The sequence below is a fragment of the Corvus hawaiiensis genome, chromosome 4, assembly GCF_020740725.1.
Source record: "Corvus hawaiiensis isolate bCorHaw1 chromosome 4, bCorHaw1.pri.cur, whole genome shotgun sequence".
NCBI lineage: Eukaryota > Metazoa > Chordata > Aves > Passeriformes > Corvidae > Corvus > Corvus hawaiiensis.
Window position 1 is genome coordinate 16,793,617 of NC_063216.1, and position 288,358 is coordinate 17,081,974.

Below are 288,358 nucleotides of genomic sequence, written 5' to 3' on the forward strand. Positions count from 1 at the left end.
GATTTGATCTTTGTTTCCAAGAAAGCAACACCCTGTCACTCGCACCCAAGCTCTTCCCAACAATTAATTTAATTTGGAAAATGGAAAATCATTACAGGGGGGAAAAACATACCAATACATTAGATATGAATAGCTACTGCTGCTGCTTTTTTGTAGTGAGAATTAGCAATGAGAGCTGGGTTTAAATCCTTGGCTTTGACAGCACACAAACAAAAAAAGCTTGATCTAGGTAACATTTGAGAATAGTCTCCCCTTAGCCAGCTACACAGATTTAATTTAAGGCATTTTTGTGAAATACATGGGTTTTGTTTCTTTTGACTGCCTTAAGGTTGCTGCTTAACAATGCCATTTTTTCATGTAGGACTATTGAAAGCAGTTGAAAGCTTTGAAATATCTGAAAAGCTGTGTTCCATTTGACCTCAAGGTTTTTGCTCCCCAGCACAGGACCTACCTCCTCTGCTCTCCAGTATTTGCTGCCCTGGGAATTCAGAATATTGCATCATTAATACTAGTACTGTGCAACATCAAACTGTTCCCTGCACAGCCACCTTCCTCAAGCATGCCTGGCTTTTGTTGGAGGAATTTATGTTGCAAAACGCTGCTGGGGTGGGTGGGAGCACAGTAGGAAGTGCCACCTCCAGTGAGTTAGTGATAGCTGGGGTGTGCTGTATAAACTCCATTATCATTTTAACCACACAGTCCACCTCCTATTTCCGTGGATGAATGTACTTCCAGCAGCCACCAGAAAAAGCCGGTTGGGAGTTCATCTAGCAAGGAGACACAGCCATCCCTGTGCTGTATCTGCTATTATTATGCAGATAGAGGAGCTCAAAGACATTTCACAACCTCTCTCTCTTTTCTTTGCTAGCTTCGTGAATGTTTGTTAAAGAAATCATCTCCAGCTGATAAAAAACCTTAAAAGCCCCAAACCCTAAGGAAAGAAATCATGCAGTACTGTGAGTCTCACAGATTTCATGTTTTGTTATACTACCCACGGAAATGCCACATAAATAAAAGGCACTGCTTAAGCTACAGTCGCATTTTTGTGGAGTTTCTAGGCGGTAGCTCAGTGGCACACGAGGTGTCTTCTGTTTGTACCGTGCAGTCATCGTTCCTCCTTTTCACATCTTCTCCCGCCCTGCCCATAAACAACGAGCACTCTGAGCATGGCAGGCAATGTTTTTACACTACTGGAGGTGCTCCCACCCTCCCTGAGATCCAGCCATGCCTCATGGCCCTCAGCAAGCAAAGGCTTATCTGCAAGGAGCAAAGGCTTCACCTTCTAAGGCATTGCCCCTCCCAGTCTGTGCATGGAGGCTTCTCTGCTCAGGCAAGGCATCACTGACTGCTGCCTTTGGCTGGGGACCTGCTCCTTTGCCTCAAGTCCTTCAGCCTTACACTGACAAAAGGGGAACCACAAACATTCAGAAAAAGCGCCCAGAGGTGGAACTGATTCAGGACAGAAATAAAGCGAGAAGACTTGGACTACTTGAACATTCTTTCAACTCCTTCTCCCGTTTTCCTCTTTCAACTCCTCCCAATTTCCAGTGTTCAGACAAGAGGAAAGCAGGCCATGGGAGAACCACTGGAATTAAGAAATCTCCTTTCTTCTCGACCATGACATGGATACGTAGGCACTAAAGCTTCCAGCAACCTTTTGCAGAGACACACGTTCCTTGCTGGCAGGAATGGACAATTTGGGCAAATCCAGTTTTCCATTTCACTTCTCCTTCACAACACTTAAAGAAGGAATATTTTGGCTGGACTGTGGTCTTTCCTCACCAGCTGCAAAATGCCATTCCCTGCTGCAAGTAGTAACCTGTGTAATCACTAGAGGCTCCCAAACACAATTCTAACACCAGCCCACACTGGAGGTCCAGCGTGCCCTGTTCCAAGCCTTGTTCCTGAAAGAGACTCTGTCGGAGCTGTGTAAAACTTGCAACCTGATGCTATGGGCAGATTTTTACATGGCTGCTTCCCAAGGTTTGACCCAGGGTCCCTCGTGCTGTCCTTTCCTCCAGGCACAATCCCTGGAACACTGCCCTTGCCTTTGCCAGATCTCCGTATGTTGCAGGTGTGGTTTCCAGCCCCACCACTGCCCATCTGCCTCACTGCATCATCAGGCAATGAGGCATTTCCCTCTCTTTTCTGGGGAGCCAGGAACATCTGCATGCCCTAAGGGTCAGAAGCAGTTTTTTATAACACTTTTAAGTGTGAGCTTTGCATCTGTGATTCAAACCCACACTCTGCTGTCCCAGTGCTACCCAGTTTGCACCACAGGGTTGGGCTTTGGCTTTGCTGCTGACATGAATTGAGGAGACAAACCTCGGCAAACTGGCAAGTGGAAAATAAATTTGTAGCAGAGTAGGGTAAAACCAGCAGGGTCTGAAGGAAGGCCAAGGCTGTGCCTGGTGACCGTGAGCAGGGACCCCCCTAAGCTAGAGGGAACCCCAACCCCCCTTACCAGCCCAGCTGTTTGCACATACCGAAGCAGCAGCCTCCGACCTCAGCCAGGCTCCTTTCCCAAGCAAAGTCAAACATCCAGAGATCACCTCGGATCAAAAGGAGCCGCCACTGGCCCAGTGCATGCGAGCACATACCAAGGATGTGTCTCCAAGCATGAAGAATGGCCTGGCCCAGGCCCAGAAAGTTTCAGCCTGCTTGGCTGAGGGACTCTGGCTCTCCTTCACTGTGCCATGTCCCAGCTCGAGCCACTGGCTTGGCCATCCCCTTCAAGCCTGTGTAACTTACATCATTAGTTCTCCCAGAGCTGCTATAGGAAAACGAGTGTTACAAATGGCACTGAAAGACACACAGAAAACATCAGAACTAACAGGAAAATATAAAACTGGGTGGCCAGTGGCAAGGGGCTTCTGCAAAAACATGAAGCCTTTGCCAAAGCAATTGCAGGATTTTTTTTTTTTTTTGCCATTTCATCCAGAAGTTTCTCATCCAAATAAACCCACCCTGGCATACCCAAAGCCATTGGCTTTAGTTGAACTGCTCATGGGTTTCCATGGGCTTTGTAGCTCCAAGGTGCAGGTCACAGAGGTTGGGTGGAATACTTTGGTGGCAGCCAGGCCTTAGCAGGTCAGCATCACACCTGGAGCTTGTAGGGCATTCAGAGAAGGGAGTATGAAGCAAAAGGTTGGGCTATTTCTTGCCATATACTGCATCAGAGAGAAGACACCAATAAAATTGCCCAGCCTGCAGAATATTGCACAGTCTTTTCTTCTGGCCCTCCTTGTAGGGACTTCTTGGGTGTAAATATGAGGGGTTTCTTCTAATGCCTTCATCTGATCTCTAGGTCAACAGAACAGCAAAGCTTTATGAAAACTGCTGTGGCTGATGCATTCCCAGCATCTGCTGCTTTAATCCTCCCTTGTTGGAAAAGAAAGGAACTCAGTAACAGTCTGCTAATTAATTCTGCAACAATACTCAATAAGGAAAAGTTTGGTTTTAATAAACAGAACAGAACTCCTGATTTAATGCAAACATATTTGGTCAGAAGGACATCTCAAAAATATTTATGTTAGAAGCAAGAACAAAGCAATAATAACCGCACTCCACAGGAAGTATTGCTTGCTGTCTGGTGATTAATAAACCCCAGGAAAGAATAAAATGGATGGTCTAAATTTTTATTCCCTGTTTCCCATAAACTAAAACACACAAAAGAAATAAATGCCTATGGTGAAACCAAAGCCAAAATTTTGTTGTGAACTTATGTTATTACAGGAATGTCTTGAGATGCCCCTCCCCAAGGAGCTTAAGTGATTTCTTATAATGGTGATAAAGAAACAATGGGAAGACTTCTGAAATAGCGAAGACTTACCCAGTTTTTATAAACTGTCTGTCAAGCAGAGGAACATTTCCTCCCCTGCTGGCCTCTGTGGTCACAGCTCCAGCAGAAAGCAGTGGGAGCTCAGGCATATGCATCCTCAGCCAGCAGCAGCAGTTAGTCCCTATCACAACATGCTGAAGAATGTGCTAAAATTCAATTGCAATATTTCTCATCAAAACATTTTGCTCAACAGGATATACAATGTCATATGGGCAGTAAAAGTTTCATTTTTTTTTTTTCATTTTCCTTTGTTTTTCAATAAACTGTTGGAAAACAAACCACAGAACACCCCTGGATGTTCATCTCAGAATCTTTCTTTTATCTAAAATATCCTCTCTCCAAATCTGCCTGACAATATGCTCTGAGAAATCAATCTGTCATCGAGAATGTGCCAGACGCATTTTACGACCCCAACGCCAGACCACAACTAGAGGCTGTGTGGGTTTTTGGCTGTCAGAAGCTTTCTCTGAGCCCTTGGGCTGCACAGTTCAGCTCTCACCATCTCAGGCCTGTTGTGGTCTAACCCCAGCCAGCAACCAAACACCACAGTCACTCCCCGACCAGTGGGATCGGAGAGAGAATTGGAAGGATAAAACCCAGGATACTCGTGGGTGAAAATAAAGACAGTTAATAGGGAAAGCAAAGGCTGCCCACACAAGCAAAGCAAAACAAGGAATTGATGCCCTGCTTCCCATGGGCAGGCAGGTGTTCAGCACCTCCAGGAGAGCAGTGCCCCATCCCCTGGAAGGGTGACTTGGGAAGACAAACACCATCGCTCCAAATGTCCCCGCCCTTCCTCCTTCTTCCTCCCCCCTAATGTACTGAGCATGATGTCACAGGGTCTGGAACATCCCTTGGGTCAGCTGGGGTCACCTGTCCCAGCTGTGTCTCCTCCCAACCACCCAGACACCCCCAGCCCCTCCCCAGTGTGGCCCTTGAGGGGCAGGAAAGGCCATGGCTCTGTGCAGTCCCCGCTCAGTACTAACAACATCTCTGTGTTATCAGCCCTGTGTGCAGCACAGATCCAAAACACAGCCCCATTCCAGCCCCTGGGAAGCAAACCAGCTCCAGCACAGGACCCTCAAAAGAGGCATGTGTCCAAGTCTGGCATTGCAAGGCAACAACCTGGAAACCTCTATGAAGTTTTCACTTGCTATGACAAAGATGACAGAGAGAGTCCATATGAATTTGCAGTCAGACACTGGTTTAAAAACAAACAAAAATATTTCAGTAATTTAAATATGTTTGTCCAGAGCTCTCTTCCACACACTATGGATACAAATCTGACCCTTGCACCACATCAGGAAGTTTTGAAAGGAGTCATTGAGTCATCTCTGTTGCTGATGTGCTCTTTTTGAGTGTCAGCTTCCTTTCCACAGGCAAAATCCCCCAAGCCCAGCTGTGACATTTGGGTGCTGCACCCATCAGTCACTGCAGACACTGCTCCTTTCTTGCACCACAGCAGCTGGAACATGGAATCCTCAGCTGGCATGTGAAAACTGCGTTTTCTACACAACTGGAATTGCTGTAACAGCCTCCTCTGCAGCGATCTTTTCTGGAGGCTGGCTGAAGTGTAGAAGTCACAAATATATAAAAGAGGAGGTGGAAACATGCAGGATCAAAGCAATGGGCAGAGGGGGGTGTTTGCTTTTTAGTTCCTTGGGGTTTTGCTTTGTTTTGCTTTGGTTTTTGAACAGCACAGGGACAGTGGAGTCTGTCTGGCATGACTCAAAGGCAAAAGAGTTGGCAAAGCACTGAGAGGTCCCAAGTGCCAGGAGAGGGAGGGGGAGGTTGGAGCACGTGGCAGTTGCAGCAGAGCTGCAAACTCCCTCGTGCCCATTGATTTCACTCAAGCAAGTTGTTCACCTGTCCCACACAGGGCTCTGCTTATTATTAGCACTGGCCATGCTGCAAGTTTCTGTGCCAGAGTCCGTGGTGTGAAATGCCCAAAGGAAGCTCCACTCTGTGGCAGAGGAACTACTGGCACACCAGTGGATGCCTGCACAACATCATGACAGCAAAAGACTTTGCTCCAAGTCCAAGATGAAAAGGTTTTTTAACTCACTTTACTCTTCCTTTTTTCAGTTTGTGCCTCTAAAATGAAACGCTGACTCTTCATTTCTCATTCTTTAGGTGCTGGATGCTCAGTAGTTACCCCTCATACCCCCGTGAGGGCTTTGGCTGCCCTCCAGGACCATACAGCAATAGATGGAAACTACAGGACACAACAGGAACATTGTGTGGCACAAACACCAAACTATACACGTCCCGCGCTCCCTGATTTTCGTCTTAGCTCTAACGAATTCCCAGAAAATTTGCCATAAACAGATAAAATCCCTAAGAAATCAGAGTTACCAATGGTAGTCCAGGAGAGGGGTAGGAAGGTTTTGGGCAATATATTTCATCAACTCAACAGAAAGAGAGGTACACAGTAAGTTACTCTTGTGACACTTAAAAAGGCAAATCTGAAAAAAAGCAGGAGGAGATCATTTTGTCATTCTCAGTGTGAATCCCCAAAACAAAGAGTTTTATTCTTTGAAATAGAAAACAATCATTTATTCCAGCTGTGTTCACATCCTTTTTGCCTTGCAGGGTTAATCTGCTGAAAAGCTTTTAGCTTAGATTAATGTATATCCAGCTGCCTCTGGACTTTTCTGTTTTATCCAAAAATTAACACACAACAAACAAACAAACAAATATTGGCAATAACATATTAGCAAGAAAAGGAGTATTTCAATTCAAACACAATTTCCACAACGTTGCCTTTTATTCTGGAAGAATAAAGTGAATTGAATTTGTTTGCTAAAGGGAAAAAAAAATTGAGATGGGGTGAAAAAAGGTACTCTGCTAATTTATAGCATTGCTCAGAAGACAAGGAGATTAAAGGGATTAAGAGCTGAGAGCTTAAGGTTGCTGGCTGCCTGCATGGTGCAGCTAGAGATAACGTCAGGGGGAAGCTGAGGCTACTAATGCCAGCAATGGTTTCACCTCATACCAGCAAACCCCTTAAAACCTTCTCCAGAAGAATACAACCTTCACTTCAGTGTGTTCAATCACTTCACAATGTGTTCAATTGCCCCAGCCAATTCCTGTTCTCCTGCACAGGAGGTTAATGGAGCAGTTGTTTGCCCCCAGATAGCTGTTAAGGTCCAATCACTAAAATTTTTAGAGGTGCCTCTGCCCAAATTCAGGTGCAAATGAGACCATATGCCAAAGTCAATAGTATGGATTTTATTTAACAGTAAATCAGAAAGAGAGAGAGAAAAATAGAAAAGAGGTTGGGGAAGAGAGAGATAGAGACAGATTAAGTAGAAAATATCACTACTCTGTGGATCCCAACAGTGTCCCCTTGATCCTCCCTATCTGGTCTATATGGTGGTGAGGGTGCCCCAAAATAACATAGGGTTCAGTGGATTAATATACATTTGGAGCAGGTGGGAACACCCAGGTACCTTGCCTGTGGGGTCAAGTTTGACACAGTCTCTTGCAACAGACCCTGGATCTGTTGCATCACTTTGCATCATGTGCAGTGCTTTGCTGCAAGGCCTCAGGAATTGTCCTGAGGGTGCTTCAGGGGTCTTTGATGCATCATGACCACCTTAGCAGCTAGTTTTGCTAAAGAAATTCTTTGCCAAAACACCACAAAACAAAAAATAAACCATCATGGAAATGCACTTATCAAAACTGAGAAGTTAAGCATGAACGTCCTTAACTAGAACAGAGAGAAAAAGCCTACCAAGACAGCACCAACAAGCATAATTTGATCTGGCCTCAACATGCCAGTTTTTAAGGTATCTTTCAAGTCCTGCTGGATTCCTTGATACACTGTCAAATACAACCTGTGTGTATTTGGCTTACTATTTTTTACCTGTAGCTCTACATTTACTTGGTCACCATATGGAAATTTTTTCAGGGCGAAGTTGCTGTCATTTCACAGCTGACACTCTTAAGTATCACCCTTCCTTACAAAAAAGGAAATTTTATACTTTTTAAAGCACAGTTATTGTTCCTCTACGTTTAATAAACCACCAGCAACAGACCCTGTGATGGTTTTCTTTCTGAGATTATGAGGGACCCATTTCCAACTCTATAGAAAAAATGCAAACAGAGGCAAGGGCAACTTTCCAGAGGAGCACAACAGAATAGTGGAGAAAGTCTGTGTTGTGGTGGGAGGTTAAATAAAGGCTATGCAGAAATGCTGGCCAGTCTGAGTAGTGGGGATAAGGTCAAGCCCATAGGGACTAAAGAGAATTCAACTTTTTTAACTGAGAGTTTTTTCAGAGAAAAATGCTGCTTCAATTCTACCAAAATTTGAAGAAAAAAATCTCATGAAAATGCAGTTGGACCTTATTCTATCACAAATGCTTCAGAAAGACACATTGCAAAATGGATTTGAAAAAAAAAACCCTCCAATCTTTCAGGCTGTATGTACCACATTAAATTTTCCTCTAAAGCTTAAAATGGAAATAAAATTAATTCTTGCACACAGACTCTGCAAATACTGAACTTGGTGTGAGGAAGGGGAGCTTCCCCAAAATCCCAGCTTTTTTTCAGAGTGAACCAAGCTGTTCTCTGATCAGCACTGCAAGCGGATATATAACTTTAGATACTACTCAAGTCCTTGTCTGTGGTGATCCACAGAAAATGTGCATCTGTTACAGCAAAAGGGAAGTTTGATTGGGACTGAAGAAGCTCAAGTTTTCAGGCTGGGTGTTCCTTCTGTCAGCAGCTACTGCAAGAACCAGGGTGAACAGATATTTTCCATCACCTTCCTTTTGTGGGGCCATAAAAAGATCAGTCTTAAGTGTTATAACATACAAAACTTTTGCTAGTGTTTTTTCTAAACAAAGATAGGAAAGATTTTTTCAACATCAACTTACTAGGAAAATCTTTCAGGATGATTGATTCTAAAAAGGTGTAAATGCTGATAAGGAACAGGAAATTCAAACTTCATAGAAGCTGTGGAATTATTCCCCTAATGTGCAAGAACAGTTATCAGAGGAACTCTAAAACATGAATCTGTTTACTTTTTGGGGGGCCCTGACTGTGTTTCCCTGTGAGAGCACAAACCTTCCCACATCCAAACCAACCACCCTAAGGAGCTATTGAAAAATTGTACAGAAAGAGGGAAACACATTCCAAACTGTGCCAGGGCACTGCAATAGCTAAGCAGTTCCAAATGGCCTGATAAAGGTACTAGGGCTGAGTTATAACAGACATGTTTCAGACTGTACCAAAATATCCAATTAAAAAAATAAAATAAAATAAAGACAACGACAGAGTGAAGGACCTTAAAATGTGAATGTCACGGACAAAATAATATGTAAACAAAGCTAAAACTAGTAACAACATGACATTGTTTGAATTTGAATGCAGGTATAGTGCGTGTGGAAAGCAGCACATCACCTTTAAATAGCATTTCACTTCTAAAGGGAAATAAATACAAGAACAAAAGAGAGACCACAAAAACCCCTTTCTCACAGACATCCAGGTTGAAAAGAGGCTCAGATATTGGTGCTATTCCTGGATCACTGCTACAATGCCACTTCTACCTCCTCCTTTTTTGTTCATTAATAGTTGCTGTTGGTTTTGCTTGAGAGTGCAGCAGTTCAGCAACATATCAGACACATGTATCCAAAACCCTGAGGGTTTAAGATGGATTAAATCAATGAATGTCTCGTTAATAACGCCGAAGTCTGGCAAGTATCAGCAGACCAATGAGAATAAGAGTATTTGTAATCTTCTAGCCTTCCTCCCAAATCTGTCGAGGCTCTTCTGTACCCTCTGAAGTGCTGTAAAATTTATCCTCAGGAAGAATCCCAGGCTGATGGTTCATCTTTTCTTACTTCCAGAAAGCTGAGCCTACCCTGAAGCTGTGGGGTTTCCATTACAGCACCCTCCCCTGCAACTGGCCTACTCCTCACAACATCTTCTAGCAATTTTTTCTTGGCAAGTTTTCTGCAAGGAAGCAGACTGCAAGAAGCAGACTTGCTCTCCTAAAACACATCTATATAAAAAAATAGTTGGGGTCCTGTGAGTTCAAACAAATACTCCTCGACTGTTTGTCTTTGCATGGAAAGCTCAATAACTGGCTCCTCTGAAAAGCCAGAGTGCAGATGTTGAGGTGTTGCTTGAAAAATTCAGCTTCTGCTGTTTCTCAGCGTTGGGTGCACACCCTTCCCAGCACATGCGGCCTCACGGCAGCACACACCCAGCCGAGGCTTCAGCAGCTTCACAGGTCAAAATAAACACAATAAACCACAGAAAATTCAATATCTGCTGCATGAAATACTTGCCTTTTCTTCAAGGGAAGCTCTGTTTAACAGACTTTCTGCTTTATTTTTTATGACAGCATCTGTCTCGTTTTATCAGGCTTTTTTTTCCAGCAACATACAGAGCCTTCTGCGGCTCACTTTCGAGTCGGATTTGGTGCTCACTTGCGCAGTTAAAACAACAAATCATGAAAATAAGATGCTGGCAAGCAAGCAAGGGATGGAAACTGTCCATGTCTGCAGAGCTGACAGGGTATGGTTCCATCATCTCTATCCACCAAGGGCTTACTGGTCGCATGGCAACACACTGGAATCACTTGGATGGGAAGCAATACCCCAGATCAATGGAATTCCCAAAACCTGGAAGAGATGCAGAGATGCCCTGCAGTCTGCTGCTTCCTCCATGGGGCCCAAGGATTTCCATTGGTAGCATCGTCATTATCATTGCCACCTTCTCTGCTGCTTCATCTTCTCATCCCAGATTGCTGACAGTATTAGGAAATGGTAATCTCTATTTGCTGCCCACTTTATTTCTCACTTACTTTGTTTTATTTTTACTTTGTCTTTTCCTTCTTCCTCCCTTTATTGCCTTTTCTCTCAACTGTGTAACTGCATCAATATTTAAAGCTCTTTAAAGGTTAAATTACATGTATAAAGAAAAGCAAGGCAGCAGGCTAAAGATATATCAATTATTATTGCCTCACGATAACAGTAATGACAAAATACAGATCAGCTGCAACTTCTAAAACATTTCCCCAAAAAGGATGGGTTTTTCCTCTATCAGCATTAAAGGAGAATTTCATGCCCCCATTGTGGCCTGTTTGCTTTCTTCTGTTTCCACTGTAACACAGAGCCCAACAAGCTTGTGTGCCCAAAGAGCCACAGACAAAAGCCCCTGCTCTGTCCCTCTGTCCATCTACTGTACATGCCCAGATTACCTGGAGCATTAATGAGCTCTCAGCTCAGGACTTGCTATAATAGCATAACTTTGTGAGGGCTATGGGTGATTAATTAAATACAGCTCAAAGCCAAACACACTTCTGCCTATACTTTCCAAAATTTTAATGCAGGTACATGACATGTGGAAAGCAGCACGTCACCTTTAAATAGCATTTCACTTCCAAAGGGAAATAAATACAAGAGCAAAAAAGCAAACAAACAAACAACAACAAAAAATGCCCTTTCTTACAGACAGTTTTCCACCAGCATAGAGAAAGCAAAATGGAAGAAAGAAAGCCAATGCCCTGGACTGAAATCCATCCCATGCAGCAGACAAGTTGAAATGTAAATACAGCAGTTCCAGACCCACAGTGCTGGCAGGAGCCCTGGGGGGTCACCTCATCTATGCCCAGGGCACAAGACAGGACCAAGTCCACCCCAACAGACTGGCCTGACCCACACAGACCAAACCCCAGCCAGGGAGAAGCCTCCATCCCCCAAGGCCAGATGCTCCTGCGCTCCCCCAGCCCTGCACTCACTGCCCAGGGATGTTTTTCTGAGCCTGTGAGATTCTTCAGAAAGTCATTTACCACTCCCCAGGTCTGTACCTGGGGTACGAAAGGACAGCTAACTTATTCCTTTTTCATACAACACCGCTAAGCTGATCCCCCTGCCAGCCTGGGGATGATACCATCCCACTGCCTGACACTTTACCATTGAGGAACTGGTCACACTTTCACTTAAGATGCTAACAGGCCTTGTGCAGAAAAAAGAGAGCAATCGTCTACATTTATTAGCATTGGCTCTTTACATATTCTCACTAAACAGTTTTTAAACATCACTGAGCAGCTGCCACCCAGGACTCACCTTTCAAAAAGTGAAATCCTGCCACACCCTGTCTTTCCAAGCCACTTAATCCCTCTGCCCAGGTTCAGAGAATCCACCCAGCCATCCATGTTTATCAGCCAGTCACCAAACAGGAGGGAAAGGTTCGGTGTAGGTGATGGAAGTTTTCCCCAGCAGACACCGAACAACATCTGTGCCAAGACAAATAATCAATGGAATGGTGTGGAAATGTAATTCCAGACTGGTTTAGTTTGGAAGTATAAATTCACATTAAAGCGGAGCCTCAATTCAAATGCCCTGCTATTTTCAGAAACGCAGTTTGTGTTTGCGGGTGGCTGGTCCCGTCCATGCCTGTCCAACCTGCTCTACTCCTCCCAACAGCTCTTCACTCCTCACATCTCCACTGTGCTGCCCAGGGATGAGAGATGCCTTTTGAAAGTCACTATCACAGGGAGAAGAGACAGCCACGAAGATAAAACATGCATGAGAATGGGCAAGCTATGCAGAATTTTTCCCAAAGGTGCAGAAATAGGAAGCTGGGAATAATTTACTTGGAGGCTAAGCCTAGCGTGAAGTTTGAAGACAAAAAAGGGCCAAATGCCAGTGAGAAAATTTATTGAAGGCTTCTCTTGGACCACTGTGGTTGCAGTCTGGTGCCTCCTCGTGGTCACCTGCAGCTGCAATGACGGCCAGTGTTTTCCCAATATTGTGTTACAAAATGTTGTCAGACGAGATTCACACCAGCCATGGGGCACCACACAGCTGTAGAGGCAAAGGGACACGGGCAGGACACAGAAGCTCACAACAGACACAGGATAATTGCTGCATTTCAGTGAGCTGGGCAAAACAAAGGCTCTTTGGTAGAGTGAAATTACTGATGTCACTAGCAGAGGTAAAATGCAAGTGGGTAGGAAAGAAAGAAATCCTCTCCAGACAGGATTTTCAGTGGTTTTGAGGTTAAAAGAAAGGTAGGGGGAAAAAAAGAGGTCTAAAATTGTAAGAATCAATGTATTCAGTATACTTACATATTCAGCTGGGAAGGCTTTGTAGCTCTGTGTCCTGGAATTATATTGGAAAAATTTAAGAAGAAGGAGCTTTTTACAGCTAAAAGATGGGATGTGAATCAGCAATGCAGCCAGCCACAGACATAAAAAGTAGGAAGACAACATAACATCCGTGTATTTTGGTTTACCTGCCACAGCAGTGTGGAGGAAGAGGAGTCTCTGTAGCTTCTTGGCCTCCAGGGTTTCACAAGGTTTAAGCTTTTTGCCCTAACCTCTGAGTTAAAAGAAAATCTACACTGCAGCCTCCAGCCTTCCAGAGCTCCTGAGGGAAAAAAGGCCACCGAGTTCTCCAGTCTTCCCCAAGATTTGCTTCTGAGAGCTTAGAAACTGCAGGTTTGTGTGCCTGGTTTGCACTAGAGCACAAGGAGCCAAGTGCAGGGGTAATGCTCTGCAGATGGTGCCAGATGGATGCCAGACAAACTCTTCATTTACTGCCCAGGACAACCGCTAAGCTTTTGCTTCCTGGTCAAACTTCCAAGGCATCCAGCAAGAGCAATTTACTAGCTAGAGGAATGTGGTTTTTAAGTGCCAATTCAGGTCTTAAGTTTGCTTATTCTCCTCACGTAGCACAACTGGCAGAAGTAACAGAGCGAGATCAAAAGGAAAAGAAGCTACATGAGAAAAGACGAAGTATGAAATAATGCTGGTAACAGACAAGCTGCAATTCATGATCAAAGGAATGAATCTGGCCAATAAAGAAGTATCTTCCCCCATTTCTGAAAGGAAGAATTTGTTGTTTGCCCTCATATCACGCAATCCTTTCAAGTGCAGCTATACTTGGGTAGCTGAAAGGAAAAGAAAAATAACAGAGCACATCAAATTTTGTCTATTTTGCTTTAATCACTATGAAAGAGGGTTCTCCTGGGATCTCACTGCTTTCCCATTCGTGTTATGTATAATCCACAAAACAAATAATCAAACCCCAGAGAGAGCATTTTCCATTCCAGCTGAACAAGGAGAGTGTCAAAACAATGTCTCCTGACCATTACCAGCTCAAAGCAAAGGGTCCTCAGCAGCCTGATCATCCCTGTGTGCCCCACACATTTCCCCTCCACAGTCACAGAGTGGATCTGTGAGACAGAAAACTTCCCATCACCCTCTCCCAGGGAAGGCAGCACCCACCCCATGGGGCTTCCTGGTCCCTTGAATTCAGCTGGAGCAAGAGGCTCAGAGAGGGTTTGATGAGCAGGTGGTGGAAGCACATGGAAAGAAGTGGTTTTTCACCCATACAAACTGACCTCAAAGCCTGAGAAAGGAAAAGTGCCTCAAGCCTCTCGGCCTCTGACACATGAGCAGCTCTGCAATGAGAAGGTTGCCTCCAGGTCTGCAGCTGATGCTCAGGTGAGCAAAAGAGATCGCCCCACTGGACTCCTGCAGCACCTCCACCTAGGAATGGACTTTTGGGCCCCAGGGAAAAGAAGAAATCTTCACTGCTTGAAAAAAAACCAAACCAAACCAAGCAAACAAAAAAGAAAACAAACAACAACAAAACAAAAATTTGATATTTTACTGTTCAGACAAAGGCAAATCAAACCAGATATCTAGAAATCTTCACCTTGAGTTTTAAAGTCTCAAACACCATTCACCTCCCACCTTATTTCTTAAGAGTGATAGAGTGCACCCCTCTGGCCACAGGGCACTGTGGAGACTGGCAGCATCAGGGGGAAATCTAGACTGCCATGGCAAAGACCAGGCAGCAGCAGAGTTTCTGTGACACATGCCAGGCCGCAATGAGTTGTTGATTTCCCCCTTTCCCTCTACCCCGTGGCAGAAACGGGTCCAGGCCCATCTCCCAACTTCAGGCGAGGTTAATGCCAGAAGCAGCACCAGCACCACCTTCCTTGGTGTGTGCAGCTCTCTTGTGCTCTGACCTTTTGTGTCAGAGTCAGAAAAATGTTACAGCATTTCCTGCTGAAATGGATGGTCTCCCAGCACACCTGAGCACGGAGATTTTGCACAGAGAAGTGCATCAGCCTGACATCAGCAATGACTAATGGGCACTCTGCAAACCTGAGCTTTCAAAGGCTTCATGTTCCCATGGGAAGGACCAATTTTTGCAAAACCTGGGCTCATACTTCTGTTTTACCACAACCCAATGTGCAGAAAACTTTCAAAATCCGAAAGAAAAGGCTGAGAATTTTAGATTCTGTTTTGTTTTTCAGTGTCAGCTTTGAAATACACAGGATGTCCTTGTGGAACAGAAATTTCCAAGTAATTTGATGTTTGCATGCCAAGAATTTTCAGTGTGATTGTTCCTGAACAGAAGGTGAATGTTAGTAAGCACATTAAAGGGAAATATGCCAGAACCATTGGAATTAGTTCCTCTGTTCCTGCTGACAGTGGCCAAGACACCCCCACAGAAACCCGAACTTCTTGAAGCTGCACCTCCAGAGAGAAAACAGCTCCTCTGACAATCTCTGCTGTGCTCCCAGATCAAACAGCTCATTTTAGCTCTTCTTCCCTCATATATGAGCTCTTACCTATTTAAATAAACCACTCTGAGGCATCTACTATTCTTTGGGGTTGCACTTGACTTCAGGGGAGCTCCCACCTCTGTACAAGCCCCTTGTACAGCTATTGTAGCACCAATCATTCCAGTGTAAATTTGGACTGAATATGTTTTTATAAATGCTTCCTTTATGTACATTGGCCACCTGATAAATAATCAGCAAACAACAAGTGACTCCTGGTACCCAGGCTGGTGGTTCCTGTCAGGTTTGGGGTTTGTTTCCTAGGGCAGACTGCAGTTACTGCTGTAGGATAATATTTTAAAAAATCATTTCATACTTGACAGGATTGAAGAGAAAATACTGTTCAAGTTCAGGCAGGGAGCCTGCCATTGTGAGACAGGGCAGGGTTTACACTGGAGAAAGGACAGCATGGAGGCAGAAGGTGGGAAATGGAATAAAGAAAAAACAGAACCCCCATGTTTTCCCTTTCTGTGTGCCGAAATACAAGGCACTCCTTTTTCCTTTAATAATAAAGGTTTGTACTTCACAGCATGTACTTCTACTAATGAATATTTTTAAACTAAACATCCTCATTTGTTGAAAAGGTTTTTGTTCCTATCTAGGGTTTTTTGTTGTCAATCAGTTTTTCTTTAAAAGTACCACCAAAGAGAAGTACCACCAAAAATAGGTCTTTAGGGGAAGAAGGCCCTCAGTGCTTGATTATTGAGGCCCTTTGGTTAGAACAGCATTTGCACACTTCAGTAATACCCTCCCAAGTCGTGTAAAACATTGATAAGACACATTACTCTAAAAAATTATCCTAGAGACAACTTTCTTTTTTCGTTCAATACAAGTTTAATGTGCTTTCTTTAAGAAGCAGCAGAAGAATAATTTTTATTCATGCTCTTGTCTCTTTACCAATTCCTATTAAAAGTCTGTGAGTGTCAATGTCAGAGCCACTGGTTTTAAGGAAAAAAAACAGAAAAGAAATCTTGACAGAAACCCATCACAGCCAAGCCTGACAAAATCTGAGCCACTTTCTGTTGCTGACAAAAATCTGAGCAGAGCTGCAGCCCCCACCCAGCAGCACCTTTGACCCGTGGAACAAACTCTGAGAGACCCGAGACACGTGTCCTTCTGAAATGCCACACTTCCCCTTAACACGGAATTTGACAGCATTATAGCATTTATAATTCCTCAGGTTTATATCTGCCTGCCTGCACTAAGAGCTTGGAGATACAAGAGTATAATACAAGAATATACTCCTTGTTGCAAAACTGAGCTCTTCAGAACTTCCTGCACCAAAAAAGTCCAACCTTGACTAATAATTCATCTGCCCAAGAAAGGAACAATATTTGCTTTACAGTACAAGTTTGGGGGCTAATTTTTATGGCCTGGAATGTCTAAAGAAGTATTCGTAAAATAGCGAAATGTGAGGCATATCCTGGCAGGCTAATTTTAGAAAACTAAATTATCAAGTTTTAACATTAAAGCTAAAGCTGGAGCAGTACAGGATTAAGCAGAGACACAATAACGTCACCATTTTAAAATTCGTTAAATATTTGCTCTATAAAGTAAAATTTTACTTTTGTAATCTCTGCATTCAGAGAAGAGTTTGGGGAAATATTCATGCACACAGTCTGACAGCTGAATCACCTCCTTTTGCTGTACATCCCATTTGCTTTTCCTGTATTATTCACTGCCACAGAGACACAGTGATTTAACATTAATTTAATTTACATATATTAAATGTGCTCAGAGTATTTGCACAGCTTGACTAGAGCTATGGGACCAGCTTTCCAAATTCAGATAAAATTTCCAAATTCATGGCAAAGCCCACAGGATGCAGCTATTTTGCTAAGCTGGCTGTGGAACAGAGTCACTTCTTAACTCCTCAAATTTAACTATTCATGGAGAGTTAATTACTTCTGTTCTGCATATCAGCAACAGCTGACAAGCCTTATGCATTAACATCTCTTTCCTTTGTAAGAGCCTTGCTCTGCATCTGTGTCTGCCTCAAAGCTTTACAGAAGGTGTTGATCAAGAGCATTTTCCTTTGAAAATCATACAATTGGATGATTATAAAAAAAGATTGTCACGTTTTGAGAGCAGAGGGAATCTGGACTTTCACAGTCACCTTTTTGCTCCTTGTATCAGTGTAGATCTAGGTCTGAAATGCTAAGTATTCCAGGTCCCATTCCCTGTCTCCCTGCACCACAGGGGGAGGAGGTAGAGCTGGGAAGGAGGGAAGAGTGGAGAGAAGGTGTTTCTAAGGTTTTATTTTACTTCTCATTATCCTGCTCTGATTTTGTTAGCAATAAATTCAAATAATATCTCTAATTCAAGCCTGTTTTGCCCATGAAGGTATTTGATGAGGGATCTCTCTCCCAGTCCTTATCTTGACTCATGAACCCTCAGTTATATTTCCTTTCCCCTGTCCAGCTGTGGACGGCAGTGAGCGAGGGGCTTTGGTGGCTGCCTGGAATCCAGCCAGGACCAACCCACCACACCACAACAGGACCCAGTGCCTGGCAACCAACAGCCAGCTTTAGTAGAAGGCTAAAGCCACCAATCTATAAGGAATGGATGTGAAGGAAATCAGGGGATCTCAAGAACGTTGCCAGGGTCCTAAGTGTCTGTAACAGTAGGAACATGTATGATTTAATGCATGGAACAACCTAGACCAGCCACAATCCATTTCAGCACAGAAAGCCAGAAGGGAATTTGTGTAGTCTTTGCCAGTCTCACCTGAGGAAACTGGTTTTGGTCTCCAAATGTGGTGATGTCTTTCACTCTGAGTCACACTGAGTAAGACACACAAGCACCACTATCATCTCCCCTTTTAGTTTCAGCAAGCAACCAGCTGAGACCTAAGGCTTTTATTAGTACAATATCAATATGATGCAAACAGCAAACCAGTCTGCTTCTGCAGCCCCTCAAAAATACCTATACATGAGCCACAAGTTCTGTTTCCTATTTACATGGATTTCTCTGTTGTGTTATAAAATCCCTTGTATAAATTTATGAAGTTCTATCATAGATTTCAAGTCCTTTTCCTCAGCAATTTGCAGGGTTGTGTGCTGCGTCCCCAAATTCCCTTGGACTTCATCTTTGGGATGGCTGGAAACCTTCCACTCTGCAAATTGGTGGCATATGAATTGAAGCAGTTCATTCTGTGCCACTAGTACTCCTTCAATTGTGACTTTTTAAATTCAGCAGCCTGTAGTAATCTTAAAATTTCAGAGGGGCAGTGGCCAGACCTCTGCCATAGATGTAAAGAAAACTGGAATAAGCAGCAGAATCCCAAGTACAGCCACTCCCTAAACTAAAGCACATCAAAAACCACTTGGCCAGGGGCATCAAAACAAAGTGGTACAAGTACAGTAAGAGGCAAATGCAGCTCTAAACTTGTGCATGACTCACTCTGAAAACAGCAGAAATTTAATCAATAACCTACTAAGGAGTCAAAAGCCTTAAAAGTCAGCTGCAAATGTTAAAAAAAAAAAGGTGGAATTAATATAATAACAGCAAAAACTAAAATATTATTGTATTGTCAACACAGTTTCCAGCATAAATCAAAAATGAAGCCCCATAGTAGCTACTACGAAGAACGTTCACTCTATCCCAGAAAAAAAACAGCACAGTCCTGAAGGAGAATACCAACATTTCCCTGCTCCCTGTATCTTTTTCAGTAGAATCAGCTACATCAGCCTCTGGTCAACCAGTACATTCAGATCCACTGTCCTATCATCTTTTTAAATTCACATTCATAAAGCAAGCAAGAAACCATCCCCTGTTGTGCTGTATAGGCATCAGAGTGGTCCAATATGTTAAAAACATCCTCTCATGGCTGACTTAGGAAGCAAACCTTTGGGGCTGTGACTTTCCCCAGAGGAAGGGCTGCAAAGGCAGGGACACACAGCTGGTTGTGCACTGCTGCTGCCGTGGTAGAGGAACGTTGCAAAGGGAGACAAGCTTCTAACTCATTTTAGGAAGAGGGTATGCATGTGGAAAGTGAAGAATGGCGTATATTAAAAGAAAACTGTGAGAGTGAGTAGGAAAGCAACAAGAACTGGCAGAAGAAGCAATAACAGGATTTGCTAATGAGCCATCAGCTGCTGCCAAGGTGGGGAAGCACGGTGCCCCTGAGCTGTCACCATCACCTCAGCAGAGCTTGCTTCTCCCAAACTTTTCTTCCTCTCTTCTCCATCAAGAGTCCTGAGGGACTGCAAAGCACAAAGCTCAGCAGCCAGGCAAGCCTGCCACAAAGCACTGACAGCTCAGAGACAACATCTCCAAGCAAGCTTGGGAGACTTTTGCATTCCAGCATGGAGCTGAGCTCGATTTTGGTTACCTACATGGGCACCATCCTTCAGTCAAGCCAGCCTGAAACCTGGCACAGCTTCTCCTTCACTAAGGCTTTCTCTCTATTCAGGCTTTTTTTCTCTCATCTCAAGCTGGATATGCAAGAGTAAACCACAAATGAGAAATTTGTTTATTAAACTGTGTTAATAAAAATTACTGTGTCACGTGTCATCTGTCTTTGTGTATTGGAAGCAAATGAAGAATTAAATTGATGTTCTATAATGCCAGTTTGTGCTAAATAATACTCCATGGTAAAGGTGTTACTTAAAAAGCGATTGGAAAATCTAGTGCTAAGGCAGTTGACAAAGTTTTGCTTAAGCACCAGTTAAAAATTAGGAAATGAATGTATGATTTAAAATATATTTATAAAATTCTGTCGTCTGTATTTTCCATTGGGCCAACACTTGGGATGAAGAGCACTCTTGTAAGTTGAAATTACTGTCTACTAAAAGCATTGGTCTCAGAGAATTTTATCTAAGCATTTTTTGGGGTCTGAGTTATCACTCTTATTTTAAAAGCAAAATAGATCTAATTTCCCATTTACAAAGCCCAATCTCTGCTTGATCTGCAGTCCAGATTTTGCAGCATTGTGCTAATTCATGAGAAGAAGAGAGATAAAACTGCTAGAAACAAAAGGAAACCCAGTTTTGTTTCACTGTGTTAGGAGCAGGAAATACAAGGAATTAACAGGAGAAATAGGAAAGGCAGGGCAGAGGGAGAGAACAAAAATTTCCCCTGGCTCCCTGCTTTTCAATGACAGCCCCTCCTGTCTATCCAAAAACACTGCAGAGAGACTCCAGAGTCCCACAGGACATCAGCTGTGCAAAGATGGGACATGAACACATGGTGAGTGGCTGTCTTTGTCTGCATGGATTCAAGCAGCCTCTGTGCCCACTCCACGTCCCAGGCTGCAGGGCTGCATCCTAAACCCCTAGAGCAGAGTTCTAGCCTTTGTGGCAACCCTCTTCTTCCCCTGTGCCCTCCCCTAAATTTAGGCAGGAACTTACAGCAGAGCCCACTGGATTGCCTCTCAATTCCTTTCAGGAAGAGAGCCTCTAAAAAACCATTGATCACCACCACCTGCAAGCAGGAGAGGATTGCAGGTGGGGGTTTTTTTTAAACACAATAAAGGCTCTGTTTCCCACTGAGTGATATTATTCTTCTGTCTCCAGGAAATGTGTGCACAAAACAAAAAGGGCCTCGATTTTACTCTTTACAACTTCCATCTCATTTGTGATGCCAGCCTCCCTCTTACCTCTGTGATGAGACTCCTTCCTTCCTCCATGATTCCAGAATTCCTACTACTTTTATGATGCCAGGCTCTTTTCCTCCTCTATGATGCCACACTCCCTTGAACATCCAGGATGCCAGAAACCCTCTTACCTCTGTGGGGACAGAATCCTTTCTCCCTTCCTCAACCATGCCAGACTCTCTCCATCCTCTTTGATTACCTCCACCCTCTATGCAGCCAGACCCCATCTTTCCTCTGTGATGTGGGATTACCTCCAAGCTCTGTGATTCCAGACTCCTTCCTTGTGCTATGGTGCCACACTCCCTCCACCCTTTCTGATGGCAGACTCCCTCCTTTTTGATACCAGATTACCTCCACCCTCTATGATATCAGACTCTTATCTTTTTCTAAAACTTTTAGAAATCTAAATGTTGTTTGTCCTCATTCAGAAGGATTGGATAAAGTTAAGGATTAATTTTAGCTAAGTAATATCCCATGGCCAAGTGCTTATGGATGTGCAAAGAACCAGGCAAGAGTAATATAGGAGCACTGTGTTGCCAGGGAAGGGACAAAATGACTTCGATAGTTTCTCTCCATTTGTAATTCCTGTAATTATCTCATAAGGAAAATAACCTCCAGGATGTCTGAGTCAATGACAGCTAAGTTCAACCACAGCTTTCTCAGATCAGTTTTGTCTCGTAACATATTTATCTGACATATTTTGTCCTATTCTTCCCCATCCTAACCTTTTGTCCTCTTCTTCCCCATCTGGTGACAAAAAAGGTCACCAACATGCAAGTTCAGTGCAACTCTAACGACAACAATTAGATGGGGACTTTATTTGGAAACAAGTAGGACATTGGTGAGTACAAAAATTAATCTGTTGGATGTTTGAGCACTGACTCTCAGGAAATTATTACACAGCTAAGCACCACTTCATAAGCTCTTCTGTTCCCCATAAACCCACTCAACTGTACCAGCACCAGGACTGGAGGCTGTCTGAGTATCTAAGCAGCACTAAAAGGTGTCCCTGCAGAGCCCTTGGCACAGGGACTGTCGGGAGCAAAGCGTGACAACCCATTTCCCAGGACAGGGAAGAAGGTGGAGACAGCACCTTCACAGCTTCAAAATGAGAGCAGCCTGCAGCTATTGTCTGGTGGGCAACACCAAATGGTTGTTGGGGGTCCAAGAATTAACTTCCTCAGCTTTGTTTCTTAAGCCTTCAGGGACAACCATGCCTTGTGAACAGCAGCAAAAGACTTTTGCCTTCCTTTCAACACTAGAACGTCCCTGTGGTAGTGTCTGGATTTTATCACAGCACTACACCTTGCCACCTCGGATCCTACAGAAGGGGTCAGCTCTTCAGGCCTCACCCTTGGGCCAAGTGTTTCGCTCAGGGAGGCTCTCTCAGAGCATTTCTGTGCTGAGCAGCAGCAGGGTTTTTTAGCATCTGTCTAGTGGAACAGGAGAAAACCTTTTTTCTTTCAGGATTACACAGCAATTCTGTGTGAGGCAGCATTAGTCTGTCACCCAATGTCAAAAGAACAAATGGCAGTGTCTCTCCTGAGGGCCACAGACAAGCTTAATCTATTTCGTCACTCCCCTAAGCCTTCCCAAGCACTGTTGGTTTGTAATTTATCCTTTTATCCTTCCTTTAAGTGTCCCAATAGAAAGTTGCTTTTCTTTCCTCTTAGGACTGTCTCTCCTCAGCAACATCAGCTTTTGTGTAAGTTCTGTTTACTGTAGGAAGCAGCTACTCCATTCCCTTCCCTTTCTCCTGTTTCGGCTCTCCAGGTGGCAACATTTCCTGCACCTTATTTTGGCCACCAGACAAATGGGCAAACTTTCCTGCAGAAATATTTCTTTTCTAGTGAAAGCAAGTATTCTTTTACTTGAATGTGCTGGATGCACTTAGTTTCTTTTTAAAGATACACTTTAGTGTAACCTTTGTAGAAGAAAGGGAAAGAGACCAATAAATAAAATGAATAAACCATAAAGGCATCTTTTCCAGAGTCACGGTGATGAAGGGGAAAGGGTACTAAGGAGGTCCAAGGTTATTCATGCAATTCTAAAATGTTCCTGAAAGAGGCACCAAAATTAGGGAACACTATATTGTAGGATGCAGAGGTCAGGCACATAGATCATAGACTCAGCCCCTGGCATCATAGGAGTATATTGAAATTTTAATATCTTAGAAAAAAGAGAGCTCAAACAAGCAAACCCCCACGCTCTCCAGTTGCTGGGAAAACAGCATACATTAAAATATGCTCCAAGAAGACACAGAACATAACTGTTCAGGAGGTAAAAACCCCAGAGTTTTGCTCCTCAAATAAGGTTTTTTAGCCAAGTGGAGCACATCAGCATCATACAACTAATTATTGTTGTGAGAATAGCAGTGTAATGCAATTACAATTAATTAGGAAATGACTCAGCATGACCATGCATAAAGGATGAATTAATCACTCCTACAGTCTCTGGCTATGAGTAGTCCAGTCTCAAGTGTGAGAAGCAGCACCCTTCTGTTACGGCTAACACTGAGATACAAATTTAAGACATATTTGAAATTAGCTGACAAAGTCAGTGTCAGTCTGAAGAGGCAAAGTCATTTAGGAATGGCCCATCAAGTCGACTCAATGTGACAGAAGATGACTTGGATGAAATTACTTTGTACACAGGGGCTGGAATTAGAAAGCAGGGAGCAAGGCTATGCAGGCAGAGGTGCTGTCAAGGACTGGGATTCAGTCAGGCACAGGCAGAAAATAGCAGCTCTCACAATGAAGAGGCTGTGATCTGGAAAACAAATGGGTCCACCAGTTACCTAAGCAAGAGGACTAATGTGAGGGAAAATATGTCTCCCAGAGTCATGTTTTACTGTTTTTCTAAAATCCCTTTGAATCTGATGGACAAATCTTCAGAGCAAGGACCAGACCTTTCCAACATCTACCAAAGGAAGAGAAGTGAATTTTGAAGTTGAATAACAGACCCTTTCCCCACGTAACTTGTGCAAAGCTTACAGCAAAGACACCAGCAAACCTGATTTCCTTCTATGACAGATCATCACCTGGCTGGTCTAGAAAAGCCAGGAGATGGAATCTTTTTGGTCCTCAGCAAAGCTTTCACTCCTGCCTCTCCCAGGATCTTTCTGGACAAACTCTCCAGCCACAGCTGGATAAACATGCTGTGCTGGGTGAGCAGCTGGCTCAGGGGTCAGGCACAAAGGGTGACGGTGACTGCGGTGACACCAGCCTGGCACTGGTCACTGGTGGGGTCCTGCAGGGCTCCATCCTTGGCCCTGTGCTGTTCAACATCCTCATTAATGACCCAGATGCAGGACTCAAAGGAACACTCAGTAATTTTGCCATTGACACTAAACTGAGAGTTGTTGAATCCCTCAAGGACAGAGAGGCCCTGCAGAGCCCTGGACAAATGCCAGGGCTGGGCAGTCCCCAACCTGTGAGGTTCCACAGAGGAAAGTGCTGGATTCTGCCTGGGAATGGGAGGCTGGAGAGAAGCTGCAGGAAGGGACCTGGGGGTCCCAGTCAGTGGCCAGTTGGGCATTAGTCAGCAGTGGAGCTGCATGGCCCTGGAGCCAGGAGGGACATCCCTGTCCTGGGGGCACCAGGCCCAGCATGACTGGCCAGGCCAGGGAGGGAATGTCCTGCTCTGCTCTGGGCTGGGGTGGCCTCACCTCCAGTGCTGGGGGCAGTTTTGGGTGCCCCAACATGAAAAACACATTAAGCTATTGGAGAGTGTCCAGAGGAGGCCAAGAGGATGGGGAAGGGTCTGGAAGGGAAGCCGTATGAGGAATGGCTGAGGGCACTTGGTCTGTTCAGCTGGAGAAGAAGAGACTGAGGTCAGACCTCACTGTGCCCTTCAACATCTTCATGAGGGGAAACATTGACCTCTTCACTCTCCTGACCAGGGACAGGACCTGAGGGAACGGCTGGAGCTGTGGCAGGGGAGGGTTAGGCTGGATATCAGGGAAAGGTTCTTCCCCCAGAGGGTGCTGGGGCACTGAACAGGCTCCCCGGGGAATGGGCACAGCCCCAAGGCTGCCAGAGCTCCAGGGGCGTTTAGACAACGCTGTCAGGGATGCACAGGGTGGGATTGTTGGAATATCCTGTGCAGGGCCAGGAGTTAGACTCAATGATCCTGGCAGGTGCCTTCCAACTCAGCATATTCTATGATTCTATGAAATTAGACCCATGATATTGGATGATGAACATTTTTCTCTTTTACACACATGTAAGTGACCTTGGAAATCCGTTTATGCTCACCCATATTTTTTTCTCTTATATGTTCTGTATTTGAACAAATCACTCCCCTCAGTGACTATCTCACACAGTATGTTTTCCAGCAACACAGGGCATCAAATGCTTTCACCCTGTCCGATCACAGAAGCCAGGCAGGGGTGGAACAGAACTCCTTGGATTGCACAGCTGCAGCACATCCCAGGACACCATAAAAATAGAGATGGTTACAAAAAAGGAACTGGCCTCCTTCCCCCAAGCAGGATTCAATTACAGAGTGGTTAAATTTAACTGTGGTTAACTCACCTCATTCCAGCCCCCTGCCATGGGCAGGGACGCCTTCCACTAGGCCAGGTTGCTCAGGGCCCCATCCAACCTGGCCTTGAACACTTCCATATAAAATGAACATTGTCCCATAAACCAAAGTTACCAGAAAAATAGGACTGTAATCTTAATTGGTCCAGATTCTGGGACTCACTGTATTTGGTTCAGTTCAAGGCCAAAATTAACGTATTTATCTTAAAAACAAGGCCACTTTAAATTCACTTTAAATTCCTAATATCTGAAAAAACCTCAGATCTATTAAAAAGCAAAGTTAAATTTAATCACACTGCAAAAGAAACAGCCAATTGTATTCCAGTTCTGACATCCTAGAATATATTAAACCTTAAAATTTTATTCTGGTTTTATTAGGCCTTTCTAAACACTCTGTTATGACACTTTTAGGATTTAGGATTTCCTAAGTGTGGAAAATTAAGGCTTTTTTCCTTTGAAAAATACAAGAAAAGCCAGTCCTCAGAAAAAAAGCACACAGGGTTAATCTTTAACTGCAGGAATCCATGAGAAACCAGATGCTGAAATCAGGTGAGTGCAAGTATAAATGACGTCAAACTGCTCACATTCAACAGACCCATAAGAGAGGCTTTTGGAAAGCATTTTTAAATCCTGGCCAGAGACCACTAAAAAAAAGCCCCTCGTGCAGGCAGCGGTGATAGGGAATTGTTGTTTTGATTGAGACAGAAAAATCAAGATCCTGTCCTCATGTAGTAGTTCAGATCCCCTGGCAACCTCCTTAAAACAGGACTCCTCAGCTTTCTGCTTTGTCTCTAATTTGACTATTTCCTCCCTCCACTGCCCCTTGGGAATCACTTTATATGATTTCAGTTTGGAAAGACACCTTTGCTCCCTGTCTTTAATTTCCTGTAGCATTGCAGCATACTGGGATACATCACATCTCTTCAATTCCAGGTATTCAGGTACCACACAGGTGGGCAAAATGCACTCCCAAAACATCATGACATAAGCAAGCATAACCAGACCCAGGCTCATTTTGGCAACAACAAAAAAAGGATCCGTTTGTCACCTTGTTTTGACATTGAAAAACACATTTTTCAAAGGGCATCTCTATTTATGCCTCTTAATTATAAGCACCATTGTAGGGCACAAATGAGACAGTTCAACAGCCAGCTAAATGGTCTGCACACAGAGTTGCTTATAGATGCAGAGCTCACATTGGGAAAATGTATTCACCATACTCATGATGCTTCTCTAAGAATGTCAACGTACTGCTCTAAAGCTCTAGAGACAAAGCTCAGCCAGTGCACAGCGTCAGCAAGGAAAATGAGCCTGGGAGGACTTTTTATTTCAACAACTCTGTATCCACATCAGCTAGTTCCAACTTAAAACTCCAGGTCACAAAATAAACACAAGGGTTTTACAACGCAGTGGTTTCAGTTCAGAGCATCCTAATACGTGAGTGAGGAGATTCTTCTTCTCAAACATGCCTTTTTTTGTAAAATTCAGTATAAAATGCTTGAAAAGCTTGAAAAATTGTAGTATCTTTACAGAGCATAATTTTCCCTATAATTGTTTATCATTCTCCTCCTGAATTGTAAGGGAAAGTTTCTTCATGAGAATTTATAGTATTCCACTGTCTTCCCCAAAGTTCTGGCAATTTATAACAGCAGAAAACTTAGCTATTCATACAGGAAGAATCAGAAAAAGAGCTATTGAAAATCCCTCCAAGTTCAAAGCCTAGGAAACCATACTTGCATGACAAAATATTAGAAGAGGGCGGTTCTCTTTCCTTGCCATCTCCTAAATTTCCCCATCGTCCTGCGAAATATTTCTACAACAGAATTACTGCGGTGAGTGAGCCAACAACTGTAATGATGGAAACAAGATGGAGTCTATTCCATCACAGAACCCTGACAGCATTTAGGTGCATGAAAAATACAGAACAGTGCAGTCAGACGCACTTACCCAGGCTTCCCTGGAAGGAACTCAATGCTGTGAGGTGAGGAAAACATCTTGAGTGCTAGGAAGGAGTCAGAAGGCGTGAATTCCGTGCCTCCCTCGTGCGGCTGGGAGCTATACTTGGTGATCAGCAGTGACAGCAGGACAAGTGCACTGCCCATGCTGCAGCATGGGCTGACACAACCCAAGCAGCCCCGGGTTTCTCACACAGGAGAAGTGCCAGCAGCAGTGGGCAAAGGTGTAGAGGAAGGGTTGAAGTGTTTGAGTAAGTCTGGGAGCTATGAAATGTATTTACACAAAAGCAACATATCTATGGATTTTGGTAGTTGTGCAAAGGGCGTTTGCCAACTGAAAAGCTGAAAGATTTACTGGGGGCAATAGCACTGGCAAGAGATACCTCCTGCTAAGGAGAAAAAGTAATAAAATGAGTGCTAGGAATGTAAATGCCATTTAATTAAAACCAAGAGCTCTGGGCACTATTTAGAATTAGCTGTAGAGGTGCCTTCAGACCAAATACCCAGCTTAACACAAGTAGCTGGTGTGTGTATTCAGTCTCTGACTAACAATTTCATAACGTTTTATAACAGAAGCCTTTTTGTACTTCTTTCTTTTTGAAGAATAAGCCAGATAATGAGAATATTGAAAACCATTTCAAAGTTGAATAACATGAAACTCTAAGTGATCCCTCTAATGATCCATTGCCCCTCCGTGAGAAGCATCATTGCTCAGCAGCCTCATGCTGATCCACCTTTTGGATACCACTGCCTGCCCAAAGCTCACTAAAAGGTCATGCTTGGTCTCCAAGGATGCAATTTAAAACTTAGCTCTGGAAATAACCTTTCGTCTTTAATGATGTGTTATAATCCCCCTGCAAAATACCAATAATTTGTAAGCCTTGTGGAGGTAATTGTGTTTACCCAAACCCGTAAGTCTGCAGTATTGAAGTGCTGGGGTTTAGATATCGGTGGCCAGGTCCCTGTGCAAGCACATTCACTTTCCTTTAGCATATTGACTTCTTTCCTCTCCACACATCTTCCCTTGTCATTTAGAGCCAAGGAAAGTAAAGCTATTTCTGCTGGCCTTCCTCCCCCTTCCAGCTTTATTTCTGTCTTCTTTCAGAAAAGGTCTTCTGTAAAGGACCACTTCAAATTAATGTGGCAGAAAACAGCACCTGCTGGCAAATTCAAAGTGTAGAAAGACTGTGAATTTACCATATCAGTTACATATATCCTTGCACACTGAAAATTAAGACATTCAGGATATGCAGTTGCCAGGAAAACAGATGTAACTCTTGGCTGATATGATGGTGGTCAGCACTTCAGAAGAAACAAAAGTTCAATAGAGCTGTGAGCAAAGGCATTGGATCCCGGACATCTCTCATGTGATGGAGCAAACCTGCACCCTCATGTAGCTCTCTCAGTATATCTGATGTCTTTCCTAAATGCCGTGTCTCAGACTTGTGCTCTTTCAAGTGGGAAAAAAAAAGGCATCTAATATTTCCCAAAAAGAAAAATTAGAATAATGCACATGCTCTAAAGCTCAGAGGAAGAATCGAGAGTTCCTGATATTTATTTCTTAAACATCCAGCATTTTCTAAGTGTTCAGGATTGAAAATCACATTTATTTCTCTCCTTTCTGCCTCATGTTCAGACAAGCAGCAGTTATCCAAAAACACACTGAACAGACCAGTTGGTTGGGGGGTTTTTTATGTAAAGCAGTAAATTACAGAAGGTTACATGCAGCAAGAAAAGAGTTTATTGCAGTCACATCACCAGGAACCAAAATAACATGGCATGAACAAATTGAAATTAGTTACAGGGACTTGCTACTATTTCTACAGTGTTGTGCCATCACAGATGAGATTAAATCATGACATGGTGGGGAGGGGGAGGGGGAAGAGCTCCCTCTAATCTCTCCTGTCAAATTACATCCAGGTTAAGAAAGGAATTAAAGGATCTCCTTTTTTCATTTTCCAGGAAGATAAAGGCAGCCAGATGACCCCACAGTGGGGGCAGGGAGGCAAGATGGGATTCTGGTCTAACACCCACATCCTTTGACAGTTAATGCAGAGAAATCAGGGGTTACAGTCTGAGGTGTCCTGGCAGAATTTTGGATGCCCACAGGAGCAGGCAGAGATGCATTTCCTGCAGTAGGGTCCTTTCTGTCCTGGCTGTGTATACTTGGGGTACCTAACCTAGCTGAGATCCCACCTGTGGAACTTTCCAGGCTGTGGACACTTGTTGTCAGCACCTGGCAGATATTTCCATGAGCTTTGTGTTTTTAGAAAGGGAAGCCAAATCTATCTGAAAAACTAGAATCCCCAACATATGTTCTAATCCATCAAAACTTCATCCCCTTCACAGAAAACGAAGATTATGCAACCCAAATTTTTCCTGATGTTTTGGGGTTTTTTCCTCCAAGCATCCCAGGACAGTTATTCCTATGCAGGAGAATCACCATTAGGACTTCCTTTGTCCACAATTTATTTTTTGGAACAGGCTCTTGTAAACTGCACTGTAAAAAGAAATCTAGGTCTTTAGATTTTGAGGACATGATTTCCAATCCTGGGCTGAATTGTCATAGATCACTTCACTTCTGGCAAGAGTATGATCATCCATATCTTTGCTCTTTTCTGCAAAACTTATCTGAAAATTTTGCAAACATCAGTTCAGAACTGGGGGCAGAAAAAAAAAGGCCACCACTCAACTGCACCTCAAGGCACATGGTCTGTGCAGGATTTTCCACCTCTCTTCTTACCTTACTACATGAAATCTAATCACATTGAGCAGTTGCTTCAATATGCACAACATTCAGCACTAATTTCATTAGTTAAAATTCATTCTCATCAATAAAAACACAGATGGCTCCTAAAAGTAGCTTCTTCTGTACCAAACTGTTCTACCCATCTTCACCACTCACTTTGCAGGCACTGAACAGAATACTTATAAAATCTGGGCTCCTTTGAGGCGCAGTGCTGAAGTAAATGCTGTCATTTGATTCTCAGTAGCATTACAATGAGTTTGATTCCAGGGGTGGTGTCAATGGAGCTTTCTGAGGTCTTCGACGTGAGAGCAGCATCTCTAAAAGCTCTTAGTGACACCTGTAAATGAATCCACCAGCATCTACTCTGTCATTGTTTAATGAAGAGTCACTTGCTCCCTTAGGCTTCCAAACAGGAAATTTTACTACATTTCATGAAATGTCTTTAAAAATTGTAGTTGTGATGAAACAGGCTTGCCAGTTTGCAAAAAACCTCTACCACTGTCACTCTCTCTGCAACCAACATTGGAGAAGGTGATAGTGGCAGGTTTCCTTCCCTACCTGCTGAGGTGGACAGGGGCTGGTGCAGAAGGTGTCAAGTGAGGCACAAATGCTCAGTGATTTCCTTTTTCATGGCCTTTTCTGCACATGCTCTGCTTTTCTGCAGATGTCCAGTAACGAGGCAAGCCCTCACAATACTCTGGTAACAGAGTGACACAGCACTAATGAAACACTTGGAATGGCCATTATTCTTACAGAGCTAATGAGAATTAGGGTGGAAAACCGAGACTGAGTCATTCACATGCTGATATATTCATCCAAATGAGATCTACCTATCTGGTCTGCTTCCACCAGCTGCTTTTGGTAAAGTTGGATCAGAAAGAAGATTGTCTTAGAGTGAGAAATGGTATGCAGAATAATTAATCCTTTTTTTCCTTTACTTGTTTACAAAGTATGTTCACACGAAAAAAAGCACTCTCTCCCTTTTTCCTGCATTCATACATACTCTTATTCTTCTTTCCCCATGTAAAATATTAATTTACTCAACAGCTTGTAGCTATAAAACATTAGACTAACATCCATCAGATGTTATCAAAAAAGCTACTGATCAGCCAAAATTATCTCCGCTAGTATTCAAATTAGCATCAGAGTGATAAATGGGTGTTAGTCTGAAGCGGCTGGTCCTGCAAAGCATGAATGGCTAAAAGGTCTTAACAGGCCACCACCCAAATTGCCTGTGTGCCTTGCAGCACCTCAGCAACAGTCAGGATGTCATCCACTCCCCAGGAGACAAAGTTTAATAGAATTTGAAGAGCAAGGGACTGGACTTCAGAAGAGGGTTTCCTGTTCCATCAAAACCCAAGTATTATTCATCTTTACAATAAAGAACATTGTAATGAAAAAGCCATGCACATTCTAATATTTAATTAGGGGCAAAAGTATTTCAGCAAAATTTCCTCATCACAAAGACAGGGATAGAGGAGAATTTAATTACAATACTTATTGAAAATGTGTTAGCTTTACAATTCTCTCTCCTTCTGTCACAGTTCCCCATTAGGCATAACAAAACAGCTCACAGACCAGGTACTCTGATTAGAACAGCAGCTTATGAATATAATAAAAGCTGTTGAGCATACTGCAAGCAGCAAACCTTTCCAAAAAATCTCTCTTTGTCTGCATGGCAAATTACCTCACCCCATAATTGCACTGATACACTGAGTCCTGGGCTGCTGAATATAAGAGGTGGCACATAGGGCTTTGCTACTTTTCTTTGTGTCCGATGTTTCCAAACACAGACCCCTCACTCTCACCAGCCACTGCTGTGGTGCAGCACATTCTGTCAGCTATTCACAGTTCACCCTATGTGACTGACCCTTTAAGTCACTGATTAATATTTCTCCTCCCAGAGACCTTTCAAAATGGCTGATTAGCATTTTTAGAAGAATTTTGGGAAACACTTCATTACCTGGTTATTTGATGGAAACTTTTTTTCCCCCACAAACACAAGTCCTTTCTACAAACTCTAGAAATGGAAAGAACGAAAAAGGTGAGAAAACAGTTTCCAATCTAGCAGGTCAGAATGTCATATTCATTTGTTTTCAAGTAGTATTGATAATCTAGTAGCAATAACAGCAGATGTGAGTCACAGAAATTAATGTGGTAGTTGTGGGATGATTTGAGCCAAATTTGGAGAGAGTGCATTGCAATAAAAATCATTGTTTTAAGAAGAATTTGTTTCATGTATTGTCTTACACCTCTAGTGAATAAAAAATACCACAAAACCCTGCTTTCCCTTACCACTTTGAATTAAAAAACCATAGCTTCTTATCTTGAATATTAATTTCATCCAATGGGTTGCTGTGTTTTAACCAAAGATAATAAAAAGTATTAAGCCACGTTGGGTTTTATGAAGTCAGAGACAAAAGCTCATTAAAGATTAAATTCTGCAGGCAATCCATCATGCTGCCTTGAAGGTAATTTTGAATTGAGCTATTCCCAAAGCCTAATACATCTTTCTACCCAATTCACACACTCTTGTTTTTCAGCTCCCATTAGGAGAGGTTACCAGCACATTCCCCTGATTACACGAGGAACCAGCTGCCTTGACACTTCTTGAAACACCTCTCAGTCATACTGGGAATAAAATTGCTTTAGAATCCATGACTTGGGGAGCATCGGTGCTTCAGCTCTTTCACTGCAAATCATGATTGACTGCACACTGTTTAAGACAGCACCTAAATAGATAAAAGAGAAAGCTGAGGAAAGATAAGATCAGAAACTCAACCAAAAAAAACAGGCTAAAAAGAAAAAAAAAAAAAAAAAAAAAAAAAGGAAGCAGAATGTGTAACTTGCCTGAGTTCAGAAGGAATGAAAAGCAGAACTGGGAATTGAAACCAGAAAGCAGATCTTCTGGTCTTAATTTGAAAATATCTGTATCCAGAACTACCTTTCCCAAATGCGAATTGATAGAGAAGCAGCTGTTTGACTTAGTCTTCCTTCTAAGGAATATCTCACTGTAAACAAGATGATAAAGCAAGGCAGGGTCTAATCAGGACTGAGACAAGGTCTGGCAGGACTATCAGTCTTGATGTTCCAAGAGATTTTTGAGGACTCAGTGGGGGGCATGTGGTACCCAGTCCAAGAGTCTGTCTCAAAATTAGCTTTACCCACCAGTTGTGGTAACTGGATAAAATAAATCCCTAAGGGAGCTGTAAGAAGCTCCTGTTCAAGCAGGTGGCAGGGAAAAATTTAGCTTTAGATGTAGCTGGGCTTCAAAATCCATGCTAATCTTCACCCCATCCTCCCCCCAAAAAATTAAGAACAAAAAAAGGTTGATGATAAATCAAGTTTAGGTGAAAAAACAACCACCCAAAACCACGGAGAGGATGTCCACAGTCAGTTTAAGGCAATCTGGCTTTTTTATGAGATTAGAGCCATTCAACATAACAGCAAAGAGCCTTATGACAACAGAAGTCCTTAACTCCATTTATGCTCCAGCAGAATTGCAAAATCAGTCCTGACCTTACTACAAGAGAACCACATCTGCCAGTTTTTACCCAGCTGTGTCTGGAATAACCCAAGGTGCGGTTGTCTCCGTGAAACCGCTGAGTAACTCAGAGCCCTTCCCATCTGTAACCACGCCCTGCAGCTCCTGCAGTCAGCCCGTGCACTCACACTGCTCCGGTGTCCAGACACGATTTCAACTCCTCCTGTCCTTCCACCAGAGCTTGTTTTCCCCAGGAGGACCATACAGTCAGAACCTATTTTGGTGGCATCCTGTTCTTTTTTATTTTAATCACATAGAACACATTGCTGTGGTTTTTTCCTACATATTTAGAATAATTTTCAAGTGTGACTGTAGCTGTTTCTCTTCCCCACATCAGTATCTTTTGTAATATTTGCCAGACTAAACATCCCTCCTAATCTGCAAGCTAAGGAGCTTCAGGAAGATAAGGGCTACTGGTTCTCTGCAGATTTAGATCCAAAAGATCTGATTTCTGTTACTGAGCTTCAAATTAACCACAGCAGGACAGAAAGACTTTGCCGTGGAAAGGCAGACAACAAAGAGCACAGAGATTCATTCACTGACAAGAAGATATTTCGTGGTAATAGATTAATAGGCTCAGGTATTTACAGAAAGACAGGGTGCCCAACTTCAAGAGACAGTTTCTTCCTTTGAAAAACATCTCAGATCTACTTCTAAATACAACCAGCTGACAACAGCACTAGGCTGCTGCCTTTACAGCACCATGTTTGACATTGACTTTTCCACTGCTGAATGGGGATGAATGGGTGTAGATCAACAGTGGTGGGTGGCTCTAGACCATGGTCAGTTTGGAAGAATAGCAAAAGCAAAGGGTAACCAAGAGTAAAGGAAAAAAAAATAATATTTAAAAGTGCCTTTGAGATGAGGCAGATGGAAGCTTCCCCAGAAAAGCAGAGGGAAAAGCAGCACAGTTAAAACTGAAGCAGAGACTGAAGATTGCACTGCAACCAGTGTTTCATTTCCTGATCACACGAGGAAACGACGAACTGCTGCCAAGGAAACTGAACTGGATTTTTTGTGAAGAGATAGTAGGAACTAGGACAAACCAGGCAGGTAACTGAAACACTGGGCCCCTACAGACTTCAGCTCAGTGGAAGAGAGTCTGTGTGAGACTTGACTAGGTACCCTGGGCTGGAGGTCAGAAATAGGTCTTGATCCCAGTTCAAATGTCCCTTGAGGGATGACACACATCAAACCTCAGCTCTTTGTTTTATTTTAGTTATTTTTAGGCATACTCTTTGGGGGCCAGTGGTATTTGTCACTCCACAGGCAGCACACCTCCAGTACAGAGCCAGAACATAGCGACATTATTGTCACATAAAAGCGATGACGTCCAAAGACAATAGGGCATAAAATAAAGCAGCAGATGGCTTGGGGACTAGAAGAAAATCCTAGAAACACTTTTTATTGAAGAGCAAGAAGAAGTGCTGCAGAAGAGCCAAAGGAGAAAGCAACAAAAGCTGTAGGTGTTACCACAGAACGTCCTGTCTCCACAGTGAGCTGTAGTACATGAACGGGACAGGGCAGAAGACAGACGGGAGTGGGAGGACTGTCAACACCAGCAGATACAATCTGCATAACATGCAGCCTGATGTACTTGAATATTCACCTCTCCCTGTCAGGGGAAATGCCAGACATGCTCTCAGAAGGAATTCTCATAAGCCTTCTTGACCTGGATAAGCATTTCGTGCAAACTTCCCACGCTGTTGTACAGTGGGTGCAAAATTCTTATACTATTTCCTCTTTTCCAGACACATGGGCATAGTCCTTAGTCAGGTTTCCTTTGTTGACAGGTGTTGCCCAACTTTTTATTATTTAAAAAAAAAAGTAAATTTCAATGGTTTTCCATCTACTAATCTTCTTACAAAAGCAAATGAACATGGCATGAGCAAACAAAGCAGAACAAATGCACTGTAAAACCTAAGTATTAGTAATCTTCAGTTAGGTAGGGGAAAAGAAGACAGGTAGATGACATATTCTATATATTTATGCTGTAAGCTGCAGCACTGTACAGAGCAATCCAAGCACACTTCAAAGGAGTTGGGTCTTGCAAACCTCCACCAGCCTGGTGCAAAGGATAGGGTAATTCCCCTGCCAGCAGCAGAAGTGGAACCAGTTTGCTCTGAAATGCCCCTCACTTCATTCAGGCCATGAGGAGATAAACTGCCTTAGCTGCCAGTGGTCTGAGTGGACAGCAGGTTAAACTCAGTGGTGGCAGGATTTTTTCCTTTTGCTTCTGGTGTGAACAGATAAGCAGTTGTGTGAGGGGTGAGATAATCCACTGAGTTGGCAAGGGCGAGAGGTCGAGAAACCCCATGAGTGTTGAGGAGGAGTTTCCTTGCTGCTCACAAGCAGAAGGGAAAGTTTTCTCCCAGCTCAGCATCAGCAGTAGCCTCCTAACCTTGCTCTTCCTGAAAATTTGTCATCTGTAGGTTCCAGTGCATGGGACAAACAAGCACTGTGTATTTTCAAAAACAAGAGGTCGCTCACAGTGCTTCCGGAGCATTAATGTTAAATAAAATAGAGTCTTTAAGCCAAGGACTAGTTTTTTTTTCCTCTCAGGATGATGCAAAGGCCCTGTAGGAGCAGAGGCTTCGTGCTCCCTCTGAGTGGTTGCCAGGATTTGTCCTTTCATGGTCACAGTGACAGCAGCCTAGAGGAGGCACTGAGCCCACATGGGGGCACGTGCAGGTCAGACCATGCTTCACCCACACACTCGCACAAAACCTCTGTTTCGGGCTGAATTACTGAGGTTTCTTACAGAAAATTTGTGAAATTGCTTCCCCAGTAGATTTCAAATCTCTGTGTTCCTTAGGAAGGCTCAAGGCATATTCAGACATCCTTGTCATACTTTAACCAGTACATCCACGTTAGAATAATGTCCTATTTAAACTAAAAAATGGCTCTAACATGCAGACACAGCTCAGAAAAAAGATAAAAGTTGTGCTGAAATCATCATTAAGAACATCCTATTGGCTAAAGTTGTAAAATGGTGGCATCACATTTAGGCTGTCCTATTAAGGATGAAAAAATACAGAAGTCAGATAATGTAATGAAAGTCACAGATTTAGAAAGCTTTGCTGTGCAGAAAGTCCTAATAGCTCTAGTCCCTATATCATCTCCTTGTGAAGGAGGAAAAATTGACCTCACAGTGACACTCTGCTTGCAGAAAAAGAGAAAAAAAGCCCTAACAGACAAGAATTCATGTCACAGATCAGAGAAAATATACAGAAAGGGTCAGGCTGTCAAGGAAGCTCAGTAAAACATCCTTTTGTGGAAACCAGATGGTCTCCTGTGCTAGTGAATTTGGAAAGGCTGATTGGTGCATCACTACCAAGTTGAAAACCAGAGGTCTTGACAAATATTTGAATATTTTCTACCTTTTCTAGTTATTATTGTTTTAGAGTTCATGTCTCTAGCTCAGAGAAGCCAAAGGTTGTCTTTTTTTTTTCTTTTCTTCCCCTCTCCCCCCACCTTTTAAATATTTTCTTTCTAACTAGATGCAAATAGTTTTAATACCATGATCACATGTTAACTCCTTCAGGGGGAGGTTCCTGTCTTAAATAAATTATTCAAATGCTGAAATGAACTAACACAGAGAACCAGTCTGTGGGGCCCTCCCATACATGAGAGATTTGGTGGATTGCACTTTTGGTTATTAAATCTTCCTGACCGTTGAACAAGAGGGTTTTGTTTTAAAAATGAGCATACAGCCTTTAGCATCTTGCATGTTTCAATGTCTTTTTTTTTTTTTTTCCCCTCCAAAATCAGTTTCCTTTTCGTGCTGACCATGTGGGAATTCCCCCTCATCACTCCCATAATTCTCTGGAATTATTACAGTATTGGAATACAATGGCATGTAGAAATCACAGCTTCAATCAGGGCCCCATTGCAGCAATCATAGCAATCCACACAGTTAAAAATATTCCTTGTTATAGTCTAAATATTGGAAAGCATAACTAAATCATGTAATTTCGTAGCCAGGGAAGCACAGCTCCAGGACATTCAGAATCAGCCCCCTGGAGCTAGTTAGCATTTTCAACATTCTTCAAACAAGACTCAGTGCTACGTGACAAAATATCCAAAAAGAGCAGCTCAGTTTTTAGACATTTCTGTCCCACCTGAACCGAAGTCATTCAAAGAGTCTCTGAGCTGAGCACCACATTATGCACCTTTTCTCTTCCTCAGACCTGTCCAGTACAGCAGCTTCAGAGTGGCTCTCCCAATATTTGGCATATAGCTGCTATCACTGCAACGAGGAATAGATCCCATCTTCTGCAATGGCCCCCAGTGGCCCATAACAAATTAGAAGAAGTAATAAAATAGAACTAATCTTACCTTAAATCTTCTTCCTTCTGCTTTTCCCTTCCCATTTTCAGCAAGTCAACTCATCCTGGTTTGTTTATGGGTGCTTTGATCTTCAAACCAGCAAAATCTATGTTTATTTCTGTTTCCATCCCTATTCAACCAAGCAGAGAGACAGATATTTGACATTAATGTTTTGCTTAAGTCCTGTAGGTCTCAGTACCTTTGGAAGGTGCTAAATGAACAATAGGGGTTTTGTTAGTCACATGGAGTTGATACAAGATGATGACTGGTAAATAAATACATGGCAAAAATCCTTCTCCTTTTATCAATAGTAGTGATGATGCCAGACTCTCCTTATTAAAAGGCTTTCCCTGATGAACAAATTCATTTAATGCAGAGCACTGAAGAGTGAACTTCTGGATTGCTTTAGAAATGTGACAAGAACAATAATGCTCTTTAGCACAGTCAGTGTGGGGAGACAGACACGACATTGCTTTGCTATTTAAAACTTTAAAAAACTGTTTTACTGAGAAATCAGTGAGATTCCATGATATCACATGTTCTTTGAAGGATGGTTTTAGGAATTTTCAGAGGTTATTTCAGTATTTGGCCATGCATTTGCCCCTCTGGCAAAACATGATACTAACTTGGCTAATAACACATCCCAGAATACAATAATTCAGACATGTTTGAGTGAGAGAGAGCTCAACAGCTACATTCCCTAAGTATATTATTTACTCTTGGCTTACTCTGTCACAGGCTTGCAAAGGAAAATCCAGATTTCCTACCTGCACTTCTGCTCCAAAGTGCAGTGTTCACACGTGGAGCTGAGACATCATGAAAATGCTGGAAGTGTTTCCAGAATCATCAAGAGTGTTGCTACCAGGCAACAGTGTAAATAATTTTGTAGCCCTACAACCTCTCTCAAGAACAGTTTTTCCTCCACTACCCTTACACAAAGCTTACTTCAAAAACTTATTTTTCTGGCAGCTGGATACCTTGAAATTTTCAGCCAGGCCACAAACACCTGTTACTTTTTGCATTACTGCTCTATCAGTGCAAACAGCTCTTTTCCTTCCTCATGCCTGCTACTCTTCCATCCCCACACAGAGAAATGCTCCCAGCGTTGTGCCAGAGGCAATTCCATTAATGCACTCTTGCTTCTTCTACCTACACCATTAAAGGAAATGCTAAATAATAACAGAATCAACAAATGAAGCCCAACTAGCATATTTTCTTACAGAACCCCTTCTTGCCTCCCCACTCCTGCTCTCTCCAGGACAACACCCCAGGAACATACTCACATTGCCTTCCCCCTTGCACCTGAGCACCAATATTTAAGGTCTCTGCATCCTGGGGGGTTCCTCCCCAGCAGTGAAGTTACTCAACATTGCTCAGTGTTATACAAGGATTTTGAGCAACTACTGGCTCCACTGAACAGTTTTGCTGATGAACTGCAATGGCTTTGGAAAAGAATGTACATCTTTTCTCAAGTCCAAACCATTCCTTAGAGATAAATAGTTTTGTGAGCCATAAAAATCACAGGATCAGGTAATTTGTGCTGATCAGACACATGATCAGTTGATTAGCTCCAATTTTAATTTGGAGTTTGAGTTCTTAATTTTTGAGCCACCTGCTCTCAGAGACCTTTCAACACTTCCCATAAGAAAGTTCTTCAAAAGAAATACTTGAGGTGCTATCACTGAATTTTGTGTAAATACCTTCCTTTCAGGAATTAAGATCTGTTTCACTTGTTACAAATACTGGAGAAAGAGGAAAATGAGAAAATCCATGTGCAAGAACCCTTGGAGACAGGAAACCTTGGAGGAACTGCAGTACAGTGAACCCTGCAGCAGCACATGATGTTCCTGTGCACACTGAGTAGAAAATTTCCAACAAAATACTCTTTTAACCAGTAATTTTTCATCCCCTGCACTTGACTGGTTATTAAAAAAACAAAGCAGTGTGTTTAAAAATTTGCCCAGATGCTTTTTTGCCAGGATTTGCATTCAGAAATATGCACTGGTTTAGTTTTGCTTGGACTTTGTTTATCATTGCCTGTCTCTCCAGTGAAAACAATACCTGATTTCTGTGGGCAAATTTTCAGAGCTGCAGCAGAGAAGTAAAAACGTGTAAAGGCAGAGAAGCAGTAGAAGGTTGACATTCTTTACTCTTTTCTTCCAATACTTGAAATTAAGTGTCATTAATTCAAAGTCTGCATGGATCTGCCTTCCAGTTTGTCACCCAGTATGTCAGAACTGGATCTTTCAACTTATCATTTGCTCCCAGAAAAGTTAAAAGGTGGCTTAAAAACACTACAAGAAGAAACACAAAAAGAGGAATGGGAAAAAGTAGACATGCTACTGTCAACATCACCCCCATCCTGAGATCCCAAAGCTCTGGCTGTTTGCAACCAACAAAAGTAGGTTTTTCTAACTTATATGGGGAAGTGGATGGACATTTATTTCATTTTCAGTGGCAGAAGAGCAGGTGCATGGTGCTGTGTAATAGTCATGGGTATTAAGGGAATCTAGAGGCACAAACACTGTACTCACGCTGAATACAAATGTTTAGGTGTCGATATAAAAATCACTCATTTGTATGATTTTGCTTCAGGTCCTGGAAAATTCAGTTTGGCAGAGGCTGGCATCTGCACCTCACAGCTGTGAGATGCCACCAGTTTCCTGCCTGGATACAACTTGCTTCACACCTCTCACCACATTCCCCAAAATAGCCCTCAGTCTTTTCCTTTTTCACCTGGAGCAATTAGGACTGTTCTGATGCTCACAGCAAGCCCCCATGGAGCACCCTATTTTCAGTTATGCTTACATACAGATGAGGATGAAAATAATTCAGGAGGGCAGGGTAATGAAGTGTTTCCTGTTGGGGAAGATGAAACAGGAAAGCCTTATAAATATGATTGCCTGACAAAAGATTTTGGGAATATGAAAACTACAGGCGACATCGAAATGAAAGCCACTTTTGAAATACCAAGTCTTAGTTACTGAACAACTGGAAAACAATGGTATGGCCGACTGAAGGTAATCCCCTCTTGATGGAACAATACCCTCTGCTTGCAGGCAGGTCCAAGGGTCAGAGCAGACCCTACTAGCTCAGCAGAAGGGGTCCAAAGAGTAGTTTTTAGAAGTTAAGATGTAACACTCTATGGTAATATAAGAACTCTTATAGGCTGTATGTAAATGCTATAGGATTTGTATCTTGTATTAGATTGGTTAGTGACAATTAGAATATTCAGTGCAGAAGATGATTTATTGTATTGTAACCAGGACTTCAGTATTCCACTCTTACACACTCTCCACTCTCACTCACTCTCACTCTCTCTCTTACTCTTACACACTCTTACTCTCTCTTCATACACACTTCTTCACTCTCATTCCTCTCGCTCTCTCTCTCTCTTACTCGCTTACTCTCTTGCTCTCCTGGGCCTGCTCCGAGCTGAGTCTGGCAGCTCTAAGCAGTGCCCCTATACCCACACCCTTTGCAATAAACCGCATGTTCCAAGATCTGACTTCAGAGATCTCTCGTCTCCGTCCGTCCCGACCGTCCAACTCACACCAAAGCTCCCTACAGTTTCCTTAAAGAGATTCCAATAATTCATTTTGTTTTCACTGCAGTGACCCCATGGACAAGTTTACCGCACAGCTGAAGTGCCTTAGTCATAAAAACATGCTTGCACCAGAGCACCTCCTACTCGTGAGGACCACCAGCTGTTAAGAGACCCTTGATATCATGCATATCTGAAAGCAGGGCAGCTCAGGGACAAAAAAAGCCTTTCAGCATCAGTGAGAGTCCTGTCTCTGCTCACTGCTCAGGCAAGAACCTGCCACAGAGCTGTCATGGAGCTGGCATCGTGTTACTCCCATCACAGTGATTCCTCTGTGCTTGGAGATGTGGCACTGCTGCTGCCATATAACATGTTCTGTTGTGCCAGGTCTAATAAGGGTTATGCACTAACTGTCCCCTGCAACAAGCATTGTCCTAAATCATGCATAAAACCTGCAATAATTTTAAATATTGTAATAGGTTAAAGCATTATCCAAAACACATCCTCTCAAAATACTGACTCCTCCCAGTAAATAATGGGCACACCCAGAATAATCCACGTTTATGACACCTTCAGGACTTTGAAAAAGCTGTGATATTTGCACAGAAAAGAAACAAAAGCATACACAGTTTTAAAAGGGTCTGTGATCTCTAAGAACTGCCAATTTTTCTGTATGAAAAAGTAATGAGGCCCAATTCTTTCTTTCAGTGCCTCATCAGGCTGCACAGCAGTGCAGTGGCAGGAGCTGTTTATTCCCACGGTCCCAAGAGTGGGTGTATGCAGTGGTTTGTGCCAGTGGAAGGCAGAGAAACACCTCACACCTAACACTGCCACTCACGCTCCTAACTGGGAGGAAAAAGCATCCATCTCCCCTCCAGCACCACATATACCCTCCAGACACAAACCAAAGCCTGGAAAGGGGGCAGACACCCTCTTTGGGTCCCCCTCACCTTCAGCTCTCCAAGTTCTGGAGCAAAGCCTTGAAAGAAGCAGACGGTTCCTAAGGATACAACAGCATAAAATTGAATATTCCAATTCATTAAGTGCTTTTAGGTGTCTGAGGCCATCATCCGGCCAATGCTGAGGTACCACCACCAACCCAGACATCCTCCTGCTTCTTTGACCTTCCACTAGAAAGGAAGGTGGGAAAGGGATGTAGAAATACAACTGTTTTCTGACTTCCTGCCAGCGAAATGCACGAGGGTGTTTCAAATGAATTTTTTGGAAAAGACTTCCCTAGAAATGTTGTGGGAGGACTTGAAGGGAGATGAGTGATACCCTTGATTTCATTTCAGGAAAACCATATGCTGAATTGTAGGAATTAATTTTCCCAGCTAATATTTTGACATTTCTACAATATGGTCAAAATTAAAACAATAATAACTGTATTTGGCTTGCTTATCCTGCATGATGTCTGAATGTATAGCATTGGGGGGAGTGCAGATATATTCATTAGTGCAGATTTGCACGAGATTAAAGCACCAGTTGTGTAGAAGCCATGAGATACAGGTCAGAGTCTTCTTACACTTCTGAGGAGGAACCACAGACACAACCCCTGGGAGCACCCAGAGCTCCACAGAAGGGAGCAAATCCTTAACAGGAGGCTCTGCTCCAAACCCGTGGCCATTTCACCCTCTTGTGCAGAATATCCCCGTTACTTCACCCAAGGAAGAACATTCTGGTCAAAATCAAGCCCTCCCCTGTGGCAAATTAGAGGGTTTTTTTCACATGTTTGTGCATCCATAAACCTCCAGCTCTGACCCAGGCAGGATGGTGCAAAGGCTCCAGGCCAGGTTTCAGGCTGGTGCTCTCACTGGTCTTTCATATAGGATTGTTTCCAATTATTGCTCTGTTTTTCCCTCCTTGATTTATTAATTCAGCAGGTATCAAGTCTGCTAAGAGTATACTCTGTCATGCTTACGTATACAAATAGCATGGGATTCCAGTGGTCTAAGTAGAAATAAAATCACAGATTAGAAGTAAACAAAACATAACTTGACAAAGCAACTGCCAAAAATACTTCCATAAGCACTGATCCTGTTCCTTCTGAAGCTGACAGGAACACTGACATACATACCAAAGCTAATTCAAACATTACAGAAAAACATTATCTCACTAATTTACCCTAATTTGAGGGAAGCTGCTTGGCTTCTCCAGAGGGCTGCTGAAGTGACAAGTTTCGGCCTTTACATCCTGCTAACCCGACTGGCACCAGGTGCTATCTATTGTTTCCCCTCTCAGGAATCTGTATACTAAAAAATCATCACTTTCTCTTAGGAAGCCCTCAGGTCTGGCTGCCCAGGTTCACTCTGGATTTTTCTTTACTGGACACATTTTAAAAGTGATTTTAGAAACACCAGCATACTGGACTGGGTCCATCCCAACATCTTCCAAAATAGCAACCCTGTCTCTGACCAGCACAATCTGTTTTCTTTCTAGCCTGCCCAATAGTTTGGGTTTTGTGTATCGGCCCTGCTGGATAAAGGTTGTGATCTGATGCCCACTCAATTTCCTTTTAGAGATTGTACTACTCATAAAACTAAATCTACCCTATATCCACTCATAATTAGGTTGCAACTAAAACTCATAAATATATCATGCAACTCAGTTTCTTTAATTGGTTTGGTCCCACAGGGCCCAAAGCAAGCAGCAGCAATAACAAAAATGAGTTTCCATTACTGACACGAGAAGACACAACTCTGACAACACGACATCCACTGATGAAGGGAATGTCATATATCACCATGCAGCCTGTAGGAATTTCAAACACTGTGCAGATGCCAGACTGAACTTAAAGAAGCAACAGAAATTAAATTCTACAAGTACTGAATTTTATCTCCTGACTGGCAGCCAGCTGCTGCTTACCTCGGATTAATAGGCAGTATGACAATGCTCACATCCAGCCTCAGGTGAAATCCAGAGGGAAAAACATTTGTCCAGCAGGTGACTAAAGGAAATGTGCATGTTGTGAGTTTTAATTCTTTGGGTTTTTGCAAGCAGCTTCAAGATGTTTTTACTAAAGATATTATGTTCTTTACTCTTGAATTCAGAGGTTACACACATTTTCAGCCATCACCCGCACACTTCCTTACCATACAAACAGCTGCAGCAAACCATTCTTTAAGTAAAACATACACTGAGAAACAAAAGGTAGTTCAGATCATCACAGCACGTTGTAAATGAAATTCTAAATTGGCAGCTATAACCAAACTACCCCCATGAGGGCATAAATATTGGTGGATGCATATTTCTAAAACTTCTGGCAGCAGTATATCTTGAATGGAAAATATTTCCTTCTTTAGCAGATCATTTAGCAAAATTCTAGTACAGAACTTACTATAGCAAGGGCAATAAAATACAATTTTTGTGTTCCATAAAGTTAAAATCCAGGTCATTTTTTTTAACAAAAAGTATTAACTTCACTATCACTTCTGATTCAGTGTTTCAGGTAGATTCTCCTCAATTGCTCACAGCCTAAAACCATTTTCATTAAAAAATTGCCTGAAATACATTCCATATTTCCCCGAGCTAATACTATCCTGCCTTAATGATAGTCTTATGTCTAATGCATAAAAGAAGTACCAGGAGATATTATTCTTCTTTGTTGCCCCTAAGAAGTGTGGCTTTTAGATAAGTCAGAGCCATTTAAAAGCTGCACTACCCACAGACAGCTGGGTTGAAGGAGGCCTTTAAATTTGGTCAGAGCCTTTTAAAAGTCATTACCTCGAATTACAGATGAGCTGGCACATTTTAACTCAGCATCTTAATGCTTTGAGTCCTGCCAGAATTCCCAAGCTCTGATGTGTACACACTCTGATCTGTGCTGCAACTCTGACATTTTAAACCCCACCAAGCCAGTGCAGTATCCCAGTCCAAGGGAGGGCTGGGGGACAGAGCACACACGTTGTTCCACGTCCCTGTGCTCCCTGGGGTGTTATTTATTCTGGGGAGGGGCAGCCCCATCCCTGAGCCCAGCAGCTCCTGACACCAAAGGAGGGCAGGCAGGGACAAGGAGTGAAGGCACAAACCCAGCCGGGGGCCGAGCAGCTGCACACTGTTTTTGTGTGAAAGATGCTGGATCAGAGGGAGCAGAGGCAAAGGATCTAAAGATCCATCATGGAATCCTGTCAGCTCCAGAGGTGAGGAGAGATGTTGTGCAGCAGGTGTGCAGCATCCAAAGCAAGCTGGTGCTAAGAGGAGCTCACCCACTGCCAGCGTCCAGGCAATTCTGGCCGCAGGGTAGAAAAACACTCAGGAGAAAGTATCAGAGCTCAGGAAAACACACAAACATCTGAAGCATTCTTTTCTCTTGTGAGATCAGGATATGCATCAGCTAACTCTTTTTATTTGTTTCCAAACTAACAGCATGAGGAAGCAGGTGCTGCTAACCTCAACTGGGTTGAGTTGTCCTTATGCCTATGTAGTCCCAGTGAAATTAATTATTATTTTCAAAGAGCAAGATACTTCTTTACAAAGAAAAGTTAGAATCAAAACCGAAGGAATTTGCAAACATTGTATAGGTGGACCCACATTATCAGCCACGATACTAAAAGAAAAAAAAATTGTTTAACAGTGAGATTCATGAGAAAATATGTTTGCTACAGACAATACAACCAGAGAGTGAAGGAGGTAACTGCTGGCACTTCTTAGTTGCATTACAGGTGAAAAGTGCCTGGCAGAAGAATACTGAACTGTCACAGTCAAAGCAGTAAATGTCCTCAACAATCCCCCAGGAAAAAAATCCCTTTGCCATAAGGAATGCAGCAAACAGAAAAAGATAATTTGATGATGATAAGGTGAGAATTACCAAGAAGGCAGAGCAACCTGCAGACTGAGCTAATACTTTGTCTCGAATTGAAAAGCTAAAGAATACTAGATAGTCCCAAAGCTCTGCAATTTAAAGCAAACTGCATGTTGTGAATGGTTTCTCATAGCAATAGTTGACAAAGGGGCAGCAGAGGTTCACAGAAGCAAAAACTTTCTCTGTATTCAATGCCTTTCAGCATGGAAAATTAGATGAGTTGATATATAATTTGGTATTTAATATACCATTTGAACATCAGAAATGTAAGGCAATGTTGGCATTGGGGGATGATAGTGGCTAATGAAACCAAAAATTACTTGTAGTAGAATGAAGGTAATTTGCACATCATTAATCTTCCTGCCCCATAATTCAAATGCATAATAACAGCAGTCTCTCCCCATGTCTCAGCAGCAGCTGAATAACAGTGCTGTTCTGTAATCTCATGTTATGTATTCAACTCTTTTGGAGGCAGGGCTGATAATACCAACAATTATTGAAATTCCTCAGTATTACCTGCACAGAGCCCTGCTTGTGGTTGCTTTCAGAACCATGCCTTGCTTTAGCCATCTAGATGGATTCTAGATGTCTTCCTTACAGGAGATTATGTTTTTTCAGATTAAAACCTTCAGACAGGATAATTTACTTGCTTCAGAAAACGTGGGCTTGTGAATGGGAAATGTGTTTTTCTCCGCTAATCTTTTGGAAAAGCTGCTACTTTCTGTGTGAGTGTGGCAGCTTGAAGAGGGCAGTAGGTGCTTCTTCATGATCCCATGTTGTTTTTGCCATCAGCAGAAGAGTTACGACATGAGAACTGAAAAATCACCAAAGCCTCTGCCTCGTTTTGTCTCGCGGAGTTGCCGGGGCTGAACTGCCAACAAACTCACCATCTGCTTGGTGCCACCAAGTGTGTTCCCACCTCGGGAAGGCTTCACGCCTGTTGGCGGAGGACAGCCAGGCTGTGTACATCCCGAATCTGAAGTTTGGGATCTGGAGACTGGGTTGGGTTAGATAAGAATGAGACAGTCTGTGGGAAGGTGATTGTCCCGCTCTGCTCCATGCTGGGGCGGCCTCGCCTCGAGTTCTGGGAGCAGCTTTGGGCACCACAACATAAAAAGACACTGAAGTGTTAGAGAGCATCCAAAGGAGGCCACGGAAGGGGAAGGGCCTGGAGGGGAGGCCATGTGAGGAGCAGCTGAGGGCACTTGGTTTGCTCAGTTGGAGAAGAGGAGACTGAGGCCAGAGCTCACTGTGCTCTTCAACATCCTCATGAAGGAAGCTGAGGGGCAGCTTTGAGCTCTGATCTCTGTGTGACCAGGGACAGGACCCAAGGGAACAGCTGGTGCTGTGTCAGGGAGGGTGAGGCTGAGTATCAGGAAAAGCTTTTTCCCCCAGAGGGTGCTGGGGCACTGAACAGGCTCCCCAGGGAATGGGAACAGCCCCAAGGCTGCCAGAGCTCCAGGGGCGTTTGGACAACACTCTCAGGGATGAACAGGATGGGATTGTTGGGGTGTCCTGTGCAGGGCCAGGAGCTGGACTCAATGATCCCTGTGGGTCCCTCCCATCTCAGCTGATTCTGTGATTCTATGAAGATAGAGAAGAACCAAAACAAGGATGTGTGGGAGGCAGAGAGGAGTCCAACAGCTGGGGAAGACTGAGGCACACTGGGCCAGGATTCCCCCCAGCACAAGGGCTGGGAGTGTCAGTCCCAGGCTCACTCTCACTGGGTTTGCTTCCCAGAGAGCACAACTACCCTTCATCACCATGATGTCATCAGCCCCAGAGCTCTCTATGGCAGCCCGAGGCTGGTCCCAGTCAGCATCACATGAAGGTTGCACCAAGGAAAGAGTTTGATTTTCTTTCCCACAACTTCAGATAACACACACAAACATACTAGAAGTCAGAGCATATCAAAGTCAGAGCAGCAGGCAGCCAGCAGCAGGAATGTGTAAAATTGAAGGCATAGAGGGGGATCTGAATTAATTTCCATTACACACATACATGAAGACACATTTTTGAACATCTGATCACAGGCAGGTTTTCCACAGGGTACCTCTGAAGGCCTCTGTACACAGGACACCCCTCATGGACAGCTCTTCTCCTTCTGCTGCCTCTGCCCCATCTCTGTTTCCTGCCTGCTGCTCACATTTCTTCTGAAACCAGAGCAGTTAGCTTTTCACATAGGGCCTCTGTGACATTATTGCCAATGGTACTGTACTATTTTAAAATAAATAGCCTCTGGCCAGTGAACAAATCCAGAAATTAATATACACGCAGACAAGCTTGATTCCAGTTGTGCTCAGTGTATCTGCAAATCCAGATACCTGAGCCTCAGGTGAGGATGTAATTAGTGATCACCACTGAAAAGCTGGTTTTACATGAGCAGGGATCAGATAGGAACACACATGGGCAAGGAAAGCTGTTTGTGTATTGTTATTATAACTATTATTGCAACTTAGTGGCCAGATCTAGGTTTTCTATACGCAGGGTTGCTTGGTTTCACCAAAAAAGCTGTATAAAATATTTCAACAATAAAAAAAAGAATTTCCAGTCAACCTGCACCATTTCTTTCTGCTAGAAAAACACCTGTTTAATTTTATAACAGGATAACTAATTTAGAGACCTTTTAAATGCCAGTAAGAATCGTTCCATTTTTAAATAAAAATATAATTTCACACTAAGAAGTCAGCAAGTTTAATTTCAAAACTCATGAAAACCAATCTCTTCCAGAGTTTTGCCATGGAAAAGGCCAGAGTCCATTCTACAGAAAAATGCTGATGTGATGGTGACAGTTTTCTGTAGTTTGTATGCAAAAGCCAGTGTGTTAACTGAGCAAGCCTTCTAAAAATAGCACTCCCTGACCTTGAAGATTTAGGAGTTTTTGGTTTTAAACCTGCTTTGGTGAGTACATTGTTCTCTCCAATAACTTGCAGCTTTCTGATGAACTCTGTTATTTCTAATAAAGAGTCTTGGCTAGTTTGATTTTGAAGCAATTGGTGATTTTTATGGGGAAAATTTAAATGTGAAACTCTCAGGATGTAAAAAAAAAAAAAATCAGTTTTCAACAGAATCACAAAAGAAGAAGGCATTATATCTTGATGTCTCCATCAAAGGATCCTCCTCATCCTGCAGCACAGGTTTCTGATACTCAGACTTTCTTCTATGCCTCAGGCAACCACAGACTCAGTGTGAAGGCAGGCAGGGAAAAGAACAGCTAGGTACAACTCTAAAACTGAAGTTAAAAAACTCTTGCTTTCCTACCAAGTTGAAAATCATTGCCTCTCTTTGAACCTCTATAGCACAACACATTCCACCTGTTCCAAAATTTCACTGCTTTCACAATTATTATTCAGGAATAAAAAAAATTGACCTTGATTTTAGATATAAAATATCAGTCTGAAGTATTCATATACACATATGTATGCATATGGTAAAACACAAGCATAAATAAATAAATAAATTTTAAAAATCCACGTTTGGTCACACAGAAACTGCATAAAGGGCATGCCATGGATTCAGTGTCCTGTTCACCCCATTTTCTAGATTAGGAATGGGGTCATCTGGATGGCTGTCAGGATTCACAGAAGGACTGCCACGCTGACCACAAGTGCCTGAGATCCCTACCAGTCATTACAGCAGTGAGGAGATCCTGAGAATTTAGGGGGAGAAAAGCCTGGGGCTCCCAGGTTGGAGTTTCTTAGACTGTGGTGGTATTTGTCAGCACGCAAACATTTCATTCCCCCTTCCCAGCCATTTCTTAGCAGAAGTGAGTCAGAGAAGGGAGCCAAACTGAGATACTATTTCCATGGCACGTTTATAAATACTCAGTTCCATAAGACAGCAGATTCAGAGAGCACTCCAAAGGATTGTCCTCGTTCAGGCATAAGACATCATCGTGGAAATATGCCTTTGGCTGTGGCAGTGATTTCCCTGGATTACATCTGAGTGTACGCCAACAAGCTGGAAGGGTTCCATAGCATGGGAGTGAAGTGTTTGAGGCATCCAGAGCTGTGCTTTAGCATGTGTCCCTGCCTAAATCCACTCAAAAGGGAGTCCTTTTGGAGATGGAGAGGTAGTCCTGCAGTGAGAGGAAGCAAACATCATTTGTTGACTGCCAGCAGTGCCTCTCGCTGTTATTCAAGTTATGTGGAAATTAGAAACCTACAAACCAATAAGAGGTGAGCTGAATGTAAACAGTTTCTGATGTTAGCTGAGAAAATCTCAAAAAATTCAGAAGTAGCAACTCCAACTTACACCTTTTGGAAGGCCTTTAAGTTCATCTGTTTACAAGCTAAGGAAACAGATGTACTTGGATGGTTTTTTTCACTATTTTACTGAAAATTAGGAAAGGAACTGCACAGCACTCAGTGCCTAAGCCCTTGAGAGTGAATAGGTTTTGAGAAAGGCCTTTTATTATACCTTTTTCACTTCAGAGGCTGAGCACCAGAGAAAACAAGATCAAACAGGTAGAGTTGGCTTTGGCTATGTCTGCAGCCCTTTCACCTTTGCCTCTGCTAATGCTGTAAATCAGCACAGAAGCATGCTTTGTGCCTCCAAACAGATATTGGAGAAAATATCTATTTGTATGAGAAATTTGATAAAGTACCAGGGTTAGCTCAGCTATAATAGGGGATTGTGATTCCAGGCACATTTCAACCTCACTGCCAGGGTGATTTCTCTCTACAGAAGAGATTTATTTTTCTGTTGCACTAACAAAACTAAAGAAATCCGGAATAGAAATGAATAAAATATTAATCCATTGTAAAGCGTTAAGTGGTCTTATAGCAATTCACTTCAAAATCCCATTTCCAGCTAAATTAGTTTTAATTTCTTAATTAAATATTCAATCAGAGAATTAAAAAAACACATGCCCCTGAAATACCTTCTTTCCTTTCTTTTTAAGTCCCAGTCACTCCTTCTCCATTGGCTAGCAGGAGAGAGTAACACATTAAGGATTTGAACTTCTTGGCCATATCTGTGCAGATCCCACTCTCCCCACCAGCTCACGTCCCAAGTTGTGGACAAACAACCACACAAGTACCCCTCCCATGGGTACACAAATATTCAGTGTGGTGTTCCTTCCCTGGGGTCTGTGTTGAAACATCATTAATGACAGTTCTGTCACATGTTCAGAGTGATTCTTGCCCCGTGATGTAATTTAATATTTCCACTTCATCTTCACTATCCTGAGAGCACATAGCTGCTCACCTCTTATGTCTCAGCTGAAGGGTGAAGCTGATTGTGAACTATCAATGACATCACAGCAACAACATATTGGAGAAAGGGGCTGGTTGATTAAGAAGAGTTAGGCTAGCTAAATGTGTTGGGCTTGGCCCAAGGAAAAACAAAAGGCTTGTAAAAGTAGCATTAAAGATAAACTGGACAACTGCAAAACAGGAATACCACGGGAGCAAATGGAATGGAACCAAGCAGAAGAAAATTTTGATAAAATATCCAATAAAAACAGAGCAATGGTGCAGTTTGTCCCATGGAATAGCTCTGTCAGCCCCTGCTGCAAAGCTCTAGCACAGAGCAACTCAACAGGCTGTGTCAGGAAACAATTCTGTCATGGTAGGGTATAAAAAAAGTATATACATGTATGGGGAATGTGTGTTGTATAATTTTATTCTGTGGTGAAATCCTCTAAGGAAGTTCAGAGGTGGAAAGCCCAAGAATAACTCAGTGAGTAGAAGGCAGGTGTTCACACTGGGGTAGCTTAGAAATTCAGTGTACTTGGATGAAAGGTAAAGGGAGAAGGAGGTACAACAACCCTTCTTCTTCAATGGGTTGCCAAAACCTAACATGGACATAACATGCATGAGCTACTGTGAAGAAAACTACCTCAGCCCAGAACCTTACAGAATATCCGTGCAGATCAGCTAACTGGCATTTCTGAAGCACTTCAGGGGCCTCAGGGAAAAAAAAAAAGGGATTTATTATGTAAAGTGCTTGTTCTTGGGAATTACCAGACAAATAGAAATGACAATGGGGAGCTTGGCAGTGGCTAAACACTCCCAGGGACTCCTCCATCCTTTGCCATTTGGATCCTGAAAACAAAGCTTGTAAATAGGAGAGCAAATGAGCACACTTGTAATGGAAGAGGGGAGCAATGATGTGATGCTCGGTGGCTGCCACAGCACGGCTGGAAATTTGGCCTCATCCCATGCCAGCAGCTGCTGCGTGCCCCAGAAAAAGGAGAATCTTGCTTAGTAATTAAGGGGTGGCTCTCATTCCACATGTAGGATTTGGACTGGCGGGGGAAGCTCTTTGAATCCCTCTGGCAGTAAAGTGTCCCAAAAGAAGAGATTCTGCAATCTTCTCTTGGAGGCAACTGTTCTCTGGGATTTTTCCCTCTGTCCAATAAGTTGTTGAGCCCCATTCTACATCTTTTGTCATCCAACAACTCTGTGTTTACTGAGATCAACTCAGCTGTGTGTTTGCTGCCTGTCTGCATCACTCTTTCCATGAGCAGCAGCCTCCCAGCCCCTTCCTCAGACATGACTGATGTTTCTGCTCCCCCTCAATAGCTGTCATCTGCCAAATCCATCGAGATGCTGAGAAATCAAATGTGCCCCCTCCAAACTGCCCTTTCACTGCTGAAACTGGTCCAGAAGTTTCTATTTTCCACACAAAAATACCCTTTAGGAAGACTTTTGACCAGGCATTTAACTGCCTTTAAAACGTAAGTATTTTATTCTCCTCAGTCCTCCTCCTTTCACGGAGGAGAGGGGTTGAAAATGAAAAACTTTAGTTCCCTTTATTAAATGCCTGAATCATGAAGGGAACAGACAATAAGGAAGGGTTTTTTTCTCTGCAGGGAAAGGAAGTGGAGGAGCAGAGGAAAAAAAAGCAGAGGAAGTGGACAAGAGAGAAGAGATAAAAATAAGCTATTTTGCCTGATTTTACATTAATTTTCCTTTAATAGGCAAACACAGCATTTCAAAGTAAGTTTTCCTTCAGAAGCCTTTCACTAAGAACTGTCCCATTTCTAATAGACTAAAAGTAAATAGGGTTTTTTTCTTTTGCAATGGTTTATAGCTAGTTTATTTATTTGTGATACAGCAGTTTAACTTGCTATGCTCGATTAAACTGGCTTATGGTTTCATTCTTTCGTGCTTTATAGCTCTGGCATTAACTGATCTAAAAAGCAAATTGCAACATGAGAGCAAAAGAAGCAAGTTATCCTAAGAATAACTGAATAAACCATTTGATATGCATGCAAAAATATGAGAATATCCTTCCACCCCTGCTATAAAATGGCAATATTGCCTACTACCAGCTATAAAAGGTGCACTTTGGTTTCAGGCTTCCTGCTTTTCTGAAGGATGAGCATGACAGCATCCTCTTGCTTCCCCACATCCACTTGTGTACCAGGCCTCTGGGAGAACGCTCATTTTTCTGCTTCAGAAGGAGTTTCCCAGCAGAATTACAGGCTGTTCTGCATTAGAAAGATGTATTTTGTGTGACCAGTTCCAGATATATTGGTCTGTCTCTTTATGCAGAACCAGGCACAGCTATGCAGACTGCAGTGATGGATCTCCTCCCTCACCGCTGCTTTCTAAGAGCCACAGGCAGGGGTTTCCAGCTATGACCAGCTCAAAAATAAATGAAGGCACATGGAGAGAGGGCTGCTAGGTCAATGTGTGCTGGGCTGCTTCTGTTGTGGCTGAATTTTGGATACCTTTGACTGGCACTTTCCTGGAGGGAATCATTAATCCCATGCTGAACTCTCTCTTTCGGGGTTTTTATTACTCACCGTTACCATCTGGCTGCCTCCCAGAAAAATAGCAGCAGCAACAAGGTCTGTCTCTGGGGCCATCCATGAAGTGTTGGGCACTGTCCTCTTCTCTGGGCATGGTCAGGATGGGGCAAAGAAAGTAACCTTAATCTACATTTCCCTCTCAAAAAGACGGCTTTATTGTAAGATGGTTTTGCCTATTTTAATTGACAACAGTTTGGCAGAAGAAAGGAATATCAGCCCTGACATCATTTTGATCTCATGGCAAAGAGATCAGGAAACACAGTCAGACATCCCTATATTAAGTGCAGTGGAAATATTCCTATAGGATATGAACTTCAACAGAAAAAATCTGTCCTGTTTTGGCAACACCTGGCTAACATGGTTAAATAATTTTTTAATTACATAGTTGGTTCCTGGAAAAAAAACTGCTGAAAACATGGTCAGTACCTTTAGGAGTCTTTAAATAGGCAGTAACTCAATTAAATTACAAATGTCCTTCCTGGGTAATAAAGTGCAAAACTCCTGCATCTGACTCTTCTCTCTCCTTCAGCTCTAGGGAGGCAAAGTGACAGAGCATCTTCCAGCAGTCTAACGAAGGAAGATATTTGTGGAAAAGCAATAATAACACACACTTCTGCCCTATGACCAGAGACAGGTCTAAGGAAAGCCAGTTCTTGTCAAGCCACCTTTTGCTGACCCAAAGCACAAACTGATGGCAAAATCTTAGGGCAGGTAAGAGGATCTTAGGTGTTTTACGGATTTGAAATGAGCACACAACCAGCCAGGGTGGGACAGCCCTGTCCTACACTTGTGGTGACACAGTCAGCTGAAGCCATGGGCTGTCCTCTCCCTCATGCCATGGCAGCAGTGCCACAGGCCAGCGTTCACCGACCTGGAGGATGAACACCAGACAGGAACAACTTGAGTTTCTGTGGTCTCACAAAGACCCTTCCATGCACAGCTCCAGGGCTCAACTCCAGCCCCTGAGGTTCACCTTATGCCCAGTGAGGAGAGCAACACAACTGAGTCCTTCCATCAAATTATTTTATGTAACATTACACAAGGATTGTCACTTAAAAGTAAAGACAGAAATTTTCAGGGAGTGCTTTCATGTCTTCTCATCATATTCTAGCACCTATACTGGCATGTTATTATCAGCCAGGATGAGAGCAGAGGGGCAGAACCCCTTGTTCCAGTGACACCACAGCACCTGGGGTTAAAGCACTTGCAGGCAGGGATGATTCCTCCTTTAAAAATACTGACAGAGGCATGAAGAAGGCAACTGCCTCTCTTCAGCCCCACAAAAGCTCTGGGAGAAGTTCACAACAGCAGCAATGTCAGAGATGCCTCTTTTCACATCCACACTTTTATTTCTTCCCCTGCCCCTGCCTCCTCAGAACTCCAGAGAGGGAAGGACAAGGCAAGGCCAGGCAAAAGGTAAAGATCTGCAGCCAGATTCTGCATCTTGGTGTATTTATTGATATGGTGTAGGATTAGATGCAAAGCTTAAAGGGTGGGAAAAAAAACAAAGCCCAGAAGAAAGGAGAAAAATTGCATAAAAATAACTGATAATGGCATTAGAATCCAAGTGGGATAGAAAGGTTAGCAGCTCCACACCTCTGTTTTGTTTGTTTGGTTGGTTTTTTGGTTTTGTTTGTTTGTTTGGGTTTTGTTTGCTTGTTCATTTGTTTAAATAGCAAGGCAGTAGAGTATCCTTTGAAAGCAGATAAGCCTGGATATTTCTATTAGGAATTATAGAGAGAACACCCTTAATGGTGTTATTTTTCTAGACCGGTTATCAGACATTTACTCTCACCTACTTGAGGCAATCATTGAAGAATTAAAAAATACAACTCAGTTGCTGCTTCAAAGGCTTTTTTTTGGCTTTTGTTTTTTTTTTCCCAAGGGAATACAAAGGAACCACTATCACCATGGCTCTTTCTATGGTAATTATCAGGAATATACTTCAGACACTGGAATCTGGAAAACAGGCAAAAAAGGCTGGAAGTGTGACCACTGTGCCTTAAAGAAAAATAATCTCCATAAGGTGGCTGTCTCAGTTGTCTTGCTTAGATTCACAGGATTTCCAGCCTTAAGATTTTCCCAGGTTTGAAAACATTTAAAGCAGGATGCAAAGATTTCTGCTTCTGCCTGTATTGCATATAGTTGGACTGCCTTCATTTTTCAGGGGGTTGTTTTCACAGCTGACCTCTATCGGATTTGACAGATCCATGGTCTCATGTCCCAGTGCACAGCCACCCCATCACTGCCAGGCAGGAGATTCTACCCAAGCAGAGCCATCCTCCAAGTGTCTAGCACAGAGCAGCTCTGTTAGGTGTGCTGGTTTACACCAGTGCTTTTTTCTTTCCCTATGCAAATTAAGGGATATCTCTGCCTTGATTTGTAATCACAGAGAAATGCAGATTTGCAACTAACTATAGTCTTTCTGGCAAACCCCCACCCTCATGGAAAGTTCTTCAATTTAGCATGTGTTTGTTCAGATTTTCACTTCTCGTATCATAAAATGATTCCTGAAATGTCTCATTTAGTGGATTATTCACCATTTAGTCATTATGTTCATTTGGGCACTTTGAAAAGGGATTTTATACAGATTTTCTCATGCAGGAAGGCAGATGAGTGCACACACACACCCCCTCCACACACACTGTCAGAAACTACAGAGAGCTAAGAAGCAGCATTGCAAAATGAAAAGTAACAGGGCCTAAAAAAGCTTGAAAAACAGGTTGTGCTGCAGCATCTTCCCAGAGTCCCCTTCCCTCTGCAGGAGCAGTGCCTGCCCCTGCCATGGGGCTGTGGTGGGATGTTTTCCTGTGGAGACCACCCTTGGCCACCCCTGCTTGCAGCACGTGGCACAAGGAGCACCTCACCTTGGCTTTCCTTGCTATGAAATCAATCTAGTTTACAAAGCACCTTCATTTTTTTTAAAATAAAAAATCTTCATTAGAAGGCAGCAAGCTAAAACAAGCATTAAAACACATCCTCACAGAAAGATAATCATGAAATTAAACTCACAGCAACTGGATTACTAGAGCTGTCAAATCACAGAAAGAATAATTTCAGAGAGGAGCATACCTCCAGCTATTAGTTAATTTTCCAGTACACTAATTCAGGCTATTTGCTGATGGATTTTGCCATGTCTGATTACCAATCAGTTAAAAACCAAACCCCTTGCTTGGAAACTACTGGTTGTCCACAGCCATTTCTCTAAAGATAATGCAAGCAGGATTTCCATAATCTGCTTGCTTCTGCTACCCGATAGACAATTAATTTTTAAACCACATGTGCTGGATTTGCTTCTGCGCTTGGATGAGAGCAAATCAGAGATACTGGAATGTAATAAGGAAATATTCTCATTTGTGGTCCAATACTCTTTGCTATGTGCAAATATGGCTAAGTGTGTAAAGAGGCTGCCACTGAACAGTCACCACAGTTATCTGCAGCTGATCAAAAATAGCTTATGAGCAAAACCGGAGTGAGCATTTCATGCTGCTACTAGGATTGCAAAGGAGCGTTTCTTGATTGGACTGGCTCCAAGCCAGCAACAAAATGGATTTTCTGGAGCCACCAAGTTTATGATGGATTTTGTTCCAGAGGGAAGTTGTGAGGAGGAGGAGGTGGGATCGCCTCCCAGACGCGTGTCCAAGGCTCTCCCCTTAACGGGTCAGCACCCAGGTGCCCACACTCCTCCCACCTTTCCTTCCATTTGTGTCCCATGGGTGGAGTCTGTCACTCTCACGAGCACTCAGTGACGATCCTGCTTGGTCTAGGAGCTGCTCTGGAAGGCATCCATGCAGCGTCCCCACAACGGCAGACTCTGTATTTTGAAAAGGATTTTCCAACATGCTCTAATTTGGTCTAACTCCCACTGAATTCACAGCTAAGTCAGTGGTGGGAGTCTAGGCAAAAGAACACCCACGGGCCACAGAAAGCACCAGTTTTGGACAGTGTCAGTGCCTCCTCTGGGTAGAGGAGGTAGGAGGGAAGGCATTGCCTGCCTGGCACACACTCCACCTCTCCTGGCACAGTCACCTCTGAGAGACCTTTATTCTTCTGCCCTCAGTGCTGTGTGGTCACTTCCTCCTGTGCATTACCACCAGTGCTGTCAGCATTTCATACCCTCTTTAGTAGGAACAAGGCAGTGAGAAGTCAGAGAACAGGATTTTCCAGCATGCTCAGTGAGGTTGTTTGCTGCTGGATTTTGATACACTTGGTTGCCAAGACATTAAAAAATGTCTTTGGAAGTGCTGTCTGCCCGCCAGCATTTCCCCAGTGGGTATTGTCCGGATCATTTATGTGACAGCTTATTTGCAGTTGGACTCCAGCAAAGACCCAGGCCACCTTTCTCAGGCTCTGCACCAGCAGAAGCAGCACAAGCTGGGACCTCAGAGCTGGCATTAAAGCACACCACGCTCAGCCTGCTGGTCACTGAGCCCTTTCCTCCAATGGACACAGACCTGTAGGTTCCCAACCATCCATCAGGGTCACGTTTCCTCGCCTGTGTTACTGTGTCCTTCTGCTGTCAGCATCTGCTTGGAAGGTAAGTCAAGAAGAACTGTGAGGCTGTTGAGAAAATACAAACCTTCCCTGCACACCCTCCAGCTGTCCCCCCAGTACCAGCCAAGTTTCTTCTTCCTCCAGGCTACCTGTGCCTGCTCACTCTCCTCCTCCAGGTAAAACTCAAATCCACTTCCCTCCTTGTCCTGCCACGACTCACAACTGTCCTGGGGTTTTTGCTGCTCCTCCTCACAGGTCACTTCCTCAGAGATGCTGCCACGTCCTCTCACCCGTGGAGCTAGAGGCTCTGGGCAGGTTTTACTCTCCCCAGGAGATGGCGAATGACTGTGGAAAAAGAGGTACAGAAAATGCTAGCCCCCTCATCCCACCGGGGGCTCTGGCAGCTCCACTGCTGAGAACAAGACAGGCTGAGCAATAAAATCTGACAAGCCCTGATTAGTAATAAAGTCATAATAAAACCATGCCAGCTGGCAACAGCATCGTCTGTCAGCAGGGCTGGATTTGTGTGGAGGGAGCCTGCTGTCGTCTGGGTCTGGAAAAACACGGAGTCCCGCAGGAACTGTGGTGTGAGGATGTCCCCCCACCCTCATCCTTGTCAATAAAAGTCCCTACCTACAGACACCTACAGACCAGCCACAGCACCTGACACACTGCTGGCCAATGGTCTGCAGAAGGAAAGGCTGTGATTTTAGGGCTCGCACTGAAGAGCTCAGTGATCTTACTGACTCCCACCCTCTGAGTTGGGCACAGATGGGTTCACAGAAGACACACCTTGGCAAATGGATTTCACATGCAAGATGTGCAACAAGGGCCTGACGTGTGAAACATGGACAGTGATTCACAACTACAGATATGACATTTATTAGAGAAAAAAGGCCATTTTAGAGAAGCAGCCACGCCTTGGAATCACGTACAAGCACAGTCTGCAGGACTTTGTGCTCCTCAGGTATCACCTGTAAACACTGCCTCAGGCCAGGCCTTTTGGATGCTCAATGCCTCAGCTCAGCTAAATAGCAAGGAGGTAACTGGGCAGTAGTTTCACATTGCCACATATCTGATAAAGCTGAAAGAGCATTGCAAGAGCAAGTCACTTGGGTGCAAAGCCTTGCCCTGCCTGCTGAGCATGCCAGACCAGTCCAGGTGAGACAGCGCAGTGGGCTACTTTTGTCTGGATGACACCACAATGTTTTCAATAAACTGCTTCAAAGAAGAGAAAAATATGCAATGACTGATCTAAAGAGACCTGAAGAATCCAGTTCTTCCAAGGATCCCTCCACAAAGATGACCATCCTTAATATGATCAAGCTGGTAACTTTATCAGTACTTTAACATTCATGTTTGTGTATGCTCACTTCTTATTAAACACTACTTGGGTTTACTGAACCTGGTGACAGCTGGTACCACATCTAATAGCCTAATCTGCATAGATGTTAACAGTCTGCAGAACCTACTTTTGGGTTTTTTTGCAATGAAGCCCAAGATTTTTATGTTTTCCTAATTCTAATGATGCCTAGGGTGGCCACCTAAAAACAGAGACTAGACAAGAATAAGGGAATAAAGGCTGGTATTTATTTGAAGGGCCTTCAAGGTACACCCCAGGGAGTCAAAAGGCTACACCAAAAATGGACCCTGGGTCACAAGTTCTTCACACTTTTATAAGTTTGGTCCATTTGCATATCAGGATCAATTCTCCAATTACAGCCCCAGTTAACAATGTAACTATCCCAAGTTTGCCCTCCTCTTCAGAGGCCTTAGTGTACATATACTGGGGCCTGGGACAATCTAGGTATTCCGGGAGAGCAAAATGGCTGGAGTGGCTTGTTATGTCTAACTAGCATGAGAACAGTAGTTAACAGGCTACAAAAATTAGCCTGCTAGAGTTACACACTAGGCAGTACAGGATTTGAAAAAGATAAAAGTTAAAACTTAAGGCATCACCAAAATAAAGGGAGGAATTATTTCAAAGGGCACATTAAAAGAGAATGGAAAAAATGTTGTACTGATGCCATGAAGATTTTTGCCTTTTCTTTTATACCCCTGTTATACCTTTTACAACTTCTGTATTCCTAGTGCTTTTTGCCTACATTCTTGGACTTGTTTGTCAAGCTAAGAGACTAAACATTTTAGAAGCTTCGTAGCTAGGGATCAGTGTGCCCCAGACCCCAAGGTCCTCTCCAGAACACATTCTGTAAACCAAGATAGAACCATCCAGGGGAAGGTTCCTTGGGGAGGGGGGGCTCACTTGAACCTCTCATTGGGGAATCTTTGATAGATATGCTAATTAGTAAGACCTGTAATGTTATACCTAATGTTGGGGGGGGGAAAAAGACATGGACACAGAGATAGATTCGGCGGGGTGCATCTCGATGCATACGACCTAGACGTGTACACCTAAGGATCCTTAAAATAAATACCAAGGTAAAATCCCTTTTCCCCTTCTAACCGTGTATGCCTCTTGATTTTAAGACCAGGAAAAGGCATCAGTACCAGCTGGAAGGAGATTGTGGCTTTGGAGTAGGAATCAATTTTCTGGATTTCATATTGCTTTTTCTACTCACACACTGGAGCTGCCTTTTCCCACCTCCGCTCAAGAGAACAAGTAGGGACACAACTTCTACTTTATTTTTTTTTTATTATTTAAAAAACTTTTGGTATAGCAGATGACACAAAATGTGTTAGCTGCCCACTTCTGCAGAGATGCACAGTGAACTTCGGTAACATGCTATGAGCTGAATTAAATTGTCTGCCAAAAGCAAGGAAAGTTTTCTAGACAATCTGTTATTTGACACACTGCAACCAGTAAAGCCTGTTGGACCATCTGCTCTGCATAAAGTGTAGGGTACATGTTTTACGTGGTTCTAAACTTAGCAGTGAGCCAGAGTCAACATTTCCACAGTGGGGATCCCCTACAAGAAGTTCTATCAACAGCTCTTGCCCTCTTGGCTTTGTGTCCGAGATCCAGGAAAATCCCTTTCCCCAGCCTATTTCCACCTGCCCACTGCCAACCTGGCACACCCAGGAGAAGCTACACTGCTGCACACACAATTCCTACCAGTGGGCATCCAGAAATCCCCTGTACAACCACAAAAAAATCCCAGGATATGACAACTGCACCGGGGGAAGATGACCTCTCTGAATATTCCAAACCCTCCCTATTCAACAGTTTCCTGCCAAAAAGGGAACACAACCAGGAAAACTACATACACACAGACACACATATCCCAGCTGCCTTGCATCAAAAGGTAAAAGGGGGAAGGAAAATTAGCTCATTACTGGTTTGGGCTGTGCTTCTGCATCCCTAACACACTGGCTCAGTCAAAATGTTATCTGCTATCTTTGATATTTTTTTAATGTTGGAGGAAGGATAAAGAAATTCTTCTTGCACCGCTGAGAAACATTTTAAATTCTTATACACAGTAGCCAGCTGGTGTTCCCAGAGTTTTTACACAGCTTTTTTGCATTTCAAGTAGGGCTTCTCTACCAGACACCTTCCCAGTGACACTCTGATGACTTTGAGCATGGAGAGGGGAAGGAGCTGTTGGATCACCTGAGGCAGCAGCACAAGGAGGGGCACAAAAGGGAGGAAACTTGGGGTGGACAAGGAGTCAGAATGCCAAAATACTGAAATATGTAGGAGGAAGCACACATAGAAAAATGGGATGCTAGAATGAAGCTGTAAATTGAGGTTTATTCATTTCCTTCATAATTTTACTCTGTGTGTCTGCAGCATACCTGACAAAATACAAGTATCTGACTGCAGTAGGAGTCCTTATCTTACTATGACGCTATCATAACAATGTGATCCGAACTATCCAGACTTTTTCCTATTTTGTAACAGAATTGTGTTCTTTAGATATGTTTAGAGTCAGATCACATGCCTGCAATGGTATTTCTAGTAAAAACATCCACAACAAGAACTACTCTGGTACTTGTGGCTTTTTTACACTGTGCATTTCATTTTTCCTGGCTTTTGATCCTTGAAAGCCTGACTAGTGCTACGTTTACAGACTTTCAAATATTTACTATGTTCTCTTGAGGCCAGCAAATGGATTATGTGACAGGTGGTCTTGAAAGACACCTAACCCCAGTGAAAAACCGGACCTCATCACCCCCCTGGACTTTCCACCAGGAAAAAGATTTTTAAGGAAAAGGGGGGGGGGGAAAAAAAAAAGAAAAAGAACATATTTTCATTACACCACTGGCATTTCAGATCATGTGTTTCAACTTCCCATTGACCAGCATGGGCACAACTCTGTAGCTGGGCTCCAGTCCCCAAGGAAATTGAAGCACCCCATTTCCAGGGGGTTGTGGGATCCCTGCAGCCCAAGGATGAGCTTGGTGCAGACTGCAGCTCTCTGGAGCAGGTAAATCCCAATGGCACCTGGAATACAGTGCAGGGAACAGCAAGCACCCTGACTGCAATTCCCCAGCATTTCATGGCTGCAGATTTAAGGAGCTGCCATCTAAGCCTCCAGTTACAGTTCTACACATTAATCAGTTTCTGACCGAGCTCCTCCATTCTCCCCTAATATTTAGCTGCCATTCTATATTATTTTATTGGCTCCTTGCTGAGGTGTGTGAAATGCATTACATGCAGCCTGAGAAAGGGCATCAATGGAAAAAATCCTTAGTACATTTAATTTTAGCCAGTGGCTGGAGCAGAATGACTTATGGGGCTCTGGTTGTAAAGGAATGGCATGGGAGAAAAGGCTTAGAAAACTAAGGGGAGAAGTGAATGGCGAAGGAGCCCTGCTGCACTTTGTTCAAATCAAAATGCAGAAAACCCAGAGGTGGTTTGTTGTGTTTGGGGTTTTTTCCCTCATTTTTAAGTTCTGCGAAGTACATTTGGTTGATGGAGGAGATGGGACAGCAGAGATGTGCCAGTCCTCAGTACTGCTGTCTTGATTTCATTATCACTTGTCTCAAAACTCATCTCTCCATACCTCAGTCTTTACATCCTGTTCACAGTCTCACCATCCTAGAAAATTTTGAATGGCAGAGGAAACCCATCCATCTCCACAGTGAGCAGAAAGGCTCATACACACTAAATTGTGTCCTCCCAAGTAACACTTTCATCGAGTCTTTATTAAAACATTAATTGACTAGGAAAAAAAAATCACTTGTGGAAAAACTGATGATGGCTTTTCTTTGGGGAAACTTTAGCAGCCTGTAAGAGAAAGAACAGCAAGGTCCCTTCATACAGACACAAACACAGCTCATGGAGAGCTCATGGAGAGGAAGAATTTGAATGAGCTGCTCTCATGGTTTGAAAGCTTAATTGCCAAAGAGACTTACAGAAGCCACTGCAGGGATGGCTCCCTGCAAGAAGCAACACAATAGAAAGAATAAGGAAAAGAATAAGGGAAGGGGGAAAATGAGAAGGGAGGAAAGGATAAACACTAAGAATAGGCACTCCCACCCATCAAGCAAGGTGGAGGCTGCCAGCATTTTCCATCTGGAGTTCCCCTGCTCCATTGCACAGCAGCAAGGGCCTGGCTCCAGGGCTGCAGCCACATGAGGGGGTTGACAAAAATGTCAGTGTAATCCTGACAGGACTAGCTTCCAAGGAGGAGAGGGGGGTTTGACAACAGGGACAGCTCTCCAATTCCCTTTCTCAGCCTTTTCAGGCAGTACCAATCTCAGTCAGTGGCTTGATGCTGTTAATGAAAGCTTCTGTGCATCTGCATTCCCCTAAAGTCACCCTGGTAACTCTGCCCCTTCCACCTGCACAATCCCGGCCACTCCACCTCCAGAAATATGTCTTTTTATGGATGAGTCTGGGTATTTTGGAAAGACTGGATGACAGAAGGATGACAGCAAGCAGGAGCTGGGAACCCTTCAGATCTGTTCCCCTTCCCGACTACTCCTGTGACCCAAAGCCACGGTGCCACTTACCTGTGGGACACAGGTGCAGAAGCTCCTGCAGGGCTTTGGAAGGGACCTCAAAGATCATCCAGTTCCCACAGCCCTGCTGTGGGCAGGGACACCTTCCACTAAACCAGGTGTGTTCTTTTTTAGCTCTTTCACTTTATATTTATTATTAAAACTGTGCCAAGGCTGTGGCTATGTCTCAAATGTAAATAGTGAGCTTGTATACTACATCAATTTATGGAGTGGGTGTCTGTGTGATGGATTAGTAAAAATCTACAGCATGTTCTAGGAATCAAACACAGCCTCTTTATCAAAGTGTTCAGACACGTCCAGTGTTGTTATAAATTGGCTCTCAGCATAAAAAGGAGATTAAAACATTAATTTTTTGACTCACCATGTTTTGATTCAAGCAAATTAACCATCCTTTTTCCCTGTATGCTGTCAAAATAATGACTTGTTTATAACAGGTTTAGGCAAGCTGGTGTTGGAAAGGGAATATGACCCTTTCTTTTATTAAATATAAAGATCTAGACTTCCCCTGACGGAAGTACAAGCACTGGATTTATTTATGCCAGAGGAGTAAAACAAAAAACTCAGAGCACACAGAGAAAAATCCATCAATTTCCTCGAGCAGTAATAACCATCTAACCAGGGCAGCACCAGCTAATCCTCCCAACACTGGAGGTTTTTTCCTAACCCAGGTCATATGCCTGGAGTCACACACTGGAACTGACTTCTGACCACCAGCACAGGGCGAGAGGTTCAGGATGGCTTCCCAGGGGAAAAGGCCACTCTGCTACCAAATCACTGCCCAGCCCCTCCTGCCCCCTCACCCCTGCTCTCCACAAGCCACATCCTGGGTTTATGTGCTCAAGAACAATTCATTCTACAGCAAATGCGTGTTCTACATGCAGTGTTACAGCAACTTAAAATTCTGTGAAGCAAGAACAAACTTCTCAGATTCTCCCAGCCGATTCTTGGAAGCCCATTAAGGAATCAAGCCAGGTGTCTCTGGGGACTTGCAAGTGAAAGAACCAAGTATTCTTTACTTAAATTGTCCAGAACAGCACACACAACTAACATTTGCTGGGGAATCAAGCGATCTTGGTAGCTATTGGCACCACACATTGTATTTTTCTCTGTTAAAAAGTCCCAAGCTAATTCTTGGTGCAGAAGGGATTGGTCTCAGGGCAGTTTACACAGCTCTGTCCCCCAGCAGCTGTGCACTATTACCATTTTCAAAAGACTTATCAGCATTGCTATCTAAGGATCTTCCCTGGGCTGTGGGATCCAGAGGTAGACACAACAAATTCTCCTCTGTAAATGTCAGCACTCGCACTCGGTGAGCTCTGGTTTCCCATTAACACACAGATGGAGGATCAGACCAGAGATCAAATGTCAGAGCTACCCACGGCAGGAAATTAAATCAGTATACATGGAAGCAAAAAAAAAATACTGAAACTTTTTTTTCCTAATTATATCTCTAGTTTTATGCCACATGACATAAGTTTAAGGTCAAGGGAGTAGATGGAGGTTTTGAAAGGAGTTCTGATTTAAATCCCCCAAGAAAGACCGAGGGTGGCCATTAATAAATCATGGCTACCTTGATGCATCCAGAGGAAACTGCTGGCAGGCTGGGGATGGAGGCTGGACAAATTCAGCTGGGAGAGCCTGAGGAGTTTGAGATGACTCAGCTGTCAGAGGTGGTGGGAAGCTGAATTTACTGCTCTCACCCATGGTGGCCTCTACCTCCACCTGCTGCAGAGCCCAGCCAGCATTTGCCCACCTCTTACTGCAGACAAAGTGCAGATATGTGACTTCCTCTCACAACATATTTAACATGGGGATTGGCATCCCTGCTAGCCAAAGTTTGTGTCAGGGCTGCAACTGGAGCTGGACTTAGCAAGGAAGTTTGGAACTGGCTTAGCAAGGAAATAAGGGCATCTTTCCACAGCTGGGCAGGAGGACCCCCTGTTCCTGCATAGTCTCACACCAGCATGTTATGCTGAGTGCCTTCTCCATATTCAAGCAAATGAGCATTGAAACATTTATCAAACACTTGGTAAGTTCAGATTTCATTTTTGCTACCTATTAATTTGGTGTCCAATTCATGTCCTCTTGTCTGACAGCCACTGGCCACCTCTCTAAAGAGGATTTGGAGCTTCAAGTGTGTCTCAACCTTCCCACTTGGGTGGGTCTTTCTCCTCTCTAGTTTCCCAAATGACTTCCCAAAGCAGGAAAATGGGGAGGATGCAACAACTTTCAAATTCACCTTCAGGAGCAAAGAACGCAGAGTCCAGAATAAACACACATTTAATTTCTTTGCAGCATTAGGGGGTGCTCAGAGAAAACAGAAGGCAAGGTCTGGAACTAGAGCCACAGCCCCAGAATTACACAGTACACTGGCCATGGACACACATTTGCAGTTGCTCAGGCTGCATATGTGAAACCTTGCATGAACAACATATTTGCTGTACAGTGTTAACACAGCAAGTGTCAAACACCAGTGCATGCCCAGAAACAGTGGCAAACAGAGCTGGGAATCCAGAAATCACACCAAGGCCTGCTAGGGAAAAAACAAACAAACAAACAAACAAGCAGCTCAAGCTCTTGGCCTTGTTCTTCATGCTTCTTTGGTCCCGTATTTGGAATACAGGCAGTACAGAACTCGCATTATAGCCTTCGTATCTCCGTTCACAATATCTGTGGGTACACAAAGCAGAGACAGCAGAAGGAGATGGGAAGTGTTAGCAATCCCTGGAGCAGGATGAGACTGCACCTGCCAAAGACAATCTCCCACCTTCCCCCAATTATAACGTGAACTTGAAAAATTGAATTGCGACAGGAAGCAAAATAGGAACTACAGAGGTAGAAACTAATAATTTATTAAATTAACTTGAGGAAAAGGGACTTTTGCTGCACTCTCTTGCTCGAAGACGAAGGCAGATAATGCAGAGTAAGAAATAATTATTCACTAGAAAGAAACAGAGTAGATAATTTAATAGGGTTTTATCTTGAGATTTTTTTATGATTATTCTATGTCAGGAATCATGTTGGAATTACCTGACACTTTTTTTTTTTTTCCCCTGTAATATTTGCATGATGTTTTGCTGCCATTGACTGCATTGGTTTTCGGTTTGGGGTTTTTTTGTTTGTTTGTTTAATTTAGTTTTCAGCTTCTTTCTTCTTGGCTATAAACTGCTCTTGTATTTAAAAATTGTAGTGGAAGAGGGTAATGGATGCAGAGGGTTTACTGTTCTTCTTACCATGCTGTAAATCACTGGGAGAAAGACTAACAAAGACACACCAGTAAAATGAGATCCTTGAGGAATCTCAATAGTGTAGCTGTAGCAAGGACCCCTAAATCATGTTAAATTCACTCACTAGCTGAGGATTTCCCCAGTGAAGCTAAAAGACTCATGGATGTTGGCACCAGTAGTTCTTATACTGATCAACTCTGTGTTTGAGGCGGTGCAGAATAGCCAGAGGGGAGGAAGGAAAGCACAGATTTATCTCTTTTCACACAAAAGGTGGATCTCAGCATGGAGACCTGAGCCCACACAGATTACTCTGCTAATGTTCATATAAATAAAAGGTCTTTAGCTTTCCAGGCTCCTAGCTCTGTGCAGCACAGCAAAAAGCCCACAATTCATGAATGCCCAGCATGCAAACTGCCAACATCACCAAAGCATTAGTGGGAAAAGAGAACAAAAGGAAAAACAAAGGAAGCCCTAAATCCTCTCTTCCCCTCTCCATGATGCCATGTTATGTACCCAACACATGCACCCACTCACAAATAACTAACAGGGAGCTAGAACTGGAATAATGCTTTTTATTTTTAATAAAGATTTGACTTCCTTATTCAGCAACAAGCTTGTGGAGGAATGATGGGATTATGTGCCCTGCAAGAGGTCAGCACCACCCATTAATTAACTACATCCCTCATCCCACCAGGAGCTGGCACCAAATTTTTCTGTGGAGTATTTTAATTGGAAAATTGGACGGGTCCAAATGGAGCTTTTTTGTCTGTTTGTTTTTGTGGTGGAGAAAGAAAGAGAAGCATGCATGCACATTGATTCAGTGATGGAAACATTCACGTGGATGAAGAAGACCAAGATTCAGCTCCCAGGTCGGAACCAGGCATAAAAGCAATTAAAAACCTATGACTTTCATTTTCAGGAGACTGCCCCATCACTCTTCTGGGTTTGAATAGAGTGACCAGTGTTTCTGATTTTGCAGACATATTCTTCAAGGTATTGTCCCACAGAAACAAGCTTGTTTTTAATGCACTGAAAGTTTTTATGAGACAGGAAAATAGCTTTGCCTCCAGCTCAGCTGCTGTAATTGGAGCTGTCACTGGTTTAAATCTTTAACAAATACTGAATTACTAAACAGTTTAAGTTTAGTGTAAAGTTACTAAACTTATAATAATCTAACTTTTTTAGTATAGAAATAATGATTTTTAAAAACAAAAATGTTATTACCTCTACTATTCATTCTGCATGAGGAGCTGTAGGACAGCCATATAATGAAATGTGTCAGTGTCATTTTCAGAACCTGCTTCCTGCAATTACCCAAACTTTTGCTAAGCTGGGATATTAGCAATTCTATTCCAGGTAAGTTTGCATGTCATGACTCACCTTCAGAGTTCACAGGAAAATTCAGAAGACCTCCCTCTGCTAGCAAGTCCAATGCCAGGTTAACGTTGTGAAGCTGTTGGAGAGAGAGAGAGAGAGAGAGAGAGATTAATATAGCTGACAATATTTTCTAACCAACAGAAGGTTTTAGAAAGTATTTCTCTTGTAGCTGAAGACACTGATTCATAAATATGTACTCATATTCCTCTCCTTAGTTTCAGTGGAGTGCTCTTCAGAATTTCTACCAATTATCATACAAAATTAGATGTAAAATCCATCTCCAGAAAAACATGTCCCATGAGGTGGGCAGAAGAATCCATTTATTTAAAATAGACCTTGCATGTGAAAGACTTGTGTTAATGAATGTTTCCATGGGGAAAACAGGCTGGATTCCTAACTGGATCTAATGGACTCAGGGAGTTTATTTCTGGGTATTTTTTAACAATGCCCACATGCTTACCACACTTGGAACAAACCAAAAGGAAAAAGTTCTCTATATTTCATTCAGAATTGCAAAGATCCAGCATGCTTGTGAGCTAGAAGTTTCTGCTGTACTTCTAAGGGTGTCCATTCACATTAACAGTAGCAATGATATCCTTAATAACACTCATCAGAAGTTAAGCACATGTCTATGAATGAAGGCTGAGGGTTTTTTCTCATTTTTCCTCACTGCTTTTTCTCTCCCTTCCCCACATAAAAGCAGCACCACACACAGAAGCAGTGGTTGTAGTTGATATTTTAGAAGTAATATCCCCTTCTAACAGCTTAAGGGCAGTTTACTTGGCTGGTAATTAGCAAGTTCCCTTCCTCTAAACGAGTAACAAGAACTGAATGAACTTCAGATTGTCTCTTCTTGCCTTCCCTGAGCTACTGGGCAATTTATCCTTTGGGACACTGCTGTTCCCTGTTGTGTTGTGACAACAAGCACAGGAGTCCCCCATGCATAAGCCCAGCAAAATCTCTGTGCTCTGAAGTGAAGCAGCAGATTTATGTTTCACCTGGTTCTCTGGCTTACAGTAACTAAGACTGCCTGTTTGGATCCAGGTTTGTTTTGTTCCTCTGATAGTCAGCAGCCGGGAGAGCTCAAGACCATAGAGTTCTGCACAGTTTGTCGGTCAGAATGAGTAAATCAAATGTTTCCTTAGTGAACCAGCACAGGCCAAAAGGGCACATTTCCCTCTCTGGAATGCATTGGAGATTTTCGAGGAATGACAACATGCACATTTCAAAAAGCATCCTCAGACAGAAATACCAATTATTACCCAAGAAAGGAAAGCCTTGTAAAATAAGGTGCTTTGTCCAGCTGTGCTTCCAGACTCAAAGGAGCTGGACAGTTTTCTAGGATTTACTGCTGGACAGCAGTCAGGACATTTGGGGTGTTTCAGCTCTGGGCCCGTTTTGGCAAAAGTACCAAGTTCACACAGTTTTGATAAGCACACGAGCCCTCCTTCATCATCATCTTAGTCTCCTGACTGCAGAGATTTCACCCCTAATTTCAGCCTGAACTATTTTGTGATCGTATTCTTTGTCACAGAATATACACACCTTTCTACACTCACAAGCACCCAGAGCTGCACTTCTTTACAGCTATTTATAAATGCCTTTTTTTTGGCAATAAACACCCCAAAAAAACCTGCAGCAAACCCACCCACATGCAGTGTTGTCTTCTTGCACCTCAAAATTGATCATCTCCTGAATTTCAGTCATGGAATGGTTTTGGTCAGAAGGGACTGTAAGGTGGATGCACCGCACTGATCCCAACAGTGCATGTGGTTGTCATCATTCTCACAACAAATGAGATCTTTTAAATCCCAGCAAAGGGTACATCTTTATCCTTTACTGCACCAATTAATGTCTAAAATGACATGGAGTTAGAAAGCACTGAACTGAAAGACATGTTTTGTGTACGAATGACAGCTGAACTATGGTCCATCGATATTTTCAGTTGTAGTGTCATCCCACTTTTCGTCTTGTAATGAGCATCAGAGGAGAAACAAATGGTAAATACCACTGTGGCAAACTGTTCAACAGTAAGTCCAGTCCTTGGGAGTAACTTTGCTACAACGAAATTGCTACAGTGTAAAGAATTGTACTGAAGCAGTACCCAACTTCATTGTACTCTTCTCTGATGCCAGTAAGAACTAGGAAGTCTGAGCTTTGATTTGTACTAGAATTTTAGGGCTATCTTATTTCCAGAAAGAAATCTGTGAGGCTAGAGCAGGGCTGAACCGAAAAGAAAATGGTTATTTATGAAATTTTAACTGAGAAAATATTCAGTGACCTCCTCTGAATAAAGCTAATGGAAACAGTAAAAATTTCTGTCCAACTCAATGGGAACAGACCAAATGATTTTGAAAATCATTTCAAAATCTGAGTGGAAGAGAAAAGGAAGAAAAACAACTCTAGGGAAATGGTATGATTATGTCTGATTCAACCCTTCAAAATGTATTTTCCCTGTTCTTAGATTTAAAAAAAAAAAATAAAAAAAATCTGTTTTTCCTAATTCATTAAACAGTTACCAACTGACAGCAACGAAATTTTGACAACATTTGAACCTAGGTCTCAAACAATTGTGCTTTTAAACTTTCTGATGGAAAGCTCCATGGGAATATTTATTTGTTAATATAGGACCTCTGAGAATTTTCATTACAAATAAATATTGCCCAGGGGTATTAACTGTGCTAAGGTTGGGAATAAGATGAAAGCTTCATCTGTGTGGGGAAGCTGTAATGCAAACCATGCCAGAGGAGAGATTTTCTTCTCTGGCAGCTCTCAAGCAAAAAAGATCTGACACATTTCACTTCCAGAGATTTGAGCACAAACCAGGAAAAATAGTTAGACTTTCAAGATTTTCAGAACTATTCAGTGACCCAAATGAAAAAGCCTACCCTCACCAGAGACAATCTGAAAATACCTCAAATATCTCAAAATATATCAACATTCCAGACCTGTGGAGGAGGCAGCCCAGCACACACTTCCCTCTGGCTGGTGACAGCTTTTACTTTTAAAGCACAGATGAAATCTGCCTGGTAGAGGTGGAAAAAGGTGCCAAGCAGGTCTGGCTGAGTATGTTACAGCCCCCAGCCTCGGGGGAGGAAAGGATGTAAACACTCAAGAGCTTCCCAAACACAGAAGGGGCCTTCAAAATGTCTTGGTTAAGGTATATTTTTAGGGCAGCATAAAGAGACCCACAGGTATCAGTTCTGCTACGCAAGAGGTGTCACCCTCTTCAAATCCTTGCTTGCAGGACAGACTGGTAGAAGAGAACACACCCATTCCCCACCACACAGAGCCCTGGATTTCACCAGAAGGCTGCAGAAGCATGGCCATGCCAAACAAATGCAAGTAACAGGTGTTTGCCTCCTATGAGATGCTAATTTTGAAGAGGACCTGTTCTGAGGTATTTTGACAGCACCAAGTGCCTGTGTTGGCACTGTCCCAAACCCCCCCCCTCCTGCAGACACTGTGGGCACAGGACCTCACACTCAGCAGCAGCAGTGGAAGCAAGAGGCAGAACACACAGTTAGATGGCTCAAGCTCTAAATAATTACAGAACAACCTACCATCTCTGTGGTGCTGGCCGGGGTCAGGAAGAAATTCCTTAAATTCAGAAAGTAACCCTCTAGTTGTCCAGTTAAGAGAAGTAAGATAACTCCATCTGAAAACTAGATAAGAATTGCCTGAAAATTATTTGGCTTTAGTAAACTATTCCAGTAAATGCCATTCTAGCAATAAAGGAATTTAAATGTTACTCGGGCAAGCAGACCAGACAGCCCAATGACTCAGCTCCCTCAACCTCTTCCACAGTGAACTTCATATTTCCTTAGATAAGGCTCCCAAATTCATACCTGTGAAAATACAGCCTTGTACAAGGACAGCTATTAAAACAAGCTATTCCAAATATGAAAATACTTCAGATGAGCACAAATGCATACGTATAAATAAAAGAAAATTGTGCTTAGTGATGTATGACAAAACACCTGAAAACCTTCTTTTCTTACAGTTGCCCACTGGGAAATCCCAGTAGAGCACCCTGTTCACCAGAGCCCAGGGAGGTGATCCTGAGACGCCTGTGGAGCACTTCTCTTGCAATTTCATGCTCTAAAGAAGCTCTACGTTCAGAGGATGGGACTTTGAAATGTGATAAAAATAAGGCCTTCATACCACGAAGAAAATGCAGCATCAACAATCACTAAGTACAGCAATCAACTTTGCTTTCATTTTAATGCTCAGAACACCTTCATTTCCATCCTGACAAAGAGAGAACCCTTAGGAGTTGGGCAGACTCTGAAAATTACTCCCTGTAGCATTACAAGGGCAGCACTCAATACAAAGGTTGTATTTTTGCATTAATTTTTAGCTTCAGAAACTTCAGAGACTGAAGCTTGATATCTTAACCTAAACCCAGAAATCATTATGTTGCCAGATTTCCAATTACTGTAATAAAAAGGAGAATTCCTAATGGTGAGAGGAAACACCCAAATGGCTGACAAAACATGGGTAACATGTAGCTTGGAGCACAGTACCTGAGATTCGATGTCTCTCACATTTAATCCTAATTTTCCAACATGCTTGTCAACAAATTGCAAAAGTGCCTGAAGAAAAAAGACAGGGAAGAAAGGGGGAAGGAAAAAAATAACTTTTTCGGTATCTAAGTTTGGCCTAACAGATTTTGATGTCTACTAAAAAAGTAAATTACCTTTTTTACAGCATCCAGTTTATCTGGAGCACAGCTAAATAATTCATCAAAGGCATCATCTTCTGTATCAAAACAACATTAATTGATTTTATTTTGAATAACTGACAGATTAGAGCTTTAATGTGGCTCCAGAAGGAGAAAGGTATTTACAACTTGCAAGCCAAGGAGGAAAAGAGTAGCAGGGAGGCAGAGAAAGATGCTGCTTTTAAATTTATCAGAGGACAGGATGACAGGCTTCCCTTCAGCCTGACCACATCAGAGAAAGCAATTTACTTCATTCAGCTCTGTAATTTTCACCTGCAGAGGTTCTCCGTTTGTGCTGCCACCAGTCTGAGCACTGGCCAAGTTTCACATCACTACGGTTTATCTCTTTTCACTTATATTTTTTTTAACCCTGAACCTCTGGGATAAAATACAGGGAGCAGGGAAGAGCTGTATGTTGTACTGCTCTCCCCAAACAGAAACATCTGTGACACTGAATTTGCAGTAAAAAACCCTCCTCCTTCCTTCAAAAAACCACAAGCAAGATATGGAGACACTGCCCTTCCTCTGAATATTCAGAGACCTCAAAAATGGCCAGTTCTGCCACCCAGTTTAAAGTGGGCAACGAGCTGGTGCCAGCAGAGCTGTGCCAGAGAACTAGCAGGAGTCTAAAGGCTTCCAAGGAAATGAGATCCATCCAAGTGCCACCCTCGCCTCCCCTTTCTGCCCAGATGCAGCAAAAGTAGGATCCATCTCCTCACCCAGCCACAACACGGCTCTGGTTCAAGCATGAGCAAAGTGTTTGAAACACCCCGAGCAACGAAAAGCACACTGGCAGCACAATTAAATGGAGAACCAGTTTCTACAGCACAGAAAAGCAAAGGCAGCTTGGCTGGAGGGAAATTCCTCCCAAAAGACAGTGACAGAGAAACCTCCTGTGTGAAAGGGTTTCCTCAGGTTTCTCTGTTCTGCCTGTTTGGGGGTTGCTGCAGGAGAAGTGTCAGGGAATAGGTGAATCCATCACACAAATCACAGAGAGCCCTCTTCTGGAGCCACGCTTTGGGATTTCTCTCTTTGCTAAGAAAGCTGTGTCAAAAATAGAGAGAGAGCATCTTGAAGAATGAATTGCAGATTTCTCTTCCCAGCAGAATCAGCCCACTGAAAGAAACACCTAATTATGGGTTGGGGTTTTTTCTTTTTCTTTTCTTTTTTTTTTTAATTTTCTTCTTTTTTTTTTTTGTTTGGGGCAGGGGTGAGTGATGGAGTTTTTTTCACAATTTCAGCCCACACTAGAGAACACTCAGTGGAATAACTGATAACTACATACTAAATTATATAGTTTTCACCTCTGCAAAGGATGAAGATGCCAAAATAAAGGGCACAGCAGAGAATTCAAGCAGTTGCCTTGGTTCTCTGGGGATGCAATGTGCTCCTTTGCAGCAGGCAAGAGCAGCTCACGCTGAAGCCTGAGCAGTGCCCAGACCTTCTGCAGGCTTTGCACACATGGACATTTTTCACCTCAAGTGTTTCCCAGCCCTCAAAAGCCCTAAGGGTAAAAGCTCTGGGGACGCTGGCTTGACTGAGCTGCCATCCACAACCGAGTACCAGTGCATTTCAAAATCTCATTTGCAAACAGTGGGAAGGAAAGTACATTAAACCAGTAGCAACAGGAACCACAATTCTGAAGCCTTTATAAATAGTTCCAACAGTGAACATGGTCCATGCACAAATCCAAGCTGCATTTTGTCCCCAGACAGGTTTCTTTTTTGGGTCATCAACCCACCTTCATGTCCTGTCTCCCCCCCATCTGTTGCCTGTAGTCCACAGGCAATGTGACCACCCAATTTCCAAGCTGTATTGTGTTGCTATGAACAGGCATCAACAGAAGACATTTGGAGAAAAACACTGGGAAAAAAAAAATCCATGAATCTCCATTAACTTTAGTGGGAGCATACTGATTTTATCATGAGGTAAAAATGGATCAGGACACAGTGTATAAAAGCACATAATGAAACACTGAACTTGGCAATGCCAGCACTTACTTGACTGCGCTTCTACATTCTCTCTAGAAGTGCAATAAAAAGCAAGAATTAGAAAAATGATTCAGCTGACTTGATCTTATTCATAAGCTTTGCTTATCTGCTATCTTGTAAAGCAGGAGATAGAGTTCAAAGTGGCATTAACTTTATGTCAGAGTGACTTTCCAACAGACATTTTTAAGTACACTCCATATTTGTGTAGGGTCTTGGAAGCATATGAGATTTCAACTGGCCCACACACCAATGAACATTTATTTTACAAGCACAATCCTCAATATCCTCTTCCAATAAGCTGCTCATGATATTAGAGCTTGAAGATGTTCTGGCTTATAAAAAATGGTAGCAGGAAAATCTCTTTCTAGTCCTTAGAATGATGCCCATATTTTTTCAGTATATAAATTATATCCTACTACTTAACTCCTTTAATAATGACAGTACCTCACACACTCAGCAAGCTAAAACATTTCTTCCACAGTAAAATAAGAAAAGAACTGCCTCCTTTCTCTTTATTTAAAGACACAACAACAGCAAATTAAAACTGGATTTAAACCTTTGTGGCTTTAGAAAATCTCCAATTTAGTCTGGCACAGGTAAGTTTATAGTACTGGAATTTTATTACTATATTTGCTATGAAATTTCATGGCAATTACAAATGCTAAGCTTCAGAAATAATCATAAATATTGCTTTAGAGAAGTTTTTATATAGAATAAATAAAGGTATTGCACCATAATGCCAAATGTGAAGAGGGGGGAAAAAAAGGAAAGAAACCAGAGAAATAACTCACATGCATATGCATGTCTGGGCTTACACCTTTTTCATCATCATGATCCCAGCTACTTTTTGTAAGGGGGAACACACCCACAGTGTTTCATTTCTGATTGACAGTGTAAAAACCAGATATATCCCCTCTTACTTGTTTTCTGTGATATATTCCACCGCATTTGATGTCTTTAATCCTGTGGAGGTGATCTGTTGAAAGGACAATAAACAATGTCGGGTTTGTCACACAAAAAAAATTTTATAAACAAGAATGAGGCTTTCACGACCTGTTTGCTGCCTTAAGTGATTATCAGAGGGCATTTACTCAATAACTCCAGTACAATTAGTACAGGTACTTTGAGAGGTTTCTGCTTCCTTCTGCTCTCTTCAGTCTCCAACAGGAAATCTCTTACTTCGGCATCAGAGGAAGTCCTTGGGGTTTGCTGCTCCTCCCTTTCAGGCAGTTGAAAACATTCTGTGTTTACATGCTGGTGGTGCTAATTTTTGAAATTATATCCCAAATTGGGGGATATTTGATATTCTCCTACAGTCTCAGAATTGACTTAAAGAAACCAAACAGAGGAAGAAAGTGTGCAGATACCTGCTTGTAGAGAAAAATACCAAAGTGTGACCCCAATGGAAGGGGAGTAAAAACTTTCATCACCTAAAGAAAGAAATCTTCAGCATTAAAAAAAATTTATGATTTATGAATACAAGCTTCTATTTTAAAACATTTAGAGATAGTAACAGCAGAATTTCTTCATTTTCTTCTTTACAGAGATCAACAACTACTTTCAGTTTGGACCATTCCTTTGTTTGACTGAGGAAGAAAAACAGCATCATGCTTCTCCCCTTTTAAAGGCAGACTATCCTAAGTGAGAACTAAATCTAGTTCAACAAACTCAGAAATTGAAAGGCATGGTTCACAGAACACACAAGTATCTCTTTCACAGCTGCACACACATTTCTCCTAATTCTAAGCAGATCAGCCTTCTGAAAGGACTCTAGGGTCTACTGTAACAAACACTAAGACTACAAATACCTCGATGGTGATTGTTTCCACTTGAACGTTTGGAGGCAGAGCCAGGTTGGGTTTGAAGTGCTTTGCTATTGCAACCAGGAGATGCAGTGTGCTCAGTAAGTCCTTTGCCAAGATAGCTGTTGAGTGTAAAGGAAGAAAACAATGCTCAGTGTGTAAAACAAGTGAACTTCCCTCCAACATCATGAATTCTCTCTACGCAGAGGACCCCAAAGTCATGGAGGGCCATAACACAGGTGGGACATGAGATTGGGGTTTATACAACATCAAAATTTAGCTACAGTACAGCTTAAAAGTGAGACATACAGGGATGCTGAGGGCTCTTAAGTGGTCCACAAGCCACACACTTAAAGGAGGCAGACCCAGGCAGGGTCAGAAATTTCTGTCTCACTTTTGATTCAACTAGTAATTGAAAACAGGTTGTTTAATTACTGTTCTGGCAGTACACTCCCTCACAGCAGCCTTATAGCACAGGAAGCCTGTGATGGATAATTTTCTTCAATTTCACTTCTGCACCTACATTCCACACTCCATTTCAGCTGACTTTCTTCCAGTTGCAAACACTTGGCCACGGCTTCCATAATCACAGAGAGTTTCTGTCGCTGTTTTTTTTCTGTTAATGCAATCTTGTCAACATCCAGCTTGAGAGATCCTAAGTTTTCTTTTACAGAGGGTCCATAGGAAGTAGAAGAATGCATTTCAACATCATTGTAGGGAAAAAGAAAGTGATTAGAAACATAAAATTACAGCAAAGCACACAAAGTCTTGTTTTAAATGTTCAGTACCATTCATAGCTCTGCAAGAAGGAGAGGACTCAAGTCAGTCCCTGTAGCATCATCCCTCAGCCCTATCACTTTACATTCCTTCTACAGAAATCCAACGAGTGAGTCCTTCCTGTAGATAGTGTACAAAGTCAGTATCAACTCATATATAGAAGAAATCCCAGCTCATCACTCAGGCAATTAAATTATGAAAATCAGCCAATCCTGCTCAGATTGCTGCTCTCAGCCTCGGTGGAAAGGAGATAGATTTGAAAGATGTCCCCAAAGAGAGCAAAAAGGGACAAAAAAAGTAGTAGGGACAGGAGAGATGGAGAAATAGATAACAGGCTGCTCCAGGAGGTTACATCTTTATACAAGCAGCACATAGTGCCAAAAGCCTCTTATATTTTTTACCAGTTCCAGTACCAGAACAGTTCTTTAGACCCAGAGCTTTTCAATTTTTTTTTTTTTTTTAAGGCAGGAAAAGGTGTATTACAGTGCTGATTCCATCCAATGTTTCTGGTAGCACCACAAGCCACCTTTGTGATCCTGGCTTACAAAATTTTCCTTCCTTTCAGAAGCACTGAATTTCACACATCATAGTTAACCTTTTGATTATCTCAATGAGCAGGTAATAAGAATTTCTTAGAAGTAAAATAACCATGTAAAACAATAGTGGGAATTTGTTCAGAATTGTGATTATCACAGTTGACCCCCAGTGCTGTGAGAAGTGATGGCAGGTCCCCGCTACTGCGACTCCTGAGGTTTATCCTCTGATTGGAAAGTTCCTCCATGAGATGTCTGCAAGAACTAAACTCAAAGGAGCAGCTCACCCAGGAGATGATGAAGTACCAGCCCATCATACAGGTCTTCTTCCAGACTTTTAACTACTATGTGTTCCTCTTTCAGGGTTCTGTTAATCCACTCAATCAAGAACTGCAGGGGAAAGCAAAGCAATCTTATTCCTGTTGTTTAGACAGTACAGCACTCGGTGCTATATTCTGTTTCACCTCTCTCTTATGTCACATCTTGGTTTGCTTTCAATCTCCACTTCCTTTGTGCTTTTTGGTTGTTTTTTTAAAGGGTTAGTTCTTCCTAATTTTCAAGTGAGATAGACACCTCACTAGTTATATTCTGATGAACTCTGTTATACAGCTGGGGAGAGAGACCCTCTTCCCGCTTCCACCAGGGAAAAGGCTGCACAGTACACTTCCCATCCCCTGCCTTCATCACACATCACAGAATTCACACAGATTTAACTGCCAGGCAGAAGTTTGTAAGAAAAGAGGCTTCACTCATTCTGTGGGTAGTTTCTTGTACTCATCCATGCTACTAGCACTCCTCCCTCTCATCTCCTGTTTTTGTTTTCTTTTTCTTTCTACAATATTGTACCACCCGATCTCCAAATACCTGCTTGGAACTTTCCTATATGGCAGTCCTCCCACTGGCCTTCCAATATCCTTCCTGCCTTTGCAAGGGGAAGCTGCTCAGGAAGCCAAGGTCTGGCTACAAAGGGAGAGGAACCACATGTGGTCCTAGACAGGAGAACAAAGCAGCTCCTCAGCACTTCTCCAAGCATGTGTTTTATTCACATGTGTTGAGAGAAAGGGAAGATGACCTGGCGAAGCAGAACAAAAAAGCAGTAACCCCAGCTGGCTGCCAACATGAACATCCCTCTTGTAAGAGGGAAGGGTATTGCTTGTATTGCTGGGATTGCTATGAGTGAGTGTCTGGAGTGGATAATATCCTTCTCACTTGCTGTAAACAGAGGAGAAAATTCATAGCAGATTCTTGTAAGCTCGCCAACATTAACAAAAGCGTAAGAAGGGTTTGAAAAGAAAAGTTTCTGAGATGCTTGAAACTGCACAAGAAATAAAGAGGCCTGAATTGAGAAGCTGTCAAACTGTAATACATGTCCTCTGATAAGAAATATCAAGAGCAGAAAGCTGTGCTCTTCAGCTGATGCTTGGTGACACTTTGGATGTGCGAGGAGTAGAGCAGTACCCCAAGCACAAGAGTACAGCCAGAGGGAAGTCAGAAAAGCAGCAAGTACTGCTGGGTACAGACCTATGACACCCCTTCTTTTCTCTCCCAGGTCAACACAGCCACATCCACAGCTTGCAGCTCACACAGTTCTGCTTTCTGTCCAGCTGTGGGGGCCCCACTCAGGTGCAGAGCAGAGCCTTGTGTCTAAAAATGAGTAAACAGGGAAAGCAGAAAGGGAATACTTCCAGAAGTTTTCTGCTGGCTTCCAAACGTAACCATCTTCTATGCAGCTGGATATTTATAGCAACTACAGGGAGCCATTTTGTATTTCTCAGTTCTCCAGAGCCACCTCAAAATGAAAATGCAGTGAAACAGTCTCTCTCCCACGAGAGTTTCTTCACTTCCCCTCTTCTTCCCTTGAAGATTCCTCCCTGTCCCTGTCTCCATCCCAACTGCTTCTCTAGAGAAGCCATCAGATCTTTAGATTAAGAAAGCAATCAAGGGGCACTGATGGGTACCCAGAGGACTTTGTCTCCCTCAGGACACAATTTCCATCTCCTCATCACCCAACAAAAAGAAATTAAGACAGTGATGACCATCATTTCAGGAATCTCTGACAGGAAATGGATTAAGCACTGAAGCTCACAGAAATCTTCATAACTGAGGAAAACTCTTCATTTTTGGCTGTCTTGAAATAACAAATCCAGTCTTTCTGTAGACAACAAAATTGCATTTTGCAGCACCACCTTTCAGACTTTCCCTTTTGAATAACAATATTTTGAAAGCCTGACACAAAATCAAATCTTTTTGATCAAATGTGCACAAATACCTAATACAGAAACACACCTACCTACATGTTTATAAATGCTACAAAATACAAACAGCACATACCTTAAGCTGCTTTTCATAATATTTGTAACAATTTCAGCACCTCCATAATGCAAGGAGTGCTGGTCTCATAAGACACATGCCCTTTTTCTTCCAGGAAATTTCAGTACTTGGACTGTGCTGGTAGAGAAACACAGTGATTGAACACACCAGGGGGACCTCCAAATTAGATGGAAATAAAGTACTTGCCTGTGGAATAGGATTCATCCTTCACAGTTACCTCAAGCAGACAATACAATGGCCTGAAAGCTTTTATCCTGAATTCCTGGTGACTTGCATACTCTTCCTCCTACCCCCCACTGCTCTCTGCTAACCTTGCCAGCTGAGCCAGCTGCTGGTGAAGGCTGTCACAAGTCAGTAGAGCAATCCTAAATGTTACCATGGGATCAGTGCAGCAAACCTGCACCTGCCTGCACATTTCTCTTCAGTCACAGCAAATGCTGACATGGGTCTGCTTGTGGTCCCAGCCCAGTGTTTCTGCTGGATTCTCATTGCTGTTACGTTCTCATCACAATGAAAGAGCAACTGGGCACTTCTGGTGTGGCTCACCCAGCAGAGGTGTCACATCAGAAGCCACTCAGGTTTATACCTGCACTCCACACCCAGCAGTGGTCACTGCATTGGAAGCTTGATCCTGTATGGCCCCAGCCACCTTGACACCGTGCTGAAACAAAAGCCCTGCTTCACTTGTGTGGAGCCCCAATGCCAAAAGCAGAGCTCATTCCCATCTGTAGAGAGTGGGGAACTGGGGTCAGGGAGCTGGGCAACTTAGTGGGCTGAAAGAGGTTAAAGAACCAGGTCCTTTGTTTCCTTTAACACAACAGGTTAAAACAGCTGGTGAGGTGAGAGTTAAAATATGCAGTAAATGAAGTGGTACCAGTTTCAATTCTTCCAGTTTGGGGCTGTTCCTTGAGGTTGGTTTTATGAGTTTCCTCTTCTCACCTATGGAAGGAAGCAAACAAGATCCATCATAATTATCAGATATGACTAAAGTAAGTTTGTAGCTAAATCTCCTACCAGTTTCATATTCCAAATATGGCTAATTGCCATATGTAGAAATATTCATTTTTTAACTAATTCCCCGTGAGCAAGAAACTAGTATAGCAGACTATTAAGTCTATGGTTGGAAATTATGCTTCAGTGTACTCCAAATCAGTAAGATCTAGATGGACAATTCTGGAAAGAGGAAAACACAAACTTGGTCAGATTCTTATGTGTGAAACTTAAATTTCAGTTAAAGAACCAGCTGGACTTTGTGTTGCTTCTTCATGATCTGCCCCCAAAGAGTCAGCAGCCAAATACACACACAGAGCTTACTCATTTCTGGTACAACCATGGGATCACTGCTGAAAAATACACAATTCATTTGTACAGCACATTTTCTGTTTGGCCTTTCAGGTGGTTCTTTGGACTTTTTTCTGTCCTGGTTCATAAAGCACAAACCTTTAGCAATGACATCCTCAGTTAGGAATCGATCAAGTGTAGAAGGCTGTGTAAATGCATTTAAGAAGTCTGGATCCATTGTTTTTAATCACTCCTGGTAAACTGGTAAAAAACATAGGGGGGAAGGGAACATGAGTAAAGTAATGTAAAGATCAAAATTAGTGCTAAGAAGAAAACAAACAAACTGAAGGGGTTTTTTATTGGTTACTATTTCATCATTAGTTGCTTTAAAATAAAATCTAAAAATATATTTAAATGTGTACAAAGAAAAAGAAGTTATAAACAGTTTTAATTTTTTTCTGTTAATCATCAAAATATAAGAAAAAAGACCTGAAGTACTAAAACTTGCTTTAAGTACATCTAATTCCATTTTCCCTTGATTGGATATTATTAGTATTAGATAAGTAAAATCCTCTTTCAACTGAAGTGAAAAAGAAGCTTTCAGTCCCTACGTATTAATGGATATGTGCTATAAAGTACAAAAACTACCAATACTTAAGGAGTATTAAATCAAGAACCCAGTAGTTAAATTACTGACACAAGTTTATAAATACAAGCAGCTTTCTTTATTAAACCAGCTGGTACAGCTGTGGGGAAACAAGAACAGATGTTGGAATCTGAATAGCCTCTTACAAACTCCAGTACAGAGTCATAGAATCACTTAGATTGGAAAAGACCTCTAAGATCATTGAGTCCCAGCTGTTCACCCACCACTAAACTAAACCACATCCCAAGTGCCACATCTGCATTGCTTTTGAATCTCTCCAGGGATGGAGACTCCAACACTTCCTCCCTGGGCAGCCCCTTCCAATGCTTGACGACCCTTTCAGTGCAAAAATTTTCCCTCCTGATGTCCAATCTGAACCTCCCCTGGCACAGCTTAAGGCTGTTTCCTCTTGTCCTGTCCCTTGTTCCCTGGGAGCAGAGCCCGATCCCCCCTGGTTGTCCCCTCCTGTCAGGGAGTTGTGCAGAGCCAGAAGGTCCCCCCTGAGCCTCCTTTGCTCCAGGCTGAGCCCCTTTCCCAGCTCCCTCAGCCCCTCCTGCTGCTCCAGCCCCTTCCCCAGCTCCGTTCCCTTCTCTGGACATGCTCCAGCCCCTCAATGCCTTTCTTGTCCTGAGGGGCCCAGAGCTGCCCCAGGATCTGAGGTGTGGCCCCAGCAGTGCCCAGCACAGGGGACAGTCACTGCCCCGGCCCTGCTGCCACCCCATGGCTGGCACAGCCCAGGTGCCATTGGCCTCTTGGCCCCCTGGGCACACCTGGGCTCATGTCCAGACGCTGTCCTCAGCAGCCCCAGGGCCTTTCCCAGCTTTCCAGCCCCTCTGCCCCAGCCTGGAGCTGCAGGGGGTTGGTGCGACCCAAGGCAGGACTGGGCCCTTGGCCTTGTGGACCCTCAGACCATTGGCCTGGGCCCATGGATCCAGGCTGTCCAGATCCCTCTGCAGAGCCTTCCTGCCCTCCAGCAGATCCACACTCCCACCCAGCTGGGTGTTGTCCATGAACTGACTGGGTGTGCACTCCATGCCCTTGTCCAGGTTATCAGTAAAGATATTAAGCAGGACTGGCCCCACTACTGAGCCCTGGGGACACCACTTGTGACTGGTCACCATCTGGATTTGACTCCATTCCCCACCATTCTCTGGGCTCAGCCTTCCAGGCACACAAGAAGCAAGATGGTTCTTCATAACCTAAATGAGCATGGATTTAATTGCCAGAAATCAGAATTACTTACTGCAGCTGTACTGTGGCCTGCAAAGGTGAAGGAAATTACAGGAGGATGCGGGCTCTTGACACTCACAGCAGAGCATGGTTTACTCCATATCTGTTCTAGCAGGAGTAAGAGAACTCATCCTTCCCAACAACCCAAAAATCTCTGGAAGTCAGAGCAGAGCAGATGTGATGACCAGGAAGACTTTTACACTCCTCTGAGTCATCAAATCCCAGCTGCTGCTGGGCACAGGGTACCTGGGGCTCAGCTCTCTGACTGGGAGTGCTGCTGTTTGTGAATGGGAAATGCTCTCTCTGAAGTTCAGAGCTATTGGGCCACTGTAGGAGAGGGGATGTTGGCCGGTTTTGTGCTTTTTTTAACAGAAAATGAGATGCTCCATATTAGAGGCTCCCTCAGGAGAGGACTCCCACTCTCTGCCCAGGGTACCCACATTGGGAGCCCAGTCTCCTAAGGCTTCCTGTGAAATTAGTGGGAATGTTACCTTTAAAGAGCAATCCAGAGCATTTAAATGAGTGGCTAATCCTAGCTTTAGGAATGGAGTTCCCTCCATTCTGTTACCAGAGACAGACCTGGCTGCTGCTGCAGGTGCCTGAAGTGAGATGCTCCCATGACCCAGAGCAAGGCACCTGCTGAAAATGCTGTGGCACAGAACATCTCCAAAGTGGCATTCCTCTGCTTGATATCTTTATACACCACAGTGGTAGCTTCACAGCAGCACAGTGCTGCTCTGAAGGCGTCCACATATTTCTTACAGATCCAGTCAAAGTGCATTCTGAACATGTGTTTTAATACAGATTTTGCTAAAGCTGAGAATATTGGTAGAAAATAGCAACTGGGTGCTTTTGCACGTCAATCTGGTAGAACAAATTGCTACAAAACTGCCAGCAAGGCACTAGGAGAAAGGGTCACAAGAGAATTAATTTCATTATGGTGGTGGCAAAACTGAATGCTATCTTTAAAAAGGTGCTTGATATAAAAAGATAGGAGAAATAGAGTGATGTAGTGCCTGAGGAACAACTGAACTATCTGAGATAAGACTCCCCAGATGAAATTAACTGAGAAAAGTTAATTAATAGAGAGCAACCCGAGGACAACTTACTTTACTTACTTTAAATTAGGTTTCTGACAGCTGTGATGCCTTGGGGAAGTCCTGCTCATAACAGAAATGGTCTGTGTAAACCACAGCTTACTCTCACTCAGCTTTGCAATATACTTGTGGGTCTCTTACTTCCTTCGACTATCAAAGTGGTGTGTGCTGTCTGCCACACCCTTGGGCTCTTTTTGGCCAAGGAACCTGAACATCAGAAGCCACTCTAAAAGCTGGAAACCTGTAAGGAAGGGCCTGAAATTCAGAATTTGCAATAATGTGGCATAATATCCTCTAGGGCCTCAGTCCTGTGTGCCAGGCTACCCTGGGTAAGACTAACTTGCCTGGTATCCAGTCCCTTCCAGTACCTTAGGGAAAAAACCAGAACCCCAAAAACTATAAGCAGTGCAAGGATACAGAGGTACTTCCCCAGAACTCTTTAACAGTGTGCAGCTCAGCCTTCCTAAAGCAAACCTGGGGGCCTGGTCACTAGAAGCTGTCAATACATTTACTCCCCATGAACTTCCCACTCACCCCTTGAACATAGGCCTGTGTCTGTCTCACCACTCAGCAGTGAGAAGGTGAAGAGCGTGGCCCTACATCACGTGAAGCTCCATCTCCTGTTTCTTGCTCGGACCCACCAGCTTCCCCCGAAGGCACCACACAAAGACCAGCTGATCCCCATTCTTCACACCCCTGTGTTAATGCTCCATGTTACTACTGCCCTACTACCCCAAACCCTCCATGTCCATCTCTTTCCAAAACCAAGAAAAGACAGCCTAGAGTTATCCTTCCCTGGAAAACCAGGCACCTTTGGTAGGTAGCACCTTTGGTCATCCTCAGTGCTCTTTTCTGAGCTTTCTCCAGCACAATCAAAGCCTTTTGGAAGTGTTAGGAACCAGACTTGCCCAGATTTAGAAAGGCGCACTGCAGCATTCACAGTGCTCTCTGTTCCTCTCTTCCTAAGTCCTGTTTGCTTTTTTCATCACTGCTGACACTTCATTTGGAATTATCTATTAGCTCTCCAAGATTTTATTCCTAAGTAGCAACACACCATTCAGAGCCCATCATTTATTGTGTTTCAGATCACATTTATCAATATTGGTTTCCCACAGACATTTCAGAGCCAGAGAACTGCAGTTCTTCAGCATTTAATTAGACTCATTGCTTATTACTCGTAATTAGCATTCACAAGCAGTCCTTCATGTGGCATTGCAGCATATTGGTGAGGCTTGGTCCCAGACACAGCCTTTCAAAGAATAACATACTGCAGGAACAACATAAAATGGAACCTGCCAGGGTTGGGACACCTCCTTGGGTGAGCTGTTTAATGAGAAACAGGAAAGGTCGGAAGAGCTGGTTCTCACAAATATTTCCATATTTGCTGCAACCAGCCCCTGCCGCCCATCAGTAAAAATTTGCTGCTCAGAGCTGTGACTGACATCCTATTTTTTCCAGCCCCCATCCTCCTGCACAAGTTCTTTATCAGTACTTGGAGAGGAGAACGTTGTAAGAGACAACTGCTTGAATACTGACTGTACAGGCATTTCATTATGGCATCTTTGAATAAAATAGATGTTTAATTACGGGCTATTCAAAGGAAATGACATTCTCTGAATGAAATGCTCTTTCTCTGAGGATGCCATGGATGTACGGGCTTTGCTTTAAAGCCAAGGGGTGTTTGACTTTTTGTGGGCCACCTGCAGTGGCTGCCAAGAAGTGCATTGTTCTTAGGTCAGGAGCCGGGCTATTGCACAAACTTGCAATGTCACAACTACTGATAAACAGCTAATTCTCAAGTTGGGTCAGGGCAGCTCACTTTTCCTCCATGAGTCCTCACAGAGTCCAGCTCCCAGATATCCCCAAGGTACCACAAAAAGCACTAATGAGCAGTGGTTTCTGGCTTACAGCTGTAGAACATACACAAGGCATTTACTAATGCTACCAAACTGTTTTATTTCCCGCTTGAAAAGGCAAAAGCCCTACTCTGCCTTAGCTCAAACGCATTTCCTAGGAATGGTTGCCCAAGTAGATCACACAAAGGAGGGGGAAAAAACCCCAAGTGGGAATGGTAATAGTAATATTTCTGCCTTCGGAAAACCAGAATTAAAACATAAGTAAGAAAAAAAGAGCATGTGCATTGTGCACCCAGTTTAAAACTTATTTTCACTTCCCTGTATAGCGCCAGACTTTTCAGGAGCCATCTTTGCTAATTAGCACCAGAAGAGATGTTATCTTAGTAAGAACAATCCACACAGACACAGAAAATCTTCCAGTTAAGAACAATAATTATGAAAAAAAGCACCCAAAGGAGTCCCATTTTCCAAACTTACTATTCTCTCCTTCAAGTAACTCTCCAGAAGCTCTTCCAAGACCTCGTCCCAGGACTCAGGATGCAGTTTCTGGGGGAGAGGGCTGAGCCCAGATTCGGAGGTGTCCCATGTAGGGCAGCACAAAGCACGCAAGGGGAAGTTGTGTGGCGGTGCTCTGCTCTTAAAAATGAAACCACGCTCCCATCCGGAACTTAATCGTCTGTGTGCTAGTCCCGGCTGCAGAGACTGAAATAAACAGGAATACAGGTGCAGGAAACATGCAGCCCTGCAAATCCTGAAACACCAGAAACAATCAGAAAGCTATGATCGTTCTTGGATGGCACTGCCCAGCATGACTGGGCTACGCTGCCCCTGGGGTGACTCACAGAGCACTTTTACTTTGTATATAATAATAAACTAGCCAAGAGCAGACAAGATCATGTTCCACTACACCTTTTCCTCATGCTCCTTCAAGAGCATTTTATAAAGCAGATCAGGACTACTCTACCTATCTGGCAGGAGGAGAAACCTAGGCAGAAAATTAATTCATTTGTCCTTAGAGAGGTAGTTGGCCACACCAGGGCCCAAAACCCTCATGTGAGACAAGAGTTATCTCCAGCAGGCAGTGCTGCTGCTCCTCCTCCCCTTTTACAGCATTGATTAAAGAGGAAGGGCTCCTACAGAAACCACCTTCCCTGGACATTTCCCTCAGATACGAGTCACATTTATTAACTCTCCCAGCCAGTAGAAGCAACTCTGCAGCCCCCCATGAACCCCATTAATAGTAGCAGCCAGTCACGCTAATTAAGTTGGTCTGGTTTAACAAGAGAGTGACTCCTGTGTTTAGCTGCATGCCAAAGATAAGAATGGACAGTTGGATGAGCTAAATGGGATAAAAGAAAGTGGGTTGAAAACAGATTTCTAAAAGGGCAAACCTACTTTGTCAGCAGATAACAAGCAAAACAACAAAACAACACAGCAATTTAGAAAAGAGACTGAGTACCTTCTTACCTACTCAGAAGTTCATGCTGCAGTCTACACATGTAGTAAGTCAAAACCAAAACCAAGGTGTTATTGGAGACGTTATTGGGAACTTTGGACATTTCTAGTTTCATATCAGCAGGCAGAGGGAGCAGGAAGAACTAAATGTTGAGAAATCTTTCTGTAATTACTAGGTTTCTCCATGCTTCAACTGGCAGCACAAAGGACTTGGAAGTCTCATTCACAACTACAGCATGTCAGTACTGAAGTCTGAAACACACACGATGGACAAGCACCTATTTTCCTCCAAAACCTGATGTTGTGACCAGTGCATGGAGCATTCAGACTTGTGTAGAATAGCAGCAGTCAATCTTGTGTGAGTTGTATTTGATTTCATGCCTATGATGCCTAAAGATTTTTGCTTTTTATACATTTTTCATGTATTTGTAGCTTTGCAGACTGTTAATAACTAACGCGCTTATATAGCTCCTGGTATTTTTCCTACCCTTTCTCTTAGATTTTAGAATCATAAGCTAACCCTTTTAACATTCCTGACATTCTCTTGAGTCTTATTCCCAAGAAGAGAACCTCTAACAAGGACATTTTGTTTTGCAACCAGAATCTGAGGAGACATCACAAGAAAATAGGGCAAAAAAGCCCCTGGACCAGCTCCAAGGGGCTGACCCAGGGGTGGGTGTTTCTGTATGTTCTCAAAGCACATCTCATGCACACACCCCCACCACACACACCTGGCCCCCACATGAAAACAGCCACTGAAGAACAATTCAAGGATTCAACAGCAATAACAAGTTCTGATAATGCATTTTCCTGCTTCTCCACACAGCGCTGCTGTATCGGAGAGGCACTCTACACTCCCTCCACACCAGAGCAAAGGGAAGCTCACCATTCAAAAGTTCTCCCCACAGATTTTTCCATTGAGGGAAAAAAAAAAAAAAAAAGAAAGAAGTAGAAAACATAGTGGTCATTATTTGTTTATTTGAATAAATAGTACAACTGTCAAAACCCATGCATAAACACTCCTGCTGTGAATTTTAGCAAACATAGCATTGCATTGTAACTTGCTTACAGTACACAACTCTTATCACTAAGATGGATGTCTCCAACATATGACAAGTCCAGAATTTTATCTGCAAGGCTGGTTTTTAGTAGTTAGAAATCCAGAGTAAACACTGTTAAAAACAGTAGAAAAGACTTAAAAAATACATTGATACTGAAAGCACTGGGGGCATGGGGAAGAGGGGTAAGAAATCCTAAACGTTTTAAAATTATTTTAAAAAATCTGCCACTGTCGGTTTTTCATCTTGAAAAAGAGAATGCAGCTGAGGACTATCTGAGTTTCTTCTGATGCATCTAAAAGTCAAGTTGTATGGACTGGAAAAGACAGACATTCATTAAGCACTTACAAATGCAGGAGCTTTAAAGCTGCACAGCCTTCAGCATTCCAGATGAACTTCAACAGGATTCAGACTGGTACCCATACATAAAACCCCAGTAACACAAAGACATCGTGAATAACATTTTTAACACTGACTCAGCTTTCTGAGAGGCAAAGAATTACGGTGCATGTGTCACCGAAAGGCATGACAAAAGCAGGCATTCAGAGAAGCTTTACCTACATGGCTCCTCCTGGAAACTGGGCTGATTGGGATGAAGCTACACTTCAGTTCAATCTGCCCTGCTCACAACTCTGATTAACAATAAAGACAGTGTCTACAGAACAGTGAGCTGGCTAGACAGCCAGGAGCCAAGGAATGAAAAAAGTATTTTCCCTGTGCAACATCTACCACCAAACAAGACCACAACAGAACAGGCTGTGACACCCACCCCCAGTCTGACCCAGGCAGCAGCCCCCCCTGACAGGGATATTAACAGAAGGAATGCTAAAGGAGACCCATGGTTGTAGCAAGGGGACCAGAAACACATAATTCAACAATAGAGACACTCTTTTATAACCTGCTCATGTGCCCTGAAGATGCCAGCTGTTGGATCCCAGCTCAGAAACAGCCATTCCCCCTTCCAAGGCCAAATCACCCTCACCAATCTCTTCGTTTTATCTTCTGATTGATTTTGATATTAATACTGCTTGCAATTTCAAAAACTAGACTCTCAGGAGGTCTTTCCCAGCCACTCAGGGAATATAAAGAGAGCTGGCACTTCCTCGTCACCTGAAGGGAGGGGGGTGAATGACAACTCTTTAACAGACTTGCTTCCTGCAAATAACCCTGCATTAAACTAAAAGTTTGAGAGACCTTTCAGTTCAATGACCTTCCAGTTTCATGATACCTTTATTTCTCAGCACAAAAGTTAGACCAGTTTCATTCACCTGCCAGGAGAGCTGTCCCACCAGGCTTTAGCATCTGTGCAAGTCTCTTCTATTGGTGCTGTGGTGGAGTTCAGTGGCCTCATCTGAACTTCACATCCACTTGTTCCAGGTTCAGTATAAACACTGAGAGGCTAGCTCCTTCCTAAAGTACAGGCAAGCAAAGATTCCCCAGAGAGCCTTGCAGAGCAGAGGAGATCTGAATTTTTCATGCAAAGAAAAGGCAACTTCCTTCCATCTATTTTTTAGAGGTGTGAGGGGAGGTGACCCAAGTAATCCAAATACTGGAACTCAGAATCCAAAAATACAAACCAAATAAGCAGAAGCTCATTTCTCTCCCTTTGAGATGAAACAAATGTTTGAGAAGGGAAGGAGAAACATCCCATTTGTAAAATTATACCATTCAAATAGCATGTTTCCTCTTGAACCTGCACTCAAAGGCAAATAATGTTTGGTGTAAGAAATCTATTTTTAGGGAAAGAAGATGCTGACTTACAACAGGACTCAAGGGAGCCCATGGAGCAGAGCAATTCTACCTGCTCTCCTTCAGGGCACTCTGCTTAGTGTTTCACCCAAAGGAATGGCTGCCCATAAAACAGAAGTTGCTGCTGTGAACATAAAAGCAGCAATCAAATCTCTCCTCTCTGTGCTCGAAGGAAAAGTGTGATATTGAACGCATATTCCACAAATCATTTACTCCGGAAATGCCAATCCCATTTCCTCCACAAAGCTCTCCTCAAAAATCCACTCAGATGGCTCCTGTTCCAGCACAGCCCCCAGCACACAGCGCTGCACCACCCACATCAGCAGAGGAGCAGTTCCACACATGAGACCAAACTCATCATTCCCCCATTAGTTTCAGAAGGACTGGGGGAAATGCACTAATCCAACCTGTGCCTATGTGATCAGCTCCTGACCAACCTGACTGAAGCTGCCTGCTTAACGGGTGACAGTGGCCCTAGCAACCAAATTTCTTCTAGATAAGAAATTAAATAAAAACTAGACATCAAAAGATTAGTTGGTCATCCCATTGCAAGACTTACTCTGTGTAAACACTGAATGGAAGTAACACTGAGCAGAATGAGGTGAACACAAAAACTGAAGCTTTTGCCATTAGCTTCAGACAGAGCCTGTAATTCCCCTCAGCCCAACCCACCCAACAGACCACACAAAATCTTATTTAATAGAAAAGGCTCAGCTTCTAAACAAATTCCAATGCTGATTTTCTATTGTTAACACTTAAGGCTGGAAAACCATTAAATGCCAGTTGCAACCAAGGAGTATGCAAAAGAAAGTCTTCTGCAGAAGCAAAGAGGCTCGAGACACAAAGGGAAGGTCTCATGTTTTCCCTGCTTATAAAGTAGTTAGTGGTGTATTTCCTTCCTCAAAAGAACATTTGTGGATTATAGCAAACAACTGATCCATCTGGTAAAAGTGTGAAATACCTACACGTTTTCAAGTGACCTAGAGAATACACATGCATCATTTTTAGTGGGATTGTCTTACAAACAGCTACAGAGAGAACACATCAACTGTAGGAAGAATGCATGAAGTACATAGCATAAGGCACAATGGGAGCATGCAGAGGGCGTGTTTATTGTAACTTCTGTCTGAGGAGGTTGAAGGATGAAGAGACCTCAGCAGCTTCCAGCATCACTCAACGTTCTTGTACTTCGTGAAAAGGTTGTACAGAACCCTGAGGGTAGACTTCAGGTCCAAGTTGACAACATCTGTGGAAGAAAAGGAGAAATCCTTATTTTGCATTTTGTTTTCCCCTTGTTTGTCCTGACAGGAACAGAAGTCCCCACATCTCTGAGCTACTGGAATCAGGAATAAAAAAAAAAAAAATCCACAGAGTTCTGATCTCCCAAAGACAAGCCTTTTAAATGTCCTGCATGATGCACTTCGAAACAGCTTTACTATCAATCACAGCTAACTTCTCTCTGGGGAAAGTAATTCCCCCTCAGCTAAAATTGGCTACAGAGAAATCAGTAGAGATCAGCAGAGAAATCAATCTCTGCTTCTGCCAGAGACCTGGGATAAAGGCTTTGGGAAATACTCCTGATGACTTTCCTGGCCATGGAAGGAGTGAACAAGCAGTCACACACCTCATGAGGTACTGAACCACAGCAGTGCAATGATACAGTCCATGAACTAACAAAGCCTGAATCCTTAGCAGACTCCAAGCTTTTTATTATTTAATATCCCTCCTTATCATGCCAGGCCAGGGAACAGGTCTGGAACAGCTCTCAAGAAAAAGCTTTCCTGTTAGCACCTCTCCACCTATACTACAATAAAATGCCAAGAATGCAGGGATTCTTGGGGGAGGCACAGCACAGAGAAAGCTGAAGAGGTAGAAAGAAAGCTTGGATATATCATGTAAGAAATGAGGAGGAAGAAGTAAAAAATATACAGTGAACAATAATATATGGAAACAGAAGTAAGGAAGAACAGACAAAAAATCATCAAAATTCCTAGGAAGACAGCAAACTGTTAACAGATCAAGAGCAATTAAGGTGAGGTGCAAGGGAAACCCCTACTGCCTGCTTTGAAGAATCATTGCCAGGACCTCTCCACCCCTCCCTTTCCACCCCACAGTGGATACCACTCTAACCCCCACACTTCATCTGGTACATCCAGTGATCTTTCAAACATTCTTTCTACCCCTTTTTTCCTGTATTATTTTACATATTTCATTTATGATTTTCAATTTGCATTTGCAGAAGAATCTTCTCCTGCCCCAAAGAAAGATCCTAATTGCTGTGAAGTCATACACCCTGGAAAAAGAAATGTCCTATATGGATAACTAAATACAAAGCAGGCTTCTGATTTTTCCAGGTATCATGGAAAGTTGCTTACTACCACAGAATTTTCAGTAAGTCAACAGTCAGAATCAGCACTGGTTCCTGTGTAACAAGAGAGTTTCCTCAGAGACGGATTTAAAATGTAAAGTTAGCCACGGGAAACCACACTTTGCAAGGGCCATGCATTTCTAAAGCTGGGAAACCAAGGCAAATACCTGGGGATGAGACCACCATCAAGAGATTTGTCCCACCGATGCTGGCAATCACTTCTGTTTGCTAAACAAATAAACTCACAGCGCTGGCACTATGAAAAGGCCAAGAAAGCTGGCCCAGTCAGCTCTCTAGGGGTCAGAGATCCACAGCATGTATTTGCCCCACTCCTCCCAACTGACTCTCTCTGTCTCATGCCATCCATTTCCAGTTTCTCACTGAAGGCAGGATGGGTCCCTTCCCTGGGCCACTGTAAACTCCCTCTCAGCTGACACGGCCCAAAGTGGTCAAGTCTTGCAAGGTTCAGACCCTGCCCCATCACAAAAATAAATAATGGACCCAGCTCCTTTATTCAGTGGTGCGATGACAAGTAAATTTTGGGCCAGAAGAAACTACTGTGGCCACAAGGTCTGATCTGATGTACAACAGACTTTACCTTGAAAAGCCTGCATTGAGCTTACAATTAAAACACAATCTTAACACTGCATGTTTTCTTAATTTTCTTTTTGTTTTCACATCTTCCAGTGGTGGAAATTTCACCTCCATTCCTTGACAATGCAGACCAATGGTTAATAACCACTGCTGCAAAATTTATACTGTAATTCCCATTTGCCATTTTCCTAAGTTCCAGACCTTGTTATGTCTTTGACTGCTGCATTAAAGAGTACAGAGTGTGAAATGCATCCTCCCTGTGTGGGCAATTGCAGTGTTCCTTATTGATCAGTGTCTAACAGGCATTTCCAAGAATAAGCATATTCTCGGCCTCCTGTTTCTTATCATAAGATAAAACATGCACAGCCATAACATTATCAACAACAGCTAATAAAATGCTAACTGAAAGTGGCCATACACTCTAAAAGTAGTTTAAAAGAATCCATTAATTTCAAACTTTCACACTCCAAAACAACCTCATTAGAAGATACACCAAATTAATACACCACAACGTAGTTCTGCTGCAATGACTCAGCACCAAGTTCTGCTGCTGGCCCAATCTACTGAATTTGGCTGGAAGAACAAGAGAGGAGGAGATGACCTGTATGGTCCTATTTTTGTTTACACCTGTACACAGACACACTACAAGACTTAACAAGAGGTCCTTCTTGCAAGCACTGCAGAAAGCACAGGCTATAGGGATAAAAATTATGTTTTGCTCTAGACAACATTTTTCCTTAAATCCTGCAACTAATTAAACTGGTTGGACAGCCAGGCCCACCACCTTAAATCCTGGGGGCAGTTTTGGGAACCTCATGTCAAAAAAGACATTGAGGGGCTGGAGCACGTCCAGAGAAGGGAACTGAGCTGGGGAAGGGGCTGGAGCATCAGGAGCAGTTGAGGGAGCTGGGAAAGGGGCTCAGCCTGGAGCAAAGGAGGCTCAGGGGGGACCTTCTGGCTCTGCACAACTCCCCAACAGGAGTGGGCAGCCAGGTGAGGATCAGGCTCTGCTCCCAGGGAACAAGGGACAGGAGGAGAAGAAATGGCCTCAAGCTGTACCAGGGGAGGTTTAGATTGGGTATTGGGAAAATTTCTTCAACAAAAGGGTTGTCAAGCATCAAAACAGGCTGCCATGGGAAGTGGTGCAGTCCCCATCCCTGGAGGAATTTAAAAGCTGCGTAGATGTGGCACTTGGGGATGTGGCTTAGTGGTGAACATGATGGTGCTGGGTTAATGGTTGAAGTCAATGATCTTAGAGGTCTTTTCCAACCTTAACAATTCTATGATTCTAATTCAAGAGGCATTTACTACCCAGTTCATGCTATGGATTCACATGACAGGTTTCCCAGCCTATTGATGAACAAACAATGGATCAGAGTACGGCATTAACAGAGCACAACTATACACAGAATTTTTTTGCAGAGCTTCAGATTCTCTGTCACAATGAATTATTGTTCTGTGAAACATGTATTACATGACTGCCAAGATCTTACAAATGACACTACAGTGACAAGCCATTCCCAAGATGTGGCTGTCCTCTCCAAGGGAGCAGTTTTTTAAGAGCCACAGCCAGTTTTGCAGGTAGTTCCAGCCACACAGACACCACATGAGCACACTCACTCCAACAGCTGGGAACTGCTGCCGGGAATGGCCACACATAGGGACGAGGAAGGAAAACACACAAGAAATTGTATATCCTGCAGCACCAAAAAGCAAAAAAGGAAAGCCATACAAGGTAATTTGCTCTCCAGCCAAATTAATTAATTATTACATTTTCAATCAGTAAAACACTTAAAAGCATGTTTTGCTGTTTATTGAATCTACACAAGCAAACGAAAGATCTGCTGTAGTGTTTTACCATTCATGATAGCATAAGGATGTAAGAAAGCCTTCTGGAAAGGTAACCTCTTCTTGTTTTCATCATTCTTTTCAGTATTTTCAGCATTCTTCAGGAACACTTGTCATCCCCCAGTTTACAACAACAGTACTGGCAGGATATATAAGCCATTTAATACTATCTTTAGCCTTTTCCCCCTCTCTATAACCAGCTCCACTGTTTGTTAATCTATTAACTATCACCACTTTGTCTCATTTTAGGTCAGGCCAAACATTACTTGGAGGCTCCTCATTTTCCTTTGCTGTGCAGAAGCTTTTAACACATACATAGTCTGTAACACCAGGAATAAAAATTGCTCATTTAGCAGTCATAAAGTTTTAATTGCTCTTTTTATCCTTAGTGTAAGGAACAATGCAGACCTCATCAATAATTAAAGTTCAGAGACTTTAAAGGGAAATTTCAAGTTTTTACACTTTTTAGTTCTGACTCCTGCATCCACATAAATCAAGATCATTTGCTACTGGTTCTCCTAAAAAAAAAATCCCTGAAGCCTTCCAGTTATCTGTCACTGAAATCTGATCACAGGAGTCCAGACTAGCACCAGCTAGTAAGAATTACAAGAATTAGACCACGAAAAGCTTCCTGCTTGGATTGGTATAGAAAGCACCAGCTGAATTTATAATGTAGCACTGAACAGCTCCTGAATGACTCACTAAAGCTCCACCTGGACACCTCAGTGAATCTGCTCCAGACAAGAAGCACGGGTAGGATATACCCCAGGCACAGACAGTGAATCCTTTGGAAAACTGTCAAGGGGCCCATTCACAGCTCCACTTTGTGGCACTATTGCTACTTCAAATGGAATTGCACTTTGATGACTTTATACACAGTTCAAAGCCACGTGGCACATCCATACCTTCAGGGCGAGCTTTTGGCTTCTTCAGGCCTCCATCTTGCATCAGCTCAAAAGCAAAAGAAACATTATGCACCTGAAAGAGGTAAAGTGTTTAGAATATCTGAGTTGTATAGGCAACAAAAACCTTCAATCAAATTTTTTAGATGCTTTATTCTCTGCGTACTTGATAATTCTATTTAAATCAATATTAAACATTTACATGTTTAAGCACGGCAGAAAGTAAATACGAGCCACTAAGAAATGAAAGCCTGTATCATAATAGGGCAAATACTCACTTTTTGATACAAAGTAATAAAAGACTTCCAGATATTCAAGTGTAAAAATGGGATTGGGTCCCACAGAGACCAAGAAACCCCATTAAACTCCAGTCTCAGCCTCTACGGCAGAGGCCAGAGAGCTCCCAGTAACAATTAAAACAGAGCTGCATTTTTTATCTCTTGCCTGTCCCCAAGTTCAACAACAAGACATCACTGCCATCCAGGCAACAAGGAACGTAACAGAAACAAGCAGAGATGACAAATACACCTGGGCAAGTAAGAAAGAGGAAATGAGGACACCACACAGAATTATTTTCAAACAACATTAGTCTTTTCTGTGTCATTATCAGCTGTGCAGCAAGCAACATCAACATCCTATCATGAAGGATCCAGGCTGCTTGCTTTGTGTTAATCTTTTATTCTCATGGTGCTCTGGCTTCCTCTACTTGAAAATAGAGACAAAAATCAAATTGAGTTTGTCTAATGAAGTAAATGCTTTATAAAGTGCTTGGTGGGGGCAGTTCCTGGGCAGGCTGTGCAAAGAACCTGCAAAACAAGCTACACACAACTGTACATAAAGAGCTTCTGAATAAGCTCCCACAGACCACACAGGAGCATAAATTCAGAGGAAAGAAAATGGACAAAAAGAAAAAGTGAAAGTAGGTGTCTTCATTTAATCTCTCCTCTGAGGAACAAAAATTATGATTTAAAGAGATCTGCATAGCCGATTTCTTGTCCACACTCACTGAAATTTAGGCAAGGTTATTAGCATTATGAATTCTGTGCAGTTTTGTTACTGCACATGACAGTTCTGGAGATACCTAGCTTATTACTCAGGAGTTTATTAATCTCTTTTACCTGCTGCAGTTCCTCCTCATTCATTGTGACAAAACCAATCACTTTCAACGTGGTATTTTTTTCCCCCCAAAACACAGAGCTTTCCTCTTCTTCTTCAATTTACAAATTCTCATTCCTCAAGGCAAAGTCTCCACACAAAACCACAAAATGACTTCAGGAATACTGGGTAATCTTTATGAATTCCAACCATTAATAATCAAATTGTAACCAAACAGATGCTAGCTGCAGCTCAGCACCCTGCATTTCTACAAGGGCAAAAATTCAAGATAATGGGATAAAGCAGCAAGAGAAAGCTATAAAGGATGTCAGGTGTAGTAGATAACCATCCCTCCCAGAGATGTACCTTTGCTGTACCACACAATCTGTGTGAAAGCCATTATGAAAACCGCATTTTAAACAGCGCTCACCATACAAAACATTCTGTCTTTTAACTTTAGCCAGTGTTTCCACTCCTGACCTAGCCCCTCTCCTGCTGCAGCTCAGCCACCACAAAACTTGTCCTCTGCACGGCAGAATAAAAAGGAGGGGGTACATGCAGGAGTGCAGCAGGTTGAGGCTCAGGGCATTCTGATAAAGACCAAATACACACAGATGCACGTGCAGGTCTGGGAACAAGTGCAGACAGAGGCAAACTTTTGGTGATGACATAAAAACACAGCCTAAACACTTTTCTCATCATTAACACAAGGAGGGACATAGGACAATGGAGCAAGTGTGGGGTTGAGAGCAAGAGACCTACACACACAAACACTTCAGGCAGTACTACGATCTAAAAATTACTTTGATTATGCAAAGTACTGTACAGTACAGAGCACTCATTATTCTGTTTATTCATCCTGGATATTCATAAATTTCATGTGTTGTTTGATGCCAGTAACAGAATACCTTTCTTCCTCAACTATGGGGAATTTACCCATTTATTTCACAAACAATTTTTAGTGGTTTTAACCATCGAGTGCCACAGCCAGTGCCTCTTTGCTACAGCTCCTGAAGAGACTACACCAGGTGCTGTTTCACCTGGCACAAGGAGAAAGGATGCAACAATTGGAAAAAATATCATGTGATAATAATGCAGAAAGAACATAACCTGGAGTTTCTACCCACCTTTTGATCAAAACTTTCAGGTGTTAAGTAGAAGTTGTGAAGTGGAACAAAATAGTCTTCAAGGAGACCCATGAGCAAAACCAAGTAAACACCATCTGCAAACTGAAGAGAAATACGAGGAGAAAGCATCTGTTTGTACATCAGCATTCATAAACAAGGAGAACAAAGAATGCCTGGCCCAAATTACATATTTTGATTTATTTTTTTGCTAGCATGAAAAGTGTGAGATGGTTCAGGAGTCTGTTCTTGCTTCCCTCATGTTCATTTAATTGCTTGAGGAACCTTGCCAACTTCACTACAGTAGTTAAAAAACCCCAAACTTCCTGGGAATCATGTTTGCACATTATATACACCCCCAGCCCGACAATTACAGTAACCTGGTCATTTCAATCACAATCTCTCTTAAATCATGCATGTTAGACATTCGAATCTGCCCTTAATCAAAATCTAATCAAAATCTGAAAATAGGTCTCCCCTGTCACACATAGGGAGTTGAATTTCATAAAAGATTTTTCTTCCCCCATGTCAAAATAAATTGTTTATGGTTTCAGCAAATATTAAATAAAATCCTACACATTTTCAGCCATCCTATTCAGTGTTCCTATCAGGCCAGATGGCTACTGACTGGCTAAGGGGGATAATGTTATGCAGTTCTAAGACTTCTCACTTGAGATCCTGATATGGCACATGTGATATCCTCTAGAAAATAAATTCTTGGGTATCTCTAAGGCATGAAGCAACAATTTCTTGTGACAAATCAGATCCAGTCACCCATTTATTTCAGCAAAGCAGTAAAATAGCAGTGAATGAATGACTGGTATTATACTAATCCAGGCTCAAATGCATTACCCATACTCCTGGTATAATTCTCTGGATGCTGTAGTTATTTTTTTGCTGAGACAATAAGATAACCATCTCTCACAGCTCAGTAAACTCTGGAAAGAAGATCTGCTTCTGCTTAGCCAAGCCCACATCTGAAAATTTGCAATTTACACAGATTACATACAAGATGACAAAGCCTCCTACCTGGGTTTCCAACTCTGTTACTTCCAAATTCAGTTTATTCAAGTGTTTGTTCACAAAGGTGATCAGAGACTATTGAAAAAAACCAGCAGAAACAGCGATGTGAGACACTACACTCAGTGTCAATGTGAAAGTGTTAACCTAACCCTTAAAGACATTTTTAAAAACATAATATGATGTGTGGTGCCTGCTTTTGCACAGCTAAGTAGACAGAACTGATGTTTTTGTTGCACCAGATGCCAGAACTCAGCAGATGGTGCTGTTACATGCAGCTTTCCTAGCACATTAAGCAAACTTTAGTGTCCTGGGAAAAGGCTGTGATGACATTGGTGCCCGAAGATGAAGGGAGCAGTAGGTGCATCCACTGTCCCCATTAATTTTTTCAGATGCTTGAAGAAGGTGTCAACAGCACGGTGTTGTCCACACAACTCTTCCTGGAGGGATGTGTGCAGCCAGCACACAGATTACAGTCAGGATGTAGCCCAGGTCTGGGATTTCTATTCCAGATGCAAGATCCTGCCACTACAAACCAGATCTGTGCTAATGGATTGAAGCACAGAGATCTGTCAGCCCACTTACACCACTGCCAGAAGGGACACAGAGCTGCGTGTTACCACTTTCATTGTGTGGAAAGAGTTAAGTTAGTTCTTTATCCACTTAAAAACACTTTCCTAAAAGACATTTCAGACTGGAAAGATAAAAATCTTCCCAAGACTTCAAAGCATTATTTTAAATGCACACATTGTCTATTTCATAGAAGGGGAAGGGACAATTTACAGCAGTGATCTTCACATACTACTCTCCTAAGAAGCAGCTTAACAGCCAGGCTGGAACTATCTGATGGAACTACATGGAGTCTCTCACATATTCCCCCAAAGCAGCAAGAGCTGGCAGAGAGAGATAAACAGCTACATTACCCCTCTGCTCTAACACAAAGAGCCATGTCAAAAATATGTCTGGATGGACACGTTGTGCAATGATGCTCAGCCTTAAGGACAAACCAGGGGAACACAAGAATAAGTGCTGAGCAGAAGAGCCCTGGATAAAAGCAGCTCTTCTGTAAAAGCTCTATATTCAGCAAACTTCTTTATGGGTGAATCACATTTTAGGGTACTGTGGAAAACATCACCTGGCTTTGGAACAGTGATCCTTGGGGATAAAACACCCTTTTCACTACTTCAGATTCCTCTTCTGTTATTTGCTGGGTGTTTCTGAGTATCTTTCCAAAAGCACAGGAAAAAAATGCAATGTGGAAAATAAAGCTAGAATTTTGCTTTTTACCTTTTTGACTACGCTGAGTTTGTCTGGCGCGTGATCAAAAAGCGTGTCAAAGGCATCGCGCTCTGGTTTGGGGGAAAAAAAATTAAAATCAAAACACCTCCAACAGCCAAGTGCAGGAAGCAGGTTATCTGCCCAAAGCTTAATGGTTTTTTTCCTCAGAAAGTCACATAACAGAGACCCAAGCTAAAAGCCAGCACCTTATTTTGGTGTCTGGCTACATGCCAGAGCAAACTGCCACGGGAATTTTAGAGGTACCTGAAAATAAACATATTCACTGATTTCCCTTTTCTGCCATTCAAAATTGATACACAAAATAAGTGGGTGAAAGAAAAATTAAAATGAAACACAAATTCTGCTTATACCCCATTGTAACTTAAATAGCTATGGTTGCATCCACACTCAGCATCAAATTCAGATATTAACTTGGTTAATTTAAAATTATTGGTAGCACCCCTGGCATCAGTAAATCTTGGAACTAACTCAAGATAATTCTGATTCAGCAGTGTATGGAGAGCAAAGCCTACAGACAGTAAAAAGATTTAAATTATGTTTCTGCCTTCAAAGCACTGTCTATCAATATCTAATCCAATCTGTTTTCAACATAGTTTTTTCCATGATAAAATACTTTTTATTTACAGAACACATTTTAATAGTTTCCTACTGTTAAATAAACAAACATTTATTATCTAAATTCCGTTGGTATCTGAAGATTTATTATTTAGCCCCTATAGCTCCCTGACATTACTTATTTTCCAAGTGCCTTATAATTATTTAATGTAGGTATGCTGCAAGAGAAGAAATCATAGTGTTCACATATTATAATGGGCAAATAAAGGAAGTAAATTACTTTTTTTCCCCATTCTTTACAGGGGCACACATCTTTAAAATGAGAAATGACTTAATGCCACTAAAAAAAAAATAAATGCAGAAAGGAAAATCTCTTGGCAGCAACACCAAAAGCTATCAGTTTTGTTTAGAAGACCAGACATACATTTGATAAGGCCTAAACTCTAAAGTCTAGCAAATACAGAGGAGATAAGATTCTCCATGCAAAGGAATTAGATAGGGCTGACTGTTTGCTGAAGGTGGGCAGATAAACAGAGCTTTGGACCTTGTGCCACAGCCCTTTGCTTCAGCAGTTCTCATGTATGAACTAAACAGTCATAATATAAGGGAGGTTTAACTCTCATTTCTGGGGATCACAAAGATTTTTACTTGAAAGCCACCAAGAAACAGTCCTAGGAAACATTGCCCTGTGCAGCATTTCAGCTCTGGAATCATAGAACTGTTCAGGCTGGAAAAGATCTCTGAGATCACCAAGTCCAACCATTCCCCCAGCACTCCCAAGGCCAGCACTAACCCTGGTCTTCTAAATAAAACTGATCGCTTTTGGTGCTGCTGCCACATCCACATGGCTTTAAAACCCTCCAGGGATGGGGACTCCGCCACTGCCCTGATAACCCTTTCCCTAGTTTTCCCTAATATCCAGCCTCATCTCCCCAACACAGCTTGAGTCTGTTTGCTCTTGTTCTGTAGGAGCAGAGCCCGATCCCCCCTGGCTGCCCCCTCCTGTCAGGGAGTTGTGCAGAGCCAGAAGGTCCCCCCTGAGCCTCCTTTGCTCCAGGCTGAGCCCCCACAGCTCTCTCAGCCCCTCCTGCTGCTCCAGAGCCTTCCCCAGCTCAGTTCCCTTCTCTGGACATGCTCCAGCCCCTCCATGTCCATCCTGTGGAGGGTTACTATTCATTACTTAAAAATTAACCAAAACAACACAGACCAATCTAAAGAGCTCAAGAATGGTCCTACCCATTGCACTCCACGTCTGCATGGAGTAACAAAACCTGCTCCCCTGCAATACATTCCAACCTCATGGAATTGCTCAACCCCATTGTCTTGATCTGCTGAAAGAAAAAGTGACCAGATTTCTGTGCCTGACACATATAAATCAAAAAATAAATAAAAAATTAAGAGTCAAGTTTGTTACTTACCAAATCTTCCCATCATCATCCTGCAAGTCAGAGCATTCAAAGACATGAAGTTAGTCCATGAATAATCAGTTTTGGAAGACAAGAGTACGGCCCTAACAAGAGCCTCTCCTGAAATATCCAGAGGGCCAACCACTTGTGCAAACTCAGGGGGCTGAGCACATCACAGACCAGACCCAATGTGCTGCAGGAATGTCTCCAGCAAAGCACCAGTCATGTCAGGGAAATCCACTTGCAATTAATGAAAATGCTTAATTACATTTTATGCATAATTATGACTTGTTTTCCATACTTTTTATGATGAAGGGTGAATGACTAAATGTGCTTGTGTGTGCATTTTCCACAAATATAATCTAAACCGAACATCTTACAAGAAGCAAAGCCATCTATTTCACTTTAGCCTGTCTTCTCTGAAGAAAACATACATTATATGTGAATATTATGTAAATAAAACTGCCACATAATACATACATAGCCAGTGACATCATCAGACATATGCACGTTTTTATCAGCTGAGATTCAGGCCCTGATTTGCACAGAGGAATTTGAAAGTATTCAGTGAATGTGGGATTCTGCTTATCACTGCATTTTCCATAGGTGTACGTGTACCTGGATATGCAACATGTTAAACAGCATAACCTCTTAATATTGTGTAATATTAAACAGCTCCATAAAATATGTGTATAAACACACATGCCAATCTGCAAACATCTTCCCTGCTAGAAAATGTCCAAGCCCCAGCCTGCAGATTACATCTTGCAAACCACATCTGGACGAGAGCACAAGCTTACTGCATTGTTCAAGGGCATAGGAGAGAGGGGAGGAATTTTGGCCTACAAACCTGAGCCAGAGCTCTGATCCTACAAAAACCACTACAAGACCTTTAATGTCCACACAGAGACGTTATGATCTCATTTCTGAGTGCTTCCATCTGAAAGATGTTCCCCACTAAGCACCACATGGTGCTTCATTTATCTTCAAAGCCACGGGAAGCTGAGCCAACTCTACAGGGAGCCAATACACTGATAAACTGAGGGACGGCTCATGTAAGCCCCTCTTAGAAGAGCTGCCTTCAGGCCATGTGAAGGAAAATCTCAGCTTTCAGCTGAAACCCAAATGCATTGTCTAGCCTTCCCCTTATAAAAAGGGCTGTAAAAATATAAAGCAAAGTAATCTGGTGCAAAAACTGGAGAGGGAAGAGGTTTATTTATTTATTTTTGCTGAGCTTTTCTCCCCTTACAGTTTTAACTGTATCACTTCAGTTTTGAGAGGTATGTTGAAGAATTGCCTTTTGTCAAACTAATTCTTCCCCAAAATATCTACATATTAGCGCTTCACTTGATAGAGAAAACAGTACTAAGCAGAAAGCAGATATATATAGCTATGTCCTGTAGGCAGGGGGAAAAAAAGGCTCACAAAAGTCACTTTCAGTTAAAAACTTCTAAGACACAAGACACAAGACTTCTAAGTGTCCAGAGGACACTTCTCCCTTGTAGCATACTTCCAGAGACCAAGTCATTTCCATATAGTTAAAAAAGCATCACATGAAGGGATTTCATTAATTTAGCAAGGAAAGAGGAAGATTAAACTTCTCTCTCATCTTTAGAAATGGTCTCACATCCTGCACCGAAGCGTTTTGTGCTTACTCTGTCGTGGTCGTCAGCTCCTCCGAAATGTGAGTGGTCTGAAGGAGGCCTTCACGTTTCTGGAAAGGAAGATGGAATTAGCAAAGGAGAAGCTCATCAGGGGCTCATTCAGCATCTTTCAGAACACCAGAGGGCAGAACTAGATGAGTTCCCTAAGTTTCACAGAGGCAGAGGTAAAACCACCGACACAGGAGGATTCACCCCCAGAACAGGGGCACTGATCAGGCCAACGGCCAAGGGGATGTTTGGGAAATGTATTTATACACCCATATTTGCAGCCAACTACCTCACTAACAATTCTCCTCAGACCAGTGTCAACACCATGCCTAGAACACAATTTAGAGTTTGTCAGCCCCGTCTGAGATCCCCGCAGGGCAGCTGCTCACGTCACGGTGCCAACCAGCAGTTTGCCACATCTGGCAGCCTGACTCTTCTGGGACTGAAATGACACAGGTGGCTGTTCCCAGGCCAGGGCTCCAGAGTGCTGGCACAGCTCTCCTAGAGCAGGCATGGCACTGGGGCCACTGCCACACACCTGACAGGGACACATCCTCCAAGGAAACATAGGGAGCACAAAAAGCTCAGCTAATGACTTCACAGTGAATAGTATCTCCCTGATACTGGATTGTCTCTCCTTGGCATAATTTTCTGCATGAATAAGGAGTCTCTACCCAAGAGAAATAGCACACGTTGAGACTCCATTTCAAAACACCTCCGAGGCTGGCAGTGCTTTCATCTGAGTGAAAAACTTGCTTAACATCTCCATGGGCTCCTTTCAAAACTATGCCTGAATGGAGGAATTTCTTTCCTCCCTTCCCTGTGCTCAAAAAGCTGACAAAAAGAGCTCAAATCTCAGCAGCCATCTAGGAACCAGGTCTGTCAGAATGACTTAGGGGAGGGTTAATAAAGCTTCCTAGCTCAGGTAAGCAGGGAAACCACTCCCCAGGCACAAGTTCTGCACACTTTTACCATCTCAATTGTTTTCACCAGCTGAAACCCAAGCAAGAACTTATTAGGGAAAACAGCTTTGAGGAGAAACACATCCTTCCCCAGAAGCAGTTTAAGAAATGAGAAATGAGACCTAAAAATCAGCAAGAGGGACTCCTGCCCCTCCACTTCCTACTGAAGAAATGAAGGCAGGCAGACCTGCTGGAAGGGAGGGAGCCTGGCTGGAGGCATGGGGGGAGCTGTTACAGCTCCGTGCCCAATGGGGCCCTGGGCTGGGTGCTGCCAGCTGGCCACGTCTTCACATCCCTCACTTCCCTATCACACCTCTATCTCATCCTGCTCCCCTGAGGGAGCCATGGGAATGGAGCCAGGAGGCTTGGGGGAAAAGCCAGGATGACAGCATGGATGGAAAAATGAGGAAGCATCTGACAGGGCAGTATTTTCCTGCATACAAAACAATGCTGTCTTTATTCCATCCCACCACATCTCTGCTTTATTAACACAGAGCTCGGGACCTTCCAGGCATCCTGTACCCCAGGGAGAAGATGCTGTAACCTGTGAACAAAACCTCAGTAAGTGATGACTAGTGAGTAATGCCTCCAAGTGCCTGATAAGAAAGAGGAATGGATTCCAACACTGGCTCCCCAGCTGGTGGAAAAGGAAGCACTGCCCCCACTCCCAGGCAGCTGAGCATGCTGCTCTCACAGCAAGCCTAGGTCCCCTGACCTTGCAATCAAAAAGCAAATGTCACTCCTTGATAACACTTTGATTCCTTCCACCACTGGCACCAGACACATTTATTCTTCATCCTGCCTTGACTCTGACCTTTCAGTCTGCAACTCAGACTAGAAGGGAATTACTGTAAAAACACCCCAGATCTCCCAGCAGCACCAAGGTGGGGCATGCTGCAATTTTAAGAATAAGGCTGAGGCAAGCTAAGCATAAAAGATGACAGTTCCTGAGCCTTGTAAAAATAACCAACACAGTGAGCCTCAAGGACAATTTTTACACTTCATTCTGAGAACTTTTTTGTTTTCCTGAATTAGGGTGTTTCTTCACCATGCAAGCTTACATTTTGAATAGCAGGCAGTAGAGTCAGCTGGAAAATCTCAGTATTTTTCAGTTCTCACTGGAAGCACCACTGAAACCAACAGAGTTTCTCTCCTCCCTGCCCTCACTGAGGAGGGCTGGAATGACAGGCATGTGTTGAGTGACACCAGCATTAAAGCAGGTATCACCCTAGATTCGTAACTCAGCACTTAGAGTAGCTACTCACAGGATTTTAATTAGAAGGCCCACCTAAAGCCATGCTCTGCTGGGACCCTTCTTGAATAACTTGGGCATATATTGCCATGGTCACCCAATTTCCTATTTCACACAAAGAAACCACAAAGAAAACTAATTCTGGAGGTTGATTTTGAAAAGACTTTCAAGTTACTTCCAAGTAACTACATTTCAGGAACTCTGCTCTTGAGAGGGGCTACGTCATGGAGGCCATTATGAAATAATAAAAGTGTTTTTCCACTGGGTTGGTCTTTTAGTTGTTCCACATAACACAAAAAGACAGATAGATAGGTAAAGGTTCTTCCTGCCAAGGAAGGCAAAACAGGAAGTCATATCCAAAATGCTTGTGGGTTTCTGAGCAAACTGAACCGTGCGGGACCAAAAAAGAATAGTTCATTGTTTGACAGATCCAGATTGAACTACAGATCTTTCTCAGACTCTAAATCAACTATTTTAAATCTAAGAAAATATATATACAGAACCTTAAGAAGCTCTCCATCTGACACCTCAAGATGCTAAATGAAGAGAAGAATTTAATGGAAGGGTAGAATCACCACTGAACTGTGGAGATCTGGGTAAATATTTTCCATGTAGCACAGTGCTGTCATATTATCTCACTTGAAGGATCAGGACAGTGAAAGTAAGAGAAGAAAGAGCCCACAGCACTTACACGAGCTCATAAGGGGTCCTGCATTGCTCTGGGATGGGCTGTGGAGATGCACACAACTTGGCTGAGCAGTAACTTGCTAAACCAGTTTATTTTCATGGTGTAAGCACAGTCCTTTTGGGGAAGAAGCACCTCGGGGATCTGCACAGTGTGAGGACAGTTTAACAAGTGGATAAAGATAATCAAAGTCAACCACAAAAATGAGACTTAGCAAGTTTTGAAAATTTCAGTGTGGGTGTGTTCTTGCACCATACTCCCACAGCATCTTGCATGGTTTTCTTGCTGCAGGGTCAGTTCTGAAAGACTTGCACAGAAGTCTCTTAAACTGTTTATTAACCCCCTCAAACGTATTTCCAAGCAAAAAGAGGCATTTAAAAGAAAACCTCTCCGTTAACACCTTATGTTAACTGTGATCTAGTTTGACAGAACCCTATTCATTACTGGGATATGTAATCAGAGATCATTTAACAACAAATTGGTAATAATAGCAATAATCTTCTGAATAGTAGTTTCCTTACGTGGATTAGGAACAATATTAACCTCATCACCATTCTGTTTGCCATTAGTATAACAAAGCTAAACAAAATGCATTTAAAGAGATCTGTGCTACAGAACCAGCATGTATTTTTAAACTAGATTTTGGGCACTGAACTACAAAAATTCAGCTTACCAAACTATAAGGCAAAAGTTCTCGTTCCAGAACAAACATGCTCTGCTTCATACCACCCCTTGCTTTCCGTTTAAGTAAACAAAGCTGGAGAGTTGCAAGCTTTTCCTAGCAGTGGATTAGGGGCTGAGACAAGCCTCCTCTTGCTCAGGGCCAGCTGCAGCCATGACCATCTCCAGGACTCCAGGCTCTAGATCCAAGAGCAAGAGCCTGTAGGATTTGACTTAACTCCCACTGTACCTGACACCTTCAGGCACTCCCTTGGGGACACAGGCGTTGCTCTCTCTCTCATCCCTAGATTCTTGTCAGCCTTTATGTCACCCTGTCATCCTAGTCTCAAGATCCAGGTACTCTGGTGAACCAGATGGTGTCTCCTCTATATCTCTCCAATAGGAAAAGAAGTGTAAACCTTCTCCATAGCATTCCCTCTGCTGGGGAGGTAGAGGGTTCTGAAGCTTGAACTAAGGACAAGGAAAAGGAGGCTTTATCTCTCTACCTAATGTTTTTTCCTGACTTTGCAGTTACAGAAGACACTTCACTGTACTGGGTAAAAGGAGGTTTCTAGCATCAGGGTGTAAGAGAACTGCTGACCAGCTTATATTTACATATTCCTCCTCCTCTTTCCAAGACAGTCAAAAGAAAGTTAAAAAGAAATCAGTCTCCTATTTACATTCATGTTACCTTATAACTAACTCACTGTTGTTAAGTTCTGACTTCAGTTCTGAAAGAACTAAAGCAGTTCAAAATCACCTCCTATAGATTATACACACATTTATTGTGAATCAGGGAGTATCCACCAATTTCTCATTTAACATCACACCCTGCACCTCTAGGGCATCCAGGCAGGCAGCCTGGAAAACACCATTACTTAAATACAAAGCAAAATGGGGCTCATCTAATCAACCACCCTGCATCTTGTAAGGGGATCCAGGTCTTCAAAACAGGGTGTGGGATCACTTTATCTTCTTTATTCTTGACAGGAAACTCACTGCAGCCTGACAGCTGGAACAGTAAATGGCACTTGCAGAGCGAGTGCCACAGCAAACAGGAGCAGAGTGCCAGCTGGAATGCATCTGCCTGGGGTTCAGCAGAAAAACTGGCTTCCCATGTTACAGATATGAGAAGCTTTCACTGGCATAGAAGGCAAGGAAAAAGCAGAAGTACAGATGCTTGAAAGTAGAGTCTTTGTAGAGGGAAAGGAAATGGTCGATACCAAGCAGAGAAAGGAATAACTAGAGCAGTATCTAGGGCAGGGGGGAAGCAGTCAGGGATCCTTAGGTCAGATCTCTTCTCTATATCTAAGGAAAGCTAACAAAAACACAACACTGTGAAAGAAATGATGAAAGTCTGTCAGGCCCGCCAAGGAAAACAACATGTCTAAGTCTGCACATGAAGTCATTGGGGAAAAACAACACTGCTAACAAGCATTCCAGACTAGGGAGATGCTATGTGCTGAAACTCCTTCCTGTGCTGTTGAGGTTTCAATGGCTTCTCTACAAAAAATGCATAGCAAGAAAAAATGTACTGGAGTGACAAATGGCAGGCCCAAAGCTCCCTTGTACAAAATCCCATTGCATACTTTCAGCTTGCTATTGCAGGAGCAAAGGCTGGCCCCAAACCTACTAAAGACGTGCTGTTCTTGGGGTCACACATAAGCACATGCAATCCAAAAACGCATTCCCATGGGTGTGGTGGCCTGTTAACCCCCTGACTCTGTATGTTCCCCCTGTTCCTTCCCCAGCCTTGGCCACTCCCTCCGTTTTTCTCCCTATTGCCTCCTGTACCCCAACCCTGCCCAGGGACAAAACCACCCCGCACCCAGACCCTGTTGTCTCTCTACCTCTGAACATCGCGGGGACGAGGTGTGATTAAAGCCATCCCAAACCCTCATGAGAGACCCTTCTCTGCCTTCTTTACCACCCCTGCGCTGTAACGCTGCTGGCTGCCAGAGCCAGACCGCGGGGCTGTCCCAAATGGACTCTGGGATGCGCCTGATCACACAGCCCTGGGAAACCTCGCTGAGCTCTCAGGGAGCAGCAGCCTGCTGGGCAGAGTCCAGCAGTTACTACACATGGGCATGGGACTCACTAAACAACTGGGACACATTTTCTAAATGACAAGAGATGGGAGGCCCAGGACTGCACAATCTGCTCTGTTCCTCCCAGGAGCTGGTACTCACCCGTACAACCACCACTTGCACTGACACATGCTCAGGCAGCCGGATGGGAGCTCGGAAATGCATTGCCAAAGCCACCAGAAGGTGAAGAATGGAAATCAGATTCTTGCCATGGATGGCTGCAGGGAACAAGGGAAATGAAGCAAGTAAAATCATACTGAGGCGTTATTTTAAACAAACAGCTCTGGGGGAAAAGGCAGTGACAAATGCTTTTGGTCAACACAGTCTTTTAATCTTTCTTCCTCTTTTTCCTGAATTAGTAAGGCCTACAATGTAACTTCACAGGTAGCAAAGCCTAGATTCAGCCCTTCCTTTAAGCTTAACTTACAACTCCAAACCCTCTCTGCTCAACACAGACAGGCAGACCCAACCACTTGCTTTTCACTGTGCTGGAGGATACTGGAGAAAAGCCCTCTTATGAGACTTCCTAAGTGATAACAAACTTTCTAAGACAGAAAATATAACAGAGTCCTTACAGTCAACATTCCACTTGATTGTCCAGCCATGGGGTCGAAGTAGATCATGGACAGCTTCCAAGACCGTCTGCAACTTCTGCTTCTGACCAATTTCAGATTGTGTCACCTCTGCCACATTCAGTTTACGATCAGCCAATTTTTCTGCATTTGGAAAACAAACGAAATAAATAAATAAAAAGGACAGGCAAGACCGGATTAAACTGTGTGGGAATAACAAGCACAAACCACTGGAGTCCACTGGAACTTTTCTAAGAGAATTCTTTTCCTTGGAAGGAAAAATAGCTGGAAGTAAAACTTTCACCAGAGCGTGTCAGTTCCAATAAAAATGTGACAAAACTGGTAAAGTCTAGCTGAACATGCTCATCAATCAGGTGTCAAAATATGTAACAACTTTCAGCTAGACATCAAGCTAGCAGCAATATAAATTATACCTCCCAATTTCTTTCACTGCAGAAAAGCATTTGGCACAACACAGCCTTCACTATGCAAGGAATCTGCAGAGGTGTACAGAACTTTTTTTAAAAGTTAGTTTAGGACAAAAAACTGGAAATATTTTGTGTGAACATTTACTTCAGCTTGATAAGCTTTATTTCAGGTTAGCTGAAGGTATGAATTTAAGCTAAAGCACATTTTGCATCCTCAAACCCTCAAGACTCATATGACCCAGGCAGTGGAACTAATTTAAAAAGTAAGTTGGTACAATCTTGTCATGTTGTTGACATTGTCACATCATAGTTGATTACTTCCAAAATGAAATCATGCGGGAAAATGTGTAAAATTCCACTACTAACATTTCAATTCTGTTAACATAATATAATTATTTGTGGCCAAAGTTGTAGACAAGTCATTCTTCTCTTCCTCTGCATTGTGGCCCTTGCAAAAGAGACAGGAGCTAAAATTCTCTAAAAAAAGAAAGAGCAGGGAGCTGAGGAAGGTGGGGTAGAGCCCTCCAGCCATCAGAGCAATGGGAACAGCTGATCTCTGTTCTCTCTCCACACCCATGAAAAATGTGGCCAAACTCACTGTGCTGATCCGTCCAGGAGGTCAGGACAGGTTGGCCATATTCCAATTATACACTATTCCACTCTTTAAAACAAAAAAACATGCTTCACCAAAACTGCTTTCACAAAATAAGGCACTAAAGAATCTAAAGATTCTTCCAGAAATGTTTCAGAGTTGTCAAAACCTATCATTCCAATAATGGATATATTTCTGCTCTCAAGTTCAAGACATGCTTCTTCTGGATGTTTTATCCAGCTGAAGATATCTATTTATTTTTTCAAAGTGGCAGCAATATGAAAGTAGTCCAGTAAGCCAAAGAGAAAAGACTTGCAGGTTATCAACTAATAAATACTTTGACCATCCTTACTGTTTCTAGCAATCTAAAGTAGGGAAATTTTAATCAGTATTATTTTATCAAGATTACCAAAACAAGCAAATTAATTTTTCAGTTCCATGTTAGGGCTTCTACCTATTCTCAGCCCAGGTTAGCTGACAGTCAGCAAACAAATTTATTTCCTTTCACACTGGAATCTTGTGTACCAAGCCATTTCAGCTTCTCTGAGTGGCACTACTTGTCCCTTGCTAAATTAACTAAACAAGGAGCTCCACCTCGATCAGTCATTTGCTAGTATCTTGTTTCAAACTGCTTCAGCATAAGCCCAGCGACAAGCTGTTGTCCTTAGCCACGCCCAAAAACAAGGGGTTATCAAGACAAAACACCTTTCACTCAAAAGGAATGGTTAACTACCACTTGAAGTTTAATTTCTCCAGGCTGAGCCCCTTTCCCAGCTCCCTCAGCCCCTCCTGGTGCTCCAGCCCCTTCCCCAGCTCTGTTCCCTTCTCTGGACACGCTCCAGCCCCTCAGTGTCTTACATACACACACACGTAGGTACAACTAAGCACCTTCTAAATGTCTGCAGGCTTGAGGCTGGAGCCATGGCTCCACAGGGAGCGTGAGGAAGCAGTGATACCTGAGACAGCTGCAGTGAAACCCACTGCCAGCTGAAGAAGCAGAGTTATGAAGCATGCTATGAACTACTGGATTCCAACAAATATTCCCCAGCTAAAATTACCTGTACAATGCTGATCTGCACCACGTTTGGAGGCTCCTGGCTGCAGTCTAACCCACAAGTGTTAAAAGTACTCTTGTTTCATTCCTCAAGTTGTTATTTTGAGGGGTTTCAACTGCATGCGAAGCTAACTGCCATTAACCAATTTTAAGGCTTGTGGATGTTCATCCAGACACCTGTCATTTAAGGGGCACATGCAGAAAATCCAGCAAGCAGCACCCATCAGCACCAGGTCCTCCTGCCCCACTGTGACACACACCCCCCACAGCCCAGCCCACTCTTGAAAACACAGCAGAAGTGAGCTGAGGGCAGTCTGGCTAGGAAACTGTGGATTTACAAGAGACTGGAAGCCTCAAGCCTCCTTGTTGGCTGAAAGCATCCCCATAAATCACTTCATTATCACAAGTCTTCTCCACTATGCTTCCTGCATCAACACACACATTGCAAAGATGGAAGGGGGCTGAAAAATCCCAAATTCTCAACTGAGTGTATCCCCTCATGTGTCATTCACACAGAAGTGCACATTTTGAGCACATACCTGCTGCCATGCATTCCCTTTTTCTCTTTTTCCCCCCAAAATAATACTATCAGGACCTCAAAGCAGCTCTCAGCCCAACAGCTTTCAAAACCAAACCATACTGACAAAATTTTGCACTGCACGGCTTCTGCTTGGCACCATAAACACAAACCTCTTCACTCCTTTTCTACCCTTATTTCAGCTGTCTGGACTACACTTAGTCCATAGAACAGATACCTAGGAATCATCTGGATTTCCTCCCCTCTCAGAAGGCAGCCTGAGGAGAACAGATGGAGAAGCTGAGGCTGCAGCTTTCAGTGAAATCAAGCATCTCCCTGAGATGTTGAGTTACTGCACAGACCTGCTGCTGTGTGCAGGAAGAGGTTAATTTTGGGCCCTTCCAGTTCTCTTGTGTGAACTCACCCAGCAACTTTTGCAGCACCTGCCCATCATAAAGGTCCTCTTCAAGTTGTTTGACAATGATTCTCTCCTCCACCAGCACATCATTAATCCAGTCAATTAGAACCTGCAAGCACAGAAATAGGAGGCAAATATCTAAAACCAACTGAAGTATGTTCTTTTCATTCAAGGCAGTAATCAGGAATATAAAATACGTGAAGTGCAAGCATATTTATGTATTTCCAAGTTGCAGAGATAAGACCTGAATGTAAAAAAAAAATATAATAAAAGCATCTCATTGTCCCCTATTGTTTTTAATTCAGGTCTTGACAACAGGACAAGGCATTTTATCCCCAGCTATTGCAGAATACAAAAGTCCAGAATTAAGATCTTGGTCAAATGGGTCTGATAATCATTTTACAATTTTAACAGTTCCCATATGCTGACTACCATAAAATCATTCAGTCACATGTGAAACAGGAATGAACATAAAGAACCTTTAAAAAGAAAAGGAACTGAACTAAGTTTTCCAGGTGCCAAAGATAATAATTTCCAAAGAGTTACAGGAAAACAAGCCTTGACTGAGGCTGGTAGTAGTGCTGTCCTCCAATTTATTACTTGGAAAATTAAATTGTTTTCACAAAAATAACACAGTTCTGTGGGAAGAGACACAATGTTAATTCCTCCTACATCCTTGGTTCTATAAGAGGAGAAGAGTACTGCCAATCAGATGTGAAAAATCCATTAACCAGAGCCACCTAAAAACAATAAGCTTCATTTAAAGATTCTGCAGTCTTTAATTTGCATCATATAAAGTTGTGGATTCTTTAAATTCACTTTCTGCTTAGACCCCATATTTCTGCCTCTTCTTGGCAGCTGTGATGGCTGAGAAAGTTGTGGGGTTTGCATAAACAAGAGATGGTAAAACAAAAGCAAATGAAAAAAATATATGCAGGCTTGCAGTGGAAAACACCCACCTTGGGAATCCTAGGGAACACAAGCATTTGAGTATGTTGGTCACGAGGACATTTAAGTTATTCAGCCTGGCTGCTGATGTTCACTCAACCTAAAAACCTCAAATAAATTTGGCTAGGCTTAGTGACCATGAAAAAGTTTACAATCCTAACATGAAATACTAATGCTTCATGTACAGACTCTAGTCCATATCTTTAGTACTTCCAAAGCATGCTGAAAATATGCAGGGCTCAAAGTCAGCTCTAAAAATAGGGACAGCATGTAAGTGGCAAATTTTAAGCCAAGTGATTTGGCAATTGCTCAATCCATGGAAAGCAAGGATCAGCATCAATGCTCACCTGTGTAAATCACCTTTGCCCTCTAAGCTGCCCAGAGGGACTAAAACCACAATAAGAAAAATGACTCCTCCAAAGACCTGTCTTTGAAAATAAAGGATTTCTGATAAGTTATTCACTATTCAGTATCAGCAACTTGTGTCAGAAGTGTTCTTCCCTCACACATGAACAGAAAGAGGGGAGGTGATTGAAGAGACGTGGATACACAAGGATGAACTCGGCAGCAGCGGCATCACCCCACTGCTCCCCTGTGACAAGTCAGCAAAGAATTACCACAGCTGGAAGCCAATGAGAAGCACAATATTATCTTTCACCTCAAAAACTTCACCAGTGACGCAGAAAAAGTAGTCCTAGATAACAAGACATCATCCAGAAAGAGATTTTCACTTAGACATCCGTAGAAAATCAACTGAAGAAACCAAAATCCTAAAAAGTTTAGATCTTCCATGAGATTTATAGAACAAACTTCCAAAATTATCTGAAGCTCAGCTGAAAATATCATTAAATAATCAGATCCCATTACAGTCCCTCTAAGAAGAGGTTGGACTTCAAGAAGACCTCAAAAGCTTTGTTAAAGGAAGACTCAGGATGCTAAACTATTTGAAACCATTAATAAACATTTTATTTTGTGTCCTGTGCTGAATGGTATTGAAGTCAGAATCTAGAAAATGCCAAGGATTTAAAATTAAAGAATAAAAGGTAGGATCCAACAACCCACTTCCAAGAGTACAGATACACAGGAAACACAGGTATAGGGTCTTAAAAAAGGAAAATACTTACACTATGTGCTAATTAAATGTTTCACAAAAATTTAGCACTGAAGAACTACAGGAAAAAAAGCTACAAAAAAGAGACACAAATTAAACAGGTCTAGCCATACTTATTTTATGATTTTAATAGTTTAGTACCTCAATCAAAGACAAACATCTCAAAGAATGTTCTAACTTCTCTACTATTCAGACTACAACTCCAGCTCCACTAGAAAAAATGAATTTGCAAAGTTAAAGAAACCAATCCAGGTGGGTTTTTTTAACAGCTGTTGAAGACTGGAAAGTACTGTAATTAAAATAATCCCAAGCCTTTCTTGATTTCTTGATTGTGTCTTAATTAGAAGCCTGGAAAAAAAATTCAGCACAGATTTTTTTTTTTTTTTTAACTTTTAGAGAGGAAACACCACATTGCTTATTGAAACAAGCAACGTGCAGGAATCCTTTCTGACCCTGCTCATGGAAAGTCAGCTCTCTGCAGCTCTTTGTAATTTCTCCTTCATGAAAAGGCAGAAGCAGGAAAGATTCAATAACCTGAATGCCTGAAAATTCTAACAGCCTGACACAGGCACACTGGTGCTTGGAGGGAGGCAGACAAGAGCTTTTCCTATGCATGGAAAGATGCTTAACCTCGATCTGTCTGGTCTCACACTCCTCTATCCATTCCTTCATTCCTGTGCCTGCACTTCTTACAGCTGCAGCTCAATATTGCAATTTGGGCTCATAAAAAGCTGCTTTTCTATAGCCTTCTATAATATTTGGGGCTAGTAGTGTGGTTTTAAAAATTGAATATGATATTCTTATGTCCTCACAACCATGCCTGGCATTTCATGCATATCTGCACTCCTCTAAAGCACTTTTGAACTGGGCCAAATGCTCAGACACAGACTTGTAGCTGTGAAAATTCAGAGGTCAAGGGCATAAGGACCCCAGAGTCACTGCTGTACAGCAGTGAAAAAAATGCAAAACAACACAAAATACATGAACACATCTGGCACAATGGGAAAACAGGAAGCCCAGCCACCAAAAACAGCACAGAAAGAAAATCCTGGCTTCAATGACCCACTTCCCCTCAGCTTCTGGGAGAATTAGGAAGCAGAGATCAAAGGTATAAAACTGGCTTCAGGGCTGAGCATGAAAATTATTAGCAAAAATTCATATTTGGGCCTCTTGACTAAGCACTGGCATCCTGTAAGCAAGGGGAAGGCTTCTTGCTGCCAAAAGCAGATCTCAGAGCATTTAGGGAGCTCGGTTTCATCTGGTCACATGTGAGAAACCACATTCAAAGGACAGTGGCTTCATTTTGGTTTTCTCTTCTCCTCAGTAAATCTTAAAAAGCCATAAAACCAGATATGGGAAAAGTTGGTATCTTCCAGGACAGTGAATGTTTTACTTTTCAGGCAGTGTCTAGAGCAGCAATGTTTGGATCTGCATAAAGTTTAGATGAATCTTTTAAAGGCTAGAAGTTGTTGCAGTTATAAGCCAATCTTACAGAAGTGCTTGAAGGAAGGAAAAGCACCTTACAACTGTGGCTTGCTGCCTTTTGTCAAGGCACTTTCAGATGGGACCCAATTCTTGCACACAGATGTTCTAAAATTTTGCATTCAATTAGCGGAAGCTCTTTTTCATATTCTTCCTACTGAAATACTGAAAATGAGCAAATATTGGACAATGAGTAAAATAAGCTCACATATTTCAGACACTAGAAATGGAGCATTTTGTGAATACAATATTTATACATACATATAAATAGAACCAGTAACTCATCTCTCTTTCCCTGAGCTGAATTTTCAGCTTTAGGTCTGTTCAGCCACATACCAAATTTTGATTACACACAGGGCAAATGAAGTGAGTTTTAAAAAGCTGCTGGCCACAGAGGGAATTTTGTTGAACACTTCATCCTGATAGATTGTAACTGTTTTTAGAAAACTGTCTATGGTGATAACAAACAACACTTCCAGGCATATTGTTTTTCATTTGGGCAAGAAGACTTAAAGTAGGTATTTTCACATCCCCAACTAAGCAGCCTTCAACAAGGAGTTTCTCTGTATATTTGCTTTACTAAGAGTGAGGAATGAGGCTTTTTGTTGTGTTTTTCATCTGCTGGTCTCTGTATTACCACAGTGCTGTGGTGGAGTCTGTCCCTCCAGAGTTACAAAGGCTCTGTCAAAATCACTTCCAAATGCCCAATCCACAATGCATACAATTCCTATGGCATGAGGTCAGCAGAAATTAAGCCAACATTTGGTGGAGACAAAGAGGTACTAAAGCAGCGTCAGCAGCAGATATCTCTGCTGCTTCTTTGCACTGAGATCCATTTAGCCCACTGCATGTGACTGGCAGGACAGAAACACTCAGCATCAGTGATGGCAAACCATTGGCATGTCTAACTCTGGTGCTGAAAGAGATCTGGGCTGGCCCCAACGAAACTGAGTCTCCGCCAGCTTTGAAAAGGCATGAGGCTCTGCTGATGCTATTGGCACATTCTTCTCTGAAGGGAAAAAGAGAGAAAGAACCACTTGGAACTACAAAAACCTCCGTCTATTCAAGTTCCCACTCCTCACTAGTCCGTGGAGAGCTCTCTTTTCAGGCTCTGGGGGACAGACACTTTTCTGCTGGCTGGGTTTCTAAAGCACAGCAATTCTCATCCAGCACTGGGTCTTTGGAAAATGCCAATAACCACCAAAGAACAGAAAATGAGGAATAAATTACTCTTTTTTTTTTTTTTTGCATTATCCAAGCTCTGTAGTATAAAGTAAGTTTTGCCAACATAATTCAAACCTCTCCCTGGCTTACAGATTCGCACCAAGAGAGTGTGAGCTCACACCAGCGCTGCTGAATCTCTGTAAAAACTCTAACTGCTGAGAGGTATGCAAGTTGTTAGCAATTAGCTAAATTACACAGGCACTCCACAGAACACATCTCTCCTTTGAGGATGATCCCAAGGAAACAATTTCCAGTTCCATGCTGCTCCCTGCACCAGGTGATCCCATTCCATTGGGACCTCTCTCCTTGTGCAAGTGTAAACTGGCCTAGTGACCCTGAACCTGATTCTGCAATGCACTTAAACATATCCTTGAGTGCTGTTCTGGCCCTGATTTTCATTCCTCCTGGAGGTTTTCAGGTTTTTAATCTGAAAGAATATAACCTTGCTGGACTATGACATCCAGGGAAGACTCAGAAACTTGTATTAAACTCAGCAGGACAATTCACAATTTAAAAGCAATTGCGGTTTCAGTATCAAGTCTCCTGAATCACAGAGTACATCTGGTTCTTCCACTGCAGAGACTCTTGTTCAGCTGATAATATCACTGCTCCAGTAGCAGAGAAACCACATTACATTCTGAGAGGGTGATGCAAGACCATTGCACCTTGGAGAGAATTAATGGATTTAGGTACCAACAAAGAAAGAATGTGCAGCCACTTAATTTAAAACCACAACATACTCCCGGCGAATTAGAACAACAGAAATTTGAGCACAGCTCCTTGCTAAACTCAGCCTGATGTGGTTTTGTGATGCTAGGCACGTTATTGTAGTGGTAATAACAGATCACTGGGCTTGTTTTAAAGATGTAGCAGGTGAGCAGTTTGCTGAGGCACTCACTGAAACAGTTCACTTTGGGGAAGCAGCCAGGGTGCATTAGGTTTCCAGCAGGGAATACGCCCCAGCTCAGCCCCCTCTCTGTATACGGTATGTGCTATCCAAAGTTTTCATATCCACACAGACAGAGCTGTACTGTCGTTTCCAAGAAACATTATTTTTACAATTCTTTTAAAGAAATACAGGGAAAGTGTAGTGGGAAGTATAACAGCAGCACAAATACCTTTTTGAAAGAGAGCACACTTTTTCAGGCTTGCCATCCCTTCTCCTCCTGCTTCAGCTTGCACCATGTTAATCCCAACAACTTTCTGCATAGAAAAGGTTCTCCTAAACACAAGTCCTTCAAGATCAAGTCCTCTGTCATGCCAGGCAGGAACTACTGGCGCTGCTGAGTCAGGAAGTCTCATTTAACATCAGCACATCTGGGCACACCTTATCAACCCCTTGGGCAGCTGTGTCCAGTGACGAGACAGACTCAGAACTACCTGTCCCTGACCCAGCACACAGGTAAAAACTGAGAGCAGAATGCAGGGCAAGAAGAACCTCAGTTCCAACTTTCCCATGACACAAGACATCCCCTCCTTGTCCCCTAACATTTCAGTGCTACTCTTTCTTCTCCTGAAACCTCACTAATGTTTTCCAAAGCTCCTTCCCAGCTTTCACAAACAGAAGGAACCTACATTTTGTGTGCAGGGACTGCAGACAGACTCAAGCCAAGCACTGATCCTTGCTATGATCATCACAAGGATAGAAATGGACAATGGAGCTTTACTCCACTACTCCACAAGCACCTGACATTCAGCCTTTCCTTGTCCCTCTCACTGTTGCTTTTAGCCTTACCTTGTTGTTGACCTTCATCTCAGTTTTCACAGCTGTTTTCCAGTAACAAGTTGCTATTCCTCAACTGTGTTCTTGGGTGACCAGCTTATAAATTACTCCAGCTCACTAGTTAAAAGATTTGAAGAAGGACAAAAATTTATTTCCTACCTTGATCAGTTCCTTGAACTTGGGGTCTTCTTTTGAGTTAGGATCGATCATAGTGCGTTCCTCATTCTCCTCTGTTCAAGTAAAAGGGGAAACCTTAGCGAGATCCACTTCAAATGTGCACTGCTGAAACTGCAACAACTCCTGACCCTGAAGGGGCTTGTCAGCTGATCGAGAAATGGCAGTGCCTACTCATCCTCTTAGCCAGGGGATGTCCCATGACCCAAGTGTCAGGCAATTTTAGAGACACACAGAAAGATAACACAGCCCCACTTCCCTAAACCAGGATTGTTTTCACTGACCTTCCCCTGCTCGGGCCCTGCCATATGTAGAGTGCTTCAGGAAAATCCCTGTCCTCATATGAGGCATGTTCATATTAACACACCAAAAACCCCAGTGGACTACTTTTCTCCTCCTCCTCAGTTTGTGTTTAACTTCTGTTTGAAAACACCTGTCCCAAATTACAGAACCTGGAAGAATATAATGAGCTTAATGCACTACACTCAGTGCAGCTCTGAGATTTGGGCTGAGAGTTTGTGCCTCAACCCTCTGGTTTCCTCAAAACTTGGTCACACATGTGCTCCTGAGTGCAGGAACTCCTTAACCTTCCGTTAAGCTTAAGAGAGAAATTATCCTGCTTTGTATCAGCTGTACTGGTGCATGGGGGAAGAACATAAAAGAGACTTCCCAGGTGTAAAGCCTTCTATTTCTTCTGCTGATGAGATGAAGATGTGTGAGAAGTGCTCTCTAAGGGCCAGAAGGCAGGCCATATGCAATCCTATTTTACTACTGATTGCTCAATTCTTTCTATCAGGACAACAAAGGAAGGGTTTTGGTATGACCACTGGTCAGGCCATTGTCACACTGCTCAGTGTGACCTGGTAGTGACCAGCCAACAGTGACTTTCCACTGCAGTGCCAGACTTCACTGCAGTCAGACGGGAAACATGGCACATCCTGGACACAAGACTGACTACACACTATTTAATAACCAGTATCTAACTGCTTACCTTAGTCTTCACCCACACATTTGGGGTCAGTATTTTCCAGGGCTCTTCATTATTATTAAAAAACAAAAATAAGACCATGCTGTCTGAACACACTCAAAAAATTTCCATAAACCAATGAAAAAAACATGAATTCTTTTGCTGCTTTCCCCCTCTGTTCCTTTAGTTCCTCATTACTGCCTAGGGTGAGTCAGGCAGTCCATCATAAGGAAGTGACACCCACTACACACCCAAAACACTAACCCTGAGCGGGACTTGACCCATAACGGTACATGATTCACCACAGAACTTGGTTAACATTCACTGGTGATCATGTCTTTGCAGGACAGGCCTTCAGCAGTAGTCCTGCATCTCCTAAAGGCATCCACAGCTTTACTGGTATCCAGAAGAAATCACTGGAGACACTCCTGATCCAGACACATCGACACAGAGCAACCAACACTTTGCCTACATCTTAGAAAAAAAGCACTCTGCATTTCCTCCTACTCTCCTAATCAGAAAATCCAAATGGCTAACACTTTTCTGGTTTTAATTTACTGCTTTATTATTTGTCTTGATGTTTGATTTACAGTTTCATAATTAGCTTGCTTCAGCTAATTCTGTAGATTAAGAGACATAAGGCCAGGACAGACAAAAGCAGTTTATTTCAACAAGTTTTAAACCCTTTTTGCTATTAAATTATGCTGTTGCTCTTGTAGGGACTCAGAGGGAGGAAATGGGGATGGACATGGGAGAGAGTCCATAAACCACCTTGCTTGGCACTGCTTTTCAAACTCCATTTAGCCTTTCTAATTTCTAGTCTACAAGTACCATGCAACCTTTTTCAATCATCACTTCCAATCCTCTCACTTCCAGCTGGGCAACCTGCATTCAGCAGTGAAGCCCTGATGTGGGGGCCAGAGTGGCCCCCTTCACAAACCATCTCTGCAGCATGAAAACTTTACCTAATAGTGTGTCTTCTGGATGGATGTCCACGGTGCTTGGGTTCATCGGCGCATTGATGGCATTTTTACCTTCTTCTTGGAGGTCACTCACTGGATAGAAGAGAAAAACCAAAAAGAATGTAATAAATGCACAGTTGGTGTCTATGTAGGGCTTGGGGACGGTGTTCATAATAAGAGACAACATCTGGTAGATCCATTTCAGAACAGGACCACAGTTTATGGCATGAAGAAGTGCAGCCACAGTGGAAAATAAAATTGAAGTAGCATCCTTTTATAGCTTCCTATTAAACAGAGCTACCACACAAGTGGCTGGAAAATTTTAGCAAGAAACCCAATTCTGTGGTAAGAACAAGCTGAGAGTGCTTGTTTCTCCAGAAGGAAGGGGTGGGAGCTTTGCCTGCAGAATGGCCCCAACCTAGAGCAGACATCACAGTGTGAAAACAAACCCCTTTTCTGACAGCATGACCACCACTCATCACCTCCCTTTGTAGCAGCAGAACAGGAGGAACTGCAACTTGCTACTGGCCTTATTAAATCCTCAGAGAATCCCAGGGAGACTTACCAAATAAAGATGAAAAGGTATTTAATTCCAGCGTTGCCACTTGATAGAATAGATGTGCCATGATCTGGTGAACGCAAATATGATTTTTTTTTTTTTTTTTTTTTTTTTTAATTTCAAGCTCATCTTAAACTTACAACTCTCCTTTGGGAAAGTCAGTAAAGCATGCTTCATAAATAAAATGGATGTTAAAATACTTCCCTGCATCCTGCCATATGGAAGGAACTAAACTTGAGGACAAATACTGAAGAGTCCTTCAGTGTTTTCACAGAGCTTGACAGTAAGAAAAGCACCAGCACTGCTGTAACACTTCCACACTCTCCAAGGCACATCTCCCCTTAAACTCAGATAACATTTGTTTTAAGGTGTGATATTGAACTAGATGGATATGAATTAGGAAATCCAAAGAAACCACAACAGCCCCATCTTTTCAGTGACAGTTCTGTGTAAGCATGAACTAAAATGACTTGTGGCAGCATTTGTGGTAGTGCAATCTCCTTTGAGAAGGGTCCAAGTCCCACACTCCTTTCAGAGAAAATCAAGAATTTCCAAATACATAAGGTTTGTTAAGCAAACTTTTCTCAGGAAAGAAAAGAAGGAACAGTTAAATAATGGTCACAGTATCCCTTCAAGCTCTCCCCTTCCAGAGCAGTCACTATTCCCCTTTCCCGCTGGAAAAACAAACCACAGGCTTGTCATTTGCATGCAGTCTGAGAAGGTTACAAAATCCTGCATCAGAACTCGCTGTTTTCCTGCCTAATAGAAGTGGAAAAGACAGAGATTTTACTGCCACAGAGGAGGGCAGGGAAGAAGAATACACTGCAATCCCCACTCCTTCCCTCAGAGAAAACTGGAACAGGTGCTTAAGACAAGTTCACACATTTCTTAATTGCAGTCCCAAGAGGTTACTGAATTCTGGTTCACAGCATGATATTGAACACCACTAAAATCCTCATTATGAAATGCAAGCAGCAAACCCCAGTCTCGTATTACGATACCTGATGGTTTATGCCCCATGGTTCTTGACTGCAAACAGAAAACAATGTCCTCAGGCTGAAATTTAACCTCCTGAATGAAGATGCTGGTAAATAACTTAAAGTACCCCTTTTCTGCATTCCTTCTCATTTTCTTGAAAACGTCCACAAACAAAAAAGTCAGGGAGCAAGAAGGCCTCATGGAGCAGATCAAATCAGCTCTAACAACCCTTACCCAGCCCTGTTTGCATTGCTCCAAACTAGAGCTTTCTCACCCCAACAACTCCTACACTGTGATGCCACCAGGAGGCACAAGACAATTAATGTGGAAACTGAAGTTCGATTTTTAAAACTGTTCTAGGACTGTAAGTGCCCAAACTTCAGTTAAGTCAGACTTATTTAGGAACTACCAGCCTTATTTCTAGATGTAGCACTCTTCATTATCACAGCTGTGCTGTCATTCTGGGAATGCCAAGTATTCAGAAAGTTCAGGGCATCGCTGTTCCCAATGCTCTGCAAATGCAGAGGAGAGCTGCTAAGTTCCTCTGGGCAGTGAATGCATGGCACAGTGTATGCATATGAACAAAATGATGCCAGAATACTTTTAAATGCAACTAAACCAGATTTATTCCCAGAAGCTCAAATAAGGTGATGCACGTACTCTTTTATTTTAATATAAAAATTATCATCTCTACTCTTCCTAACAAAAATACCTTGTTTCTGAGCAATTTACCAAAATGAAAGAAAACATTAATGCAAATTTGTGTATTAAGCCCCCATCCCTCATGCCATGAAGAACCACATAAAACCTTTGTGCTTGTCTTCAGACCTTGTGTAGCTGTGCCAGATCCCATGGGACCAAAACATTCTCTCCTACCTCTGCCAGCAAAGCAAGGCTCTGCCAGCAGAAAGCTTCCCAAAGCTGCCTCCCAGGGAGAGCCCAGCACACCAGGTCCTCATGAAGAGATTCCTGCTACAAAGGAAGTGTTTCCTACCTCCTTTTTTGCGCCTCTTACACAGCAGTCCGGCCATCCCGGCCCCAGCAGCGCAGACAGGCAAAGCCCATGGGGTGTCTGAGCGCTGACGGAGTGGCAGAAACTGGATAAGGGACTGCCACCTCCAGACTGCCAGACCCCCCCTAATTTGGGCACGGTGACACAGGAGTAGGCACTAAGATCAGCTCCCAGCTGCTGGGGACAGGGGGCCAGGAGGGAGGACACAGCACTTGGCCGTGGTCCCAGCCATAATCCCTCCCTGTCCCAAGAGAGCCAAGCGCCTGCCTTGGCCCACCCTGGCTGCCTAAGAGCAGGCACCTCCAGGATAGTATTTTCTGTGCACGGAGCTTCCCAAGAAAGCCACCTGCACCCTCTGGTGAAGGCACAGCTGGGTTTCCACAGCTTGCCCCAAGGAACACACAGGTTCACAGAGGCAGCATGCAGACAGGGACCTGCACTCAGGAACATGAACGTGCCAGGGCATTCCCCTCACCTGCAGCACTCCAGAAACCTTTCACACTGTGCTGGAACAAATGCTGAGGACTTTTTCCCTGCTCACTGCCCCCAGTATTTACTTATCACTGCTGAGCAAAGAAACAGAAGCAGGAACAGGAAACAGAGCCACAATGCTGGAAAGAAAAGAGAACCCACAAATGAGCAAGCAGAGGCAGTTAATAGTCAGGATGGAGCAACAGGTACATTTCTGAGAAGAACCTGACAGGTATTTTAATGCAAATTTACAACAAAGAATGGCTTTCAGCCCATGCTTTCACAAACCCAAAGGTACTGTACAAGATTATGGATATTAACAGATTGGCAAGTGCCAACCTCCTTGACTTGGTACCAGCAGCAGTGGTTTTGCTGTGAGGTTTATACCAGAGCCATCCATGCAAGAGGCATTTGACTGGCAGAGCAGAGCTGTGCTTGTACAACGAGTTATAGTCATAGCAGATCCCACATAAGGTATTACTGCTCCTTCTCTGCCCAGTCACAGAGCTCCTTTCCCCTTCCCCTCCTCACAGGGAACACCTTCCCCCGTGGTGATGGCGCAGTTCTTTTGCTCCCTACCTGAGACCGGTGTAAAACACCTTTCTCTAAAGCCTGATTATTCCATTTCAGAGACCAGTCACTGCAAACCTGCAGCAGGGGAAGGCAGGAAGGGGTAGGACATTGAGAACAGGCTGAAGGAGCATTGCTTAGTCCAGGTTGGCTTTCAGCAAAAACCATATGTTTTCCCCTGAAGTAGAAATTTAAATCCACATGTAAAAGATCACTTCTTTACCAGTCCCCAAAAGCAGCAAGGGTTCCTGGCAGCCCTGCAATATTTTGACAATCTCTTGGCAGTGTCAGCAGTCAACATGATTACGTCACATTGGAAGCTGTGCTGGCCTTTCAAACAGATTAATAGAATGAGCAGATCACACACACACAGAACACAGCACTGTGTCTGTAAGCCGGGCAGGCTGTCCCAGAGCATGGGATTACAGGCAAACTGCACACAGCACAAGCCATTCGCTGCAGAAAGTTGGAAGTGCCACCGGAGCTGTCAAAGATTTCTCAAAGGCCAAGTGACGGCCTTTAAAGTCAGCAGGAGCACTATTAAAAAAAAAAAAAAAAAAAAAAAAAAGAGAGATGCCCCAGCTTTCTCCTTTTTAAAAAAAGAGAAAACTGATATCAGCAGCTTTCTACCTTCACTCTTAATAATTTTTAGTGTAATTTTAAAAGGTATCAACAACAGCACAGTTCACTTCAATCTCTGCCATTTGCAGCCTTGTTATTAAAAAACTGACCACAAGCCCCTGCATCTTACAAAAACAGATGGTAAATACTGCTTAATTTTAGCTCTGGTTATTTCTGACTGCAAGGCCAAATCCCACCCTGCAGAAAGAAGCAGCTGCTGTGACACTGATCCTGAGCTCCTGTGCTTTTCTTTGCATTCAGCCAGTGCCCAGCGCTGCCTGACCACAACTTTTACATGATGCACTTCCATCTCATGATGCAATCCTAACTTTGGAAGCTGTCAGGCTGCTTTGCTGTCCTTGGCTCCACTGCAGAAGATCCCTTCAGGTAACTTCGTCCTCCTCTCTGGTGGGAGCAGCATACGGACAGCAAACATGCAATGCCCAGGTAACTCAAACTGCACAGGAAGCTCCCTTCCTGCCCCCAAATTCCTACTGCTTCCCAAGTTTCCTCCTTCTCACCAGAGCCAAACTGTGAGCAGCTGCACTTTTTCAGACAGTGACTCACCTGCCTGCTACTCATATCCTTATAGTCCAGATCACCACGTGCAAAATAGAAAGCCCACATTCAAGACCATTCTTAGCCCTTTCAGACCAGTGACACAATCCTCATTCACTCACATCTTAGATGAGAACGGGGATACAGGACAAATCCCCCTGGTCAAGCAGCAAATCCTTGCATAAAAGATCAGGTATCAGCTGCAGCTCCCACTTTCCATGGGAGAAGTCAGACCAGAGGGCAACAAGTCCCTGAAGACTCTGCAGTGCCGACCTCTTAACTTGCTCCTCTGCCTATCACAGGCCAACGCAGGCAGCCATGCACACAACAAATTTCCATCTGACAACTAAAACTCTTACAAAAAGTCATCCTCATAACTGCAAGCTTTCTAGGCACATTTAACAAAAGGCACTTTGAATAAATCTCACAATTTCTAAAAAAAACTGATAAGCAGAAAGGTTTCAAAACCAGGCCCAAACACACTGTTACACTGCACTCTTTTTCTAGAGACGAACCACACGCAGCTCAGTCTGCTACTGCATTACTCATCACTGCACATTTACAAAAGGCTCTCCGATCTTTTGGTAGAGGCTGTGGGAGAAAGACAAAGCAGCCATTTAACTATAAGAGAGAATTAATAATCCCAGGCAGATCAAAGGCAAAGACTTGACCAAATCCACATAAAGGCACTGTATCAAGGGACTGCATTCAAAGCAGAACTGTGGTAATAAAGCAAATTATTTATACGCCTCAGCAGACAAGGCACTCACAATGGCCAGACTCTGGTACATAAAGAAATGGAAAGATGTATTAAAAAAAAGGGGAAAAGCAGAGCCAAAGGCAACTTTCAGGAAAGGGCTGTAATAACGCTTTTGGTTTAGTTGCAAAGACCAGGCCACACTTGCTTAAATGGATGTGTTAAAATTTACACAGGTAAGCGATCTATTTTGTGACTGCCAGAACAGAGATCTCCCCTTTATTTTTGCCAAAGGTAAAATATGTATCTAGCATGGTAACAGCATATTCAACACTTGAGCCAGCTGGAAATGTTTACGAGAAGCTTGGGCTCTGTTTTGTTTGCGAGGGTGAAATACTGCTTTTGTATTTTCACAAATGAGAATGTTCTTATCTTTCTAGGGAGTTGTTTGGGGGGTGTCTGTGAAAAGAGGATTTCCATTTTTTGGCAGTGACCTCTGTGATGAAATAGCCAGTATTAACACAGCTTCAGCTGTCCCTGGCCTAGCCCTGCACATGTACCAGCACTGCTGAAAAGAGGCAGAACGGGAACAGGCAGAGATGCAGCATCTTAGGAGAGAGAAGCACTAAACAGAGAGCAGTGGCCATAAGAGGCTTTCAGCATTTGCAGCACTGGAAACTAAACACCAAAGCAATCAACAGCTCTAACACCCACTTACTAATACTGAACTGGGAATCCTTCAAAATTGGTTCTGCAAGCAAGATGCAGGCTTTGACAGAACATACAGAGAGCTATGGAACTAAAGCTGAAAGTCAAACATGGGATTCATCATTTTGCTGTTTCTCATTTCTTTCATTATTGCCCTAAGCCAGTTACGTTGCTGTCTTCATCAGGCACGGATCCATCAGGGCAAAGAGGCACTCAGACTTCATCTTGAGCCCCACCTGCCACTCCCCCCTTCCTTTTGCGGGCATTAGTGGTTCCAGAAGCCACATTATGTCACAGAGTGAGGAAACTGTGTGTCTGAAAACTAGCCAGATAAGAAAGGGAAAAAAAAATAAAGTGAATTTTCACTGTGTGGACATACAAACAGTAATGCTGGGCAAAATTAATTAAAAGAGCCAACCAAAAAGACTCAAACAAACAAAACAAAAACCAACCAAACAAAAAATAAACAAACAAAAAAACCTTCACCCCCACCCAGCAGAAATACAAGTGTGGACAAGAATGGTGCTTTAAAGTATTTGTAAAGTTACACTTAAAAAGGTGATAGATGGACAACTGATAGGATACAAGAGCAGATTACTGACCTGCTGACCTAGTCAGCTCTGCCTCAGTCTCCCTGCATTGCCCTTACAGTGGCAATCCCACAGCTTTGAAAATGGCACATCTTTTTCATCACCTTTTCTCGTGCCTGAGAGGTATAAGTACATTTTTAAGCAGCGACCAGCAAACAGTTCTGACATTCTGTTCTCCCTGCCTGAAATGGAGCAACACTCCCCTCCTCTAAAGTACCTACCCCTTACCCAGCTCTCCTAAGCACTAACATCACACCACAGCTACACAGCTGCTACACTCCAGGACATGCACTTGCTTTGTCCTGAACAGATTGCTTCAATCCCAAAATTTTTGACTGGGAAAAGCCAGGCAAGAACTGAAACTTGAGAGAACCCTAAAAGCAGCCAGGGAAAGCTACACTCCTCCCTCTGCACACAAGCTCTACTTGAAAATGGGGAGAACGTACTTTCTCAGCCTCCCCTAGGCACAACTCCCTCCCTACACAGAAAGGGTCATTTCTCCCCACAAAGTAATGGTGGAGGGTTATGTTCTCCTAAGAACACTGCATGAGCACCAGAACAACTTCCAGCTGAAAGGAGGATGTGGAGTCAAACCTGACATATGAAAGTAGAGGGAAAGACAAAGTCTGGTAAGAAAAGGAAAGGACTGAAGGGGACTTTGGGCTTGTGTCCACTCCGAGTAGAAAACCTTCAAGGCCTTTTCAATTTACTGCCATCCATTCTCCATGAAATACTGTGTTCTCCTAGAAAGTCCTTAGTGTTCTCTCAGACTTTGGTGTACTCCCACAAGCAAAGCTGATGGGCACAAGCAGGTAAAGGAACAGCACCTTCATGTCTAGGAACTCAGCCCAAGATCCCAAAGGAAGCAGGTTGATTTCCACAAGATGCCAAGCACCAACAGGCTCTTTTAGCCAAAAGCAACTTCAGAAACCAGAATCAACTCACTGCTTAAGGTATCCATATTTAATGGGTCCAGTGAAAGCAAACCACCAAGGGAGGGAGAGCATAAGCTGTCAGAAGCAGAGCTAACAGCACTACTCTGGAAGAAAGACACCCAATCCATTCATTCAACTCTTGTCTTCTGCACCATGAAGAAATCTGAGAGAAAACAGCACTTCAGTTTACACCCTCCTACAAGCTCTACCTCTGGATCCCACACACACATCTAACCCTGCAAACTTTATCAAGCAGAACACTCAGCTTCAAAGAAAGTCACTACTGCAGCTCAGGCTAGCACATTTTACAAGTGACCAGCTTTCCATTCCTCCACCAGCTTCCTTCCCCCTCCTCCACATGGTTTGACATTTCATTTGTAGGTAGATATGTGAATGAACCCCCCCTTAGTTATCTGCCCAAACCACTTTTACCTGCCTCGGCCTCCTGCTCTCCCCCTATCCTTCACACAAAGGATGAACAGGTCACCACCACCACCACCACAAGTAATCTACTGTGCAAATATGAGAACATTTTATGCTGCTCACTCTTCTGGACGTGTCATGAGAAGTACAGAGTAACAGACTCACTTCTGAAGGCCCTGATGGCAGGTGAGCAGCAGCAGCAGAAAGGCTCCGTCTTCCACAGCTGACAGCACAGAGCACAGCAGCCAAACTTCAAGGGAATGGAAGGGAGGCTACAGATACGACTTGCATTTCAAAAAAAGCAACTATTTTGCTCGTGCAACATGATTCTGCAGGAAGAACAAGCCAAGATAAATGGTTCTGCCGACCACAAAAAGTGCACATGCCTCATTGCTGCAGCTGCCCAAATGTCACCCAAAAAGACAAGGAAAACCCTGAAAAACACTCACATACAGCAACTCCATTTGCAACACACACACTGAGAGTTTGGGACAGGCCATGCTCCAAACTAGAAGCTTTACCCTGAACACTCAACACACAGTTTTCAGTGTACCATATCCCGAGGTTGGTCATGCCCAGCTCTACCCTTCCTGTGTCCTACCTGCACTCAGGGCAGTAAAGCAGTGTATTAAAACTGAGATGAAAATCTGTGGAAGTAAATGCTATAAAATGTAGGGAGTTTTTCTCAATGGTTTCCAGACATGTCATATGGGGAAATTATTTTACTTGTTGCTTTGAGCATCAGAGGAGCCTGTCAAGACAAGCACTTCAGTGAAAAGCACTACAGACATCACAGTAAAAGTCTGGAACTCAGACCCCACAGTCAGATAAAAGCCAGTCCGTGAAGGGAAGGTACAGTGGACATAGTGGCTGCCATAAAAGCATTTAAATCTTTAACTCTGCCAGGTAAGAAATAAGAAGTAGGAAATAGACATTTAAGTAAGAAATTAAAGTAAGAAACATTATTTAAGTAAGAAATAGACACCAGCATTTCCTAATGGAGCTGCTGCAGACTGTGTAGAAAGAGTGGGGCCCTCCAACTGACTTTCCAGTCCAGTCTCCCAAGCACAGCCCTCAAGGGATATCAAAATGCAATCATGAAACAAGAGCCAGCCAAAGAATCAAATCAAAACAAGTCCAAAGCACAAGAAAACATCACATTTCATAAAGTGTCAAAAAGACTTGCAGCTGTTATTATTCATATTCAGCACACTGCCGTTTTACGGGATTTGCAGTTCTAGCTTTCTGTGGTCTCTTTTAAAGCCTTTGCCCTGGTAATGCTAGGTCCTGTGAGCTAGAAAAGGTGGTGTCTCAGTGATGCTAGATGTCTTAAAGACTTTCAAGCTCAGTTACAGGTCAGTCCTAAACCAGCTTTCTAACTACACAGCCTCTCCAACTCACCCTCACGAAAGAAGCAGCCAGAGCAGCAGCCCAGTGGAATCCCTGCTTTTCTCCTAACAGATAAGACAGGCAAAAAAGAAAGAAAAAATACTGTACTCTTACTAGCATCTCATTGAAAAACCAGTAAAAGGTCTGTGATGAGATGTACAGTTCCACTGCAGAGTGTTGCATTCACAAGCTCGTAAATCCCATAATGCTTAATCCAATAAGACTTCATTCTTTCCATGTTTAAGAAAAGCCCTTAGTCCAGCCTTGGAAGCATCTAAGGGAGCCACAAGTGCATTGGGCAATACAGCATGGAAATGACCTCAGCAGGTCTTTAGCTGAACCTCCTTCTCAAAGCAGAGTCAGCTCTGAGCTCAGACCAGGTTGCTCAGGGTATCTTCTTCTTCTTCTTCTCTTCCTGCCTCAAAGCAGCACTTTCCACTTGTCCTTGAGAAGCTTCTGTCAGCCAGTTTCTCCTGCCTGTTCATGTGTCTCCCTTAACAGCAGCCCTGCCCTCAGGGGCACCCAGCTCAGTGTCACCTGCACGCGTCACCAGCTCCATCACCTCCTCCAGGGCGCTGATGCAGATGTTGAACAGGACACATCCCAGGACAGACCATGAGACAAAGAGCTCACACAACACAGGTGTAGCCAGGAGGATCTTTTCCCTCCTCTTCTTGTATCTATTCTTACTCTGTCAATAAATACAGTGCATATGAAATCTTTCACATTTCCCAAACAGAATCATCTGGCCAGCTATGCTGCAACGTGCCAAACTACCCAACCCCCCTGGAACAACAGTGCCCATCTCCTGTGCATTCAGTACAAGAGTGAAATTCCCCAGCTCAGACAGTTTCAGATTGTCTTTGCAGTCTTGGAGAAAGCTCTTACCAACCACTGGATCAACAGCAAATTAAGGACTCCACTGAGGATGCCTTCCACCAAGATTCTGGGTACTACAGCACCTACACCTAATGCTATTCATGACAAGAAAGTCCCTCACTAAAAGCTACAATTTCTTTTACCAGATGGAAACGTGGAAACAAATATGTAACTTTCTCCCTCAACCATACGGCAGAGAGTGGACACTATGGCCAGTCCCTCTCACCTTCCCATTACCATCTGTCTCTTTCACCGACAAGGGACCCTCAAAAAACTCAGAAACAGAGTGAAACTCAGAAACTGAGAGAACAGAATCAGAGAAACCTTCCTTGGAAAGACCTACAAAATTCAGGTTGAGGCTGGACTGTTGCTGCACTAGCTAAGGTCAGTCACGACTGCTTCTTCCCTTCCACATGCAAAAATAAAACCCAACCAGTTTGTGTGGCAGACAGCATCAGATCTACTTTACAGGCAGCACATCTGGTTTGCTCCTGGCACAGCAGGACCATTTTGCAGCATGACGTCCTGGACGCAATTAAAATCCAGTTTCCCAATGATAGGGCTCCATTACCCAAGCTTATTTAATTACCTAATTTAATTACCTATCCTTCCAGTTGCAGAGAATGATGAGGGAAGTAACAGGAAGAGCCAGCAAATCAATCAATACCTGGCTCCAAGTCTGGTTAGGGTCTTGAATTTTGGATTTTTTTGGTCATGGCTCAGTTTGCATTACAAAGCCTGCTGGAAACAGATGGGGTACCTCTGTCTCAAAGGGGGACAGAGTCCCTTGGGAGGCAGTTCAGAAGGGCAAAGGGGTCCAGGAAGGCTGGACATTCTTCAGGAAAAGAGTTTATCACCTTTGAAGGAGGACAGGCAATGCAGGAGGACTACAAGGATGTCATGAGGTTATGCAGGGAGAAAATCAAGAGGGCCAAAGCCCATCTAGAACTTAATCTGGTTACTGCCATAAAGGACAATAAAAATGTTTCTACAAATGCATCTGCAGCAAAAGGAGTGCTAAGGAAAATCTCCACCTCTTATTGGATGCAATGGGGACACATAATGAAAAAGGCTGAGGAAAAGGCTGAGGTACTCCATGCCTTCCCTGCCTCAGTCTTCAACAGTCAGACTGGTTGTCCTTGTTGTACCCAGCCCCTGAGCTGGAAGACAAGGTCAGGGAGCAGATCAAATCCCAGAATCAGTTTTGGGCCCCTCATGGCAGAAAAGACATTGAGTGAGTCCAGAGAAGGGAATGGAGCTGGGGAAGGGGCTGGAGCAGCAGGAGCAGCTGAGGGAGCTGGGAAAGGGGCTCAGCCTGGAGAAAAGGAGGCTCAGGGGGGACCTTCTGGCTCTGACAGGAGGGGACAGCCAGGTGGAGGTCGGGCTCTGCTCCCAGGGGACAAATGATCAAACAAAGAGGAAATGGCCTCAGGTTGTGCCAGAGGAGGTTCAGGTTGGATATGAAGAAAAACATCTTCACTGGAAGGGCTGTCAAGTACTGGAACAGCTCCCCAGGGAAGTGTTGGGGTCATCATTGCTGGAGGCACCTACGAGACTTGTATATGTGGCACTCAGGGACATGATTTGGGGATGGACTTGGCAGTGCTGGGGGAATGATTGGACTCGATGACCTTTTGCAACTTAACTCCAGAATTCTAAGCAGAGCATCAAGATTCCTGTCAGACCAAATTCTATAGTGTTACCATGCCTAATTTTCCAGTGGAACCAATCCAGTGTAACAATACTGGCGGCCATACACGGGCAAGAAGGCAAACAGCAATCCTGAGGTGCAATTTCATAACCCTGTTCCTGTGGGAGAATGTTAGGTGGAAAGTGCGAGAGGTTACTTTTTCCCATCATTTTTGACAAAAATCTTGTCACTTTTGCAAAGCCTCCAGGTCCATCTGCTGGACTAGGCAAACCAGAGAGTAAACAACACTATTCTATTTTAAAATGATAGAAGCGTCTGCATCTCTAATAGTACAAATGCATGCATCTGCCAAACAGACCTAGTGGAACAAGGCTTTCTGAGCATTACACATTCTTCTATTTAAAGACACTAAAAGACACCATGCCTCTATGCAGACATCTCCTCATCCAGTTCTCAGTCTACTTCCTTACTCCAAATAAACTGTGTATGCAACCATCCCACAGCTAATTAAAAATTAGCAATAAGGCCATATGGCAGCTATAATGGAAAATACACTGTTTCTTTTTTCAGTGGATTTCATTATGATTCAACCACACAATGAAAGAAGCACTAAAGAAGCAGCTGGGATTCCAGGAGCCAGAACAGTCTGCTTGTTTTATAACCAACATGCAGCATACATTGAAAAGAGTTTTTATAGCAGTCTATATCTGATTGCCAGACAGGTCTTGGGGATTATAAAGAAACCTTTTTTGACCTGGAGAAACAATCATTGAGAGGCAAAACTGAATTCCCAGTTTGTTCACCACCAGCAAAGCCAAAACCAGAATCCAATCCCATGGTCTCCCCTCTCAGCCTAAGGCCTCTCGAGAGGGGTCTGCAGAGAGCTCATGGAAACAAATCAGTGTACAGGATTTATAATTAGGAGCCCCATTGTTCCTCCAGGAGGAAGTGACAGTGATTTAAGGGCCCAGAGCATACAGACCCACTGCTCCCAGTACACGCTGCCAGATGTGCATGTTCTCTCCACATCTGGTTTTCAGAGCAAAACTTCACAGGATTCAAATTACAAAAGGCTGACACCACGTGTTTTCCATCATACTTGTCCAGCCAAACTAGACATACACAACAGAAGTCACGAATTTCAGGTTGCAGCTTTCTACTTGGCCATTAGAAGAGTACAAATTAGGAAATCTATACCTGAGCACAATATGCTTCACCCTGGGCAGATAGATCACTAAGAGGCCACTGGCCTGTTAGCTGTGCAACACAGAGGTTTCTGTTCCCAGTTCCCATTAGTACTGTGCCCATTCCCAAAGGCAAACGGGGTTTGCTCACACAGAATTGGTGGTTTAGACCCCCTGCCCATGGCCCCTGAGCAGCCTGTCCTGAGCAGAGCTTCAGCACCCAGGTTCAGAAACTCCTCCTGAAGGCAACCTGGCAGAACCCCTTGAAAAGTGGTGCTCTGCCACTGATCACACTCCCACTCATTCCCTTCCGCCTCCCGTCCTCCTCACCACAACAATTCACAGCTCCCTCAGCATAGGGCAGAAGTGCTGATGCAGCCTGTGACAACAACCAGAGGCAGGTATGCTACAGCCACCACAGAATCACAGAATACCCTGAGCTGGAAGGGACTCACAAAGCATCGAAGTCCAACTCCTGGCCCTGCAAAGGACATCCCAACAATCCCACCCTGTGCCTGAGAGCATTGTCCAAATGCTCCTGGAGCTCTGGCAGCCTTGGGGCCATGCCTGTTCCCTGGGGAGCCTGTTCAGTGCCCCAGCACCCTCTGGGGGAAGAACCTTTTCCTGATATCCAACCTAACCCACCCTGACACAGCTCCAGCCATTCCCTGGGTCCTGTCCCTGGTCACACAGAGCAGAAATCAGTGCCTGCCCCTAAGGAGGAGCTGCAGCCCCTGGTGAGCTCAGACCCTCAGTCTCCTCCAGCTGAACAGACCCAGTGCCCTCAGCTGCTCCTCAAAACACTCCCCTCAAGGCCTTTCACCATCTTAGTAGCCTCCTCTGGACACTCGTAGCTCTCCTCTGGACACAAGGCCTACCAGGCCAGCAGGCAAAGCAAGGGCAAGTCCCCACACACCACAGAGACCCCAGGGAAAACCTGCCATGGAGGCACAACCCTTGTAAGTGAGAGTAAACAACTTGGTTGGGCTGTGCCCTGAGAAGAAAGCTGAGCTTCATCAGTGACAGTGCACGTCCACAACACAACTCACAGAGCAGGCAGAGAGCAGGCAGAGGGTGTACGAGGGTGGGGATAAGCAACTACCAAGGTCACCGTGCACAAGAGCTCAAGGCTGTGCAGAGCAATGCACGTGGACATTGTGAGAGCTGAGCAGAACAGAGCTGGCGCCATCATCCTCATCCTGACACTGGCACAGGTCAGATCGCCCTCTGGAAACACCTCAGTGACTTTCAGGTAGTTGGCTTCTGTAACAAAACACCCAGATCTTGTTAGTTCAAAGAACCTGGAGGTGTGCTGAAGTTACGAGGTCAGCACAAGGAGGAGCCTTTGGGCAACTGTTGCAGCGGGGATACTGCAACACGCATATACCAAACCAGGAGTCCCATGGAAAAGAAATATATATGGACAGACAGATTCTTGGTAGATGTTTCAGAGATGTTTATTTCTCCAGCCTCATGGCTGGGATCTGCCAAGGAACTGCGGCAATCACGGGACCCGAGGGTCCCTGCCCGTGCAGGGGAACACAAAACAACAATGGGGAACGAGGCTGAGCAGGGACAGGGAAACGCCGTGTCTCCCCCCAGGGACCCTCTCCCAGGGCTCCATGGCAGGGGGAGGGATCCCAACAGGCAACATGATTGATTTCTCTTCCTTCTTCCTTGCCGACCTCCAGGTCTCCTAAAATGACTGAGAGGAGCTTGAGGGCTGAAAAGAGAACAAGACTCCAGGGTTGAGAAGGCACACACAGCCCCTCCTGCACTGCAGGAGTGACAAGGATCACAAACCGATGATGTTACAGGTGAGGCAGAAAACTCCTTCTCCTTGTGATACATGACAGTGTCTCTGTATGGTCACATTCCCTTTCAAGACATCATATCCCAGGAACCCTGACAGAGACAGCCTTGGGAATCTTGCAGGCCAAGGTTTCTAGTGATGCCTGAGAGCCCTGTACACTTGACTGGCTCCTTTTGGAAACCTGACAGCAATTTGGCATCCAAATCCCACATGGGCAGCTCTGAAGTAGCTGGACTGCCCCAGCTACACACCTGAATCTCCTCAGCTGTGACCATGACACTTGTGTGCACAAGGTACACAACTAGCATTCCTTCCAGCTGAACAGCAAAGCTGTGGCTGCTGAAACACCAATTCCTGCAACCAGCAGACTCTGCCTTGCCCTGGGTTTGCCTCAGACCACATAAGCCTGGATCTCTTAGCAGCAAGTTGTTCTGACATGCTTTTGCAATGAAAAAAGCTTGCCAGCTAATCTCCCAAATCTCCTAACATCAAAGTACAATCCAAAGCTCAGAGCAGTGCATTGGAAAACTCCACCAGCGTCGTCTGTTTTCAGATCAGCTGGCCTGTAACAGTTCTTGAAGTACATAAAAAGGCATTTAGCACTGCTCTGCATAACTATACTCTCTCTTCTGGACTGTCCCATTGCCGATGTGCAAATCAGGAGGATGCATGTATATTAATAAAATGATCTAAATATCACAACTCTTATAAACACGAGCACACAGTCAGTAGGATTCATGTATTCATGATCATGCACTGCAGAAGACAGCCTGATGTCCTTGCACAGATTCACCAGGGAGATCAAGAGTCCCCCCTTCAGAGAGACTTTCCAGGAGTTGTGCCTTTGCAGTTCCCCCCATTCCCATCAAGGCCATGTGCAGCTCTCCATACATCAGTCTCACAGGGCTCTCACCCACACACTCCTTGGAACACAAACAGCCAGATGCCCCCTTCTAAAAGTCTCTCTCCAGCTGTCATAATTAATAAATCCTTTAGCTATCATTGAATGATTGCTCTGAAATAAGGGTAGACTTTAAGGAGAAAAGGATTGGAGTTCTGGTTTTGGAAAACTGGAAGTGTTGATAACCACCCTGCTAAGGTTTTATGATGAAGCTTAACAGTATTCTTACAATGAATCTTATTTTAAAGACTGCAACTCTGGAAATAAAATGACTATTAAATGTCTGTTTTCCTTAAAGGAAGGCAAGGCATTTCTTCAACACACTACTGAAGAGCTATAGAGCTATTTTGTGTGTCTTGCTGCATTCTGTCTGGAAGAAAACTTGGAGCTGTAATTCCAAACTCTCTTGCCTCACCAGGAGACTGTGCCTAAAGCTGCAGTGGGTGAACCACCCTAGCCTAAGTGCAGCTACAGGAGGACAATATAGGGGTTATGATACTGTTAAAAAGCACAATTCTTGTGCATGTAAAGTTCATTTCAGCTGAGACATTGACACAGACTATATTCCCAGTACAGCTTTTGCCAGAATAGAACACAGAACCCAAAACAGCATTGCTCTACCAAGACTAAAACCAGACCAGGTCAGGCCTGAGCCCTATGGGAGAAACAGCAATTAGGCTACACAGGTTCCAACTGGAAATTTAGGTCTGTGTAAGTTAGTGGTAGAAAGGATAATAAATCGAGCTTGAAATATGAATCTCGATATGTTTGCACAGACTTTCTATATATACACACATATCTGGAACAGTATGTAGCTTCAGTATAGCTACATGCAAATTCCTTTCTTAAAGAGCAAGTAATTCCACTTAACCAGCACTCATGTCGTCTGCTGTGGGGACATTTCAGCAGCAGTAGCACATCACAATGCACAGACAAACTCCTCCAGCCAAGCATCCTCTCAGTCTGCAGCAAATGTACTTGTGTGAAACAGGACCACAGAATTAGACCCTACACATTTTGTATTTGTCTCTCCATCTACCTAAAAATTCGCTGCCACATCCTTTGAGTATGGAAAGCAAATTAAGAAGGGCGTGAGACACCATCAGCACATCTCACGGAGATACAGATGCCAAGAACAGCACTTTAGCCTCCCTTGATATGCACAAAACTTTCCCCTTATTCAGCTCCTGTTGCAATAATCCCACCCCCTCTCTCTCCTTCATTCCCCTCTCCTACTGATTTCATCAGGCACAAATAAATGGCACTTTTCTCACCCCTGTGCCCACCCTCAATCATGTCACTGGGACACAACACTAAGCAATTGATTGTTTTATTTCTCTCACTGACTCCCCATATAGGCTATACACACACACACAGAGTCACAATAATAGAAAGCTTATTTAGCCAAACACCTGCTGCCCAGATCTTTCATACAGTGTGTTATGAGGAAAAGAAAACCAAGCTTTGCAAGTAAGCTGGGAGTGAAGCTTGCAGCAAACCCCCTCCTTTATTTCAGTACAGCAACATCACTGACAAACAGGAAAGAGCAGATTTTTTCAATTTCCTTTTGCAGATGAAGTCGAAACACAGCACTACCTGAAACAGTGTATTTTACAAAATCTGAAAAGAAGCTAAGGAATCATCTGGCTTAACAACTGTATCTTCTATGGGCCCTGCCAGAACTCCCAACAATTTTCCAAGGTATTTAAAGCAGATGTTGGAGCTCTTGAACAGGTGGCACATCTTGAAAGACCAAATCACAGAATCATGGAATGGTCTGGGTTGGAAGGGACCTTAACACCCAAATCATTCCATTCCCCTGCCCATGGGCAGGGACACCTTCCACTACCCCAGGTTGCTCAGAGCCCCATCCAACCTGGCCTTGGACACTGTCAGGGATGGGGCAGCCACAGCTTCTCTGGGCAGCCTGTGCCAGGGCCTCACCACCCGCACAGGGAACAATTTCTTCCTCATATCTAATGGAAACCTCAGATACACCAAGATAGAGCCATGGAACAGTAACACCAGGCAAACTTAGATATCTGCAGATTTCCATGTGGCCTAAATGGGGGACAAGGGGAGAAGTAAAAACCAAAGTGGTCGCAGAGCACTGGAACTGACACATCCCCACTTTTCTAAGGATGGGCATCGTGACTGATTGTAAGATTAGGAACACAAATCTCCCTCCATGCTCTCCATGGCCTTTCCTGTCCTTTCTTTGGCCATGTCCCTTCCCTGAGGACTCTCTAGTAGTAGCATGGTGGGGTTGAACTCGCCTGCCGCTTTTCCTGCTGCAGGACTCCACTAAATACTCACTGGTGACAGCCTGCAGGCATTAATAATCAGCAAGACTTTTCTCCCTGGGGCGTTTTTACCCAAACTAGGGATTAAAAATATTCCTGGGAAGGAAGAGGAAGGGAGGAGCCAAACAGACAGTGAGATCACTCACCCACCTTCCATAGGAAACCAGGGTAAAAACGGCTTCCCCACGAGCTGCTCTTTCTCTCAAGTCAGGGCTGCCTAAAAAGTCTGTTCATAAAAACCAGAAAAACGCCAGAAAATGCAGAAACATGCAAAGTGTAACAGTGTAAAGCAGAGGTTTGGGGTAGAAATTCAAACAGTTAAGCAATGTATAGAACTTGACTTAAAACACTGATGAATTTGACCAGAGTCTTACCCCTACCTCACCTCTCAGCATAGCCACAAAGCATCACAGCACGCTGCTAAGGCAAGAGCAGCAGCAAAGCTGTTTGCATGCTGAATTACAGAGTTTGAATGCTGCCACAGTGACCATCACCAGCCTGCTACGAACCTCACCCACCCTCCTGTCACACAGCCAGGGTGGCAGCTCACACTGACCACCCTGACAAGCCTAATGAACTCTCCTCTCCCCACAGAGCCTCTCCAAAAATGCATTGCAGCAAATTATGAATTAGCCAAAAGAAATTTTAAGTTTAGATGCTCATGGGTTGGCAGCCACACATCATGGTTATTTATGACCTGTGATTAAAGACATGAAAACCACAAATAAAAACCTTTTCAGTATCGTTACAAGGAGCTTTGAGCTGTGTCGCTCAGAAGTTGTGCACAAAAAGGAAAAGGATTGATATAAGTTAATTTTAGCTCTCACACAGACCCTGTTAAAGGTCACTGTATGAGCACAGCTGGGATACTGACAGCTGCAATAAAAAGGCAGAACGTATAAAGAGCCCTCAGGCTGGAGCTTTTGGTGCTGATGGAGGCAGAGGAGGCAAGGATGATTTCAGGCTGCAGCAAATGAGCAGCCAGCATTCCAATTTGCCATGGAGAGGGCAGGATTTGCTTTGGGAAGATCGTTCTGACCTCTGCTGGTCCCCTCAGGGAAACCCAGCAGAAACCTGGAGGAAGGCCAGGAATTCCCAAGGGCTGAGCACATGGGGAAACGTTGACCACATCGGCTCCTATAAGGTCTAGCAACTCATTCAAAGAATGCCTCTCAGATGAGCTTCCAGTTTGCATCTGCTCCACACTCACATAAAAAAAAAAATAAGTTTCTAGCCCTGAAATTTGCTCCTGAGGCTGCCCAGGCCCTACCAGAAGCCACGTTCAAGCCTCTCTTCCCCTGGTGCAGACCCCCCAGCTCATCACTCTTGGCCCTCTCCGGTAGCACAGCCATGGCTGGGACAGCCTCCCCTAGAGATCTGCTCCACAAAGGGAAAAAAGCCATTTCCCTTCACAACAAAGGGGCTGGGCCGCCTGCAGCACCAGGCAATGTCACACCCACCAGTGAGTCCTGAGGCTTGCAGACAGTCACATTTCAGACTGGAAGGAATATTCACACAAAAAGCTGCCCCTTGTGTTGCAGTTTCCTCCCCATGACACCGACAGAAGCGCAGCTGCGAGGCTTTGATGTGGTTCCCCGCTAAGGACCAGGCACAGCAACCAAAAGAGGCCCTTCCATTGCCATGAGGAGCTGTGGCCACCCAAGTAAGTAAAACCACAGGCAAACTCAGCCAAACCAGCGGGTGGCTCCTGCTGAAAGTGGGCACCTCAAGAACAGGGCCTGGTGATATTGAAATGCCTAAGAAGGGAAGCTGCCAACCCGTTTCAGCTTAGAAGTCACCTTTGGCACGCGCTTTTTTGGAGCACGCGCTCGGCATCCCTGCCAGAGAGTTTTTTCCACCATCTTCCTTCGGAAGCAAATGAGATCATCTCAGGAAGGCCCAACCGCTTCAGCTGCTCCTCAGAAGAACCACGTCAGGGAAACTTGATTAAAAATAGATAATAAAGGAAATACCAGTAAGCTACACCAAAACAGCCAGCAGAAGGGAAGGGAAATGATTTCCCTGAACCAGGTTTCAAGGCCTAATATTGTGTTTTTAAATATTAAAAAGCTGTCTTTTGAATGTTTCTGGCAATTCATAGAGTCAGTATGGGCAAAACGTGCTCAACAGCCAGCTGAAAGGAGGCTGAAACTTGAATTACATCCCTACCCTATGCACACCAGACACTAGGACAAAACCAAGGCCAGTTTGAACCAGCCATCAAGTCAGAGTTGCATTAAGCCATAGGGTGAGGACACACAGATTTCCTGCTGGCAGATCCCAGGAGTCTGGGGATAGCATGGAGGCAGAGTTTCTCCACAGAAACCAGTACTGGTGAGTCAGGGAAGCCGAAGAGAGCAGCACACACCATCCCCAGAGGACACTGCGCTCGGAGGAAGGGCACGCTTTGTGTATTCAGGACCGGGCCAGCTTTATCAAGTCTGGCAATGAGACACCTCCCTATCTACAACAGCACCAGCGGCGCTATCTCCGCACAGCCCCTGGCCAGGGCCGGCGGCTCTGGGGACACCTCGCACACATGCCCACACCCCAGGTCGGGGTGTGCAACAGGGACCGAGCCCCTCAGTGTGGGTGCTGGTGCATTGGGCTCGGGCTGGGGAACTTCTCCAGGCTCTCTGCAGTGAAGGGGAGGCTTTCGCCTCCCTGCCCAGCTGGCACCAGCAGTGACATCCCACATGGACACACTCATACAGCCTGGGGTACGTGCGCCCATGCGGAGTCCTTGAGAGCCAGGTGGGTTGGATGAATGTATCTGGTTATGAAAATTACTCTGGGCAAAGTACCGCCATCAACATAAAGCCTATGGATGAAGCAGACCTGGAAAGAAACACGGGTGGACTTAACCATTCCCTCGTGGCTTCCTCAACTCTCAGACCACAAGAAAATGACAGCCACAGTCTCACTGGTCACCAGAAATTTATTTTATAGCACAAAGCGGGTTCTGGGGTTACCTTCCCGGACGTACGACATGAGCTGAAGTCACGCTGCCCATCGCTCCAGCCGCTCCCCATCGCTGCCATCCATCCCCCATCGCTCCAGCCGCTCCCCATCGCTGCCATCCATCCCCCATCGCTCCAGTCTCCCCCTTTCCTGCCAGCCGCCTCTCATCCCTGCCAGCCGCTCCCCATCGCTCCAGCCTCCCCCCACGCCCGTCCCCGGCCGCGTTGTGGCTCTCGGGGGCGGAGGGCGGGCACGGCCCCTCCGCGGGGCCGCCGAACAAAGCGCGGCTCAGAGGCTCCGCCGCTGCTCCCGCGGAGGAACGGGACGGGACGGGACGGCGGAGCAGCCACAAGTCACGCCGGCCCCAAGCACGCTCCTTCCTTCCCTCCGCGCCGGCGAACTCACCCTCCTTGGCTTTCTTCTTCCTGGCCAGGGTCCCGCCGAGCTTGCCCAGGAACGACTCCTCTTTCTTCATCCTGTGCGGCCGCAGCGTCGGGGACCGGACGGGCGCGGCGGACATCGGCTCTGCCGGGGGAGCCCGCCCGGCCCTGCCCGATCCCGCCCGGGGGCTGCGGGGCCCGCGGAGCCGAACCAAGTCCGGGAGCGGGGAATCACTCGCCCGAGCGAGCGGGGCCAGCCCGCCGTGTGCGCTCACAGCCGCTCGCAGGACTGGGAAGCGCTGCAGCCACAGCGCCCTGCCACGGCCGGGAAGTCCGCGGGAGGCGGGGGCGGGACGAGCCCCGGACACCCCCGGGGGGCCGGGGGCGGGCACCGGGAGGCTGCCCAGGCCCTCCCGAGCATCACCTGCGGCCAGGCGGGCGAGCCCCTCCTGGGGGGCACCTGGTGCGCCGGGCCCACGCGGGTGCAGGAAAAGCGGGTAAAAAGCATTGCAGGAAACAACGCCCCCGATCCCACCACAGCCGGACCAGAGTGGTGTTAGGCTTGAAAGTACACAAAGATCAGACACCAAAGAACATCCTTCCTTAAGAACAATTTTATATATTCCACGTTTTGCAACAATTGGACACAACTGAGGGCAAACGCTCAGCATGTGCCGTTTGCCAGGGCACAGCAATTCCTTGCTGGCTTCATTCAGATGTGCCTCCTGATTTTGCAGCCATGCGCCCCTTCTGTCAGACCAGCCTGCATTCTCCTCCTGGCATGTTGCCGGTCAGGTCTGACATCTCCTCTGTGGGAAGATCGAGAAGGGGGCTGTAGGTTCTGTGTTTGCCAAACCCCCACCTCCCAGGTGTCCTAGCACTGCTGCTGCCATCAGCACGGGGGGTGTGCACAGAAACGGCCCAAGCCAGAAACTTGGTTGTGATCCCGCAGGGAGAATTTCGTATTCCTTATCATTTTACAGCAGCCAGGAGAATGATAAGGGGTTGTGGAATACGCGTTAAGAGCAGGTCCTGAGGAGTTTATAGTGTTTAGGCTCTGATACTGTTTAAGCCCCTGAAGTGGTTCCACTGATTTTAACGGGACTGCTGGGTCCCCAAAGTCACACACAACCTTTGGCTGTGCTCCTGCGAGCAGCGTCTCTGTCAGCAGCCCTTGGCCCAACAAAGAACCGCATTCAAATCACCACAGCTTGGCTCAGGATCTGCACACCCAGCTTATATGCAACAGATTTGCAGGCTTGACCTGACACAGAAGCAACACTGCAGGACACATCCAGAGCAGAAGATAGCAGAGATTATTTTCTGAGTTAGTTTCACTAGAGATTTAATCCAAACTAATCCCCTCTGTCACCCAGACCCACTCTTGTCCCTCACCTCCAGTGGCTTTTTTACAGTCATTTTGGCAACTAAAAGAAAAACCCAACCCAACGAACAAAAACCAAAATCACCCAGCCCAAGCTTTTCGGTGTGACTGAGCACGGAGTCACCTGAGGGCAAGTGCCAGCAGAAGGGAAGTGGAGGGCACACATGACCAGGCTGGAAAGACTCTTTCGAATGGCAGTGCAGACTTCTGTGAACTTTATTGAAACTGCTTCTTTGGAAGAACAGATAAATTTCATTTCCTGCAACAACAGTGTGTTGCCCGTAGTAGAGGCTTTTAGACTGCAAATGAGAATTTACCAGGGGTGGGATCAATACCAGTTAAAAAACCACTTTGCAAAATGAAATAATTAGCAAGGATGTCAACTGCATTCTCCTGGCATAAGCCACATGAGACATTTTACAATTGCAAGCTCAATTTTCAGTTCATCAATTACCTCAACTGATACAAAACCCACACATTAATGTTGATCTGCAACAGGACTAGCAGAGTGGATATTTTCATTTCATAAAATGCATACCGAAGTCTTAGGTTACATTTAGCTTTAAGGCAGAATAGGAAAAGCATTTTATCCAACCTCTGGGGGGAAAAAAACCCATAAAAATCGATCAGTTCTCATACCAGATTTTTAAAATGAAATTGCAGTCAGAAAATGTGTCAGTACAAACTTTTAGCAAGAAAGCAAACAAACTGGTTAATTTGCACACACAGACCAAATGGTAAATAAAACTTCCCTGACTCCAGTACAGCACTCAAGATGTAACCACTTAAAAGAAAGTATCTTTTAATAATTGAAATAAAGCCACACAGATAGATCCATTCACCTCTGACTTTGATGTCCTATCTATTTATAAAATGCTTCAGTTGGTAGCTAAGTAGAAAAAGCACTCAGCCTATTGCAAAGCGAAAGGAGGCAGGGCTGTTTGAGACAAGAGAGAGCCCACAGCAACAAAAAGTCAATTACACTTCAGAAACACCGAAACAAAACTTGGAGCCTTTTTAGGACTCGTCAAACAAATAGGGCTCTTCTAAACAGGAAATGAAGAGCTGTCACCCCTGCTTTGATCAGTGTTAGTGTGCAGTGATTTAACTGGCTAATGGCCACTAACAGGGACACAGCTGCTGCTGCACCAGGTCAGTGGCCTGCAGCTCAGAGCAAGCCCAGCTATGTGGTTTAAACCCTCCATAATGAATGAGATACCAGCCCTCTGCAGCCAGAAAATTCTCTCTGGTACCTTCCTCTCATTAGGGAGGAGATTCCTATATATTTCTATAAGAATATATTCAGTATTTCAATAATGACTGTACACCCATTAAGAAAACTGCCAGAGCATAAACATGTCATTTTAGAGAATTACATTGAAAAGACTAAGCCTAGTTTAAAATGTTTTTTATTTTCAGTGCTGAACTGCTAATTTAATATTTAGGTGAACATTTAAAAGTCTGAATCCACATTTGCTCATTTTAACATTGCTCACCTTCTTTTTGATAGAGGTGTTTCTTCCTTTATTTTAACCTCATAGCATTTTATACTGCTTTCAAAATTTTAGACTACCTGAGGTTACTGTAATTAGAGGTATCACAAAATAAGTAACATTGAATATATGGTCTCTCTTCTTCAGATATTGAAGCAAGGCAAACCTACCCACTTAAACCAGCAAATTATTGCAGTCTTGTTATGTTCTAACACCAGCTGTACCGACTTTCTAAGATGATAGGAATTTTAAAGACACAAGACACAGTTCATTTTTCTTCCTGGTCTGCCAGATGAATGAAAATGTGCTGGGGGTGTGACTGCTGGTGTTTGGGTTAAATTTCGTTGTTTGGGGCTTTTGGGGGGGCAAGGTTAATAATGTTATTTATTAAATACTGAGGTAGGAATGTACCACCTTACTGATGCCACTGATTTGCTTCAGAGTGCCTTCTATCATGTATTCTGTTTAACTTAAAAGCTTTTACAAAGACAATTTATTCCATGCAGACTTTGGCTCTACCAGCTGCAGACTGGGTTGCGTTTTTTGCTTAAGAAGAAAGCACAGGATACACTCAGCACAAATTAAGGTAAAATTATCCAACAGCATTGCAGTTGCTAACAGCGATTTACCATTGCTCTCATAAAACATACATCCACTATTTCAACAAGTTTGCCATGGTGGAGAAGCTGTGCAAAAATTCTCCTGAAAAAGATCCCTACTGAAGCTGTGGCTGCAGGCTCCAGCCCTCTTGAAAGCAAGAATAGCAGAACAAACTACTGTACACTCAAATTCTGTAATTTCAGGATTATTTTCTTATGCTCTTCCATACAAAGTTTAGGATAATCTTCCAGACATCTGACCAGCTCCTTAATAGTCCCACAAAGGAGTCATGGTATTTTCTTTCCCCCATAACATCACAGTAAAAATTCATACTTTTTCATGTGAGTGCTCACCCAGCCCAGAGAAGGGAGAGCCAACCTGACCCCCCCCTGCACCTTTCCATGTGATCACACGTGGGAGAGAGACTTGAACACTTCCCTCAAAGGGCACAATAGGGACAGAACTTTCTACACAAATGCCTGACAAAACCAGCAGGTGTTTTGCAAAAGTAGGAAGTGCTGAACATTAGTTGCTACACCTCTGCAAAGACTGGCAACTGTGTTAAAAAAGGCACAGAGTGACAGCAAAGGTACTTACATTGAAGCACGCTTCCATATTATTGAGGTCAGCATAGTAATTTATTTGTAAAGCTTCTATTTTCAAATCAAATACAGTTATGGCCTTAATATGGCAGCAAACCTGCCCTTATATTCTCACAACCTCACAAGTTTCCTCTTCCACCTTCCCTAAGCCCCCTAGAAACTTACTCATTAGCAGCACTTGATACCACCAGATTTCCAAACATAAAGTGCAATTTCAACTTTTTAATATAACCAGAACAGCTGGAAACCACCCATGCTCTGAGAAATGGTGATGGAAATATTGGCCATGCTTCTGACATGCTACCGCCACCTTCTCACTGCCTCTTGGGTGCCCCAACACACCACTGAGACTCTTCAAACCTTGTCCCAAAACTCCTCTCCTCCCCAGGTCTCCCTCAGCCACCAGAAAGGGCTCCAAGTAGTGAATTAAGGTCACAGCTGAAGGGACTCTGCGACCTGGTGGGACCCGCAGCCTCAGCACTGCTGACATGAAATCAGGAGCCCACGAGCATGTCCCAGGTGTGCTGTTTGGGGGCACTCCTCACCACCTTGCTGTCCCTAACAGCAAGCGGCATGCCCGAAGAGCAAGAGCATCTTCACTACTCCACAGGTAAAACGATATCCAAAACTGCCCATTTAAGCAAACACCAAGCTTCTGATTCACAGTTCTGACTGCAGGCCTTACTCCTTCTATCCTTTCAACTCTGGCCAGAAAAACAACCACCAAGAACATGGATTCATATCTTTCCAAAGCTGTTCTCCCACTGAGCACTGTGGCAGCTTCTACTGGAATTCTGATTTCTACCTTATCCATTTTAAGTATCTGGACCTCTGCAGCAAATTTTAAGTGGAAATATATTAATCATACCAATATTCCATAGAAGCAACCACAAAATCCAGATGTTTCTTCCAGAAGAATTCAGAAATACTTTCTATACTGGATAGCCTTTGTGCACTTGTGGTACACCATAAGAAAATGTTACTTTTCAATCTAGTGCAATGCCAGCAGGAAAACAGTGACCCAGGCAGAGGCCCATGGAACATCATTTTGCTCCCTTTATCCCACTGGACGATTCTCTGGCGAGTGGCACAGAGTGGTCTGTCAGACAATGTGCTCAAAGGTCTCTTCAGCCTTCAGCAGTTTCTTCCATTCCTCCCTTGTTTCTCACAGAGGTCAGAGCTTAATTGTGGCCTGGCTGCTGTGTGGTGTGCATACTGAGTTTGGGGCTCTTCCCCTAGGCCTGCTCAGCTCAGAACACTGCTGAGCCCTCTCAAACAGCCAGCTGAGCTTGGGGCTCTTGTGTCATACTAAAGAATGGCACTTGAGCAACCTTGAGTAAAACACGGTGTGCACAAAATAGAACTCTTAAGGCAACAAAATACAGCTAACTTTGAACTCCTAGGAGAAAACCCTAACAGTATTTTAGTATCTAAACATTCACATTAAAAATATTTTCATATGTCAAAATGCTGATAGTGCTGGGAAAAAACCTAATAACATTTGTTGACATTCTTAACATAGTTTCATATTTTATCTCATAACAACAAAAGAACCATCAAAAATCCTTGGTTAAATATATACTTGCTATAGTATCTGTTAGATAAACACACTGAGAAAGTTTTTTTCTATCAAATTTTGCTATTTGAAGCAGCTGACTTCTGTCATTCACACAATTTTGAACATCTGTAAGCCTACTGCTGCTACTTTATGAGGAGGGAAGGATGTTTAATCAAGCAGAGCTCTGCAAATCCAGCCAGTCCAGTTTTTAGCCTTCATATTTTAGAGAATTATCAACTAAACCAGATTTAGTTACTCTATTACACCAACAGCAATACAGACCAATGCTAAAGCAATGTATAAAATTGTGTTCTCTTTAGAAAGAATGGAGTCTGAGTGCTGACTTGACTGGGAACGGGCTTTCATGGCAGTCCTGACACATTCAGCAAAGTCAAGTCGAGCACCAGCATGTCCAAAGCTGTGTCTTTAGCTGAGAAGAAAAAACCAGGAGTCTAACAGCTTCTGTATTTTTGTTCTGCTGTCCCAGAGTCTTCTCTGTATTGTGATTTTAAACCTACCAACGCTTAATAACAAAAAAAGGTGAATGTAGATGCAAGGAAAGTGCACTCCAAGTTCAGCATGACCACACAGGATTGATACATATAAAAATTATCAGTATGCAACTACCTCCAAAGATGTTGGGACCAAAGTAGTGAATAAGTCCATCCTTATAAACTGGAATATACTCCAAGTGATAAAGCCAGGGGTGAGTTGGAAGTGAAATTAACATCTCAACAAGTCAGTAGAGAGACAAAAAGGGAAACCAGGTAGTTCCACACATTCATGTGTCTGGAGTCCCTTTTTGCAACTGCTACAAAAAGCTGTTTTTGCAAGACATAAATCAACAGCTTTGCTGAGAGCATTAAGACACTCAGAGCCCTGAACCCTTCAAAATTATGATTTTAGTACTTACTATGCTAGACAGATGACCTGAACTTTTACAGTATGCAATTCAGATTGTAGGAGGCATTTAAACAGAGGTGATTTACAGTAGTGAAATATATTCAAATTAGAACATTTTAATTCCTTTAGAACCATTAAAAGATATCATTTTTGACTCGTAACAGCTTTTCTAGGGACTTGTGGTTGGAAGAAGGTAGGCTGTGCAGGCCAAAACTCTGATGATATGAACAATATTCAAGAGCCAATATCTGACACAACTCTAATATTTCAATTAAAAGCTGTAAGACAGACTCCTACAAACACTCTCCCATCTTTGATAAGAATCAGAGGTACAATGAACCTTTAGAGCATAATTATTTAATGTAGCTTCTTGTGGAGTCCAAGAGGTAAATCACTCAGCTGTGTGTCTGCATTTCAAGGAAAAAAGACCATTTTGAAGTATGTTATAGTCTTGATTTCATCTCCAGAGCACAATTTCATTTACTGATGTAAAATATTTCTGTATTATAGAAATCTTATTCCTGCTCCGAACTGAACACCATCACATATCCTGAAAAGAAACAAATAATAAACAGTGTGATACAAAAGGTACTGATGAAATTAAAATCAACTCTCCCTATCCCCAAATTCCCAACGTTTTAGCAGACAAAGGCTTTTTAAAATAAATGTTCTGACAATCTGTCGTCCGTAGGGAGCATTTGTATTTCCAAATAAAGCCCATAATTTTGAAACTGCTATTATACATTCACACTGCCTACAGAAACATAATCCTGCTCCTGTATGAAAGAATCTCACACAATACTCACAGACAAGAACAGGGCTCCTGAAGCTTTTTTTGTTGCATACTATAATATTTGCTTGATGCAGGAGAATTGCTTGCTAACAAATGAATTTGTTCTTCTCTTCTCTTTATCTGTAAACTTGTTTTCATTTTTCAAGCAAAGACATTAAACTACGTATTTATCAAAGACATCAAACGAGGTATTTATCCAATCATTTGGGTTTAGAAGGCTTAGGAAAACCCCACAAGCTGTTTCCCCACAAGAAATGAAGCTGCTGCACAGCTGTTTATACATTTCAACAGCTGCTCTCAAGTTTAATGAACTCTGACACTTGAGAAGCAAAGTCTTAACCCAGCTGTGAAACCAAGGTGAATAAAGCAGGCTGGAAAAGCAGCACTGAGATGTCTTTGTTGGCATGGAATAAACAAAACTACAAAGCAGAATTCTCTCTAAGAAAGCAGAACCTCTAAAGAAGTCAGTGTGCCAAACCAACCTGTCTCCAGCCTGTACTCCCATGGGGAAGCAGTAGTTGAGCTCCAGCCTGGCGATGTTTCCCAGGCGCAGCACGATTCCGGCGCCGTAGGACCAGCGGATGTACTCTGCCAGCCTCTGCAGGTGCGCCCTGGGACCGTCACCTGCAGTCAAACACCAAGGCATGAGAAGCAAAGCAAGACAGCAGAACCAGAACCAAACTGCTGGGATTTTAGCTGGACTGCTGGCTGGTCTCTATGTCCTGCTGCAGGGTACCTACTAGCAAGGAGGAGGAAATGAGTATTAAAGATTTCAATGTCTTTACTGCTCTCTTCCAGTACTTGAAGGGAACTTACAGAAATGATGGAGAGAGATCGTGGGCAAGGGCCTGGAGTGACAGGACAAGGGGGAACAGCTTCAGGCTGACAAGAGAGTAAGTTTGGATTGTGTATTAGGAAGAAATTCTTTCCTGTGACAGTGGTGAGGCCCTGGCACAGGTTGCCCAGAGAAGCTGTGGCTGCCCCATCCCTGGCAGTGTCCAAGGCCAGGTTGGATGGGGCTCTGAGCAACCTGGGATAGTGGAAGGTGTCCCTGCCCATGGCAAGGGGGAGAACAAGATGAGCTTTAAGGTCCCTTCCAACCCAAACCATTCTGGGACTCTATTCTATCATTTAGTGGGTCTCTACTATTTTAAAGTTGATTGAAGTATCTCCCTCCCATATGGATGCCACCTTTCTTACAGCAAGTGAGGCAGATATCAAATATCACTATATTCTAAAACTGACTGAAATCATACTGAAAAGTCATATGTTAATACACTGAAATATATATTGAATAAAGTTAGGGATGGGAGGAAAAAAAAGAGTCCCATCAGCTACCACACCCTCATCTAATGCCACCACTTTTTTTCAGTTCATCCCAGTAAACACCAGAACCTCACTAAAACATCATCTTTCATTCTCCCTTCAGAATGGTGTTAGATAGCAAGTGTTAATTACACACTGGTCTGCAAACATCACCAGTTCACAGACACTACCATTATCCTCCTGGCTCTCTTTCCTACAAGTTGTGCTAGAATTTACGGGGTGAGCTAAATAAACTACTGCTAATCTGTCAAATATATAAGTTAAAAGCAGCAGGTTTTTGACAGGCACCAAAATATATGCAGTAAACAAAGTGCTTCTGAGTGAACAGACACAGAACAGCTCTCCTTTGTGCTTTTATATGAAGGCAAGAGGGGTTTTTATTCTGTTCAGTCTTACCATAGTTGAGATTGCAGAGATTTCCAGCATTAAGGAAGAAATGTGTTCGGAAAAGATCCCCAAAGCCTCCACGGCCAGGCCGGAAAGGGAGAGGGGTGTAGAGATGAACCCCTCCAGCCCAGTAGGCTTCTCCTCCCAAATAATCACCTGTTCGGGCAAAATGTTGGAATAAAGGCATTTACTGTGGAACATATTATAAGAATCACTTGTTAAAGGTACAAAAACACATCTGTAAGTTGTTTTACATTCCACTTTTACCCTTTACAACTCTTCCCATTGGCTTCTAACTCTCTCCAAACTCACTACTATTAGTTAAAAAAATTAGCACTTACACATTTCTATAAACCTTCCAAGGGAAGTGCATTTTTCTTCATTCCCTCACTAGAAGAGCCTGAGGCATGCACCTACTCATGGTAGTTCAAGAGAAGGACCTCCTGAACATCTCTGCAATACTTTCCTTGGTTTTAAAACTGAGAAATTGATACAATTGAACAATTCACTTCAAAATATAATGGACATTGAATCCACTGACAACAGCAGAGTAAGGAATAGAACTGAGGAAGCTCCTGGCTCTCCAAACACCTCTGTTGAGCAGATTATCTTTCCCCTAAGGTACCTGAACACAGGCTGTATCAAACAGAGACTTGCTATAACCACATTTTGGGAACTTTTCCAGCTTGAAGGTTGCTTACTAATTAAAATGATGCACTGGAAGTGTGCAAGTCTGAACACACACATAGTTTACAAAATCAGTAATTAATTATGGTTTAACTAAGAAGTATCTGGCTTTACCCCATTGTGAACTAATCTGTAACAACAGATCAAAGCCGTAACACTTCTCCAAGTACAGAATGAGTGTAATTATTTTCAGGTTATAGGGAGTTTAAGGACTCTCTGTGGCTCTCTGTTACCCACTAATATTTACAGTATTGTCAGAAGAGTGGGGTTTAAAAGTGTCAGACCTTCACTCTGGGGTCCAATGCTGTACATACTGAATCCACGCACACTTGTTGGTCCACCAAGGTAAAACCTAGTGAATACAGATAAATTTAATATAATGCTTTACTCAAAGGTAACTTTGTAACAGGTTTAGTAATGTGATCTTTAAACACCAGCATTAGAAGGCAAAATTGGGTACAGAGTGAGCAGAGTGACAATATGGCTTTGTGTCTGAATAAACCTATGCCTGCTACAGGATTTTGCAGGAGGTAAATACCATTTTGCAACCATAAATATGAGCAGGCAGAGCAGCTACACAGCAAATTACAAATTTTTACCAGCCCAATATGAAAATGGCTTGAATATGAATATGCAAGTATAGCTAACTAGAAACATTTTATTCTCCTCAGAACTACTATTGTTCCTCTCTTGTGCAGAGTTTTCTGTATACATTACCTGTGCTGACTGGAAAAAAACACCCAGCCATTTAAAAAACTTGCCTGTCAGCTATACTGGATGGCTTGTCTCCAATAGGTACCAGCATTCCGCCCCAGAGTGATGCTGAAACAACCTTTGGAGAGAAAAAGAAGTTGTTTATTAGTACTCATTCCTTAATTTCCCTGACAGTATGAGCTAGATTCCATCACCCCGTAACAGACAGAGCTCCCATCAGTCTCCCAGAGTTACAGCTGCTCACACCCTGTGGATATCACAGCCTGTATGTTGGATTTTCAACAGATTTTCAGGAAACTCTTGATGGTTGCTGCCCTCTTTCTTTCATGCAGTGCTGTGCCTTGAAAAAGTCAATACAGCACATTTGAACCAGATGCTACGTCCACAATGGCTTAAGGGAGCACTCAACCTCATCCAGCACCTCTTTTCTTGAGAATTTTCATGTCTCAAAGTAAGACAACACTGCTGCCATCAATTATTCGTGGCAATTTGAAACCCACAGGAGACTAAGTCCAACAAGCAGCTGCCAAAAACGTACAATGATGACCTGTCTGTAAATTAGCCTTATAATTAAATGAAACCACCTTCTGCAACTCACTATACTGACATCAGATAAACATAGAGAGTTACTCTTTATCTATAAAAAGTAATTCTTGCTACTCAAATCACTGTAACAAATAGATTTAATCATTTGCTTGCTGCCTGTGTAGAAGTACTACTGCCAGACAGTGAGATCTATTGTCAATAACTTTGGGATGCAAATTATTGTAACCCCTGATTTTTAAATCTTCATGATGCAAGTTGCTGTTTAATTCCCCATTCAGCTCTGAGAAGAATTTATTGCACTATCTCCATGTGATAAAAAACTTCTAAATACAGTTAGAAATATTCCTGGGATATGCTGAAATTCTTATTTCAGTTTTTCAATATTTCAATTCAAAACCCTATTTCCACCTAAGTCTATGCTGTTGAAATCAGTCTTCCTATTTCTTCCCAATAACTTTACACACAAGACATAATTACATGCTATGAAAACAAGAGCATGTAAGATGAATAGTTATATATTTATAATTTCAATTATAAAGAAAACTAAATCAAGATTATTCTGAATATTCATGAAGGTTTCAAAACTTTTAAGTTTTTAAAAAACTTACAAAGTTTTTGAAAAATCCATTCTAAGAAAGACCACAAAGAACAGACATGGCCAGCATCACTTCTGGAAGGAAAATCATTCTTGTGGTCAACTGTGCAACAAGTTCTCTCCAAAATTCCCACTTTTCAAGTGATTGTGCAAAGCAGGAACATAAAGTTAAAAATAAAGGTAGTCCATATTCCAAAAAACAAAATCAAGTTATCTATTCCAGCCACTTTTCACGATCTTTTCCTAATCCAGGATGAAAAATAACCCTTATATTAAGCCTAAGACATAGGTTTAATAGCCCCAGATAAACTTCAGGTCAATTACTAAAATATCTTAAAAAAATTACCGAATCCCAGAGAAGTTGCTTATTGAACTGGAATTCAAAATCCTCTTTCAGAAAGCTCACATCTCCACCTGTATAGCCAGCCAACTCCTGCAAAGACATACATTTATGAAAGTTGCAACATATATTACATGGTTCTTCCCTTTAAAAGTTCAGCATGTCTGCATCAGCACAGGCAGTGTTTTTCTTTACAAGAAATACAGAAACACTGGCATAAGGGGGCAGATGAATTTTGGACCAAGGCATGTATGAACCTCAGAATAACGAGCTGCATTTTTTTCTTTTCCAAATATTAAACCAACTGTTGCTTTCTAAGCCATTTTGTAAATGAAGGCAAGATAGAATGGAGCTGGAAAATTCAGCATCCAAAATCAAGACTGTATTTCTCTAGACCTGAGAAGGTTTCATGTGGTGAAGAAGGGCTGAAGAACCAGACAGCTGCATGACACAATGTGTTATTTTCAGCTCCCATGAAGTGAGTGAACTAACTCAGTGTTAGAGGCAGGATCTAACAAATGACACATTACCTAAACCCTGAATTACAACCACTTTTCTCACTCACAACAATTCACTGTTGCTTACAGTAGCACTTTTACTTCCAATGGCATTTCAAATCTGCCTCTAAAGCACTAGAGAAATTAATGCTTCTGAAGTATTACCCATACAGCAGAAAAGCCAGCTTTTACAAAGGCTCTGACTGTAAAAAGCATTTTCTGTGCCAAAATAATACATGCATATGTCTTGGAGAGTTATTTTTACCCAGTCGTTCATTTTAGTTCTCAGACTTTCAAATTTTGTAAGTAGCAACAGGACTACAGCCTGGCAATCTGTGCACGACAGTGTTAAAAAGAAGGGCTAATAAATACCTACTGAAAGTGTAGTGCAAATACTGCCAGGGATAGTGTCTCTCAGGTAATAAATTATTTAATGCTGGTGGAGAGGCTGTGCTCTTTGACCTATGGCATACAAATGAAAATTTGCCACCATAAAAAAAGTTTCACGATTTTGAAAGGCACACTCAGTAAATAGAAAATGTAATTACCGCTCCTCATTGTCTCCTAGTCAATTTTAGACTAACTTCTATCTTTAGACATTTTTAACATGAGCAGCAATTAGATAAATTAAGACTCAAACACACAGACAAAACCCAATAATAGCATAAGTGATTTAAAGCTACCTGATTAATTTTCAGCAAAGCACCTCGTTTTGGCAAGATTGAGGAGTTCCGAGAATCAATTACCATGGCATGCTGAGGAGAACAAAAAAACTGGGTTTAGCTTCTTGTATCTGTTGAATACCTCAGAGTGACATTATTATTTTCCTTCAAAAAATGTGCAAACAGCAGAAGATAACAACAGCTCCAGCTAAGATTAATGGAGCTTCATGGATTTGGGAACAATATCCCTACAGGCTGGCTTTGACATTTATGGGCCACATGAAATGCATATGTTTGTATTTCTGCCCATGGCATGCACCAGAAACAGAGCAGCAGCCCAGCTGCAAACCACCCATCTGCAAAGAGTTGATCTCCTACCATTTGTAAGCTACAAGTGAAAGATGGCAAGTGACCAGAAACTGGGAGAGGGGAGAATGTTTACAAAAGGCTTAGGACGAGGAAGTTTACTCTTCCTGTCTGCTACAAAACAAGGCAATTCTGCAAAAAGAGATGCCAGGTGAGACAGAGGGAGAACAAGCCAAAGCCTGACAGTCAACTATGATTCCCTGTTCTCCCTAGGGGCCTCCTGGATTACTCAGTGGCAATGACCAAACACAGGAAAAGATGTTTGAAGGAAAACACATTCCCTCCAAAGACAAAAAGCTCCTTTGGTATCACTCCTAAGTATGAGATGACTCAAAGCCATGAGTTTTTAAAAAATTATTATGAGAAAGCCTTACAGAGAGAGAAGATTTCAGAGAGTGTCCACTTTCCTCTCGAACAGAAAAGGATGCTGTTCTAGCAAGGCAGCCAAGCTCTCTCCACACACCCTCCCACTTCAGTGTGTGAGTGGTCTTCCAGATGGGAAACTACAATAAAGAATTGAGAAAGTCATGAAAATAACTGCTACAAAATTAAAACAAGTATTTTTTTATATTTGAGTCTATGGCTTTCTTCCCAAACTTCTTGAAACAAAGAGAAACCCTTTTCCATTTCAGAGTAATGCTAATTCTGCTCCAGCCAAGAGAGTTAGATGCACACTAATTAATCCATTCCAAATGAAAAATAACTTGAATTGGGCTGATACAGTAAGCTAGGTTGCCAGCTGCCTCTCTGAAATGATAATTTAAAAAAAAAAATGAAGAAAAACATGCTGGCATTTTTATATGGCCAAAATGAGATCGAATTGTAACAAAAAGTCCAAGATGCACAACCTCTGTCATTTTCAAATCACTGACCTCTTTCAAGTAAGGAGAAGTCAGCTCTGTGCATGAGTGATTCCATCACTCAAAAAGTAAACCAAATATGTGCAAGAGCTCAACTGAAATGTGCATGAAGCATGTGTTACATTTGTGCTACACTCACATTAAATTCTGTTGATACTCCTCTGTCTGTTTCTCGAAGAGAGCTCCAAGGGAACTGTCCAGTTACTTTGTACACATTAACTGAAAAACTGAAACACAACATTACTGGCAGGTTTGAAGGGGAAATATTTAAGGTAGGGTTTTGAATAATCACAAAAACTTAAGAAACCATCTCTGCTACATCATTACCAGATCCTCAGGAAAGAATAAATGCAATTACTACTCCATGAAAGATCTTATTAATTGTTTTATATTCCTTCACTAAAAAAAGTAGTGAAAAATGCATCCCCTACTTTCTTTCAAAGTTTCCAGGCTGTGGTTTGAAGAAGGACAGGCCATATGAAGTTTCCTTTGTTCCATAGGAGAACTGGAAGGTCACCTTTTCTGCACGTCCAAAGAGATTTGGGAACTTGAGCCCCAGCACCTACAGAAAATTAAAAAAAAAAAACAACAAAAAACCAAAACACTAGACAAACAAACAAAAAACTCCCCACACTGTAACATTTTATATAGTTTTGCTGTCTTGCATCTTAATCATATGATGAAAACAAGAACGTAATGAGAATTAGAAATTAAGACATTTAAAAATACTTTTAACTATGTTTTTTTTCCTCAGTTAGATTTCTCTTTGCACTGGCAGCAAAAGCCAACAGTGCAAGTTACAGTCAAACATCCAACTTTTATTGCTGTTTAGTAGCTGCTGACTTAATCTGCACTCTACTGGGCCATCAGTACTGACATTACTGCAACCAAAATCTCCAAGCCTGTCTCAAAGCCCTGGGAAACAAATCTTTGGCACAACAAGCAGCTGCTCTGCAACTGCAGACTCTCACACTGATCCTCAGGAAAAACTCCTGTCAGGGAGGGCTTGTCAGAACCAGAGCAAGGGAAAATTATCACTATGGAAACACTTCCCTGTAGTTTTGTTTTGAGGAACAAGATCCTTCTGAAACCAGACCTGATGGTGGTGCAAGACACTTCTACAATTCTCCAGAAACTACTGAAACACTTTTGCCTAATCTGACACAAATCCCTTGCATCTTCCAGGCAGTTCTCGGCCCTCTGGCAGAAAAGATGGAGCAGGTTTCCTCCAAACACAGACACTAGCACTGTACTATTGTTGTGTACTCTATTGGAAAAGAATATTAAAAAGCTCCCAAATCCTGACTGCCTTTGTCTGACATGTGTTGGAAGCAAATCAGTAACCTGAGCTTTGTCATGATGGTTATTACACCGTAAACAGAAAAGGCTTTTAGTGTGAAGTACTAGATGTATAAGCTTCAGATGAATGTAAAGGATTAGAATAAATAAATATATTCAGCTCTTAAGGAAATATAATCTGTGTTGCCAATACCACTGTATACAAGTCATGTTTTTATAGCATTCACGAGTTTTACTTCTCTGTGATAAATTAAGAAGCTGAGCACAAAAAGAGAAACCCAAGTAGCTGTCAGTCAGTTTTGAGCAGCACTGGAGGCAACAGGTAGGATTCCCTGCTAGTTTCCTTCAGGCCACAATACCCTGGACCTGGCTCCAGGCAGTGGAGCTGCATAAGCAGCTCTCAACTCACCTATTTCCAATTCTCCTTGCACATGCAAAACAGCATCACCTGAGTCAGGCAGGATCTTATCCAGGTTAAAAATATCCCTAAGAGGAAAAGGATGAGTCCCTTGATCTGGCTTATCCACCAGTCCCAGGCACAGCTGCCCTGTGCAAGTGAGAAGGCAGAAAGGGTGCAGCATGAGCACCTGAAAGCACAATCTGCTCACAGCAGCACTTCTGGTAAAAGCACATTCACAGAGCAGCAGTACAGCTGGGACTTCCTGTGGCAATTGGTCAATACTGTTCACACAAGATTTTAATCTGATGCATCCTTAATTAAGTTATATGAAAGGAAGTTTCAAAGTTTGTATAATTCATGAAAACCTTGTGTTCTACAGCCCAAAATAACTGATACTGGGCTAAAAGAGAAAAACAAGAACAATTTCTAAGTCAAACATAAAGCATTTTGACTGAGAAGAAAAATACTTAAAGTACATCTCATAGAAATGAAATGCCCAATTCCTTACTAATCTCTCCAGTAGATAAAACATCTTAAAAACTTACCATGCTGAGTTGGAAGCTACAGCATTCTCCCCTAGCTCAAAATAGGCTTTTGCTGAATGAAAGCCTGACACAAAGGCCTCACAAAGTCTTAGTAAGGCTGGATCAAGACTGGATCACCAAATCCCTTGCTAGGTTTGAAACTGAAAGTAAGAGGAATATCAAAAGGCATTACTAATAATTTGAAATAATCCATACCATGCTGCCTTCATTGTTGCCAACCATGGTGTTATAGCTCCCAGTTAACCTTCTCAATTCTGTTACCTCAAAGGTCACATCTAAACCATTTGGAAGGGCATCATCTCCTAGAGAAACAAACAAAATGCATGCTATCTCTAAAGAGTTATTTGAAAAACTGCAGACAGAAGATTACTTGAATTATTTGAAAACTGTTTGAGTTAAGGCATAATAGAAGTCCACATTACAAAGTGACATGGCTTGACAAAAGGAGGTCTGGATGTGAGCGCAGAATTTGGTTTAATCATAGGATGACTGGTTTGAATCATTTCATGTCGATGTGATGTGCAACACAAGTACAGGACACATCTTCAAGCTTTCCCTCACATGTTCCTTGAAACTGTGGATTAAGGAATGCTTACTGTAATTATTTTAGTGCTGAAAATTCACTCATGGACAAGCAATCTTCAAATACACATACACATATATGAAAACACAGGCAAATAGATCTTCTTCATAAGGATAACTGACATAAACACATTTGTATCCACAGCACACCCATGTGTCTATCTAAAATACAGAAAGGTATATACAAGACTAAGTTACATACACAAAAAAATGTCCAGCCTCTTCCACAGGGAAATATATATATACTGCAGGTAATATATGAGAAAAGAGGTGAGGATTAATGAGGGAATACACACCTTGACAGGTATCAATCAGAACATCCACCTGTCTAAAGATTCCGAGACGAAGCAACTTCTCACGAGCTTCATGTGATTTTCTCATCACCTAGAGGATGAGAAAACTAGTTCACTCATAGAATCAGAGGATGTTTGGGTTGGAAGGGACTTTCAAGGTCATCTAGTCCCTTTGAGTCTTTCAGGTTAACAAAAAATAACGAGGATAAATTAGTTAAAATGCAGGTAAGTTGTAAAATATTCACTGATTTTGTATATACAGATACCTATGTGCACCTTCAAAACAGAACACAACCACTTTAGCACTTGCATCTGCAGAAATAAATTAAACCCAGAGCATCTGGCCCAATACCTTCATACCTTTCATTAGTTTGCTTCCTAATTACTTTAATAGTTAAAACAATTACTCAGGTTCCAGTAATTACAACTTATTTAGGGGGCCCCTGTTCTTGGCAAAACTTGACAGTTGCCCCATGCCTGAATGGAGTGGCCCAAAGCAGCCAAAGAAGAGAGAAAAAATTTTAATTAATTTTCAAACAGCAGGTCTGATATTCACTACAACACTTACATCAATGAGATTTTTAGCCTTGAAAACATCAGAGATTTCATACATGATGATGTCATCTTTGGTCCTTCCAAGTCCATCGAAGTGCACATGCTGAACCACCACCTAAACACAACAAATGTTTACACACAAGTATTGAATTTGCATCTAATAATGAGGATCAAGGTCCTCAATGCACAAAAATTATTGTGAGAAACCCTGATGATTCCTAGGGCCAATTCCTGCCAACCTACATCATCAGAAATCAGTGCTATCTACGATTCTGGGATGTTGTTCCCGTAACACAAAAATGAAAGAGAACTCTGACACCAAAGCTAACACTGGTTGTAGCAGAAGAAACTCTGACAGACTGCAGCTGCTGGGATTTTAGTTGTAAATGTTGTATGGACAAAGAAGCAACTGCAGAAATCACCTAAGTATTAAGACATAAGATAAAATATGTAATTAGTTGTAGTTATTTGCTACTTCTTTTATCAGCTATACAGAAACAAAGAATTAAAAGAATAAAATCAAACACCAAACAAGTGTACAAGCCACAAATATTTAAACTCTATTAAAATCATCACTACCACAGAAGCAGTGCAGTTTCAAATGCAGATGAAGAACACTCCCATTATGAGGTTTTATGCTTTCATCTTGATACATAATCAACTGACACAATTTTATTGTAAAAACCACAGCACACTCCATGCTACCTGGTACAAATGGACTACAGTGATTCCATTTCCCTTATTTTTCCAACCTTTTCAGTGAATTTTAATTTTAGGGGTAAATGTCAAAAAAGATCTGCTTCAAAGAGTTGTCTAGGATTTACCAGGCTCCCCAGGCCAGTGAAGACCCCTGGGGGGATTAAAAACCATGTGGATGTGGCACTTGGGACATGGTTTAATGCTGGACTTGGCAGTCCTGGGTTAACAGTTAAGACTCAGTGATCTCAGAGGTCTTTTCCAATCTAAACAATTCCATGATTCTATACTAGAGTTTGTAAAAGAGACTATGCAGATTATACTACCTCTATCATAAATACCTATATGACTCTATGTATTCATGTACAATAAAACAGCAAAATAACAGCAACCTATTACTACCCATTGTGTAAAAAAAAGCCTATCAGCACATGTACATAATGAACTAAATAAAACCCAACTCTTATCACCAACCTTTAAGTGAGGACGACTCTGAACAACACCAAGGAAAATTTTAATAAAAAAATAAGATAACATGGGAACTCACCCCTCTAGCATGACTAAACATATTATGGGCCAAGCCACACATGCTCTTGCATGTAAATTACATATTAAAAAAGTGACCATCCTCTGCTGGAGTCAGTATTTCCCTTAGTGACATAACTGATGTGGTGGCATTTTCCCCTAACCTGGCTAATGCTGCACTTGAGCAGGTGAAGGGCAGGTGCTTGCTCTACTCCTAAGCAGGAGTGGAAATCTCATATGAGAGGGAGAGCAGCAGCATCTGCAACCAGGTTTATTGGCTCAAAGCTGAATTTTAGTGACAACTCCTGTGGTAGGGATAGAAGAAATGGATAAAAGAACAGGAACCAGATAGCAGCAGATTAATCTCACAGTACTAAGTGTAATTCTTTCACATCTCAAATCATAGCTAGGAAAAACAAGAAAGAAAGGGTGCCAAGACATTTATTTCTCTCCACAAAAAAAAAATCAGGATGTTGTTCAGGCACTTACATCTTTGTTTTCAAGAATTTCCTGCTTGGTCTCAGGTTCAACTTCAACCAGTTCAGGTTCCTCTCCCAAGGCACCAAAGTCTGGCCCAGTCATTGGAAGAGGGTCCAAACTCTGAAAACATAAAAGAAAACTGCATTTAATAGGGTACATGGATTTATGATTTGTGCCTTTTGTAAATGAGAAAAACCTGTGGTTCTCAACAGTGTGCCCATCAAATCCTAAGGGAAAAAGCAAAAGAGAACTAAAATGAAAGGAATTACCAGAACACTTGACACCTACCTGCTTGCTGAAATTTTTAATGAAAGCTAAATAGCTTCCACACGGAATGATTTCTGAAAAATACTCTGCATTCTTCCAAAAAACAGCCTTAACTTTTAAGACAAGCTTCCTGTGCAAAAAGATGAATTCCACTTTCTTAAAAAGAATCTAAAAAAATCAGGCTGTCACGTCTCTAGTTTGGGTTTTAGGAGGCAGAAGAGTATGAATGTCGAGCAGTAAAATAAAAAGGGTGTTCTCAGAACATTAGTTTGCTTTGCATGTGTTTATTTGTCTTTACATTTCAATATTTCTTTTAGAAGTAACTTTTCAAATAAGGCTCAAGAACCTCAGGCTCTGACCATCAGAGCCAAACACTTCAATCAAACACAGCATGGCTTTATTTATTGTACCTGGAAGAGCTTAAAATAAGACATATCAGAATAGCTGTTTTCCTGAATAGTAAATTGCTGTTGCATATCAAAATCCAGAAGCTTCACAAAGTTCAGACAAGTGTGAAACACTCTGTATCCACACAATGTTGTCTAGCAGTTCATACTACAGATGGACACAAACCACTAAAAATTTTGCATCATTAGTCACAGTACTTATACACTCTGGAACCAGCTCCCTTCAGCAGCTGTTCTTCAGCCTTAAAATGGAACACTTAGACCCTTAAGTTCCTTCTTCAAGCACTGGTTTGTGTATCTGTTCACCATGATTTCAGACATGTGAGGCCTCACAGCCCTCTCCAAGCAATGCAACTCTCCAGCCTCCACTTCTCACCAGGGGCAGCTTCTCTTTGCATTGTGCTTTTTCAGCTGCTTGGGTTTGGGTTTTGTTTGGTTTGAGTGGGGTTTTTATTTTTCTGTTTTCATTTCCACAGTCTCGTTCTTGCCAGCCCACCCCCCTGGGGAGGTCAGCTCTGGGAAAGCCTCGGGAAAGACCTGAAAAAGACCCAGGTTTTCTAATACGAAGAAGTTTTTTACTGAGTAGGAATTTTTTCTCTGTTGTGAGGGTGCTGAGGCCCTGGCACAGGCTGCCCAGAGCAGTTGTGGCTGCCCCATCCCTGGAAGCGTCAAGGCCAGGTTGGACGGGGCTTGGAGCAGCGTGGGATAGTGGAAGGTGTCCCTGCTGATGGCAGGGGGGACGAGTGACCAGATGATCTTAAATGTCCCTTCCAAGCCGCCAGTATCTATGATTCCATACAAGACCCAGAAAGGAGCTGGGAAGGGAAGGCCCCTCCGAGAACCGGGACGGGCTCCGACCCCTTCTCCCTGCGCCGGCCCGGCTGTGCCGGAAGCTCCGTTCTCGGAGCCCGGAGCGGCTGAGGCGGGGCACGGCCCCGATCACAGCCCCGATCACGGCCCCGATCACGGCCCCGATCACGGCCCCGATCACGGCCCCCGATCACAGCCCCGATCACGGCCCCGATCACGGCCCCGATCACGGCCCCCGATCACGGCCCCGATCACAGCCCCGATCACGGCCCCGGCCGCGCTGTGTCCGGCCCGAAGGTCGCGGCGGGGAGGGCGCGGCCGTGCGACCTTCGGGCGGCCCCGGGGCGGGTGCCCGGGTCCCAGCCCCGGCGGGTCCCGCCCCGCCGGATCCCCAGGGCCCCGGCGCTCACCCGAGCGTGCACAGTGCCCATGATGGAGGCGGCGGCGCGGGCGCGGCCTCGGTGTCTCCGGCGGGCTCGGGGCGCTCACGGCCGCGGCACGGGGGCGGCCATGACAGGCGGCCCCGCCGGCGCCCATTGGCCGGGCCGGCGGAAGGGGCGGGGCCAGGGGGCGCTTCCTGCGGCCGGAGGTCACCCAAGGGCTCGGGATTCACCCAAAGGCTCGGGATTCGCCCCAAAGCCCCGGGATTCACCCCAAACCCCGGGGTTCACCCAAAGGCTCGGGATTCACCCAAAGGCTCGGGATTCACCCCAAAGCCCCGGGATTCACCCCAAACCCCGGGATTCACCCAAAGGCTCGGGATTCACCCCAAAGCCCCGGGATTCACCCCAAAGCCCCGAGATTCACCCAAAGGCTCGGGATTCGCCCCAAACCCCGGGGTTCACCCAAAGGCTCGGGATTCACCCAAAGGCTCGGGATTCACCCCAAAGCCCCGGGATTCACCCCAAAGCCCCGGGATTCACCCAAAGGCTCGGGATTCACCCAAAGGCTCGGGATTCACCCCAACCCTCAGGATTCACCCCAAGGCTCGGGATTCACCCCAAACCCTCGGGATTCACCCCAAAGCCCCGGGATTCACCCCAAACCCCGGGATTCACCCAAAGGCTCGGGATTCACCCCAACCCTCAGGATTCACCCAAAGGCTCGGGATTCACCCCAACCCCCGGGATTCACCCCAAACCCCCGGGATTCACCCCAAACCCTCGGGATTCACCCCAAAGCCCCGGGATTCACCCCAACCCTCGGGATTCACCCCAAAGCCCCGGGATTCACCCCAACCCTCGGGATTCACCCCAACCCTCGGGATTCACCCCAAAGCCCCGGGATTCACCCCAACCCTCGGGATTCACCCCAACCCTCGGGATTCACCCCAAAGCCCCGGGATTCACCCCAACCCTCGGGATTCACCCCAAGCCCTCGGGATTCACCCCAAACCCTCGGGATTCACCTCAAGCCCAGGCGATTCACCCCAACCCTCGGGATTCCTCCCAAACCTGCGGCATTCATCCTAATCCCACAGAATCATACTGGGCACCTTAAACTGAAAGCTGGTGCTGTAAATTACTCAAAATTGTTGGTGCTATGATTAGTATTACAATCATTATTAGTATTGTTATTTTACATTACCTTGTTATCTCTATGTCTGTACATATTCATAGAAAATATAGATATTATATATTAGTTACACTGTACATTACTGATATATTTACTATTTGTTTTTAAATACATCTCTCAAATAGAAATTATTATTTTAGTGTATTTTCTATTCTACACAGAACAAATTTTTTCATACATTATTATTCTATTATATTTTATATTATTTATATTTAGTTATCTGCTAAGTTTTAGCTCAGAAAAAACACACCCTTTGTTTTCTCCCTTCAGATCCAACTTTCTCCGGTTTTTAATTGTTTGTTTAAACGCAACAAGATATTTGTAAAATAACTGATTGCAAAAAACCAACCAACCAAAAAAATCCCCCACCAAAAAACCCCAAAAAGACAAAAAAACCACAAAACTTTAAATTGAGGTGACATTCAAGACCAGCTGGAGCATGAACAAGCATCTCTCAAACTTCAGAGTAGTACTCTTAAAAAAAACACCTCAGAACCATCAAACCATCAGTAACATCAACACATTCTGATTTAACTTGCACTAGGGTGAATTACACTCAAGAAAGCTCAGAAAGCATGGCAACAGAGAGACTGTGCTTTTATTTTAGAAAAAGGACACAAAATTGGAGCTGTGCCCAACAGAAAAAGTGGTTAAAGTTGATTTAAATGTAGTTAATAGAAGTATTCCAACACAGACCAGAAGCAAAACTTGGCATTCCTGCTTCAATTCCAACACAAACTGGTAAACTAGGGAATGAAGACAATTTAAAACAGTTCTTGTACATTTTAATTGTAGTTAGAGTAACACTTCCAACTTTTTTTTGCAAGTCTGATGATATATACATCCCAGAAATGAACAGAAGAGTTGAAGTAAAGTAGCACCAGCCTTGTCGAGTACAGAAATGGAGAGCTCAGCATGTCCTCCCCAACTTAAAATTCATTTGAATGTTCTAAAATGCATCACTTCAAGCTTAGGGAAATCCCAACTGAGAGACTGTTTTAAAGGCAGGCCCAATTCAAGTGCTACATTTTGCCCAAAGCTCACACTCCCCTGTCCCAGATCCTGAGCAGCACAATCCAACCCCTTTCCCTGGACCAGAGGCCCCCAAGCAGCTCTTCCCTGGGTTACACAGAATTCCCTCTTGAAGGAGAAGCTTCCTAAGGCCACACACTCCCCCCAAATATATGTGCAAGTCAACCTTAAAGCCATGATTGTTTCCTTCTACTTAAAAATTGCACAAGACCTGATAAGCCATCAGAACAGCAGTTAATCCTAAGATCTCCTTCCTTCCCAGATGTACTCATACTAATGCATCGTCTTTGTTAAAAGCATGCAGAACCTTTGTAGTGGAAATGGTTTAAGCTGCCATCTCTCAACAGAGGTATGATTTGGCTAAGTTTTCAACTTATTATTTGAGACCTTTGCAGAGCTCCCTGGATATTGATACTTCCACCAAGTCTTACACATTTGCTGCTCCTGACAATCTTGGGAAACTTCCTTTGGGTTATCCTACCTCACTGGAACAGGAGGGACACCATTCTTTTTCTTCCTTTAGCAAGAGGGAAGTGAAAGAAGGAAAGAAAAATCTCTCAAATTGGACGAGAAAAAAAATAAAAAATGACTGGGCAACAATTAGAGAGACAACCTAAACATCATTCACCACTTGCTATACACTGATTTTTGTTAGTATCTTATCTGAAGTTTAACACCTTCTCCACATCCACACACAGTAGTTTGCTACTAACCACAGCCACTATTTTACCTACTTCTCAATACTTGATCAAGTATTAAGACTTTATATTAAGTTCCAAAAAAAAAAAAAATTCCTCTGAAATCACTGCAACTGTACTTGTTTACACTTCAGGGGAATGTTCCCCATTTCTCATCTCTTTCACTTGAAGTATTTCAAGAGGGAAAGAGCCACAGAGGAAAGGTAATATGAACTGCAGAATACATACGACAACCTAGAATAATACTGCTCCTACAGTATCTTGTGCAGACAACTTTCCAAAAACACAACACTATGTTTAAATATAAGGCAAATGCACACTGGAGGCCACTAAGAAACTCACTTGTGTATTCTTCTTAAGGGAGTAGAAGTCCAATTTCATTTAAGTGCTATAAAAGTAATCCTAACACATAATATTGTTAAGAATTACATTTTTTTAAATGTTCTGTTATCTATGCTTGTTTGTCTAACAATCTGTTTACAGAATTTACATTTTTATGCTGAAAGTAATTTTTAAAATAAAATTATTTCCAGAGAGACACAGTTTAACTACAAGTCTCAGTACAGTTGATTGAGCTGGTGCTTTGACAGAGTTATATTCTGTTACTTAGTATAGCAGCCACTGTTTTCATAATCCTTAAAACAGTAAAATTCCCAAGGCAGATTTGTCAGGAAGCTGTAAACAAGGAATTTTCCAAGACTTATTGGCAATAAACAAAGTGATCCCTAGTCCAGCTTTTAAGTTTCTCTGCCAAATTTCAATTTTGGAAACTGTGGAATCTACTTCCCAATTAATCCTCTGGAGCAGTTTGGAAACTTGTCTCTGAGGAAGAGTCAACATCCATTTCCAACACAGACTCATCAAGATCTGGGAGAAAATTAGGATAGGACTTTAAGTCTGACTGCTCCTGGATATCAGCAGGAGCATTTTCCATAGCTGAGTGCATGAAGCATGAAGATTCCCAGAGCCAGCTCTGGATGTGTGCAGAAGAGTGAGGCATTTTAAGGTGGCAGTATGAAGAATGAAATTCCACGGTAGATGGGACAGTTTGACATTTTCTCAGTGATGCATAATTGTCTTTCCTGTTTAAAAAGAAGGAAGAAAAAGGAGATTGTTAGTGTTTCAATGGCATTTTTTTAGTGTTTACAAGTAGCGAATACAGTTGTTCAACATCCCAAAGGCCATCTCCGCATTCCACCTCACAATCAGCTCATTATCACCAACCTGAACAACTGGAACAGAACTTGTCTACACTCTAAACCAGCACCTGATCACCAGGTTAGTCTTTTCCAAGTCGAGGAACAGGAAGCTGAAGTTTTATCCAAGAACACCCAATTTTTTTTTCTTTAAATTTTTCTCTCCTCTCTTGCAGTGCTTTTGGAAAAAAAAAAACAAACCCAAACTACAGAAACCCAACAAAACACGCCACTAGCCCTCTCACAAACAGTACCTCAGCTTGCCATACACACACATTTCAACACTGCTTGAGCTGCTTTTCCTCAAGAAGAAAAACAGTGTTTGTGTTTAAACATGATGCAATGACCAAAGAACCCCTCTTAGAAGTTGTTTCAGAGACAAACTTGTGATTGTGTCTTCCCAAAGCCTGTTTCAGTTAAGAGACTCAGGATTGGTAAGACTGGAATATGAGAGACTGCTAAGTTAGGGTAAAAGCAGGAAGGTGACAATTTTGTTGTGGAAAGGAGTCAGAAATACCATTAGGAAAAGAAGGAAGACAAGACACTGGATTACATGTGCTATCAAGTAACTGAAGAGAGGACAGTAGGATGATAGCAAGTATATACCAAGAACTACATTTCTGCTCAGAGAGATGGCCTCAAAAGCCAGCTAGTGTTATAGAAGAAAAGGCTTTAACTGCTTTCAAACAGAGAGAATTTCTACAACTGCATCATTTGCATGCAGCAGCACTTCACTTTACCTGGCTGTACAGAACAGCTTGCTTTTAGCCTGGGAATAAACTGTGGCAGCAATGCGAAAGAGCTGTTCCTGCATCCACCGAACATCAGCAGGCATGTCAGGAAACCAGTTTACCAACCTGCACGCAAAACCAAAAGATATTTTTTGTATTTTGCAGTAGATTTAATCAGCATTTTATTTTCATACACCCTGTCCCACATCCAAAACAGTTTTTTTCTCCCCAAATCAACTCCCCTACCAAGGTGCCCATTTCTTCCCAACCCCCTGAGTTCCCCTCTAGCCCACTCATCTCTTTTTCTACAAGCTAAGAAAAGGGGCAGCACAAATCACTGCATCTCTGAATGGCTGACCAGTGTGTGCATTCCACACCCTGTGACCAACACAGGAATCCTGCAAAATATTCCTGTCTCCAAGACCTTTGTGGTAGGAATTTTCTGGTCAGTTTAAAGCAAGGTGGAAGAGGAAGGAAGAACAAAAGAAAAGCACAATGGAAGAACAAAGAGAATGCAAAACAAGAACAATGTCACAAATGTACTTTTTTTTCCTTATGATACCCTTAACAGAAGTCAGCTACATCAGAGTGGGACAGGGAGGAAAACCCCACAGAGAAATCTGGGGAAACTTGCTTCCTCCCCATCCACCAAAAAAGGTACACAAGTGCCACGTTCAGTGGCACAGAAACAAAATACTTCACTGGAGTTCTATATGGTTTGGTTAACAGAATTGCTTTTTCAAGATTTTCTAAAGATAGTCATGATATCTGCAGCTCAAGGACTGGAATTCCCTTAAGCAAGCACAAAGCTTAGGATTCATGGTGCATTCATTGAGCATAACTTCTCCTCTACAAGAATTGAAATGTATCAAATTAAGCCCTGCTTCAAGGGCACAACTTCCAGTCATCTTGAACAAAACTGATAAAAGAATTTATATGCTAAGTAAACAGTGGATTTCACTCCTGAGTTCAGAAAGAAGCACTAGAAGGATGTGGAGAGAGTTCAGATACCCCTGCAGAACACAGTCATGAATAATGTGCTCCTGGAAAGCGCAACTAAGGGTGCTCCTTTTGAGCAATTACAAGATAGCTATTAGTAATGTGAGTGTATTATTTAGGAATCTTCTTAAAATGTTTATTTATCTAGCCTTAGACTATACAGGCTTTAGGAGGATGCATCACATAGGCAGAAATAATGGGTCTTTTGACAGTTACCCGTTGAATTCCAGAGTCCCAGAATGCCTACAACACTGAAAAAGCTCTCAATGAGTACATTTCCAAAATGATGATAATTCCAGCAGAGTTCATTACAGCTTCCTTACCGTAAAGCAACCGAGTAAGCAGACTCCACTGGGAGTGTGTATGGCAGCATCAGGTAGGATATCACCCGCATTGGGAAGAGCTTCGAGAACTGAGCATAGAATCCATTCTGTTCTTTACAAGCTTCCTGCAGTGCTTAAGAATAGTTATTTGGGAAAAGATGTTACACTATTTGAAAGCAGTTTCAATAATTTTTTTAGAGTTTTGTAATACCCTGTTAACATTATCAAGTGTTACTGAAGAAGGCTCAGTTAGAAAATGAAAGAATTAATCTCAAGGCACTCTTGCCATAAACCTTCTCTATCCTATTTTAAAATATGGGAACACAGACTCATGCCACAGGGACAAAACACATTATCCAAAACTTCTGAGCAATAGATCTAAGAATTAATGTGGAAAAAAAAAATCAAAATTTGTCACTCAAGAGTTACAGGAGTCAGCTTGAAGCATGCACCTTTACGAAGTCGGGGAGGTAGACTCTCAAATATGCTCTTCTCCAAAGGCCATGGGTTTTGCTTTAGCTGGTCATTTAAGGTGGTCATTTTCAAAGTTTCTACTCTGTTATTTTCTGTCAATGTTCTTCTGTTCACATGGTCAATGTGGTATTGTGCAGCCTCATGAGGATTTCTTTTTGTGAAGGACAAGTGGATATAAATTGAGTCATTCAGAATACCTGAAAGAGTCAAGAGCTTTCACTTAGGTTTGATCCACAGGTCTCCTGAGTTACCTGTACAGCACCTGAGGTGCTGTGTGTCTGTACAAAGACCTGTCCTGAGGGAACATCATCATCTACCCAATGTCAAATGCACCTGCTCCTAGGATCCCACAAACGTTTAAGCACAGTGACGACTCTCCTCAAGGTTTAGGTCTTACTTTAAAACCGGTTCTAAAGAAAAGGAAAAAAAGTGAACAATTAAGTGAAACTGCCCTGGAAACATACAGTCACTTTCCAAAGTTGTTTTCCTGCAAGAAAGCAAAGAGTTTAAAGGAGAAGAGGAAAACTGATTTAATATGCATTTGAAAGCAAACACCTAAAACACATGAGATATTTGGGAAATTTGACATGGCAGGTATTACATGAGTACTTTGAGGCATTGCTACAACAGGGTTGAAAAGGAAAGCAACTAGGTTACAGTATTTTTTCAGTTGTATCCAAAGTACAGATCTAAATCAACATGGGTTGCATTGCAAAACCAGTGCCAATTAAGAAATAGCACTGGTAACTACCTTAGAAACAAGCACTAGATCACGAGTACAAAGAGAAAAATACAAGAACTGTATTCACACTTGGTTTTCAGGAAACCATTATAAAATTATATATGAAAAAAGACTACCAAATTTGACTAGGATCTATATCTACAATACAACAGAAACTACGCCCTACTTGCAAGTACTAGTAAAAGACAAATGTCAAAAGAATATACAGTGAATTTAGCAAAGGAAAATATTTGAAGTCTCACAGATGGGGGGGTGGGGGGGCTACAATTGAAATAACTTAATAAGAAAGGTGATGCATAATGAATGACCTTGGAAAGGCTGTAATTATCATTGACTAAGCTTGACTCAAAACAATCCTGTGAGAGAATAAAAACAAAGTTGATCACAGGATTAGCAGTGTGAAAAGGAGGACAGTAGTGCAATACAGAGAGGACCTGGGGCAAAGAGACCAAAGAAGAACTGCAAGGAATGTCAGACATTAGTGGCAGATGGAAACATGCACACAGGAAACCTGTGGGTGCAGGACAGCAACACAACCCAACTTAGCACAGACACCCACAAACGAGGGGCTCTTTGCAGAGCTTGTGCTTTAATCACCTGGTAAAAGCTATAAAGCAGGACACTCTCATTAAATAATAATAACAATAATAATATTATAGAAAATCAAGCTCTTAAACAGAACTGTGATGTTCTTCAGTGAAGAGAACTGTTTCAAGAAAACTTGAATATTCAGTGACCAGGCGTCAGCAGAGTACATCAATGGCTGCATTACATCCTGCAGCTGGTACTATCTGTAATAGTGCTGAAGTCCCATTTCCATTCCTCTGATCTGACCCAGTACCAATTTGTTTCTGCATCCAAAGACTACAGGGCCTAGGCATATTTAACACATGGTTAACTCCATCCTAGTATCAAGTTACTGTCTTCAACTTGTTTGTCTCAAAGCTTGCAGAGCAATAATATTATCAGTATAAAACATGTTATTAGAATTCTAGGAGTAGAGTAGCAGAACTCATAATGCTTCTTCCTAAACTTATCTGGGTGTTAACATCTGCTCCATTATAAGCTGTCATCTTCTAAAGTCTTTCCTCATATAGACCAAGGTTTGTCTGTGACTGAGTTTCTATTGTTGTTAGCCAGCTCCCACTTCTGGACCACCAGAAAGTCACTTGGATGACAGCAGAGAGAAGGCAACAGCAGATACAGGTTTCAGAGGAGTGAGAAGCAGTAACCTATTCCCATCCTTCACAATTAACACAAAGCCAAGTAATAATATGATTTGCCTGGAACTGGGATTCTTCGGAAATTTCACTTCACGTTTACTTCACATAGGTTTGACAAAACTCCAGAAGTTCAATTTTTGTACGGTAGCACAACTTACCTCAGGTGAACAGTTACCATACCTATGGCATTTCTACAAGAACTAAACTATCATGATCCCTCCAAAAGCCTCAAAGACCAACCCCCTTCTTAGCTACACACAACCCTCTCACCCTTTTTGTTTGTTTTGATCTGGGTTTTGTTTGTTTTTTAAATCCAGGTTAAGACCATATCACCAATAATTATCTAAAAGTTTAACATACCATTCTTCTTCAAGAATTTAAGAGCATCCAAATATCCCTGCTCACAGATCTCTCCAAGAACCTGCAAATATAGAGTTAAATGAATCAGACAAGTAAAAAGTTTCAACTTGAGATCAACAGTTTTGTAGAATGAAAAGCCACTTTCATCCACCTTCCACTCTTGTAAGAAAAAAATCACCTCAACAATTGCTGGAATTCAACAGATTCAGGTTAATATGGCTACTGTGATGATGCATACATGATCTTGTACATTAACTTATCTTTCAGCTGTTACAGATGCACTGAATTATTCACCTAAAAGGACTGCATGCAAACAGTTTACAAGACTTCCCTCCCCTCTTGTTTCCTTGATTAGCCCTTCAGAAGCTGCTAGCAGCAACAAAACAGGGTGTTTGGAGTATGCCAATTCCCCTCCTTCCCTCACAGTGCTTCTCACTTCCCAAAGCTTTGAAAGATCAGATGTGCAATTCTGATGCTCATGCTCAGACTTATCTTGCCTATGAAAGTATCTTTTGCCAGATGCAATAGCAGCTCACCTATGCAGGGGTATTCGTAAAAAAGAAAAAAGAAAAAAGAAAAAAAAAACCAAAAACCCACATAAGTAGAATTTAAAATTTGTCTTGAAGTGGTCAAAAAGCACTCAGTTATTAAAATGTATCTGTAGCAGTCAGAAAAATTGCTTCTTTGCTGTAGTATATCCCAAGCCAATTGAAAAGGTCTGCTTTTATTTTTTTATTTTTCCAACTTCCACAACAGCAATTCAAGAGCATTTCCTCCTTCAGACCTGCAACTAACAGCACTGAGCAAAGTTTAAAGGCAACTTGCCTGTGCCAAGTATTAATTAAGACTTTTACAAAACCATGAAGCTTTAGAACTTCTTATAATTTCTTAGCAGGTAAACATGAAAGGACCACAAACTGACAGTTGTTAATTTCCCAGTGTTGATTTTATGATAGAATCCTGTGATAATTCCCAAATAAACACTGAAAGCCAATAGCAGGATATGCATTTTTGGTCTGAGAGAGACTAAAACCAAGGAGGACATAGACAAAACATGAAAAAACAGAAACAAGATACGTCACCAGAGAAGTTTATGTGACTGGATGAAATGTTAAGACACTGTAACTTTCTGCAAAAGCTTTCACATGGACAGCTGAACCAAAGGAAGGCAGGGGCTGACCTTGGGTTCTGGTGGAAAGAGTGCTTGTGTTAAGCGATAAAGGTTCCCCAGGCTGAACTGAATGCTGGTGTTGGTCACGTTCATCTCATGGAAGTTGGCTGACTTCCCCTTGGGACAGATGTCACACTCCCCAGCGAAAGGGGACACTGTGATGGTGTTCTTACACTCATAGTGAGGCAAGTTGTCACTGATTCCTCCGTCCACGTAGCGCTACAAAAACGAACAGAAACAACACATCTGAAAGGCAGAAAACTGACCAGCAGAGTCCCCAAGCAAGAATGAAACAGCACTTAAGGCTGTAACGGAACAGCCTGTGCTTGTGCTCTCAGGCTAAACATTTAGAGTGGCATGATTTGTTCTCTAATGCCAATAAACATTCCTACCTATAGTTCCATAGACAGCCCAAGCATATTTCGTTTGGGATTTTTCTCTATGTTTTTTCTGTATCTTTATGGTATTTTAAAGATGATAATCCTACTCAGAAAAACACTCAGAGAAAAGCAGCTCTACGCTTCAAAGTTTAAGTTCTGAGATACTAAACCATTCTAACTTGAAAGTACTCTTCATAATTAGAATTTGATAGAAAAGCACCAAAAAAGATTTGGACATAAGGAAAGTGTGAGTAAAAATGGACAGCGCTTCAGAAACTTTGCCAACGGTCACAGGCATCTATTGTGCTTTGTGTGCAAGTTCCAGGTTATGCTTTTGTCTCCTTCACATTGAATGGCCAATTTCTGTACTTTTAGTGCATCATCACCTCACACATTTGAAGATCCAAGCTCCAAAGTGCTCTGTTTTGGGGTAACTGCTGTCTAGTGCAGCAGCTGCAGTGGCTACAGACAGCCCCTCCACTAGCTCACAGCAGCCAGCTTTCCAGCCAGGCTACAGGGAACTGGCTTGTTCCCACACCAGCAGCTTTGCTGGCTCAGAGGCTGCATTTTCCTCCTTTCTAACAGCTCAGCAGACCTAAACTGTAGGTCCTTGTCAAACATAAACGTAACAGAGCAGTGATTTGAGCAGGAGCAACCTAGATTATCAATTTCAGCTGCCCTGATACTCATTCTGAGAAACACACTAGGAATTAGGAAGAGGACAGCTCATGGCCTCTCAGCCTCCCAGGACACTCTCTGGACCATGTAGCTCCTGCCAAACTTTAGTTGTGTAATGCAATCACTGAAGTACAAGTGAAATCCCCAAGTCCTTTGTGGAAGTATCAAGTACAATACAACAGGTCTGGCAAAGAAGGACCCTTCCCATGAAATTATTGAAAGGTGGAAGTACGTATCTGAATCACTGTTCTACTGCTCTAAATGATTTTCATGATTCAGAGTATCTGCTCAGCTGTGCCTCCAAGTCATTTTTTAAATCTAAAAGCACTGCTGTGTTTGAAAGGAGTAAAAAACCCAAACAAAAGCCATCACACCCAAAAGCTTTTGAATCGGCAGTTAGATATACCTATTAAATGTCATCATTATCAAAATAATTGCAAAGATAATAAAAAGGATAGAAGGATTCCTTCCTTTCCTCAAAATATGACCAAATTAAGCATCACTTGTATGTTTTTGTACTCTGAACTAAGCCTTTTAAAATAACATTGTTGTCTGGTGACAAGAACTGAACAGCCAGATTAGCCTGGATCCACCTCAACCTTGGATTCAGTCCAACGTCCTGTTTTCATAACACCTTTAATCTGGAAGAGTTTAAGGAGACATACAAGGTTTAGAAGTACAGATAAAGAAAATCCCTACACAGCTCTAATCACTTTTGCTGAAGTTTCAGCATGAAGGAAAAAAAATACATTTCACATCTATTCTTGACCTTTTAATACTTGCAAATTGCCTTAAGAACAAGTTAAAGATGTTTAGAGTTTTCTTTCTTCCTTCCCTTCTCCTTGTGCAAGGAGCACCACAGTTGGAAGGAAAGCAAATGCAAGTGAATAAAACAGGGTAACAAAAAGCCACCAATGTCACTGCCTTGATCTGAAATGCAGATCTGCTTCCAGATGTGTAATTAAAACACCTACACAACAAACCAGGCCAACTTTCCTGCAGTTTTTCTCTTTAATGGAGGATTTTAGAGAGCCCAGGAGAGCCATGAAGTATTAAGAGGTTTTGTAACCAGCAGTTCCTGGGAAGCAATAGAACATACTAATATACTGATATTTTACCTCTAAAAAGTAAGCTTTCTTACACTGAATACAAATGGCAGAAGGCATTAAAAAGCTTTGTTTACACCTAACTGAACACAGAGCTTTAATCCAGTTGTAAGGCAGATCTACCCACAGTCAGAACACGAAGATGTACAATAAACTATACTACAAGATTTTTTTTTTTTGGAACAATTATAGGTGATTCTTCCTGTAAATCACTTCCTTCAATAAATATTTATCCATAAGTTAAAATACTCGTTGTTTTATAATACCTTCTTCTTTTATTAATGCATCTTAGGGGGGAGAGGTGGGAGAGAGAGACAATATGTGCGTGTTAAGATAAACATAGTATCTTCCACACATTCAGTGTTTCTTTCTTTTTTTGGAAAGTTGTTACAGCTACAGTACTAGAAGCTACGATAAATGTATTAGTTTTACAGTAGGATAACAAAAACCCCCACATACATTCTCTCTTAATATTTTCAGAATAGCTAGAATTATTTTTAGATCTTAACAATAGAGACTTACCACACCTCTAAATGATGGTGGAATGAGGCCACAATAAATAGGGACAAATGAACTACAGATTAAAGCCTGTAAGAAAAGGAGACCATATAAATTAAATGTTAATTGTTCCATTACTGACATAAAAAAGACATATCTTTTTTTTTTTTTTTTTAAGATATTAGCAAAAAACACCAAGCAATGAAAAAAATCCCAAGTGAGAACACTTGGACAAAAAATGGAGGGAAAAAAGAGGGTATGATCAAGCATTGTTTTAAACAGGATGAGTGTATTCAACATCTTTTTTTAATCATACTCCATCTAAAAAAATTTGTAAGACTCACTAAAAGACCATTTCTAGAAATGGTGATCAGCAAGGAAAAGATTATGATCATTCATTCAAGCTCTACATTTTCTGAGTAATCAAAGTAATAATGACCGAGGACACAAATGTCAGCATCCTGGGATCATATGAAATTAGCTTTGTAATGGACATGACGAGTTTTTAAAAGCTATTTTCGACTGTTTCTTGATCATTGCTTTTATAAGAATGACCTTAAAATCTTATTCACTAAGGATATAGTTTCATTAGATCCACTGCACTTTAAAGGCATTTATCCCTTTTCATGACTGATCCCTTGCACCTCCTCCCTAAAACAGTTCACAGACATATTGACTGGGAAAACCAGTACGTGAATCTGGTGTAAAAAAGCCTGAACTCCTCTTTAAAACACTGTCAGAGTCACAATACCTGAAATGCTTAAGTAGAAATCCAACAGATGATGTTAAAGGGACCTAGGATCACAGAAACTTTTAAAAGTTGCCAAGAAGAAACATACCTGTATAACTTCTTCTTTTGAGTTAAAATTAGATATCAAGGCATTTTTGCCATCTGATACCCTGGTTAGTGAAATACACAGTCTGCCCGATGACAACTGGTGCGTGTTTTCTGGAAGATTTCTCATCAGCCCATCTCTTATTATCTTTATCACATTAAAGGAAGGATGAAGAGGACCAAGATTTCTCTTTCTAGCTTCTTTGGCTAATGCCAGAACATCTGCACAAGCCTGAGCTGAAAAGAAAATGCATTGCATTTAACAGCAGAAGATACCTCAAAAAACACAACCCACACTTGGACTAATAAAGCATATCTAGAGCTCCAACTCTCTTATTGCTAGAGTCAAAATTCAAGAGCTTTTTAACAGACTAAGTAACTGTCCAACATGTTTAAGGAGTTTAGGAGTTGTCTGAGAGACAAAGAAATCATTTTAGACTTTCATAAAGAACTCCTGGTGAAGATTAAGCTACTTATATGCCATTAAGATGTAGATTCTAAGCCTAAAACACCCCTATGAGATGCTTGCATTAGGAATTATTCATCCCAGAAACACAATCTTTGAGGGGGAAAAAAAAAAAAGATGAACCAAACTTAAGGTTTCAGGGCACCATTTCTCCTCATTGATCCAAAAACACACTAACGGGAGCATGAAGTGGGATGTGGTAGGAATGCCAGGAGGGAAGTTTTTAGAGCAATGGGGAAGGAATGTGGAGGAGATCCATGATACATCACACAGGTCTCCACCTAAATAGGTGCGTTTTTACAGTAACAGACACATTGATAATTTTTTCTCCAGTTAAATATACGTCTGGGAACTTCAAACCACTACAGAAGACAGGACAGTTCTGAAGAACACTAAAATCCTTTCAACATTTAGTCACAGGAGGAACAGCAGCTCATCCACCTGCAATGTTTTGTTTGAACTTAGAATGTCACATTTTTCCAGGGCACACTTTGAGGAAATTGCTTGTCAGCTTGGTAAAGGAAAGGGGGGGAAGGTCAAAGTAACACCTTATCAACCTGAGTGATAGGCTACAAGGTCTTCTAAAAATACTTTCAGAACTTACATACTTGAGCTTACTAGAACAGATAAAATTCAATTTATCAGGCTAAATGTGAGCACTGCACTGGCAAAAACTCTGCTTAAGCCTTTGAGCTCAGATTAATTTCCAAAAATACTACCCTTCTACAATGTTATTCCCCCCCCAAATAGCAATAACTAAACATTTATCATTCTCAACCAAGAGTCTATGTCCAAAAGAGCATTTCTAAAAAATCTGAGGTATCAGACACACTCCATTTTTACCACTTCAATTCTTTCATTCCATCCTCACAGAGGGAAATCTTGGGCCACAAATCCACTGACACCAGTAGCCTGACCCCACCTCCCACCCTAAAAGACAGCAAACAATGTAGACACAGCTCACTGTTCATGGTCAAATATATGTTTATCTTAGTAAAACACATTTTACACACAAATAAAAAAATTGCTCAAGTCACATTCTGACGAGTGATTAAGTTATTTCCAAAAGCAGAATGAGGCAGTTCTAGCAGTTCTAATTTTTCATGCATCCAGATATTCATTACCACCTCCCTTTTTTTATTTAGCAATGCTCAATCTTCTAAGCTTTCTAAAGATAGCCATATTACAGGAATCCAAAATACTGAACTACCAGAACTCTGGCCAGGAAGCCTTCAAGCATACACAATAATTACCTTTTCCAAAACAAGTATAGTTTTGAAAGCTTATGCATCAAGCAAGTCACTTGCTTGTTCTACAATACAACCTACCAGCAAACACAAATACCTGCAATTTGATTTGGCAGTTTACCCATTGTCTCCACATACAAGAATTTCTATGCTTGAAATTCACAGGGAAAAAGAAAAAAAAAGCTGACATATTTTGTTTATTGTAACCTATTTTAAACAGGAGAATGGCTCCAAATCAATGGAAAAAAAAGAAAAAAAAATGAAAAAAAAGTTCTATCTAGGAGTATGTGATTATTAAAACACTGAAAATTTAAAAAGCTTTTTGTTATTAATTCAACAGACTTCAAAGTAGTCCAACTTTTTTTCCTTCTCCCTTCCACTTCCAACAGGACTAAAATACAGTTACCTCTTAGGCTGGTGTATTCCAAAATAGTAACTTCTCCAAAAGGCACCAAAATAGGAACTTCTCCAAAAGGGCTAGAGCTCAAGCCAAACTGGCATTTTAGGCAGACCTTGGTCCATCTGTTTTATTTTTGAAACACAGGAGAGCTAAAGAAATTAATCTTCCTAATAAATGTGAACTGTTTCTCGTTATAGTTCCGTATTACTATTTTTAATTGTTCATTATTAATTTGTTTTGCAGAGTAAAACCTGAAATGTTCACTCCACAGAGTAAAACCTGACATTATATTTGCAGCCTCCACTAAACCTGCTCTCTTTTAAGTGCCCCACTGCAATGGATGATCACAGCACCTTCAAAATACCAGATCTCCAGGACATCCAAGGAGTGCAATTTTAACATTCCATTTTGGAATAGCCTGGAATGCACTTCATCCTCAAAACAACACTCCTGGCTAAGCTTCCCAACCTCCCCCAAATTTAGTGAGAGAAACCTCTTTGTCAGTCTGTAAAAGTACCCTTTTCTTCCCCATTCAATGGTTAATGATTATATTTATCTACATTTGAAGTTCCACAGACTCACTATCTATCCAGCAGCTAATCTGAATCACAGAGAAAACCCTTCACTTAAAACATCTGGCTACAAGGCAGTGAAAAACAAAATATGCTCTTCAATTCCAGCCACAACCCCTGCTCACAGATGTGCACACTCAGTTTTGTGTGCACCAGCACACAGACAGTTCAGGGCTGGGTCCTGCCAAGCCCCAAACGTCTCCAAGGATGGAAATCCCACAACCTCTCTGGGAACCTGTTCCATTATTTTACCACCCTCATGGCAACTGTCTTTTCCTTACACCTCATCTGAATTCACCAGGTTGCAGCTTGTGCCTGCTGCCTCTCATCCTTCTGCTCATCTCCGGGAAGAGCTGGGCTCTGTCTACTCACAGTAAAATGCAACTGTGAAAAAAAACCACGGGACTTACTTACACCTCCAACTGCAGGAACAACAAATACTGCACAGAAAAGTGTATCAGAATAAGAGAGGCATATGATACAAAGTCACAAAATACATCCTATTATTATAAAACAGTGATTCTCTAGAGGTTGTTTACCATTCTCTGCTTTCACACAAGCTCACAAAATCGCACAGCTAGAAACTCCCAGAATTAGCATGGGAATACCTTATTAGTTTTTTCAATTTGCAGCAATTCACAGATTTTAGAACGTGGGTGGTTGGAATGGAATTGTCTTCCAACATTCACAAGTGATGCTTTTTTTTTTTTTCCCCCAGTAGAAACACACTTGCCCATGGAATCTGCTACCTTGGACAGTGACCACACACATCTTCTATTAGAGAGAGAAAATAAAAAATCTCAGCTGGCATATGAGATTGGTATTAATTGGGAAAGGTTATAATTTGAAATCTACAACTCTTAATTACTAAAGTGCTGAAAGATTTAAAAGCTTTTATTAACTCATGCTGCCAAATAAACAATATACATTTTCTGGGCTTAAGAGTTCTTCAAATATTTAAGACAGCTTCCTTCTCAAATAATTTACAATGACTTAAGACTTAAAACTGGGTATGTTCTAAAAATACCAGCTATTGGGGAAAAATACGATTTGTTTTAAAAGCTGATACTGGGGTCACATTAACTCAAGTGTGTCATATTTGGACATTACAGCAACATTAAATTAAGTAGCACAAGTTTACTGCTAAAGCTTTGAAGAAATTAAGCTTATGTGCTAGAGCTCAGTGGCTAAAGCAGCAGGGGCGAGCATTTCACAGCACTGCTCTCCTGTACTTACAGAGAACTTCTGCTTCTTTTAGTCAGTGGATGTTTTTCCTCAGAAATTTAAAAGCAAAACCCACAAACCTCTCCAAATTCAAAAGAGGTACTCATTGTTCTCCTCCTCTTCTAAGAAGAAATCTGAATTTACGAACTCCTCTAGTTGTAAACCAGGCAAGGGTACTGCTAGCAAAAACAATCAGCGTGGAGTCATAAATGAGACTTTTTGCTTTACTCAGTGGATCTCTTTAGTATAAAGAGAAAACCACTTTCAGCTTTCCAGATATTTCATACAGTTTTTTAAACTACAATCTAGTTGCTATCCTAAATACCTTGATATTTTGATAGCTTTTATCAAGTTTAATTCATTAGAAAAATGTATATTCATGAGCCATAAATAGGTAAAGGAAAGGTGCATTTTTCCCACTGCTAGAAAATAAGTGTGTATTTCACAAAGCACACTATATTTAGTTGCAAACTAACATCTTTTATCCAGCATAAATACAACACAAGATTACCTCTATTATTTAAATGGCAATTAAAATCAGTGATTTTAATCAATCCACTGTTTCTAATCATACACCTAAGAGACCTTTGCAACATATACCGTGCCCAGATTAAAGAGGAAAAGCACGTTAAAGCTAAACTAAGCCCTGACCTTAACTCTCCTAGCCTTACCCCAGAAAGGAGCAGCTTTGGAAGAAGCAAGATAAAGCTATCCAGCGCTTCACGTGCAGGGAGATGCTATATTTCCCAACGAAGCGCAAACACTTTGTTTACAGCTGATGACAGGACTGGCCCACTTGCTTTGGTGGGTGTTAGGGCTCAGCTGCCTCCCGCTCTCCCAGTTAATTCCCGGACTTTGGACAGGGGCGGTGAGAGCAGCCCCTCAGAAGGACACACACGGGAGTAACTCCGACCTTTCGGCTACGCAGGTGTGGGAATCACATCGGGCATCGCCAAGACCATTCCCTGCGCCACGGATTTTATGCCACCCACGGGCACATGTTTCAGGGGCAAAGAGAAGCAGAGAATCGGAGCCAGCCCGGCCCCGCCCGGCCGGAGGGACCCTCGGCCCGAGCGCGCTCCGGGGCCGCGCCTGCCCTCCCCCGCCGCACCGGGCCCTGCCCGCCACACCGGGCCCTTCCCCGGGGCTCGCCCCGCCGCTCGCCTCGCCCCGCTCCCCCGGGCCCCGCCGCTGACCCAGAGAGCCGCCCCCGACGAGGACGGCGCCGGCGAGCGCTCCGGCGGAGGCGCCGTAGATGTGCCGCGCATCGCGGATGACGTGCGGGGCGCGCTCCTGCAGGCAGGTGGCGGCGCCGATGTGGTAGACGCCCAGGAAGCCGCAGCCGGCGAAGGACACGCTCCAGCCGCCCTCGCGGTCCAGCATAGTGGCCGGCGGGACGCGTGCTGAGGCCGACGGGGACACGGGCGCTGCGGCGGCGGCGGCTGCCCGGCGACTGAGCGGGCTCAGTGGGGCCGCCCCGCGCGTTACACGGCGGCCGCGCCCCCGCCGCCGGCCGCGCCGCAGCCAATCCCGCGCCGCCGCTCGGTGGCTCAAGGCGCCCCAGCCAACCAGAGGGCACATGCAAATGAGGCCCCGCCTCCTCTCGTCTCCGCCCGGCGCAGAGCGCGCTCCCGGCGGGTGCCATCCGCGGCCCGAGTCCTGTGTTGCTCGTTCCCCTCGGTCCCCTCAGAGCTGCCGGTCCGCTCAGACCCTTCGGTCCCCTTGCCTCGGGCGGCCTCCGCCGGTCCCCCAGCCCCGTCTGTCTCCGAGTCCCCGCCCCGAGCGAAGCGGTCCAGAGGGGCGCGGCCCGCCCACCGCGCTTCCAAAGCCGCACGGCGCGCGGTGGTGGGGTCCGGAGTTCGTGAGGCTCAGTGGGTCTGGGGCCAGTGAGGCACAGGGGGTCCGGGGTCAGTGAGGCACAGTGGGGTCTGGGGCCAGTGAGGCACAGTGGGGTCCGGAGTTCGTGAGGCACAGTGGGGTCTGGGGTCGGTGGGGCACAGTGGGGTCTGGGGTCAGTGAGGCACAGGGGGTCTGGGGTCGGTGAGGCACAGTGGGGTCTGGGGTCAGTGAGGCACAGTGGGGTCCGGGGTCAGTGAGGCACAGTGGGGTCCGGGGTCGGTGAGGCACAGTGGGGTCCGGGGTCAGTGAGGCACAGTGGGGTCTGGGGTCGGTGAGGCACAGTGGGGTCTGGGGCCGGTGAGGCACAGTGGGGTCTGGGGTCGGTGAGGCACAGTGGGGTCGGGGGTCGGTGAGGCACAGTGGGGTCTGGGGTCGGTGAGGCACAGTGGGGTCTGGGGCCGGTGAGGCACAGTGGGGTCTGGGGTCGGTGAGGCACAGTGGGGTCGGGGGTCGGTGAGGCACAGTGGGGTCTGGGGTCGGTGGGGCACAGTGGGGTCTGGGGTCGGTGGGGCACAGTGGGGTCCGGGGTCGGTGAGGCACAGTGGGGTCTGGGGTCGGTGAGACACAGTGGGGTCGGGGGTCGGTGAGGCACAGTGGGGTCCGGGGTCAGTGAGGCACAGTGGGGTCTGGGGTCGGTGGGGCACAGTGGGGTCTGGGGCCAGTGAGGCACAGTGGGGTCTGGGGTCGGTGGGGCACAGTGGGGTCTGGGGTCGGTGGGGCACAGTGGGGTCCGGGTCAGTGAGCTGGGGTGCCGGCAGCTGGGCGGGCGGAACGCGCTGTGTGATCCGCCGGTAGGAAAGGATTTGGGATCTGCCAGCCACGGCGGGGCAGCGGGAGGAGGCACCGCTCCCCCAGCCCATGCGGGCCGTGGGAGGTGCGGGCTTAGCAATTACCCCGATTATCCACGGCTCAAAGGAATCCACTGTGCCAGCGTATGCAAGCGCTTGTATTACATGATCTTCTCTAATACTCCTGAAATTTAAAGAGAAGAAAGTTCATGATGATAATAACACTAGGCTTCTAATGGGAAGATTATAGAATAATTTGCTTTCAGGTTGCAATTTCAATCTGCAAACAATTCTGTGTTTTTACATTTTACAGAAGTTCAAGCAAAGCAGCGAAATGCCATCTGAAGTCTAGAACAGCAGCATCTGGCAGAGTTTTGGTAGTACCAGCTGACTGTTGCATCAAAACCAAGTGTCAGGTACTGGTGGACTTCTGGAGGTCTCATAATCTTTAAGAGTCTGAAGACCTCATGCTTTCAGCTCTGCAGGCTTAGTTTCCTAAATAATAGTTCAGATATTTCTGTGTAGTGCTGCATTGCAGGCCAGAGATATGCTCTAAATGATTTTCTGCTCAAGTCCTCTTAAATACGTCTGAACACATCCAGGTCGGGTTTAGCTCCCTGTAAAAGGGGCAGGTTTCCTCTAAAATTTGTAAGAGGAACTGGCATCTGTATGTGACTCCAGTCACCACAAACCCCAGAGTTTCCATTAGGCTCACCCTGCAGTGCTAGTAGAGATTAAGTAGCTCAGAAGGGAGTTCCCAACAATTTTCTTGCCCAGCAGGGAGCTCCCCAGAGCTGGACTATGAAAATAAAACAGAGAACAGCATGTCTGAAATCCTCCAGGATTTAATTGCCTCACTCAGTACTTCAGAAATCCTCTTTAGCTACCTGCATGCAGCATTGCATCATAACAATGGGATGTTATAACATTTCAAAAGAGTCCAAGAGGAGTTCATGCTTTCCAAATACACCTAGGAGAGGTTATGTTGTGAGACCTTTTAGTTGTGGAAAGCATGCCATGAAGAGAGCAGAGTTCAAGCTCTTTTTCAATCTGAGTGGTCTTGAAGCCATAATTCTGCCTCTAAGTGAGCACCACAAGCACTAGACCTATTTCCAGTTTTCCCACTTCGAATTTAGCTCTCTAGCCACTTCTGTCTTGTTGGGCCATTCAGCTTCATCCATTCACCATTTCAATGAGCAGAGCAGAGCAGGCAGTGTCCTAATCCCAGTCCTGCCTGTCTTTTAGGTGCTTCCCTTCATTTAGGGAGAAGGAAGGTGTGAGATTGAACCCCTTTCAGTTCACAGGGAAGGAAGACGATGAAAAGGGAGATGAAACCTCATCTTCCTAGAAGAATCTTATTTCATTAAAAATGTGATTGTGACTCCTGGAATTTTTCCATTCTCTTCTAAAGGACAGGCCCAGCTCTGCTGTATTTTGTAATCTCTTCATGTGTGCTCTCACTTACTCAGACCTTAAGTGTGGGAGAGTACCATTTCTTAATCCATGTTTTGGAAAATGGACACCAAGGTGTTCAGAGAGGGACATTTCTGGACATCTGCAGAAGTTTGACAGAGCCAGTTAAATGGCAGGCAAGCAGGGGATTTTCAGAACATTATCAGATCAATAGGTTTTTCAGGGCTAAGCTCAATTTTGCTGGTAGACATCAGCTCTGTTTAAAAATGTTTTTTTATCCCTAAACTGTCACTAGAAGGCTGTTCCTGAACCACATTTCTTGAATAGTCAGGAGGAGTCTTATTTCTCCTGTAAAATGGCCAGTTCATAACCATCTGCTCCTCTGCTTTGTGTCCTTTGCCATTAGTATCTCCTATATAACACTGACAATACTAAGAGTGCTGAGCTTTATTCCCTTTATCCCCCATTCTCTGGCCCTCGGGGAGCTGAGCTCCTCTAGCTTCCTCTCGTGACACAGGTGCTACAAATGCTCCCCAACCAGTACTGCAACTGGTCCTTCAGATGGAGCTTCTCTAGAGCTCTACACAGCCCTTGCTAGGGAAGCTGAATCACAGATTCTGATTGCTTGTACTGTGATGAGCTGGTAAATCCAGGTAAATCCTTCCCTATCTCAACTTACATCAATGTTTTTAAATGTATTGCAATTCTCCCAGTACACAGTACCAAATTTGTTCCCAACACTGGACTCCCCTCCCCACATACACCCAGCCTTTTTCATTATCTGTGTCTTCTTGGGCTGCTTCTAACAGATAGTGCAATTTCTCCATTACATCACCTCTAGTTTAGCAAAAAGCATCTCTTGCAAAAAAAAAAAAATCCCAACAAACAAAAAAATTTAAGCTGAGGTGCATAAAGACAGCATGGATCCCATCCAAGAAAGCTGATGCAGCCTTGTCACAAGTACTACCAACCATACTGCAATTGTACAAGATGCAGTTTCGAGATTTATATCAAGTTGGTATCAAGTTTTTGATCAAGTTTATAGTTTATATCAAGTATTGTTGACAAGTATCAAGTCCTGTTTTTATCAAGTATCATGTACTATATGCTGCAATCTCTGTTGCAGACACATCTTAAATGTTTTACTGAAACAAGTCCAAAATAATTTCCCCCTAATTCCAGGAATATGAAGTAAGGACTGAAGGGAAAATCAAATCTATTTCAGTGGGGTTCTAATCTACCAGGTAACTTGCACGCAGCTTGCAAACTTCTGTAAGGAGACACCGACCCAGCCTGATGTCTGGCATGTAAGCTCAACAGGCACACCTTCTGTCTGTCATTTAACCACCCTCCATCCTTTCCATTTAGCAGCTATGTTAATTATGATACAGCCATGCCATTTTCCTAAGATGTGGACTAAATAAAGTCTTTCATACAAAAAGAGAGAAACTGATAGTGCACTTGAAAGGTGCCTTTAACTGCTTAGAAGAAAGGTACCATTGAAGTACCTGCAGGTAGCTGAAGGCATATAATTTATAGGAAAAGGGACCACATAGGATGGAGCATCAGCAGGATGTGACAAGCAGTACTGGGCAGGTGACAAATTATCAGGTCTTGTGTAAATCTGACAAAAATTTCTGTCATCAGAAAGAGAAGGAGGTCCAAGAAGTTATTGCTAAGCTGTGCTTAGAAACAGCAAATGTTTTCTATGATTTTTTTTTTTTACTTTCAGGTATTCATTAATAAAGCATTTTAAAAGAGATTGATGTATCACAGTAGCCTTTTCCATGGGGGAGGTGGAGAGGGATACAATAGCAAAATTTGCCCAATTATCACTCAGCAAGGCTAGTTCCAAAGTTGGAGAGGAAGTCTGACTTACTGAGTGCTAAGCCAGATCTACAGCCTAGAACTTCTCCAGAAGGATAAGGAAGTAGCTACTAGAATTTTTGGAGCCCAGGACACTTGCCAGTGCAGTCTGTCATGTGTGTGTGTGTCCTTGTCAAGTGACCTTGTCAAGTGATCATCTACCTAATCCAAAATTATCAAAGCCTCGTCTCTGCCTATCACCTTTCTGGGAATGCTCTGCTGTGAAAATTTTCTGCAGAAACACAAAGCATTTGTTGGCAAAGTTTAGGTGCCTTTGGTGAGTAATGCAGCCTTGGCCCACAATAGAAAGCCTTGCTCTCCTCTGCCTAAAAGGATCCAAAGAGCAAAACCAAGGGATTGCTTTACACTCCCTTGGAGATCTCTTATGTGGGATGCTGCAAGTTTACTCCTCTTGTTTCAGTGCATGCAGGCGAGAAAGAATATGAGCTCTGCTCTCTTTGTTATTCAAGTAACTTCTTTTTATGTTCCTCTGAAGGTGCTAATTTGTCACAGAAATTATAATCAATAACAGATATAATTCTATTTCTTTTGTGTGATCATCCTACCAGGGCTGGATACAAAAAGGGAAGTTCTACTGGATCAATGGCCAGGAGACTGTTAAACAGCCTTTCCTCTTTAAAATGCATGAAGAACTACAGGGCAGGAATGGAGAAGTGTTGAGTTACAGAGGGAGGTAAGCTGAGGACAAATACAGACCATAACCTGGACAAGGAATTTGTTACATTCCTGGTGCCAAGGTCTCACATGCACACTCACCACTGGCACAGCTGTACAGTGGGGAGCAGGGAAGAAGAAAGGACATTGAAATTGTCCTGCCAAGATAAGTTTTAATCGTTTTTAGTCTGTTTGCAACATCAACTGAAATCCCCTCACTACACTCTATTGTAAACCTCACAGAGAAACTACTCTTGGCACAAGCATCCTTCCTGTTCCATTGGCTTCCAGTTCTGTTCAAACCATGTGGACCAGCAAAGACTCAGCCACCTGGTGGGGATTTTTTTCTCTTTGCCTGTCATATGGCCCATTAAGCTTGCAAAGGTCTCAGGTTAACTACTCTCAGGTTACTTTGGCAAGAGGTTGTTTTAGTGAAAGCTGCTGACCTGTTTTTCCCTTGGGCCTGATCTTCTAACATTTGAGTAAGGATTTGTGGGTTTGGGTTAAGCTTCTGGGGACTGATTCTAAGTCACTATTGTTGTGCATAGTAAAGCTGTAGAAACTTGAGAGTATGAGCTCAAAAATTGGTTTGTGCATATCTCATACAGTAGATGATGATGGAGCAATTTTAGTGCAGCTACCGAACTTCACAGCATAACCCTTTGAACTAAGCTAAGAGGTCTTTTCTCTGACTTTCAGTTGTGACCATGGACTAGCAGACTCCAGTCTGTTATCAGCTATGAAGATCTGTATGAAAAGGGTAATAAAAAATCCAAATCCAGGTAGATAAAGCAACCTCTGTTATTTCCCATAGGCTTCTGCCATGATCTTTTCCAAAGGAAAATAAAATGAAAAATGAAGCATCCATTTCACATACCTTTTGCTAGGATCCAACACGAAGTCATTCTGTAGAGGCAGAGCTCTGTGCTCTCTGTGGCTGAAGCATGGGGGTTGTAGGTCTAGCTTTTGAAAAAATCTCTTTACGGGTCCTGTTTCAAGCTGTGTGCTCCTACCAAACTGGGATCTTCATTGTGGAAGCTGTATGGGAAGTCCTTTCTCTGGTTGCTTTGTCTTTAGTACTTAGTGTACTACTACCTGGCTTGTGGTTTACTTGTGGAAACCATTTTGTGACTATTGCTGAGCCCTAAAATATAGGGGAGGTTCTCAGATCTAGGTGCATACCATGCCCTAAAGATTCTGGCTGTTGAAATGCAAATTCCACTGCCAGCCCTTTCTTCCTCTAGGTGATGTGGGAGGGAGAAATGTGGTAATGCAAATTTAGAAAAGATAATATAAAGGATGTGTTAACTAAAAAAGCCATACTGAGCACATTTGCCTTTGGCCATCTTGTTTGCAAACAGGTCTCTCTCAAGAACATGCTGTGACAGCAGGCAGGGATGAGCACCATACAAGCGGCCCATGCTGGACATCACTGTGCTGCTGGCCAGGGTCTGCTTAATTACAGTGCATGTAACACACTCACTGATCATCAAGAGCTTCCACCTCATGCTAAAGGACTGAAAACAGTGACTGAGTGCTGGCACCAGAGGCTTGCTTTGTCAACTTATTGGAAAAAGCCTCCAGCACTCAGCACATTTTCGTATCTGAGGATGGCTGGAAACCAGTGTAACTGGTTCAGGTAGGAGAAGCAAAGACTTTTCATATCTTGAATTCCTTGGTGTGAGCTGTGTTTTTCCTTCTCAAAGTCAAACAGAAAAATCCTGAGAGTTAAAATTTGCTTCTCAGGTCTGATATCAAAAGCCATTGCCTTTATTCTTCATAATTTCAAAACTATTGCATGGAACAAGGAGCCTAGAACTATTTCACATGAACATGGTCCAAATACTGTTTCACGTGAACATGGTCCACGTTTATTTATATTTTCACTTTATTTTTGTTTCATAACTTTGTGGCCTGGTATGTATATTGCAACAGTTTATTGCAAAAAGATCCCGTGCAGCTTTAGACATCCTGCTAATGAGACACAGCAATGACCATGCCCAGTGCTAACTTGCAACCTTGGCTTGTTTCTTATTAATTACTTTTGGAGGATATGTTGTTTTTATGGCAGAAAACTAAGAGAAAAGAGTATGGCTAACAAACTGGGGGAAAGTTTGGATAACCTCCAGAGTTAGATTTTCAACTCCTGCAGAGCACAAGCACCTTTTCTGTTGTACTAAGACAACCATTTTCTCTCTGAAGCTATGTCACTTCTACCTTAGCTATATTATTATTTTTAATTACAGTTATAGATGTTACTGTACCTAATAACTTCTAGGTGGAAAACAGTGTTGCATCTCTGAGATCTAATATCTTTTCATAACAAGGTCTAGTAATAAGCTCCTTTTAACAGCTGCTGAGACAGATTCTCAGCAAAGTCTCTTCCTTGGTCTTGACCTAAGAAAATATTTCAGTCCTGTAATTGCTCTAAAGACTAGGTGTTTGTCTTCCTAACTCTAAGACCAGCAATATTTAGGGAATTATTCTAGATACAGATATGTATGTAAGGAACACTTCCTCTGGCAGAGATGTATTTCAACCTTGTCTTGCACACAGTGATCCATTAGCCAAGAAATACACATGATTATTTTATAGTCACCTCCTTTCAGAGGTTTCTGTTCTGCAGAGAAACAACTGGTCCTTCATTCAGCACCCCTGAGAGGCGGAAGCTCATGAGAACAGTGTGAAACTAACATTTGTCATAAAAGAAAATGATTGTTTGTGTAAACAGAGACCACTAAGCTGCTTAGCATGCATTAACACCTTCTTAACATTTGAAAATGTGTTAAGAAATTCTAGAGAGGAGATTATGGAGCTGAACATAGGTGAAGATGTTGTCAACAGAGTGTGTGGGTGGGATGTAAACATAAGGGCTGTGCATAAATATGGGTCTTTGTTAGAGTAGTCCTGGTTCTCTTGATTCTTTAAATACCAGGGATTTGAAATTCCTGGATTTTTTTCCTTCCAGTTGGAGAAGGGAAGGAAGTCATACAAACCCAGTTGCATGTTGCAGGTGGCTAAATCAAGCCACTGGCTGGGTGACAGAACCCTGCAATGCCAGCACAAAAGGGACAGTGACTTCACAAGTGCCACAGAAAGTTGCCCAAAGGACTTAATGCAGTTTGCCTTGGAAAGCAAAAAATTCTAGTGAGCTTTTGGGCAGCAATGCCAACTTGGGCAGTCAGTGCCAGCCCTCTGCCACCTTTGGCTGCTCATATGAGCATCAGTGCACAGTGGACTGGGTGGAGGAGCTGCACTGCCAGGAAATAGCTTTTTCCTCCTGTTTCCCTCTGTGTTTGTCTACTTAAAGCATCCTGCTGCTGAACAGTGAACCACCTGTGGCCTCACCATGGAAAAGCTTCCTTAGGGCTTATGTAAGCCAGGTGACCTGGGGAAAGTCATTCCCTGGCACGGAGCAGAGGGGAGCTGAGGTAGGAAGGGAAGCAGCCTCAGCAGGGGCGATGTTCCCTGTGTGCTGCACAGCATTTAGGGACCTTTCTGCTCACTCAGCTGTCCTGCAGGTTTGAGGGACTTAGTGAAAGGTACCCTTGTGTTGTGAAGCTGTTGGACAATCGGCCACTGCCCATTGTGGTCACACTAAATTCATTCTGTAGCTACCAGGCTTCCTAAAAATTGGGAGGAAGGAAAGAAGAGACAATTTAGGAAGCCTGCCTTTCCCCTAAAAGGAGAAAGTTCCTGTTTGTGGAGCTGGAAGTTTGGAGCAGCTATTCCAGAACACAGCTTGAGGAGAGTGGCTAAAGTCATTAGAGCTGGCCACAGTTTCACCACTGTGTTCTAGGAGTTGTCCTAAGTGACCTTTCTCAGGCAGCACCTGTTTTAATCATTGAATTGTAGCACAAGAAGGAGGATTTGGGAAAGGCTCTTTGTCCTGTAGCTCTGCCTTAAGAGGAATAGAGAGCTTTTTCTCTTTCTTTGTGGGGGAAGGATGTTATTTAAGGCCAGTGAGGAAGATATGTAAGCTGTGCATATCTCATTGGTTTGAAGTAAACATCTGTTCTCCTCATCCTCCTGTCAGTTGTGTTAGGCAGCCACCTGTGCAAGGCCCTGGCTGCTGTGAATCTCATTTTGAAGAGTTCACCATTCTTCCCAAATGTTGCCCAGGAAATTTAGACACAGCCTTAACACTAGGTAAATTTTATCCCAAGGGATCAAGTGTTTCAAGAGAGCTGATGAAATGGTGAAGGCAACAATATCTAACTCCTTTGGTTGGTCTAATTTTCACCTAGATTGATTGGTTTCATTTTCATGTAGATATGATCCAATTGTTTAGTAGGCAAATGATCAGTACCGCAGAAACCAAGAACCTGTTAAGCTCCCCACTTAACCAGGAATCCTAACAAGTTTAAGGAGGATATGAGGGCTCTGCAGAGGGATCTGGATAGGCTGGATCCATGGACCGAGGGAAGTGGTCTGAGGGTCCACAAGGCCAAGTGCTGAGTCCTGCTATTGGGTCACACCAACCCCCTGCAGCTCCAGGCTGGGGCAGAGGGGCTGGAAAGCTGGGAAAGGCCCTGGGGCTGCTGGGGACAGCGGCTGGACATGAGCCCAGGTGTGCCCAGGGGGCCAAGAGGCCAATGGCACCTGGGCTGTGCCAGCCATGGGGTGGCAGCAGGGCCGGGGCAGTGACTGTCCCCTGTGCTGGGCACTGCTGGGGCCACACCTCAGATCCTGGGGCAGCTCTGGGCCCCTCCGGACAAGAAAGGCATTGAGGGGCTGGAGCGTGTCCAGAGAAGGGAACTGAGCTGGGGAAGGGGCTGGAGCAGCAGGAGGGGCTGAGGGAGCTGGGAAAGGGGCTCAGCCTGGAGCAAAGGAGGCTCAGGGGGGACCTTCTGGCTCTGCACAACTCCCTGACAGGAGGGGGCAGCCAGGGGGGTTGGGCTCTGCTCCCAGGGAACAAGGGACAAGAGGAAACGGCCTCAAGCTGTGCCGGGGGGGGGGGGTTCAGGTTGGACATCAGGAGGAATTTCTTCATGGAAAAGGTGGTCAGGCATTGGAAGGGGCTGCCCAGGGAGGCAGTGGAATCTCATCCCCATCCAAGGAAAGCTGGACATGCCACTGATGTGGCAGCTCTGGGCTGGGTGACAAGGTGGGAATTGGTCACAGGCTGGACTTGATGATCTTGGAGGTATTTTCCAACTTCAGTGATTCTGTCATTTACAATCAGCAAGAAGGTTACTGTGGACTCCCAGTGTCACCAGTTGTTGAAATGCCATTACAAATCAACAAGTCCCTATCTACGGGTATTAGGATTTAAAAATAATTTCCAGGTCTAGATCTTCAATTGCTGCAAATCATTGTATTCACTTTTCAAATGTGCTGGTGAATTTGTTTTAGAAACCAGCAAACTGTTCTGCTTGGATAATACTTTTTATTTTTAGTGTTTCCCTTTAATTCAATGATGTTTTTCAGCAAGAAAAACAGTATAAAATTTGTACCAGAAATTGTACAGGAGTCCTGACATCTTTCCCTGCTCTGCTCTGCTGGAAGACCAAGGACTTTTCACTTCCTGATACTTTGTATTTCATCCCTTTTGTCTCTTGTACCGTTCTCGATTGCTCTGCTCCTTCCTCCTCTGCTTCCATGTCTGTATGCTCCCTGTCTTCCCTTCCTTCTCCTGCCACTTCTCTGCTTTTAGGCTTAGCCGATACCATTAGCTTACTTCAGAAAGACAAAAGTGAAAGTTTGCTGGATTAGAAAGCTGAACTGAAGCAGGTAAGCAGGTACCAGAGGAGGCTCTGCCTCCTTGGCATGAGCCAGCTGGTGGCTTGGTTCTGTTTGCAGCCATACAGTGGGGTCAGTGCAGGCTGCGGGTGCTCAGGCACATTTCCAAACATTTTGTGACTTGTGGGCAGCCCCTGCTTCCCTCATCCAGATGTGCAAGGGAGAGGGCAGAGCACTGTGCCAGCTAAAGCTGGTTAGTGGGTCAGGGAGCTGGCTCTGGCATGGGAAGGGACTGACCTTCACCTCTGCCCTCTGCCATTCCCCAAAAAACAAGCCATGGGAACCAGACTTCTGCTGTGCCTGTTCTTTCAGAAGTCCAGAGCCTTTTCAGTTTCTGTCTGTGCTGTGACCAGAGTGACCAAGGGCTGGGGGCTTTTTGGCCTGTCCATTCTCCCCCGCCCATTCTGCTCTCTGTATATCCCAGGCAGATGTCCCTGATGTGCTCCTGATGTCTGTACATGTGCCTTCTGAGAAATGCTGCTGAGGACCATGCTGGTTACATTTTTAACCATCTTAAATTGTGTACAAAACAGTAATTGACATCTTCTAAGGCCTTAAGTTCTTGTCCACGCACTGGAAAGGCAAAAAATAATTTTCTCTCCTTCCCTAATCCATTCTAATTTACGAATCTAGGTCACCATGTCACACCACCCCTTTACTCACCATTCCCCCCACTTCTTTCCCAGCTGCTCAGTGTTGGCTTGCTGTAGGGAATTTGGCTGTGGCATGATGCCAGTTATGTTGTGAAACAGCCAGACTGTTCTTAATTCCTAGCTGGTGAATTCAGAGAAACTCTTAACTTCAACTTTACCCACAGTGATAGATCTGTCCTGACTTGTCCTGTGAAATGAATAATAGTCCAAAAATAGGAGTAAATACCATGTCCTTTCCCTAACTAAATACTGACTTTGGTCAACCCAAGAAACAACGTTTGTTTGCTTCAGTCCATTTCAAAAGCAAAGCATGAAGTTTGATCTCACTGAACAAGATCTGAACAAGAAAACTCCCTAATTCAATTTACCTCTTTCCAGAGAACACTGTCACTGTTTGCCAGCCCGCTGCCCACTGATTTCCACTGAGCCCTCCTAAATGTGCACACACCCAAAGAACAGTTCCTGTTGTGTTTAGCTGAGCTGTGCTCCTGGTTTCAGCCAAAGATGATGTCCTGACTGCCAGCAGATCAACCCCTTCTTTGCCATCTCAGAAAGGGGATGGTATGTATCCTGCTGCACAAGAGACGAGGCTAATACTGATTATTCCCAGGATTCACAGCAACATCACAGGAAGCTCATGAAGACTGCAGTACATGCAGGCAGAGGATTCACTGTCCTTTAGCAAGTTCTTACTTTTTATTCTCCAAACTCAAGAAACAGGCATTTTCCTACCACAGCTGAAGTGTTCCATCATCTCTGGAGGTTCTGTGGAAGGGAGGAGATAATTTACACTAATTCCGAAGAAACACAACTGCTTTACTGCCCTCCCCCCTCCAAAGCTAGGCATGCAGAGTATAAGTGAAGATTAACTAGGAGACTAGGGGGAAGAAAGAATACAGGTAGTTGAGATAAGTAATCTTATCTTTAGATGACCTCTTTTAATCTTATTTGTTGCCAAGATCAGCATAAGCCCAAGTTCTGCATATTCAGAAGACAAAAAAGCAACACACTTAGTAGTGTTAATCTTTATTTTGCATTAAATTTGCCAGGCAGAACAAGAAGCTTGATTTCATGGGGGCATTTCAAAGTTCAGCTAAATAATCATGCCTTATAGACAGGAACTTTGAGTGTACCATCAGGATAAACTGTTTCTCTAGCATAATTACAGGCACATATTTTGATATTTCTCTACTCACAGACATCCATGTAGCTTTGCCTACCTCCATTGTACCACAAAAAATAATACACACACACATATATATATAAATATATATATATACACAGAACAACTAACAGCATAAGCACCAAAATACAGTTTTAGGTCTTTTACTGCATCATAGGTGTTTATAAACTGAGGTGTTAATTTGTCACAGCTTAGAATCAATGGTTTAACTGCATAGACACATTTATGCTTTATCTTATGCGTTGCACTTTCTAACCTTGGTGTCTGCTTATAGTTTTCAGCCTTTTCCTGAGTACCAGTGGAATGCTGTTCTGTGTGGAGCCATGGTAATCCTGGCCCCAAAGAGCAAGGTGCAGCCTCTGGAAATACCAAGACTCAGTCACGAGTAGCTGCCACAAATGTGAATACAGTTCGTCTCAGTCCATGCATGTGGGCTGTTCCCTCAGTTCTGGCAAATCTCAGATCACCACCTTTGCTGTAAACAAGTAGATAGGAGAGCATGCTGCAGCCTACAGCACGTGTTTCCTCATCCAGAGCTCTCCAGGCGTCCACTTGATGGTTGCATTTCACATGTCTTGGTTACAGAGATTGAGGTATAGAGGTTTAGTAACATAATTGAGATTACAATAGGGAACAAATGAACTAAAGCTTCCCCTTTCTATTTGCTAACTAGCCATGAGGAGAGGTTATTTCTTAAGGAGGTCCTTGACAGCTGTGTGCTGTGAAGTCCTTGAATGCCCCCCTTTTCCTTGCTTTTCCTTGAACACTTTGCCCTTTTCCTTTGCTCTTAGCCTTTGTAGGCAGCAGACTCCTTGCCCTGTTGCTTCAACACCAGGCAGCCCTCCAGCCTTCCTCCAGCACATGTTGCAGCTCTGACCCCATTAATCTTGCCAAAAGGCTTTTCCAAGTGGAACATTGAGAATCACTGGACTTTCTCCTCTTGACAGGGGCGAGCAATCTATTATCTTCATGGAAAATATCTGTTAGCAATGGGTAAGTTGTGAAAGCAGTAATACCCCAAGGGCTGTCTGACCCATGGAAAATTAAAAATCCAGAAAAATACTTTACATCAATGCCTTCTTAAAGAGACATTAAGAGGTTTATTGAGTTTACAGCTAAAAATATTTTTGTGTAGGGAACCATTGATGGGTCAAAAAGATTAGTTATAATTCTGTAATTCTTTCAAGGACTATGTAGAGGCAAATCACTCCTCCTGGATCAGTTTCTAAATTGGTGGGGTAGGGGTGTAACTAGTTTGAAAGAGTCTTTAGACAGTCACTTTGTAAAACACAATTTCATATAATCTACATTCAAATCCAATGTCCCACAGAAAGAGCATGTGGGAATTCTTCCCCATGGTTTTATGGAAAGGTCCAGCTGTTAATCACTGTCTTAGGGTTACTTTATGATGTGTATCACATATCGCTGCCCTATGCCCAGGAATTATTTTTGTGCCTTTCTATGCCTTTAAACTGAGCCTGAGAGGGGAGAGGAAAACCTGAGCAACACTTTTTCAAAGCAGTTTGCAGCTTGTTCAAGGTCACACAGAGATAGAGACTTTTTTTCAGCTGCGGCAGGAGAGCGAGGAAGCACCTGGCTTGCTGCTTTCCAGTCAGCTTTTGGCCAGTTTTTTTCAGCTTCTTTTTCTCCAGAGACTGAGAGCTGAACTTTTTTCTTCCCTGGAATCTCGGATTTTCTCTCTTTTCTGCTGGACTGCTTCAATATCAGAGCACATCGGGAGGCTTTTCCACTGAGCACAGAGGGCCTGGCCCTGGGCCAAGCCCCAGCTCCGAGGAGACCAAAGGGAGGACTCTAACACTTTCCCAGTTTTTTCTCCACAGCGAGAGATTTTATTATTTAGCATCATTATCCCTTTTCCCATGTGTTTGTTAAATAAATAGTTTTTATCTCTTTCACTTTCCTTCGAGGAAAATTTATTTTTTCCCAAACCTGGTGGGGAGGGGTGGTAGCAGCCTGCCTTCTCTCAGAGGATATATTTCTAAATTTGGCCAAACCGGCACAATCACTCACTGATGAATCCTAGAAGTATAAGAGATCTAATGTCAGATGGTGGTCTATTGTACAAACCCTTCCCACCACATATCCCAGACAGCTCACAAACACTTTAGTCATCCTGAGTTGCAGACACTTCAGTCACCTCTCACAGCCCAAGACCTCAAAAAACCGTTCAAAATGCAGCCAACACTGATAAAACATTCCTTCAACTCCCATTCCTGTGAATTGGCTGTGATGTCCTGTACTGAGGGGATGAATTCATTCCCTTCCTTTCTGTCTCTTGTATTGACAGCTTTAGTGAATCCAGAACTTCAGTCTCAGTCTTCTGCTCTGCTTAAACCTACAGCATAATTCATTTTCCCTTCCTGAGAAATCAGACCAAAGCTGTCCTTAACATTTACCAAATCTCTTGACTGAATCCACAATATGCTGCTCCCTATTAAACCTAGGAAATTTGTTCAGTATTCCCATCCTGCTCACCATATACTACTAATTAAATATTATGTTAAAAATCCTTTTATTTTCACAGAATGGAATGGACATGAAATTGTCTCCAAGAAAACCAGATTTCTGTGGGTTCCCTGAACTGTGGCCCATCAGTAGTGCACAGAGTCTAGTTCAAAGAAACAGTGCCTGCAGTTTCAACAGGGACCAGTTCTATGAGGGAATGTTCCTAATACAGATATTTTTCTGCCTTTTTAAACCTAGTTCTGTATATATTTGGTATTTCATCCATGGATATTCTGCCTACCAGAAGCCTCACTCCCTAACAGAAAATCATTCTCATCCAAGCCCTTGCTGTTAACACATTTTGTTTCCTCCTTCGAATAAAACCTCTGAGTTTACAGCAGACTGCAGGTTATCCTCTCTCATCGTGGTCTGTTTTGTGACATGGATGAGGAGCCACAGAAGCAGCTAAAACAGCACAACTGAGAAGGTGGCACAGAAGCAAATTAGCAAGAATGAACGATTGAGGTTGGGGCAAAGAAGGAGATGGGGAGATAACTGACCAAGAGAAGGTATGGTGGAACAGCCATCTGAAATGTTCTTTGGCTTTTTGTGGGATCTGGGATATGTGCTGTCACTGCTTCAGAACAGAAATGGTAAAGTTTAATGTACACAAAAGATCTACTTTAACTGAAATTATGAGACAGTCCTAATTCTGTTGAAAAATTTTGTCTTTTGTTAAAAAAAGCATTCCTGATGTCAAGTAAGTTTGATTAATTTGTAGTTTCCTGGAATGACAAAGTAAGCTACATCTTCAAAGGAATGCTGCGAAGCAGCAACCAATGCAACCAAGCTTGTCAAATGTACATTTCATAATTAGAAAAGGGTACAATATAGAGAAAGACTGTATAAGATGACCTTTAAATCTTGAAACAACTCTTTAAAATACCAGAAAACAGGTTATAGAGGAGAACATTGCATTCAATAATGTAATTTTCATGAGTTGTTTGAGGCATGTATCTCAAGCATATTTGAATCTGCAAGTACAATCGACATACTAATTAAAAAGTCCTTGCTGCAGCTCATAAGATCCAGTTAAAATCTCAGAATGTTGTTTGACTTGCAGTCCATTTTCTGCATTTCCATAGTTTGATTTTTCTGTGTGACAGCAGATTCAAAGGACCACAGAATGTTACCTCTGTATTCATTATTATTAGTGCAACATCAAAATATAGCTTCTCTTTTTCTCATTCTCTTTTGCCTTCCTTTACAGAAAAGGGACAAAAAGCAGACTAAGACCCAACAGTTGGTGCAAAACACAAGGAATTACGTAAACAGATCTTTTTTGCTTGAGGCTTTGCACTTAAAACTAAGTTTTGTCATAATCTAGTGGGCAACATCTCACTAGACATTTACAGGAGGAAAAACACACTGCTCAAGTATTTAGCTGACATAAATTGTCATAGAGCAGAAAGTGGATGGTGTTATAGTATTTACAATTAAAATGTGACAAGTAGTCCAGTAAATATTGTTTTGCTTTATCCTACAGTTTTTCCTTTGTGATGCCAACAGCAGCAGCAATCTGGAAAGCAGGTTTGGAACAGATTAATGCAGTCCTATTTCCAACAGAAAATTTACATTCTCAGTAGCTGGAAGGCACATACACAGGCAATGTGGGTGCTGGTTTCTCAATTGCAAAGCCAGACTTATTAAGCCAAATTGTCCCAGCTTATTAATCTTTTTCCAGCTTCATTTACATGTAACAGCACAGAATGTAATGCTGGTATAAATCAAGTTAAATCAATGCCACGTGTAAGAGAACTAGGAACAGACTTAATTTGTCGGGCAAGAAGGAACACTCCCTTTCAGGTCAAATTTTCAAAATCTGGCAGGCTGAATTTCTTGCTAAATTCTGACAGCCCCATTCAACATGTGCCTGGCTTTTATAAATGCTACAGTCTAATTATAGGATAGTTTAAGCAAGAATTACAAAGGTTGCATCATGTAGCATCTAGAACTGGGGAGGAAAACAGACTCCTTTTTATTGTCAAAGTGCTACTCTTTCTTCTGTTTGTTGGCTTTCTCCTTGCATATGTTATTTACTTAGGCTACGAGGTATCCTTTTTAACCAAATCCATTCAAATCCATATTTCATCCCAAGCTTACTTCATCCCTGTGACAGACAGATGGAAAGCAATGCAGTTTATGCTCAACATGTCCCTAGTACTGAGGGATGGCATCTGGTAGTCACAGCTGTAGCTCTCCATTGGAAACCACCCTCTTGACAGAGAAAGAAGCATCTGAAGTTGCATCAGTCACTGCAATTTCAGTGTGTGGATGCAAATTTCACCATGTGAAATTGCAGTGTAAGAAACTGTACACTTTTTTTTTAATTGCCAGAAGCCATTTACTGATCTTTACCCATCACTTGGAAATGATAGCTCTTTCTTCAGGTAAAGGTCAAATCAGGAAGGAATAAACAGTGACTCCACTCAAAGATAGTGCTCCATTTGAAAACTAAATTAGACAAGAATAATGCAGGCTGGTTGTTCAGCGCAGCCTGTAGTGAACACGCAGCGGTGCTTTGGAGAACCTCATGGTTTCAGTGCCATTCACACTGTAAATACCTAAGCAGCTTAGTAAACATTCTTATTTTTTGAACAGAAGGCCTTCCATTATGAATGAGAAGCAAAGCTGGATAATGGATTTGGGTGAATGTGTGAAAGGCAGATCAGATGTACCCAAAGTATGCTTCCTGCCCAAATGTGCCACCACAGCTGAAGTCTTTACGTCCCTTGTGGCAAAGGAAAGCCCAATAATCCAGAACATCACAGAATCATAGAGCCACTTGGATTGGAAAGGATCTTTTAAAGGTCATCTTCAAATGACCCTGCAATGAGCAGGGACACCTTAAACTACATCAGGCTGCTCAGAGTCCCATGTTTCCAGGGATGGGGTATCCACCACCTTTCTGGGCACACAGGAGGTAGGAAGTTAATGCTTAAATAATGCATAAAGGACAATAATGTGTATTAGATGAGTTAAATTCACACTGATACAAGTGAAGAACAAGCAGTTTGTACTCACACTCAGCTCATACTCAGCCTCAGCTTGAGCTTTTGAGCAAAACCAAGATCAAGCTGTACTTTGGAAGACTATAGCTGAGCAAGAAAATAGGTCAGGACTTGAACAATTTCACTGTTGCTAAAGTTTAGAGAGTGCCCCTGTGCATTTTCCTTTTCCTAGTGACTGTTTCAAAAATGACAACAGAGCTGTTGTGAATCATAAGACTCTTGGCACATTAGTTCCAGCTGTATCTCACTACGTAACAGCAGCATGAACATCCCAGCAGCAGTATGAAAAGTTAAGGTGCTCTGGCTTGGCATTTAGAGACTGATAGAAGAAATTTCTCCATACGATGCTAGCTTGAATAACTGGGATTGGGAAATTCTGTTCTGTGTCTCTGGTTCTGACAGATCTGAAGTACGTAAGATGCGTGGAGCTGCTTTTGCAATTAGAGTAAACCCCTGTCCAGATGATGTATCTCTACAAGGAAAGTAGAGAAACCCCTCCTACCACAGCCTTTCAGAACACACAGCACTGATTTACGTACTGGCTTGGAGCTAAGCTGACCAGGAGGCTTTTTTCTGTATTAACAGCAGCTGAAAGTCTCATGTTCATCTGCACATAGCTCCTTTAGGACTGGCTTCTGGCTTACTTCATGTTGCTTTCTCAAAGGCATCCAAAGAAATCTCCTTTGCTACCCATTTCAAAGTATTGGCAAAGATTCAGTGGGAGCTGAATTGTAGGTTACGACGGTACGGATGGTCAGTGACGGAGACGAGAGATCTCTATAGGCAGGTCTTGGGACACAGTCGGTTTATTGCAAAGGGCGTGGGTATAGGGGCACTGCTCAGAGCTGCCAGACTCAGCTCTGAGCAGGCCCAAGAGAGCAAGGGAGTAAGCGGGTAAGAGAGAGAGAGAGAGAGTGTAAGAGCAAGGAGAGTGAGGAAGAAGTAGTAAGAATAAGAGCAAGAGTGGAAGTGTCTGAAGTCCTGGTTACAATACAATAAATCATCTTCTATACTGAATATTCTAATTGTCACTAACCAATCTAATACAAGATACAAATCCTATAGCGTTTACATACAGCCTATAAGAGTTCTTATATTACCATAGAGTGTTACATCTTAACTTCTAAAAACTACTCTTTGGACCCCTTCTGCTGAGCTAGTAGGGTCTGCTCTGACCCTTGGACCTGCCTGCAAGCAGAGGGTATTGTTCCATCAAGAGGGGATTACCTTCAGTCGGCCATACCATTGTTTTCTAGTTGTTCAGTAACTAAGACTTGGTATTTCAAAAGTGGCTTTCATTTCGATGTTGCCTGTAGTTTTCATATTCCCAAAATCTTTTGTCAAGCAATCATATTTATAAGGCTTTCCTGTTTCATCTTCCCCAACACTGAATCTCTCCTGATTTCTGTCTGCTATTTGATATTTTGCTTAATAGAACATCTTCAATTATGTGTAGCAGACCTTCAGTTACAACCTGAGCTGTATTTGTTATGAGTACTCAGTGCAATTCAAGACAGTTTGAGAAACTCTCTTCTGCGTTTTTTTTAACAACAAATAGAAGAATGAAGACCACACATTTAATAAAAAAGCATTACCTGTAGGGCCTAGAGCTAGATACTAAATCCTGGGCTGATCACAACCATATCACTAAGCCAGCCAATGACCCCAGCACTCTGTCCAGCACCAGGGGGAGAAAGCCAAATACTCCTGGGCTGCACTTCTGAATTTTCCCTACTCCAGGTCCCAAAACTTTTCTAGCACACAGCTTCCACAGGAAGCATGGGCGGCTTTCACTCTCACCCAAGCCCACCGCTAAACCATGTCCATAAGCACATCTACATGTTTTTAAAAAAGACTCCAAGACACTAAGATATTCACTACATTTTATAAGTACAGAAAGAAAAGGTTTAAGAACTTGAGTGGAAACATCGAGTGAATTAGAGCAAAACTGGGATTAGAAGCTAAGACTTCTATTTCCCATCTCCATGCTTTAAACTTGAGAACAATACTCGCTCTCCTGGAGTACATCTGATTTGTCTTGGTCCTCTTTTTAGAGACAATCTTACATCCCTAACTCCCATGATCAGTCCCATGGAAATGAATGAGAAAAGACTCAGGACTGAACATTTAATTTGCAGTCTTATGGTTTTGTAGCCTTTCTTTTGTTAACCCAGCACCTGTGCTCTCTTAGCACTCAGTACTCAAACTGTGATTATAAAAGCAATTAGAAATAATCACAAGTACCTATATTCCAAAGGCTCAAAATTATATTTGGCAAACTGAAGTTATAATGTATGGTGAAAGAAAAACATACATAATTTGTCAGCCTAATTAATGAGTCTGGGTAAGATAAGTCGTATTACACCTGAACATATGACATACTCTTGAAAGACTGTGACCTCTGTCCTCATTCCAGGTCCACCCACAGGAGATGACTGCAGCCTTTAGCAGAAGACATGTTATATCTGAACTATTTTTGGGTGCTTTCAGCTGATGATGCATCCAGGACAATCATGATACTACCGCATGCCAGCAGATACTGTACCACAGCCCTTGTGACTGATTGTCTGAAGAACTATATTCCTAGCTATAAGCATTAGGATCAGGGTGGAGCTGGAGGTGGTCTGGAACCAAGAATCTCTTAACTTTGCAATAGTCAGCTTTTAGGTTTGGCAGGTGAAAGATGAACTGCCTAATTTCCAAACACAGCAAGTGCAAGTTAAAAAGCCTTCTTTTCCATTGTGTATCACTTCAGAACTTGCAGGGCAGAGTGGGCTTGAAGCCTGGCATGTAGAAATGTACAGTAGAATGTGGTTTGTTAACCTCTTACAGACACCTGGGCACAGTGAGGCCACTGTGAAGTAACACTGCTGCTCTCACAGAACCAGCTGTGTTGCCTTACACACAGAGAGGGTTCAGGGAGGTTTTTTGTAGCTACACCTGGGTGACTGTTGTTCCCTCAGTGCCTTATGCAATCCTTATGCAGGTGATGCTGTAGGCATTGCTCACATCTCTTCCCGCTCCCTACTGAAGAGACTTTTTGTGGTAATGTCATGGTTTAACCCCAGCCAGACCCAAGCCCCTGGCAGCTGCTCTCTCACTCCCCCACCAGTGGGATTGTGGAGAGAATCAGAAGGGTAAAGCTGGAAAATCCATGGGTTGAGATAAAGACAGCTTAATAGGGAAAGCAAAGGCTGCCCACACAAGCAAAGCAAAACAAGGAATTGATGCCCTGCTTCCCATGGGCAGGCAGGTGTTCAGCACCTCCAGGAGAGCAGTGCCCCATCCCCTGGAAGGGTGACTTGGGAAGACAAACACCATCGCTCCAAATGTCCCCGCCCTTCCTCCTTCTTCCTCCCCCCTAATGTACTGAGCATGATGTCACAGGGTCTGGAACATCCCTTGGGTCAGCTGGGGTCACCTGTCCCAGCTGTGTCTCCTCCCAACCACCCAGACACCCCCAGCCCCTCCCCAGTGTGGCCCTTGAGGGGCAGGAAAGGCCATGGCTCTGTGCAGTCCCCGCTCAGTACTAACAACATCTCTGTGTTATCAGCCCTGTGTGCAGCACAGATCCAAAACACAGCCCCATTCCAGCCCCTGGAAAGGAAACCAGCTCCACTGCAGCCCAAAGAAGCACAGGTAAGAGGAGAGGAAGAGACTGCCTTCTCCCTTCCCATGCCATACAAGCCTGCAGGGAGTGCACTTTGCACAAGGAGCAACAGGCATGGTTGGAAAGAAGACATGTCCTGAAAATACTACAGTGGCTGCCACCAAAAAGCCTTAGCAAAACAAGGGAAAAGTCTAGGCTGCAATTTCTCAAGTGCTAACAACTATCCTGTCTGCAATCCACTCACATAATAAGAAATGTTACTCAAACTCATGTATAAAAGATTATCTCCCTCCCATTGTGCAGTATTCACCTGCTACTGCACCAGTGTCTGCAATAATTGTGAGGTGGATTTGCTTAGCCCTGTGCTCACCAGGCAGCAAGATCACAGCCCACACTGCAACCTGTACTCTCTGTGAGCTGTAGGAATGACATTTTGATGTCTGAGTAACTATCCTCCTCCTCAAAGCACCTGTTACCACACTTTCTTCTTCCTTTTCAAGTTCTTTCCAGATACTGTGCTTTCCCACTGCTGAGCATCCTGCTAGAATCCTGCAGCTGCTTTTCCTCAGAGTAGCTGCAGCAGCAGCAACAATTGGTAGGCATCCAGGAGATTTACACAACAGACGCTGTCACTCTGGACTGCCTACAATTACAAAAGAGGAAATAGTCCCTTAAATTTCCTTTTTCTCCACCACACACCTAGAAATGGGTGACTAGAAAGCAGCTCAGAAGACAACTTTCAGTCTCAGACAACAAAGAACCAAAACTTCCCCTGAAGATGGAAAAGCAGCTCTCTAGCTGTATGATAAATCATATATGGTACTACCTGCTTTGTCTTGAGAATGTGAGGCATGCTCAGCCCGAGACAGTGCTGGATGGCTGCACTGTGAGGGCTGAAGGTCACAGGTAACTGCTCCAAAGGTGATGGCCGAGGACAAGGAAAGAGGATTTTGCATTAGTTGTAACCTGTAAAAGTTATCTTCTTACAGACAGGATGCCTTATTGCTACTTAGTGTCTCAAGCAGAATGAAGAGTTGCTTACCCCAGAGTTGCTCCAGGAGTCAAAAGTAAGATGCAGGTGTAAGAACCATGTGACTTGCTTAGTAACCTAGGTAAAGTGTTTCCCATCACACTTCCCAAGGTGTGCATTTTGAGGCCCAGGTGATATAACTCCCAATACCAGACTTCCTGGGAATGCCTTTGAGAATGAGTCTTAAAAACAAACCTAAAACAAAATATACTTTTAGAAGCATAATACAAATGAGTCTTTTCTCATTATTTCTCATCAGGGACAACTGTATTTGCATTACTTCTAAAGCAGCTTGCTTTGAGAGAGGTAAATTCAGAAGGAAAAATAACTCTCAGCCCACAGCAGTAAGGCAGCCACATCCAGTTCACCTTCTATCAGTTCCTGTGGTGCTGCAACCATAACAACCACAAAACTCTCACAGAACTGGTTTGGTTTTGGTTTTTCATGTGGTACTGAATCGTTACTGGCCACCTCAGGTACCTCAAAAATAAACTAGCTCCGCATGAGATAGCTGTACAACCTTTATTAGGCAGCAAGAAAGAAATTAGCATGTTCAAAAGCCACTCAGTCATCTGCCTTTCCTAGTGCACTGAATACTAACAATTATGCACGTTATGAATATTTCCAATCAAACCTAGAGCAGATTAAGTTAGAAGTTTTCTTTCCTTGTGGCTCAATCCCAGCCATAAACAGTTATGCTACAAAAATTATCCCAAATTAAAAATTAACCTGCTTATTGAATAACAGTTGCACTTAAAAATAGCCACAAATTCAACGTCATGGGAGTATAGAATGCAGAAACACATGTTCAGGTAGCTAAAGCCCACTGGGGAGACATTTACAGCTATTCAATATTAAACTATCCAAGGTATCCCATACCATTTTGCCTAGTGGAATTACCATTGCACAATTTGTGCTGGGGGTCTACAAAGACTGCCATTTTGACCTTTCAGGAAAGCAAAGCAGTGCTGACTTATTTGCTGCTCATCTTCCTCTCACATGACCTTTCCTTTGAGGCACTGAAAATATCAGTGCATCCCCAGCTTTTTTCCCTTGAAACCATACCACAACTTGCTGTGTATTTTCATTACTCATCTCTTTGTGTTCCCACCCTCATTTCTTACACAATATATGTGATGCAAAGTGATCACATGTTTTTTAATTCTGTTGAAGCTGGTGGTACGGCAAACTCATCTTGTCTGGAAGTTCCTGCCTGGCCTGTTGGGAAGGGTGGTGCTAGGGATAAAGATGATACGTGATGTCTATATGTAGTCATAATCCAAGTCTGCTGAATGTGAAATGACCTAGGGTATAATTATAGAAACACTGTATATTTGTGAAAGATATGCTCGAGTAAGGACCTGCCTCAGAGCTGGCACACCAAGTGATTTGCATTGATCCTGAATGTAAGACTGAGTGTCTCCTGCAGCCTGGGACGTTCAGCAACTGGCTCTGTCCAGTACTAAGCTAAGAACATTTCAGAGAGAAATACAAACCCTTGCCTCCCAATTGCATTGATCAGGATCACATCAAAGAAATCATGATTTGCATTAATCTCATCTCCTAGAAAGATGATGTATCTTGTGATTAGGTAATGAGAGGCATGAGATTTATCTTTGGACAGCCTCTTGAGGTGGATTACAATCCTTGCACCATTTTGACAAGTGGAAATTAAAGTGAAGAGAGACTGAGTTAATTAAGGTTACACAGAAATCCCAGTAGAAAAGAGATCATATTCCTTAACATCCTGGTTATAAGACCAGAGCACTCATTCCTGGTTACAGGTACAAGAAACAGAAAAAAGCTGGTGAGTGCTGATTAACAGCTTGATCCTCAGCCTCATTCACAGCAGAAGAATTAAACGCTGTGTTAGGATCATGTGCTCAAACCTCCCATGGTTGTGGCTCATATTTGGTGTGAGTCAGTGAGAAACATTCCTGAAAGTTCATGTCTCCTCACTGAACAAATGCCAATGGCCAGCAGGCAGCAGCGTTTTGCAAACGCCAATCTGGCGCATTAATCCAACATCATGTGCTGTTATTAGGGTAACACTGCAGCAGCTTCATGTAATACCTACAGGAGCATTTATGAGATGTCATGTCTAAAGATGAATTGCAGTTAGCTTTTGTCTTCCTGTGCAGTTTATCTTTCTGTGAACACACCCCTCCAGCCTTGATGCAAGTTGCTGCTACAATGTTTTAATACAAAGGTAAGGCAAAATATTGCCAGATTTAACTTTGTTCATCAGATGGATTTCGAAAGCTGAAACTCCATGTTTGTGTGAGCATCAGTGTGCACACACCTCAAGACAGGGACATTCTTTACAGTATCTTCAGCTTTAGGCACATCTGGCAGCAGCAGCAAGGAGACACCTCCAGACTCTTCAGGAGTACAAAGGTGTAGGAGCGCTTTGTGCAGTGACAGATCACAGAAATACAGACATACCAAAGCGGCAGAGGAACAGACAGGCTTTTTTCCAGGGTTAAATTCTCTTTTGCAAATCTGAAAATGACAACATTTTCCCAAGGCTGGTGTTTCATTCTTCTTCTAAGATCTTCTCCTTACTTTCCTCTTAGTTGAGTTTTGTACAGAGATGGGTCTACTGAGGTTGGTCCCAGTTTACATCACTGTGAGAGAATCCAAAGTTTTTTCACCGCCATCACTTTGCAAGCCACATATTCTGATTCACTCCATGAGTCCTGTCTAGTTTGAGGGTAAGTGAAACACTCCAGGATGGTTCATCTGTTACAGCACATTTGATTTTTATTTAGTTTTAACACTGGATCATCCTCAGGTCATTTGCATAAACTCTTGGGTACCTGAATGAGGGTCTGCCAGCCTCACCCTGTTTGTGAATGATGAAACTACTGACTGCAGTCTGTTTTAACAGGGAATTCCTAAACAGTTTCCATGCATTTTGTGGTCCACTTGTCTTGGAATACCCAGCAGATCCGATGTGACTCGGGTATGTCAGATCTGAGTAAGCACCGGGCCAGTGATCTGCATGCAGGCATTAAATCCTGATGCTTAATATCCACATGCATACATCAGCTGTGCAATTTGTGCACTACAGTTCCAACATCCTCACTTACTGCAGCTGCAACACAGAGACAATCATCCCAAGTGCAGTTAATCCAGGGGACGTGGTTTCTCAGCTGCATTCCAACTTCTCTTTCATTTGAAACATTATATGGCTGGGTTTTGAGGTTTCTTTTTGTTTTGGTTTGGTTTTTTTTTGTTGCTGTTGTTGCTGTTGTTTTTTTTCTAACACATCCCTGCGAAGCATTTCCAGTCAATGAAATAATATTTTTAAGGATAGATTTTAACATACTTTTCCTGCCTGCTCTAACCAGGGCTTTAATACCTGCAGTTTATTTTTAGCATGAACAGATATAAGTAAACAACAGTAAAAGGATTGGTTTATGCTGGTGGGAAGGACTATAAAGCCTGAATGCAGTTACTGCTCAGACATTTGAGCTGCTAGTTTTCCTGAGGTTGCTTCTGTAGAAGAGAGAGTTTGACAGAACACACAAGCTCCAGCTGGTTGCTGTTCACAATTTAGAAAACTCAGTGGAAATCAGCTATTGTAATTTACTCCCTAGCACTTAGACATGTATTTTCCAAGTAACTGTACCTTCTTCCCTTACTTTGCTGCTTCTTTATATACCTATTTTATTTCTTTCAAATGTACAAATCTGCTACAGATGGTTTTAAGCTTTTAAAGAATTTCTGTTGTGTTTTAGCACCATCACAGAAAGTTACCTAATTAAAAAATAAAGCAGCTGTTATAAGACTGGTAAGAGTAAACTAAACCAAAGTTCTTCACTGACCCTTCCAGAACTAACAGAAGTCTTAATTCTGTTGAAATACTGCTGAGTTTTCATTTATTCCAAAGCAGACAGCCACACCAGCCTTTCTTTTGGCAGCACAAACACATTTTAAGGCAGGTTAGATTTTTTATTATACTTTCCCATCAGGCACCAATAGGATGGTGCCCTGAACAGCAGCACTGGGGCTGTCTTGCGAGTAAATCCAGCTGGGAGTGCTGCTGGAGTTCGGTCCCAGGAGCAGTGACACTGGAGCTGCAGGAGGAGCAGAGATGGGGGATGAGCAGGCAGCAGCCACCGCGCAGGAAGGGCTGTGTCCCGACTAACCTGTCCCCAGCAGCGTTGGGGTGGGGGTGGTTCCTGCTGCCTAATGACCACCGAACAAATTACATTAATGAGTCAGCTCTGATGCCAGCCTGGGAAGTCCAAGGCACAAACTGGAAGTGGCAGGGGATATTTTGGGTACCACTGAGTGCTGAGGCCTGAGCCCCCACTCGAAAGATGTCCCAGGCTGTAATGACAGCTGTCACCCCCGGATACAGGAGTGGCATCCAAGAGACTGGGATGAGGGAACCTGGATAAAGAGCATCCTGTGTGGAAAGTAGGTGTGGGCTTAAACAGGAGTACTGCAATGAGCAAATAATCTGTGTTGTTGAAAAAGCAGGTGTGTTCCCCTGTCTGTCTTAACCCCTCCGCCGTGGGTCATGCCTGGGCAGGGATGAGCCCCCGGTGCACCTGGCAGCTGCTGCTCATCCCCCTCCCCTGCACTGCCCAGCCTCCCACCTGCCCTCTCCGAGGCCTTGGCACCGCCACAGCGCCCGCACCGCCGCGGGCTGCGTGGAAACGGGGATGGCGGCAGGTCCTCCCTCCTCCCCCGCTGCCTCTGCCGCGACCGCATCCGGAGAAGAGCGGGGAGGAGAGGCGCTGTGGGGCTGGTGAGGCCGGCAGGGCGGGCATCCATCCATCCATCCGTCCGTCCGTCCGTCCATCCATCCATCCGTCCATCCATCCATCCATCCATCCGTCCCCCCCGCATCCCTACATTCATCCCTGCATCCATCCATCCCTGCATCCATCCATCCCTGCATCCATCCATCCATCCATCCATCCATCCATCCATCCCTCCCTGCATCCCTGCATCCATCCCTGCATCCATCCATCTCTGCATCCATCCATCTCTGCATCCATCCATCCATGCATCCATCCCTGCATCCTTGCATCCATCCCTGCATCCATCCATCCATCCCTGCATCCAACCATCCATCCATCCATCCATCCATCCCTTCCTGCATCCCTGCATCCATCCCTGCATCCATCCTGCATCCATCCATTTCTGCATCCATCCATCCGTGCATCCATCCCTCCCTGCATCCCTGCATCCCTCCCCTCCCTGCCGGCCCGGCCGCGGCTGCGGCTGCCCCGCAATGACATCACCGTGCGCGGAGCCCCCGCCCGCCGTGCGCGGGGCTGTGCCGGGGGCCGGGGCTGCCGCGCCCGCCGCTCGCCCGCCCCTTCCCTCCCCTTCCCTTCCTCCCTCCCCACCTCCATCCCTCCCTCCCTCCCCGCCGCCGGAGCGCCCGCGGCCCGCGCACCTCGGCCTCCCCCGCGGCCCGCAGGGAAGAGGATGGCGGAGAGCGAGGCCGAGACCCCCAGCACGCCCTGCGAGTTCGAGAGCAAGTACTTCGAGTACAATGGGGTGCGGCTGCCGCCCTTCTGCCGCGGGAAGATGGAGGAGATCGCCAATTTCCCGGTGAGGGACAGCGACGTCTGGATCGTCACCTATCCCAAATCAGGTAGGCGGGCGGCGGGCCGGGGCTGCCGTGGGTGGTGGGGCGGCTCCTCCTCCTCCTCCTCCTCGTCCTCCTCCTCTCCCGGCTCGCAGGGCAGCCGGGGCCAGGAGCGGGGGCTGGAGGTGCCCCGGAGGCCCCCGCGGGATGTGGGGGCGAGGCCTGAGCCTGTTCGGCACCGCGGGTGTGCCCGGGGATGGTGCCCTGTGTCCAAGGATGGTACCCTGTGTCCGGGGATGGTACCCTCTGTCCAAGGATAGTGCCCTGTGTCCGGGGATGGTGCCCTGTGTCTGGGGATGGTACTCTGGGTCCGGGGATGGTGCCCTGTGTCCGGGGATGGTGCCCTGTGTCCAGGGATGGTGCCCTATGTCCGGGGATGGTGCCATGGGGCCGGGGATGCTGCTCTGGGCCCGGCAGCCCCCGCAGCTCTGCAGAGTTAAGAGCCTGTCCCGGGCACGGAGGGGCTTCGGAGGCCCTGTGGGGGACCCACGGAGGGTGGGTAGACGCCGGCGCCCAGCGCTGCCCCGGTGAGCCCGCCTGGGTGGTCCTGAAGCGCTGGAGGATGACGATGCTGCTCCGAGCAGGGGAAATCTCGCTCAGCAAAGATGTCGAACGGGGAAGGTCTGTGCCTTAAATGCGAATGTCTGCTGTAGTGCACAGGTTCGGTGTCTGCTCCACAGCGTTCTCTCTGTGCTGCACTCCCGAGGCGGCTGCCCAGATCGTTCTGGGAGAACATGTGCTCCAAGTGCATTCTTGCTGCACTGTCTGATACACCAGAAAGGCCTCCTGTTTACAGTACAAGTGCATGTTGTGTCCACTAAATGCATCCTTTGGTTGCTGTATACTGTTTGGGTGTCTGCTTGTAATGCCATATTTCCTGATTTTTCATCCTCTCCATTTCCAAGCAAAAATAATTAAAGAGAATTATCATGGATGTAGTGCTGCCTGCAAAGAGACAGACAGTATGGGTGCTTTGTACCCCACCTGATAAAATCAGATAAAGTCTTTTGTAAGTGCATTCTTGAGTGACTTTTTTCCTGACAATAAGATGATCTCTTTCTAGGAAATCCAAAGTCCGTTGGAGATAACAGATGTCAGCTCTGTAAATGCCCTTGTAAAACAATGTTTCAGTATTGTGGGCTTCTGACTTTCTTCATTGTTTGTTGTCTGAATGGCTAATGCTCTTCAACTTCTTGGTGTGCTGCTTCAAGCATGCACATTTCTACAGTGTAGCATCTATTGTGTTTTTATAATTTCTCAAGCAGTTTCAAGCATTTGTCTCTACATTTTTTATATATATTTTATTACTTACTGTGCTCCTAAAGACTGGCAAGGGCTTGATAGATAACACAATAGATAAGGGAAAGTATGTAGATGGATGGCCCCCAAAATACTAGGATTACGAGTAGACAGCTACATTTTAATAGTCCTTTTAGACTGTCTTTTTCAAGATTTATAGCATGCAGTACCAATATTATTAAATTCTTTGTGGTTTAAGATTCCTGTTTTGAGAATCTGTGGCTACAATGTTCCTATGTTAGAATTGCACCCCAGTTTCCTAGTGGCATCTTGTTAAACATCCTCAGCCAATCTCAGCCAGCCACAGTATCATTAATAGCTGGCAGTAGCTTAGTTTTGATGGCTAGACAGGTGGCTGTGGAAAGCCAGCTTGCATAATCATATTTAATTTGCTGTTTTGTGCATGTAGCAACATAATATTGGATCTTTTGGGGCCCCAGTGACAGGGAACTGCCCGCTTACAAAACATGCTACAAGAGGATTTACTGATGGTCACTGGGAGAAGGAAAAGATGGGTGAGAACTGGGGCACCAAAACTGAAGGTGCAGTATTGACAAGCTACAGGAGCAGCCTTGAGATCAAAATAGGATTTCATTTGCCAGGAAAGAGAATGCTTGGGTGGTGAGTAATCTGATGTCCTTGTTGAGGGAATAGGCTCTAGACAATAATAACATCTTTGGGCTCCACCTTTTTGTAGCCCAAAGTCTACCAATACCCTTGGATGCTTCTTTTGTCAGCTGCTGCCCTGTGGCTTACAGCTTATTTAGGGCTTCAGAGGGTCTGTTGGCTAGGGACAGCAGAAATTTGGCTTCCCTAGGATGGTTCCCACTGACTTAGCCAGGGTCATGCAGAAAGTCTACAGCAAAGCCAGGAATTAAATCCAGAACCCCTTTACCCTAACTAAAACTTCATCTTTCTGCCTCTCAATAGGTTGACACAGATTTTTCTCTTTACTGGATCTAATCAGAATTTTCATGGTGTTGCTGAAATGAATAAATGTGGGTTCACAAAACAGATTTCATGCACAAAATGTAATTATTTGGGGTGAAATGCTTTGGCTTATTCTGGTAATATTTACAGGTAGAACATGGCTGGGACCACTTATCTAGTTTCTGTGCATAAACGCTGTTTGAACAATACTTCAAGAAAGAAAAACACACCAATGTCGAATAGGTCCAATGGAAAACTTTGTTCTTGTTCCTAAAGAAATCAGCTTTGTTCAGTGTAGCAGCAGCTCTCCATCTGCTCAAACTGTGAAAAATACCCAAAAGAGTCTGTGTGCTGGATGTGTGAGAGGCCAGAGCCTGTGGCTATGAGCAGAAGGCTCCAGCAGTAGCTGTTGACCATATGGTGGCTTATCTGGCAAAGACAATCCACAAGTGGCTTATAGGGCCAGGACTGCTTCAGCTGTCCCAGGGACTGGTGAAGTGGTCTGGAAGCCATTTGGAAGACACTGTACACTGCAGGAATACACAATGCAGCTCCAAACAGGTGAAATGCAGGTGGTGCTTGGAAATAGTTACAGTTATTGGTAAATTGGGAGTGACCCAGGAAGAAGCTGTTCCAATAATGATAGAAAATCAAATGTACCAGTGGCCTTACTGGGAGTAATGTAATAAGCCTAATGGAAAGTGACTCTGCTTTAATGTGATTTCCACTGATGGATGGCTGAATAATGATATCCCTTATATCTTTAATTATTCTTAACACCTGTGCCCAATCAATGATAACAGCTTTTGGGAGCTTCTGGACTATGAGAAACTTACGCCTAAAACCCAGAGACTCACTTAGATACATGAATGTGTCTATGTTTTTACATCCAGTGCTACTGTAATTATAGAAAACCTTTCTTGCCGTGATGCATAATTTAAAATCAGGTGTGCTACTGCTCTTGAAGAAGTGAAGTCAAAAGTTCCAGCTTTCACATAACTCTGTAGTGTAGAGTGGGCAGGCTGAGTGGGACGTACAGATTTGCAGGAGGAAATGTAAACCAGAATGCCGTGGAGCTCACACCACAAATAAGATACAGATGCACAGATTATAGGCAGCACTGTCTCTGTCACAACTTGCATTGCAGCCTCTCATCCTGTGGACTTTCTGTACCTTACTTGAAAATTAAAAATCTCATCTATGAACTTAAGCTATAAAATTAATAGAGAAGCAAATTTTTTCATGGTATTCCCCCAGTCACCGTGCTAAGAGCTAGATTAGCTGTTTGCTAACATCAGTGATTTTGGTGGAATTAAATTGGTCCCTGAAGTGTAGTGTTTAGTTCAGGTTCACTCAGTGTTTTATTGTGTCTTATGGTGTCATCCTGACTGAATGTGATCTGTCCATGTGCTTACTCAGAAGAGGTGCACAGCAGCTCCCTTAATACCGTCTTGTGTGTGTTCTAAATGAATGTGTACTTTGCATTCTTGGGTCAAAGCCCACAAGTTCATGCCTTTTGCAAAACTGGTAATTTGAGAAACTGAGCTATTTACATTAATAATGAAGCTCTCTCTCCCATGGTGATTATTTTGCCAAATAATTTTTTGCAGTTCTGTGTTGAAAAATGTCAATTGTTGAGCAAATATCAGCTTCAAGTCCAGCCACTTCATGAGAACTTGCATTTGGTGCCAGACAAAGGTTCAAAAGAGCAAGTGTTGCCTATGGCCTTACCTGTCTGGAGGTGGTTTTTAATAGATTCTCAATTTCTCTTGTAGCACTGGATTTTTGTAACTACCATTTGGCTGTTAGGCAATATGTTGGCTCTAGACCTTTGCCTTAATGAAGTGCCAGCAGTGAGTATGTGGGTCAGTCCAAGGACAGCTTTCATGTGTGTATATTTACTCTCCTCTTTGGAATTCTTTCACACTCACCTCTGGTGTTACGTGAAATGAACCAGGGTGAGTCAGCTTGGGTTGTCCATTTCATTATTTGTTTGAGAGGTTCCGTGTGTGCAGGTCATGGCATTGCATATACTGGGGGTTCTCTGTTCTCCTCCTGTTCTGTGTGCCTCTCCCACTGTGTGCACACCTCATTTATCCTCCTATTTCTACCACTCCTGAATCCAGCACTATCTCTTGCTGGGACACCAGTCCTGGCCGATGGAGGAGCTCTGTCCTTCCTGTCTCTTACAATCTCTCTGCATTCTTCCATGGTCCATTTCCCTCATCCCATGATCCCTGTTATGTTCTTCCCATGCAGGGTCTCTGTGTGCCCTGGGGTTTTCTTCTGTGTGAGGAAGGAGCTGTTTGATGCATTGGCCATTACAGCTATGACAGGGACAGCTGTTAAACTGTGAATGAGAAACAGAGGGTACAATATAAACAGCAGTTTTCATATTTGCCTGACTGCCCAGTTAAAGTAATAGACTTCAGCTCATCGACATCTAAAATATTCTTGGCACTCCAAAGTTACTACACTTAAGGCAAAGAGAGGCTTGAACCTTGATGTAGGCATACATACTTTTTTCTTTGGTTGAAGTATGAAGTTGGTTTAAGGATTTCTTATCCCTGGCTTCTTGTTTCTTCCCCTTCCAATCAGCCTTGGCTGTCTGTGGGACTGTGTTATAAAATCAGGTTGGCAAAATTTTGAGTAAAGAAATGAATTATAAAGAAAATGTACCAAGTGAGTATGCCAAAATCTCGCTTTGTTTTTCTTGTGCAATCCTGCCTTTCCTGTTTTCCACGGACTATAAAAATCTCTTGGCAGTGGGGTGATATTTACAGGTGAGATTGGTATTACTGTACTTCCCAGTAACAGTCTTATTATTCAATATACAGAGTATTATTGCTTGACTGAGTTCAGGTGGCTGCAGGTACCCAGACGTGCACAGGTCGAACACTGCTGACAGTCAGTCCTGATTTGCACAGTCATAACTGAGAGGAGAATCAGGCTGAAAGGTTGCCCAAGGATGTTCCTGAGCTGTGGGAGATTCGGCTGGGAGCTGTCAGAGGGACGTGTGGCAGCTGCGGTGAATTGCAGAGGTTTCCCTGCTAATGGCAGGTCTGAGTGGACTTTGTGGCAAAGGCTCCTCAGGGGACACAAGCATCTATGTGTGTTAAATTAGTTGACTTGCCTCAATTTCCAGTGTTCTCCTATGGAACTTCTCCCAGCAGTTTTTTTGCTATTATTTTATAACCACAACTTTGCAGTTGCAAAAGAGCCAGATTCTGCTATGCTGGATTTATAGTGCTATAACCTCTGTAGAATTTTGTTGCCTTGGGCTTAAACCATCTTCATTGAAAGAATTAATGCAAATATTACTGGCCCAGAGGCATGCCTCGAGAAATCATGAGGCTGGCTTAAAAATCAAGGCATTTTTACACAGAATACATTTGGGATTCTTTTCCTTTCACCTCTGGTTTTTGAAGCAATATTATGCCCTGTGACACCAAATGATGGGAAACCTCTGTCAGTGTCATGAATCTGGATGAATGAGTTGATACCTTTAAAATCAGAATATAGCTTGTAACTTTTTCTCTTTGACAGTAACATCACAGTTATTTGGTCTCTTTAAGCAATGTATGAAGCTCAGATATTGTTCTGTTTTAATGGCAGATGAATGTGCATCAATTCCCATACCAGCTGGCCAGAATGAATGGAATTCTTACTCAAACAGGAAGGGAACAGCAAACTGCATTGTGTGATAGAGATAAGCTTTGTGAGCTGTCTCTTTCGGGACTGATGGACAGGGTCTATATTTGAATCTGATTTCGTGCTTTTGATGACTGAATCATGTTCCTTCCACCACTGAGAAGAGTAAATACTCCATGGCTTAAATTCACCCCATTGAGGACCATTCAGGTGCAGAAAGTAACTTCTGCAGATTAGTATTTCTGGGGGTTAGAGCCACTGGGTTCCTGTGCTTTGAAAGTCCTTCTGAAATGGGTGTATCTTTTTAATTATATAAAGCTCAAAGTACCTTCAGGTATTGACTCAATCTTAAATGCTGCTAGGCAAAGAAATTATAAATAAAATTATCAAAACATAAGTAATTGAAGACAATGTTAAGTTTGCCAATGATGCATTTGACTTGATTTCAATGTGAGTAGAATTAAATAGGTCTTTGTGTGCCTCAAACTTGAAATAAAAGCGGAGAAAAAAATCTGCAGTTAAGGGAAACTACTTTTATTATCCATATAGCAGTGTTTCTCTCATGACCCTTTTATCAAACCAGTGAAGAGATGTTACTAGAGGCAGAACAAACAGTTCAGAAGAGGAAGAATTCTCCAGTTATCGAATAGGTTTTCCTGGGTCTTTTGCAAATGTAGCATAATTGCTTCCCTGCTGTGAAGTAATGCAAAACTCAACTTGCTTTTTTTTTTTTTGTAAACAGGCATAGGAAAAAAATAAGCAAAAAGGCTTTACCCAGGTTAAAAAGTGTATTCTGAATATGTGAAATCATTATTGACTGTATTAAATGATAGTGACCTCAAAGACTAAACAATTAGAAAATGATGTAGATCAGCCAAACCCACCAGCCAGTTGTTCTCATTTCATGTTAATTGTTCATTTGTCACAGTGAAGTTATTAAAGAAAGGAAGCAAAATGCTTCATTTTTTATTCTTATTATGCAGTCTTATTAAATGAAGACTTTTCTCTTGTTCAGTACATTAGGGACTCATACGCCCTGTGCTGAGGGGAAGGAACTACCCCCTGTATTGTCCCAAAAAGGCTGCAAGTGATGCAAGCTTATGTACCCTGGGCATGCAGTGTGACTTTGTGGCTGCAGATTGTGTGACATGGAATAAGCCATATAACCTTTTTGTCTATGTTTTCCACTAGATGCATTTCTTCTCTACCAGAATTTTTCATATATCATGAAGAGCAGTTCCCATGGACAAGCATATGTCACCTACCATATATATTTTTGTAGAGAAATTAGAAAATTGCAGGTCTGAAATTGAATTAAACATTTCCTCTTGTCCTTTTTCTTGAGCCGTGGCAGAAGAGCCCGATCCCCCCTGGCTGTCCCCTCCTGTCAGGGAGTTGTGCAGAGCCAGAAGGTCCCCCCTGAGCCTCCTTTTCTCCAGGCTGAGCCCCTTTCCCAGCTCCCTCAGCCCCTCCCGCTGCTCCAGCCCCTTCCCCAGCTCAGTTCCCTTCTCTGGACACGCTCCAGCCCCTCAATGTCTTTCTTGTCCGGAGGGGCCCAGAGCTGCCCCAGGATCTGAGGTGTGGCCCCAGCAGTGCCCAGCACAGGGGACAGTCACTGCCCCGGCCCTGCTGCCACCCCATGGCTGTTGATGCAAGGCAATCAGAAACACAGATTAACCACGCAGTTACAAGCCTGTTTACTGCTGGTCAGGGTTGCCAAAGTAGCACAGAACAGCCATAGGCATTGCTGAAGCTGGATTGCTCTCTACATGAAGAGCTGAAGTGCACATTAGTAATGATGGATGTCAGTGCTTCTATGGGATCACCTGTGCTTTCTGTCAGAAAAAGTGTGTTCTCTTCATTTTGCTGCAATACTGTAACCTGTTGCCTGATATCAAGGGGAAAAACCCTTACGACAGTATTAAAATGGTAAGATAAAGAGCAGGTCTTTATTGGAAGCTTCCAGGTGCCCCCATGGTACTGGGCACACCCAACATCAGATTTCCACAATTTTTATAAGTTTCACAAATGGTCATATCTAGCAAATATTGTCCAGTTAGAAGAGCAGCTAGTTCAGTAATTTTCCCCCAGGTTCTGCCCTGAGTTGGTGCAGGGGCTTCTTTGCCCCATTTCTTGTTGTGTCTTCTCAGATTCTGGTTGGAAAACAAAATGTCCTTGTAGGTTCTCTTCTTGAAAACAAGACTAAACAGTATTTCAGGAATGTGATAGAAGATTAGCTTATTCTAAAATCTAAGAGAAAGGGTGGGAAAAATACCAGGAGGTATACAACCATGTATTAACAGTCCACAAAGCTAGAAATATATAAAAAAATGTATAAAAAGCTAAAATCTTTGGGCATGGTGATATCGATTGGCTGATCCCCTTTTATACTCCCAATCAGATCTCATTCCATTTCTGATTCTGAAGAGCAGCAATGGAATTGGCTGTAGCTGGCTTAAAGCAGCAGCCCAGCAGACAGGGGGAATGACTGCGTGCTAAATGAGGGGGGACATAGGTACCTTGAGAAGAATGGTTTTTGCTTAGTGCAGCTATAATTTAAGTGGGATTCTGTGTGGGGTGAAATGCTTTACTCCCTGACCTTAGACAAGCAGTAGCTGACTGGACAGGTTGTGTAGAGGGCAAACAGTGTTTCTGGAAATTTGGAAACAAATGTGCTGCCTTTTTTATTTGTTGTATAACCTGTACCTGCAGCTGTTTCATTTTATATTATTGGTATGCTGCACTCTTGAAATTTGACCACCTAATACGTGCAAATGCACATTAATGTGTAGGCAGGTTTTGCCTAACAATTTTCCTGGAAGGGGTTGAAACTGAGGCAGAGAATTGCATTTTGAGTAGTGACAGACATCTTCTGGCATTATTATATGGGGAGAGGAGTATGTTCATGGCAAAGGGTATGAGATGTACCTCAACACAAGTGTCTAATAGATATTCCCTGTTGTTTCCTGATTTCTGATCCTATCTCAGTCAGCAGAGCTTGATGTGAAGCTCTGCATTTATCCACAGACCATTTTATGACTGTAGAGCAGAGCACAGAGTGATAGAGTTGTCCTAGAAATCAGTGATGCTAAGGGTAACTATGAAGTTCCCTTCAATGTAATGAAGTCCTTGAGCACGATTGCAAAACCCAGTGGCTTGTCATTACAGCAAAGTTCTTTGCTGCATTGTTGTCCTTGGTACAGTGTGTGAAAATGAAGGGAAATTAGAAACAGTGGGAAGACTTTCAGCTGGAGATTGTGAGCTCCTGCTGGGGTAACGTGTTATGTAATTTAGGGATGCTTTTTTCTATGGGCTCTCAAAAATGGGGGAATGGGACTGCCAGAGGATGCAGGAGGGCAGGATACAATTGAGGTAAGACTGGCTTAAGGGCGTCTTTTCTATGCTCCAGAGTGGAGGTGAGATTTGAAACTTTGCTGATGCGCTTTTGCCCATCACTGTGGGGAGGTACCGCTGCTGGTTTACACGGGGACAGTTTGCCAGGAAATTTTGAGATGCTTGAGACAAAACCTGCCCTGTAGCATGTATTAGCCAGTAAGAGATCTCTTCCCCTGCGAGTTCCTGTCCTGCTGGCCAAGCCTTTGTTATGGCTGCACAACCCGGCGCATTGCTCTGTTGTCGTGAAAGCCGCGGTGCCTGAGCTGGGTTGTGAGGGTGTCCTCTTTTAAAGGTGCCTGTGCTAGTGCAGGACTGTTGGTGTCCTTAGCCTGCTGTTTGTCATTCCTGGTAGAAAAACAACCTGCAGAGTATTTTGGGTGGATGCATTCTGGTTTGTCCCAGGCAAAGTTTGCTACATGAGTTGATGCCAAAAGTAGAAACTCCTTCTGCTAATTTGGCCAATCTAATTTTAAGTGGATTGGAGTAGCCTGTGTGATGTTACTCCGTTAGTGATGACACCTGGTGCAGAAATTATGAGCATCCACAGATGTGGACAGCCCAGCTAAAGCTTCAAGAGAAGAGTAAAATACTTTTCCCTTTGAATATCTGATACCAAGAGAGGTCTGTAACCAACCAGTAGCAGCTGTCTGTGACAGACCTGTGACAAAATCCAGGACACCTGGATATGAGGAAATCATGGATGTCAGGACAAGCTTGAAGACACAAATCATGACTCTTCAACCAGAAGGCATATGAAGGCAAACTTGTGGCCTGTTGTTTTTAACAGGAGATCTGTGGACCTGACTCAGTTCTTAGAGCTGTTAGGATGCTTCTTACCCAGCCTTTGCTGCAGAGCATGTGAGGATGCTGTGGATTATTAACAAGGATAGAAAAGAAAGACTTTTTTCCCCAGCTGTCCTCAGCAAGAGACCTCTGCCAGCTGGTACAGGCTGGGGTAGCCATGGCTTTTATGGAGGGTATGTGACTTGAGCTATTCTTGTGGTTTTATAAAGTCTAAAGTAGGAAACATAGAAAATCTGGTTATCTGCTTCACCAGGGCTACACTAGCTAACTAGTACACTAGGCAGAAGCTCTGGCAGGCTCTCATCCCTGCTGTTTCCTTGCTTGCACATTCCCCGACATCTCTGTGCTCTTCCAGTGTGCTCCCAGCATGGTGTGGGAGACAGCTGGAGCCAGTGCTGATCCCAGGAAGAGATGGATGAATCTCTCTTCTTTGGGGAATCATTCCCTGTGGGTTTGGGTTTGGCTGTGCCACAAATCTCCCAGAGAACGGGACCTGGTGTGTTTTATTTACTAGTGTTGCTCCAGTTTTAGGATCCAAAGGAGGTGTTTGTCTCCAGGCTGGTGTTTGGTGTGGACAATAGTGGTCACCTGCCTCGCTCTGCGGGAGTGGGGCTGCCCCAGCTGTCAGTGCCAGGTCTCAGATGCTCTGTGGTGGATGTGCACTTCCCATCCTGCCCTTTATTGAGTACTTAGTGTGCTAATGTAAGGGAGAATCACGACTCAGGCCGCTTTTTAAAAAAATAGTACTAATGCATTAGCCAAAAATAGCCCTGCTTTGTAACCAGTTCATTAAAGCAGTGCTTTAGGATACTGTATTGGACATAATGGCAATAATTCTGTGGATAATACATGTGTGTAAACAGTTCAGTGGCAGCATTTTTACCAAACAGAAGGTAGGTTTTCCTCCTAAATAGAATAGGGTTTTCACAGTGTGCTGTTTATAGCCTCTGGCAAAACAAAACACAACTCAGAATTAATGGACCCATGTCTCCAGAATTTAGCCTGTTGGTTTTGGTTTAAAAGCTGGTAGCTGCAAGCAGAAGAATAAATGGATTAGGAAGTCTAAAAATCTAAGACTGTGCTTACTGAATGTTGCTGGAAATTGTGTATTTAACACTTATTTTTAATCCAGTCTTACTTAAGTTGTCGCCTTTTACTTTCAGTAGGTCTGGATTCAGGTTCCTTGTGTACCACAGACTCCCATGACAGATCACTATTGACTGTGGGGCATTTAGTCTTACAGGATGAGTATTCAGTCCTTTCTGAAAATTGGGGCCTCTAAAAAATATTTAATTGGTCAGTCAAGAAAAATAGTGTGACAATATAGCATCACAATTTTAGTCTTTATTCTGAATCCCCAGTCTCATTTAGGAAAACAGAAGAATTGGAAAATATGGCACCAAGGTATATACATTACTTTTATTTTTGAAACCCTAGCTGTTAATGAAAACCTCTATTCTGAAGCCAGGTGGAATTCAAACATGTAGGAGAACTTTAACATACAGACCTCAAGAGGAGATGTTTAATGTTTTGGAAATGGTTTTTTCTTCTAATGGAAAAATCTAATTTTCCCTCCAGTATTGTAGGGTGAAGATGAATCTGTCATACTGTCCTGCAGATTTACACTGGAATTAGCCAAGGGGGAATGAGCTTGCAGGCAATTAGAGCAACGGTGTGAGGCTCTGCTGTACAGCACTTGCAGGCCAGTCTGGCAGCTTTAGCAGCCCTCATTTTTAATGGGCACTTGTATCTACCAATGCTATAAAAAAGTTATGAGTCATAATGGATCTGTTGCATTGGGTTAGCCAAAATTTGGTCAAGCATTGGCAGATAAAATAAAGTACAGCTAACTAGGATTGCTAGATTAGTAGCATTAGTATTTCTTTATTTTAATTTTCCATGTGGTTTCCAAACAAGGGGCGAATAAAGGGAATATACCAAAGGCCTTTGGGCTGCAGGTTTGTCCCATCTTAGCTGATAAGAAAGGAGACACTGAAAGAAACTACCTTAGAAACCACATAGAGAAGTGAAATTCCACTGAGAATCTTATGGTTTTATATTTGCTGCTTCACTTCGAACACATCTGTGATATCCAGTGACTTCACAGGAGTGCCAGTGGCCAGGAAGTGTTGAGAGAAGCCAGAGAGCATCTGCACTACAGAATATTTCTCCCTCCCACAGTGACTAAATTTGACATGGGAAGACATCTAATGCGCAGAAGCCAGAAGGAGTAGCCGCGGTGTTTCCAAGTCGTGTCTGTCTCACTGCTGCAGCAGCTCCTGAAGAGCAGAGGCAGAGTGGCCCTGGACTGACTTTGCTCTTGCTGCTGAGGCATTGGCCATGGCAAGGGCACAAAGGAAGAGTTCCCAGTCTCAGGGAGTGCTGGGGTGTGATGGGATTTTTAATGAGTCCTGGTTTCTGTGCGCCATTAGGTAGCACAGGAAAGCACAGCACATCCCCACCAGCACACTCTCCCGCTGCTGAGACTGGGCTGCTTTCCTGCATGCTGTTATGGAATGACAGCAGGCTAGAAATACAGGTTCACAGATCATTTAGAAAGGTCTCCTAAAAACCTGCTGATTCTGGAAGGCAGTATCTTCTCACAGCTGTTTCCCACCCCCTCTCTTTCCAGATACTGTGTGATAAACTGGAACACTCTGTGTTCTCCTGAGGCGTTTTACTGACAGCAGAGGAGCTTGTCAGGAAGAGGATTGCTTAGGTACATTGCACCAGAGTTCCTCGGATGCTGACTGGCTCCATTTTAGCTGGAATTCGATAAGTGTTCATGAATTCCATGTCTGTTTTGGCAATATGACCTTGGAGGTAGCAGGGTGAGCAGTCTTCCTCCAGGATGAAATGCTGCAGATGGAAGAAGAAAGGGAGAATTGCAGGGAACTTGTTAATGTGTCATTTGATGCCTCATGTCCGAAGGCTAGCAGTTAATCCTGTTTTTCAGTGATTATCCTTTTGTGGTTATCCTTCTGTACCATCCCAAGTGAGGTGTGCATGTACATGTACAGGTGTTCAGCAGCACAAGGAGGAGACAATGAAGATACTGGAGGTGCACAGCATCCATTGCCTCAGCAGGGCCAGAAAACTAGGGAGTACAGAGAGAAGCTCTGCATACTCTTATTTTCTTTTTCTATTTAGCTTGCCTCACCTTTTTCTTCTGTCCAATAAGTACTATAATTTTCCTTTTACTAAGAAAGTTTCTGTGACATTTAGATCTGGCCAGGTTTTGTGATAGACTGGGATTGCTGGCGTTATTCACACAATCTCCTTTGATAATCAATCTCAGTTTCAGGAATTTACCTTCCATCCATAAAAAGATGGTTCTTGCAAATATCCAGAGAGATCACTAAATCAGCTGGGTCAAATGGCAAATTTCTGTATGTTTTACACACAGATGGGACTGCAGCAGAAGACTCACATCCCATCATGCTGTGGCATTTTAACAAATTCTCCTAGTCCTAGTCCTAGTCCAGACTTGGGCTTCTCATCATGTGGATAGGTTCAGTAGCCCAGTTTATTTGGTTTTCCAGCCAGCCAGTGTTCCCAGGGTTGAAGATGTTGCCCTAGCAGCCAGGTCTGGAATTTGGGCTGCCTGTTGCTAGGTTAAGTCATCTTTTCTAACCCAAAAGTACATTCAGCTCTGATATCTTTAATTTGACTTGGTTTTAATCCTAGTAGAGATGTGAGGAGGTCATACATATCTAATCATATACATAAAAGCTTTTAGATATTTTTCTTTTGAAAAAAATAAGCCTCTGATGCTTTAATTTGTTCTTTTAAACAGGAAACCATTTAAATGATAATTTTTTTACCTGGAGCTCTTGGAATGTGTGTGTATGGTAAATAATAATTGATTAAGGGCGATGAGTTAAACAAAAATCGCTGTTCCATCAAAAATTAATTCCCTAGTTTCCATTTGTGTTAAGACCCTGAAATTCCAAAGCACAGTAACTTGAGTGCTAATGTGGAAAAAAGTCAGGCTAACAGTCACCCCAAGACATACAGAGAGTGACAAAAGAGAAAGCTAGCACAGAGTTCATGGGTGAGGGAAATTGGGATCAGTGATCCTGCTGCAGGTGCAGGGAGGAGAAGTTCCAGCATATTGGATAGTCCCAGCATTTGTCTTTCAATGTGTCACTGGTTTTGGTGGAAACACATTTAAATGGAGACCTTTGAGCTTCCAAAACCCCCACTTTGGGTGGGATATATGTCATTTCCCACCTCTGCAGTTCTCCATGGATCTGATGGCAATCAAGCCAAGTCTGGTGCATAGCCACAGGTCTGAGCAGAACCAGGTAAGGCCATGGGGGCTGTGCTCCCTGGCCCTCACTTTTCACTTTTCCAGTGGACTTCATGGTGATCTGGTGGGGAACGTGCTGCTCTCCTGGAGTGTCAGGGTGGTTCTGTCTCGACCCTGCAGCCCTTCTATATTCAGAGGCACAATAGAGATGGCAGCTTTTTGCCTAGAGAGCAGCTGAGCAATGAAAAAATAGTTTATTGTGTATCCCCCACAGAGTTATTTCTTTTGCTTTCATAGAACAGGGCTGCTGTAATAGCATTTCTTTTGCAGGTGGAATTGGAAATACTGAAATAATTTATGGAGAACCAGGGTGTTTCCTGTCAGAATAAATATTTAATGAGAACAAGGGTTGTGGTCATTCAGAGTCACAAGAACTGATATAAAAGTACTATATGAATGTTAATTTTAATGCATAAAATATATGCTCAAAATTAAAAATGCAGAGTGAACAGCCTCAGGGGCAAGTGTGTATTAAGTGTGTGACAGCTGTCTCTGTGGGTGATGAGAATGTAAATGTGTCTTCTTTTTTTTTCATGGCCCACACCTTTTACATTTACCCACCAGTCAGCAAGGGAACAGAGCAATCTTGAAGTGCTTGCTATCCAAAACAATTCTTGGAGGTGTGTGTTCTTTCACATTGTGTCTGGGCTGTGTTTACTCCAACCATTACTCCAAACTTAACAGTTTCTGTCTCAGATTAAACAATAATCAGATTAATGAAACACTAGGGGGTTTTTTGTGTTGGGACAAAATACAGGATTGGTGCAAAGGTGCCTGTTTGTGTACACAGACCTGTTAGTTAATGTGAATTAACTAGAGACTGTTACAATGACTTGCAACTCACAAATTATTTTCAAGTTCAAATGGTCATGATCTCAGAGTTTGCAGTTCATCTTTCCAAGGACTGGGATGTTGGGACAGGCTTGGCCTTTGTAACCAGTTCTGGAACCATTACTTGTTCCTTTAGACAACACGAGATAGGGAATAAATCCTGGTTTCATTTCCCTTACTGCTCACAACTCTTAAATAATGGGTCTGGATTTTGCAGTTTTTAGGACGTCCCACACCCTTGGGACTTTTCATCTGAACTGTGGGGTCCCTCCCCTGGCTTGCTGGGATCTCTCCCCATTCTGCTCCTCCATCTCACCAAGAGCTTTTCTCTTCATAACCCTCTGTCAAATATCTCTGTATTTGCCTGTTCTGAGAGTTCCCTACCTGCCTGAAGGTAAAGTCACTTTGAAATAGTTTCCCTGTCCAAAGGTCTAATTGAAGTACCTATTAATTTTCCAAAGTGCAGTCATTGGCCATCACATCTAATGGTTGCTTTGTAAATGTCCTTAGAGTGGGGAGAGATAATGCAATTGGGGCCTCTAAAGCCTGTGACTGACTCAGTGTGCATGGGTGTGCTCGGGGCTTTATCCACTCCATAACCTGGATGCATAAATAGACTCTCAAATCATTGCATAACAGGGGCCTTGCCTGCAATTTAGAATAAAGGTCTCTCAGCACAGCCACTAATGCATTTCGAGAACTTGAATGACCTCTGTTCGCGTTGTTTTTTAATTTCTAAAATGGAAATAGTACTGTTTTGCCAAGGTAACATTTATGGGGTAAAACTTTTCGTTAAATGCTTTGCAATTCATGGGTTAAATAATTTGGGGGCAAAGATATTTAAATCGTTATTGAATTTAAAAAATCTCAGGTCTTTTGCATGAAAGATCTGCATGTGTTTAAAACTAAGGGAGCTGACATACTACGTTAAAACAGTAGTTACAGACTCAGCTCACAGCAGACTGCTGAGGACAAAAGTTGCTGTTATTTCTCTGTTTAGGTCTCCCTTCGTATGGTTGTGTTTAGATAAGAGCTGTAATACAATCTGTTCTCTTTCATTGTTTGGTTTCTGCAGGCACAGGCTTGCTGCAGGAAGTGGTATATCTAGTGAGTCAGGGAGCTGATCCAGATGAGATTGGACTAATGAATATAGATGAGCAACTTCCAGTCCTAGAGTACCCTCAGCCCGGTCTGGACATCATCAAGGTACAATTTATTGCAAAGAAAGTCTTCCAGCATTTGGGTATCTTTTTGCTTGTTTCCATGTTTATCACTTCATTTCATCCTGTGTCCCTCTCCTTTTCATCGCCAGACTTGTTCAGAATGTTGCAGTGATTCGGAGTGTTATTGGCTTATTTTAAATTGCTTTTTTTAAGCTTTATTGTATTCTGTTTAGTACATTAAATGTTTCTCCATGTCCTAAATATCTTGGCAGTGGGTTTTCTGAATCAAGGTTCCTGGCCTCTCTTGCTTACGTAAACAGGAGCTGGCCAAATGAGGCAAATTTGCTTTGATTCCTTCCCTGAATTTGTGAAAGAGGAAGTACAAATGTAGATATCCATGGATCTGTGTTCCCACTGCTCCAAATTTACACATCTCAATCTTCAGATCCACAGATCCTGGTTCTCTATAGACTCTGTGGGTGTAGTTTGAGGAGTTTGGAATATCCTGCATGAAATCCCACGCTCTTAAGACTCCCTTGAGGTCCAGCTGCATGGCACATAAGTGTGATCTTGTCCTTGCTGCAACCACTTCTGACAGAGGCACATCTTGGAATTATTAGGCCAACTGTGCAGGGCCATCCTGTAACAGCTGCAGTGCTGCTTGAACTGAGCAAGCTAAGGCTGGCAGGGATAGAATTAAGCTGTGTGTGGTCAATGACAACTGCAGCCTCAGCCTACTTTAGGCTGAGAGTATTTAGAGGTCAGAGATTGCTCATTTTCGTCTGTGATGCCTAATCCAGCAAGACCTCAGTGCTACCCTGATGCAAAAAAGTGGTGGCAATAGTAAGAGGTTTAGTTTGAGATTACACATTCTTCCCTATGCCATGTGCTAGGAGCCTGATTCAGTATGGATTTATTCAGTTTTTAATAGCTGACCATGATTTGTGTCGTAAGACAATTTTGTCTCCAATTACAGAAAAAATATTGTTTGAAGGACATTCACACACTCAGACAAACCTTTGGGCATAATTCTGAGAGTAAAATTTGGAAAAAGGGGGTGGTGTTTTCAGAGCTTCTAATATTTTTTAAGGATTTTTAGTGGAGGCATCACTGCAGATAAAGTTAGTTTGATATTAAAAATCTTCGGCTGTTATATTCTCTTTCTGAGAAGGTCCTACAAATGGAAGTACTTTGAAAACAAAAGGGATAAAAATCCAAAATGATAAAACCCCCAAAATATTATCCAACCTTTTGATATTTAAAAACTAGAGGTAACTCCCTGACCTGATTTCTACCTGCAAGCTCCTGTTAATTCGGGAAGCGAATTTGTGAATGGAAGTCCCTGTAGTAAAGGGCTTCAAGGGTGATAGTTCAGGACAGCTCAGGATGTGCCTGAAGCAGTGCTCAATAGGAAACGATTCCCTCTGCTTTGTTTTAGGAACTGACGTCCCCTCGCCTCATCAAAAGCCACCTGCCCTATCGGTTTTTGCCTTCGGACCTCCACAACGGCAACTCAAAGGTGAAAATGAGCTCGTGTTTGTTCTAACTCTACTGGCAGCAGTTGTGTGAGTGCTTTGGGATGAGAAAAAAGCTTTCAACAAGATGATTTTCCCCCCATCACAGGTAATATACATGGCTCGCAACCCCAAAGACCTGGTGGTGTCTTATTACCAGTTCCACCGCTCCCTAAGGACCATGAGCTACAGAGGAACGTTTCAGGAGTTCTGCAGAAGGTTTATGAATGACAAGTGTAAGGAGCTGTTCTCTCTGCACACATTTATTTTCATCTCTGCATTCCTTCTGCAAGTACAGAAGTGAACTGGATAAAGGTGCATTTGTTTTGCATATACAGCAAGGAGGTTGCTGCAGATAGTGCTGCGGGGATTTAGATTTGTCCATGCAAACTATGAGCCATGCTTTTTGTAAATATTTGCCTTACAGTATTTGAGCCCATGGGTTCAGCAGTTTTCCACCTGAACCAGAGCAAAACTCCAGTCTGCTCTTCTAAAATTCAGTTTGCAGGCTGCCAGATACCTTATAAAAAGTGGTGAATACTCCCAGCATCATTTGATTTCAGTTATTCCTCACTGTCAGTTACTCCTCAAGAGTGTTTCTGGTCCTCAGGTTTGGGGTTGTTTTCCTGGTAATTCCTTTAATATTTAAATTTCAGCCAAAAGCTCAAGGTTCATCCCTTGCACGTTGACACAAAGTTCTCTAGTTTGCATGGAGTGTACCAGGGAGCTCAAGTGAGACCCCGTGAGAAGGCAGCTGCAGGCTGCTGCTGCCTGAAAAATGCAGCTCTGTGAGGAGAATGCAATCACCTGCTTTGCAGGAGCGCACCAGCTGCTCAGCCAGCTGCTCCTTCATGACACACCCACCATGCTCCCACTCAGGCTGCAGTGCCTGGCGTAGCTCCCCTGCACCAGCTGATAGGGAGGGCAAGCCCCGTGTTCTCACATAACTGACTGCCCCTGGGCTTTTTGCCAAGGGATTGCCACACTCTCTAGCTTAGGAAGAGGAAAAAAATTCCTACTGCCTTTTATTTCTCTACAAAATCTCCTCTGATACCTTAATGTGACACTAAGAATTCACCAGGTACCTTGAGCTCTGAGAGCAGGATCTCCTCTAGATCCAGAGCAGCAAACCTGGAATTTAGGGGACCTGATACTGAAGGAGCTGTAATACCAAAGGGAAGAAAAAGGTAAAGCCTACCAATGGAGGTTATTTAACAGGCCTTAAAAACCTTTGCTGCTCCTTATCCTGCAAGCTTGAGCAGGATTAATGCTCTCCTCCCATTCCAGCCTACCTTCAGTTTTCCATTTGCATTCCCTGAGAATGGAATGAAGGTTGGGTGCTCTTTTCCATGTAAGTATCCCAAGAGTTATTTGTGTCTTTATCTTGTAGCAGCTACCTGGCTTTATCACAACCTCCCAGAGCCCATATGTTCTGTGGCCGTAATTGTGCAAATGGGATCCTTATAATACAGTAAATTTAGCATTCAGCTGAATGTTTGCACCTCGTGGAAGCAATACAGCAGAATCCTGGTAACTCAAACATGTACAGTGGACAAAGAGATCAGTTTCGTAGGAAAATAATTTTTATCAACTGACCAATTTTCAATTTTTTTAAAGGAAAGATTCCATTTTTGCTATTCTCATTCCACAGACCCCTTAAGAAATGGATTCATGAAGGTAACACATTGGTGTTCCAGTTACCAGAATCAAACAATTCTTTTTCAAAGAGAAAAGGTGGCTTCAAAATACCCTAAAAAGCTTTTTTCAAAAAATTTTCTACAGCTGCTTTGCTGAAAAGATAAAATTTGCCAAAAAAATATTGGGAAAAAATTGGAAATCTTCTTACCATATTTGTTTAGCTTCTGCCTTGATTATGTGAGTACTTTGTGGGTATTAGTCACTGGTAACAGAGAAATATGCAAAATGCATTTCTCATGGGGTTGTCTTCTAATATTGGCAACAAAAGAGATTCTTGAGGTTGTAAGTAACAAGTACCAGTGGCTGAACCTCTGGTAGAGACACACAAATTGACTGAGATCAGTGCAAATGTGGACTTAATCAGAGAAGTGGAAAACAAACAAGTAAAGTTTTGGGGGGAGGGTTAGGTCTTCCATCGCATGGGTCAAAATGAGATACTGTTCTCCTGGGGCTATGAGCTGCTCCAGTTATTTCATTTTTTTTTCTTTTTTTTCCTTTTTGATAATGGCTTAATAACAGAAATGTTCATTTTCCTCATGCCAATCATAATGTCTTTGTAGTAGGATATGGTTCGTGGTTTGAACACGTGCAAGAGTTTTGGGAACACCACATGGATGCCAATGTACTTTTTCTCAAGTATGAAGATATGCATAAGGTAGGTTAGATGTAGCAAAATGATGCTTTAATCTCATTTAGCATCCTAGTTTTTCAAATACATGAAGCACAAAATTACATTTTTGTGTCCGTATTTGGGCTCCCTAATGCCTGATAGCATTTTTAAAGCACTGGCTTTAAAAATTCAGTAGCTTCTATGGACTTTAAGCGCTTTCATATACATAGTAATTTACTGGGGAGTCTGCCTGCATCCATAGGCACTGAATTACTTGCAGAGAAGGCAGCAATGTGAAACTGTTCAGTACTTGCTACACTCAGCCTTGGACATTCATTTAAAAAAAAAGTCTTGCTGTATGTGCTGTTCCAATGAGGAAAAAAAGTATATAATCAATATTTTTTCCTATGCATTTGGCATTTATAATGATTATTTGGTTGTTCTTGCTGCTTTCCGTGAAACAAATTTGAAAACAATGAGGGTATGATCATGTAGGTGGATATAATTATTGGGTCCTTACTGTATGCTGGCTAATAAATCCACTTTAGTCAGGAATCTGGTGAAAATGGTACGTATTTCTTATTGCAGTAATGCATGTTTGAGAGCTAATGAAAATACTTCGAAATGTTTATTTGTCTGGAAAACTAATGCAAACATAGGAAAAACCCAGCTCCTCTTTCTAAAAAGACAAAATCAGGACAAGACTCAATAAAAATCTGGGTAAATTATAATTCCAGCTTTACTGAGCCTTCTGATGGAGTGGGGTTCTAAAAGAAGGTGTAATACAATCAGAGTTAGTAAAGTTTAGTCGAAATTATTTCAAACCCAGGGTTTTGAATAATTAATGTATTGCTAGCTGTGCTCACCAGCTGGTGGCATCACAGCATCCTTCTGCTTCCTGATAAATATTACTATTTTGTTCTTGCAACTTATACTGAGGAACCTTGGACTTCTGGAGATGTAAATTAATGGTTATTTTCAGAGGCCACCTCACCAGCTCCTTTCCATCCACACGAATGCAGTCCCAGAACCTGACAGCGGAAGAAGGGCTCTCCTAATGGTTTTAGTTGCTTATTTGACTAAGGTGAAAATCAAAGTAATTTTTAAATCCTCTGAAATGCACTGGTATTCCAAAGGGATCAGTTAAGGGTGGGGTGTTCTCTGAAGTGGGAAGCATCACAGTTACTTTTCAGCTGTTCCCTGTTCCAACATCTGAACATCATGGCCATGTTCTCTGCGAACCTGTCTTACTCTAATTGCTCGGAATGTGTTTCTTTTCAGCAATTTGGAAGGTGGCAAAACTTCAAGGCAGTGGTGTTTCTGCAACTTCTGCACTTGTGTTTTTCACACTCCCTGGCATATAGCTTACTTTGAAATATTTAAACGCATTAAAAATGTAATTTTAAACATTGTGAAATAACCTGGGTTTTAAATGCTCTCTTACAGGACCTAGCAACAATGGTTGAGCAGCTGGTGAGGTTCTTAGGAGTTTCTTATGACAAAGCACAGTTGGAATCCATGGTGGAACACTGCCATCAACTCATTGATCAGTGCTGTAATGCAGAGGCTCTTCCTGTTGGCAGGGGTATGTTTAAATCCCACAGCAAAACTCTTCTTGGAGAAGTTGCAAGAAGCAGATTAGTGACCTCTAGGATGTGTTAGATGTTGGCAAAATATTGCCATGTAAAGGATGGGAGGGAACTGACTGTTGGTGCAATTTGGGGGCTGGGCTCTTTTGAAATCAAGTTAGGTAGAAGTGACAGGAAAGGATGGAAGAATCCAAGATTAACAGTGTAATTTCAGACCACTCTGTCAGAGGGTCTTTGTCTTGCCTCAGTGGATTCAGCTCTTCGTGCTGAGAACTCTGCACTGCTCCTTCTGACCTTTGGCATGCCAAAGCCCGTACCATCTCATACAGTTTATCCTGGCCTGAGCCCTTGGGTTGAAGTGTATCAGATTTTCTAGAATAGCAGATATTTCTAATGTGTAAAATTACAAGGAACCACAGCTTCCCTTATGAGCTTTTTATTTTCGTTACCTACCTCAGCTGTTTAAAATGTCTTTATCTTCCAGATGTTTATTCTGGTGAGATCTTTCTCTAGGAACCTGGAGGTGCCATTTGATCTGTTGATCCATCTGTCCTTTGACAAGAAATCAAGTCCTTTCAGTAGTCTTTGAGAAGTGTAAGAGTGAACTTAGGCTCCCTCAAATTATTTTCTGTGGGCTGTTTTACAGCACTTTTAGAAATGAGAGAACCAGGTCAAGATGATCAGTTCCTATGTTACCCCAACATATGCCTTATCCAAACATAAAATCACTTCATACACTAATTTAATCCAGTTTTATTTGGAACTTTTCCTTGTTTTCCACCCATAGTCCTCTTAGCACTATATGATACAGCATCATACATGAAGCACATGTTTATCATAACAACAAAGTCTCTCAGAGGAATCAGTTTGCAGGTTATTGTCCCTTTTTCAGAGATTATGAGAGGAATACTTTGCTCTTAGATATCTGTGTGTAGCAGCCCTTTCCATACTACCATTTTCAGCCAGCCTTCATGTGATCTGCAAGTTATACCAACTGTAATACTTATAATTGTTTTCAAATCTCTGATGAAAATACCAGATATCATGAGACCCTCTTGACTACTAGTTCTGTGTCAGCTAGTTATTTATTCAATTATCCCACATTTGGTTGGGACATCCCAAAGTCCTTGGATAAGGTGCTTGTGTGGGTACAAGGCTTTACAAATAGCGGGGTTGTGTTCTCCTTGGTGGCCCACACGTAGCCTCTTATTTCTACTGGCTACAAACATGTCAAAAGGAAGCCTTCATGTTGTAATAGAAGGAAGGGAGCTACAGCATTTAATGTGATATTTTGTCATTTGTTCGCTGTGTGCTTTTCAGTATAAATATCCTTATTTTGAATTTCTTTTCTTTGCTGTCTTTGGCTTTTACAATATTTTGTTTCTCCAGAATGTAGCTTCATTAGCAGTGCTTTGTTCCTTCTCTGTTCGTTTCTATGACAAAGAATGGTGGCAATGACATGACAGCTGATTGTAATTTGTTTCAAATATTTTTAATTTGTCATTAGTTACATTTACTTTATTATTTTGCTTTGTTTTAGTTCTTCATTTTTTTTTTCTTTTAGCACATTGATCTTTACTCTGAAGATAACCCTGAACTGCTGTGAAAGCAGAACAATGATTAGATATGTTACTTGTATTTGACTCTAATCACATCATAATTTACGCAGTTGCATGATTCAAATCATAAACCAGGTGGGTGACTTTTTGACAAGCTATCAATTCATATGGTAAAAAAGAAAACAATTGTTACAAATAATCCCCTGTGTATGTATGTCGTTTGTAAAACTTGTCATTTGTCCATACATGTTTTTAGGGAGACTCAGAAATAAAAGGCTTTTCTTTACAGAGGAAGAAAACATTTTATTATCATTATTGAATGGGAAATACAGGGTTCTGTGTTTCATGCTGTACTTTTTGCAGTTGTAGTTGCCAGAGCAAAATTTCAGTTAGTATCAGATGTTTATGATTGTAATCACTTTCTTAATTTATTTTTTAAAAAATACATGAGAAATTTGGTGAAAACAATATATGGGATTTTCAATGTCAGGTTATTCTGGTCTTTGGATCCTGAGAAGAAACCAGGATACTTTCATACCTTCAGGAGTTACAGAAAAGCCCTGATTTCATAAAATGTCCCTTGCCACACATGCTATACCATCATGTTAATAAGTAATATGTAGATGCTTCAGACAGTTTTGTCTTTGGTCTCAATTATAAAGTTGCTGCATAAAAGCAATGGTAATTGAATTAAATGGGTATTCTTGTGCATCAAATGCATAATTAAGCTCCCTGCATGTAGCTTTGTTCTTGCTGTTATGATTGAACTCTGGTAGCACAGTCCCAATTCTCCTTTCAGTCTGGATTTTGTCTCTATCTCCAGCATAAATGAGAAGATAATTGGGCCTCCCAGTCCAGTTATTCCATGGGGCTTATTTAGCCATAAGTAACCCTGGCTGACTTTGAGTTAAATACATTTTGGGCTGCTTTGAAACAGTTGTTAAGGGGGCTGCTGTTCTTGGCTGGTAGGTTCAGCAGGGTCACCAGCTTATGTTACTGATTGGGTCCCATAGAATGCTTCCTATGAGGAATATGTCCAGTGTCCATATTGCATCCCCCAAAAGCTTCCTATTCCTTGTGTTCAGAATTAAAATGTCAGTGGCACAAGTTGAGTGCACGGCTCTTGTTCTCTTTCATAGATAGAAACTCGTATTTAACAAACAAATCTCCCCATGTTGAGAAATGGAAGTTCATCTCTTGGACTTATCTCTAGACACAAAAGAATAGAAATTAGCAATGAAAATATTACACTTCAGTAGTCAGTTTTATACCCCACATTCCATGTACCTTTTGGATAGTTCTCTAACAAGTGGGTGCTGTAGACACCGTAATTTTGGAATGTGTTGTTAGCTCTTGGAATTATTAAACAGCCATAGTTTGCACTGAAAGCAGAAATCCACCTTTAAGTGAACACCCAGCTCAAAATCTGTGTTCATTTCTGATTAAGGCCAGAGTAAAGTCTCATACAAATCTGAATTCTTCCTGTGTAACACTGGGCTGGTGCAGCTGAAGAGGTGTACGGTCCATATTTTAGGCTTTGCAAGGGTTGTTCCAGAGTTTTGGGTGACACAGTGAACAGCCTTAGGTCTCATTAAGCTTTCAGTGAAAGCCCAGACTGATCAGAATCTCACAGCTGATACTTGGTGCCCTGTACAACTAGACTGTAGGTATTTGGTGTCCTGTTACATGCACTCTCTGACTTGTGTTCTTTTCTGTGTTTCAGGACGAGTTGGGCTGTGGAAAGACATCTTCACTGTTTCAATGAATGAGAAATTTGATTTAGTTTATAAACAGAAGATGGGAAAATGTGACCTCACATTCGATTTTTATTTATAAAAAATGCATGCATATGATATCCAGATATAGCTAGAAGTGCTTTATGCATTCATTTATTACCTGCTGGACAAACTACTGTAGCTATTATGTGTAATAAGATTTAAAGAAAGAAAAACAATCCAAGTAAACCTTATCAGATGCAATTATCTTTGATCCTGAACAGCTGTTTATCTTCTAGTATTTAAGTCCTTTGTCCCCATGCAAGAACTTCCCAGACAATACTAGAACATTCAGCTGTTATGGAATGTATTATATACGTATAAGGTATGTATCATATATGCAACTAGAATGTACACCTTTTCAGCCCCACATTGATTATTTAATGTGTTTTATAAAAGCTTGTCACTAGAACCTAAATAAACATCCGTAAACCAAATAAAAATTTATTTCTGAGGGAAACAAGTAACAGGCCAAAACAGTATGCTAGAATGATCTCAGGGGTTAATCGTCACATTTATTTTTATAGCAGGTATAACCAAGTATAAATACATCCCATTCCAAAATAAGAACTGATCCCAGTGGGGTTCACATTAGGTTCTGCACACCCTTATCTGTGTGATTTGAGTAGGTTCTGTGCACTGACGCACTCTGTGAGACAGGGCTTGTTCTGATTTACAGCTGTGATTCTCAGCCTGATCCCAAATTCCACCCATGCCTTTATGGAGACAGCCCCTGATGGAGGCAGTTCAGCTCCATGCCCAGGGTCAGCAAACAGAAGATTCTTAAGCCCTCAGCTCTAGGTCACTCCCTCAAAATGGGGCTTAAAAGCCAGGAATCTGGTGTGGGGACTCTCCTGAGGAATCAGTCTCCAGCCCGTATCACTTTGCTGTGTGGATGTTCTTCTCCCTTTAGGGGCAGCCAGAGAAGTTAAGGTGCTGGATCAGCTCCAGTCCCACCAAAAGGTGAGGGCACTTAGCATTGTTTATGGGTTGTTCTCCTGGACTCCACCAGACCTAAGGGCAAGATCTGTGCCAGTGTAAAGCAGGCAAAGGGAACTGCAGCATCTGAGGAAGAGAGTTGATGGATATGCCAGCAGGTGGGAGTATTGCACAAATATCCATGCACATTAAGTTCCAGGAATTGTTAGCCATGACTGATCTGGATTATAATCAGGATTCAAGTTTATTTCTCTTCTCTTTTTTTACTCTCTACACAAACAGCCTGAAGCAGGCTACTATCACTACAGAACTCTCCCAAATTATTTTATTGTTCCATTATGACATCTATGCTTTTTAGGTTCTCAACTGCAGGAGGCCCATTTTTGATAGTCAAATGTTCAGGCTCACCAAAAACTGTGAGGAAGGACTAGTTTTTAGTGTTTCAGTTCTGTTGGAAAACTGTCAGTTCAGCACTGGCAAGTGGTGTAGCATGATGTGGCTTGACAGCACTTTTCCTTGTATATTTGTGAGTGAAAATGCTTTCAGTGAAATTTTATTTCTATTTTTATATTTTTAGTACTGTATGAATATTAAGCACTACACATTATACTTCTGTGCTTGCTTGCTTACTGAATAAAAGACGTGTTCTGTGCATTGTGGCTGCTCATTTTCTAGACCTCCCACTCAGGCCGGGTGGTCTTTGCAGACAAACTACAACAAACTGCAGGAACACGGGAGAAGGAGAATTCCCTCTCACTACAGAGGAAGACAAAATTTCCCCACAGTTCCTGCAGATTTGAGTCAGAAGAAAATTTCATTAGCACCAAAAATCTACTTAAATAGCTTAATCCCAAAGGTGTACAAGCAATACAACCTTACTGAGTGCCTAACATTTGTGAAGGCACCAGGGAATGCTGCTCTGGTCCCCAGAGCCGCTTTTCTTTGCTGTAGCCGATGCCCAAAAGCCAGCAATGTCCCACAACCCCGTTTCTAACAGCCAGGTCCATCCATATGCCATTGCCTGTGCAGAGGGCGACCAGCTGCCACATTAGCTGTGCTGGAATTCTACCTTTGGATCTCTGGTACTTGAAAGCATTTGAGTTTTTTTATAAAAATCCAGAGGTAGTAGGCTCCTTTCTCTTTTCGACGACTTGAACTTTCAGGACTCAGCCGAATGTTACCAAGATTCTGCACAAGCACAGACACCCCCTGGCCCAGATTGTCTGTGGAGAGAATGCCTCATTGGTACCAAAGCACTGCAAATTAAGAACAACAAGACCAGAAAACCAAGAGAATTTCTTTTTTTCTCCCCTCAACATTCCAATTTGGTGAGCTGCTTCTGCTGAGGAAACGGCTGCCAAGTTTGTGCCCTGTCCAGGTTTGTTGGAGTCATGAAGGTTCAAGTGTTCCTTGCAGTGAAGTTGGGCAGGAAAGGGGAAAAACAAGAAAGCTGAGGAATAACCAGTAAAGGTTCTCAGCACTTTTGTATAAGCCTCACAACACGGCACCAATAGTTCTGGCAATAATTACATGTAAAGGCTTGAGTCACCATCATAATTGTCTTGGGGTGGTAAACCATCCACTTTTGCCTGGGCTATAAATACCACCACTTAGTAGCTACCAGCAAAGGTTTAAAGAGAGGATTAAGGAACCACTTTTGTTGCTTCAGTCAAAAGAAAAACATTAAACAAAGATTCAACTGAATCAAATAATATTAACAAAAAAAAAAATCCCAAACCCAGTGATCACACCTGTGGGAAGGGCACAGTACAGCAATGATGATGTATAATCTTACTATGTAGTCCATTTGATTTCTCTACTGCAGGATCTGCAGACTGGTGTCCTCTAGTGTTTGAATCATAAAACATGTGCAGATGAGTATTTTCTGCTACCTGTCACACTGTGTATCATGCAGAACAGAAATGCACCCAATGATCAGCTTCATTCTGGCAAAGGAAAGAGAATCAGCAAAAATGAGCATCTTTTTAAAAATAGAACATACCTGGATTTCAGCTTAATGAGGTTTAGACCTCTAGTGCCAAGTCATACTCCAATACAAACTGTTGTTTTAGCTTCAGACAGTGGCAAGAAAGTCAAGAAAACTGATGCCACTCCAGTCTGGTCTATCAGCTTAAAAACCACCCCTCTTAAAGATGGGAGAGTGATGGCAAATTCTTCAGGCAGCCTGGAACAACACCTCCTTACAACTCTCAGGCTTGATCACATTTAGGTGCATGTAACATCCCATATCCTTCTGAAAGCATCTGAGCTGTGTGGTCTTTAAAAACGAATGTGAGAAAAATTTACAAAAATGCAGGGCAAGCCTTTGTGCTTTAGAACCCTGACATATCAGAATAACTATTAGCAGTGCAGGACTCCTTACCATAAGTTGGTTTTAAAAAGAGTGAAGAGCTAAGTCAGGAACATTAGGTTCTTTTGGTGAGCTGTACTGTGACAGCAGGATTTTTCTGGATTTTGCCACTTCATCCACGGGCAAAATTGTAAAGCCATGCAACAACTTTTGCTGGAGTTCTCTCTGTGCACAGATGATAAGCCCTGGCAATGCATGCTGGAGTCGTTTGAGAAGCTGCCACCTCCAGCTGTCCACACTGCCTCTCTGCCAGGAATGGCCACCACGGAGGAGAGACAGCAGAAGCAAATGTGTGCTGGTTCCTCAGTTGCTGTAATTTACAGGCTGACATTAACTTGAACAGATGTGGATGGTGGTGTCCGATAATGGGCTATGCCAAGAGCCAAAGCACGTCCTCAGGTGCTGCCCCGGGTTGGAGGTGTCCTCCCAGGTCCTGGTCTGAACTCCTCTGTACCAGCCCTGCAACTGGCTGGAGGTGTCTGCTTGGGAACAGTCTGTTTCACACACAGGCTGAGTTTCACCTGTGAAAGATTGCCTGTAAAGGTGGAAGCATGTCCTTGAGCAAGAAGGAGAGACAGATCCGCACTGCCACATGGCGTGTATTAACTAAAAACTGATTTTGGGAGGAATGCTGTTTTTTAGGAGGGAGTGCTGCAATGTGTGACAGCACACAAGATGAAGAAAGAAAGGCAGCCTAGTGACTGCTCAAACTGATCCCAGTCACAGTCACTAATACGCCGACTGGCTTGATGTGTGTGGTACAAGTGATATTCAAAGCAACTGCCACCCAGACATTAAATCCACTGTCACCATCTCTGTCACATACTCAGCTTCTGCTAGCCCTGAGCATAAGATGACAATTTAATCCTTGCAGCTGGTGCCACAGTGTCTTAAGACTGCAGCCCTTGCAGTCTTTACATCTGCTTCCTTTCGGTTTTGGAGGAGAGTCACCCATAAAATAAAGGAGAGCTCTAAGGACTTACAAAAAGTGAACCAATTGGAACAAAATAACTAGGGAAAATGTTTAGATTTCAAGCTCCTCTGGGAAGACAGTTCTCTTGTTTCAAAGGAAAAAACCATCATTTTTCCCAGGTGTCACTCTTGTTTGCTTCTGCCCATTATTCTGCACCTCCCCCCCTGCCCCCAGCGGCAGTTCTAACCTTACTGAAACAGATAATCCTGGAAATGCTGCAGGAGACTTTCAATAGCTGGGGTTGCTACCACCCCACAGCCGGTAGGATTTAAACTCACAAAGAAAGACCCACAGTGGGTCTCCAGTTTTAGTTCTTTAACCACCCTGCTCCAGCCACACATGCTGAAGGGTCGGTCTCTCTTAGCAGCCAGACCCTTTTGGACACGTTCCTTGTTCCCTCCTCAGTAAATACCAGTGAGATTAGAGGCTAAAATAGTTCTGATTTGTTTTTAGTATTAAAGATCTGTGTAAGCCTGTGTACTCTAAACAGGATGAAAAAGGAATATAAACAAAAATATGACATGGGTCAATTAAAGCTGTAAACATTTGGGTTTTAACCATGCAAGTATAGATCATTTGGTGACTCTTTTACTCAGTAATCTGCAGCAATTTACATGAAGTCTTTGAAATAAAGAAGACATTTCAAAACTACATTTTCTAGCAACAACTATGTTGCCATATACAGCCATTACATTCCTGTGATCCTACACACTTCTTCTCAAGTTATGGTCTCTAAATGAGAACTATCACTGAATCACTGAAATACTGAATTTGTCATGGATGTTTGAAAACAGCATTATTATTTGGTTGCTGATGCATGGCCAGCGTGTCTGGATTCTGCAACACACTGCATTTTTTTTTTCCAGAAAGTGGCTACAGTATAGTTTTCAAGTAACCTCCCTCAATCTATTAAAAAAATACATCAAAGCTCAGGGATAGAATAAGGCCTTTTTACTTTTTTTTCATGTTGGACTGCAGTGATTTATGTAGTCCGTTGGGGAGAACAGGAGGCCACCCCTAACTGCCCCTGATGAAGAAGAATCTGGTTTATGCATGGTTTAATCCACAGTTCTGCTTGACAGGAGTTCTTTCACCTTTCCCCTGAAGTACCTGAATCAGAGAGGTTTTACAGCTCAGGACCTCTATAGGCCAGCAGTCTGTCCCTGTAGCCCAGCTTAGGGCACGCCCTGATAATCAGAATGACCTGCTAAACACTGAGGAAGAGGTGCTGATTGCAGCAGGGCAGACCAGAGGGCAGCCTGTGTGCTACTGATCCTCTTTATGTGATGTGTTGTAGGTTGGCTTTCACTCTGGGGGTATTTCTGCCTTTGGGACGCAAAATTACATAGTCGTGATATACAAAATTCTCTTTTTCTGTAAAGTAAAATGCACCTCCTGTAGGTTATTTTACTGTGCTGCATTACTGGGCAGGGCTCTTGGAGGTGGTTTCCAAATTAAAGACATGTGCTGGAATCCAGAAAACTGTCACACAAGGACAGGTGACATGTGTGAGAGAATATGGTATCTGTAGGATTGTTCATTCTTTCTAGAGAGTGCTTTCATGTTTGTTTGCTTCCATTTTTTATGTTCCATAAAGCAAGTGTTACTGCTGTTTTCCCTGCATTGTATAAAGTGAGGAGGAAACTTCTTTGGTCATCCTCTGAGTAGGGCAAAGGCTGGATGTAAGCAGTTGATGTTTCTAGAAGGAGCCTTTTCCCCTCGAGCCGTGGAAACAGGGAAAAGCAGCAACTGCAGACTGAGAATGTATTGATTAAGGATTTCATAACTGGAGTTAGTGAGGTGAGAAAAGGATGGCAACGAGAAGACACCATCTTTACAGTGGATAGGCTGTGATTTGCACATCAGGATTATTCCTCTGGCGGGTGAACACTGGCAAAGAGGCTGCCTGCTTCCAATACACAGCTCCAGGAAGAGCTGGGCGGTGGGAGTCATTTTGCATGAAACCTCTACTTCACCCAGAGCTGGATTTCAGGGTGACTTGCCCTATGTGTTTGTGGTATGGGTAGGTGTGCACAGCTGTGTTGAGAGAGAGAAAGGAGTGAGGGGAAGGAAAGAAGTGTAAGAAACTGCCCTGCAGATCCCAAAGTCGGAGAGGAGGAGGAGGTGGTGGTGCCCTGGGCGTTGAAGCAGAGATTCCCCTGCAGACCTGTGGTGAAGCAGGGATTTCACTGCAGCCATGGAGAGGACCTTGCTGGGGCAGGCACCACTCTGGACCCACATTTTGCTAGCCTCCAGGTAGCCATGGCCTGAAGGAAGCTGCAGCCTGTGCAGAGGCCATGGCCTGGAGGAAGCTGATCCGTGCTGGAGAAGATGCCTGGCAGGAGCTGTTGCCCTTGGAGAGGAGCCTGTGAAGGAGCTCTCGCCCTTGGAGAGGAGCCTGTGCAGGAGCTCTCTGTGAAGGACTCTAGCCAGTGGGAAGGACACACACTGGAGCAGGGGAAAAGTGTGAGGGGGAAGGAGTGGTAAGGAGGCCTTCTACATTTCTATTTCTGGACTAAAGTGACCAGAAATAAAACATTGGCAAGATTCATCCATCTTGTAACTATGGTGAAACATGGCTCGGCTGCAGGAGCTACACATACAGACACTTGGGAAACTCTTATCAATTAAATTATTGAAATGAGAGCCAAATCCCTTAGTGGCTATAAATGCTGTAATTCTTCTTAAGATAGGAAAGCAAGCAGAGCTGTTCTGATTTATGATAACTGAGGATCTTGCTCTCATACTACAACGAATGTACTTAAAAATATAAGCAGTGGATCTGATTTATGACTTTTTATGCACTGCTGTGAATTCCAAGTAACACATAAAACAGGAGCAATTCAGTGCAGATAAGTTATTCTTGATTCATGCACTGATATTTTGCAGGTATAAAGGCAATGTAAATGAGAAGAGAACCAGGCTCAGTATTTGATGAAACTTGAGATCTGTTTGGTCTGTATCAGTAATTTTGACTTCTTATGGACCACGTGCTATTTCTGAAGGGTCAGTGGGAAAGGCAAGCTGAATTACACCTGACACATATACTTCAACCAGAAAATATTTAGAGTCTAGAAAAATGCCAGCTGACAGTTGATTGGCATGTATCAGAGAGAGGAGGAAATATGTTGTACTCTCTGACTGTCACTCAGCTTGGAGAAAAACCAAACTTCTGATTTTGAATTACATTTGTAATAGAGAAAACAAGGTCTTGAAATATTTCCTTTGAAGTCTGATTGGGTTAACTTCATAAGTATCACTAGAACTACATACTGTGATCCAGCGCATAAGAATGTCAATATTCAAAAGTGGTTTTGTGACTAATGATTATAAAACAGTATGGAAAAGATAGGATGATAGCACCATCACCTGGGTCACCCTTGTTTTGTCAGCACTTAAAACCCTTTACAAAGGGGAAAAAGCAAGTGCCTCATCATACCTGAATAAGCTTTCGAGTGACCTGTTGCCTAAAACCAGAAAAAAACTTTAGGCATCAGGCCTCTGTCAAGGTTTTGGTCCATAGACTGCCCTGGGCTCTCAGATTCCTCCCTGGAGCTCAGAGCATTGTTTGCAAGAGCAGTGTGAGCTGGGTGGTTGCACAGAGCAGATGCAGATCCCTCAGTTTTGCTGAGCAGGCCCTCCTGGAGCCACACTGACACCGCTCCGGCAGCACCATGCAATGCCGTGTCTGATTGCTGCTTCCCCACTTAATTCTTTTGTTTGTACTTGCAGTGTAGGTTGCTGCAGATTTCCTGGAAAATTGATACTATCTCTTCATGAAACAGAGTAATTGTGTAATGAGCTCGTGTCTGGTATATGCATTTTTCTCCTGCAAAACCCTAAAAGTCAAGATCAACATTTAAAGCAGCTATGCTGCTTAATAAAATAGCAGGTTTTCTCGACTAAAAGGGGATGGTTTTAAGTGTTTTTAGAGTACTTTAATGTGCACAGACTTCAAGATAACGGCAGAAAACATTTCCAGGTATAATTCTGTGGTAAAAGAGTTAGTCTACTGCTCCAGCCTCCTACTCTAAACTGCGTATCTGAAAGTACTGATGTAGGAGATAGTATCCACCACAACCACAGAAATTGAGACCTCCTCTCACCTGGTCACTGCTGTCAGCAGGACATGTCTCAGTCTATTCTTTTATTAGCAAATTAGATCTCATGTCAAGAAATCAGTTTTTGTCTCTCTTGTTGCTGTGCTTCTTTTGGTGTCCTACACTCTTGTATTCTCATAACCCAGGGGACACCATGGCCAGGGTGCAGACTGCAGAAGAACTCAGTGCCTTGCATGCCCCTGCCAAGACATCGCACTCCCCACAGGACCTCATTTTACACACAACACAAAATAGTTGCGTGGCAGCAGGCGGCATTCAATTTAATCAGCTGCAGGTTGTGTCCACAGTCTTGGAATCTTAGGTCAAAATCCCTACTTAGGGTTTGGGATGTATTTTCTCCACTACATGAGGAGAAATCATCTGTCAGGCACATGATGTTTGCTGGATCCTGTGGAATGAGCTAAACCAATCTAGTTCTGCAGATGGGAAGAGGGTGGAAAAAGGAGCTGTAGCCCTGCTCATGCAGCTCTTGTTCCTCCTGCTTGAACGTGAGGAAACAGGATCTTTATTTCCTTCTCTGCTCTGGGGTCCATTGAACCTTGAGAGAGATGCCTCCTTTGGACTCAGTTCTGTTCTGAAGTCACCACAAGACCACCGGTTCCAATTATAATGGATGTGGTACACATCTCATCCTTTGGCAACTTCTTTGGAATGACAATACCCTTACCAAAGAAAGCTCATCTTCTGGACAAGGTTTACAGTTTGTTCCAATCAAGGATGAATTTGCTGGTAATCCCAACCTGCACATTTCACTTGCAAGTCATTTTTAATTATTATATGAGGCTGCCTCCATCACAGTTTGTGTCACTTTTCCTCCTCTCCTTGCCATGGAGTTTTAGATTTAGGGTCAGTTTCGTTGTAGGAGTAAGCTGTGACAGCTCTATTGATTTCACTGGAGCTGTATCCAGCTGTGAATTTGAATGCTTTCTTTTGTCAGAATGGCTTGAAGTCAAAATGAAATGTGCAAGGTGTCCATGATTGTGTACCTTCATTGTAAGGAAGGGATGAGCAAAAGAAAAAAATTGGCTCTCGTAAAACTGCAGCAAAGCTGTAAATAACAAAAAGCTGTATTTTACCATCTTGCTTTTTGTAAACAAAGCTTCTCCTGAAGGCAATTATGTTTTGTTTAAGAGCAGATCCTAAGCTTGGAAAAAACATAAATACCTATGAACTAGCCCTAGACTTCAAATTTGTGTAAAAAACCTCCTTTGATGCAAGTAAAAGGTAAATAAATGCTCATAGCCATGGCTGAATTTGGCTCATCATGAATGAAGAAACATCAGGACAAATCATTTGGTCTTTGTTCAGTTCTTGTTTGAACCTAATGAGAGCCAGAAGTGTCTTAAGTAATATAGATCATCCCTGTAGGCTCTACTGTACCTCCAGGTACTTTCACTCTCGCTTGCTGGTTGTGCTTTTAGTGGGAAAGGAGCTGGCATTTGCTGATACAGGTACCAGCCACAGACCCCTGCTGCAGACAATGAATTTTGACTCCACTGCTACATGGCATCCCTACCCAAAGGTCAATAACTGAACAAAGCTTCTAAGTTTTACAGAGCAATGAGTTCCTCTCTGTGGTTTGAAGTGAGACTGCTGCTGTCATGGAACACAGTTGTGCACTCTACTCAGTTTTTCAACTCTTAAGTGTATGTTCCAACTTATCTGTAGTATGAGGAAGAGAAACCCTGGAATCTTTTCTTTAATTACTTACAGTTGTGTTTGACTATTTATTGCTTTCAAAGCTGTGGACTTATCAATAACTGATTTACTTATACATTTATAGAAAGTTACATTATACATTTATACAGTTATAGAAATGAACTGATTCATATTGAGTTCTCAGAAGAGAAAAAAAAGTGATTTTGTCAAACTTAGGAGTATCTGGATGACTGCCTAATATATTTCACAACTACATCTGTGAGCTCTGTCCCAGATCCCGTATTTTTCTCCTGGGATATTGGACAGATCTTACTTCAAAAGATAGTTGACAAAGAAGATGAACTGGAAAAAAAAGCATTTCAGATGCTTGATGTTGGTCAGACTTTGACAGTCTCAAAGGGTGAGTTCAAGAGGTATTGAAACCTTTCCCTTCTGTGTAGCAGAAGTGAAATGTGATGCTGTGCTGGCAGGGCCACACTGTGTCATTGCTGTTGGTAACTGTTTACAGGCTGCCCCTGTTTATGTCAAGGGCAAAATTTCAACTGGGAGCAGGTTTCCAGACCAGTAACATCAAAAAGGTGCAAGACATGGTCAAGTGAAAGTTTCAGAAAACTTGCAAAAGTGATGTGACCTGAATTTGACAACTGGAATGTTTGCATGAGATTTTGTCGGTATAATATGTCTCTCTATGTGAAAGAGTTGCAGTTTGGCAGCAGATTTTTTTTGGTTTAAGAGAAGATCTCACAGCTTAAATTCATATACATGCGGTGTTATGAATATGCATAGATTAGGTTGTGAACTCTGAGTCAGAGACCAGCTGGTTTTTGTCTGCACGGAGAGCTTCTCTGCTCACTTTCAGAATTTGTCACCTTACAAACCACCATCAGATTGGACTTGAAGGAGCACTGGGTGTTTATATGATATCATGACTGACTCCTATCACAATCAGAGGAGGATTCTGATGCACAGTCTGCACCAGCATTATTGTACACTTCCACTTCTGTCCTGAATGTGGAGGTCACTAACTTTTATATTTATTTTTTTTCCCCAAACACTTGACTCTCTTTTGTTTTTTTTTTTCATTTAGGTGAACTGATCTGTTCATTGCATTTTAAAGTAATCAGTCTGTAATGTGTTAAGCCTATTTCAGCTGAGGTTGGTGTTGATTTCTTTGCTATTACTAAACTATCATTAGGAGGACACAGAGACTCCTGAAACACTTCAAGAGTGTTTTGGTAGAAGAGAAGGATGTATCAGTGAGATTGATGAGAAAGAAAATTCTTCCATATAAACATATGAAAGTTCACAGAGCTAAAGCTTTGAAAAAATTTATATTACATGATGAAAAGGCTGTAGGTTGCACGTTTTTGAGAGGGATTTAGCAATATTAAATTAATGCCCTACGTAATTCCAGACAAATCATTGAGAAGTAACAATGCATAATGTGCAAAATAAAACCAAAACTATAAGATAAATTTATTTTTTGCTGTTTAAGGGACTAGTAATCCAAATGAAATATTTAAAATACCTGATATCAATGTAGGCCTTATCCATGCATACTAAAATACAGACCCCAAATACTTTACAAAGTTACTGTGCCATATCTTGACTTCCTATCAAAGTTCCCACCAACATGTCTAAAAGGTAAGCAAGAGTTCCGTAGTTTGCTGTCAAATTTCTCCTAAACTGTAATTGTGAATCACTTGTGGGTTGTGGAGCTCTCAGTCCATAATGTAGCTGCTAATGTGAGCTTCTAGTGATACAGAAATATGCTACACTTTTTCCTAAAAATGCTTTTTCTGTACATGCACGTGGCGTAGTTGCCATAGGAATGTTACCCAATTGCTGAAGGGAATGGTCTGCTAAGCCACTGATGTGCTGGTGGAAAATAGGAGCCTTTAAGACTAATCAGTTTGTTCTCTAAATTTACAATGGAAAGTTGCTGTGTATGGAAGAAATTGTAACTGATTGATTTAATTGTGATTTGAAAACATGCCACTCAGCTTGGCATGTCTTTGAGTGAAACATGGAAGTTAAGCCAGGGGACACACTGATGGAAAAGTTATAATGTTTCAGGACTCAGTACTTTTGTAATAAATAACTCACATTCATTTTAATTTCTTGTAAAGTAATTTTTCATTAATAAAGTTGTGAAGACACCAGCTGTGTGTGTGAACTGGGATTAAGTTTGGATTCTTCCTTCAACGAAGTAAAATGGAAAGTTGTACTCTGCATGAAAATAAAAACCCCAAGCAAATCTGTGCTGTCACAGTAACTTTCTTAGTGGAGCACTAAATATTTTTCACTCCTCCAGTGAAATATAAAGGGTGAAATTCTGCAAGAGGATCTTCAGGGAAATTCCTTTTCCTTAAGTTTGTCCTCCGGGTGTATATGATCTGGCCTTCAATAAAGAGTCGTCTCAAAAAATATTCCATAAATTTTGGTCCAGTTTTGTTCCCAGCAAGTGCAAAGCTAAGAAAACTCTCAGACAAAGAGACAATGAAGGAGTGTAATACTGAGGATACAAAAATGGGATTAGGACTTTGAAAGGAAGCAGGAGGAAGAAGAGGAGCAGCAAAAGAAAAGAAGAAAAAGGGAGGAACCTAAGCCACTTTCTCCCAGAGAGACAGGGGAGCTTAAAAATTCTAATTAATTAGTGAAAACTAATTAAATAACAAATGACAGAACTTTCCTGGAATAAATGGGTAATCTTTTCTTTATTACATGCAATATAATAAAATGTAAAGCTTTTTGTACTCTTGGGGTTAGATTTTCTTTCAGTGCTCAAGGAGAATATGTGTTACTCTTGACTTCCTCTTAAACTCATTAAAACGTGGAGAGTGAGGACCGTGCTTAGGCAGTCCTGTGCTTTGGCCCGCTGGTTTGTTCGGGAACTTCTCTGAGGCTGTCTGCTCTGCACAGAGGCTGGAATGCTGGCCCGGGGGTTTTGCTCGAGCTGCCAGGCACAGATCGAAGTAATTTCCACGGGAGGGCAGTGCAGGTGCTGTTTTCCAGGAGTCGGAACGAGAGGAATTTTCAGAGATGCTTTCTATTTAAAGCTCAAGCAATCCGGCTGAACTCACAGGCCGAATTGACAGTAGAGTTTGGCTTCTAGGACTTTACCCCACAAACAGAGATCTGACTAAAATTGCACAAGGCTTGTCAGAAGTGGTTAGTTACGGCTGAAAGCAAAGGAGGATGTGCAGAGGATGCAATTTGGCACCTGTACATCCTACTTGCAAAAGTAACTTGGCTGGTAGTTGACTCTGAAAATGACCTGCTATGGTGGTTGATGCAAATCAATAGGATGGGGAAGCAAAAAGCAAAAGCGAGGTGATGTATTTTCATTTTAAAAAAGATTTTAATACTTACTGGTGACAAATGGGTGGCAGGTGTGTGCTGGGGAGAAGGGGAGGAGAAAACATGATTGTTCTCTGAAGAACATTTGAGCAGAGGAGAGGGGAGAACTTGTGCTATAATTTCTCGACCTTGGGACTCACAAGTACTCTGTCATTCCAAAAGTCAGATCAAGCTGATCGTCCTTTGTGTTCTGTATGGCAGCCAAAAAAAATCCTTCAAGAAAAGTTATTTGACACTAACAGTCATCACACTTGTGGTCGAGAAGCAATTGCCACGTTTCTCAGGGATTCAGATTTGTGATAATTTTCTCCAAGAGCAGAGCAGAGCTGTGAAGAGCAGCCACGACAAAGGCAGGATCAAGCTGCTTTCTTCCATTTGTAGTCGTTCACATGCTAAAACAAAACTCTCTCACTGATATTCTTACAGTGGGCAATGGTACCGTGAAGCACTTGTGGTTTATGTTCATCGATGACTTGTGGTTTATGTTCACCTGGTCCTTTTTATTATATTTATTTCCAGGTTGAGCAGCCACAGCTGCCAAACTGACATTAAGTCAGCTGGAATCACTGCTCAAGGAGAAAATATGTTGACCAGGGTAATAATAGAAACCACATGCAGGGGTAGTAATTCATTTCAGATAAGTAGATGGAGGTCTTGATGTACTGATTTCAATTTAGGAACAAGTTTTAAAGGATGTGGCCCTGTTGTTGTATCTTGAAGATCTATTCATACTTGTATGATTAGGGGTTTGTTGTTGTTTGCACATTTTTTATTAAGCTCAAGGAATATTTTAAAAGCCTCTCTAATCCCCACTGTGAATCCCTTTTTAGCATCAAAACCCTAAGAACTCTCCTCTTTCAAGCAGTCTTGCTACAGATCTTGGTGTAGGACTGACATAGTCCCACTGTGATTTTATTTCATTATGTTCTTGAGTCCTGAGCAAAGACATTTGACTTTTTTAAGAGACCAGATTCCTTGTGGCAGCACAACTTCTGTAATTGCCCAGCGCTTTGCAAGGCTTGTGTAAAACCTACTGTCACATGAGAAGAATGGTATTTTAGGCATTTTTTTTCAGTTTTTATGCAGAAATACCCAGATACCCAAGATCTCAGTCTACTTAAATCTCAACAAAAATTTGAACAGCACAAATCCTCTCTTATAAACCAAGGAGAAAATGGTCGTGTGACTGTGGGAAATCTGGATTTTTATTATTTTGTCTTTGCAGAAACTGGGCCATGAAAATTTGTTTATAAACATCATGGTATTTTAGTATGTTTGGGCATTTGCAAGTTTACCTAATGTCACATATCACTATAATTAGCTTAATAATAGTTATTATTTACCAGGACACAGAAGAGTATTCCTTGCCTTTCACAGCCCTGTGTGACAGTCTGTTGGCTCTACCCTAAAACTGCTCACAGAATAAGAAATACATTAAACATAACCTGATGTAAATTCCTAGGAAAATCCAACCTCCTGCTGTGTTTGGCATGGACTTGGCCTGTAATTTGGGAGAAGGAAATAAAATCTTTCTGATTTCACAGCTGTTATTGCACCTCAGGGCTGCAGTTGTATTTGCAACCCATTTGCTTCTCTTCCACCGAGTAGGACATCTGAATATATCCTCGCTCTAGCCTGAATAAAATATTAACATATCGCAAGGCTGTTAGGACAGATTGTATCCAAGACAATCTTTTCTCGCTCTAGAAAAGCCTATCAATCATAACTTGGTATAGCTGTTATTAATGCCATAGCTTTTGTTCATTTGGCTATATGCACTTAACTGAAGAGCAACGTTTACATTTTTGTGTTGAGCGTTTCCTATCACAAAAGAAACTGCTGAAATACCTTGATGTTACAGAATTTATGAATTGAAAATATCCTCCAAAGTTCTAATTAGAGCTATATTTATTTGACAAGGTCCTGTGGTAATTTTTTTAACAGCATTGTGAACTAGAGCTGTTACATGGATTTTAGTACATTAACAGAAAGAATGATTAACTTCAGGCAAGGTTACTGCTACCTATGTGTCCCAAGAACAATTCAGTTAAAGAAGTAAATATAAATGCAGGATATATAGATGCATGATGTACACAGATAGTCACTCAAATACACTAAAGAGTTCATTTACCCTTAAGTATGTATTTGTGTCCTATCACAGTGGTTAGCCTCAAGCCAAACCTTATTCTGCTTCTGTTTGGATGCACATCACCCATCAAGGATACATTTATATTCATAACTCTGACTGTGTTTTTAATTTGCACATGTGTGATAAAAAAATTAACTAACAAACAAACAAGCCCCCCAAAACACAACCCTTTCCTTCCAGGAAACCTGCCCCACCCTGCGCTTCCCATCAGGCCGCAGACTCCGTCGGACCTTCCCCTGCTCTGGTGTTGGAGTGTGTCCAGAGAAGGGAAACAGAGCTGGTGAAGGCTATGGAACATGAGGAGCCCTATGGGGAGTGTCTGAGGGAGCTGGGAGGGCTTAGCCTGGAGAAAAAGAGGCTCGGGGGTCATGTCCTCACCCTCTACAGCTGCTTGACAGGAGGGTGTAGCCAGGTGGGGATCAGACTTTTCTCCCAGGCAACCAGTGACAGGACAAAGGGAAATGACCTCAAGCTGCACCAGAAGGTTCAGGTTAGGTATTAGGAACAATTTCTGCCCTGAAGATGTGGTTAAGCATAGGAACAGGCTGCCCAGGGAAGCAGTGGAGTCACCACCCCTGGAAGGGTTCAAAAAACGAGTGGATGTGGTGCTTTGCAGTATGGTTGGCACTCATTTGAAGGCTGGGGTTGAAGATCTTGGAGGTCTTTTTCAACCTTAATCATTCTATGATTATATTATTCACTGACCTGGCTGTCCAGACTCCAAAAGTAGGGACAGGATTTGCTTCCCACTTGCAAGAGGACACGGTGCCATAGAAAGGAGCCTTTATTTTCATGACATGGTGTTCCTGAATATTAAAAAAACCCCCAACTTTGTTCAAAAAGAGCTTGCAACTTGCAATAGGTTTTTTTCCATGTCAGCAATAAGACTCTCCTGAAGTGAGTCAGTCCCTACAAATTATAGTCTCCTTAAGAAAAGAATCCAGCCACTGTGAAAAAGAGTTTGTCAGAGTGCAAAGATGTCTCTGTACTGCATGTGCACATCCATTTTCTGTGGAGGTCCTTCACTCAGAGCTGTCTGGTGAGAGTGAGAATATTATATTAGCCAAATTTAGACCCCAACTGTTTCTATTTAAAGATTACTGAAGTACTGTGATTGATTCACATTTACAATCAGGCTGTTCATGTAAAGAAGAAAGTAAAGAGGAGTGAAAACTGATTTATTTTGTGTGCTCATTGCACAAATTTCAAGGTCTCTAAAAATTGTTAATGGATCGTAGAGGTCTATCGATACAAAAAAAGCATCAGACCCATATATTCCACTCCCTCCCTCTACTTTTATCTCCCCTCCCCCATTAATTTTTGATTTTATGTTTATGAGGATCTGAAAATAGTCTAATTCTTTTCTATCTGGTTTGGGCCTATCTTTACCAGCTGGTAAATAGGAAATGTTCACTGTAGGAAGCCAATACTCTGCAGAGTGTAAACAGATGGAATCAATATAAAGTGACAAGTTAGACTGTGCTACTGAGAATACAGAGCCAAAACTAAGAGCATAACAGTCACGATACTTATTTTGTTCCAATTCATTTGGTACTGAATAGCACTTCATATATGCACAGCTGTGTCCTTCCATTTTTTACTTTCTTTCTTCTGGTTTGATGATGACAATTTCAAAGAAAAACTTTAATTAAAGATTTTACACAGAATGGCCCAAAGTAGAATATAGAGAAAATGAGCACTGATGTGTTTATAGCACAGAGAAGAATATTTTTCAGGCATTTATTTCCTCTCTTTCTTTTTAACAAAACAAACAAAATCTGATGGATGTATCTCCCTGCATGTAGTATGCTGGATTGATAGATCTTTGCAGATTGAAATCTCCCATTTGGAGATATGGACCTCTAAATCTTGCCCATCAGCTCCTTTCTTCCTGCAGTACCTGGTGCAGCAGGCTGCCATGAAGGGCAGGAAATCAGAGTGTTCATCCCTGTGTGAATGTGCTGGCTGAAGATAAAGGGACAGTCAGACACAGAGGCTGCTGCAAAATGCTCTAGACTATCCTGAGCCAGCCTGGAAGCAGAGTGACTGAGGGTCTTCCTTCTCCTGCCCTCAGGTGCTCCTCCTACACTCTCAGGACGTGTGTTTCGGAGAAACCTAAGGGACAGTTTGTGGGCCAGTGAGCTTCCAAGCTGTGCTGTGTTGCAGGGTTTGCCTTGAAAGCACACCTGAGTTCTAGTCCTTTTGCTAGGGAGAGTACCAAGTGTTATAGTACAGGTTTTTCTTTATTAATTTATGCATTTTTGACACATTCTCACAAAAATGGAAGAAAACAGCATGTTTTACCACTCTACCCCCAACTTATTCTTTGCAGCATATTTCTTGATGCTGCCATTAAAATTTTTGCTATTTTCACTTTCTTGGCAGATAAGAACCCCAGATTTCCCATATGTTGTTTATTAGGGTGGCTGTACGGCTCTAATGAGGGGCAGCAGCCACAAGTTTGAACACAGATTTTGCTTCTGAGCCTCATGTCAAGGGCGAGCAGCTTTTGTTTCCTTCAGAAGAACCACCGGGTCTGTCCCAGCCTCCTCTGTGCACCTTACAAGGCAAAATGCATGGGACAGACTCAGTTTCTGAGGAAAATGCCTGGAGATGCAGTGGTTGGCAATACCTGTGTGGGTAACAAAATGAATTCCAGTGATTTGTGGCAGGAAATCATCTCCCAGTCAGGCGCAGTGTGCAGAAGAGAGTGCCTGGAAGTTCCCCCTCGTGATGCCTGTAGGGGATGTGTTTTCACTGGATATCCTACGTGCTCCTGAAGAGTAAGAAAATATTTAAAATATTAATTGTCTTCCCTCTTCCCAAGGGAAGCCTGAGTGTTTTACATGCATAAATGCTGCTGAAACGCAGTCACTGCTGGGGTGGGGAGCAGCAGCCAGCTGGCACGTGTCGGTGACAACAGAGCATGTTATGCCAAAGACGTTGTGGCAAGGCCTCGTGGTTGCTGAAAGTGTGTGATATCACCAGCAGCCCAGAGAACAAACAGGAGCAGTGCTTCCAGTGGCTCTGCTGAAAGAGTCTGAGGGCATAAACTGCTGTGTACGTGGCCTTTCTAACCTGTAAGGACAAATGGTCGCATCAAGCTGGCAGGAAAACGTGCCACCGGTGCCAGGCACCACAGCATCCAAACCTGTGCTTCACTCATGAGATAATACTGTTTGGGTAAATCTGATTGCAGGGAGAAAGGAATTGAGATTTCTGTGTTTCTTTCCCCATGGAAAGCTTGGATTTGTGGTGGAAATATTTTGCCAATCATGGCAAGGAAGAGAAATCCTTGCTCTGGTGAAGTCTAATCCTTTCTTAGAATTTCAATTTCCTTTGTTGTTTTGTATCTATAGGTACTATAGATTTAAATTTCTGTAGAATTATAAGAAAATAATTTTTCAATGGATAAAATCTATTTTTCTGTCTCCATGTCTTTAGCCATACAAGCAGGGTTGTCTTCTTCCACCTTGTTTTGGCAGGCAGAGATGCCAAGGAGCAGTCAAATCTGCCTGACTCACAGCTTCTTACTTCGGACAGTCTTTGCTTAGCTCAGGGGATGGTTATAGCCACAAAGAGGCCTATTCATTCTGCCAAAACGCTCTGCAGTGCGAGGACCAGGCTTGAAATATTGACTGGACTTGGGCTGTTGACTCTTTTGGTGAAAAAAAAACAAAATATGGAACTTTGGCTCCACTGAAGTCATTTCTCTGTGATCAGGATTCTCTACAAGGACTTTCCTCCTCCTTTCTCCTAAAAGTAGCACTGCAGAGCAGATGCAGCTGAGCTGAATTTAATTGTCTCAGGCAGCCACACTCGAATGAGTGAGTAAGGAGCAGTGGCAGGATCTTTATTATTGCTGCTGTTATGTGAGCCAGAGAGAACACAGCCTGACTCAATTCCCCAGTTGCTCCTGCAGAAAAAAGCAGTTAAAAAGAGTGATATTTTAAAACATGGCTTTGTTCTTGCAAGCTGAACAATTCAACACAGAACAGAGTGAGCATGGAAGAATTCCAATACTACTTTTATTGTCAGTTTTCAGTTTTTAAGTTTACTCCAAGGTCCAGGCTGCTGAGATGTTTAACAGACCTGGAGAAGGCAGTTGCAGTCACTAGAATGTTAATATATTTGTCTTTTTGTCCCATGTGTACATTTTCTTTCAACCTCTATCTTCTTGATTTGAGGAATTTTTGGAGAAGTGGAAAAAAAAAAAAAAAAGGTTTGGTATACGTAGAACCAAATAATACTTCACTAATATTCTGGAGTTCATTGATACTTTGGAAATGTATACCTGCCTTGATCTTTTCTTTCCAGCAAACCTCCAGGTTTTAGTACTGAAGGAAGAACATCCTCTGCCTACTATTTAAAATATGTGAATCTGAAATTCATTTCTTTGCCCAAAATAGTCTTGAAGTTTACTAGTGCCATTTGAAGAGAAATTTGCCTTAGAACACTGAGTAAATGAAAAATACTCATTTCTCAGGGAGTGCTATTGCAACATTTCCTACTGTGACAGGGAAGGTTGTACTGTATTCCTGTTCGTTGGAATCATCTGTAATTTGTAGATTGCAGAGGATGTGGAAAACATTATCAGGTGCTGCAGACTTTTTGTCTGGAGCCATGCAGGATGGATAGAGAGGAACACACCTCAAGGTGACCTGCTTTAGGATGAAGGGCTCGGAATCTGAAAGTAAGTAAAGAAGCAGCTGTGATTTTTCTGTGAGAGGAAAAATAACAATAAACGATGAGGCCTCTGTGATCTTCTGAGTGACAGTGGCTGCAGGCTGCAGCAGCAGGCTAATTTGACAGTTTATCTTCTGTATGCAAGTTGCAGCCTTCAGCCTTTCTCTGACTAAATGGATGCAATAGTATGCAAGGATAAATGTGTTTGTTGGTAATTCATTCCAAAGGCATGAGCCCCTGTATCAGAATTCATCCCAATCACGCTGAGTTTCAGGATGGGGGTTAAGATACTGGAGAGATGATGTGTGACTGCCCTTGCCTGCAGTCCCACAGGAGTGGCTTTGGGAGTGAATGCTCCTGTCCTCAGATCCAGGACAGGGTTGGGAGGTCTGCATGGCGATGTTTGTGCCTATTCCACTCTGAAAGTTGCACAGAAGAGATAGTGAGAACCCAAGAGGCTCTTCCAGGGGAATAAGTAGTGAAAAGAAGAAAGAATTTTCCTTACTCTGCTTATAAGAGGTGTTAGGAAAGCCTTTTGCTTCACCCCTTCAGTTTCTTGGTCTGACACAGGATATATGAAAGATTAAAAAAAAAAAATTATTCAGCAGAATCAATGTATCAAGGGGATAGAAGGTGTGTGCAGGACATACCTACAGGAGCCAAGACCCCATCCGTTTTGCAGCTGATCTGAATTTGTTGGTTTCTGAATGAGAAAGTGGCTCCCCACTCCTGCTGACATCAGTGAGCCGGAGAGAGCCAGGAGCTACTGCCTCTCAGGGGGAAAACGATCCTGATAACCAGGCGACAAGTGAAACCCTGCCTTTGGAAAACGAAACATCTCTTATCACCTGCATTTCAAGCCTTTGCTGAATTCCTGCAAGAGGTTTGAATATTACTGGGTTTTTTCCCCTGGGGTGGAGGAATGCTGCTATTTAAACAAGGGTACCATTGCATATCTTCACATCCTGTGCAGCTTGAGGCAGTGAACAGGGAAATGTTGTATCACAGATACTGTGATCTGGTGAAATGAAAACTCATTGAGTGTTGAATCACTGAATCTCATAAGGTTTAACAAGAGCAAGTGCTGGTGCTGCACCTGGGTTCAATCCAGGTGGGGATGAGCAGATGGAGCAGCCCTGGCAGGAGGACTTGGGGGGTGCTGTGGGTGAGAGCTCAACATACCCCAACCCAGAACCCCCCTGAGCTGGGCTGAGCCCCCAGCGTGGGCAGCAGGGGAGGGGGGATTCTGTCCCTCTGCCCCGCTCTGCTGAGACCCCCCTGCAGGGCTGCATCCAGCCCTGGGATCCCAGCACAGGAAGGACAGGGAGCTGCTGGAGCCAGTCCAGAGCAGGGACACCAAGGGGAGCAGAGGGATGGAGCAGCTCTGCTGGGAGGAAGGGCTGAGGGAACTGGGATTGTTCAGCCTGGAGAAGAGAAGGCTTTGGGGTGACCTCACTGTGGCCTTGCAGTGCCTGAAGGGATGGAGAGAAACAATCTACAAGGGCTTGTAGTGACAGGACAAGGGGCAATGGCTTCACACTGACAGAGGGTGGGTTTAGACTGGATATGAGGAAGAAATTGTTCCCTGTGCGGGTGGTGAGGCCCTGGCACAGGTTGCCCAGAGAAGCTGTGGCTGCCCCATCCCTGGCAGTGTTCAAGGCCAGGCTGGATGCAGCTTGGAGAAACCTGGGATAGTGGAAGGTGTCCCTGCCCATGGCAGAGGGTGTGGAACGGGATGGGCTTCAAGGTCCCCTTCCAACCCAAACCATTCCATGATTCTTTGATCTGTTGGAGTCCAGAGGAGGCACCAAGTGGAGCTGGGGCACTTCTGCCATGGAGACAGGCTGGGAGAATCAGAGTTGGTCAGCCTGGAGAAGAGGAGGTTTTGGGGAAGTCCTTATTGTAGCATTTCAATGTTTAAAGGGGTCTATAAGAAAGATGGGAACAGACTCTTTATCAGGGTCTGTTGCAACAGGACAAAGGGTAATGATTTTAAACTAAAAGAGGGGAGAATCAGACTTGATTTAAGGAGGAAATTTTTTATAGTGAGGGTGGTAAAACACTGGCATGGGTTTCCCAGAGAGGTGGTGGGTGCCCCATCCTTGGAAACATTCAAGGTCAGGTTGGATGGAGCTCTGAGCACCCTGCTTTAGTCAAAGATGCCCCTGTTCATTACAGGGGAGTTGGACTGGATGAGCTTTAAAGGTCCTATCCAACCCAAACCCTTCTATGATTCCATGATCCTACACGCTCTGTTTCTGAAGAATATTTAGTTTCATGATTGTGAATGACTTTCTGTGGATTTTGGAGTCTGTGATATCCATCAGGAAATACCACCTGAGATACTCTTTGGTGAATAGGGACCTAAAAGAAAACAAAGCAAATTAGGGTAGTATTTTATTGCTTGAGGGTTTGTTCAGGTTTTTTATTTGTATATTAATTTCATTGGGAGCGACTTCCAAAGTATTTTTTCTCATTTCATATTGCCTGGCTACACTATTCCACTTTGTGTATTTTTTCTGGTTGGGATACTTTCCAGAATTAGTTATCAACAAAACCAGTTAAATAATTTGGTAGAGGCAATTATAGAGCAGAAGTAATACTCTTCTAAAGCAGGCAATCAAAAAACAAAAATGTTGCTTTATTTGATAATAAACCTTATGTTTGGCATTGCAATCTGAAAGGTAATAAATTTATAAAAATGTTGCCACATCCCATAAGTGCTGCATGATAAAAAAAAGAACACAAATTTTCCTTTTGGGGATTTCAAACTCTAAAATGAAGCTTTATCAGAAAAACTTCCAAAGCTTAACATGATGAAAGTAATGGTCCTGAGTCACTTTTGTGTTTAGCAACAGGACACCAGACACAATACAGAGATAAAATGTAACCTTTATTTTCTTACTGTTGGAATATTACACAAGCAACTTCAGAAGAAGCCTATTAAATTTGAGGATGTTTAAATACACCCAAATTATATCTGAATTTCTACTTCTAGATGAACCATAAAGCAGATGAAAGTGTATTTTCTTCTCGAAGTACAAGCTGTGAGACAGTTAATAGTATGTTTAAAGGAGGATATTACTGCCCTAGTCAAAGGAATAAAGTATTTTGGTTTTTTTCAAAGTGTCATTAAAATCATGAATCCAATTCACTTCTGAGCTGAGAATTTTGCTTGGGTCCAGTTAAATCTCGAGGACAAGATAAAACAGATGAGTGTGCTCTGCTCCTCTGTCTGCACATTTGTTAATGCAAAAAGCTGAACGCTCTGTAATCGTCATGCCTGAAGTGAACTCTGTTGACTTATTTTGTCTGTATCATAGTTGGGGCAACATGGGCAAGTCAAGAACTTCAAACCTAAATGGCTTCTGCTATTTCAAATGTATTCATGTCTCCCCCTGAATTCCTGTTATATTGGGCAAGGACAATACTTTTTTTGCTTTTTGGGAACTTTATTGAGTCTCTTGCCTGCTCCAAAAATCTGTACTGCTGACAGTAGCCATAATGGCTGTGAAACTGGGGAAATCCAATGTGAACAGCAAAAAATCTGGAAATTCCCATGGAATATCTGGGTTCCCAAGATTTTCATCTCTGAAATTCCTTGAAAAAAATCAGTAGCCCTTAGGCTTCTAAGGATTTTGTTTAGCATATGCAGAGCAGATAAGCAGGGAGGCCAAGTAAGTGCTAATGGTCTTTGCTTCCCACTCAGCTCCCATCCTTGAGGTAAAGGTTGGAGTGCCATATTCCAAAGCCAGCAAGGCAAAAATCTTGGATTCTTCTACTTTTGAGGCTGCTGTTGAGGTTTCTGTGAATGTAGAGGGCCTCTGCTTCAATGCCATGTGTCCAGGGACATTCTAGGATATTGGTCGCTCATCTGGCTGCAAGGCTGTGTTTGATATGATTGTCTGTCACATTTCTCTGGACACTGCACCTCTCATGGCATGGACCTGTGCCTGTGACTTTTAGAGAGCAATTTATTCTTATTTGATAGGGTCTGTGCTCCTGCTGATCTTCAGGTTTCTAGTTTTGAATTATAGTATAATATAACCCATTTAAAATTCTTCTTGCTGCATTGATCTCTTACAAAAAAACCAAACGCACAAAACCAAACCCAGTCCCATTCTTTGGGCCAAGTTCTGCCACCAACTTTCTTCCTACTGTGCCTTCACAGTGTGGTCTTCTGAATTGATTTCTGCTTTTTGGACTCTGCAGCTGTTTCTGATTCAAGCCAGAGCCTGCCAAATATTTGCCTTGGATCGATTAACAAGTGTTTTTTCCCATAATCCTGTTATGGTTGCTCTGGGCCATGGTGTCGAGTCTCTCTATTAACTTTAATTGACTTTGGACCAGTCGTGTAATTATTAGGAGGGTTTTTCTCTCAAGATCCTGACCTGAGGCATGGCTCATACATATCTTTTGGGCTGAGGAAATATACTACACAGTATAGGGGAAATACTCATTTTCAGAGATGTGTTTTGGATCCACAAACTCGGCCAGAGAGCTCTGTTTGCACTCATAGCACTTCTTTCAGATAAGTCAGACCAACATTAGAGAGATGAAGCAATTGTTTTACCTCACCAAAAGCTTATTAAAAAATTTCTGGAAAAACTCCAGAAGTCTGACAGTTCTGAAACTCAGATTTGTCTAGGAAGTAGTGAACCCTTTTTGAATGGCCCTCCCATCTAAAGATTTACTTGATTACATGGAAAATACAACTCTCCCTAAGACCAAATCAACTTTTAGGTTTTCAGAGTTGGGCTTGGTCATTTAGTCTTAATGGTCAGGAAATTCATCCAGGTTTCACATCAGGGCTTAACCTCATTCTCCAGTTTTTTGAGGAAAAGCCATCATGAAATATCCATATCTATAGATACAGCTACCTATTTCCTTAACATTCCACTGATATCCTGAATTTACAACTGTCTCGGTTTTGAAAGACAGGTGTCTGCTAAGGAAGGCAGAGGCCCCCCTTGAAGTGGCAGATATAACCCCTTTTCCCTCCAAGTTATTATATTTTGAAATCAAGGGCCTTTAGGCAAAGATGTGGGAAATAGGAATAACAGTTCTTTACTATATATATATATGTATATAACCAGTCAAACAAAACAACAACAACTATGGCAGTAACAGCAATCACAAACCCAGTGCCAGCCTTCTCGGCTGTCAGGCCCTTTCCCCTCGGGTGCAGTTCCGCTCGCAGCCGGCAGGGGCGCTGGCGGCTCCCGGTGAGCAGGGCAGGTGCGATGGTTCCCCCACGGCTGCAGGGGGCGCTCCGGAGCGAGCTCGGGGAGCACGCGGCACCGGTGCCCTGGGATCCCGGGAAGGGATGGAACAAAGGCTTCACAAACCGCTGGGCAGCTGATCCCGGGCTCTCAGGAACAGCAGGCTGGAATGGCAGGGACGAACGCAAATCCCGGGTGGCAGACGAGATGTATCCAGATGGGAAAAACCACGGAGGCCCAGGCAGGCAGGGCGAGCAGGGCTACAGCGTAGCGAAAGCTCGAAGCAGCAGCGGGGCAGGACAGCCACAGCTCGGTCTCCAGCAGGGCAGGGAAAAGCGGCTTTTGGGGTCCCGGCGTTGCTTCCAGCAGGAAGAAAGAACGGCCAAAAAGAAAGCAGCAGCAGCTCCTTTCTCTGCAGCTTCTCTCTCCGGACGCTCAGAGCGAACTGTCCCCACACCCAGGTGTAGACAAAAGAGTAGCCAGGCCCGCCCCACTCCCCTTTTTGTCTTTCTTAAGTACAGCTATTTGTCCCCTAGCAACATGCATATGGGAGAAAATTCCTTTAACAGGAAAACCTAAGACTAAACTAAAACCCCAACATTATCCACCCCGAATTTTTTCCCATACTAACATGTTACATGAAACTTAACTTTTTTAACCATATAAATCTATGCATTACCCAAATTATATACAAATATACGTGCTGATACTGATACAAGTACAGAGCCATGGGTAGTTCACCCTAAAACAAGGTCCTCTTGAGGTAAGCATCGGGTCTCTCCATCCTTTTGCATCACCCACCAGGTGCAACCTGGTCCCTGAGCAAAAACAACCCCACGGATGGGTTTGTCTTTGCTCAAGGCAGACTTTACCCAAACAGTTTTTCCAAGCATACCTCTCATGTGCACCACTGGAACCTTATCTCCATCTGTTGTTTGTAGGGGTTCGGATTGGGCAGGGCCTGCTCGGCTGGTGGAACCTCGAGTGTTAACTAACCAGGTGGCTCTTGCTAAATGCATCTCCCAGTTTTTGAAAGTCCCCCCACCCAGTGCCTTCAAGGTGGTTTTAAGCAGTCCATTACACCGCTCAACCTTCCCAGCTGCTGGTGCATGGTAAGGGATGTGGTACACCCACTCTATGCCATGTTCTCTAGCCCAGGTGTTTATAAGGCTGTTCTTGAAATGAGTCCCATTGTCAGACTCGATTCTCTCAGGGGTGCCATGCCTCCAAAGGACTTGCTTTTCCAGGCCCAGGATGGTGTTCCGGGCAGTAGCGTGAGGCACAGGGTAGGTCTCCAGCCACCCAGTGGTGGCTTCTACCATTGTGAGCACATAGCGCTTGCCTTGGCGGGTTTGAGGCAGTGTGATGTAATCAATCTGCCAGGCCTCCCCATACTTGTATTTGGACCATCGCCCACCATACCACAGAGGCTTCACCCGCTTGGCCTGCTTGATCGCAGCGCATGTCTCACAGTCATGGATAACCTGGGAGATACTGTCCATGGTTAGATCCACCCCTCGGTCTCGTGCCCACTTATAGGTGGCATCTCTGCCCTGATGGCCTGAGGCATCATGGGCCCATCGAGCTAGGAACAGTTCTCCTTTATGTTGCCAATCCAAGTCTATCTGGGACACCTCTATTTTCGCAGCTTGATCTACCTGTTTGTTGTTACGATGTTCTTCATTAGCCCGGCTCTTGGGGATGTGAGCATCTACATGACGGACCTTCACGGATAGCTTCTCTACCCGAGTGGCAATGTCTTTCCACTCTTCAGCAGCCCAGATTGGTTTTCCTCTGCGCTGCCAGTTTGCCTTATTCCACCTTTCCAGCCAACCCCACAGAGCATTGGCTACCATCCATGAATCAGTGTAGAGGTAGAGCTTTGGCCACTTCTCTCTTTCAGCTATGTCCAGAGCTAATTGGACAGCTTTGAGCTCAGCAAATTGGCTCGATCCACCTTCTCCTTCAGTGGCCTGTGCAACTTGTCGTGTGGGGCTCCATACAGCGGCTTTCCATTTCCGGCTAGCGCCTACAATTCGGCAGGAACCATCAGTGAAGAGGGCGTATTGTCTTTCACTCTCTGGTAGCTCGTTATATGGTGGGGCTTCTTTGGCACGTGTCACCTGCTCCTCTTCTTCTTCAGAAGATAACCCAAAAGTCTCACCTTCTGGCCAGTTTGTAATTATTTCCAAGATCCCAGGGCGACTTGGGTTTCCAATTCGGGCGCGCTGCGTGATGAGGGCAATCCATTTGCTCCAAGTAGCATCGGTGGCGTGATGCGTGGAGGGAAGCTTTCCTTTGAACATCCACCCCAGCACCGGTAGTCGGGGTGCCAGTAGGAGTTGTGCCTCTGTGCCGATTACTTCTGAGGCAGCCTGGACTCCTTCATAAGCTGCCAGGATTTCCTTCTCGGTGGGAGTGTAGTTGGCTTCAGATCCTCTGTAGCTTCGGCTCCAGAATCCCAGTGGTCGGCCCCGAGTCTCACCAGGCACCTTCTGCCAGAGGCTCCAGGACAGACCATTGTTCCCGGCTGCAGAGTAGAGCACGTTCTTCACCTCTGGTCCTGTCCTGACTGGGCCAAGGGCTACGGCGTGAGCAATTTCCTGTTTGATCTGGGCGAAGGCTTGCTGCTGTTCAGGGCCCCAGTGGAAATCATTCTTCTTGCGGGTAACCAGGTAGAGAGGACTCACGATCTGGCTGTACTCGGGAATGTGCATCCTCCAGAAACCTATAGCACCTAGGAAAGCTTGTGTTTCCTTCTTGTTGGTCGGCGGAGACATTGCTGTGATCTTATTGATGACCTCAGTGGGAATCTGACGTCGTCCATCTTGCCACTTTACTCCCAGGAACTGGATCTCTCGGGCAGGTCCCTTGACCTTGCTCTTCTTGATGGCAAAACCAGCTTGCAGGAGAATTTGAATTATTCTCTCTCCTTTCTCAAACACTTCGGTTGCAGTGTTCCCCCACACAATGATGTCATCAATGTACTGCAGATGTTCTGGAGCCTCACTCTTTTCTAGTGCAGTCTGGATCAGTCCATGACAGATGGTGGGACTGTGCTTCCACCCCTGGGGCAGTCGGTTCCAGGTGTACTGCACGCCCCTCTAGGTGAAGGCAAACTGAGGCCTGCACTCTGCTGCCAGAGGAATGGAGAAGAATGCATTGGCAATGTCAATAGTGGCGTACCACTTTGCTGCTTTGGACTCCAGCTCGTACTGGAGCTCCAACATGTCTGGCACGGCAGCACTCAACGGTGGAGTCACTTCATTCAGGGCACGATAGTCCACAGTCAATCTCCATTCCCCATCAGACTTGCGCACAGGCCAGATGGGGCTGTTGAAGGGTGAGTGGGTCTTGTTGACCACCCCTTGGCTCTCCAGCTCACGGATCATCTTGTGGATGGGGATCACAGCATCTCGATTTGTCCGATACTGCCGGCGGTGCACTGTCGAGGTGGCAATTGGCACTCGTTGCTCTTCCACTTTCAGGAGCCCAACTGCAGAAGGATTCTCAGATAGTCCAGGCAGGGTGTTCAATTGCCTAATGCCCTCTGCCTCCACAGCAGCAATCCCAAATGCCCACCTGAGTCCTTTTGGGTCTTTGTAGTAGCCATTCCGGAGGAAGTCTATGCCCAGAATACACGGGGCCTCTGGGCCGGTCACAATCGGATGCTTTTGCCACTCCTTCCCAGTCAGGCTCACCTCAGCTTCCAAAAGGGTCAACTGCTGTGATCCCCCGGTCACCCCAGCGATGGATACAGGTTCTGCCCCCACATGTCCCGATGGCATTAAAGTACATTGTGCCCCAGTATCAACCAATGCATCATATTTTTGTGGCTCTGATGTGCCAGGCCATCGGATCCACACCGTCCAGAAAACTCGGTTCTCCCGTGCCTCTTCCTGGCTAGAGGCAGGGCCCCTCTAGCCCTGGTTATCATTCTTTCCCTGGGCGTACATGCTCGAGGTACCTTCAAGGGGATCCGACATATCATCCTCCCTTCTATAATACCTGGCAGCTCGGTCACGGGAGGCTGAGGCTACCTTCACCTTAGCGGAACCCCCTCGGTTAGTGCCTCCCTCCTTGAGTTCACGCACCCGCGCTGCCAGGGCAGAGGTGGGTTTCCCATCCCACCTTCTCATGTCTTCCCCATGCTCACACAGGAAAAACCACAGCTCAGCTCGTGGGGTGTACCCTCTCTCTCTAGCAGGGGGACGACGGGCTCTGACTTGGGGGCCTGTGACTCGCACTGGTGCCACACTGACCCTCCTCATCTCCTCCCTCATCTCCTCCCTCATCTCCTTCATCTCCTCTTTGAGGTCCTGGACCACAGCAGAGACATGAGCTTTCAGCGGGCCATTGATCATGCTGTCATAATGCCTGAGCCTGTTGGCAACAGAGCCCACTGTTTCTCGGGTATTGTCAGCATCAATCGTTGCAATGAAGGTGGTGTATTGCGATGGCCCTAGCCTTGCCAGGTTCCACATCATCTGTCCTGTGCACCTGACCTTATCGGGGTCATTATCATGCTGTCCATCCTTCCCAAAGAGTACCTCTAATATTGCCACCTCTCTTAGCTGTTGGATCCCTTGCTCGAGTGTCTTCCACTGCATTCTATGATGATACTCCTGCATTCTTTCTTTGTGAATCAACCTTTCTCTCACACTCATTAAGAGCCGCTCCCAGAGAGAGAGAGGCCCTGGCTCCCTCACAAATATCTGGTCCACACCTGGGTCCTGGGTCAACGATCCCAGATACCTTGCCTCACCACTATCCAATTGCACACTTGTGCCCATAAGGTCCCAAACCCGAAGCAGCCAGGTGGTATAAGGCTCACGCCCCCTTCGCACAATGTCGTTTCGCATAGCACGGAGACTGTCGTGTGACAGGGACTCAGTAATGATTTCTGGCTCTGGCTCTCCTGCTGGTTGTGAGGGCCCTGGTTGCCCATCATCATTAACTGGTCGTACTGATTTGGTCTTATACTTCCTCCTTTGCACAGGGGCGACCGCTGCTGGCTGTGGTTGCCCTTGTGGTTCAGCTGAAGCCTGGACGGTTGTAACATCCGTGGGTTCCACTGCTGCACCATCGGACTCACCCTCTTTGGGGCAGGGAGAGGGTTTTTCACTAGCTGAGGAGGTGTATTCCCTTAGCAATTGGCATATCTCCTGGCGCACCTGGCCCATCTCCTGGCACATCTCCTTGCGCACCTGGCCCATCTCCTGGCACATCTCCTGCATCCCTTTTTCCAGTACCCCCACCCAGTTTGGGTAGTCCATTTCTGAGGTGGACTGTTGGGCGGTATCAGTCTGTGGGGCGGGATCTCTAGTGTCTGGGGCTGTGGCAGGCTCTGGCTCTGGGGTAGGATCTCTAGTGTCTGGGGCCGTGTCAGGTTCTGGGGTAGGATCTCTAGTGTCTGGGGCCGTGTCAGGCTCTGGAGCAGGATCAGGCTCTGGGGTAGGAACTCTACTCTCTGGGGCCATGTCAGGTTCTGGGGCAGGATCTCTAGTCTCTGGGGCTGGTGTCCGGGTAGATATCCAAGCCAATCTCAACTTATCCTTGAATGCTAAATAGAGTAGGCCTATCAGCAGCAGATGGTTAGTATTCAGAGGGAATTTAAACCCTTCGAAAATTGATGGGGTGGGCCCAAAGAACTGGTTGAGGGGTTGGGAGAAAACTTCCCCTGGTGTCATTTCCTCACAGAAGGTACCATTGTTAACATAACCCCAAAAACATGTGCTCAGTGTGTGATAGCTGTTTATCCATGTGCCCACATTCCGGAGGAAGTTAAAAACCCATGAATTCCTCACCTTCTCGACCCATAACGCAAGCTGGATAACAGCAATGGTAGCCTTAGTCAGAGGACCCATACTCAAGTAAGGAGCTGCAAAGGGGAAGAATATAGCCACGGCTACGTGCCACCCAAACCAGGGTAAACTAGACCACATAGTGCTGCCTAACAAGGTTCCAATATCCAGCACACAAAATAAAGTTATCCAGGAACTGTTATTCCTTTTTCACCTCTATCTCTTAATGCCCTGAGGCCCCACATTGGGCGCCAAGATCTGTCTCGGTTTTGAAAGACAGGTGTCTGCTAAGGAAGGCAGAGGCCCCCCTTGAAGTGGCAGATATAACCCCTTTTCCCTCCAAGTTATTATATTTTGAAATCAAGGGCCTTTAGGCAAAGATGTGGGAAATAGGAATAACAGTTCTTTACTATATATATATATGTATATAACCAGTCAAACAAAACAACAACAACTATGGCAGTAACAGCAATCACAAACCCAGTGCCAGCCCTCTCGGCTGTCAGGCCCTCTCCCCTCGGGTGCAGTTCCGCTCGCAGCCGGCAGGGGCGCTGGCGGCTCCCGGTGAGCAGGGCAGGTGCGATGGTTCCCCCGCGGCTGCAGGGGGCGCTCCGGGGCGAGCTCGGGGAGCACGCGGCTCTGGTGCCCTGGGATCCCGGGAAGGATGGAACAAAGGCTTCACAAACCGCTGGGCAGCTGATCCCGGGCTCTCAGGAACAGCAGGCTGAAACGGCAGGCTGGAACGGCAGGGACGGACGCAAATCCCGGGTGGCAGGCGAGATGTATCCAGATGGGAGAACCCCACGGAGGCCCAGGCAGGCAGGGCGAGCAGGGCTACAGCGTAGCGAAAGCTCGAAGCAGCAGCGGGGCAGGGCAGCCACAGCTCGGTCTCCAGCAGGGCAGGGAAAAGCGGCTTTTGGGGTCCCGGCGTTGCTTCCAGCAGGAAGAAAGAACGGCCAAAAAGAAAGCAGCAGCAGCTCCTTTCTCTGCAGCTTCTCTCTCCGGATGCTCAGAGCGAACTGTCCCCACACCCAGGTGTAGACAAAAGAGTAGCCAGGCCCGCCCCACTCCCCTCTTTGTCTTTCTTAAGTACAGCTATTTGTCCCCTAGCAACATGCCTATGGGAGAAAATTCCTTTAACAGGAAAACCTAAGACTAAACTAAAACCCCAACAACAACAACCAGGTGATACAAACCTTCGCTATCAGATAAATGGCCAGAATCACAGAAACAAAAGCACCTGAATTCTTCTTATGTGTGATAACTGGGTTTAATTTAAAGATCAGAGGAAGAAAAAGGATACGGCAGCAATTTTTAAATATTGAACTTAAAAGCTTTTTCTTAAAAGTCACATGCTCAAGATGAAGCTGTCCCTAGGCACCTTTAATGTTCTCATGTGGCAGTTATGCAGCAAATAACTCAAGGTTATTTTCTTTGGCAGCAATTTCGGAGCAAATCTTTGTGTAAAGAATGATTTCTTTTCCTTGAACAATGGGCTGGATTCATAAAAAGTATAATGGGTACATTTGTTTGTTTTTCTCTTTTAACAATTAGGAGTATCTGTATGTGTGTAAAAATAGGAAGCAGAAAAATAATGAATAGTAGTACTTATAATTAGCATATTTTGATACTTAGAAAACCAGAAGCCATTTCTATGCTTATTAAATGTGCATTGTCAGCTTCCATTTTCTGAAAATTACTAACTAAAAAAATAATTTCAGATGAGGTGTTGCTTAAGGAATATATATTGAAATTAAGATAAATCCAGAGTTTAAAATGTGTAGAACATTACTGGTGTAAGTCTTATCAGCACTGAGGTAGATTTTAGGGAAAACTTGTGCAAAGATGTGGAAACAGTGTACTCAAGCAAGTATAGAACATAAACAGGTACTGGAATGGTGTTTTCAGGTTATAACCTGTGAAATGATTTACATTATATAAATAGAGAAGTCATAAAAATAAATAGGGAAATTATTTAATGACAGGAAGAGCAAGGCCATCCAAAAGCTAACATGAAGTACCCAGGGCTTGTTGCTCTTCCTAGTAAGTGAAAAGATATTAGTATATCCAGAGAGCAAGCAGCTGAGGACAGTAATTTAGGGTTTCTTGTTTTTCCTCCTTCTCACTGTAGAGAAGGATGGAAGAGACTGCTATGTACAAAGCCAATCTTTGGGAATACCTTTCTTGGTCAATAAATCTGTGAAAGCGAACCAATCATTGTCATGGTTAGAAGCAAGAATTTGGGGGTTTAATTATGTTCTCTTCATACACCCAGGTGAGGGCAATAAAAAGTCTATTGATTTTTATCATGAAAACAGGCTCTGGCCCACTTTCAATGGCTGCTGCCAAAACCAGCTTAATCTTCATTAATTACACATCCAGGTAGTACCCTGCCCTTCTGTAGGGATTTGTTTCATGGTGTGCAAAGCAGGGTGGTGATCCTGGCCTAGCCGTGGGATCCTGTGTAAGAAAGTGGAGCATAAAGAACAGAGGGCAAAAGTACAATTTCAAACCAGTCATTCCTTCTGTATTTCTATTGCTAATCTAATGGGATTCTCTCTCCAGCCTAGATGTATACAGAGGCATAACAAGCCATTTGCTTCAAAGCAGCAGTAATTGAAGGAGGGAACCAGTGGAAAGCTCCTGGCAGAAGGAATGGTTTTCATGGGACAATCCTCATGGGAATGGTCACAGATGGAAGATTATGACTGAAGAGCATTTCTATTTTATAGTAAGGCCATGATAATTTGTGAATGTAGCCCTTTATGTTGTAGCTTGGTGGTTTTTTTGGTAGATCAAAAAGTAAACTGTGATCAGGAGCGAGTTTCAGACACTCCTAAAATGAGCCAGGGTATCATTCCTGATGCTGAGATTTACTATTCACCTGATCTTTCTCATGGCATTCTCGTGGCAAAATCAAAGTGTCCATCCCCAAATAATCCTATCACAAATGTTCTTGAAGTATGCCTTTAATTTTGAATGCAGGCATGAGAAGTTTGTTCAAAGTGGAACTGAATCTCTCCATTTTATTACATATGTTTCCACCGTGCCCCACATATGTCCGAGTACTGCCTGTACATTCATGCTGTATTCCCATATGTACAACTCCCAGCTAGTATAATCTTAATCCCTTTAAAATTTCCTTCAAAATTAATTCTCAGATAGTCCTCACCCTCTAGCAAGACACAAAGAGAAGTCTTGAGGGGAAATAGGATGTGGGGGGAATTTCAGGGGAAAAGCAGTGAAGTCCTCTGTGAATTATGCATAGACCCATGTTTTACCTGCATCACAAACAGGTGTGTGGTTTCCTGTGATAAAAAGAAGAGCCCTGTGTCTTGGGCAGGATTATATTTTTATTAAATTAATTAATTACAATTAATTGTTACAAATTTTAATTTTTTACAATTGATCATCACAAACTGAGGTGAGAGACAAGTAAATCAATTCCCAATTTTATTAAGTAAATTTAATGTTGTGATGGTGAATTCCTGTCTTTCAGTATCCCACAAAAGCAATGGAATTATGATGATCTTAGCAGCTAAATGTACCTTTGTGTTTTGCCAAAAAACCCCGAAGAATAGAGAGGAAAACAGGGTGTGTCACAGTGCAGGTCTCTTTTCCTGTCCCAAATGGAAATTGACAATTGGTTAACCAGGTTAACCTCTTCTCATTATCACTTAAATAGTCCCACAGACTGCAAGCAGAATTCCCCTGCCTCCTCCTGTCCCCCATGTTGATGCAATTAGAGGGTTATAAGTGGGTGGTATTTACCTTTATTTCCCTAAGACCTTGGCCTCTACTATGAGGAACTTCTAAAGGGTTAATGCCCCAAAGATGACCAGGAAAAGTCTGAAAGAAATAGAACTTTTATTTTCATTTACTGTTGGAAGCCAAAACCAGAACACAGCTTCACATCCGCTGCTCTCATTCTCAGGATGTTGGAAAACTGTGCAAAAAAACCCCCAAAGCACCATAATTGTGATTCAAGGGGTGGTGTGAATGCTTTAGAACTTAATGTTAGCAGACAATCTGTTTAACCTTTGAGAAGGGAGTTTAAGAGGTGTCTGCATCATATGGCGTAGCATCTTCAGTAGATAAATTCAAATTTAAAAGTGAGGCAATCAATTCTTCTTGGAACAAATATATCAGGACTAACTAGACATATTTTTGTAAGACATGCTTTAATCAAAAGCAAGATTTATTGTATTTAGAGACTAATTATGGGGCTAAATGCAAAAAAATTCAAAGAAAGTTAGTTGCCTGTGATACACAAGATGTGCTAATGGTACCATTTTAGCTGTAGACTTTATGGATCCTCTTTATGCGACAGATTTTTAATTTTCATTTTAAAAACTACATCTTTCTAAGTTCCTTGCTTAGTAACATAAATAATGAGCTTGAGTCACAGCAGTGTTTTCTGAACAGACTTTCATTCTGAAAGGTGTATGCAGTAACTTCACTGCCAATCAAGGGAAATATCTAAAAAGTAAATGCTGCAATCAAGCTGTAAAAGTTAATACCATGTGGAAATGAGTTCTAACTGCAAAGTGAGGTTTCCATTTAATCCAGATGAAGTTGCTGCAAATTTCCCAGCCCACTATAAAATTCAGACAACTTGCTACAGAGTTTAGGTATGACTTGCCGTAAGTTACACTGGAATTTGACTAAAAATATCATAATAGTCTCATATTATTGGAAGAGAAATGTGTGGATATATTAAAATTCACGTTCACGTAGATGGCCAAGAAAATGGCACTTTATGTAGGATTTGAATGCTCTTCCTGATGCCCCTCAGGATCCCATTGGCCTCCTTGCCCTCAGGACACACTGCTGGCCCAGGGACAGCTCGTTTTCCATCAGGACCCCAGGGATTGTCCTTCCCCAGGTGCAGGACCCTGAATTTGTCTTTTCTGGATTTTAGACAGTTCCTCTGCCCATCTCTCTACCCTGCTGAGGTCCTTGGGAAGGGCTGTGCAGCCCCAGGGGAATCAGCTGCTCCTCCCAGCTCTGTCACCACCTACCCCCTCACCCAAGGCATTGATGAATAAATTAAACAGTCCTGAGCCCAGTATTGTACCCTGGGGGACACCCCTAGTGACAGACCTTCAAAGAGACCCTGTACCAGTGTTTATGATCCTCTGGGATTTGATGTTCAGCCAATCTCAGTCCACCTCACTGTCCATTCATCCAGTCCATACTTCCTGAGTTTGCCTAGGAGGAAGTTGTGAGAGACAGTGTCAAAAGCCCTGCTGAAGTCAAAGAAGACACCATCCACTGTTCCCCACCCTCATCCATGCAGGCAGTTTCATCATAGAAGGCAATCAGGTTGGTCAAACATGATTTCTCTTCAGTGAATCCTTGCTGACTACTCCTGATCACCTTGTCCTCCATGTGCACAGAGGTGGCCTCTAGAGTTGAGGGTGGCTGACTTGCCAGTAGTTCCCTGGGTCCTTCTCCTTGCCCTTTTTGAAGACCTGGGTGACATTTGCTCTCTTCCAGTCCTCAGACATCTCTCCTGATTGCCACCACTGTGAGTGGCCTCGCTGTGGTGTCCGGCATCTCCCTCAGCATTTGTGGATGCATCCCATCAGGGCCCATGGACTTGTAGCTGTCAGACTAGCCTGGATGTTCTCTAAACCAACCCTCCTTGACCAAGGGAAAGTCAACAGGCACATTTATTATCAAAGACCATTATGGATACTCTCTTCCATTTTCTGAAAATTTACTTTTACTGATGGATCATTCTGAAAACATGCAGACAAAGAAAGGGACTTATTTTCTAGTGGTACCTTCTGTTATTGAACCTAATAAAGTTGCCTGTTGAGATTATAAGATAGCTCTATTAAATTTTAAAATAAAACAAATGCACAGATTCATTAGCACAGTTTTGAACTACTGATCAAGTTTGAAATACAAGAAAGTTGTGTTTCAGGTTTTGTTTGACCTGTTTGTAAACAAAGATATATCCAGTTAACAAAAGCTGTCTTGAAGGGTTTTAGATGGCTTTATTTCTTTGAAGCCGACAAAGCTCTGGACTTTGCTAAGACAGTTTTCTTAACAGCACTAATCTGCTAGAAAATAAAAGGGAAGGAGCAGAAGGAGAAAAGACCTTTTCTACAGTCTTCGCCAGCAAAACCCTGTCTCCAGTCCTCACCAGCTGAGTGCTGCATGGCAGAGTGCAGTCTGGTTACACTGAGGGGGCACCCACAGAAAGGGTAAGGGAATGCCAGTAATACTTTGCAATACTCTGACAGAGAGCAAAGCTGAGCCAGGCATCACAGGATAAGAAAATTGCCAAGCTTTGAGGCCTGGTAATCATACCCATTACTTTTATGAACCAATTTCATGCATCTGATATCTTGTTTGCGTTTACAGCCGGTTAGCAAAAGCAGCAGTTCTGTTTTATTTCGTGTGTTTCAGTCTTGCTTAGATTCACAGCATTGAAACATAAGTATTAGAACTCCAGATTAGGCTAACACAAAATAAGAGTGCATCAAAACTGTGTTTCAAGATGTGAATTGCTAGATCACTCTGTCAGATAAAGTTCATTAATGACTTTGAGTAACAGCTAGTGTCAGTCTGACAATTATTTTCTGAAATAAATTATAAGCAGATAGGTGCTACCACAGAAACACATTTTCAATGTGTGGTGGCAAGCTGAGAATAGAGGGTGGAGCTGGAGTAGTCATGGCAAATGACCTCTCTAGAGGCCCTTAGATGTTCATTTAACAGAAGGTGGTTGTGAAGTGTGATGGTGGAACATAACTGTGTTCTACCTGCTTCATGGGAAGGTGAAAAGAAACAAAAGTTTTCCAACATTCAATACTTTGCCTTTATACCATGAAAATTCTGACTCTCTAGGAAAAGAGAAGCTGAATCAGGAATAATCTGCACAGGCTCAGTTATACAGGCCTGTAACTGGGCTTTCTCAACCTTGAAAATCCAGGAGAGGAGGGAAAAGCAAGGCTACAGGGATTTTCGACATCTTGACCCTCTTTCTTCTCATCTGTCTTGGTTGGAGCAGGGTGCTAATGATGCCAGGGTCGAGGATTTGATTCCTGCATGGGCCTGTATTCCTGTAAGAGTTGGACTCTATGATCCTCGTGGGGCCCTTCCAGCTCAGAATATTCTGTGAGATCTTTGATAGGGAGGTCAAGGTCTGGACTGGAAGCACAGTGCACCTCACCTTACAAGCCCTCTCAGTGCTGCATGTTTATTTTGGGCTTTCTCAGGTCTCCCTATCCTGTATCTTCACCCTGCAATTTCATCAGCTTAGAAGCAGGTGGGGTACTTGTAAAAAACTGGGGGGGAGGGTGTGAAGAGAAAAGCCTCAAGGATGCTCTCCGTGTTCAGCAGCCCAACATGAGCCAACATTTCAGAAAAACAGACCAGTCTTCCTATTGTTGCATGAACCTTTTAAAAATCTGCAGTAAGTCAACTTTCAGGCATCTTACAAGTCCCATTAGCAAAAACCCCACATCCACATAGCTCCTTTGCAACAACCCATGAATTAAAATAAAAAAACAACCAAAGAAATGTGTGATATGTTTAAACAACATCTCCTTTAACTACTCCACATCTAACATTGTCCAGTGTTAATTGTGCTAACAACCCATTTTAATAAAGAGAACTTTGATGATAGGTTGTGCCACAGATGGCTCCAGGCTTACATCAGGACAGGGGTTATCAAGCAGGCTGATCCACAAAGTATTTTTAGCTCTGAATTTTGAAGCAGAGTTATTATCTGAGAAACTTGCCTGACTTGTCATTTGAAAGTATGTGTTTGGGAATACTGTTTTGTAGTGAGCTTATTAATTAAACATCTGACCGTCAGAGCATGCCAGGGTAACCTATTTGATCAGTTCACAATGAAGAACATTTGAAAAGGTCTTGTAAAAAATGCACCACTGTTTTAAAAGCTTCATGAACTTGGTTTTTCTAAACAAAACACCATGAATTGTATTCATTACAGCGCTGTTCGGCCTATCAGGACATTGAAAAAGCCTTCAGAGAAATTGATGTCAGTCAGAGTGGATTTGTGTCTTTGGATTATTTGAAGTCAGTCATAAATGGCTTTATATTTCCTCTGCCAAATGAAATTTTTCAAGAGCTAATGAATAGGTAAGAATCATATTATTTTCTTAGGGGACATTTTTTAGCACTGCTGTCTTATAACTTTATTATTGCTTCCTGTGACTACCATCATTAATTCATCTTACTTGTGCCAGTGTTGCAGCATATATGGCACAGTATGCAAAAGCTGATATAGCAGGGTAAAAAAACCATTTTTTTCTTGCAAGGAGATACATAGGTTTAATGGAGTAGAAGCTTTAAGTTACTGCTTTCTAATTCTATTTGCTCACTAATTTGTATTTAATTTCTAAAGGAAGCATCACTTTCTTGCATTCAAATGATGATGTGGGATGGTGTGAATTTGCTGGAAGAGCAGCTTCATGACTGTTTGCACCATATTTGCATGGTGACAGTGCGGCTCTACAAGCCTCTCCATTTTAAATATGAGGGTGTGGCAAGGAAAAGAAAGAAGTGAAACTGAAGTGAATAAATGAACTTATGGTGAAAGTTTTCATTCCACACTGCTCACTGTCAGTCACTGGAAAAGACAAATGAAGGGGCACTTCTGTGCTGCAATGTCATACCTGGGAATTTAAATTTAAGCCAAAAAGAGGCAAAAATCTTTTGAACTTAGGTTCTGAAATTGTAAATATTTTTATTGAGACTTCTTTATAGGCTGAGAAATCATGCCAACTACTGAATTCATGTCAATGTACTATGTTACTTCAGCCAGGCATCTTTGTAGTACTCTGACCAAAACTCAAATCATCTTATGGGCAGAATAGTGTACAGAATATAAACACTTTCCAGCCCAGCCTCAAGGATCTCAGCAGACAGATTTTAGGCCACAGGACACTTTCCAAAATGTGGATTCCTGAACAGGATCACTGTCATACCCTGACTAGCTTCCTAAATTCATATTTTCCTTTTTAAGCCAAAATATCATAGGGCTGATTTTTTTTTTTTTTTTTTGTGGCTTTTGGTTAAATCTAGTCCAGTATCTCTCATGATTAATCTCTCGTACTCAGAAACCAAAAGCTGTGAGAAGAAAACTGACAGAATAGACTTTATACTTGTTGGCAGCAGTGCCGAGGGCATATGGCCAGCCAAGGAGAAAGGAAGAACAACTTAACTCTTACACAGCACTTTTACTCCAAAAGATTGCTTTAAGCTTATCCAGGCACCCAAATCAAACATTGTGAGGAGGTCAGTAACCAGATCAGGAATTAGTGCTTAATGTTTCCATAACTCACAGTTTATCCATTTGACTTGTTGAAGGAAAGGAATTGTCCATGTACATAATGAGTTGGGATATTTTTTCTGTCTCTGCACTGGTTAGCTGCACAGAGCTCAGTGCAGATATACATTTTGCAGCAGCAGGTGCTGTAGGAGAGTGTCATCTGCAGTAACCATATTGCTTTGTGCATTCAGCAGATAAATCCGATTTGCTTCTAATCACTCACAGTGTGATATAACAATGACCAACTACTACTTTGTCAAAAAAATGCTATTATGGAGGGGTTTTTTTCTCAATTAATGTCACTTGTTAGTTTAAATCTTCAAGTAAATCTTACTCTTAAGGGCAGTTGCATAATGGAAAGATTTCTGCATGCATTCTTCCACTGGAGCTTTTTTCTAGCATTGAAAAATATAGTGACATTTTAATGATGCTGTAAACAGAAATGTTCAAGCCTATGCATGCCATATCTCTGAGGTGATATTTCTCAGATAATGCAATTCAAAAGCTCCACCAGGTGAATGGAACAACAGCAAAAGCTCCTACTCATCATCTAATTTTAATAATGAAGTAACTTAATTGTACTTGATAATAAATGTAAAAGCAATTAATGGGCTAGGGACATGATTTCAAGGTTTTTAAGATTTTATTTAAATAATATGACATTTGTTGTGCCAGGGATCTGTTTGTAAGAAATAATTCATGACAGCATTTGATGGTTGTTTGGGGTATTTACATCTCATGGGCACCTGATATAACATTCAGGGCCCATTGAAGTGGATTCAATTTTGCCTGGAGACTTCAGCTACAATTTTATCCTTGCCTGGTTTAGAATCATATCACCCACACGTTTTCCTCTGTGTGTGTCCCCTCTGCAGCACGATCAAGTACATCCAAGGCACCATTGAGGTGTTCTTCACTCAAAGAACATCACTCATCTGAGTCCTGAATTCCCTGAATTCCATCACTTCTACTCTTTCATTTAGAAATAAAACATCATCACTTGGGATTATGTAAAGAGTTGCATAAACTGAAGGAATTAATTCATTCATAATTTCTCAAAATGTTTCAACATTCCCTTGTGGGAAACACTGAGGTTATATCTTTGAGCTTAGCTGTGGATTTTGTCCCTTCATGGGCAAGAGGTGTGAGTGAAGGGTGTTCTTGTCGATGGCTGGGAGCAAATCATACATGACCAATATGAAGGGTTTGCCAGCAGAGGACCTCACTTCTGAGAGTTTTCTTGTGGCTGCCAGGATTTTTAATTGGTGACTTTTATTTGTGATATGAGGTAAATCATTATTCTCCGTTGGTCAGGACTTTGATGAACATAATATCAGTTAAAAACACAAGGACAGTTTTCAGCAGCAGAAGCAGTTTCTGTGTTACCCTCATGCTTCATTTCTTTGATTTATGATTTGGATAAAGGTATCAGATGCCAAGGCACTGATGATTAAAAATATCTAAATTCCTAGTATTTTTTAAAGGACCAGTATGGGATGATATATCACATGTGTTTGCCAGCTATCCATGCTGCTATGGCTCTAATCCGTCAATTCTCTTGGAAATATATTCTTCTGAACTTGGACATATCCATAAGCATACTTCCAAAAAGCCATACCATGCTGAATTATTCTTATTACTGTTATAATTTAGCTGCCCCCCTATAGCAGATAAAATGCTGGATTATCCCTCAAAAAAGATGCATATTTTTTTCTAGCTCTACAGTGGAGCAATATTTCTATTCCTCAGTAATTCTACCTATGGCTTCTAAATATTGTACTTATTTCCCTTCTAGCACAGCTTGAAATCTGAAGGCCAGTTTTATAACCATAAAGAGGGAATGTTTTGAAATTTAAAAAATGCTCTGAAGTCCCTTCTCAGTTTTTATTCCAACTGATTCAGCTTTATCTAAAACCAAAGCTTAACACTGGTGAGTTCCTCCCTGAGCTCCCCACCCCAGCTTCCAGAAGGGCCAAATTCATCCCTTTCTGTGATAAAATCTGCCAGAGAAATGTGCTGTGTTGGCCAGACACAGGCAGTACTGGAAGAGCTCCACAATCCACTCCTCAATCTGGAATACATGGCAAAACCACTGTACCTTGTGGACTGATCAACAGCACCACAAATGGGAGTGAGAAACGCCAGACCTTCACACATCCGCACTGGTGTTTCTTCCTGAGTTCCCTCCAACTCTCCCAGGATTTTGGCAGCTGTCACTGCTGAATCTGAGAGGCAACTGTAGGATTACTGAGCAAGGAGGTGGAAGTGGAGAGGTCTGTTGCTCTGATTGACACAGCTTTGGCTGGTTGCTCATTTTCAGTGCAGAATTGCTCTCTACAGTGTGATTTGAGGAATTTAGCAGCCCATAGACTTTTGAGTGTGAAAAGATCTCAGCTGGGGGCTCAAAATAACTGTTGTTATCTTGGCCTTAATTTTAAAAATAATCTGTTATTTCATACTGTTTGTTTCATATTCATTTATCCAAGACAATAATCAGACATGAAATATCTATCCTTCCCACAGCTTTTCTTTAATAACCCATTCCTCAACAGTATTGTTGGCAAAGCCCTTCCCTGAAGGGAATGAAATTACTTCCCTGGTGAAACTTGAATGCCAGCACTGCTTCTGTCTCCATTTATCTTGAGTCTTTGGTGCTTAGCCCTTCCCAGCCCCTGTTTTGGGCTCTGGGGAGTGAGAGATACTCAGCCCTGAGCTGTGGGGTGTCTACAGCGCACAGGCAGCACCACTGGGAAAAGTCAGCATCTGTCCCCACCCCGTGGTGTCAGGTTGCAGCTGATCAAAGCCTGGATGCTGTGATTCTTCTAACTTGTGTTGCTAAACTTTGTTGGCTGTTTAGCTTTGCTGGCTGAGCTTAACAAACTGCTGGGCAGTCCAAAACCAGGAGGTTTTTTGTAAAAGATCCTGGAAGCTTTGCATACCTCTGGGTAGTTTTTAGTTTTGTCCTTTGCATCCTGGATTAGCAAATGCTCTTAATACCATCTGCCACCATTTTAAGGAGCATTAGGAGTTTTAAAAGCTTTTCTGAGGAGACTTTTGTAGGAAGTCAACACATTTCTGGTAATATCTGAGGGATGTAATTTCCTACAAAGAACCATCTGAAGCAGGAGTGTGTTTAGCCATTGGATCTTTCTGCAGTGCCATTGAAACTGAATAGGAGATATGCCAATGGTTTGGGGGGTTATGGGAACAGGTCCTTATTGATTTTAAAGTAATTATTTATGGAATATGATGCTAGTTATGTTCCAGAATTTTTAACGTAGTTTAACGTTTCCAGTACTTTTGATGTTTTCAAATTTGGGTACAACGTACACCATAACATTAAAAACAGAGCAATAACCTATTCCCCTTAGTTAGTTTCTCTGCTGTTATGTGTAAATAATGAGAAGAGATGCATTAAATACTATCTCATTGTAGACATGTGTAATGTGAGTGTCTACGCCTGAACTGCTCCTCCTGGACTCCATTTTATAGTCACTGGAGAGGAACAATGGGCAGGATTCATCTAATCAGTTACAGATGCCTGCTTTAGGAGGAGATGAATCCTGTCCAGAAAGGGCCTGTTTCTCCCCAATGACTATAAAGGGAACCGAGAGTGGCTCGCTCAGGTGCAGCCATATACATTTGGTGAGATGAATTCCACAGTTAGGCATTTGGAATGGAGAAAATAAGCTGGCTCAGTTTACATATTTAGCAACAAAGAAAAGCTACGCAAGCTTACTCTAATGATGAGAGTTGCACACATTGGCATCATAGTGATGATGTGATGTTCTAGTTCAAAATTTTTCTTGGAACATAGGGTACTTTTATAAGTCTCTAAAGAACCCTTTTCTTTTTTTAAAGATTAAATTTGGACTGAAAGCCACAGGTAAAATTGCGTGGCAACAATTTTGAGAAAAATTCCAGGATCCTGGGAGCACCTTTGAAAACAAGCAGACAATTCCTATGAGAAAACACAAACATAAGTAGTAAGTTCCCATTTGTTGTGTGAGTCACCTGTGGCTACGTATTTACTGAAAAAGAAAAGTGTATCCACGCAGAGATCACCCTCAATTGAATTCACTTAAAAATCTCTTGGCAATGCTTTCTCCAAGTGCATTCTTATTTCAAATCCTATCAAACCTTAAGTCTTAATGAGGTGATTTATTCCTCCTGCTCTGAGAAGAACACAGTGAGTGAAAGAGGGTAAGACATGAAAGCATTGCAAACTCTTTTTTCCTCTAGCAGAATAGATCCAGCTAAAGGAGATGAACATCTCTCCAGTGACACTGCTCTTCAGAAGCTGTGCAGATGCATCCAAGATATTTATCCCTCTTTAAAGCAGGCTTTATGCTTGATGAGGTATGAGCAATTATTTTTAGGTGCTGCCTCTGTTAATTACCATTACAGCTAAGCATTTGTCTCATATCTTCTTCAAAGTCATCTGCTGGTTGTAAATGTTTGTTTCCTGTTGCAGCAACACACAGAGTCTGCTTTTCAAGTTTGTTTAACATAGATGCGTGCAGCTGGGGACTAAATAATCTGTAACAACTTCTCTGATGACCAAAAATTATTGACCTCCTACAATCACTTCAAGTTGTGTCAGCCAGTTGTTTAATCCTCCCTGTGGCTGCCTTTGAACTCCTGCTGGTTTTTCTGTATATTCCATGAAATGTTGTGAGAGTTGGTGCTTTCACAGAAGTTACACTGGTGTCAGAAAAATGAATAAAGAATATAACTTCTCAGGTACTGCTAAGTGTTTCCCTGTTTCTACAGACAAGGACTGCCCAAGTCCCTTGTGCCTAGCACCATACTGGCAATTTATTTATGCTTTGATTATTGATTATGAACTGCAAATCTCTTAATAAAACTTGTAATTAACCTTCCCTTCCTGTTCTGGCATATTTTCTCTGTTTGTCATTGTGGGACTTCATTAGAAAGCTTGTTCTTTCCTTATTCTTCCCACTCATGCTGTATTAGTGGCCTGTTCTCTTTGTCATTTTACCATTCCACTTACTTTTCAGTTTTCTACGGTCACCCAATCTTTCAAAGTTTTGGAGAGGGGTTTTATTCAGGTTATTTGTACATGTGTGCATGTATAAATTTATATAGATATATATGGAGAGGGATGTGTTTACTCTGTTGATCCACACTCACACACACACAGACACATGTACATGGATGTGTGTGCATAAAATGTATGGATCGGACAGGGCTAAAAATCAGCCCCTGCAAGACCTCATTGGAAGCAGAGCTAGCTGAGAACAGGTTATTGCCTACAAATCTACTGAAGGTTTCTGTTATCTGGCTCGGTTACTCATCACACTTGTTTGATATCTGCTACTGCCAATAGAGGGATCCAGATGTGTAAATTTGCAGCTGTTGACGTCCCTACGTAGACTCTACCATTATTATCCCAGTGTTGTAACCTGATTGAAGGGTTCACTTCCAAGCCAGGCTCTGTCCTTCTTCTCCTTCTCAGAAAAGACTCTGGGCCCAGGTGGATCAGCTCCACTCATCTACCATGATGTGTGGTAGCTCCCAGAAAAGCTGACTCCCTTATTGGTGATAGGAAATGTGATACCTACTGGCTTTGACACTTCATGGAGAAGGAGTGCAATGAAAAATGTTCAGACCCACGTGATCAACACAAGAAAAGTCCTCTTGGACATCATATTTTCTATTCACACTAAGATCTGCACAGTAACATTTAACAAATACTGTCCTCCTGCTCAGCTGCTGTATTATTCTTAAATATTTATGTTACTGTATGTTTTCAGCTATTGTGAAAAACCCATATAAACCAAATAAAGATATTTCTCCCTGTCTTAGAGACAACAAAAGGAAGCTTCTTGCTCTTTTTTTTTCAGGAGATAGAGGTAGATTTGAACTTGAATGTCTTCTGTTACAGGACTTAAATCCATTCATGTTCTTATCTAAAAGATTTTGAAAGGTTCATGCAGCATCCTTCTGATTTTTTGAAACAACACTGCCCAACCCACAAGTAATGGCCTGCTCCCTTTTTCTTCCAACTGGTGTTTTTTTCCAAATTGCTCTCGGTTGTTGGAGTCTAAAATGCCACTGGTCCCTACCTTTTTAATCCATATTCTGAAAGCAAAACCTCAGCCTAGCATTGTGGCTTTCTAATGTGCAAGCTAGAAATATAATATTCCCTCTAGCTGTACTACAAACTTGACTTTAAAATGTTGAATTAGATTGAAGTTTTATAAAAGGATGAGTGAAGCACCCTTTGATATTCCATTGTGAGTCTTGTAATATTTTGTGATTTACTTAAATGCTCAGATGCTAGAAAAAAAATTGTGATGCGTTTCAACACCAAAGAAATAGCAATAAACAACTTCTCTAGCCTCCAATAATCTTTTCACAGAATTTCTCCATGTATATAGAGGCACAGAAATGAAAGGTATGAAAATAATTTGAGTAGGCAGTATTTGGTATAAATTACTTGTGCTTTTTTAACTAAAAAATATTATTGCTGTTTCTATTTTTTTTTTACATTGCATTATATTAAGGGAATTCTTTTCTAGCTCTTTTTTGTTAATATGTGTTGTCTCGGTCACCTAAAATGTTGGCATTTGTGTCATTTGAAGATGAGACATCTTTTTTTTGATGACTTTCAGAGTCATATTATGGCATCTCCTGAAAATTTGGAAATTTAGAATTGCAGCATCAAGTTGTAGCCTTTCACCTGCATTATTAGTATTCTTCTCTCAGTCTCTTCTAAGAGGAGATTGTTCACATCAGGACAAGGAATTCGGATGGTATTGGAAAATCTCCTTACTCTTGTTCTCAAATGCATCAGGTTCATCAGAGAAACAAATCTTTGTTTCCTGTTCTGTTTGTCTCCTGGTTTGTCTCCTGTTCTGAAACATGGCATGAGGTAAACTTCAGTGTTCAGAGTTCTAAAATGTTTCAAAGAACACAGTGGGTTTAATACTATATCTTAAAAGTACAGAGCATGAACACCTATTAAACGTCACCTGCTGAAGGAGACCCAGTGTTTGTGATTGACATTTCAGTTAAAGGCAGGCATTAATATGAGCAGGATAAAGCTACACCTTAACCTGAGATGCAGCATTTTGGAGAAGCAGGGCAAGTGTCATGGGTGTGTACATCCAGATATGGCACTTAGCCATGGATATACACCCCCTTGGTCCCTGAGCACACGGGAGGAACCACAGACAGGCTTTTTTGATGAAGAGGTAAAATCAGTGTGACAGACAAAGTTACTGAGAATCAGAACCGTGTAGCAATCATTGTAAGATCACATTATGGAACACAGAGTGCCCTCATGTTTGTAAAAGGCTCATGTTTGCAGTTTCTTATCTGGCAGCTGGGCTGTAGCACCGTGTATGACACTGGCAGTGCAGAACCTGCTGTCCCACAGCTCACTCTGCTTTCAGCAATACCTTCATCTGGCATTTCCTAGACTCTGGATTCCTTTCTGTGTTTAGTTCTGGAAGATGAGCTTTTGATAAGACCTGCTTGTCCTTGCCAGTTCCACGGCCCTCACGCTGCACAGAGCTGTGCTGGGACGCCTTTCTGTCCGTGTTGATGGAGTGCCATGATATGTGTGTCCCACACTGGCTTGTGTGATCATCCCTTTGGTGGACAAGCTGTATTCTTTTATTACTTTGATTTGCTACATATTGCACTCCCTAACTTGTAGACTCTGTATTTCTAAATTGAGTGAGCAAATAACAGTCTGAAAAAATTAAAGCTCTCAGTCTGGTTGACACAAGCAAAAGAAGCACTGGGCATATCTTCGGAAGAGTGGTATTTTTTATTAGACGGTTTTATATAGATGATATATCACAATTCCTTTCTAATATAATTACATAAAAACTGTTCATTTTAGCTCTGCAGTATTTCATTCATATACATGTACATGTATGACCTTAGAAGGAAAGAATTCACTTAGCAATTTATAGGAAAAGAAAATCAGTTTCATACATTGCAGTAGATAATAATAATAATGCTTACAACATTCAGGCAATGATTCAGTAAAGCACTTTACTGCTATGATTTTTATTCATTTGCTGAACAGGACCATTACTGAATGCAGTTGTTAACAAAGGCAGAGGTACTGGAGATGGTGGAAAGACAGGCAAAAGAAAGAACTGTTTAATCCACAGCATCTGAAAGCTCCCACTGTGAAGGAAATACATGTAAAATAGTTTATATTTATACATAACATTTTGGGGCTTTTTTGTTAGCATAGATCAGTACATCCCCAGTCACGTCACTGATGCTGGACTGACTTAGATAATGATCTGGGCAACAGAATTAAATCCTTTCGACTAAATAAAGTTGAACTTGCAAGGTGGCCAAATAAGTAAATGTTTAATAAATCCTGAAGTAGTATGTTTTAACATTCCCACATTATCTAAGTTTTGGACAAAATCCAATTTCTTTTTATCATAATAG

The 288,358-nt window shown here is 43.1% G+C and overlaps 5 protein-coding genes and 1 long non-coding RNA gene across 9 annotated transcripts; 2 read left to right on the forward strand and 4 right to left on the reverse strand.

The window, feature by feature from the left end:
- Positions 1-66,938: 66,938 nt before the first annotated feature.
- On the reverse strand, positions 66,939-88,208 carry PARVG (parvin gamma). Of its 2 annotated transcripts, none has more exons than XM_048302184.1 (13): positions 88,025-88,208; positions 82,878-82,979; positions 82,312-82,376; positions 79,394-79,496; positions 78,320-78,460; positions 77,803-77,918; positions 76,915-76,970; positions 76,004-76,026; positions 73,980-74,038; positions 73,807-73,875; positions 72,844-72,945; positions 69,284-69,356; positions 66,939-67,346 (listed from the first exon to the last, which is right to left on the reverse strand). In XM_048302184.1, exons 2-13 carry the CDS (start codon positions 82,954-82,956, stop codon positions 67,267-67,269), a joined length of 966 nt encoding a protein of 321 aa, XP_048158141.1. In that variant the 5' UTR covers positions 82,957-82,979; positions 88,025-88,208; the 3' UTR covers positions 66,939-67,266. The 2 variants fall into 2 exon arrangements, with proteins under 2 accessions (XP_048158141.1, XP_048158140.1); XM_048302183.1 differs by having other exon boundaries at positions 73,980-74,041; positions 88,025-88,207.
- Positions 88,209-89,960: 1,752 nt separating this feature from the next.
- On the reverse strand, positions 89,961-145,384 carry PARVB (parvin beta). 2 transcript variants are annotated; one of them, XM_048301492.1, is made up of 13 exons: positions 145,099-145,384; positions 123,494-123,583; positions 121,547-121,617; positions 114,906-115,008; positions 111,894-112,034; positions 111,421-111,536; positions 105,676-105,734; positions 104,033-104,052; positions 102,048-102,109; positions 100,770-100,838; positions 99,744-99,845; positions 97,525-97,597; positions 89,961-93,055 (listed from the first exon to the last, which is right to left on the reverse strand). In XM_048301492.1, the coding sequence occupies exons 1-13, from the start codon at positions 145,211-145,213 to the stop codon at positions 92,979-92,981; spliced, it is 1,098 nt and encodes a 365-aa protein (XP_048157449.1). In that variant the 5' UTR covers positions 145,214-145,384; the 3' UTR covers positions 89,961-92,978. The 2 variants fall into 2 exon arrangements, with proteins under 2 accessions (XP_048157449.1, XP_048157450.1); XM_048301493.1 differs by lacking the exon at positions 145,099-145,384 and adding an exon at positions 126,022-126,123.
- Positions 145,385-146,642: 1,258 nt separating this feature from the next.
- Positions 146,643-166,768, reverse strand: SAMM50 (SAMM50 sorting and assembly machinery component). Its single transcript, XM_048301050.1, has 15 exons — positions 166,656-166,768; positions 164,771-164,881; positions 163,074-163,175; positions 162,509-162,596; positions 161,826-161,932; positions 159,818-159,948; positions 159,526-159,613; positions 158,901-159,029; positions 158,182-158,253; positions 157,008-157,094; positions 155,568-155,638; positions 155,091-155,158; positions 154,129-154,275; positions 152,889-153,030; positions 146,643-152,163 (listed from the first exon to the last, which is right to left on the reverse strand). Exons 1-15 carry the CDS (start codon positions 166,674-166,676, stop codon positions 152,118-152,120), a joined length of 1,410 nt encoding a protein of 469 aa, XP_048157007.1. The 5' UTR covers positions 166,677-166,768; the 3' UTR covers positions 146,643-152,117.
- A 1,628-nt stretch (positions 166,769-168,396) lies between these two features.
- On the reverse strand, positions 168,397-185,642 carry LOC125325113 (patatin-like phospholipase domain-containing protein 2). Its single transcript, XM_048301838.1, has 9 exons — positions 185,372-185,642; positions 180,271-180,503; positions 179,456-179,521; positions 176,779-176,988; positions 175,599-175,659; positions 173,252-173,470; positions 172,800-172,932; positions 171,487-171,603; positions 168,397-170,632 (listed from the first exon to the last, which is right to left on the reverse strand). Exons 1-9 carry the CDS (start codon positions 185,556-185,558, stop codon positions 170,341-170,343), a joined length of 1,518 nt encoding a protein of 505 aa, XP_048157795.1. The 5' UTR covers positions 185,559-185,642; the 3' UTR covers positions 168,397-170,340.
- Positions 185,643-186,818: 1,176 nt separating this feature from the next.
- Positions 186,819-202,479, forward strand: LOC125325414. The gene is made up of 4 exons (XR_007203319.1): positions 186,819-187,278; positions 190,711-190,835; positions 199,342-199,387; positions 200,940-202,479. It is a non-coding gene; the product is annotated as an uncharacterized LOC125325414 (long non-coding RNA).
- Positions 202,480-213,932: 11,453 nt separating this feature from the next.
- SULT4A1 (sulfotransferase family 4A member 1) lies at positions 213,933-240,907 on the forward strand. Of its 2 annotated transcripts, XR_007203214.1 has the most exons (8): positions 213,933-214,191; positions 230,484-230,614; positions 232,010-232,090; positions 232,195-232,321; positions 234,344-234,438; positions 235,840-235,978; positions 237,547-237,676; positions 239,265-239,341. XR_007203214.1 is itself a non-coding variant. In XM_048301858.1 (7 exons), the coding sequence occupies exons 1-7, from the start codon at positions 214,023-214,025 to the stop codon at positions 239,375-239,377; spliced, it is 855 nt and encodes a 284-aa protein (XP_048157815.1). In that variant the 5' UTR covers positions 213,934-214,022; the 3' UTR covers positions 239,378-240,907. The 2 variants fall into 2 exon arrangements, 1 of the variants encoding a protein (XP_048157815.1); XM_048301858.1 differs by lacking the exon at positions 237,547-237,676 and having other exon boundaries at positions 213,934-214,191; positions 239,265-240,907.
- The last annotated feature ends 47,451 nt before the right edge of the window (positions 240,908-288,358 follow it).

What these genes read in the sequence shown, in the direction of transcription:
- SAMM50 (XM_048301050.1), bottom strand. Translation starts at nt 166,676, where the DNA reads ATGGGCACTGTGCACGCTCGG. An exon ending in AAATTCTTGAAAACAAAGAT is followed by an intron (nt 163,176 to 164,770) that starts GTAAGTGCCTGA and finishes TGTTGTGTTTAG; the next exon opens with GTGGTGGTTCAGCATGTGCA. An exon ending in CCATCCAGTATAGCTGACAG is followed by an intron (nt 155,159 to 155,567) that starts GCAAGTTTTTTA and finishes TGTATTCACTAG; the next exon opens with GTTTTACCTTGGTGGACCAA.
- PARVB (XM_048301492.1), bottom strand. Translation starts at nt 145,213, where the DNA reads ATGTCCGCCGCGCCCGTCCGGTCCCCGACGCTGCGGCCGCACAGGATG. An exon ending in TCCAGAAGACACACTATTAG is followed by an intron (nt 121,618 to 123,493) that starts GTAAAGTTTTCA and finishes TTACTTGAACAG; the next exon opens with AGGAGAATGAGGAACGCACT. An exon ending in GAGCTGACGACCACGACAGA is followed by an intron (nt 104,053 to 105,675) that starts GTAAGCACAAAA and finishes TCTGACTTGCAG; the next exon opens with GATGATGATGGGAAGATTTG.
- SULT4A1 (XM_048301858.1), top strand. Translation starts at nt 214,023, where the DNA reads ATGGCGGAGAGCGAGGCCGAGACCCCCAGCACGCCCTGCGAGTTCGAG. An exon ending in CCGGTCTGGACATCATCAAG is followed by an intron (nt 230,615 to 232,009) that starts GTACAATTTATT and finishes GCTTTGTTTTAG; the next exon opens with GAACTGACGTCCCCTCGCCT. An exon ending in AGTATGAAGATATGCATAAG is followed by an intron (nt 234,439 to 235,839) that starts GTAGGTTAGATG and finishes GCTCTCTTACAG; the next exon opens with GACCTAGCAACAATGGTTGA.
- LOC125325113 (XM_048301838.1), bottom strand. Translation starts at nt 185,558, where the DNA reads ATGCTGGACCGCGAGGGCGGCTGGAGCGTGTCCTTCGCCGGCTGCGGC. An exon ending in CAAAAGAAGAAGTTATACAG is followed by an intron (nt 179,522 to 180,270) that starts GTATGTTTCTTC and finishes CTTTTCTTACAG; the next exon opens with GCTTTAATCTGTAGTTCATT. An exon ending in ACCTCCCCGACTTCGTAAAG is followed by an intron (nt 172,933 to 173,251) that starts GTGCATGCTTCA and finishes ACTATTCTTAAG; the next exon opens with CACTGCAGGAAGCTTGTAAA.
- PARVG (XM_048302183.1), bottom strand. Translation starts at nt 82,956, where the DNA reads ATGGATCCAGACTTCTTAAATGCATTTACACAGCCTTCTACACTTGAT. An exon ending in GAATATATCACAGAAAACAA is followed by an intron (nt 76,027 to 76,914) that starts GTAAGAGGGGAT and finishes TTGCACTTCTAG; the next exon opens with AGAGAATGTAGAAGCGCAGT. An exon ending in TTTTCCTGTGAACTCTGAAG is followed by an intron (nt 67,347 to 69,283) that starts GTGAGTCATGAC and finishes GTGTACCCACAG; the next exon opens with ATATTGTGAACGGAGATACG.